General features: G+C 47.6%; 10 protein-coding genes and 1 pseudogene across 24 annotated transcripts; 6 read left to right on the top strand and 5 right to left on the bottom strand.

Moving 5' to 3' along the window:
- Nucleotides 1–10,566: 10,566 nt before the first annotated feature.
- GPKOW (G-patch domain and KOW motifs) lies at nt 10,567–29,103 on the bottom strand. 3 transcript variants are annotated; one of them, XM_077887512.1, is made up of 12 exons: nt 28,990–29,103; nt 19,211–19,660; nt 18,291–18,445; nt 18,067–18,191; nt 15,803–15,912; nt 14,435–14,648; nt 13,873–14,005; nt 13,104–13,230; nt 12,776–12,899; nt 12,615–12,684; nt 11,778–11,863; nt 10,567–11,684 (listed from the first exon to the last, which is right to left on the bottom strand). In XM_077887512.1, exons 2-12 carry the CDS (start codon nt 19,384–19,386, stop codon nt 11,550–11,552), a joined length of 1,455 nt encoding a protein of 484 aa, XP_077743638.1. In that variant the 5' UTR covers nt 19,387–19,660; nt 28,990–29,103; the 3' UTR covers nt 10,567–11,549. The 3 variants fall into 3 exon arrangements, with proteins under 3 accessions (XP_077743638.1, XP_077743640.1, XP_077743639.1); XM_077887514.1 differs by having other exon boundaries at nt 29,008–29,090; XM_077887513.1 differs by lacking the exon at nt 28,990–29,103 and adding an exon at nt 26,262–26,425.
- Nucleotides 29,104–30,321: 1,218 nt separating this feature from the next.
- Nucleotides 30,322–34,895, top strand: MAGIX (MAGI family member, X-linked). Its single transcript, XM_077889897.1, has 8 exons — nt 30,322–30,504; nt 31,285–31,453; nt 31,980–32,126; nt 32,903–32,985; nt 33,062–33,089; nt 33,192–33,298; nt 33,409–33,580; nt 34,340–34,895. Exons 1-8 carry the CDS (start codon nt 30,322–30,324, stop codon nt 34,645–34,647), a joined length of 1,197 nt encoding a protein of 398 aa, XP_077746023.1. The 3' UTR covers nt 34,648–34,895.
- A 3,694-nt stretch (nt 34,896–38,589) lies between these two features.
- PLP2 (proteolipid protein 2) lies at nt 38,590–41,731 on the top strand. The gene is made up of 5 exons (XM_077887516.1): nt 38,590–38,841; nt 40,118–40,270; nt 40,366–40,461; nt 41,001–41,091; nt 41,286–41,731. Exons 1-5 carry the CDS (start codon nt 38,746–38,748, stop codon nt 41,306–41,308), a joined length of 459 nt encoding a protein of 152 aa, XP_077743642.1. The 5' UTR covers nt 38,590–38,745; the 3' UTR covers nt 41,309–41,731.
- On the bottom strand, nt 41,704–50,943 carry PRICKLE3 (prickle planar cell polarity protein 3). 7 transcript variants are annotated; one of them, XM_077887506.1, is made up of 10 exons: nt 50,784–50,923; nt 50,401–50,559; nt 49,503–49,722; nt 48,444–48,627; nt 46,559–46,672; nt 46,075–46,212; nt 45,082–45,285; nt 44,777–44,963; nt 43,089–43,400; nt 41,704–42,538 (listed from the first exon to the last, which is right to left on the bottom strand). In XM_077887506.1, exons 4-10 carry the CDS (start codon nt 48,549–48,551, stop codon nt 41,943–41,945), a joined length of 1,659 nt encoding a protein of 552 aa, XP_077743632.1. In that variant the 5' UTR covers nt 48,552–48,627; nt 49,503–49,722; nt 50,401–50,559; nt 50,784–50,923; the 3' UTR covers nt 41,704–41,942. The 7 variants fall into 7 exon arrangements, with proteins under 7 accessions (XP_077743632.1, XP_077743633.1, XP_077743636.1 ...); XM_077887507.1 differs by having other exon boundaries at nt 49,503–49,588; XM_077887510.1 differs by lacking the exon at nt 50,401–50,559 and having other exon boundaries at nt 49,503–49,588; nt 50,784–50,943.
- Nucleotides 50,944–52,590: 1,647 nt separating this feature from the next.
- SYP (synaptophysin) lies at nt 52,591–64,648 on the bottom strand. Its single transcript, XM_077887515.1, has 7 exons — nt 64,529–64,648; nt 63,286–63,351; nt 62,075–62,199; nt 58,907–59,102; nt 57,992–58,183; nt 56,625–56,958; nt 52,591–54,176 (listed from the first exon to the last, which is right to left on the bottom strand). The coding sequence occupies exons 1-6, from the start codon at nt 64,562–64,564 to the stop codon at nt 56,629–56,631; spliced, it is 945 nt and encodes a 314-aa protein (XP_077743641.1). The 5' UTR covers nt 64,565–64,648; the 3' UTR covers nt 52,591–54,176; nt 56,625–56,628.
- A 1,650-nt stretch (nt 64,649–66,298) lies between these two features.
- On the bottom strand, nt 66,299–92,645 carry CACNA1F (calcium voltage-gated channel subunit alpha1 F). Of its 3 annotated transcripts, none has more exons than XM_077888344.1 (48): nt 92,584–92,645; nt 90,953–90,970; nt 90,464–90,569; nt 90,096–90,235; nt 89,707–89,849; nt 89,467–89,619; nt 88,837–89,033; nt 88,627–88,730; nt 87,537–87,727; nt 87,173–87,265; nt 86,966–87,059; nt 86,767–86,793; nt 86,454–86,614; nt 85,303–85,528; nt 84,046–84,253; nt 83,828–83,948; nt 83,629–83,710; nt 82,492–82,537; nt 82,252–82,303; nt 81,629–81,779; nt 81,324–81,453; nt 81,055–81,114; nt 80,798–80,904; nt 80,619–80,706; nt 80,083–80,190; nt 79,943–79,995; nt 79,060–79,206; nt 78,154–78,355; nt 77,901–78,059; nt 76,983–77,093; nt 76,637–76,720; nt 75,806–75,826; nt 75,463–75,591; nt 75,050–75,115; nt 74,699–74,790; nt 74,080–74,239; nt 73,725–73,852; nt 73,335–73,431; nt 72,990–73,092; nt 72,628–72,729; nt 72,104–72,234; nt 71,721–71,858; nt 71,273–71,442; nt 69,829–69,954; nt 69,600–69,727; nt 69,366–69,478; nt 68,769–68,966; nt 66,299–68,477 (listed from the first exon to the last, which is right to left on the bottom strand). In XM_077888344.1, the coding sequence occupies exons 1-48, from the start codon at nt 92,643–92,645 to the stop codon at nt 68,247–68,249; spliced, it is 5,757 nt and encodes a 1,918-aa protein (XP_077744470.1). In that variant the 3' UTR covers nt 66,299–68,246. The 3 variants fall into 3 exon arrangements, with proteins under 3 accessions (XP_077744470.1, XP_077744468.1, XP_077744469.1); XM_077888342.1 differs by having other exon boundaries at nt 90,953–91,205; nt 92,621–92,645; XM_077888343.1 differs by having other exon boundaries at nt 87,570–87,727; nt 90,953–91,205; nt 92,621–92,645.
- A 1,630-nt stretch (nt 92,646–94,275) lies between these two features.
- CCDC22 (CCC complex scaffolding subunit CCDC22) lies at nt 94,276–108,316 on the top strand. Its single transcript, XM_077888348.1, has 17 exons — nt 94,276–94,524; nt 95,566–95,743; nt 101,233–101,365; nt 102,205–102,311; nt 102,455–102,521; nt 102,620–102,798; nt 104,344–104,538; nt 105,058–105,120; nt 105,207–105,326; nt 105,929–106,048; nt 106,135–106,251; nt 106,357–106,458; nt 106,567–106,674; nt 106,925–107,020; nt 107,263–107,322; nt 107,403–107,477; nt 107,936–108,316. The coding sequence occupies exons 1-17, from the start codon at nt 94,475–94,477 to the stop codon at nt 108,047–108,049; spliced, it is 1,884 nt and encodes a 627-aa protein (XP_077744474.1). The 5' UTR covers nt 94,276–94,474; the 3' UTR covers nt 108,050–108,316.
- On the bottom strand, nt 96,324–127,030 carry FOXP3 (forkhead box P3). 3 transcript variants are annotated; one of them, XM_077888351.1, is made up of 14 exons: nt 126,663–127,030; nt 124,320–124,496; nt 122,437–124,015; nt 115,511–115,739; nt 114,881–114,985; nt 114,654–114,792; nt 114,157–114,244; nt 113,983–114,087; nt 112,979–113,066; nt 112,708–112,788; nt 111,616–111,766; nt 110,824–110,966; nt 109,507–109,608; nt 96,324–100,423 (listed from the first exon to the last, which is right to left on the bottom strand). In XM_077888351.1, exons 4-14 carry the CDS (start codon nt 115,715–115,717, stop codon nt 100,343–100,345), a joined length of 1,290 nt encoding a protein of 429 aa, XP_077744477.1. In that variant the 5' UTR covers nt 115,718–115,739; nt 122,437–124,015; nt 124,320–124,496; nt 126,663–127,030; the 3' UTR covers nt 96,324–100,342. The 3 variants fall into 3 exon arrangements, with proteins under 3 accessions (XP_077744477.1, XP_077744475.1, XP_077744476.1); XM_077888349.1 differs by lacking the exon at nt 96,324–100,423 and adding an exon at nt 108,238–109,309 and having other exon boundaries at nt 126,663–127,029; XM_077888350.1 differs by lacking the exon at nt 96,324–100,423 and adding an exon at nt 108,238–109,309 and having other exon boundaries at nt 110,824–110,900; nt 126,663–127,028.
- Nucleotides 127,031–127,400: 370 nt separating this feature from the next.
- On the top strand, nt 127,401–143,549 carry PPP1R3F (protein phosphatase 1 regulatory subunit 3F). Of its 2 annotated transcripts, none has more exons than XM_077888345.1 (4): nt 127,401–128,435; nt 137,892–137,947; nt 138,575–138,657; nt 141,789–143,549. In XM_077888345.1, exons 1-4 carry the CDS (start codon nt 127,429–127,431, stop codon nt 143,079–143,081), a joined length of 2,439 nt encoding a protein of 812 aa, XP_077744471.1. In that variant the 5' UTR covers nt 127,401–127,428; the 3' UTR covers nt 143,082–143,549. The 2 variants fall into 2 exon arrangements, with proteins under 2 accessions (XP_077744471.1, XP_077744472.1); XM_077888346.1 differs by lacking the exon at nt 127,401–128,435 and adding an exon at nt 135,967–137,130.
- A 25,101-nt stretch (nt 143,550–168,650) lies between these two features.
- GAGE10 (G antigen 10) lies at nt 168,651–176,983 on the top strand. Of its 2 annotated transcripts, none has more exons than XM_077888008.1 (5): nt 168,651–168,789; nt 171,143–171,234; nt 171,885–171,990; nt 175,142–175,267; nt 176,871–176,983. In XM_077888008.1, the coding sequence occupies exons 2-5, from the start codon at nt 171,151–171,153 to the stop codon at nt 176,891–176,893; spliced, it is 339 nt and encodes a 112-aa protein (XP_077744134.1). In that variant the 5' UTR covers nt 168,651–168,789; nt 171,143–171,150; the 3' UTR covers nt 176,894–176,983. The 2 variants fall into 2 exon arrangements, with proteins under 2 accessions (XP_077744134.1, XP_077744135.1); XM_077888009.1 differs by lacking the exon at nt 168,651–168,789 and adding an exon at nt 169,186–169,321.
- A 27,338-nt stretch (nt 176,984–204,321) lies between these two features.
- Nucleotides 204,322–234,170, top strand: LOC144308925 (polymerase delta-interacting protein 2 pseudogene; annotated as a pseudogene).
- The last annotated feature ends 9,623 nt before the right edge of the window (nt 234,171–243,793 follow it).

Here is a 243,793-nt window from a genome sequence, read left to right as displayed (position 1 = left end):
CTGCCTGTGTCTCTGCCTCTATGTGTCTCTCATGAATAAATGAATAAAATCTTTATTTTTAAAAAAGATTTTATTTATTTATTCATGACACACAGAGCGACAGAAACACAGGCAGAGGGAGAAGCAGGCTCCATGCAGGGAGCCCGACATGGGACTCGATCCCGAGACCCCGGGGTCACGCCCTGGGCCAAAGGCAGGGCTAAACCGCAGAGCCACCCGGGCTGCCCAAATAAAATCTTTTAAAAAAAGAAATCCATCAAAAAATAAAAAAATAAAAAAATAAAAATAAATAAAAAAAGAAATCCATAACAGGAAAATGTCCAGAAAATCACTAGATATTTGTAAATCAAATAACACACTTCAAAATAACTCATGGATCAAGGAAGAAATCAAAATTGAGGGCAGCCCCGGTGGCACAGCGGTTTAGTGCTGCCTGCAACCCAGGGCGTGATCCTGGAGACCCTGGATCGAGTCCCACGTCAGGCGCTCTGCATGGAGCCTGCTTCTCCCTCTGCCTGTGTCTCTATGAATAAATAAATAAAATAAAAAAAAAAGAAATCAAAATTGGTATCAGAAAACATTTTGAACTGGATAAACTGAAAAGTCAACATACTAGTATTTGTGGGAGACCACTAAAGCAGTACTTGTGGGTAAATTTATAGCATTAAATGCCAATATTAGAAAATAAGAGAGGACTAAGTGAGAAAGGTCTAAAGTCAACTACCTCAGCTTCCACCATAAGAAGCTAGGAAAAGAGGGACACCTGGGTGGTTCAGTGGTTGACTGCCTTCAGCTCAGGGCATGATCTCAGGGTCCTGCAGGGAGCCTGCTTCTCCCTCTGCCTGTGTCTCTGCCTCTCTCTGTGTATCTCTCATGAATAAATAAATAAATCTTTAAAAAAAAGATAATAGAAAAAAGGAAACAATGGAGAAAATTAATGAAAACAAAAGCTGGTTAATTGAGATCAATAAAATAGATAAATATGAAGGCTTATAAGGAAAAAAAGAGAAGACATACCTTACCAATATCAGGAATGAGAGGTGACATCACTACAAGTTCTACAGAAACTGAAAAGGATTAATGAATATTTTTAGGGGCGCCTGAGTGACTCAGTCAGTTAAGCATTTGACTCTTGATCTCAGCTCAGGTCTTGATCTCAGGGTTGTGAGTTCAAGCCCTGTATTGGGCTCCCTACTGAAAAAAAATAGAATATTTTTTCAAACTTATGCCAATAAATCCCACAACTTGGGCAGCGCTGGTGGCTCAGTGGTTTAGCACTGCCTTCAGCTCAGGGCATGATCCCGGAGACCCAGGATCGAGTCCCACGTCGGGCTCCCTGCATGAAGCCTGCTTATCGTTCTGCCTGTGTCTCTGCCTCTTTCTCTCTGTGTCTCTATGAATAAATAAATAAAAGATTTTAAAAATATCCCACAACTTAATCAAAATGTACAAATTCCTTGAAAGATACAAGTTACCAAAGCTCACTCAAGAAGACATAAATAGAGACGCCTGGGTGGCTCAGCAGTTGAGCATCTGCCTTCGGCTCAGGATGTGATCCTGGGTTCTGGGATTCTTGTCCACCATCAGGCTCCCAGCAGGGAGCCTGCTTCTCCCTCTGCCTGTGTCTCTGCCTCTGTCTCTGTGTCTCTCATGAACAAATAAATAAAATCTTTAAAAAACGGATAAAGATATTACAGAAAAATAAAAGACCAATATCCCTTATGAGCAGAAATGCAAAAATTGTAAACACTATTTTAACAAATTTATTCCAACAATATATTAAAAAGATAATACATCACAACCAAGTGGAGTTTATTCCAGCAATGCAGGGTTGCTTTAACATTCAAAAATTAATCAATGTAACTTCCCATACTAACACACAACAAAAGGAAAAAAAAAACATGATCATCTCAATAGATGCAGAAATAGAAATTGATAAAACATGATTTCCCAATAAAATGCTAAGGAAAGAAGGAATAGAAAATAACTTCCTGGGCACTTCGGTGGCTCAGTTGGTTAATCATTTGCCTTTGGCTCAAGTCATGATCCCAGGGTCCTTAGATCAAGCCCCACATTGGGCTCCTTGCTTGGCAGGGAGTCTGCTTCTCCCTCTCCCTCTGCCTGCAGCTCTCCCTGCTTGTGGGCTAGCTCACTCTTGCTGTTAAATCAATCAATCAATCAATCAATCAATCAATCAATCTTTTTTAAAAAAAGAAATAAAATAACTTCCTCAACCTGATGGGGAGCATCTACCCAACAGCTATATGAAAAAGCACTCATTGCCACTCATCATCAGGGAAATGCAAATCAAGACTACAATGAGATATCACCTCACACCCATCAGAATGGCTAAAATCAAAAAACACAAGAAACAAGTGTTGGTGAGGATGTTGAGAAAAAGGGGAACCTTCATGCACTGTTGGTGGTAATGCAAACTGGTGCAGCCACCTTGAAAGACAGTATGGAGGTTCCTCAAAAAATTAACAATAGAACTACTGCAGTATGTAACCACATGTATGGGCTTGAAGACATTTTGCTAAGTGAAATAAGCTGACATGGAAAGATGAATGATTCCACTTTTATGAGATATGTAAAATAGTCAAATTCCCAAAATCAAAAACTGGAATGGTGTTTACCAGAAATTGGAGGGAGGGAGAAACGGGAAGTTACTAATCAATCGACAGGTATAGAGTTTCAGTTAGGTTAAGATGAATACGTTCTAGAGATCTGCTGTACAACACTGTGTCAATAATTATTTATCAGATACTTAAAGAGGATAGATCTCACATTGTGTTCTTACCACAATAAAATTAAAAAAAATAAAATAAAATAAAAGCTCCACAGGGTGCCTGAGCGGCTCATTCAGTTAAGTATCTGTCTTAGGGTCAGGTCATGATCCCTGTGTCCTAGGATGGAGCCCTGAGTCAGGCTCCTTGCTCAGTGGGGAGCCTGCTTCTCCCTCTCCCTCTAATGCTCCCTCCGCTTGTTCTCTCTCTCTCCCAAATAAATAAAATAAAATCTTTTTAAAAGTCATTTTTAAAAATACAAAATAAAAGCTCCTGGGACGCCTGGGTGGCTCAGTGGTTGCGTGTCTGTCTTTGGCTCAGGTCATGATCCTGGGGTCCTGGGATCCAGTGCCGAATCAGGCTCCCTGCAGGGAGCCTGTTTCTACCTCTGCCTTTGTCTCTGCCGCTCCCTCTGTGTCTCTCATGAATAAATAAAATATTTAGGGCAGCCCGGGTGGCTCAGCGGTTTAGCGCCGCCTTCAGTCCAGGGCGTGATCCCGGAGACCTGGGATTGAGTCCCACATCGGGCTCCCTGCATGGAGCCTGCTTCTCCCTCTGCCTGTGTCTCTGCCTCTCTCTCTCTCTATGTGTCTCTCACGAATAAATAAAATCTTATTTTTTCGTGAGACACACACACACACACACACACACACACACACACACAGAATGGCAGAGAGAGAAGCAGGCTCCATGCAGGATGCCCGACGTGGGACTGGATCCTGGGTCTCCAGGACCGTGCCCCGGGCCGAAGGCGGTGCCAAACCACGGAGCCACCTGGGCTGCCAAATAAATAAAATCTTTGAAAAAAAAAATAAAATCTAAAAAAGAAAGAAAGAAAGAAAAATGATATGTGGATTGGCTAAAGTTTTTTTTTAAGATTTTATTTATTTTATTTGGGAGGCACAGAGGGAGGGGGAGAGAATCTCAAGCAGACTCCCTGCTGAGTGGAGAGTCCCACACAGGGCCAATCTCACGACTCCAAGATCATGACCTGAGCTGAAATCAAGAGTTGGTCACTTAACCGACCTAGCCACCCAGGCGCCCCTGGCTAAAGTATTTTTGAAGCCCTCTCTATCTTGCATTAATAGACATGAGAATCTAGTTGTGATTGTGGATGCTGTCCTTAGAGGTGTTGCCCAAGACTTGACCATGAAACAGACCTACCTCTGGCGGTTTTTTCTTTTTCTTCTTCTTCTTCTTTTTTTTTTTTTTTTTTTTGGTGCAGGGGGGGTGTGTATTTCTTAACTGGAACTCATACTATAATTCTCTGAAGGGTTCATTATAATAGAGAGCTGGTCTCTACCCCCAGAATGTCACATTCATAGCCAGGAGATTGCCTGAGAATTTGCATTTCTCCACTGTTTCAAGATGATTCTGATGCTGCTGGTCTGGGCAGCATTTTGAGAATCACTGGTTGATACTACAAAATAATAGAATTCTGTCCCTGGAGTATTGTCTTACCTGACACAAGGGAGCTCTTTGATTCAAGGGATGACCAGAGTCCCTTGAAGGACAGGAAGCTGGGACTTTGTGGAGTTTATAGTTTATGATTAAGATGTGTTGTGCCTCCTTGGTAATAAATGGTTGTTTGATAAATGACAGGTATGTTGGAAAGGGAAAAACCCCTACAGTTAACATTATACTTAATGGCAAAAGACTGAGTGCTTTTTCCCTAAAATCGAGAACAGATATCTATTCTTGCCATTGTTATTTTACATTGTACTAAAGATTCTAGTCAATGCACCAAGGCAAGGAAAAGAAAAACCAAGGTAACCAGATTGGTAAGAAAGACGTGTCTTTATTTGAAAACAATATGAGGGGATCCCCGGGTGGCTCAGCGGTTTAGCGCCACCTTCAGCCCAGGGCGTGATCCTGGAGACCCTGAATCAAGTCCCACGTCAGGCTCCCTGCATGGAGCCTGCTTCTCCCTCTGCCTGTGTCTCTGCCTCTCTCTCTCTCTCTCTCTCTCTCTCTCTGTGTGTGTGTGTGTCTCATGAATAAATAAAGAAAATCTTAAAAAAGAAGAAAACTATGATTATTTAGTAGAAAACCCAATGGGATCTATAAAAAAGCTAATAAAATTAACATTTAGCGAGGTTGTAAGATATAAGACCAATATACAAAATAGCAGTTGTGGGCAGCCCGGTTGCCTCAGTGGTTTAGCACCGCATTCAGCCCAGGGCGTGATCCTGGATCCTGGAGTCCCGGGATGGAGTCCCACATCGGGCTCCCTGCATGGATTCTGCTTCTCCCTCTGCCCGTGTCTCTGCCTGTCTCTCTCTCTGTGTCTTTCATGAATAAATAAATAAAATCTTAAAGCAATTGTATTTCTATACATTAGCAATGAACAATTGGAAATTGAAATTAAATAATAGTACAATAATATCAAGAAATATGAAATACTGGGGCATCTGGTTGGCTCAGTTAGTAGAACATATGACTCTTGATCTCAGAGTCATGAATTCAAGCCCCGTGTTGAGCACAGAGGCTACTTATTTAAAAAAAAAAGAAATATGAAATATTTAGGGATAAATCTGAAAAAGATGTGCAAGACCTATATACCAAAGACTACAAAAACTGCTGAGGGACGCCTGGGTGGCCCAGCGACTGGGCATCTGCCTTTGGCTCAGGGTGTGATCCTGGAGCCCTGGGATCGAGTCCCACATCGGGCTCCCTGCATGGAGCCTGCTTCTCCCTCTACTTGTGTCTCTGCCTCTCTCCCTCTGTGTCTCTCATGAATAATTAAATAAAATCTTAAAAAAAAACTGCTGAGAGAAATTAAGGAAGGCATTTACAAATGAATCTTGTTCATGGGTCAGAAGGTTAAATATTAACATGTTGATTCTTCCCAATTGACCTGTAGATTTGATTCAAATCCAGTAGGCTCTTTTGTTGTAGAAATTGACAAACAGTTTCTGAAATTCATATGGAGGGGCACCTGGGTGGCTCAGTGACAGAATGTTCTGCCTTTGGCTCAGGGCGTGATCCTGGGGTCCTGGGATCAAGTCTTACATCAGGCTTCCTGTGAGAGCCTGCTTCTCCCTCTGCCTATGTCTCTGCCTCTCTCTGTGTGTCTCTCAGGAATAAATGAAATAAAATAAAACAAAATAAAATTCATATGGAAATATAAAAGGCCTAGACTATCCAAAACAACTTTGCAAAAGAACAACAAAGTTGAAAGGCTAACACTACCTGATTTCAAGAATCATTATAAAGGTACAGTATTCAATACAGTATATTGACATACAGATAGACAAATATATCAATAGAATATTATAGAATCCAGAAACAAATCAATATATTATGGACAACTGATTTTTTCTTTTCATTGTGGTAGATAGCTGATTTTTGACAACAATTTAAAGCAATGCAGTGGAGGAAGGATAGTCTTTTCAACAAATGGTACTGGAACTGTTTGATATCCATATGCAAAAGAATGAGCCTAGATCTGTATCTCTCATGCACAAAAATTAATTCAAAATGAACTAAAGTAAAGAATGTATAATCTATCACCAGAAGACTTTTAGAAAACCTTTGTGACCCTGCATTAGGCAAAGATGTCTTTTTTTAAAAAGATTTTATTTATTTATTCACGAGAGACACACAGAGAGAGGCAGAGACACAGGCAGAGAGAGAAGCAGGTTCCATGCAGGGAGCCCGATGTAGGACTTGATCCCAGGTCTTCATGATCGCACCCTGGGCTGAAGGCAGGCACTAAACTACTGAACCATCCAGGGATCCCCAGGCAAAGATGTCTTTGATATGATGTCAAAAGGACAATCCAAAAAGAGCAAATTGATATGTTTGACGTCATCAAAATTTAACATTTCTGCTTTTCAAAAGACATTGTTGGAAGAATGAAAAGACAAACCACGCACTGGGAGAAAACATTTGCAAAGTATCTATCTGATAAAGTATCTCTATCCAGGGAGCTTGGGTGGCTCAGTGGGTGAAGTGGTGAAGCGGTGAAACGTCTGCCTTCCTCTCAGGTCAGGATCTCAAGGTCCTGGGATACAGCGTCAGGCTCTCTGCTCAGCAGGGAGTCGGCTTCTCCCTCTGCTCCTCCCCCCTCTCATGCTCTCTCTCTCTCAAATAAATAAAATTAAAATATTTTTTAAAAAGTATCTCTAGGGCAGCCCTGGTGGCTCAGTGGTTTAGCGCTGCCTTCAGCCCAGGGCATGATCCTGGAAACCTGGGATCAAGTCCCACGTCGAGCTCCCTGCATGGAGCCTGCTTCTCCCTCTGCCTGTGTCTGTGTCTCTCATAAATAAATAAAATATTTTTAAAAAGTATCTCTATCCAAGATATATAAAGAATTCTAAAAACTCAGTAAGAAAACAAATAGCCCATTTAAAAAATAATAGGCAAAGAATTTTACCAGACTCTTCATCAAAGAAGACACGCTGGTGGCAATTAAACACCTGAAAAGACGCTCAATATCACTGGTTATTAGAGATATGAGAATCAAAGCCACAATGAAAACCAGAAACAAATATTGGCATGGATAAAATCTGAATGACTGACAATACCAAGAACTGGCAAAGATGTCGAGGAACTGAGCTCTCGGACACTACTGATAGGAATTAAAATGGTGCAACCACTTTGGGAGATAGTTTGATAGGTTTTGTGTTTTTTTGTTTGTTATAAAGTCAGTTGTTCTTTAGACAACAATTATTCATTGAAAGCTTACTATATAAAAAAAAAAGAAAGCTTACTATATGCTTCATAGTGCACTGGACACTTGGGTTATTGACAGTTTCTTAAAACGTTAAACATATACTTACTATATGATCCAGTCATTCTGTTCCTAGAAGTCTACCCACAAGAAAAGGAAACTTATATCAATTCAAAGACATGTACACTCAGGGCACCTGGTTGTGGCTCAGAGTTTGAGCGTCTGCCTTTGGCTCAGGTCATGATCCCCGGGGTTCTGGGATCGAGTCTCGCATCAGGCTCCCCTGCTTCTCTATGTCTGCCTCTCTCTGTGTCACTCATGAATGAATGGATCAATCAATCTTTTAAATTTTTTTTTTAATTTATTTATGATAGTCACAGAGAGAGAGAGAGGCAGAGACACAGGCAGAGGGAGAAGCAGGCTCCATGCACCGGGAGCCCGATGTGGGATTCGATCCCGGGTCTCCAGGATCGCGCCCTGGGCCAAAGGCAGGCGCCAAACCGCTGCGCCACCCAGGGATCCCGGATCAATCAATCTTAAAAAAAAAAAAAGGGCAAGTGTATTTAGTGCAGCTGGTGGGGAGGGTGGAGGCAGCAGTACCAGCAGTCAGTCTCTGGCAGTGGTTATGTGTGGGCTTCTCCTGGTTCTTTCTGTCAGAACAGAGTGTGGCCCTCCAAGCACTACCGTGCTTTTCTGACCTCACCTTCTACCTCCCTCTTCCTCATTTACTACCCTGCGGCCCCGGCGGCCTCCTTGCTATTCCTCAAACATACCAGCAATGGTGCCACCCCAAGCTCCCTGCACTTGGTTTCCCCTGCCCAGACCACTCTTTCTGCAGATAGCCACATCGGTCTACCTTGCTTCCTTCTGACCTTTGCTCACACGTCACCTTTGTAGCAAACCCTTCCCTGGTCATCATAGGAAGACTGCCCACTCCGGATCCCTTTGACCCTGCTCTTCCTTTTTTCCACCCTGGCTTTTATCTTCTAGCATACTAAATAATTTGCCCCCTTCTGCTTCTTGCTTATTGTCTTCTTGGCCCCACTGGGACATCAGCTCCACAAGGGCAATGTTCTTTGTTCTGTTCTGTTTGTGGCTGTATCTCCAAGTACTCAGAATCATGTCTGGCACACAGTCGGGACTGATTGTTGAATGATTTACTCTCTGCTGTATCCCTAGCATGCAGAACAGCAAAGGCTCCATAGGAGCCCATCGGGTGGATTGGGGCAACAAAGGCACTCAGGGAGGACCCACTGCCCCTCATGCAAGTTGTCGGCTGCTTCATCGTTCTGCTTAGTGCTAAGACATCGAGGTTAAGAGGCCCCAACCATGGGGGTGGAGGGGAGAAGCCTCTGGCTGAGGCAGCGATGTCAGGAGACTCTACCTGCCTGTTATTTGCCACCAGGCTCAGCCCCAGGCAACAGTTCCAATCATCCAAATAATTCGCCCATCTCTGAGAGGCCAGGAAACTGCTTGAATCCCTTCTATAAATTCATGGCTGGGGTCAGGACAGTTTTTAACAGGGCACCCTGCTGGGGAGACTTCTGGAAACTTAGTGATACAGAGGCAGATGCTTTCTCGCCCACAGCTCGCTCACTCCTCTGTGATGTGAAGGCCATCTGAATAGTGTACAGGTCACAGTCACCAGCTCATGGGTGGCTCCAGGGAGAATTCGCAGGCCTGCAGTTGTTGCCAAAGCAACTGCGGGCCCAAGGGGTGACTTTGGCTGCCAGCAAGCACCAGGCAGCCAGCCCAGAGAAAACCGCGCAGGGTTGTCTCTCTCCGTGTGCAGTGAACAAGGGATAGATTGGGGAAACCTCCTGATACTCTCCACATTTCTCAGTCTCAGGACCCTGTCCTGGAACTGAGGGATCAGGAGGGATCCATTCAGGGGAAGCACAAAGTCATGGTCTGTTGGGGGAACAGGACCTTCTGCTGGGGCTCCGTGTTCTGGGCACAGGGTTGTGTTCAAGAACTCCCGGCCCTGTTTCTGAATACAGGCTTGAGGGGAAATGCCAACTCCAAGAAATTGAAATCTGATGAAAGATCTATTTTAAGAACTGTGGCGCCTGGAGAAGAGGAAGGGCTTGTCTGAAACTGCCAAGTTATGCCATGTTGCAGGCAGAGACAGGGGGACCGGTGCCATTCCCTGGGAGGCTTTAGGCTCTTCTGGAGGGTGCTACCAAGATGAATGTATTACGACCTGGAGAAAGGAGGCCTTCTTGACGGAGTAGCACATACAACATGAGAAACAGACTACTGGACATGCCAAATTGGGAAACTTTAGAATGCACGACCCTTTCCCACATGAAAAATATAACCCAGCTGGGAATTCTGGGGGCAGTATGTACAGTCACAACCATTACTCAGGAACTGGAGCAACTGGGGGTGGGGGTTTGTCCTCTACTGTATGCCTTAACCACCCTGCTAGGCCAATCTTGCAAACAGCTGAGTTCTGGAATTAGGGATGATAAATCAGTAAAATTGGTCTTTGCTAGTGTACTTTATACTGGGGAATGAGACTGGAAGGTTTTCTGATCCCTTACCTTACTGGCATATAACCAATGATTTGGCCAACTCACTATTTTTCTATACCTGATCAATTTTGGCTGAAACAGTGGTCTAGGGGATCCCCGGGTGGCTCAGCGGTTTAGCGCCTGCCTTCAGCCCAGGGCGTGATCCTGGAGACCTGGGATCAAGTCCCACGTCAGGCTCCCTGCATGGAGCCTGCTTCTCCCTCTGCCTGTGTCTCTGCCTCTCTCTCATGAATAAATAAATAAAATATTAAAAAAAAAAAACAGCGGTCTTCCTTTGCTTGGCAGGGACAGTGGCTTACCTTTGTCATCCTGCTCTAGAGGATGGCTGCCAAAGAGGAGGGGGATGAGAAAATAGGTGAAGGGGAATTAAGAGGTACAAACTCCCAGTTATCAAAAAAAAAAAGGGAGATGAAAGGTACACTATAGGGAACAGAGTCAATAATGTAATTAACACTGGTGAGTACACTCAGTGTAGTAAGCATGGCATGATGTATAGAATTGTTGAATCACTATATTGTATACCTGAAACTAAGATAACATTGTCAATTATACTTTGACAATTAAAACATATTTTTAAAAAAGATTTTATTAGAAAAAGAGTTGTAAGAATTTTAATATGACAATTCAGTTACTTTTAAAAAATTTGCCAGCACTGTGCCATGTTCTGACAATGTCATAAGTTTATACCAGTGGTCTAGATCTAACTCAGACACCATTTATTACATCAGCAACTTAGTGATTGGGATGATTTAGAAGCAACCATGCCTAAAGCTCTGGCTCCTCTTGCTGATTTTGTAGCTCAGCCCATGAAACAGGAAAAAGTTTAAGGACTGTCTGACAATAACCTTTTTGAGAGTACAGTTACCTGGAGCAATCAGAGAAATTCTACCTGGGATACACAAACCTTTTTTTTTTACTTTTAAGCCAGTCTGTGGGCTAAAACAGGGGTGTCCCCAAACTAACTGGTTACAAACACACCCTATTTGTGGGTAGAAGCCTCTCTTTCCTCTGGACTCTCATCACCGGCTCAAGATATTTTCTAGATATCTGGTCTAGACCAAGAGTAAAAGGGTAAAAGCATAGCTGTCACCAGATTCTTGTTCAGAAAGCTGTGCGGACATGTAGCATTATGGACTCTGTAATATCTGCTTAAGGGACAGACTGCGTAGCTTTGGTAGTCCAAGAATGAGCTTGTGAGCAGCAGATTTTTGACTTGTCTTGCCAGCCCATGCAGGGCAGTGGGGCTGAAGTCTGGAGTGGCTCCCACCTCGGCCAGCCCAGCTCCATGTCCATTCAGCTCAGTGCACATTAAGGATCTCATCATTTTACAAAGTTTGGGAAATGATTTTTATTACACACTGACTTCTGGAAAATACTAGGGTTTGTTTCGAGCCTCCCTGCTGGTCCGTCTGTCTCATGTCCTGCCCTTGCCCTGTCCTGGGGCGATAGTGCAAGTGGAAGATGGAAGGATTACTGCTCCGCCTCTGCAAAGACAGGCTTTTCACACTGTACAGAGCTGGCAGTGGCCTGGGGTGGGAGTGGGGCCACAGGTCAGTCTTCATCCGAATCACTGGGGCCCATGTACTGGCAGACAGCATCATAGTGAAGCTCCACCAGCTGATTCTCTCTCCGCAGCTGCACCAGAGCTCGGCTCCGTTCTCTGTTCCGGCCTAGTAGGCGGCCCACCTGGAGTAGTGATGGGTGAGGTCAGCAAGGCCAATCCAGACTCCAGGACAGCCCCCGCATGCCCCTCACCCCATGCCCAGGTCTAGAACTCACCCTTCCAGCCTGTGGCCCCAGCACCACCATCACCCGGTTGCCTTCGACCTTGGGGACCAGGGTCTCCAGCATGTTTTCCTTCAGGCCTGCAGATGAGGAAAGGGGAGTGAGGCCCATGGCCAGGGCCAGCCCACCCAGGTCCTGTCAGAAAGCCTTTCCTGTATGCCTCAGAGCCATCCTGCACCCTGTTGACAGGTGGGAGTCCCCCTGCCCCACTCCAGCTCACAGGTGAGGACACCTAAGGAGCAGTTCCTAGAAATAACTATAATAGGGCACCAGGTGGCTTAGTCAGTTAAGCGTCTGCCTTAGGCTCAGGTCATGATCCCAGGGTCCTGGGATCAAGTCCCACATCAGGCTCCCTGTTTGGCAGGGAGTCTGGTTCTCCCTCTCCCTGCCACTCCCCGGGCTTGTGTGTATGCTCTCTCTCTGTCAAATAAATAAATAAAATCTTGGGAAAAAAAAGAAGAAAGAACAATGAAAAAGGAGCACTTATGCACGAAAATGATGGGTGATGACAACAGATACCGTTTATTGTGTGCACGTCATATGCCCTGCCCTGCACGGGGAGTTCAGTACACCTCTGTACAAGGCCCAGTCCCCAGAGGGAGAAATAGCTCATTTCTATGCCAGTGTGCACAGGGGGAAAGAGCAGCTTAGATAATCACCATCACAGAAGTGCCTCGTATTCTGTCAAAAGATTCTGGGCTGTGCAAAATGCCTGAACTCTGCCTAACCTTCCAGCCTTTGCCTGCACCAGCCTCTTGGGTCGAAGACAGCCTTCCTATTCAGCCTCTAGGATGGATGATTAAAACCCCAGTGGCCATCCCTCAGACTCACCTTCCAGGATCCGGCCTTCATCTGTTCGACACACACAGGTATCTGGGCTGAGGACATCTTCAATGGTCATCTGGAGAAAGGGTCACGGGATGTGAGAGTGTTACAGTTATGGGGGCCTAGTTCCGGGGGGGTGGGGGAAAGCCAGGCTGCAGGGTTCCCACCTTGGTGTTGTAATACTGGCCACCTTTGTGCTGCCTGTCCACAAAGCGCACACGCAGGTCCCTGTGCAACCAGTGCTGGCTCTGGGGACCTGCCTTCTCATTCTTGGCTGCGGGCTCCCCCTGTCTGCGGAAAGGGCCAACACAGGCTTAGCTGATGAGACACGTTCTGGTCACCCCACAGTTGGCTGCTGTGAAACCCACCCCTGATGCCCTGATGTCATCCCTAGTTCCTTCTATGTGCCTGCCTTGCCCGGGAAGCCTTCTCTGACTGCTAGAATCCCTCCACAGCCTTGCCTTCTCCCCCAACCCCAGATGCCCAGGGTCCCACCGGTCGGGAAGGTGTTTCCGCTTCCTCTCTGAGTCCTCCCGCCAGCTGGGGAGGTCCTGATCCCGGAGGGCCTTCCATGATGAGGCTGTTCCATTCTGTTGCCCTGGGGAAGTTTTGTTCATCTGGCCTGTGCAACGGTGTATGGGGAGAACCAGGAAGGAGCCTCAGTGTGAGCCTCTTACCTGGCAGGCTACACCTTGGCCTCAGGCCACCTCCCACCTGCCTCAATGTCCCCTCCCACCATCACAACTTTGCCTATGCCATCAGAATGCTCTCCCCTTCCCCTCAACTGCTGGGGCTTCCTTCAGGAAGGCTTCCTCAGCCACTCCGAGGTGGGCTAGGGAATCCTGAGAGCTCCATCAGCACCAATATCTCATCTGTCAAACCGCCCCATCCTGCTGCCATGCCTAGAATGCCTTTCTCCTTGGGCATGGCCTAGTCCCGGCTGCCCTCACACCCAGAAGAAGAGAGGCTCATCACCTAGAACAGACAGAGACCTCCTGAGGATAGGAATAGGTTTCCACACCTGTTTTTTCTCTGAGAGGCTAAAGCCCCAGGGTTACTAGATCAGTTTTTCTTCAAACCGAATAAACCACTGATCTTCATTCTCACCTCCTGGATTCTGACCAGAAGTCACATCTGCCTGACAGACCACTGCCCCTCCCCTCTGCAGATCTGACACCCACCCAGCCTCACCCCCAGGTACAGGCCCCTACTGCCCCCTGGAATGTTTCTCCAACTCTCCCAGCTAGGTAAGAGGCACACTCACTGAGATCCAAGGTGTTCTTGTCAAACTCATGCTGGGAGACAGGGCGCAGGCAGTACTCACTAACAGTAACCATGCGGTTCCCCACGGCCAGGCGAACCATGGCCCGAACATTGTCAGGATCGAGGCCTTCTACCTGAAGCGTTGGGGAGGACGAAGTTAGGCAGGGTCTGAGTGGACTAAACTCACATTCCTAGGACCGAACTGTCCACTCTTACCTCCTATAAGCCTGACCCCTGTGTCTCCCCCACCAGACTGACCCAAGGCCTGGGCCTGGGCCTGGTTCATGTGTTTCCCCTACCAGACTGTGTGGCTTGGATATATTTTAAAGAACTTAAGCCTCAGGAACATTTGGCACATATGGCCATTCTCTCTTTTAGTTGTAAACTGAGACTCAGGCCCAGCAAGTGGTTCTGAGTTACCAAATGAGGTAGCAAGCCAGGCAGGCCTGAAAGACAAGGACTTCCAGCCTTTCCACCCTAAGCCCAATTCTTCCTCCCTCTGACCCTCACATCAAACTTCCCCGCTGCCTGTCTTGGGCTCTAGGCATAGCTTGGTTCCTTACCTTCCCATAGAGGCCTCGGTGAGGGCCAGAAAGAACCACCACAGCTCCTCCAGGCACCAGTCCTTGAGGCTGGTCTTCCTTAGCCTTCTCTTGCTCTTCATCTGGCTTTGGCAGGTGGTGGGGGCCAGTGGGGACTAGGGCCTGGACCTCATTCAGGTTGGCACCCAGCCCTAACCCCTTCGGCCTCAGTAAGTTGAGACGGGGCTTCACCACTCTGCAGGCAACACAGTATATGAGCTTATTGGGCTGGGGAGGGGAGGAATGCAAGTCTTCAGTGTCCCCCCACAGCCATCCAAATCCCACCCCATCAACATGCTCAAGAATATCCTTCCCGATCTCACATTAGGACTGTTTTTTTTTTTAAGATTTTATTTTATTCATGAGAGACACAGAGAGAGCAAGAGAGGCAGAGACACAGGCAGAGGGAGAAGCAGGCTCTATGCAAGGAGCCCGACGTGGGACTCGATCCTGGGTCTCCAGGATCACACCCCGGGCTGAAGGCGGCGCTAAACTACTGAGCCACCCAGGGATCCCAGGACTGTTTTTGATCTACAGAAAAGCAATTTCGTTTGGTCTAACCTAATAACACACTGGGTATACCATCTATTACATATTATTTACAGCAGGATCTGAGGCAGATCTCTGTGATTTTGATTATAATACCCTAATATTTCTACAGGGGAAATCATACAAATATTCACACCAAATAGGAGAAACAGACTATAAAATGCTCTGTGTCAATTCAGGTCATGTGTGGCTACTAAATGGTTTATGAAAAAATGTTTGAAAAAAAATATTTGGTTTTCAGAATTCTTTGGAGTTCAGAAAACTGAGAAGGGATCAAAAGTCTGTGTGATAATAGCAAATGTTTCATCTATGTTTATTTTGGGCCAGGGCCTGCTATAAGTGCTTTATGTACATAATTTCATGTAATTCTGCAACAGATATGGGAAGTCAGTATTGTCACTATCCTCATTTTTCAGATGAGGAAGCTAATGCTCAGAAAGGTAACCCCGTACAGAAGGGATCCCGTTACAGAGTTTCAAAGAGCAAACAGGAGGGATGCCTGTGTGGCTCAGCGGTTGAGCATCTGCCTTCAGCTCAGGGCGTGGTCCTGGGATCCAGGATCGAGTCCCGCATCGGGCTCCCTGCATGGAGCCTACTTCTGCTCCCTCTGCCTATGTCTCTGCTTCGTTCTCTGTGTCTCTCATGATTAAATAAATGAATCTTTAAAAACAAACAAACAAACAAAGAGCAAACAGGAGACTGAAACAGTTGCAGAAAGCTTCTGGTTCTGGATGAGCAGTAACCCACGGGGTCTTGTTCACTGCCCTCTCTGCTGCCCCTTGCCCCCACCCCAGAACTCACAGATTGAAGGTGCGGCCAATGCCCTCACCAGGCTTCCAGCCCATGCCTCGTAACATGGCCAGCCCATAGGCCTCTACGGGGACTGCCTCGTAATCAGCTTCCTCTGGCACCTACAAATTCAGGCAAAGGAAGGACAGTCAGGCTTGGCCCATGGTGGGCCCTCTGAAGCCTGCTTACCCAATGAGTGACCCTTAGTGCTTTTCCAGTAAGCTCAAGGTTAGTTTTGATTTCCTCTTGCTGTCCCTCACTTTACTCATCCATGTTGTCCTTCAACAAATAATTATAAAGCACCTATTCTGTGCCAGGTACTGACCTAGGTGACGAGGATAACCAAAACAGACAAAAATCCCTGATCCTGCCCTGTGGGGATGACGTTCTAGTTGTAGACATACAATTTAAAAAATACATATAGGGGCAGCCCCAGTGGCGCAGCGGTTTAGCGCGGCCTGCAGCCTGGGGTGTGATCCTGGAGACCCTGGATCGAGTCCCACGTCAGGCTCTCTGTATGATGCCTGCTTCTCCCTCTGCCTGTGTCTCTGCCTCTCTCTCTGTCTCTATGAATAAATAGATAAAAAATCTAAAAAAAAATAATAAAAAATACATATAAAAATACATAAAACGTGGCATGTCGGGTAGTGATAAGTTATATGAAGAAAAATGAGGCAGATTAAGGGGATGCAGAGGGATGCAGAAGAGAGTATCATGGAGTTGATATCTGAGCAGAGACCAGAAAGAAATGACAGTGGGGGCCATAACGATATGAGAAGCATGAAGGATAGGTGGGTAGTCCAAGCAGAGAGAACAGTAAGAGCAAAGGCCCTGTGGCAGAACAAGTCTGGCAAGTGGTAAGAGCATCATGAAGGTCAACCTGACTGAGAAAGAGGTGGAGGAAGAGGGGCAGTGAAAGATTAATCAGGAGATCTGGGCTGGAGCCACAGGAGGGTGGCTTCCACAAGGGGTCCCAGTGAGGAAGTTACTGCAATAATCCAGATGAGAGATGCTGGTAGCTCAGACGAGTGGTAGGAGTGGTGATGGTGAGAAGTGATCAAATTCTGGATGTATACTGCAAAGGGAGATGATAGGATTTTGCTGAAAGACTGCATATGGGGTATGAAATAAAGGGGGAAGTCAAGAGAGACTCTAAGGTTTTTAGGCCAAGTGAGAAGAAGGATGGGGTGGAGCTGTGATCAGCTGAGATGTAAAAGGCCGGAGAAGGAGAGAATATGAGAGAACTGAGGCCAAAGCAGGAACAGGATGGAAAGTGAAGTGAAGGTCTTTTTTTATGATCAAAGAAGCCAGAAGACAGGTGAAGGCCAACAAGAACAGCTCAGTCGAAAGAGAGGATGGTCTGGGGCTGTAGGAGAACTAGGCCCCAAAGAAGCATTGCTAAAACATTGTGAATAAAGAGGTGAAGAGTGGAGTCCATGGGTATAAAAGACAGACTTGGTTGCTTCTGTAGACACTCCCCTCACTTCTGTTGTCTATCACATTCCATCCTCACTCCCTCAATTCTTTTCTTTCCTCTTCTCTCAATTCCTTATACTCACTCTAGACACACGGCGGGTTGCTTCACTGATGGACCCACACCACATTGACTCCCTGCCACCATGCCACTGCTTGGGGTTGTTGCTGCCATTAGTACTCACCCTGCTCTTCCCTCACTCACTAAACCCTACCTGTCCTTCCAGACCTCACTCCTACCACTCTGGTCTGACTGGCCATCATTTCTAGCCTGCACTACTGTTCTCTTTGCTTACTATTCTGTTCTGCTCACACTAGCCAGAGATCTTGTCAAATCTTAAGTTTTTACCCCTCTCTGCTCAGAACCCTCTCATGGCTCTCATTTCATTCAGGATAAAAGCCAAAGTCCTCACCATGGTCCACAAGGCCCTGCTTAGTTTAGCCCCTGCCACTTCTGACTTCATATTCTTCTCCTCCCCTTCATCCATTCTACTCCAGCTACACTGGTCTCCTTGATGTTCCTCAAACACTCCAGGCTGAGTCTACCCTTAGGATCTTTGCATTTCCTGTTCCCTTTGCCCCTCATCTTGTTCAGATAATCCCAGAATGCAAGTGTTTTCCACACCTCAGTATCTTGATTAATTTTTTAATGCTTCCCAAAAAAGACAGAAGGAGGAAGGGATAGGCAGCAGGCCTGTAACACGCACACAGACTGTACCCCCCGCCCCACTGTATGCAAAGAGGCAAGTCTGGCAGACAGGGCAAAGGGAGGCTGGGGCAGGAGGAATTAGGGGTCAGCTCACTGTCTCAGCCCGGGGTTCGCTGTCTGCCCCTTCCGCGTTAGGAATGCATCCTTTCTGGATCATGGGGATAGCAAGCGTGGGGTCGACACCCGAATTCTCTCTCTCCTCCAGGGACTTCTTGGAGTCTAAGGAAGAATGGGAGGGAGCAATGAGGTCCCACCATATCCTTCCATTTTCCTCCCCCACTTCCTTCACAGGGGGATGGCGAAGAGGGGATCACTCACCCTCAATGAGCTCCTTCACAGCCTGGGACAGCACTCCATCCATCAAGGCCTCAGTATTTGTGGATGGCCCAGGAGCTTGGGTTGGTGGCTGCCTGCGATGGCCATTCTGGATCAAAGGGATGATGAGATCCTTGGGGTTTTCTGAGGGCTTCACACTAATGTGGACACAGAAGCATGAAGTTGGGAGAGTAGCATGTCAGTGGGTTCTGAGCCACACTACTCCCTTCAGAGAAAACACAAGAGCCAAACTCACCCCCCCCCATCTGACCACACCCTCTGTTCTCCTGTGAGTCTCTAATGGTGCTTTCTTTGGATTCTCTCCCTCACCTCCAACTCTTAAATGTCAGTGCCTTTAAGGAATCAGCCTTCAGTCTTGGACCCTCTGCTCATCCCAACACCCACTTCCATGGCCTTCACAATGACTCACAAATCACCATCCTCAGCCCAGATTCTCCCCAGTTCCAGGCTCCCCATCAACCTCCTGGATGGTTGATTCTCTTCTGGAAGTCTCACCCTCTGACTGTCTTTTCCAAATTAACCTGATGATGGCCTCCCCAAACCTGAATCTGCCAATCCACCCCGTTCCCCACACTAGAGAAGCTCCACCGCTTCTGCTGAGACCCTAGCGGTCCTGTCATTCTTCACTCTTTTCCCTCTCTCAGAACGCACACACTTCAGGGTCCCCAAATTCTAGACACACCCTCTCAGGAACACATCCTTTTTTCTCAAACGCCATGGCTTTTAGGCCCAATTTCTCCACCTCTCCAGTCACACACTCCCGCCTTCTCGCCTCCACGAATTTCCTCAGGCTGTGCTTCAGGCTTTCCAGGCCACTGCCACCTAAACAATCAACTCAGATTCCACCCTCCCATTGCACCCACCAAACCGAATTCCAAGGGATGAAAGACCCGGCGCTTCACCTTTGCAGCTCCCTCCCTTCCACGGTCTTCAAGAAATCCTTCTCCTCTGGAGCCGCACCCGCGTCGTCTACCGGGTCCGCCAGCCGTCTCCGGGCAGTTGTGCGACTGAAGCTGAATGAAATTGGGGCAGCGGAGGATCCAGCCGGCCGCAAAGGATACTCCTCGGCATCCGCCATCTTGCCCCTCTTTCCCAGGCGAGTGCGCCGCTTGCCGGGAAGTTTAGTTTAGGTTCAGTTTGAAGGCGGCCAGACGAAGAGCGCTAGAACTACCTTTCCCATAAAACACTGCGTCATCGGCAGGCGTAGGAGGAAAAAGGAGCTTTCGGAAGTAACTCTTGCTCTTTTTCCTTCATAGGAGCGCGTCACGCCAAGCATAAAGGGAAATGTAGTTCTTCGGTGAGGTAGGTGTGGCAGAGTTGAATTCATTCTTGCCTGGTGTGTTCATTCCTTCCTATAGGCGGTCGACAAGTATTTATTAGTTGCTTACTGTGTACACATTACACAGGGGGAATGGAAGTGTAGATAAAATACATGCTTAAGAAAAAAATCTGTGAGGGGATCCCTGGGTGGCGCAGTGGTTTGGCGCCTGCCTTTGGCCCAGGGTGCGATCCTGGAGACCCGGGATCGAATCCCACATCGGGCTCCCGGTGCATGGAGCCTGCTTCTCCCTCTGCCTGTGTCTCTGCCTCTCTCTCTCTCTCTCTCTCTGTGACTATCATGAATAAATAAATAAAATCTTTAAAAAAAAAAAAAAGAAAAAATCTGTGAGTGCCAGCTGTGCACAATAACAAATAGACATGTAAATGGTGCCTACCGATGTCAGATTTAACACACAACTAGATCTGGATTCAAATTTTAATAAATTTTAATAAAATTCAAATTTTAATAAAATAGACACCCTCCTTTCTAGAGGCTGGTAGTCCGGTGGGGAACAATAACACTTGAACAGATATTAAAAATATATATAGGGCAGCCCGGGTGGCTCAGCAGTTTAGCGCTGCCTTCGGCCCGGGGCGTGATCCTGGAGACCCCGGATCGAGTCCCATGTTGAGCTCCCTGCATGGAGCCTGCTTCTCCCTCTGCCTGTGTCTCTGCCTCTCTCTCTCTCTCTGTGTCTCTCATGAATAAATAAAATCTTAGAAAAAAAATATATATATATACACACACACATACACAGTTGACTCTTGAACAATGCAGGGGTTAGGAGGGCCAATACCCTGTCCCCACAGTTGAAAATTTGCTGGTAACTTTTGACTCCTCACAAACTTACTTACTAACACCCTACTGTTGACTGGAAACCTAATGATAACACAAACAGTAGATTAACACATATGTTGTTTGTTACATGTAGTATTATTTTTCTGTTGTTTTTAGGGGCTTTTTGTTTTGTTTTTTATTTTTTTTTATTATTTATTTATGCTAGGCACACAGTGAGAGAGAGAGGCAGAGACCCAGGCAGAGGGAGAAGCAGGCTCCATGCACCGGGAGCCCGACGTGGGATTCGATCCCGGGTCTCCAGGATCGCGCCCTGGGCCAAAGGCAGGCGCTAAACCGCTGCGCCACCCAGGGATCCCTGTTTTGTTTTTAAGTAGGTTCCACACCCAACGTGGAGCCTAGGGAAGACCCTGAACTCACAACCCTGAGATCAAGACCTGATCTAAGATCAAGAGTCTGCACTTAACCAACTGAGCCACCCAGGCCTTTTGTATGTTACATGTATCATACACTGTATTCTTTTGTATACAGTATTCTTAAGAATAATCTTAAGAATATGAAGATGAATAAGAAAATGAAAATGTTATTAAGAAAATCATAAGTGGGGGGATGCCTGGGTGGCTCAGTGGTTTAGCGCCTGCCTTCGGCCCGGGGCGTGATCCTGGAGACCCGGGATTGAGTCCCATGTCCGGCTCCCTCCATGGAGCCTGCTTCTCCCTCTGCCTGTGTCTCTGAATCTTTCTCTGTGTCTCTCATGAATAAATAAATAAAATCTTAAAAAAATAAAAAGAAAATCATAAGGGGGTACCTGAGTGGCTCAGTTAAGTGTCTGCCTTTGGCTTAGGTCATGATCTGAGTTTCCTTGGATGGAGCCCCGTGTTGAGCTCCCTGCTCAGTGAGGAGTCCGCTTCTCCCTCTCCCTGTTCCCCCACTCATGTTCTCTCTCTCTCATAAATAAATAAATAAATAAATAAATAAATAAATAAATAAATATTTTAAAGATTTTATTTATTTATTCATGAGAGACACACACAGAGAGAGGCAGAGACATAGGCAGAGGGAGAAGCAGGCTCCTCACAGGGTGCCCGATGTGGGACTCAATCCCCGGACCCCAAGATTACACTCTGAGTGGAAGTCAGACACTCAACCGCTGAACCACCCAGGCATCCCAATAGAATGTTTTTTAATAAAGAAAATTATAAGGAAGAGAAAATACATTTATAGTACTCTAATGTATTTACTGGAGAAAATCCTGGTATAAATGGACCCGTGCAGTTCAAAGCCATGTCGTTCAAGGGTCTACTGGAGTTCCTACTGTTACTCAAAACTATGTCCACCTCTTGGTGGATATGGAGCCAAAAGATACATCCAAGCAAAGAACAGGAAGGAAAAGGTAGGGTTTACTTGCAACAAGTGAAGAAGAACACTGAGGATATTTCCCAAAGCACTATCTCCCTCAACAACAAAAGTGGGGAAATTTTAAACTAAAGGTCCATATATATTCGTGGAAGGGCTTGCAAAATAGGGAATTCAGCATGGAATTGGGGCAAAAGTCACCCTAAGTCACTGAGTCTAGGTCTTAAGTTAATTGAAGTCATGAGAGTTGGCAAGGGTCAGCATCATCAATTCTCTGGCTCCAGTGGGTCTAGTATTTGAGTGCTCAAAGGGGCTTAAGTTCTGCAAAGATGACTCAGAATATGTGTTAGGTCAATCTTTACTTTTGAATCAGCATTGGGAGTTTTACCACCGATTTATTGTCTTTGATAGGCTTAGGCTGTCTCCTGGCCTGATAGTGCCTGTTTGTTCTCACATTCTTTTGTTTCCTTCAAATCATTATCTACTGATGTTTATTCTTATGCAATTTCAACACATCTCAGGATGTTCTGCAAGAAATGTGCTTTGGGTAAGTAGTGCTGGTCAGGCATAGATTACAAGATGATCAGGGGCCCCAAATGACTTTTCTTATATTGAGAAAGATTTGCCTCACCTTTCTTTTTCCAGGGATCCCTAACTATTTCTGCTTATACTACCAACATTAAATATGTTGAGAACTAGGTTCTAAGGTTTTGAAAGATTAATGAGACAAATTCCTCTTGTCTAGGACCACAAAGAGGGAAAATGAAAGGGCCCCATGAAGGGCTTTTTGAAGGACTGCTTTTTTGCCCCTTTTCCTGCTTCTATTCTTGCTAGGACCAGCACACCCCTTTACACATTCCTTATAGTACAAATAATGTATGTTCTCCTTGTATGGATCAAATAGCTAATAATTTCTTTGTGGTCTTCCAGCATAATACATAACTTCTAAGGAATGACTAGGTGAGGCCATCATGTGTATATTCCAGACCACTGGAGCTAGACATCTTGATGCCAAGCCCCCCTAGCTCCAAGGAATTAGTGACTTATGGAGGACATCTGGACCCTTCTTATTCTGACCAGTTCCAGGGTGCCTGAGAGGACACTTACATCACACCACAATCCTCAATAAAAGCCTCAGACCCAAGCAAAAACAAGACACTGTCCTTTCCTTTCTGAGTCTTCCAGACACTCTGTAACTACGCTCACTCTGTATCTTCAATAAACTCTGCTTTTACTTTCTCTTGGCTCACATTTGATTGCTATCCTGTGTGAAACCAAGGACCCTCTTGGCTGGTCCTGGGATCACCTCTGGATCCTCAGACCCAGCCTGCCTACATCATTAAGAGTTTGGAAAATAGAAGACTGATACTTAAATAGTCACCAGAAAGAATAATAGAAATCTGCCAAAAATTCGTCCCAAGGAAATCATTAAAGATATGCAAAAAGAGGGCAGCCCGGTGGCTCAGCAGTTTTTTTTTTTAAGATTTTATTTACTTATTCATGAGAGATACAGAGAGAGGCAGAGACACAGGCAGAGGGAGAAGCAGGCTCCACACAGGGAGCCCAACGTGGGACTCGATCATGGGGCTCCAGGATCATGCCCTGGGCTGAAGGCAGCACCAAACCGCTGGGCCACCAGGGCTGCCCAGCTCAGCAGTTTAGTGTTGCCTTGGGCCCAGGGTGTGATCCTGGAGACCCAGGATCTAGTCCCACAGGCTCCCTGCATGGAGCCTGCTTCTCCCTCTGCCTGCTCTGCCTGTGTCTCTGCCTCTCTCTCTGTCTCTCTCATGAATAAATAAATGAAATCTTAAAAAAAAGATATGCAAAAAGATTTTTTATGTTTATTTGAGAAATCTCTATAGGGGATCCCTGGGTGGCTCAGCGGTTTAGCGCTTGCCTTTGGCCCAGGGCGTGATCCTGGAGTCCCCGGATTGAGAACCACATCGGGCTCCCTGTGTGGAGCCTGCTTCTCCCTCTGCCTGTGTCTCTGCCTCTCTCTCTCTCTCTTCTCTTTGTGTCTCTAATGAATAAATAAATAAAATCTTTAGAAAAAAATAAAAAGGAAATCTCTATACCCAGGTGTGGAGACCGAGAAAAATCAAGGCCATTCCACTTCAAGTTTAACATTAGCACAAGTACAGCCATCTTAGGCCCCTGTGAATAAGAGCTGAACTTTATAAGAAAAACTGCAGAATATCCCATGTCCTCGCAGGGAATGCCATATCAGAAAGACAACAGAGCCCATGCCCGTGGTAGAAAGTCCCATATTAGAATGAGAACAGAGCTCAATGCCCTTGAAAGCCCCATATCAGAATGTAAACAGAACTTGAGAAATTCCTCCACCCCTTCTGAAAATCTCCTAGACCAGCCCTTAAAACTAAGCTGAAACCCACCTCGGGGTCCAAGTCCCTGCTCCGCTGTGTCGGGTATACTTGGACCCAAGCTCGAGGTTGCTAATAAACCCTCGTGTGTTTGCATCAGTGTCGGCTCCTTGGTGGTTTCTTGGATTCACAATCTTGGGCACAACGCAGGCACCTGGCTGGTTCAGCTGGAGGACCATGTGACTCTTGATATCAGGGTGATGAGTTCCAGGCCCATGTTGGGTGTAGAGATTACTTAAAAAAATAAAATCTTGGGACACCTGGGTAGCTTAGCGGTTGAGCATCTGCCTTCAGCTCAGGGCATGATCCTGCAGTCTGGGGATCAAGTCTCACATTGGGCTCCCTGCATGGAGCCTGCTTCTCCCTCTGCCTCTGTCTCTGCCCCTCTCTCTGTGTCTCTCATGAATAAATGAATAAAATCTTTTTAAAAAATAAAAATCTTTAGGGTCACCTGGGTGGCTCAGTCATTTGAGCACTGGCTCTTGATTGCTGCTCTGGTCATGATCTCAGGGTTGTGAGATCAAGCTCTGCATGGGCTCCACACTCAGCACAGTCTGCTTAGGTCTCTCTCCCTCTCCCTCAGCCCTTCCCCCAGCCTGTGCACTATAAATAAGTTAATCAATTAATCTTTAAAAATTAAAAAAAATCTTTAAAAAAACCAAAGTAATCTATATCCAACATGGGGCTTGAACTCACCACCCTAAGATCAAGAGTCACATGCTTCTGAATGAGCCAGCCAAGCGCCCTTGAAAATATATTTTTAAATATTTATTTATTTTAGAGAGGTGGGGGGGGAAGGGTAGAGGAAGAGAATGACAAGCAGACTCTCCACTGGTTGGGGAGCCCAACATGGGGCTCCATCCCACAACCCCCAGATCATGACCTGAGCTGAAATCAAGAGTCAGCCACTTAACTAATCCACCCCAGCACCCCAAACAGTTTTTTACGAGATTCATCATAGTATCATCTATTGTAGCCAAAGATTGAAGACTAAATGAACAACAGGAGGGGATTGGGCAAATGAATTATAGCACATTCCTTGGATGGAACACTTATACTAGAAACTTTAAATATGAAGCTGTAAATATACTTAAAGTGGAAAAAAATTTAAAAAATAAAAAATAAATAAAAAAAAGAAAGTGGGACATAATCACAATGTTCAGAAAGTAGAATAATATAATGGGTCACAGGATGGTCTTGAAAACAGGAAACAGTGTTGTGCCCAAGATTGCGAATCCGAGAAACCACCGAGGAGCCGACACCGATGCAAACACACGAGGGTTTATTTACAAGCTCGAGCTTGGGTCCAAGTATACCCGACACAGCAGAGCAGGGACTTGGACCCCGAAGTGGGTTACAGCTGGGTTTTTTATAGGCTGGTCTAGGGGATTTCCAGAAGGGATGGAAGAATTAGGCTGGTCTAGGGGATTTTCTACCATGGGCGTGGGCTCTGTTGTTTTTCTGATATGGGATTACCTGCCGAGGACATTGAGGACATTCTGTAGTTTTTCCCGTAAAGTTCAGCTCTTATTCACAGGGGCCTAAGATGGCTGTACTTGTGTTAATGCTAAACTTTAGGTGGGATGGCCTTAATTTTTCTCGGCCTCCACAACAGTAATCAATCTCATGGCCATTTTTCCAGGCTTGGAAGCCCTGGGCATCCTTAAAGACACCTAGCAGGGCAGCCCTGGTGGCGCAGCGGTTTGGCGCTGCCTGCAGCCTGGGGTGTGATCCTGGAGACCCAGGATCGAGTCCCACATCGGGCTCCCTGCATGGAGCCTGCTTCTCCCTCTGCCTGTGTCTCTGCTTCTCTCTCTGTGTGTCTATGAATAAATAAATAAAATCTTTAAAAAAATAAATAAAATAAAAAACCTTTAAAAAAAAAGACCTAGCAGATAAAGACTACAAAGCAGCATTTATAAATGTCAATCTAAATAAAGAGGCAAACTGAGGCAAGCTCAAAAAGATGAGTTTATTTGGGAGTAGCAGAGAAATTGCGATTCTGGACACCCAAACTGTAGCAAGCTACAGATGAGTCCCAAATTCCAATTCCTCTGCTATCCCAAATAAGCTCATTATCGTGAGCTTGCCCCAGTTTACCTCTCTATTTAGGCTGACATTCCTGGGAGTCAGAGGTGGGATCCAAAGGAGAGGACCTCCAAAGAATGATGATTCAGGGAATCAAGGGAGGTACCCGCATGGAGCCTCTTGCACTCATCACTTTCACAAGTCGCGGTCTATTTCCAGTTTGATGAGTCTCTTCTAGGATTCTGAACTCCTTCCCTTTGATTGAGTTTTCCAACTTTATTCAGGATCTGTATAAAGACAATCTTTTTTTGTTGAGTACTTGTTTCCCTTAGTACTAGTATGTTTGGTGAGTATTCCTTTGTTTTATTATTGGAAGCACATCAGAATTTTGGTATAATTCCTTTGGAATTATTAGGAGTGTTAAAAAGAAAGCCACAGGCTCTAGGTGGAGTCACTTGCCCTCAGGGCAATAAACCAAGAATTAATTGTAATTTCAACCTTTTCAGGAATGGAATTTTAAACCAATTAATCTGGAATTTTCTGGCCTGCACCAAAGAGGTAATCTTCACCTGGGGCCCTCTCATTCCCCAAAGGAAGATCAGGTAATCTGGATGATAAGAACTCCCTTGCCCCACCTTTCCCCATAAGCAGAAGCGACCTTGCCTGAAATAGTACTTCCTTTTCTTTTGCTAATGATTTCTTGCCCTATCTTCCTTCCTATAAAAACCTTCCACTTTAGGGTGCCCGGGTTGCTCAGTCGCTTAAGTGTTAGACTCTCAGTTTGGCTCAGGTCATGATCTCAGGGTCCTCCATGCTCAGCGAGCAGTCTGCTTCTTTCCTTTTCTGCCAACCCCTCCCTCTGTCCTGTGCACTCTCCCTAAAATGAAAAAATCTTTCAAAAAAAAGACCTTCTATTTTGTTTACCTCATCTCAGACCTCTCTACTTCTTAGATGGGATGCTCACCAGTTCATGAGTTGCTTAATAAAACCAATTAGGGACACCTGGGTGGCTCAGTGGTCAAGTGTCCGCCTTTGGCTCAGATCAGATCCTGGGGTCCTGGGATCCAGTCCCAGTTCGGGCTCCCCGCAGGGAGCCTGCTTCTCCCTCTATGTCTCTGCGTCTCTCATGAATAAATAAAACCTTTTAAAATAAACAAATAAGATAAATCTTCACATTTACTCAGTTGATTTTTCCCTCCTTAGTGGGTATTAGAATTTAAAAAAAGGTTTGGCAAGGTTACAGGATAGAAGATCGATATGCAAAAATCCATTGTGTTTCTATAGACAAAATAAAGATGAAATTAAGAAAATAATTCCATTTACAGTAGCCTCAAAATAAGATACCCAGGAATATATTTAAAAGAAGAACTGTAGAAATTGTGTTGCGAAAACTACAAAATATTGTTGAAAAAAAATTTTAAAGACCTAAGTAGGGACTCCTGGGTGGCGCAGTGTTTGAGCATCTGCCTTTGGCTTAGGTCAGGTCATGATCCCAGGGTCCTGGGACCAAGTCCCCACATTGGCTCTCCACGGGGAGCCTGCTTCTCTCTCAGCCTGTGTCTCTGCCTCTCTATGTCTTTCATGAGTGAATAAATAAAATCTTAAAAAAGACATAAGTAAATGAAGAGACATACAATATTGACTCAGGGCCAGTGTGAGATTCTCAACCTGGCCCTGTTGATTACACTCCTCCAGCTCCCATCCTCCTCTGCCACCCTTTCCCCCAATCTGTGCCCCCAAAATTCACTAAGGAAGTCTCCAGCGCCATTCAAGCTCACCAGAAGTATCCACAGGTTTTTCACATTTTTCTGTATTTGTCACACTAGGAAGTCTGTGAGAGGCAAAGAGAGACAAGAGGGTCTTGGGACAAGCGACTAAGACATAATTGTCCTTACAATTACAGCATGCTAAAGGCTAGTTAGTGTAAGGAAGAGGCTAAGAAAGCTGTCGGTGACTTACCTTTTTTTAAAAAAAATATTTTATTAATCCATTTGAGAGAGAATAAGCAGGAGGAAGAGAAGAACAGTACCTGCTGAGCATGGAGCCCTGCAGGGGAGCTGGATCCCAAGAAAGAGATAATGACCTGAGGTGAAGGCAGACGCCCAACATCTAAGTCACCCAGGCGCCTCCACTGTTTTAAAAAATTTTGAGAGATAACAGAGACCAAAAACGGGGAGAGAGGGAGAAGGCTCCCCGCAGAGCAGGGAGGCCCACGCGGGTCTTGATCTCAGGACCCTAGGATCATGCATGAGCTGAGTTAACGGACTAAGCCAGTCAGGGGCCCCTGACTTTGCTAACATTGGCACAAGCCCCTAAATTTACATTCTAGCCTCAGCTCTTCCAACTCACGTCCAGACTCGACCACAATTTCAGTACCTAGGCAGTGCGCAATTCTCCAGCTGTCACACAACTACCCAGAACCCCCCATCTTAACGAATCCTGGGCCCGGCTATTGAAGGCACCTCCAGACACTCCTATAGTCCTCTAATAACACGAAGATCCCGCTCCTCATCTTACACCCTTAGGTCGTCCCCGGACGGCGGCGCAAAGCCAGATTGGGCTCCTGAATTTCCCAGGCTCCGCCCTCTAGTTAGCCTATAAACTTCAACCCATTCCTGACGCTTCGAATCCCGCCCCCTCGCGTTTATAGACTCCACCCCCCTCTAGGGTGGACTCCTTTCCAGGCACGGCCCTCAGCCGACTGCCCGCCCCCAACACCCTGCAGGCCCCACCTCTTCAGAAATGCCATTCGAAGCCCCACTGACAGGGATAACCATCCAGCCTCGCACCCACGACTAACCATGCAACATTCGCCTACCGCAGTAACCTTCCCTGGGTCACCTCCGGGAGAAATATTCTAGGATGACGCCAAGGCTCCGCCCCCGCGAAGCTGCCTCCGAGTCCCGCCCCGCCGCCAGCCCCGCCCACTGGCGCCGCCCAGGGGAGTAACTAACCAACCCGGGCCTGCCACTTCAGGAGCTGGCTCCACTCAGACCCCGCCCCCCGGAGGCCCCGCCCCGCCCCTGACACGCACCCGCCTTCGGGCGCAGGCGCAATGTGGCACCTGTCCTGCGTACCAGCGCCGCCACGTCGGCCGCAGCCCGGGCCGCCAGGGGGCGCGCGTCCAGCCGCGCCAGGAGCTGCCGGGCTCTGGGGCCCGCGGGCAGGGGAGGGCCGTGGCCTGCGCGGGTGGAAAGAACAAGTCAGCGCCCGCCCGAGCCTCGGCGAACCCCCTACGCTCCACGACGTCCGAAGACCTAGAATGCCCCTAAGATCTTCCGAGCCCCCCGACCATTCCCTCATAGTTCCGGAGGTCGCCCGCTGCCGGTCTCGACTCCCGCGACCCCCGACCGTCATGGGAATGCCCGTAGATCCCCGCCTGCCCCCACGAAATCCCGGGACATAGCTAGCTGATCGAAATATTCCTGGACACTTCCCGACACTCTGGGACTGTCTCTGCAGGGCTCCGACCGCCCCCACATAACCCCAGATTCCAAACTCTTCCCGCACGGTAGCCAGAGGGACCCCGATTCCGCCAGATGTCCTGAAAGAAGACGGCCTGCCCCCGCTGTGGCCCCGGCACCCCCCGATTCCCCTTCCGGATATCCTAGGCGACCTTGATGGCCCACGTAGCTCCAGTTGCCCCTCCATTTATCCCCAGAGCCCCCCCCCCCGCCTGACCCCTCCCTCCGCAGTTCGCTACACACCCTGAGTGCCCCGGTGTCCCCAGCGGCCCCGGGCAGACCCCTCTGGCACATCTCCCCGGGATTCCTGAGAGCCAGCCCCCGCATCTGGGGCACAGCCCCACGGTGCGGGTGCGGGTGCAGGTCCAGGACCCGGAGCCCAACCCGGGTCACCGCTTGGGCGCCAGGGCTGCTTTGTTTATCACCTGTGCAAGGAAAAGGTGAGGAGCCGACAGGCGGGGCGAGGGGTGGCGAGGACGCGCCCAGTCCCTCCCCTCCCCACCCCACCCCACCCCACCCCACCCCCGTACCTCCTCTGCTCCCCTTAGGGTCCGTGGCGCCCCCTGCGCGAGGCTCCATGACCCGAAGTCGGCAGGGTGGACGCAAGGCCGCCGGCGACGCGTTTTGAGCGCCTGGGCGCACTCACCTGGCGGCCCGCCCAGGCCTGGATGCAGCTGGGGCCGGCCGGTCCCGTGCCCGGCGCCCCGACCCGCGCGGTGACCTACCTGGCCGCCAGCGAGGAGGCCCGGCTGTGGGAGGCAGCGCGAGCGCTTGGCCTCGCTCGGCCTCAGGCGCCGCCTCTGTTATCCCAGGAGCCTGAGCTGGGCTCCTCTTTCCACCCAGGACGTGCTGTCAGTCCACGAGCGAGAAGGGGACGTCGAGGCCCAAAGAATTCTGTTAAGGGCCCCGCCCGAGCTCTGACGACTAAACACGGGGGTGCAGAAGTGGGGCCCAGCTTACCAGGGAACTCTGCGGCCTCCAGCGGAGCTTGACTCCTAGTAGGGCACTGAGTAAACTTGCAGGGGATGTTTCCTACTTGGGAATTGGAAGAGTCTGTTGGGCTGGGCAGGGGGGAGCCCTTGGAGCCCTGGGGGCCATGGGAGGGGTTGGGGCCTTGAGCATGATAGCGTTGGGGAACTCAAAAAGCCGGGAAGGGCAGGTGCCCTGGACACTGGAGGGGCGGTAGGGGGCCGCCAAACCCGAGGAGGTTGGGAAGGGCCCCGGGGTGGGAGGGGACGCCAGCCAATGAGAGGGGAGAAATCAGATCCCGCTTAGGTATTAAAACTGGGGGTGTCCCAAAGGCAGAGGTCCCCGAGAGAGGAGCCCTTGGGCAAGTGCTCCTCACTGTAGTGGAAGGAAAAATGGGGTGCAGTGAGAGAGAGCCCCCGACCACCACTTTGTGGAGGCAGAAACTGGAGGGCCTCGGGGTTCAGATGCCTACCTGTCCAGGGCCCCACAGCCAACCCAACAGCAGCCCGGGCCTCGGGCAGCTTACCCCCAACCTTCACTGGGGCTGTGACTGTTCACTATGGGCTGTGGAACACTCTGTGTCCTGACGTCCATTCTGGGTGGCCACCCCTCGCCCCGCCTGTCGGCTCCTCACCTTTTCCTTGCACAGGTGATAAACAAAGCAGCCCTGGCGCCCAAGCGGTGACCCGGGTTGGGCTCCGGGTCCTGGACCTGCACCCGCACCCGCACCGTGGGGCTGTGCCCCAGATGCGGGGGCTGGCTCTCAGGAATCCCGGGGAGATGTGCCAGAGGGGTCTGCCCGGGGCCGCTGGGGACACCGGGGCACTCAGGGTGTGTAGCGAACTGCGGAGGGAGGGGTCAGGCGGGGGGGGGGGCTCTGGGGATAAATGGAGGGGCAACTGGAGCTACGTGGGCCATCAAGGTCGCCTAGGATATCCGGAAGGGGAATCGGGGGGTGCCGGGGCCACAGCGGGGGCAGGCCGTCTTCTTTCAGGACATCTGGCGGAATCGGGGTCCCTCTGGCTACCGTGCGGGAAGAGTTTGGAATCTGGGGTTATGTGGGGGCGGTCGGAGCCCTGCAGAGACAGTCCCAGAGTGTCGGGAAGTGTCCAGGAATATTTCGATCAGCTAGCTATGTCCCGGGATTTCGTGGGGGCAGGCGGGGATCTACGGGCATTCCCATGACGGTCGGGGGTCGCGGGAGTCGAGACCGGCAGCGGGCGACCTCCGGAACTATGAGGGAATGGTCGGGGGGCTCGGAAGATCTTAGGGGCATTCTAGGTCTTCGGACGTCGTGGAGCGTAGGGGGTTCGCCGAGGCTCGGGCGGGCGCTGACTTGTTCTTTCCACCCGCGCAGGCCACGGCCCTCCCCTGCCCGCGGGCCCCAGAGCCCGGCAGCTCCTGGCGCGGCTGGACGCGCGCCCCCTGGCGGCCCGGGCTGCGGCCGACGTGGCGGCGCTGGTACGCAGGACAGGTGCCACATTGCGCCTGCGCCCGAAGGCGGGTGCGTGTCAGGGGCGGGGCGGGGCCTCCGGGGGGCGGGGTCTGAGTGGAGCCAGCTCCTGAAGTGGCAGGCCCGGGTTGGTTAGTTACTCCCCTGGGCGGCGCCAGTGGGCGGGGCTGGCGGCGGGGCGGGACTCGGAGGCAGCTTCGCGGGGGCGGAGCCTTGGCGTCATCCTAGAATATTTCTCCCGGAGGTGACCCAGGGAAGGTTACTGCGGTAGGCGAATGTTGCATGGTTAGTCGTGGGTGCGAGGCTGGATGGTTATCCCTGTCAGTGGGGCTTCGAATGGCATTTCTGAAGAGGTGGGGCCTGCAGGGTGTTGGGGGCGGGCAGTCGGCTGAGGGCCGTGCCTGGAAAGGAGTCCACCCTAGAGGGGGGTGGAGTCTATAAACGCGAGGGGGCGGGATTCGAAGCGTCAGGAATGGGTTGAAGTTTATAGGCTAACTAGAGGGTGGAGCCTGGGAAATTCAGGAGCCCAATCTGGCTTTGCGCCGCCGTCCGGGGACGACCTAAGGGTGTAAGATGAGGAGCGGGATCTTCGTGTTATTAGAGGACTATAGGAGTGTCTGGAGGTGCCTTCAATAGCCGGGCCCAGGATTATTACTTAAAATTCGGGTGCAGGTCTGCTATTGATGTGCACTGAGCCGAATTAAATGGCCGCATGCCTGACTGCAATCTAGAGGCAAGAAATGAATTGAGGCTAGAATGTTAAATCGGGGCAAGGTCCTAGGTGGTTTCCATGGAGTACCCCTCTGACCGCCTTTTTCATCTTCCAGTCGTTAGTGTGTTGGATTCTGCGGACATAGAAGTTACAGACAATCGCCTGCCTAATCCCACGTTCGCGGAACACCGGCCCCAGGTACCACCTCGTCCTCTTATTAGATGCCACCTGCTTTGAGACTGGCAACGTATGTACACTTGTGTTTTTACTACAGCATCATCGGTCAGAGACCTTGGGTACAGGTAATGCGCCACCCCAAGTGACTCAGGGTAAGGCACGTTCTGCTTCCAAGCCGCTCCAAGCCTCTGGACAGTTCTGTGTGGAATTGGTTTGTGGTTCCACAGGCTTTGGCCTTACATTAAGTGGAGGCCGAAATTCAGCAGGAGATGCTCCGCTAGTAGTGCGCAGGCTGCTGAAAGACGGGCCAGCACAGCGCTGTGGTCGCTTGCAAGTGAGTTGTAAGATGCCCTCCATTCAATAGTGCTAGCCCAATCCTCATCCTGTGTCGGGGTGCTCTCCATCTGTTCTTTCTATAACACTTCTCACTTTGCACTCTTCCAGGCTGGGGACCTTGTGCTCCACATCAACGGACAGTCAATTCAGGGCCTCACCCATGCCCAGGTGGTGGAGCGCATTCGCACAGGAGGCCCCCGTCTCCACCTTGTACTAAGCAGGCCCCTGGAAACCCATCCTGGCAAGCCTGAAGAGGTGGGAGGGCCCCAGAAAGGAGATGGTGGGTTTCCCGATGGAGAGGCGTGACAGATCTATGAGGGGAAGAAGAGGGTTGCAGTTTGGAGAGGTTGGGTTCCAGGATGGGAAGGGTTGGTGGTCTCAGTGGGGAGGTCAGAGTTCAGTGGCTGTGAGGGGTCACGGTATTCTCAAAAGCAGGGTGGGGAAGGGCAGGGGCCCAGGATGGAATAAAAGTAGATTTAGAGGGGAGGCTTTTGAGGTCCTGGGAGAGGAGAGCTGGGAAGGGGTCTGAGGTAAAGGTGGGTGTTTAGAAGGAAGAGTTGTGGTTCTCGAATGAGAAGGAAGAGTGGGTCTCAGCAGGGAGAGGATGGGATGGGGATCCAGAGGGTAGGGAGTCTAGTTCCAAAGCTGAGGGGTCCATAGGCAAAGGGCTGGGAGTTGAGGGAGGTGGGTTAAGGAAGGGGAGAGTCTGGGGTCCTCAATGGGAGGGGTTTGGCATCTCGAGGTAAATAAAGGTCAGGGTTTGATTTTTATTTGGGGATTATGGGAAATTACTTCTGGGGGGGGCATGTTCTGGATCCAGGTGGGGAGGTGTCTCCAGAAAAGAGGTGTGTGGGGTCGTCTTGAAGGGTGGCAACGGTTCCTGACTGGTTTGTCCAGTCCTCAAAGGGAGCTTTCTCTAAAGAGTGGGGTCTCTGCCTCCTGCAGCCCCTGGAGCCTCCTGGCCACCCTCAGCCAGGGAGCTTGGCTTTCCATTCCCCACCCTATCAGCCAATCTAACCCGCAGTTCTGCCATCCCCAGATCGCAGCCCAGATCCTGGTGGACCAGAGGTGATGAGGTCTCCCAGCGTCAGTGCTTCCTGGCTTCAGCACCCTCCATCCGGTACAATGGCCCAAACCCGGGGCAGCACAGAGCCTAGCCCAGAGCAGGGTGCTGACTGCCCCGAGGTTCCCCATCCTGCGCGCCATACAGAAGACCCTGATGACCGAACCCCGGGTTCCCCTGGACCATGGCTGGTGCCGAGTGACGAACGGCTTTCACAGGCCCTAGGGATCCCAGGGGCAGCACAGCTTGCTCTCGAGATGGCAGCTGGGAGGCGGAGGCACTGAGCACGTATGGGATGGTTCGATGCTCACTTGGTACTGTCCAACCTGGATCTGGTGTGCTCAGCCAACCGCACACTAGCATCGCACACTAGCATCGCTGGGAGAGCTTACACTGGTCTTGCCCACCCCCTCCTGCTGCGCAGCGGACCTGCCGGTGCTCCCCTCTGCTCTCCTTGTGGTGTTGGTGGTACAGCCCTGGGCTTCGCTTCTGGTTTCAAGGGTGGGTGAGGTAATAAAATGGTTTGACCCAGTCTTGACTTGCCAGGTGCTCTCAGCCAGTTGGGGCTCCTGAGTTCACCCTGCAAAGGAGGGGGTGGGCAGATCTGGTTTCAAGGAGGGCCTCTTCTTGCAGCCATTGACAAACTTACTTCACACTGTTTCCTCCGTGCCTCTGGCAGGGTCTGCTTGTGCCCGAACCTCAGCCTGGCGTGCTTTTTCCCTTCTCCGCTTTTCTTCGCCAATTCCTGCATCTCTCCTCATTCATTCATTTCATTTTTTGGAGGTGTGCTAGGCCCACAGATAATCTTTGCTCATGGCATGGGGAATGCAGAGGCGGGCCGTTGTAGCAGGAGTGCACTTGAACACCCACAGCCCCAGGCAGGAATCGTCCAGACCCCCAGCTGGGGTCCAGAGACAAGGCTAGAACCAGGGTGGCTTCTTTCACCAGGAGCCTGCGGTCTCTCACTTCCAGCCAGCTTGGCCAGCTTTCGATGGTATATAGACTGCCACCCTTAAGGCATGGGCTGGGGCCCTGGAGCCCCCCTTGGGGTGGGGCCAGGAAGGTGTGAGTCAGCGGGCTGGGCTAAAAAAGGCTGTTAGAACTTTTGAGCCGCGCCCCCCTCTTCCATAGATGGTGATGAACTGCAGCCAGGCTTGTGCGCACACGCCACATGCTGGGCGTTCCTGGTCCTGGGAGAGGACAGAGTTTCCTCCATCCTGGGAGCAGAGCCCTAAAGGCAGGGCTTATATGGCCAGCAGGACTGCAACCGGGATAGCCCTGAAGCCAAGCACTGGCTGAGGCCAGAAATGTCCAGTCACCTCCGCTTGTCACCACATCCTGAACACTTGGCCCCATCCCCCCAATGAAGGAAGCTGTGGTCAGGCGGGAAAGGGCAACTCCCACCCCTATGGGGAGGGGTCAGAGAGGGGAGACAAATTAAAAAAGACTAGAGTGTGAATTTCCAGGGTGACGTGTTCAGGAGAGGGACTGCAAAGCCTGGCTGGGAGCTGGGGTATAAAAAACTGAAGAGGTGGGGATCCCTGGGTGGCTCAGCGGTTTAGCGCCTGCCTTCGGCCCAGGGCGTGAGTCCAGGGATCGAGTCCAGGGATCCAGTCCCACATCGGGCTCCCTGCATGGAGCCTGCTTCTCCCTCTGCCTGTGTCTCTCTTTCTCCGTATCTCTCGTGAATGAATAAATAAAATCTTAAAAGAAAGAAAGAACTGAAGAGGTGAACCCTTGAATGGTCAGCACTGTGGACTTCGTGGGGGAGTGTACTGGGGCTTCCAGCTACCCTTGACTCAGAGCCCGTTGGAGGTGTGGCTCTACGGAAATAAGGCACTCCAGCCCTATAAACACAGTCACACCCAGGAGACTAATAATAGTAACCCCAACCACCATTTACTTAGATTTATTCCTGCTACTGGCTTTTTTTTTTCAAAGATAGATTTATTTATTTATTTATTTATTTATTTATTTATTTATGATAGACATATAGAGAGAGAGAGAGGCAGAGACACAGGAGGAGGGAGAAGCAGGCTCTATGCCGGGAGCCTGACGCAGGACTCGATCCCGGGACTACAGGATCGTGCCTTGGGCCAAAAGCAGGCGCTAAACTGCTGAGCCACCGAGGGATCCCCCCTGCTACTGGCTTTATTGCACTATCTATTTTCATCTACTTACATATCTACTCAACAATCCTAATATCTCCATTTCACGGGGAGGAGAGTGAGGCTCAGACAGTATAAATGGCTTGGGGGGGGAGGCCGTTGAAGCAAGATTTAATCAAGGCAGGACGCTGGAGCCTATCCTTTTAATCTCCCCTGCATTTGACAACGAGTAATTGAGCCCTGATTGTTTACCTTGCACCATGATAGGTTGGGAAGATGCTGGTGAAACGAAAGATAAAGATTTCTAACCTTGTGTAGAAGTATGTTGGAAAAGAAAAGACAAAGAAAAGAAAATGAATAAATAAAAGAATTTCAGGGAGAGGTCGGAGTTACAAAGATAGCAAAAGGAGGTTATGTTGGTGGGAGCAACGATGGTGGGCTGTTGGTCTCTTTGAAGACAACATTTGAGCCGGGACCTAAATGACCAGAAGCCAGATGTATGAAGAGCTTGGGGAAGGACACTGACAGCCATGGGAATGGCAAGTGCAAAGGCTCCAAGGTAATGCAGAATTTATTTTGTTCTAAAAACTCAGACATGTCCCCACGGCGTTGGAAAGCACACTCTCAACACTGGGAAAAATGTGCTTCATCCCTTCTGCCACTCAACCACTCTCAGCAGCCTTGGATGATAGAAGGGCACCCCAGGTTGGGGGAGGGTGTGGCGTCACAGTCAGGCCCTTGGGTTTAACTGTCCTGGCTGTCCAGCCACAACTTTTCCCTCAAATGGGATGAGACTAAAATCAACGTCCAGTCTGGAGAGTGTGATCCTCAGCACATCTCCAGGGAGATCCTGATTCCTGTGACCAAGTGCATGTCTCAAATGTAGAAATCAAGGCTGAGCTGGGAGAAATTGCTCGCTTAGGATAACACACTTCAAATGTCATCAGCCTTGCACCCAGGCTGGCACCCCAGGAGCCTTCCTCTCATCTTGCCATGCTTCCAGCAAAAAAAAACCTGTGCTTCTTCCCCATTCTTCATCTAGGGGTATGCTGGTAGCTCCTCTCCTTAGAACCAGGAAACAGAGGCCCCGCACTTAAGGCCAGGGCTTCCCTAGGACTGCAGAACAGAGAATCAGACCCTGGGTGGTGACACTGTTAATAATGTCTGTCCCCATTTACTGAGCAGCTTGATGGTCACCAAGTCCTGTTCTCTCTTAGCCTGTGCGCTAATGCAGTCACATTTCCATCCCTGCTAAGAGGTTTATTCCACCCACCATGATCCTTTATCTGAAATTTTGAAGTCAGAAAAGCTCCGGAAAAAGCTTTCCCATGTGTTGGGCACCATTTGGTTACAAAACCTAACCTGAGGGGATCCCTGGGTGGCGCAGTGGTTTAGCGCCTGCCTCTCTCTCTCTCTCTCTCTCACTGTGTGCCTATCATAAATAAATAAGTAAAAAAAAACCTAACCTGAGGGAATGAGACAATTTTCGGTTCTGGCTTATAGGACTTATTGTGAATGACTTTCACCTCCTTTTTTTTTTTTCCTTTCTTGAATAAATATTAAGGTGTTGTAATTTAAAAAAAAAGATTTTATTTATTTACTTATTCATGAGAGACACAGAGAGAGAGAGAGAGAGAGGCAGAGGGAGAAGCAGGCTCCATACAGGGAGCCCGACGTGGGGATTCCAGGTCTCCAGGATCACGCCCTGGACTGAGGTGTTGTAATTTTTTTTTAAACAGGGCTGCTTCAGACCTCGCCAAGGGTGTTAAGACATACACAACTTTCTAAGATCCGAAATATTAAGAATTCTGGAAAAGTACCTGGGTTTAACCACGGCCTCGGCCACTTTTACACCTAAAGAAACTGAGTCACACTCCTCCCCAAAACCAGATACCCGCGGTTCTGAATTGAGGCAGCATCGAAAGCATTCCTATTTTGAAGGCGCAAAAAGTCTCGCCGTTACCGCGCATGGTACCCCGAACTGCTAAGCCTCAAAAGCTAGGCGCCCCCGGAGATGGGGCGCCCCGGGGGCTCCACGCCAGGCCGGGAGTATCCTTGGCGGGCGGGGCGAAGGGGCTTCCGGGGCGGCAGCCACCTGGCCCGGCCCCCTCCGGCCCCGCCCGCTTCTGCTCCGTGAGGTGATTCACTCCCTCCTTCGCCCCGGGGGCCCCCTTCCCGGCCAGACAGCGGGCAAGACGGCAGGGTGTGCAGCGTCCCCGAATCCGCGAGCAAGCGACTAGATACTCCGTGCCCCTAGGGACTCCGGCCCACCCCATGGCGGATTCCGAGCGCCTCTCGGCCCCCGGCTGCTGGGCCGCCTGCACCAACTTTTCGCGCACCCGAAAGGGAATTCTCCTGTTTGCCGAGATTGTGAGCGTCCCGGGATAGGCGGGTGGGCAAAGGTGGGGTGGAGTGGCCGGACCACGCGGAGCTGGGAGGCCCCGGGCGAGGCTGGCGCAGGCCTGGAGGCGCTCCGCAGCGGGCGCGGGTGGGTGGGGTCGTGGCGGAGGCCCGAAACCGGGGACTCACGGCTAGCCACTGGGATTTGGAGAAGGTAATCAGGAGCCGCTGGGCTATGGGGTGGCGCCAGGGGCCCATAGCGCATATGGGGAGCCCTGTGGAGGGAGACGGCGCGGACACGTGGGTGGGCTCTTGGGCGAGATCCCACGGGGCTAGGAGGTGGGGGGGCCTCCCGTGGCAGGGCGTGGCGCGGCCTGGGCACTGGCGGGCGGGTTGGCTGTGCGCCCAGGGGCGGGGCCTGTTGGGGTGGGGCCCTGAGCGCTGGTCCTGCGGGGTAGGGAGGTCCGCCCTTTACCAGTTCTTCCTCGCCCTTCTGTGGTGGGGCAGGAGGTCGTTAGCTATTTGGGCTGCTAGGGAGCCTGGGCCGCCCGCACCCCTCAAAGTGGGCGCCGCCTTTGATTCACTTGTAAAAGCGGTGCGACACCTTTAACAGAGCCTTGCCCTTCCCGGTGTCACTCTCACCGCTTCCCAAAGGGGTTGCCGAGGGAACCGCAGGTCCCGCCTCTATGAAGGCTCCAGAGCTGGCACCAGCAGTGCTCACCAAACACCTGGCGGCACCACTCCCTGCAGCCCGCCCCGTGCTGAAAGGAAAAAGGGGGGAAACGGAGGCACCCAACTCTACCCCTTACTAGCTAGGTGACTCCGGGCAAGTCACTTAAGCTCTCTGTGCCTCACTTTTCTATAAAATAAAGATACTAATAACAGCACCCAGCTCATTAGGTTGTCGTGATGATTAAATAAATTAGTACTTGTACAGCTCCTAGAACAACATTCGGGACACAGCGAGCACACGATAAATGTTTAGCTATTATTAGTTGTCATCTTTCTCGTCCTGGTAGGCATCTTTGGAGTTTGAGACCTCCAATTTATTTATCTTTTAAGATTTTATTTATTTACTCATGAGAAATGCAGAGAGAGAGAGGCAGAGACAGAGGCAGAAGGAGAAGCAGGCTCCCTGCAGGGAGCCTGATGTGGGACTCCATCCCAAGACCCTGGGATCATGACCTGAGCCAAAGACAGATGCTCAACCACTGAGTCACCCAGGTACCCCAAGACCTCCAATTTAAACCAATCCCTTCAGCCCTGGGAGCTGATCGAGGCCCCCTTTCTCCTGTCATTCTTCCAGATACTGTGCCTGGTGATTCTGATCTGCTTCAGTGCCTCCACACCAGGATACTCCTCCCTGTCAGTGGTGGAGATGATCCTTGCTGCTATCTTCTTTGTCATCTACATGTGTGACCTGCACACCAAGATACAGATCATCAACTGGCCTTGGAGTGTGAGAAAGCGGCAAGGCTAGGGAGGGGCTTGGGCAGTTGGGACGGTCCTGGTAACTTTTAATGCTGACTTCCCTCTTCTGCCCACACCTCACAGGATTTCTTCCGAACCCTCATAGCAGCCATCCTCTACCTGATCACCTCCATCGTTGTCCTTGTTGAAGGAGGAAACCACTCCAAAATCATCGCGGGGGTAAAAGCCACAGAGGCAGCTCCAAAGTGGTGGGGGTGAGGGTGGGGAATGAGAATACAGGGGTCAGTTCTGCCTCTGCTTTTGGCAGAAAGTATGTGACCCATAGCAGGCCACACTCAGAGCCTGCAGGAACGTCTGGCCCAGGCTCTGGTTCTCCTCCCAAGATCATCCTTTGCTGGAAAAGGCCATGCCTTGTCCAACACAGGAACCTTTGTGGAAAGCACAAAGAGACAGTCCCTTTGTCAACACAATAGGCTACCATCTGCTAGAACTTTGTCTCAAATGTACAGTGTGAATGGCGCCACTGACATGTGGGGCCATCATGTGGTTATCCTGTGTTGAGGGGTTCTCGGAGGGAGGGTGGGGTAGATTCCAGTCTCCTGGCCTTTCCCTGGGGCTCTGTGGCTTCCCAATCTGGGGTTTTAGTCACCATCCCTGCATGGGGGGCAGTCGTTGGAGGTGGTAGATACAAGGAAGCAAGAGGCTGAGTAGGCTGACCAACCTGATCCAACATCCCTCCCTCCCATCCCCACCCTCAGGTACTGGGCCTAATCGCTACAAGCCTCTTTGGCTATGATGCTTATATCACCTTCCCCTTGCGGCAGCAAAGACATACAGCAGCCCCTACTGGTAAGTGTGTGTGTTGGGGGGAGTGTTGCCTGGGGTGCTGAGGAGAGTAGGAAAGGAGTCTCCCAAGGCCATGAATGCCCCTTATTGGTACTGATGCCCTTAGTGCCAATAAGTACCATAAGCCTCAGTATTACTTGTCTATAAATGGGCATATGGATCCTACTCATGCTTTCCTCTCTTTTCCTCACTTGCAGATCCTGCAGATGGCCCGGTGTAGGTGAACTCCCTTCAATTCTCTCTGAAACCTGCAAATAACACTTCCCATCGAAAGGACTCCTCCCTGCCCTTATAACACTCCCAGCCAACTCCCAGCCCCTTACTGAAGTACAAGTGCCTTTATTGGGAGAATCTGTCTTCCTGTCCTGCCAGTCCTCCCTCCTGGGTGTGGCCATCTTTATGGGTGTGCCTATGTCCCCCTACCTTCTGCAGTACCCAACAGGAGACACTGTTCTGCCTGGACTATGCGCCCACTTAAGCCACAAAATAAGGGGAGGAGGGAGCCTCAGATTTCAGACTCTAGGCCCCAGGCTGTGACCTGCACCAAATAAACTCCTCAGTGTGGGGGGGATGGTTCTGTGGAGGGATAAATAAACAGATTGTTAAAACATGTGATAATGAATAAATTAATCTTTTGATCAAATGTGGATAAATCTCAAACATCAGGAGTGGGGAAGTCAGGGAGGAGGACAGCTGGAGCAAGGAGGTAAAGAAGCCAGGCCTGTTTTACAACAAATATTAAATTACTTCATTAACACAAACAGATGAAGGAGGAAGGGGATTTATGACTCAGGTTGGGAGACAGGATCATCTATGCTGACTTGACAATGGAGCCCTCCAGGACTACGCTGCCTTCAAGCCACAATGCAGTTCTTGTCTCTGGTCTGGCGAGGCATCCCTGGGCGCCAGCTCCTGGGGAGCTGTGGAGATGGGGATTTGGGGGTTCCAGTTGCATTGTCCTGAGCAGGCCTGAGCCTGCACAGATGTGGGGGCAGCGGGATGCGCTCTCCTAGGAAGAAGCCATCCTCCTCTGAGGACTCAGAACTGGGGCTAGAAGGCGAGCTGGAGCAAGATCCTGAGTCCGACCCCGATCCCAAGTCACACTGGTGGTGGCGATGTCTGCCAGAGTGGCGGCGGTGATGGTGGTGGTGGCGGCGGCGGCTGCTGCGGCGGCGATGGGTGGGGGCCCTAGGAGGGGGACTGCGTGGCCTGCGACGCTGGGCTGGGGGTGCACTCAGGGTTCGCCGCGGGCCTCCCTCGGATACCAGAGGGTCACGGAAGCTGACGCGGGGGGTGCTCTGGCGACCAAAGGCACCATCTTCCAGGGGTGGGTCAGGCTGGCTGAGGAGTCCTGGGGGTGGCTCGGGGGGGCCGCGGAGACCCAGCTCTGGCATGGAGTGGCGGTGGGGGGCTCCCCTGAGAAAGTGGGCAGGCTCCTCAGGGCCCGCAACTGAAAAGGATGGAACAATTCCCTGTTATTGCCCCTGAGGGGATGACTGTGAAGGGCCTTCTCTCCACTTGACCCCATCAGGACTGGGAAAGTGGGAGCAAGGGTCAAGGAGGGGCAGCAAGGTGGGGGTAATTTGGGAGAAAGGAGGCCTGGGGCGGGCTCTAGGTGAGGGAATGAGAGCATGGCTTCTGATGTAAGGAGGTGGTGACATCAACTAAGGCTGACCAAGTTTGCCAGAGAATGGGGGTGGGCCTGGGCGCGGAGGGTGGAAGGTCAAGGGTTTGGAGGAAAGGAGGAAGAATTTGGGCTCAAGAAGGAACGAGTTGAGGCCAGGGGACAGGCCTTCTAACAGCAGGGGGTGGAGCCAGGGCTCACGAGGGCAGGTCATGTGGCTGGAGACTTGGGGATGGAGCCAGGGCTGGGATGGGGGCGGGGCCAGGGCTGCGGGAAGGTGAAGGGTGTGGGTGAATCAAGGGGAGGGCCCGGGTTGGGGGGAGTGGGGGGACACCGAGAGGCCGAGAGGCCGCATTTGGCTTGAGGGTTAGCTCACCAGGCTCTGGCTCCGTGCTAGTTCCTTTGGTGGCGGTCTCTGCCGTCTCCTCCTCTGCAGCCGAGAAAGAGGCCGTGGAGGCTGCGAGAGGTGCAGAGACTGTGCCCGCACTCCAGCTCTGGCGGCCGGTCCCCGAAGTCCCCGAACTCGTGGGCTCGGACCCCAGGCTGCAGGCTCTGGAGCAGAAGATGAGACCGCGGCGTGGCAGGAAGGGGCGGCCCAGCAGGGCTCGTCCACAGCGACTACAGCAGAAGCAGCGGTCGGAGGCATGCCAGTGCTGGCCCTCATACGCCATCTGGCCCTGGTCCAGGCCTGTGGGGACCAAAGACAGAGGGGAAACTGAGTCAGAACCATCAGGCATATCCCCAACTGTCCTGAGTGGGGCCCCTCTTGGGAAGAGGAAGGGAATCTGAGGCAGGGTACCCCAAGATGCCCTCCCCACCCGCAACTCTCCAGAATGGGGCCCTTCTATGGAGAAAGCAGGGAAACCGAGGTTTGGGCTTCACCCTAAAGTTCCTCATCCATTCTCTCCTGGAAACTGGCTGATGTCTTCTCCTCTTTCTTTCCCAGGGTGCCCCCTCCCAGACTGGGGGTGGGCATTGGACTCTAACATGTGGGTCAGGCTTGGACATTAAGAGGTGGCTTCAGGGGGACAGAATGTAGGAAGTGAATCTGAAGAAGAGGCCTGGGTGGTGGGGGCAGGGCTTAGAAGGTATCGAAGGGCCTTGGTGGGAAAGGAGTGGGTCTTAGAGGGTGGGGTGTGGCTTAGAAGGTAGGACAGGACCTAGGCTGAGGGAGGAATCTCTAGAGAACAAGAGGAGTCTAGGGGTGTTGGGCCTTGGCTGAGGGAGTAAGAGGGTAGCCCCAGGGCCTGGGAATTAGAGGGAACTCTGGGGGGCCTGCAACATCGGACAGAACAAGGGGACACAACGGAGGCAGGCCGGAGCCGCTGCCGTTGCCATGACCCACGGTAACCAGTGCGAGCTCGCCTGCCAGAAGAATATGAAAAAGCAAAGCGACTTGGTTAAGGGAAAGCGCCGAGATGACGGGCTTTCTGCTGCCGCCCGCAAGCAGAGTGCCCCATCATCTCTACCCCCAGGGACTCGGAGATCATGCAGCAGAAGCAGAAAAAGGCAAACGAGAAGAAGGAGGAACCCAAGTTCGTTTGTGGCTTCGTGTCCAACCCTCTTGCCCTTTGCCTGTGTGCCTGGAGCCAGTCCCACCACGCTCGCGTTTTCTCCTGCAGTGCTCACAGGTTCCAGCACCGATGGCATTCCCTTTGCCCTGAGTCTGCAGCGGGTCCCTTTTGTGCTTCCTTCCCCTTAGGTAGCCTCTCTCCCCCTGGGCCACGCCTGGGGGTGAGGGGGTTACCACTTCCCAGTGTTTTTTATTCCTGTGGGGCTCACCCCAAAGTATTAAAAGTAGCTTTGTAATTTCAAAAAAAAAAAAAAAAAAGAGGGAACTCTGGAAGTGGGCCTAGATGCGCAGTGGTGCCTAGTGTCCTGCAGGTGGGGTTTAGAAAGCACAAGCACAATGGGGGACACTGGTGGGGGACTTGCAGTGAAGGGTATAGGGCCATGGTGCTGGTGCTAGATTGAAAGTATGGCATATAATAGAGGACCCTGGTGGGGTGGTGCTATGGCCCAGCTGTCTGCCTGTCCCCCCAGCCCAGTTTCACGTTTACCCACCAATGTGTTCCCCACAGCCATCACAGTACTCTGCGTGGCGGGCCTCATAGCAGGCACAGCAGTGGGGGCGGCTCTGACGCATAACGTAACGCTGGCCTCCTAGCGATGCTTCACACTCAAAGCAGCAGAAGTGGCCCATGTGCCAGTGCCGGCCCTCAGCCTCCGTGCACTCAGGGGAGAAGATGATCTGGGTGGGGGGAGGGGAAACAGTGACACACACACACAGGCCACCTTGGCCATCAGAAGGGCCTGCCCCTGGCCCTGCTCACCCTCCACTCCCATCCCCAGGGCAGAGAGGCGTGAACCTCGTCACAGGCTTGGCAGCGTGGGCGCAGGCGTTCGGCGTGGTGGCGGCCACAGTAGACTTTGCCAGCATGATAGAAGTAGATGAGGTCCACCAGCAGCTCGCGGCATGTGCAGCACACAAAGCACTGCGGGTGCCAGCAGGCACCCAGGCCCGCTCGACTGGCAAACACCGCGATGTCCCCACCTCCAATTTGTTTCCCGCACTGCCAAGTGACAGAGAGACACTGCCACCAAGATGGTCAGATGGATGGGGGTCAGCCAAGACATGTCACACTTGGGCCTTCCTCTGGCAGACCTTTGTGACTGGTTATACTCGTGGGCTTTTAGATAGGCCCCACAAACACGGGAGGGTACCCTAAGACTGACCCTACTTCTGGGGGAAACCATAGAGACAGGCCCTTCTAATTGTGGGTGGCCTTCAAGGCAAGTCTCATCCTCAGGGAGCTGGGGAAATGGAAGAGACAGGCCAGGCTCCGTGGGGGAACCTCAGTGACAAACTTCACTGAGAACCTAACAGGAGGATCTAGGGTTGGGTTCCACCTACCTGGAGGGACCATGAAGAAAATTCCACCCACCATGGGGCCCTATAGACAGGCCCTGCCCCTGTGGGTCAGCTCTTTTTTTTTTTTTTTTTTTGTGGGTCAGCTCTTAAGGACATGTCTCAACCACAAGAGGACCAGAGAGACAACCTACACCTCACATTCACTGTGTAGAGGGAATGAATAGAGAAGGTCAACTAGGGTCTGCTCAGAGACAGACTCAAAGTCAAGGGTGAGATCTAAGGAACAGGCCCTGTCCACCAGGGGGCCCTACAGGCAGATCCTGCTGGCCAGGGAGGCCCTAAGGCAAGGTCCTTGCCCAGCAGTGGGAAGTGAGGGGATGTTAGAACACTGGAGACAGACCTTGAGTGCTTAAGTGGCAGGCCGCCTCCTCCTTCCAGGGCCCGGAGCAGAGGCACTGCTCTCATTCATGGGGGGCCTTCCGTGGCTCACCTCCTCACAGATGGCTCCGGTGATGGTCACGGGGAAGATGCGCACCGTGCCACGGCCCAGATTCTCCCGCTTCCGCTGCTGGCTGAAGGATCTGAGCTCTTTCTTCTCCTCCTCTTCCAGCGCTGTGCAGTACTGTGCCTGGGGTAGGAGGGTCTTCCAGGCTCCTCCCGCCAGGCCTGCCTTCCTCCCCCCACTCCCAGAATTCATCCACACTCAAAAGGAGTTTACTTCTAGACCTTTGTTGAGGTGGTGCTTCCTGCCCAAAACTGCCACCCCTTACCTCTTCTCTCAGGGGCTCAGTCGTGGTTTTGCCCAAGAATGTCTCAATTGTCCCTGCCTATCCAGACCTTCCATGTCGGGATCAGCTTACCTTTCCTCCTCTGACTCTGTCCATTTCTTTCCAGCTGCTTAGCATCTGCCCAAGCTGTGTACCTTGGCCCCCAAACTGGACCTGGCATGCCCTTCCTGTCTCCTCTCTCCTTACCTCACTGTCATGTGGGGGCAGCTGATACAGCAGCTGCTTGATCCTGTATTTTTCCCCGGGACTGTTGACATAGGGGACCTTGTCCTCTGGGAGGCAGCTGAAAAACTGGTATACCTGGGAGGACACGGGGCGGGGGTGGGGTGGGGGTGGGCAGGAGAGAACAGTTGAGACGAGGGATGAGTTGGGAGGCAGTGGGATATAGGGGCCCTATTCCCTGAGAATATTCAAGTCATCAGAAGGGACATGTTGACTGACATTCTCCATCGCCCCTTCCTCCAGGCTGGATCCTTTCCATCACCTCCCAAATACACTGCTTTGACCCCACATTTTTCTCCAGCTGCTCTCCACTGGTCTTTTACAGCAGAGTTCCACCAAAGAGTGGTGTGCATCAGCTGCTTCCACTTCCTCTCCTCTCATTGTCTCCAGACCTGACTCCACTCGGGCTTTTCCACCCCTTCTGTCCCTGCCCCTCATCCCAAGCCTTCCCGTCCTGTCCTGTCCCAATCCGTCCCATTGACGATGTCTACACCATTAAAAATCCTTTTCCAGGTTTCAGTCCTCATTCGATAGACCCATCAATAGCACTGGACTCAGTTGATCACTCCCTCTTCCTGGAAACACTTTGTTCCCTTGGCTTTCTCAGTTTCTTCCTACATTACTAGCTGTTCCTTCTCTGTCTCCCTTTTGGTTCTTCCTCAACTAGCTGACCCCCAGATGTGGGAGGACCCTTAGGGCTCATCCCTGGTTCTCTGGATTCTCTTCATTCACTCCCTTGGGAATCACACCCAACCTCCTGCCTCACACATGCATACCCCCAGCCCCGTGACGTCTCCCTTGAGTTCCAGGCCATATGGCCACTCAGATCTCTAACAGGCATCTAAAACTCCAGATGGCCAAGACCAGACTTACACTCTTACTACTCAGTTTGCTCCTGCCTTGGCCTGAACCCTATTGGTTCATCCATCCATCCTTGAGGTTATCTCTGACTCCTCTTTCTCACACACCCACAAGCAGATCCTTTTAGCTCTGCTTTTGAAACATCCGGAATCAGACCACCACTTGCTACTTCCACCACCGGCATAGTCTTCAGCCACTGGCCCCCTGCTTCGGCCCTCGCCCCTACAGCCTATTTTCCTCCCAGCAGCTAGAGGGAGCCTGTTAAATCCTAAAACAAACCACAGCCCTTCTCTGCTCACAACATTTTTGTTGGCTCCTCCTCCATTCAGAGTAGAGGTCAAAATCCTCTCGGTGCCCACCCCACACCAGACCTCACCTCCACCCACTCTCCCAGTCACTCACTCTGCTCCAGCTGCACCGATCTCCTAAGGATTCCTCTTGCAGGCCAAGTACACTCTTGCCTCAGGACATTTGCATCAGCTACTCCTTCTGCTCGGGTAGCTCTAACCTTGGGTATCTGCATGGCATTCTTTACCTCCTTCACAAAGCCCAAACATATCTTCACAGAGGCTGACCTGGGCACCCTATTTACAATTCTAACAGTTCCCTCCCTCCACTATTTTGTTTGTGTTTTCTCCACCTGCTGTGTCCTCAGTGCCTAGAGCAGTGTCTGACATGCAGTAGGTGCTCAATAACTATTTGTTGAATGAATCAACTAATGGAGATGTGGTACACGAAGTGCTGGGATAAGACCGGAGTTAAGGCGCAGAATAGGAGCGGGGTGAACAGGGCCTGACCGACCGACTCAGGGATCATTCACTGTTCCCTGAGCATTGTGGGGGAGCTGATCACTGTGGGATTACAGAGGGGTTAGAAGGGTACATTCAGTCTAGTGTTGTCCCGGAAATAGGTTTCTGAGTGTCTTTGTGTGCCTGTGGGTGTGCGCGCATCTACTGGACAACAAGAGGGGGTGGCAGCCTCTGGTCACCTGCTCTGGCTTGAGCCCAGGAGGCACCCAGGCATACTCCTCCGAGGCACAGCCTGAGTCATCGTCAGAGATGGAGTGGCGCTGGAAGTCTGAGATTAGGCGACACATGATACGTTCCAGGTCCACAGGCACCGAATGAACAGCATGCTCTTCCCTTGGGCATTTGCAGTGCTGACAGATCTTTCTGAGGGGGCCGGGATGGGGGTCAATTATTAAGTGGTAGCTCACATGGAAGCAGCAGCCCAAGGAAGTCCAGCTAGAGGGGAGGGACACGTATAGCATCACCACCAAAAGATTCTGAGCCTGGATGAGGATCCGGCCCCGAGTGGGGGGGGCAGGGGGCCCAAGACTGCTGTGGGTGAGACAGGAGTGGAGGGCGTGGCTGTCTCCAGCTGGGGGTGGGGCCGTGGGGGTCTCAAGGCCATTCCCTGACTTTTACCTCTGGGACTCAGGTCAGACTTTCCTGGTGATGGGCCTGAATAGGGGTGGAGCTCTGAGTCTGAGATTGCAGTTATAAATTTAGGGGTTTCTCCTCAGGACTGGCTTTGGATGTTGTGGGGGGAACTTTATCCCTAGAGGTGGGCTCTAGCCTGTGCTGTGGCTCTGAACTTGTGGGCAGGTGGAGGCTCTGAGCCTCTATGTAAGGGCCTGAATGTGCCAGCTGTGGACTCTGTGGTATTTTATGAGACATTCTGGATACAGGGCTCCAGTGGGAGGATACGACATGGTCTGTGAGAGGAGTTCTGAGCCTGAGAAGTGCTGGATGTCAGTGGACAATGCTCAGGGCCTGGGACTGAGGATTGCCCTAGGGATGGGACTCGGTGGCGCCCAGAGAACATTTCTGGGGGCGGGGCTATGTAGTGGGTGGAGCTTTCCTGGGAACAGGACAATTGGGAACGAGTCAGGGGGCGGGGCCCTGAGTCTAAGCCGGAGGCTCTTGCCCCAACGGAGCTGCTCTGGTGGACAGGGCTCAAGTCTAGAGGTGTGGCCAGAGCTTCTAGGGGTTTCCCCCCAAGGGCGGGGCCCAGACAAAGGCGAGGCCCTGGGAACGTCACTTACCTCCATCCATGCAACAGGAAGCCGGGGCACTGCTCCCTGCAGGAGTTGCAGGGCTGGCCGCGATCTGGGTCCTCCAACTCTGGAGGCTGAAGTGGGTGGGGGCAGACGCGGGAACAGGCACGGCGCGGGGGCGGGGAGAGAGAAGTCAACGCCCTCCTCTCCACTCCAAGGCCCGCGACCACACGCTGGGGCCTGTCCCACCAGGGCAGCGCTGGGCAGGCTGGGACAGCACCAAAAGCGCGGAAGAAGGAGGACACAACTGAGGTAGAGGCGGGGCAGCTGAGGCCACCTCCCCATATACCCCTTTTTCAGGGAATTCCCTTCCCCTCACCCAGCCTTGGACACATCCCACCAGCCTCTAACTCCTCCAGGCCTCAAACACCTCCCCCCAGAACTCAGAGTACTCTCCCCACCAGACCACAGAGTCCCAAATCTGGGTGTCTCCTCCCAGGCCTCATCCTGGCCCCTTCTCCACCCAGGAGGCCGGAGGCACTCCAGTTCCACAGGGTAGGAGTCTGAGGCCCCATCCTTACTTGGGATCCCCAACATGAACCCTCCCCTCTTTTCTGAATCTCAACAGCCTGTCCTCAAAACCCTGGCTTCCCCTTTTCATACCTAAGGAATTGGAGACCCTCCCTCAGGATCTCAGGAGGCCCCTGATCCATTCAGTAATCCTGATCCCAAGAAGCCTTGGCCTTTACCCTTCATATCCTAGGGCTATTCACTCCTCTGGAACACCAAACCCAGACCCCACTTAAGAACCCCCTCCAAAGGAAGAGCTACCCCGCTAAGAAGTCAGAAAGCTCCTGGCTCAAGTAGAAGCCTGGAAGCCCTGGTTCCCCAAATCCCAATCCCCAGACCCTTAATATTCAGGCACCCCAGGAGTGTAGGACCTCACCCTTAAGATCACCTTCTGCCAAGGTACAGGGGAAGTCCCTTCCCTCAGAAGCACAGGAGGTCTTTACTCAATCCAGGACCCTAGGATCCAGTCTTTTGGCCCTCAGAATCCCCTCCCAGAATTCACATGAGAGGGGAGCCCATCAGGTCTCTGAGGGTGCTGATAGAAGTGTGCAGAGAGGTGATTAGGGAGCAGGTGCCACCAGATCTCTCTTTTCCTTAATCCACACGCTTCCAGCAGCCCTGACCCCTCTGTTCTAGGAATCTGTGGATGGGGATTCCCAGATCCTCGGTGGAGCACCTCCTCCCTATCCCAATCCCCTGCCCGCTCTCCTGCGCCTCAGTTTACCCCTGCCTCCCACCGCTGCCCCGAGTCTCGCTCACCGCGCGCCCAGAGCGGCGCCTCCTGGACCCACGCGCGAACATGGCGCGCCCAGGCAGGGTCAGGCCGGGCAGGGTCAGGCAGGATGGAATCCTCCCGGCGGTCAGCCCACCGCGCGTCCGGCCTAGGAGCTCTGTTCCGTAAATCTGACACCGGCGTGGGAGGAGCGCGCCCGCACGGCCCGCCCCTGGCCCTGCACTCACTCCGGGGCCGCGGCGCCCCCTGCCTAGAGGTGAGGGGCACGCAGCGCAGGAGCGCCGGACGCGAGCGCTCCCCAGCCTTCCTGCCCTGGGGCGGGAGCCAGGCCTCCGAAGGCTCGGCCCGGAGCCCCAGGGTAACACATGGCCTCTCCCGGGATATCCTAGGGCTTGAGGGCTCTGGAGTGGAGGAGGGCGGACTTGGAAGTGGTGCGCTAGGGTACTAGTATTGGCATTTCGTGTCCATTTATCTTGGCTGTTTATTTGGAGGAGGGGTTAAGGCCACCTCTTGGCCCCCTACCCACTGGGGATATTCCCAGGGCCTCTTTCCCCCGATGAATACTGCAAGAATGATCCCCAAGCCCACCGCAGTTCCAGCTGGCGCTCCCTCACCACTCATCAGAGAGGGAGCTCTTATCCACCCCCTACAGCCTCCACTCCCAAACCCTATCAGAGCCAGGACTGTTTGAGATTTATGGGGAAAAGGTTAAAGTCACTGGCCAGGTTCCGAGGCCCCACTACCCACTCCCTCTCCTTCCTAACAGGCCCAGCTGTCTTGCCCCCTAAGTCCTGAGAAATCAATTTTTTTTTAAACAGAAGTGGAGCAGGCAGAGGGACGAGAAGCTGACTCCTTGCAGAGCAGGGAGCCCGACGTGGGGCTCGATCTCAGGACCCCAAGATCACGACAGGGCCCCAACCCAGTATCACGATGGGACCTGAAGGTGGAGGCTTAAGCAACTGAGCCACCCAGCCGCCCCCTGAGAAATAGATCTTAAAGCCTTCCCTCCCTGGCTCCTATTTTTTCTCTGCAGTTAGATAGCCCTTTTGCTGAGCTCAGTCCCATAGCTGGGAGTCTCTCCTTTGCCTGTCAGGCTTCGCTGTGCCTCAGGGCTAGGAGGAGGGGGGTCCCCGGCCCACAGTCAGAACTTGGGCGCCGGGCGGGGGATTTTAATTAGGCAGGGTGATGGCAGCAGCCGGGCCTTTCAGCGTGGGCACAGGGTACCAACTCCGTACCCAGCTCCATTAGGCACATCCCAGTCACTCTCCACCCCCCACCCCTCCTCCAGGGAGGATCCAGGGAAGGGTTAAAGGGAATGAATTAATGAGCTAAGGAGTCACCCCAGTGCTCCTGCTTCCTGGCCTTGCAGCCCAGCCTGCCTCCCAGTTCCCCAGGTTGGGCGGGAAAGGAAATGGGGAGAAGCCTGTGTCTGAAGAACACGAGGCTCGTAGGTAGGGGGAAGTCTCCCTGTGAAGTTTGGGGTCCTCTTCAGACCCCATGGGGTTTGAGAACAGGGCTCCACAGGGTCTGGGAAGGGGAGTGGCTAGTGGACCAGAATTAGAACCGACCCCTACAAACACTGGACATTCGGCGGCCGGTAGTGGGGGCAGCAGGCAGGGCTACTCAGAGAGAGACTTAGAATGATCGACAGGTGAGGTGAGGCTTCACCGAGGATGCAGCTTGGCGTTACGCTGCTGGAGGGACCTGAAATGATGGGGTGACTTGAATGGCAGGTCCAGCAGGTCAGGGGCGGAGCTTCCTCTCGCCGCCTCTACCCCACCCCTCTTTCTTCCTCCCCCCTCCAAAAACAGAAAGACACACTGAGAAATCAGATCCGGGTGGACTCGGTGGTTGAGTTTATTTAGGGGAGGAGAATTAATCCTATTTGTTCTTCCTCGGGGAGGTCTTCAAACAATACCGACGGGCTAGGAAAAGGGTGGGCGTCTGGAGGAGAGGGGGAGGGACCACAGCCAGACAAAATGGCAACACACAATCACAGGCACTACCGACGTCATAGACACAGCAGAGGGTGCAGGATAGGGACTTCAGACCGGGCCTCCAACCACCCTGGGACGGTGCGGGTGTGGAGGGAGGGAGGAGGCAAGGGAAGCGGGGGAGGGGTGGGCCGGCCCCACAGACCCGTTGGCTCTGTCCTCTGACTACCGGGGTGGGCAAGGGTGTGGGGGGTGCTTCTCTCTGGATCCCACCCCTCACCCTCCAAGCCTTCAGGTCCTCCCAGGTCACCTCAGTACTCAGTTCTCGTCAGGGATATTCCCGCCACCCCCCCACCCCCTGCCCCCCGCTGCTAAGCCTGCCCACTTTAAAACATTTTTTTTCACTGCTCTATTGGGGAGGGCTGCCCCTTCTGAAGCCACCATGAACACCCACTCTAATCCCCGCCCTGTCTAGAACCCAGACCACGACCTCACCTCAAGCTTGGCCCATTCCTGAATCCCACTTCTCGCCTTGCACAAGATCTGCCCCCTGTAGAATCAAACTCCGTCTCCTGAATATTCCTAGCTACACCCCTTCCTTACCCTCTGGTCCCAATCCAAGACCTGCCCACTCTAGAACCTCTCCCACCGTCTGGTTCAGGCCCCACCCCTCTAGAACCCAGTCCCCAGGTCCCCAGTCACACCCCTCCCATAGGACCCTGTCCTGTTCCAAATCCTGCCCACTTTGGAGGCCCAACCCCTGCCTCACTCAAAGCTCCACCCATTCTAGAACCATGCCCCCAGCCTCATCCCAAGCCACACTCCAGAATGCTCTAAGGCACCCCTCTTCTTTGGACTCTAGATCCAGTGTGTCTGGCACCCAAACCCCTTGCTTACTAGTCCTCTTCACCCCAGAGCTCCTCTCCAAGTCCACCATGGGTCAAGTCCCCCAGTCTGCCTTTCTGCCCTCTCAGGGCTGAATTTCCCCTAATCATCCCCGTTTGGGCATTGCTGGAGGAATCAAGGCCAGTTGGGAGGAGGGAAGGGAGAGAGGGGAGAGAGTCTGAAGTCACCCCGACCCTCCCCACATAGCAGAGATCTGTCTTTTCCCTGTCCCCCTTTCAGAGTCCCCCAACCTCAGGGCACAGGGCCAGGGGACAGAGAGGGGCCAAGGTATGCAAGGGAAGGGGTAAGGTTAGGAGAGGGGCCCCCTCAAGGTCAGGCCCCTCATGCATGAGGAGTGTGGAGTGGGGCAGGGCTCAGACAGATAAATAGATATTTATATATTTTATATATATATATATATATATATATGTATATATATATATATATACATATATATATATATATATATATATATATATATACACATACAGCAAAGAGTCTCCTGGCTTGAGGGGCGGAGACCTGGGGTGGAGGGGTGGAAAAGGGGGCAGGGCTTCTGAGCTCTTGCCCACACATGGGGTCCTCCCGGGCTGCACTGACCTGTGGAGACAAAAGATACAGAAAGGAGAGGGAGTCCAGACATAGGTTGTGCCCTTAGGGAGGGGGCTGGGCTGCTAGGCCTCCACCTTGGCTTTACCCTCTGCCTGCCATGTCTTTTCTTCCTCCTTCACTCAATAGTCCTTGAAGTCAGCTTCATCCCAGCTGCCCCTATTGGGAATATATACCTTGCACCTGCTAGGTTAAGTACCAAAGACATTACGGTTTCCCCCTCCCCTAACCCCCAAATGTCCATTAACCTGTACTGTTCTAGCCACTGGTGATAAACTGTATTGGGTAGAACAAAGCTCCTTATCTCTGTGGTGCTTGCGTTGTGGCAGAGGAGACAGACTTCAAACAATAATAGAAACGTGTAAGTGGGTTATCTAGCATGACATAAGGTGATAATTGAAATGTAAAAACAAAAGGTAGCCCAGGGTGAGGGGGAGTAGGAGTACCAGTAGGGGAAGAAATGTTACTGTAGTAAGTAGGGTAGTTAGAGAAGACCTCAGTTAAGAAGTGATATTTGAGGGGCAGCTTGGGTGGCGCAGCGGTTTAGCGCCACCTTCAGCCCAGGGCGTGATCCTGGAGACCCGGGATCGAGTCCCACATCAGGCTCCCTGCATGGAGCCTGCTTCTCCCTCTGCCTGTGTCTGCCTCTCTCTGTGTGTCTCATGAATAAATAAAATCTTTAAAAAAGAAGTGATATTGGGATCCCTGGGTGGCGCAGCGGTTTAGCGCCTGCCTTTGGCCCAGGGCGCGATCCTGGAGACCCGGGATCGAATCCCACATCGGGCTCCTGGTGCATGGAGCCTGCTTCTCTCTCTGCCTCTCTCTCTCTCTCTGTGTGTGTGACTATCATAAAAATTAAAAAAAAAGAAATGATATTGGAATAAATAGTTAAGGAGGTGAGGGAATGAGCCATGCAGACAACAGAAGAGCATGCAGACAACAATGAAGAGCATTCCAGGCAGAGGGAACAGCTGGTGCAACAGCCCAGAGGCAGAACCACATCTAGTGTATTTGAGGAACAGCAAGAAAATCGGAGTGGAGTGAGCAAGGGACAAGTGGTAGGAGGTGATATTACAGAGGTTGGTAATGCCGTCCTATAGGGCCTAGATTGTGAGGACATCAGCTTTGACTTTGATGAGGTGTAAGTCACTGGAAGATTTTAAGCAGAGATATATAAAATGAGAGTAAAATGTCTCATATTGTTTCTATTATTTTCTCAATAAATCTTTCTTAACATTAGTAGGGCTCTAAGTGATGTATGTACAGCATGAATAGGTCATGGTCACATCCTCTAGTTTAGTGGAAGAGATAGTTAATAAACATATAAAGTAATAATTACAGACTATGGTAAGAAAAGCATAGGGTACCATAAGAGAGCTAAGAAAGGGGACTTGTAAGAAGCTGGCCAGGTAAGGTTATCAGTGTGTGTGGGCACAAAACTCCAGGAGGAAAGCAAGTACCAAGGCCCTGAATTTGGCTTGTGCCTGGAACACAGTTGGGGGTGGGGAGTGGTAGGAGGTCTGAAAAGTGACAGGTGACATTTGGTGTCGTGCCTGGTGAGGGCTTTGGCTTTAAACGTGAGTGAGATGGGAGCCTAGGTAGAGCTCTGAGCACAGGAGGGTCGTGTCCTGATTTAAGATGTAACAGGATCCCTCCCAATGCTGTGAGTCGAACAGAATGCAGATGCAGGTGGAAAGCTGTGAAGATGTCCAGAGGAGAGGACAGTGAGATGTGGAAGATTATGAATATATTTTGAAGGTAGAGTCAATAGAAGTTTTTGATGAATTAGATGTAAGATACCTAATAAACTCCTCCCTGCCCTTTCCATCCTGGCCAAGTGCCAGAAGTTATCTCCACCCACGTGTTGCCATCTCCCTGCCTCTTCCCATTTCCCTCTCTCATTTGCGAAGTTATCGCTCTTCTCTTTTCCAGGCCCAGCAAGAAGGCCTGCAAACCTTTCCATTGCCCCCACCTGCCCCCTTTTCCTTCCTGAAATTTCACACCACCTTCCTCACCACAGGATCAGTGAGCTTGTTTGGCCTTCGTGACCCCACGCCCCTTTAGCTTCACCATCTACCGGCCTTATCAGAACATATTGGCTAATCAATCACTTCTGAGGCCCACCTCCTTTTCCGTCTTATGCAAGTCCTCCTGCCATTCCCTTCTTTCATTGGTTGTTCTGTCCGCTTTTTCTCTCCCCTCCTCTCGGAGAGGCATTCGTTTCTCTCTCATTGGCTTTCCATTCTGCCAATCTTCAAGCACCGCTGTCCTGCTTTCCACTTATTGGCTAGTTTTTCGTTCTTCGCTTATAGCCCCGCCTCCCCATTGGCGCCCTCGCCCGCGCCTACGTACCATTTACTCTCGACTCTTATTGGTTCACTGACCCGCCCGTCTCATTTCCTGTACCCTCCTTGGCCGCGCCGCCCGTCCGTCACTCACCAGACTACATCTGATTGGAGAAGGAGGTGGGCGCACCCTGAGGGCCATAGCCTTGCTGCCCGTAGTCTCCCTGAGGCCCGTAGCCGCCGCCGCCGCCGCCGCCGGCTGGCTGCCCGTAGTCGGGCTGGTAGCCGCCCTGGGGCCCGTAGGAGTCCTGGGGCCCGTACCCGCCAGGGCCCTGCCCGTAGCCCGCCTCGCCATAGGCGTCCCCAGGCGCTGGTTGTTTCTCGGGAGCGCCAGGAGGTCCGCGCATGAATGGGGCAGCCCAGCCTGTCTCCTTGAACACGAACCACAGGTTGCCGACCCAGAGCACCAGGTTCAGGAAGCCGAACACCTGCGGAGAGACAAACCCTGGCTGTAGTGTGGCGCGCATTGAGTTGGCCCCGGGGAACATCGAGGCTGCGCGCGTGGAGCATAGATCCATGGCCTCCCGAAGAAAAAATGCTTTCTAGAACCCGGACCCTCTAGAGTCCTGGCACATGAACGCAAATGTGCAGAAAAGTCCCCTGGGGTGGGGGTGGGGGGCGTGTTAGAACTCAGATTTTCCGGGATGTCGTCATCTATCGCAATTACACATACACATTTATACATGTCTAAAATAGAATATAAATTTGTAATGGCATGTTAAGCACGAATTTTATTATGTAGATACACCACTAATAGATGCATATATACACATATACAAAGTATATAAAAATATACCTTTACATAAAATATATAGAACTCAGGCCCAGAGAGGCTAAGATGCTCAAAATCTCCTACCTTGTGAGTGACAGAAAAGTTGGTATCTTAGCATCTGTAACACTTGTATACAATTTACCACATGCCAGGCCCTTTTCTAAGCACTTTGTATGTTACTAGTTCACTGAATACTCAACTTTGGAGAGGACTTCTTATTAGTTTTCAATTTACATGCTCAGACTGAGGCTGAGAGGCTAGTTTGAGATCAGAGTTGTAGGTGGTAGAGCTCAGATGGTTTGACTCCGGCCAGTAGGGGGAGCCCAAGTGGGAAAAATTTCAAGTTATTCTTTCATTTGGCATACTGTATAAGGACGCTGGTCCCCAGACAGTATTGAGTTGCTAGAGGATCTACATGAATAGGCTGAGCCTGGGATCCAGATCTCCCAAACCTAATCGGACAGAAGGTCTCATATTCCCCTCCTGGGGACTATTTGTGGTATTGAAGTGGTTATAATTGCTATCTCATCCTTCAAGGCACTGTTGTTGGCATGCTTCCTCCAGGGAGCCCTTGGGGATCTCCTTTGACTTCTCCTCTCATTCTCCCCACCACTCCCATGCCAGACGGTGAGTTTCCCAGCCTCCCTTCCCAGCTGGCCCACCAGCCCAGCCACCTTCCCAGGGCTTACCACTGAAGTGTTGAGGCCAGAGGTCACAGGGTCCCTCAGCTCCTTGCATGTATTCCCTGTCTGGTGGCAGACAGACATCCCTTTGATAATGTTCTCTGGGTCAGTGGCCATCTTCACATCTGACAGCCCCTTGGCCCACGCTGATGAGCTAACCAGCCACATGAAGGCGAACACTGCTGTGGCCAGAAAGTCCTAGGACAGGCAGGAGAGAGGCAGATGGCCCTGTGAGTGGGCTGCTTCACCTCATGCCATGGGGCCTCCTCAGATCACACGCTTTCTTGGGAGTGGGAGGCCCCGCAGAAAAGCCTTGTCTCTCTCCTGACTTTTTAGCCAGCTCGGAAGCCCCCAATACTCACTCGAAGGTGAGCATTCCTAGCTTGGGCTTGTGTGTATGTGTGTGTGTGTATGCATGTGAGGATGTGGGAGTGAAATTGTGATGTGTGGGTGTGTTGTGGGAGGATTTTGTGGGATGGCTTCCGAATCTGTGGAAAGTAGTGTGTCTTTCTACTTTCATCTCAATGTGGGGATTTATGTCATTTTGTGTCTGGGATGAGGGTGTATGAGTATAGCTGTGTAGGAATCAGTGTGTCTGGGTGGCATGATGACAAGCATGACTGCCCCAGTGAACCTCTGTGCACTTTTCCTTGATCTAGACTGTGTGGTTGTGTGAGAGGTGGTAGGTTTCCAGGGCTAGGCCTGTTTGGGATTCTGTGTGGGCTCTGAGCATGTCCCTGTCATTCTATGATTTGGTTTCTTTGATGCTCACAGCAGCAGCAGCAGCAGTGACATCTGTGGCTGTTATGGTGACTGCTTGCATGTGGGACTGTCTAGGGTTTGGTGTGGCCCGTGAACATGGCTGTGTCTCTGAGGCTCCATGGTCCCTGGCCCCTGTACTTGAGTGGTTGTGGGGCTCACCATCATGGGTCCTTTGTTGTTCTCTCGGTACTTATTCTGCAGAAAGATGTAAGTGGCCAGAGCCCCCATGGAGTACAGGAAGGCAAACACAGCCACGGTGACAAAAAATTCGGCCGATGAGGAGTAGTCCCCCACCAGGAAGATTTTTTCAGTGTCCCCTCGGCAGGTGGGTGCATCAAAGTACACTTGGTGCAGCCTGTGGGGAGAGATGGCAGGTGTGGCCCAGGACCTAAGAATACCCCCCACTCCCCCTGCCCAGTCATGGATTCCCCAGATTCTGACAAAGTCCCAGGAAGGAAGAGGGGTGAACAACCATTCGCAGAGCACCTACTGTATACCAGTCACATTTTACCAATTGCGGTGAACTAGGTCTTCTTTGACCACTACTCCAACCCAGGCGCTTTGACTTTTTGGTTATTTGTAGAACATACCAGGCCCCTCCCACCCCAGGATCTTTGCACTGGAATGCCCTTCTCCTAGATATTACACCCTTCATGTCCTTCAAGTTTTGCTCAACTGTCACCTCAATGAGGCCTTCCCTGATCTCACTATTAAAATCAGATGGAACCATTCCCTCCCAGTGCTCCTTAGCCCCCCCGCCCTTCCTGGCTCTATTTTTCTCTGTAGCAGTGATACCCTACGCATCTGACATATCATGTGTTTTACTTTTTTCCTTGATTTTCCCCTTCATTGAAAGAGGGTTGGGCTTGGGCACCTAGGTGGTTCAGTCGGTTAAGCATCTGCCTTTGGCTCAGGTCCTGATCTCAGGGTCTTGGGATCGAGTTCTGCATTAGGCTCTCTGCTCTGCGAGGAGCCTGCTTCCCTCTCTCCCTCTGTCTGCCACTCCCCCTGCTTGTACTCTCTCTCACATGCGCTCTCTGGGTCAAGTAAATAAATAAAATCTTAAAAAAAAGAGCTGGTCTTTTTCCTTTGCTGCATTCACTGCTATATCCCTAGGACCTGGAACAATGCCGCCACATAGTAGGTACTCAGTAATGTTTATCACATGAAATGGATAAAGGCTGAGAAAAGTGCATTAATTTGCTTAAAGTCACACAGCTGGGGAGAGAATGGCAAGGTTGGGATCTGAACCCTGTGTTTTCTCCCTATATCATGTTGACTCTTCTCTCTACCCTACTCCAGGTCCCCAAGAGAAAAGAAACATATGCATAGCAGAGGAGAGCTCAGAGTCTATAAGAACAAGAGATAGAAAAAAAACAGGAAACAGAAAGACAGGAGGGTAGAAGGGATACTGGAACAAACAGAATGTATGTATGTGAGGTGGGAAGGGGCCAATTGGGAAGGTGTCCTGGGACTAAGGCTTTCCTGTAGTGTAATGGAAATCATAGGGAGAAAATGTGTGTGAGGAGAAGGTCTGGGGTGGGGTTCTGGGGCTCTGGCTTCAGATTGGGGGGCAGGATCCTGAGACTGAGTGAATGGTACTAGTCCCCTTATGTAGCAAAGGTCCTGAGGGAAGGGGCTTATGCTGACTGATCACCTATCAGGCACTTTAGGGAACTGCCTCATTCAGTGACCCTTCCCCTCAATCTCTAAAGGAGGCATTAATATACCCATTTTACAGATGAACAGAGGCTTAGCAAGGTTATGTTAGGTGCCCAAGGTTGTATAGCTGCTAAATGACAGCTAAGAGTTGAATCTGGGTAAGTTTCTGGGTTCCTAGTAGGTTGGGTTGGAGAAGGGGTGTCTAATGGGAATTGGGGAGCTCTGGGGGGTTATCAGGGCAGCAGGGGGAAGGCCAGGGGGGCCAGGGCAAAGACTTTTTTCGCAGGAGACTTGTAGCTAAAAGGCAGATCTTCAGGACTGCAGGTCCTATGTGTGAGAGCTATTGGGGAGTCCAGGGGTTTTTGTGGCCTTCTGGATCCCCAGAGGGCTCCCAGCAGTATCCTATGCTTCCAGCTTCTCCTCCTTCCCCAAACTCTGCTTCCTGGCTTCTGTGAACCAGGGGATCCCTGCTTCCCACTGCCCCTCGGGCCACGCCTCCCTGGTGCCTCTTTTTCTTTTAACCATTCCTCAGGACCAATGCTGGATTTTCCTCTCTCCACTCTTCCCTCTCACCCTGGGTGATCCCCTGAGTCTACATTTGTCGATAGTGCTCAAAAATGCCCAATTTCCAACTCAATCTCCGACCTCTTTCCAGAGGCCCTTAAACTTACTGATTTTCTTTATTTTAACAAGCCCTTGTGGGGAGCTTATTGTGTGCCCGGCACTGTGCTAAGCACCTAACAAGTACCAACTCACTTAATATTCATCAGAACCTTGTAAGGTAGGTATTATTATCTTCTTTTGCAGACGAGGAAACTGAGACCCCAGAGCAGTTATGTGATTTGTCCAAGTGGTGGAGGAGCCTCAGGAGCCTCGACTGAAATGGTGTCTGCGGATCTGTCTCCCCACTCCCCAGGAGGTAAGCATCATCATGAGGGCAGTGACCTTGCCTGACTGCGCTCATCCTCACGTTCCTAGCACCTGGCACACAATGTGAGTACAGTAAATATTAGAATTGCTTAACTAGGTTTAATCATTCCCTATAGCTAATCAGACCCCCTCATTATTCTCTGTGATAAAACCCTGCACGAGTATCCCCTCTTTGAATTTCTCCCAATCTGCAATCATCCTTTTTACTGATTTATTTGTTAAAATGTTGGCTCCAGGAGGGTGGGGAGGTTGGTCTGGGTTGTTTTGTTTTGTTTTGTTTTGTTTTCCCTGTTATATCCCCAGCACTTTGAGCAGAAACTGGCATACAATAGGTTCTCAAAAAAAATGTATATGGAACAAATGAATGGGAATGAAATAATATTAGCTGACGTTAACTAAGCAACTACTGCTTTAATATATAAATATATAAATATATAAATATATATATTTCTGTTTTTGAATCTTGTTTATTGCCAGTCTCCTGCCCCTCTGCATTCACTAGAACACAGCCAGAGGGCAACAGCTTATGCCTGTCCTGCTTACCACATGTCCTAAATGTCCAGAGCAGTGCCAGGCACAAAGTAGGTGCTCAGTGCATGCACAGTGACCTGAGCCAATGTGGTCTCCTGAGGTGGGGACTGAACAGGAGCCACTGGGGAGGCAGTGTTGGCCAGTCCCACCCCACTCCCACCCTCTTTCTTGGGATCCCTGGGGTGGGTTGGGGTGGGGGCGCACCTGAAGGGGTACTCGAATTCAACCTCGATGCTGAGGTCACTCTCTGACTTGTTGGCACACTCCACGCTCAGCCGGAGCTCCCCGGTGTAACTGCCGCATGTGGCAAAGGCGAAGATGGCAAAGACCTTGGGCCACAGGGGATGGGGATGGCCATGGTGAGCCCGGCACAAGCAGGGCCCCCGCACAAGCAGCAGCAGATGGACCGGTCCCCACCCCCACCCCCTAATCAGGGCTCATCGGCTCCAAGGACAAGCTGATTACAGGGGTGTGGCTGTCTCTTCCAGTCTTTCTCTCAGTGTCTCTCTCAGTCTCTACCCCTCGATGCTTTGACTGCCCCTTCCTCTCTTCTGCCTCAGCCTCTTTATTTCTCTCTGTGTACTCCTGCCTGTCTCTGTTCTCCGTGTCTCTATTTCTCTTGGTACCTGTTTCTCTTGTCTTTCTCAGATGTCTCTTCGTATCTCTGTTTTGCTCTCTGCCTCTGCCTCTCTAGTATCAATGTATGTCTCTTTCGGTCTCTTTTTTCCTCTGGCTCCATCCGTGTAAAATGTATGTCTCCCCTTGTGTGTGTTTCTGTCCTTGGTCTATTTGTCCCTATCTCCCTCCTCTCTCTCTGCCTTGGTCTCTGTCTCATGCTCTCCCTGATACATCTTGCTTTCTCTGTGTATCAGTTTCTCCTCTCCTCTCTCCACTGGGTATCTCTCTTTCTCTGTTTCTGTCTCTCCCCCATCCCATTTTTTCTGCCACTCTCTCTGTGTCCATTTCTCTTTGCATCTCTGTCTCGCTTTTTCTTGCTTGCCTCCACTCTCTCTCATCTCTGTATCTTTTCTTCTCGGTATTTCCATCTCTGTCTCCATCATTCCCTGTCTCTCATCCTCTCTGTCTCTTTCACCATCTCTGGATTTTTCTGGCTTTGCATCTTTTCTGCAGCACCAGCTTCAGGCTCCACCTTCCTTGCCCCTCTCTCACCTCAGGGGAGGAGGTAGGACGTCACATTCTTTCACCTCACAATGGGGGTATCCTTGGTCTTACATGACGTCACATCATGGCCCATCTATTTTCTGGCCCTAACCCCCTGGGACCTCACCCTGGAGCCCAATTCTTCCATCCCCTTTCTCTCCCCCCGCCCCGCCCATCCATTCCTTGCTCCCCACCCCTACTCGTCCAGACCCCACTACCTCCTTCTCTTTCCCCATGGCCCAGACCACACTCACCCATTGCAGCACCTTCACGAAGCCAAGGGGCTCCTTGACCACCCGGAACTGACCCCCGGCCACCAGCTGAGGAGAGAAAATGGTGGGGAGGGGGTGGGATTGTTGGAGATGGAGAGGGAGGTGAGGGGCAAGGCCACCAGGCGATGACCCCTGGGACTAGGGCATGTGTCCTCCGGGAGTGAGTGATGTTCAGAGGAGAGAAGGGGTGAGGAGAAAGTGACACTTCAGGGAAGGTGGGAGTACAGCGTATCGGAGAGAAGACCCTCAGGGTTCAGAAGTGGTGGGGAGGTCTGGGGAAATGGTGAGGTTGATGGCAGAGGGTCGTCGGGGTGAGGAAGATTGGGATGGAGTCAAGACTAATTAGGGAAGGGGAGAAGGTCTGAAACAGTAAAGGTAAGTCAGATGGTGAAGGGGATCAAGTGAGAAAGGAAGAGTGAGGAAGGAGTGGGGGTTCATTGAGGGGAAGGGGGTTTTGGGTGGTGAAGGTGAGTCATAACAGGGAGGGAGTCAGGTTGGCCATGGTGGGGGAGGGGTTTGCAGCGGTAAAGGTGAGTCAGATGGTGGTGGTGGTGGTCTGAAGTGATGAGGATGGGGAGGGGTTGGTACTGGTTAGAGAGAGGGTGAGGTTCTGATGTGGTGAAGAAGAGTGAGATGGCAGAGAGGGTCTGGGCTGATTAAGGTGGGGGAGGGCTGGGACATGGCTTCACCAGATATGTATTGGGGGAGGGGAGACTAGGGGTCTTGGGGAGGCAAAGTCGGATCGTCCCCCTTGGTCTGCTCTAGGGGAAGGGGTGGTCATCTACTGGGGTACTTTCTCTGGGAGGGACAGGTGCCAGCCCTTCCCCATCCCCCGCCCCCACGCCTTCTGTCATTCTATTTCCTAGCTCAACTACAAGCAACCCCCATCTTCCTTCCACTCTTCCTCTTCTCCCCCACCCCGTTGCCCCTACTGTAGCCCCAAGACCCCCCTCCTTCTCCTCATGGTGGCCAGTAAGGAACCAGGCTCCAGGAGGACCCCGCTGCGGCAGTGAGGACGGCCCTCGCTGCGGCAAAGGGCGCGCTCCTTCTTTTCTCCACCTCCCCCTTCCTCCCTCGCCTGCCGCAGACCCCAGCCCCAGTGCCAGGGACCGAGCGGCCGCTGCCAGGACCCTGGCCACCGCCTCTCAGAGTCGCCCGATCCGCGGCGATCCCGGCGGGGAGGCCGGGCAGCGGCGGGCTCTGTCCTCGGTGCTGGAACGCGTACCTGATTCACCACGTCCATGTCTGCCAGCAGCAGCATCAGCAATGCGGGGGGCGGGAGGCGCCTGCTAACAAGGGCGGGCGCGGGGCGCGGCGGGGGCGGCGCGCGATCGTCGGAACAGCCCAGGCGGCCGCGGCTCCACCCCTCGCGCCCCCGCCCCACTCGCCGAGCGCGCGCCCGCACCCAGCCGGCCGAAGCTAAATCTCGCTCGCCGCCATTCCGGCCGGAAAACCGGAGCCGCGAGAGCGCTCAGAGAGGATCGATGTCTCAGGGACCACAGCTAGAGTTCTGGGGAGAGGAGGACCATTCGGTCCTATGGCATGACGTTTTTGCCAGGGCCTTGGCGGCGTTTGTTGAATGTGTTCCTTCCAACAGCCCTATGTGGTAGGGACTATTAGCCCCGTTTTTACAGATGAGGAAAATGAGTCCCCGGAGAGGTGAACCTACTTGCACAAGGTCGCTGCGCGAGTAATTGGTAGTGCCCAAAGTCTCAGCGATTTAAACATTGTTCAAGGTCTTAAAAACCCCACCCGCCCCCTCCAACCATCTCCTCTATTTCTCTTTTTACTTTCAAATTTTTGCCTGCACCGACTCTGCCCTTTACAGACTGTTTATTTCTCAGCCCTCTTTTAATTGGACTATTCCACCTTCATGCTACTAAAACTAGGCCCACAAGGTCAATGACGATTGCCATGTTGCAAAACACAGTGGATAAACACAATTGGGGTTTAAGATGTTCAACCTCATTTATGCTAAAAGAAATGCCTATGAAAGCTACTAAGAAAGAAAAAGAAAGCTAAGATACTGCTTTTCACCTTCGAGGGTGGTGAATATAAAAAAGTTTACTTAAGCTCGGTATTGGCAGGTTGGCTAGAAACAGGCATTCCCATAAATTACCGGTGGAAGTTAAATTAGAATAACCTATGTAGAGGGCAATCTGGCAAAACCCGGCAAACTAACATATCCATATACTGTTCGGCTCAGCATTTATACTTCTAGGAATTTATCTGACAGATTCATACATGAGCTAAAAGATGTATGTATAAGATGACTCACTGCAGCACTGTTTATAATATGAAAGAGTGGACACTCCCTAAGTGCTCATTGCTAGTGGCCTGTTTAAGTAAAATCTGATATAGCCTCAAAATGGGAGTACAATGTAGCTGTCATTAATACTAATATGGAGCCTTGGAATGATTACCAAGATAGTTTTTTTTAAGATTTTATTTATTTATTCATGAGATACATACAGGCAGAGGGGAAGCAGGGAGCCTGATGCAGGACTCTGGGATCACGACCTGAGCCAAAGGCAGATGCTCAACCACTGAGCCACCCAGGCGTCTTGATCACCAAGATAGTTAAGTAAGAAATGAAAGATGCCAAACTGTGTGGGAATTGTGTGGAAAGAAAAGGGAAGAATTATATCATGATTATATAGAGAATGGCTAACATTTTAAATTGTGCCTGTTCTATGTCAAGCACTGTTGGGAGAGCTTCAGTATGTCACTCATTTAAATCCTCACAGCAGACCTATAAAGCAGGTACTACTACCATCCCTCATTTTACCCATATTTTTATAGCTGAATAAACTAAGGTGTGAGGAGATGAAAGAATTTTCCTAAGTTCACACAGCTGCTAAGTAGTAGAACCAGGTTTTGAACCAGGAAGTCTGGCCTTCAGCACCTGCTTTTCTTAACCTCTGTGCTAACTTATCAGTACAGCACTATATATATATATATGTTTAAAATGTATCTGATAACACTGGTTGCCCCTAGAAGGAAGGGAAAATTTCCACTTTATGTTCTTCTGTGCCTTTTGAATTTTTTAAAAGTATATTTATCTGTTTGTTTAATTTCTACACCACACATGGGGCTCAAACTCACAACCCCGAGATCAAGAGTTGCATGTTCTTCTGACTGAGCCAGCCAGGAGCCCTATGTACCTTTAGAATCTTGAACCATATATTTAAAAAATATACCTATTTTTTAAACATCCCCATACATACACACTCAACTTCACACAAATATGTAATGGATACTTCCCAGGTAGTGCCTTTTTGGCGAAAGAACTTGGGTTTTGGCATTCAATTGCTTGAATTTGAATCCTACCTTCAATATTTATTCCTGTATGACTTTGGACATGTAATAGAGTTTAACATGGTACCTATGGGGTTGTTGCACTGATTAAACAAGATAATCACTGTTATGCACTTCGCACAGGGCCAAATAAATGGTTCATTCTACTTCCTACACATCTCTGGAATCCACTAATTTCTCACCATCTCCATTGCCACCTCCCCTGGCTAAGGCAACCATGGTTCTTGCCAATTTTAGCATCTACAGTCTCTTCCCCCTCCCTTCTCTTTTCAGCACAGCCGTCAGAGCATCTGTTTAAAATTCAGTTAACTATGTCACTACCCTGCTCAAATCTCTCCCATGGCTCCCCACTGCTTTTAGGAGAACTCTCGGGGTTTAGAAACTGGCATTGAAGGGTCTGCATCATCTGGCCTCAGGTGGCTTCTCCCACCTCATCCCTTAGCAGTTTCCCTTCACTCTCTGTGTTCCGTCCATGACTTGCTATGCCCACAATGCACCACCCTAGCCACCAAAGGCCTTTGTTTCAAGGTCTAGTGCAATCCTATATTCTGAGTCCCAGTCTCCAATTCTGGCTTCCCTCAAATTTCAGTCCTGGCTGGATTGACACAAATTACAAAAATGAGCAATTTTTGCTCTGAAAGCTGAGGATGAAACCCTAGGTCAGAACCTCCCCAGAAGTGGCCCCCTCCAGGACCTTTCCCCGCACTACTTCCAATTCCTTTGGAGGGGAGCTGACCAGTACCTTGGACAAGTCTTGTGGCACGTTTAAGCCCGCTCAGTCTGGGGTGAGGGAAACCCAGGGCAGTGCCTGGCACAAAGTAAATGCCCAATAAACCTTTACTTAGTTAATGAGACCCCAGAGGGTGGACAATGACTACAGGCAGGGCAAGGAGCAGAAAGGGGAGCTCTGGGATCTGTGTGGGAGGATAGGGGGGTACTCTTAGGTGGTCTCAGGAAAATCAGGTGGGTCCTAAGTGGGTACCCATAGGCTGAGGGCCTCACCCTTTGCTGTCACCCATGTCTCCTGTCAGTGGACTTAGATTTTCTTTTTCTTAGGGTAATCCCAACTTAGCTTCCCAGAAATTCCTGATGATGTCAGAGAGGACCCTTCTGCCTGACATATTACATACCAGGCTAATTCCAACCTCTAGGCCTTTCTACTGGCAGTACTCTCTACTCTGAGTATTTTTATCCTTTCTATCCTGTCTGTCTGTCCTTCCTCAGTCTGAGCTGACTGACCCCTTGTGGAATCTCTGACTTTGCCTCACTCCTTATCCAAGCCCCCACACATTCTCTCTCCTCCTCCTTCCTCCATCTCTGTCCGGTCCCCTTTCCCTCCCCCACCACCTCCACTCTGTCTCCAGCTTTTTTTGGCTGCTGTCTCTTCCTCCTCCTCCTCCCTCCTTCACTGACGCTGAATAATCAGGCCTGGCTGTCCTGGTTTCTGGAAATATTCGTGTGTGGGCAGTGGCTCAGGGCTGAAGCAGGGAATGGATGGCTGGGGGCTACTGGGCAGCCCCAGGCCCCAGTGCAGACACCAAAATCCAGGACTGTGGTCCATGCCTGTCTTCCTCTGGGGAAGGGAGAGCAGGAGTTTTATTGAGCAGTGGAGGAGGGGTGGGAATTCAGAGGGCATGGACACAGGCCATTTCATCTCCCAGGTCCTCCTCATCAAAGCGAGAGAGGATAGATTCCTCATCACTATACAGTGAGCTGGTCCCCTGTGCCAACAGGTCACTGGCAGCACTGTCCATCTCGTCCAGTGTCAGGCGGCATGCATCTGCAATCTCCTGCTTGGCTAGGGCCACAAAGCGTGGGTCTCGGGCAAAGAGGCCTAAGCCCTCGGAGATGAGCACCTGGGGGCACAGATGGGATCAGAGTTGGCAGAGGGCACAGCATGGAATCAAAGCAGTGTGCACAGAGGAGTCAGTGTAGATAGATGATGCATCATCCATGAAAGTGCGCAGGGGAGTCACTGGGGACAGTGGTGCATATGTCATGCTGAGCAGAAGTTGCAGAGCAAAGGGATAGATAATTACAAGCACAACACAGAGCCAGGGGTGGGGGGGCCCTTCCCCCTCCTTCCTGAGCTCCCACTTCCTTCCCATCTCCCCCATCCCTCTTGCCCGCATCCCTTCTGGACTCACAGCCTCCACCAGACTGTCAGCACTGCCCCTCTTGCCATGGCTGGAGTCTGAGTGGGTTCCGGGCACACGCAGACAGGTGAAGGTACGCAGCGGACCGCTGGACTTGCCGAGGTATCCCTCCCCTGCTGCGCCCTCCTCCACCAATAACAGTGGGGCATACAGGAGCCGACCCCGTTGAGGAGGGGTTGCCCAAGAACCCTGGACCAGAATAAACAGGGGGATAATGACTGCTGGGTGGGGTATTAGGATCTAGGACTCACCCCTGTGCCTACCTCTTACCACTGCCCACCCCAAACACAACCGGAGTCAAACTGAACACATATAAATCAGACTTGAGTTTACTTAAGAGCATAGAAGGCCTGGGTTTAAATCTGAGCTCTGCCACTGACTGGCTGTGTGATCCTGGGTAAGCCTCTCTGGGCCTCCGCTTCCTCCTCTGTAAACTGGGACTAGCCACAGTACCTGTCTCACCAGTGCCATGAGGATTTTGTGAATTCATACATGCCTCATTCTTCAGAAGACATGTGGTGTGTTTGATAAATTCAGCCTAGGCTTACTCCATCCCTCCAGACCTCCGCACCCCATTCCCCACCTCACCTGAGCCCTGCTGGGCCCTGAGTTGCGCCCACGATGATAGGTGCCTGGGATGGGTAAATCCTCACAACTGCCCTGGCGCCGCAGACACTGTATGGTGAAAGAAGGCTTCCGCTCTGGAGGTGGGGGGAGGCATGGAGCGGGGAGGGGGGCGGCAAAGAAAAATGTCAGTGCGACCCCAGCCCTCTGCTCTGCTGGCCCCTGTGGGGGGCCCCCAGGGTCCATGCCTGCTCTCACCTGCAGGCGTGGGGGGCAGTAGACGGCGGCGTGGTGCATTGTGCCCATCAGCATATCTCTGGGGTCTGTGGGGTGGCAAAAGGATGGGGCGTGGGGGAGTCCCTGCCTGCTCATCTAGGTAGGAGAGCCTGTGCAGGAGAGAGAGCTGGGGGTGAGCTCAGGCCTGGGCATGTGCAATGGGGTCCCATTATTCCTGTCCTCCTGCACATGGCTCATGAGGTCATCCTACCTGTTGTGGCCAGAGTCTTTGGTGGGAATTTCCTCTTCCTCCTCCTGATTCTCTTGCTCTTTGGTTCCCTTGTGCTGAGAACTTCCTTCTTCGGGGATGGTGAAAATGAAACCCCCAGAGCTTCTCCTGGGGAAAGTGAAGCAAATTAGACCAGATTCCCCCCAGTATGGGGTCCTGGGGTCCTAGTTCCTTTTTGTTCCATGCCTCATCTCCTACAGAAACTCTGTAGGTTTTTTTTTTTAATTGAGAAAACTTACATAACATAAAATTAACCTGTCATCATTTTATTTTCTTTATATTTTATTATCTATCTATCTATCTATCTATCTATCTATCTATCAGAGAGACTAAGCAAGCACACAAGCCCGGGGAGGAGCAGAGGGTGAGGGAGAGAGAGAATTCCAAGCAGACTCTGCGCTCAGTGCAGAGCCTGAGTTGGGGCTGTATCTCACAACCCCAAGATCATGATTTGAACCAAAATCAAGAGTTGGATGCTTAACTGACTGAGCCACCCAGCTGCCCAACTTGTCATCATTTTATTTTATTTTATTTTTTTAATTTTTAAAAAGATTTTATTTATTCATGAGAGACACACAGAGAGAGGGGCAGAGACACAGGCAAAGGGAGAAGCAGGCTCCACGCAGGGAGCCCGATGTGGGACTCGATCCCGGGACTCCAGGATCATGCCCAGGCTGAAGGCGGCGCTAAACCGCTGAACCACCCTGGCTGCCCCCACTTGTCATCATTTTAAAACAAATAGGAGACACCTGGGTGGCTCAGCAGTTGAGCATCTGCCTTCGGCTCAGGTCATGATCCCGGGGTCCTGGGATCCAGTCCTACATCAGGCTCCCTGTAAGGAGCCTGCTTCTCCCTCTGCTTGTGTCTCTGCCTCACTCTCTGTATCTCTCATGAATAAATAAATAAAATATTTTTTAAAAGATGAATATGGGCTTTCTTTTAATAGATGTTTCTCATAATAAGGACCCAACATTTAAAAAATCAAAGTTGGCTTGTTGAAGAGACACCTTCAACACAAAACTGAGGGTGTATTAGGGGAAGTGAGGAGGAGGCCGTAAAAGCTAGGTGTGACTTCATTGCATTCTTTCATTATCCCCGTGAGGTAAGTGCTGTCATCATTCCCCTTTTATAGGTGAGAAAATTGAGGACCATGGAAACTAAGTTACTAGCCTAAGATCACTTAGCAAATGGCAAGCCGGGATTTGAACTTAAACTCATTTTGTTCCATGTTACGTGCTTTTTGTATTAAACCTTTGCATTGCTGTTCTCATGAATCCCTTATTACCCTCTGTTCCCATATGAACCCTTGAATCCCTTCCATCCTTCCCAAATTTCCATTCAAAGGCCCTCTTGCCCCTCAGTTACCCCCATGTAGTGGCTAGTCCCTGCCTTCCCTTAGAATTTCCCACCAGACCCTTGACCATACCTGTGGCCATGGGATCCAGCCTGGGGTACACTGGACTGTCTGGAATTGGAAGCCCCCCCATCATCATCACTCGGGCCAAGGGAGAGTGAATCTGGAAGTCTGTCCCCAACAGGCAGAGACACAGAAATCACGGAGCTCCGGCGAGATGGGGGCTGGGAGCCCATCTGGGCCTGTGGAAGTCACAAGACTGAATGTTACCATTCATGTTCTATCTAAGTCACTTGGTCAGTGACACAAGTCACTTAGAGTTTATTTCCAGTGACCTCCTTAGGGGCTGAATCTGGATCTCACCCTCCAACAGTGGATGGTAAGTACCAAATAAACGTTTGCCTGTTGCAGGGGAGCTTCTCTGGGAGCCTCCTCCCCAGAGGCAGTGTCAAAGTTACTTAGGAATTAAGGGTATATTTTTACAATCAAATTCTGTAGGGGAGTGAAAACTTGTCCTCACTTTGTGTGTTTCCGGGTGTTTCTCATCTTCCTCCTCCTCTCCCTCCAGCCCCTCTTCCTCCTTCTCCTCCTCATCTGTGTCACAGGTGAGGGCCTGCCTGATCTCAGGACCCAAGTCGTGTAGGCTCCTCAGACCAGCCTGTGGAGATAGAAAAATAGGAAAGCAAGGCATCTCAGTGTCTAAACTCCCCCGTTAAAGAGCCTGTTTCCCATGCAGGAGTGTGGGGTGGGGTAAGGGGTCCCTCAGCCACCCCTGACCCTCTGTGAGTCCTGGGGTCTCTGTTTCTTCATCTGTGACATGGGTTCCATGAGATCAAGAGGGCAGTCAGCCTCAGCCACAGTGCTCCCATATACCCCCACCCACGCAGGCCCCTCTCTGAAGACCTGAAGGGCAGAGGAGGTACTGGAGGGGGCCTCGCTCCCTAATAGCCCCTTTTCTTTCCTCCGCCGGAATTTGCGGAAATAGTCCTGGATCAGAAATGTGGCGTAGAATTTGCCCACGGTGACCTCTTCCTCTGGGGGCAAGAAGGAAGAGGCAAGGTCACACAGGGGTCCTCTGTCCCCCCTACCCACAGCATAGACTCCTCTTCGTCCCCTCCCCCATCCAGTGCTTTTTTTTTTTTTTTAAAGATTTATTTATTTATTTGAGAGAGAGCACATGAGATAGAGAGCACTGTGAGTACTGAGCAGCGGGGAGCAGCAGAGGGAGAGGGAGAAGCAGGCTCTCCGCTGAGCAGGGAGCCCAATGCAGGGCTTGATCCCAGGACCCTGGGATCACCACCCGAGTTGAAGGCAGGTACTTAACCCACTAAGCCACCCAGGCACCCCGTCCAGTGCTGGTTTTTGTGATGGTGAGCAATCATTTGACATTTGGGTGGGTTCAAGTAATTGGGGTGGAGCCATCTCACCGTCAGCAGGGGGGATGACCTCATCTAGTAGCTTCTGCTTCATCCGCTTCCAGATCTTTTTGATGACAATCCGCAGCTCCTGATTGGCTTGTTCCAGGTTCCCTGCATCAGGAGAGGATGTGGGGCATGAGCCAATAAGAGGAACCCTTTCCAGCTCCTTCCCTGTTGGGGAGGGGCTTCAGGAGCTTCTACTGCAGTTACACACCACCCCCATTGAACAGGTGGGAAAACAGGCCTGGAGAAGCCAGTCACTCATTTTGAGGTTCAGAGACAGGAGCTGGGCCCACACTCAATGAGACTAATCCCCAAACTCTCCTCAGGGGCCCTCCCGCTCCTGCCCCTTCCCCATCCCTCCCATGCACCTTCTGTCTTGATCTTCAAGGATGTCCGAACCAGGGCAAAGAGTGTGGCATTGAATGTCACTGTCCCATCTGAGTTGAGGGGCATGTTCATCGCCACAAGTCTCTACACACACCAGAGACATGGAGCCCCCCTTGAGCAAATGCCAGGGATGAAAGCATTGGATGCCCAGGGACAGAAACCTTTGAGGATAAAACCAAACATACCCTCCCCACCCAAGGCAGGGTCCCTGCCCACCCCTGCCATGTGGTGGTGGACAGCCCTCTCACAGGTGGGGGTGTGTGTGGTGGTGGACAGCCCTCTCACAGGTGGGGGTGTGTGTGCTTGGGGGGAGGAGGTGCACAGACCTTGCAGGCTACTCGGTGTGGGCAGAGCTTCCCAAATCCCAAGGGGGGCTGGATGCGTCTCAGCAGGGCCACTACATCCAGGTGCTTGATGCGGCCCCTGGGGCAGATGGGGGCAGGTGGGAGGCACCGCTGGATTGGAGACATCTCCTCTAGCCCTTTCTGAAGACTCTACCAGCTCAGCACTACCTCCCCCTCACCATCAATACCTCAGAGCCTGCCAGGGAAGAATCCGAGGGCAGTGGGGAAGGAAGATAGAGGACAGAGGCAGTGGGAAAACTGGGGCATCTATTGCCTAGGTAATGGAAGACACAGGTCAGAAGTTCTGGGAGCTGGGCTACTGGGTGGAGCAGTGCACTGTCCCCTGCAATCCCCTGTGGTTACAGGCCATACTTGGCTCCAGGGTCATATTCAGACCAGATCCTCTTGAATTCATCGAGGTGATGGGGGCCCAGGATGGACCAATCTCTGGTTAGATAGTCAAAGTTATCCATGATGACAGCCACAAAGAGATTTATGATCTGTGGGCCAGTGAACAGTGGGGATTAGGTAAAGGGCAGAGCTAGGTATGGGGGGGTTGGTGGGAGGCTGAGGTAAATTTATGGTTACTGGATCACGAGCCCCTGGTTGATCTCATCAGACCAGCCCTTTTACCTGATCTGAAGGTTTGGGCTCCCCACCTTGTCCCCAGACCCCTCAGGGCCAGCCCCCATGGCAGTTGTGGTGGTTGTGGAAAAACGGTCCTCACCAGGAAGGCACAGAGCATGAAGAAGCTGATAAAATAGGCGATGGCAAAATTGCTGCCACAGGTAAACTCCTCGCCAGGGCTGACGTCAGATTCAGGGTCACACCGACTCCCGGGAAGGCTGGCGAGCATTATCTCTTGCCACGCCTCACCGGTGGCACACCTAGGGGTCACATGGGGGGGGCCATCCTGGAGGGGAAGCTATGAAGTCATGGTAAGTGGCACTGTGGGGGCTGGAGGGATGAGGCGATGACCCACTTCTTGCCAGGGGTTGCATCTGGCACAGATAGATTCCATAAAGTATTTCAATATTTTTGAAGCTGGTGTGGTGATTATGATGACAGTCATGTTCATCAGGTATCCCCATTTTGGTCCCCATTTTACTGGTGGGTCACTAGGGGCTAACAAGAGGATCCATCTTACAGCTAGAAAAAGGATGGCTGAGCGTAGATTATTATACAAGACTCTTCAGATCACAGCCATAAAAGGTCTCAGGTAAAAATGGAGTCCCATGCTGTCCTGTTATTTCTACAGCTCAGGCAGTCTGGGGGCCAACAGGGTGTGTGGGCACTCAATGGCATGTTGGGGACCAAGATGGCAGTGGAAGGAGGGTAGATGTCACCTGAACAAAAGTAGCACAGCCTGTGGAAAGGTCTGGAAGTTGTTGTTTCGGTTGATCTGTGTGCCATCCTGAAGAGCCACCTTGCCAAACATCTGTGGGTACACAGGGCATGTGTCAGAGGAGTGAGCCCATGCCCCCACAGGTTGTCATTCATTTCACAACTTCTAATACTCAATAGATCCTCACAACCCTGACATGCAGGCACTGCTGATCCCATTTCACAGATGTGTGGACTGATTCAGTGTCATCCAGCTTGTCTTTCAACCCACCACCCCCACTGTAGATGAATTCCTACCCAACACCCCTCAGCAGAGGAGTGCCTGGGGGATGCTCCCTAGGGTCCCCACTTGCCTGCATTCCAATGACTGCATAAATGAAGAATATCATTGCGATGAGAAGAGCCACATAGGGCAAGGCCTATGGGGGCGGAGAGGAGGATAGATATTTAGGTCCAGGCAGAGCACTGTAAGCCCCAGAATGCACTGCTGCCTCAAGAGTGGGCCTGCAGAGAGATGTGGCCCATCCCCAAAGTGCTCACAACTACCAGTGTCTCACAAATGTGGACATGGTATTAAATACAATAGAATAAGGTCAGTAAGGCCAAGGCCTGTTGGGAATTGGGAGCCTAGAAAAACAGAGAAAACCAGAAGAGGTAAATTTCAGACGGTAATGATACACAGGGAGATGTAGTGCTGGGGGTGGTAGAAGGACAGGTTGAGAAGCGTGAGATGGGGGTGGGGGTGGTCAAAGGGATGGGGGTGTACCTGGAAGGACTTGATGAATGTCCAGAGCAATGTGCGGATTCCTTCACCTTTACTGAGAAGCTTGACTAGTCGCATGACTCGGAAGAGGCGAAAGAAAGTGATGGAAATGCGGGAACTGTCCTCAGAGCTCTGAGGTTGGGGGTGTGGTAGGTATGATCAGTCTACATTTGCCACAGCCACCTCCTTATCTCATGCTTTGGACCTCCCAGCCCCCAAATCCCTCAGAACTCAGGCCCCAGGATGGTCAGGGAACATTTCTAGGGACTCTCAGGAAGAAAGGAAGGGAGGGTGGGTATGGAAAGGAGAGAGTTCCTGTTGTAAGGTGGGGACTATTGGGGACTACCTCGCCAAGGTGGCCACCATTCTGAAGGGAGGTATGGCCAAGACAGAGGTGGCAGAGAAGATGATAAGATCACAGGCCCAAATGAACAGGAGAATTGATGTAGCGGATATAGGGAATAATGGATGGTAGAGTAATTATTCAAGGGATGATGGAGAAGGTTATGAGGCAGTGGATCAAGGTTGGCAATGAGGGTGGAAGGGAAATGAAATGGTACAGGAAATGATGGAGGAGAGCCAATGGAGCCAATGGAGGAAATGATGGAGCCAGTGGTTTCATGGAGATGATGGAGATTAGAGAACCGATGGAGGACCCAATGGAGAAGTCAGTGATGGAGATATGGAACCAGCAGCATTGTCAGTTGAGGTGACAGAGCCATGTAGTACCCAATGGAAGAGATGATGGAGCCAGTGGTACAGTCAGTGGTGATGACAGCCGTGGAAGACCCAGTGTCGGAGACAATGGAGTCGTTGGAGGAAATGGAGCCAATGAAGTAGAAGAGACGATGGAGCCAAAGTAGTTGGTGGAGATGATGGAGCCAATGAAGGGTGATGTAGAGGAAATGAAGGAGGAATGGAGGAAATAATAGAAATAACAGGAGAGTCATTTTAGGAGATGAAAGAGCCAGAGGATAGGTTACAAATGGAATAAGGGAGCTGGTGGAGGGGGACTTTGGCTAAACCTGACAGGGACTCAGGAGATACAGAGCTAGGATGAGGAGCACTGAGTCTTCAAGAATAGGGTGGAGGTAAGCGAGAGGCACCTCTTCATGTGAAAGAAAGCCCTGGGGTTGAGGTGGGGAAAGGCTGGGTTAGTGGAGAGGCCAGTCCTTACGTTGACTTCAGTGACGGCAATGTCCACTACGCTGCCCACTACAATAAGAGCATCAAACGTGTTCCAGGCATCGGTAAAGTAATGCTGTAGGCAGGAAAAAAGTAGAGCCTTGTCCTCTCAGAGCTAGCAAGCTAGTATACGAGGCCAGTAGTGGTAGGCGACATTGTGGAGGCAGGGCCTGGCTTGGACCACATGATGGGCCTGCATCTGAATCCCTGTCACTCCCTGGTCTCATGAGTCCTTGGTTGCTGCCCCTACCCGCCCCCCCCCCAACCTGGAGCTCTGCAATGAACTTCACCCCAAGGAATTCACCCACGGCAGGTTGAATCTAGGGCTAGGGAGGCACCTTGGGTTTGAAGGCGATGATTTTGAGCACCATCTCAATAGTGAAGAGGCCAGTGAAGACCATGTTGAGGATGTCCATGGCATAATTAAAGGGAGCAGTCTGTTCATAGTGCTGGGGGAGAAAGCCAGGGATGAGGACAGAGCCTGAGGCAGAGACCTTGCCACCCACAACCAAATATTTTCTGGCTTGGACAGAGGTGAGATGTGGTAGCACTATGCCTTGGCCAAACCCCTCACATTGTATCCCAATATGGATCTTGGGAAGCCCAGCTTGTGATTTCCTAGCTTTCCTTGCAGCTGCTTCTGACGAATGAGACAGAAACAGAAGTCTGCTGCTGGCTGGACAGCTTCCATGAAAACTATTTTTGCTTTCCAATAAAAGGTTCAAATGAGGAAAGCCCCCTGGTGCAACCTTCCCTCCTTTTTCCTGCCTTGGATTTGGTTTTGATGTCTGGAGCTGCGGCAGTCATCTTGTGATCACGAAGCAACCACCATAAGCATGAAAGCCAACTTGTTAAGAATGGTGGAGGAGAAAGAGCCTGGATACCTGATGAACAATGATCAAACAGCCTACCTCTAAACTTCTTGTTATGTGAGGTAGCTACCGTATTTTGTTGACTCCAATATGCACATCTTTTCACATTTACGATCACCGAAAATGGAGTGTATTTCACAATCAATGGCAACTTACAATGCCCATCAGCCATTTCCCCACATTCTTATATCTCTTAAGTCAGGATACAACTTCCAATTATTGGCCTTAGGTTTGAAGAAATGTGGCAAATATTTTTATAGCTTAAGTCTCTGTCAGTTGGGGGTTTTGTTACTTGCAGCTGAAAGCATTCCTAATGGTTCCAAGGTATTGTGTGGACAAAATAGGATCAGGTGACTGGCAGGGGTCAGGAAGGGGAGCTCAGACCTGCATTGCTAGAGCAACGGTGTTGAGCAGGATGAGCAGGAACATGAGGTACTCGAAGGCAGCAGAGTTCACAGTGGCCCACACACGATATTGATGTGGGTTCTTGGGGATGTAGCGGCGGAGTGGCTGGGCCTTGAGGGCATATTCCACACACTGGCGCTGCATATGGGTGCAGGGCATGAGTGAGCCATGGGATCTCAAGGCAAGGAGGTGGGGAGGGGTTGGAGGCCATGGGTGAGGGGTCAGAGGTCACCTGGTTCTTGTCCAGCTCACAGTTTTGGTATTCCTGCTCGCCCTGGGCACGGAAGGTGATGATGACAAAGCCCACAAAGATATTCATCATGAAGAATGCAATGATGATGATGTAGACAATGAAGAACACTGAGATCTCCACATGGTAATTATAGATAGGGCCCTTGTCCTCTGCATTTGCATCGATGGCCTTGTACAGTAGACTGGGGAACCAGTGGGGGTAGGTGAGGAGATATCCCAGTCTCCTGAGACCTGACCCCAGAAACCTTATAACAGACACTCCAGAATCCCCTACTTGGCACCCCAAAGGCCCTAAATCCCCTGACCTAAACACCTGGAACCTCCATGCATACTCCAAGTGACCCCCACCTGTCCTCCAAGATCCCCAAATCCCCTTCTTCAGCCACCTAGAGATCCCCATGTAGCTCCCCAGAACTCCCCCACAAGCCAAGCCCCCAAATATTTCTAAATCCTGTCCCATCAATTTGAATTCCTTGCTCCTCTTCCCCAAAGATCTTCAGTTAGTACCCCAAAGACTTGTACAGCTCCTAAGAACTGAATCTCCAGCTCCAGCTCCTCTGAGACCTCCTCCAGTGCCCCTCCACCAGACCTCTACCTGGTCCCCCCTAAATTCTACCCATTCCTCTCTAGACTTCCACCTAGATCCTCAGAGGCCTCTAGCCAATTCCTGGAGATATCCCCTACCCAGTCCCCAAAGCGCCCCCAGCCAACTTCTGGAGGACCCCCACCCACTCCTCTGATATGCCTACCAGTCCCCAAAAAACCTTATCCAGTCTCATGAGACCTTTATCACATTCCAAGATACCTTCCCACCCGTCCCCAAGGAGATCCCAGTCTAGAGACTCCTGCCCTATCCCCTGTCCATCCCCGGGGCCCTGCTCCTCACGCAGGCCAGCCTTCGAAGGTAGAGACAGTGAACAAGGCCATCATGGCTGAGAGGACATTGTCAAAGTTGAAATCGCTGTTGACCCAGAGCCGCTCCCGGACCAGGGGTCGTGATACATCTCCATCAGGGTAGACCAGGAAGGAGCCCCTGTGGATGTTGCAGACAGGCTGGATGGGTGAGGAGGGATGAGGAGCTGGGGAGCTGGGGAAATGGGACTGGGGTCTCTAGCATGGATGCAGCAGGGCATAGTGGTGAGGATGGATAGCCTGGGTTCAAACCCTGGCCCCCTGCCCTATTTACTGGCTGGGTGACCTTGGGCATTTAACCTCTCTGTGCTTTAGTTTTCCTCATCTATGAAATAAAGATATTAACAGAACATATTTCCCGGGGTACCGGGATCGAGTCCTACATCAGGCTTCTTGCAGGGAGCCTGCTTCTCCCTCTGTCTATGTTTCTGTCTCTCTCTCTCTGTGTGTATCTCATGAATAAATACACAAAATCTTAAAAAAAAAGATGGAAGCCTGGGACTAGGTGGCAGTGGCTGTGGGTGGGTGGGGGGTGTTTAGGGATTTCCGAAGGGTTTGAAGTAGAATGTGGGTAACTCTGGAGAATGTGGAGAGGGGTTTTGGGGAGGTATTGGGGGATCTCTTAGGGCTTAGTGAGATCTGAGGACTCTGTAGCTCTTGGGAAAGTTCTGGGGGTTTATCATGGGGCCTTGGGGGAATTCATGGGGTTTTGGGGTCCTCAATAAAAACTGAAGGAGTCTCTGTAGTTTTTAGGAGGAATGTCTAAGGGTTCTAGGGGCCTTAGTGAAATCTAGGGGCCCCTTTGGCCTTTGGGAGGGGTCCCAAGATCCAAGAAGGGCAGGGTTTTAGGCACTCACTTGCATTCTTGTGGGGTGTGTTTGGCTTCATCAGTGCAACTGTAGAATTTCCCCTGTAGGGAGGATATTTGTCAGGCAGATCTCCCCCTTACTCTCCACCTTGACCCATACCCGGACATCCCTCCAGTGTTTCCTCTCACCTTGAAGAGCTGCACGCCAATGCAGGCAAACATGAATTGCAGGAGTGTGGTCACAATCATGATATTCCCAATGGTCCGGATAGCCACAAACACACATTGCACAACATGCTGCAAGCACCCACAAATATGGCTAAAGAAACTGCATGCCACAGCAGCCATGGGGTAGGGGTTCTGGGTGTAGATGGGGCTCAGGGACTTGGGCTGGGGACATCTGGTTATGGATCAGGGATGGGTGGTCAAAGATACAGGCCCAGGGCCATGTGGGCACCAACCAGGAATAAGTGTTTACCAAGAAGGGATATGTGGTCATATTTCAGGAACTTGAATCAGAGAAATGTGGCCTTTGATAAGGAATTTATAGTCACTTGGATGGAACATAGGTCAGGCCATACAATCGGTGGTCAGGGATGTGTGGTTACATGTTGGGTCCAGGCTCTGTGGTCATGCATCCACGCAAATCCAGTCTTATTGGAGGTCCTGGCCCTAGGAGTGGGGCAGGGGCATGGGTCCTGTGGGTTTGGGTGGGGTTGGGTTACCTTGAGTCCCTTGGCTCTGTTGATGGCTCGGAGAGGCCTCAGGACTCGGAGTACCCTCAGAATTTTCACCACTGAGATGGCGCTGGAGCTGGGGAAGGGTCAGTACTCAGGTTCTGGCCCAGGCTTGGCCTCTGTCCTGGGAGGAATAGAGTGAGGAGGAGGTGGGGAGAGTCACTCACTGGATGCCAAAGGAGATGAGGGATACGCTGACCACCAGCAGATCCAATAGATTGAACCAGCTACGGCAGAAGGATCCTCGATGCAGGAAGGCCCCAAATACTGTCATCTGGGGGAGGGGTAGAAGGACATCAGGCTAGACTCCAGGTGTGCGCATAGAGAGGGGAGGAGGGTATGGAAACAGGAAAGGTGGGCTGTGGGGATGGGGGCAGAGTGGGTTGGGGCAACTGGGGGTATGGCTGGGAGGCCTATTTGTTACCTTTAGTAGAATCTCCACAGTGAAAATAGAGGTGAAAGCATAATCAAAATACCCCAGAATCTGGGGGGGGGTGAGAAATAGGGGAAGCCATTGAGTCATAGCTGAGGGGACACCTTGGGGGTGTGTGTGTATATGTGTGTGTGTATGTGTGTGTGTGCTCACACCTCTCTGTAAGTTTTGCTGTCCCCCTCTCCTTCCCTCCCTCTCTTTCCTCCTCCCTCTCCTCCTGCCCCTGGGAGTGTCCCCCTAGTCCCCTGCCAAAGGCTCACATGGTTGCGGAAGGAGTGGGCTCGGATGGGGTCCTCAGCGGCCAAGGACACACTGCTGAGGATGATGAATACCAGAATAAGATTGGTGAAGATATGATGGTGGATGAGGGTGTGGCAGGCCTTCCTCAGCCTGGGGAGTGGGGAGTGGGCTGCGGTCAGAACCCAGGACCAGGGAGTTGAGTGGGAGAGCCCAAGGGATACAGCTCAGCCTCTGTTGCATCAGGCCATGCCCGCTGCCAGAGCTTTGGCTGCTCCCTGGCCCTCCACCTGCCCCAGCCCATCCTGCACCCACTCCCAGCACTCACGGGTTGGTTTGGCTGAGACAGAAGAAGGCGCTGCCCTCAGGGATGGGTACCACCTTCTCCTTGGGTACAACTTCCTGCAGGAGTTCCACATGCCCTGCACCCCCTTCCTCCTCTTCCTCCCCCTCCTCCTCTTCCTCTTCTTCCTCCATGCCTGGCATCAGAAGAAGATCAAAAGACAGACAATTCATTGGAAAACGTATGTACAGCACCTAGAACAGTGCTTGTCACATGGAAAATTCTTCCCATCTCCCTGCTAGAATGTCAGCTCCTCGGAGAAGGGATTTTAGTCTGTTTGGTTCACTGTTGTGTCTCTGGCACTTAGAACAGTGCCTGGGACACCGCAGAAGCTCAGGAAATGTCTGCCGAGTGAACACCACCATCCTCGCAGTCCACTATACATTATTTTACAATAAAGGCTCTGAGAAGTTCTGCAGTAAAACAAAAGTCACTTCTTTTCTTTAAATCTCAACATCCCAAATGTTGCTGGCCACACACCAAGCCCCTTACTTTCAAGATGATTTCAGAAAAGGCTTCTCAAGAGAGGAGGATTTCAGGGGTCAAGAGCTCTGCCTGGGTGCCATCTCTAAGGTCCAACACCTTCTCCACCCGGCCCTGCCACTTGCCTGCTCCTTCATTCTTTCTGCCCTCCTCTTCCTCATTCTCCCCACCAGCCACCTGGGGACAAAAATATGGGGGTCACCGATGGTAGGGGAGACACTATAGGATGGACCCAGGGGAGGCAAGGAAGGAGCGCAGTAATGGAGGAATGCACAGGCAGAGTATGGGGGTTAAACACACACACACATACAGACAGGTATGGGTGGTAACGCGAGGTGTAGACAGTGATCAGGCTTCTAACTCACCAACACTCCATTTTCTTGTGGGAGAGCCCCCTCGGTGCTCTTCTCCCTGTTCGAGGAAAGGGGAGTGATTGCTAAGGATCATAGCAGATAGGCGAGGCTGAGGGGGGTCAATGCAGTCAGAACAGACCTTTCTGAGGTCCCATGGAAACTCCCTGCTTCTGCCCTCATCCTCACAATCTGTTCTTTTCACAGCAGCCAAAAGGATCCTGTTAAATCTTAAGTCTGGCACATTCTTCGTCTGCTCACACCTCTCCCATGACTCCTACTCACTCAGAGCAAAAACCAAAGTCCTCACCATAGCCCAGAACGCCCCCAATATGGCCTCACTGTTCCCCCATTTGAGCTCACCTCCTACCACTCTCTTCCTTGCTTACCCCACTCCAGACTCACTGGTTTCCTTGGTATTTTTTTGGATGCACTGAATGTGCACCTCAGGACCTTTGCACTTGCTCTCCCCTTGTCTTGAGCACTCTTCTTCCAGATATTTTCTTTTTTTTTTTTAAAAAAGAGATTTTATTTATTTATTCATGAGAGACATACACAGAGAGAGAGGCAGAGGGAGAAGCAGGCTCCATGCAGGAAGCCTGACATGGGACTGGATCCGGGTCTCCAGGATCACGCCCTGGACTGAAGGCGGCACTAAACTGCTGAGCCACCCAGGCTGCCTCCTCCAGATATTTTCATGGCTCACTCTCTCACTTCATTTGGGTGTCTGCTCAACTGTCACCTCTGAATAATGGCCTTCCTTGACTGCCCTAACCAAAGTAGCAACTCTCATTTCTCTCTATTCTTTTATTCCATTTTCTATTATCAATTATTAACGTATATTTAAATTAAATTATGTTATACATTCATTTGTTTATATTTTGCTTGCCTCCCTCAACTAGAATGCTATCTTCATGAGGGCAAGGGCTCTGTTTACCTTGACCATTGTTGTCTCCTCTGTGTCTAGAACATGGCCTGGCACAAAATAGGTGATCAAGGAATGCACATTGAATGAATGAGGACCGACAGAATGGATCTAGGGATATGGGTTGCCAGGGTGACCAAGGCATCTCTGGTGGGGTGGGGTGTATGTGTGGGCACCAAGTCAGGGATCCCAGAGAGAGACTGTCTTGGGGGCAGGGCCAGACGTACTTGCCCTTGTCCTTGGGAGTGCCTGTATCTCCACTGGCCAGGTTATCCACAGCTATGGCGAGAAACACGTTCAAAAGGATGTCTGGAGCTGAGCTCAGGGTGCAAAGAATGGAGAAGCAGCCTGCCTGTGGACTGCCCACATCCCCTTATCCACCCCTCCATTCTACCACCACCCAGCCCCCCAAAGCTCCAAGGATACAGTTGCCACAGATGAAGAGGATGATAAAATAGACACACACCAGCATTCCTGGGAAGAAGGGGCCACCATAGGCCATGATGCCATCATACATGACCACGTTCCAATCCTCACCTGTCAGGATCTGGGGTGGGAGTTCACCGTGAAGCTCTTTGGACCCTCCCACCCTACGGTTCCTCCTCCCTGCCTGGCCCACCTATCCCATGGCCTCCAGACTCCACCTGAAAGACAGTGAGGAGGGCCTGAGGGAAGGTATCAAAGGTGCTCCGCTTGGTGTGGGTCTGGTCAAAGTTGAACTTGCCCCCAAACAGCTGCATGCCAAGCAGGGAGAAGATGATGATGAAGAGGAAGAGGAGAAGCAGCAACGATGCGATGGATTTCATTGAATTGAGCAGGGATGCCACTAAATTGCTCAGAGATGCCCAGTGCCTGCAGCAGAGATGGAGGAGGCAGGGTTGACATGTCCAGTGGTGGGTGAGGCAGGAGCCAGGGCAGGACTCCAGCTTGCAATGCACTGGGCGTGGGCTGGGTTAAAATGAACTTTGGAGTTGGGTTGAGGCAAAAATGCGATGTGAGGGGAAGGTTGAGTTTGGAGTTAGGATTGGAATTAAAGGTGTAATGAGAGATGAAGTCAGGATAGAGGGTATATGGAAGTTATGAAGCTATAATTGGGTTTCAGGTTGGGAGTATTTGGAGTTAGATACCTGAGTTGGGGACAAGGTTGAGGTTGAGAGTTGGGATAGAAGAGGGGGTAGGGATGAGATTGGGTCTGAGTCTGGGGTTGCAGCTGGAGATAGGCTGCTGGTTAGGAGTTAGGGACATGGGATTGTGGTTAGTGATGGAGATGGACTGCAAGTTAGGGATGAGATTGGAGATGGGGTTGACTTTGGGATTTGGTGTTGGGGCTGTAGATGAACTTGCATATGATGAGTGGCTAGGGGTTTGGGGTTAGAGACGGTGTAGTGTTTGGGGATGAGTATGGAGGTGAATTCAGAGATGGGGCTGGGAATACTGTTTGAGCTGGAGTTGAGTTTGAGGAAGGGGATGGAAATAGAGTAGACACCCTCCACAATGGCTTTTAATCACTAGGCAGGGGGCGCCTGGGTGGCTCAGAGTTTGGCTCAGGTTGTGATTTCAGGGTCAGAAGATCGAGCCCCAAGTCAGATTCTGGGCTGGGCATGGAGCCTGCTTAAGATTTTCTCTCTTTCCCTCTCCCTCTGCCCCCCTTACCCCCACTCGTACTCTCTCTCTCTTTCTCCCTCTAAGAACATAATCTCCATGAGGTGGGAATTTGTGTCTGTTTGATTCCTGCTGTTTCTCCAGGCCCTGGAGAAACAGCAGGAATCAAAGGGTGCCTGGCACACAGTAGGCACTCAGTGGATATTTGCCAAATGAATAGTGATACAGATAGTCACTGGAGCTGGGGAGAGGGATGCTAGTGCTGTGCTTGGGGCCCAATCCTCCCTCACCCCACGCACCTAGTGACCTTAAAGATCCTGAGGAGGCGCACACATCGGAGCACTGAGATGCCCAGGGGCTGCATGGCGCCCACCTCCACCAGGGTGGTCTCCAGGATGCCCCCACAGACCACGAAGCAGTCAAAGCGGTTGAAGAAGGAAGAAACATAGACAGAAGGACCCAGACCATACAACTTGAGGAGCATCTCCACCGTGAACAGACAGAGCAACACCTTGTTGGCATACTCTGTGAGAAGAGGGGCAGAGGTGACTGAACTGGCCAATTTCCTTGGTGAGGTGTAAGGAGGTAGGGGCCATGGGGCAATCTGGGGTAGCTGGCATTGGGCCAGACGCAGCTGGTGGTAAGGCTACGGTTAGGGGTTGGGGTGAGTTTGTAGGTCAGAGTGGGTGAGGTTTTGAGGGGCTTGGAACCAGGGTGAGGGGCAGAATCAGGGTGGGGGCCTCAGTCAGTCTCTATGAGTCCAGGAAAACACCCCTTCACAGGTAGTGTTAGAATTTGGGGTTTAGTTGGGACTGAGGCTGGTTTGAGGCTTGGGGTCAGAAGTGTGTTCTGTATTCAGGTTGGGGTTGAGATTAAAACGAATAATAGTAAGAGCTAACACTTATAAAAGGTTAGCTTTATGTGGACCAAGCCATGTCTGAAGCACTTTTCACCTGAACTAATTCAATCCTTCCAAATACCCCCAAGAAGTGGGTATGATTACTAGCCCCATTTTGGAGACAGGAAACTGAGACATGGAAGGGTTTAACCTGTCCAGACAGCGTGGAGTTAAGATTCCTGACTCTGGGGCCACCTGCCTGGGTTTGCCACTTGCTAGCCGAGTCTTGGGATTAATCATTTAATTCTTCAGTTCCTTGGTGCTCAGTACTCTGTGCCTTAGTACTTGATTCACATAAGATTTTTGGTCAAGAGTAACTGAGTTAGTACATGTAAAGTGCTGACAACAGAGCTTGATGCACAGAGCAAATGCTACATCATTGGAAGCCACAGGGTGGGATGGGACAGGCTAAGGTTTCTGCATTTGTTAGGGCAGGAAAGCAATGTCCAGGGGGTCTGAGGAACTTTAGAGATCCTGGATTTGGGCTTCTGGGGTGGAGGGAATTGGGGGCTGGGGAAGAGGCCTGGCAGTCGGGGCGGGGGGACAGCGCACCCTGGATCTGGGTAAGCCACATGGGTTGGCCATGGTGCTCTGAGGCTATGGTCAGTGTGTTGAGGAAGACGAGCAGCAGCACGGCCCAGTAGCAAGCGGTGGACTTCACAGCCCGCCGGCAGCGTGCCCGGAGTCCTCGGTTGACTCGGCGGAGGCGGCGGCTGGGGGGGGGAAAGGGGAGTTCACTGGCTGAAATCACCCACCTAAGCCATGGTGGGGGGCTCAGGTAGGGTAGCCCAGGGGTCATGGGGGCCTTGGAGGTGGGGCTCACAAAGTCATGGGGTCCCGGAGTCCCATAACTTTCTCAACTCACCAGACCCTGGTTTTCATGATTTTGTTTCTGGAAAAGAGGAGGATGAAAGGTAGGGGTCATAAGGGACGAAAGGGCACAATCAGTGGCTGGGGTTGGCGGTCAAGGGCTGGGGTGAAGGTTAGAAAGTAAAATAAGGAGTCGGGTCAGGGTCTGGACTGGGTTCTGGGCTGGTTAGGGGCCAAGGGCTGGCGTTGCTCACAGGCAGCGTGTACAACTGGCCAGAGCCCCCTCCTCCTCTTCCTCATCGCCTGGCATCTCTGCCATCGAACCGGTGTCACTGGCTGGGAGGCTGGCTGTGGGCAGGATGCGAAAAGAGGTCAGTATGTGAAGACCCCAGAGTTCTAGCCTTGGCTTTCTCCTCTGTCTACCCATCCTACCCCCCTCCTCAACCTGGATGGGCCCCCACCATGGCTGCTGGTGGAGTGTGTGGAGCGGGTGGAGTGACTGAACCAGCGCAGATGTCCACGTCTCCTGGTGGTCAGATCTGCCAGCTGTGGCCCTGGGGACAGGGAGGACATCTGAGGAGCATGGCCTGAGGCTGGGTTAGGGCCACGTGGGGGGAATGTGGTGGGGGCGGGGGCTGCTATTTGGAGTCCTTGTTTTGGGTACACTCTGGGAAGGGTACTTGAGTCTGGGTCTGGTCCTGTGTCCTAGGCTGGAACTGGGGGGACTGGGCGTCCAGGCATTGCCGGTGGGGGTGGGGTCTCAGGAGGGTAGCCCACATCTGAGGCAGCAGGGAGCAGGGAATGGGCCAGACTGGGGTTGCCTACGGTGGCCGGCCCGGCCCTCTTCAGCCATAGAACCAAAGTTGCCATCGGTTGAGGGGTCTTCGAGGTCCAGCTCCTCTGCCTGCGTGATCCAGTCCAGGTAGCCCCGTAGGTCCTCCTCCAACTGCTGCTTCTCCCGCAGCTTCTGGAAATCCCCTCGTGCTTTGGCCTTCTCCCTCTCCTTGGAGAACTCCCTGGAGGAGGAAGATGGAGAACCACCCTGGCTCCCTTGCCTTTACCATTCCAGCCCCACTGGGCTCCTTGCCGTTCTCTGAATATGTCCAGCACATGCTAGCTTTGCACAGCTGGTTCCCCTTGCTTGGAACACTCCACACAGCCCGTGCTCTCATCTCTTTCACATTTCTACTCAGATAACACCTTCTCGAGTAGGGCTGTCCTGATTGTCCCTATTTATAATTGCAAGAGTTGCCCATTTCTATCTTTAGCCTTGCTTTTTTTCCCCCACAGCACGTATTCCACATAAAATACCACATATGTGGGGCGCCTGGGTGGCTCAGCGGTTGAGCATCTGCCTTTGGCTCAGGGCATGATCCCGGGGTCCTGGGATCAAGTTCCAGTTCGAGCTCCCTGCAGGGAGCCTGCTTCTCCCTCTGCCTAGGTCTCTGCCTCTCTCTCTGCGTCTCTCATGAATAAATGTTAAAAATCTTTAAAAATCTATACACACTACATATGTGAAACGCCCAGCTGGCTCAGTCAGTAGAGCATGTAACTCTTAATCTCAGGGCTGTGAGTTCAAGTCCCACATTCGGCATGGAGCCCACTTAAAATAAGGAAAAATTAAAAAACCCACTACATACGTGTGTGTGGGTGCATGTATCCACAACCTGTTGTGTATATTGCTATTATCTGTCTCTCCCCATCAGAACATAATATCCAAGAAGACAGAGATTTTTGTCTTTTATTTCATTCCTAGAATGGTGCCTTGCACACAGTAGATGCTCAATGTCGACTGACCAAATGAAGGGGCACTTCAGATGGGTGCTGAAAGATGCCTAGGGGTTTGCTAGGAACAACAAAAAAAATGAGACAGGGGCTGAAGGGCGGTATGGGGGGAGGTGTCTAGGCTCCTCACCCACTCAGGACACCAAGCACAAGGTTGAGGACGAAGAAGGACCCGAAGATGACGAGACTCACGAAATATACCCAGGGCAGCTCGTACCCCATGGCGTCCTGCATCTAGGGAGAGAGGGAACATGCGTTTCTCAGGATATGCAGACACTCGCCTGAGCTTAGGAGGCAAGGCAGGGGCAGTCTCGCACCATGTGCCGGTCGTCCACCTCACCCAGTAGAGCACGTCGGTCCAGCCTTCCATGGTGACGCACTGGAAGACCGTGAGCATGGCGAAGAAGAAGTTGTCGAAGTTGGTGATGCCTCCGTTGGGCCCTGCCCAGCGCCCCCGGCACTCGGTCTGGTTCAGCGTGCACGCTCGCCCTGAGCCCGAAGACGCACAGGGCGACGGGTCCTCCTCGGCTTCCACGTCTGCGGGAAGCCTGGAGCTCCGGTTCCGGTTCCGAAGCTCGCCCACCCACAGCCACCGCTACACTGGGGCCCCGCCCATCTGGTAAGTTCAACTCAGGGTTGAGATTTTTCTTTTTTTTTTTTTTTTTTTTTTTTTTTTTTTTTATTATGGGTTGAGATTTTTCTAAATCAAGGGCGGGGTAGGGCCTTGGCCTGTCCGGGGAGTCTTGCGATGGGGCGGAGCTATTGGCAAAGGGGCGGCCGTAGTTCGGGATTGAGGGCAGAATCTTGAATAAAGGGGTAGCGCTCGTTATTCTGGGGGTGGGGCCTGAGCCTGGGGGTGGAGTCTTGTGGATTTGAGTGGGTTTTTATGAGAACAAGGTGGGGGCCTAGGAACCGGTGGAGGTGGTGGGGGTCGGGGGCGTCCTGGCTCTGGAGGGGTGGGATGGCTGACCAGATCCCAGGAAGTAACATGTCTTGTGCATGCGTCCAAGGAACAGCTCGAGTCCGATGATGGCATAGATGATGATGACGAAGAGCACGAGCAGTGCAATGTGCAGTAGCGGCACCAGCGCCTTCATGATGGAATTGAGCACTATGTGCAGGCCTGTAGGGACAGAGAGGGAGGTGGGCCTATCCCACCCCTCTCCTGTGCCCTTCCCCCACCTCCAACCTCCCAGGGCGTGCCACTCACTTGGCACCCCAGATACCAGCCTCAGTGGCCGCAGCACCCGAAACGCCCTCAACGCCTTCACATCGAAGCCCCCCGGCTTCCCCCCGGTATGCGGGGTGTCCCCCGGCCGACCAGGGCCCTGCTCAAGTAGCACGCTGAACAGCCTGATGGGGTAGCACGGGATGAGAAGGCCGAGGTCAACTCTTGCGACCTCCCTCCACCCCTCCCTTCTCAGAAAAGCACAAGTCCCTGTAACTGGAAATGCGAATATATTTAAAACATGTTAACAATCCTGATTCTGGCTGCCAAATGGGACCCGGAGGAAGTGGACATTTCCCCCGCACCCCGAACTCAGCGGGCCTGGGGTAGGAAGTTGCACCAAGGTGGGGCTGTCCCCTGTAGACGCGCACCCGACCACAACGATGATGAAGTCAAGTAGGTTCCAGCCGTTGCGGATGTAGGCGCTGGGATGGAGCACCAGCCCATAGGCCACGATCTTGAGCACGGTTTCCACAGTGAAAATCACCAGGAATACATACTCCACTTGCTCCTGAGGGCGGAGCCAGGGGTGGGGCGGAAGAGTAGGGGGTTAATTGGGGGTGGGGCTTGAGGGGAGCTGGGGAAGGGAAGCATAGTCGGGGATCTAGGGCGAGGCTCCATGGGAGAGGGTCTTGTGGGTCAGCGAGGAGCGGGGATGGGGGGAGCTTAAAGGGTTGTGGTGTGGTTCTATTGGGGCTGTATCTGGCTGGGGGCAGCAGGGGTGGAGGGCGAGCCTCACCAGGTTGTGGTTAGCAGTGTTGGAGTCATCCTCTGGGAAGGGGATGTAGACCCCCAGGGCTACACAGTTGGCAAAGATGGTCAGCAGGATGAGGATGTCAAAGGGCCTCAAGTGGACAGTCAAGGACCCAGGCAGATAGGCATCAGGATCTCCGCATTCCCTTGGTGCTCTCCCCACCCAGTGCTGATGGTTGACCCAAGGCAACCAGCCTCGGCATTCCCAACCCCTGCCCCGACCAAGGCTTTGACTTTGAACCCCTTAGAAACCTTAGCTATCCCCAACTCTAGCCTTGATTTCTTCCTTAACTCCTGACACTCCTCCTTTCCCCAGTGACCTTCACCTTTCTCAACTCACCCTCTAATCCAGTTCTTGACTCTTGGTCCCTAGTGACCTCAGCCTTCCTCCATTCCAGCCCTGACCCAATCCTTGACTCTTGGTGCCCTGGTGACCCTCACCCCTGAGCCCTGCCCCCCTGGCCTTCCAGGATGCTTCCACTCCACAATGCTGATGCAGGACCGCCGCAGCGGGTTGGCCAGAGTGAGGCAGAAGAGCGCCCGGGGTGACCGTTGGGCACTGGCCACTGACACCGTCTTGTGCTTATTGTGCTGAGTTCTTCGCTTAGGGGTCTCTGGGCCCACGGCCCCGCTGATTTCTTCACCCCCTGATGCTGGAGGCCCAGGGCACAGCCCCCATTCAGGCCCAGGGCCTGTCCCATTGACTGGGCTGGGCTCTGGGGTGGTGTCTGTGTGGAGAAACCAAGTCAGGGAGGGATGGGGTATTGGGGCAATCATGATTGCCTCCTTCCTGATCCCATTCCTGTGTCTGGGGGAAGGAGAGAAGAGTATGTAAAATTAGGGAGAGTCGGGGGTGCCCGAGTTAAGAATTGAGGGTAAGACTTGGTGTTGTAATTGATTGGGGGGGTAGAGTTTTTGGAGAAGGGAGGGTGAGATTACATGTCCAAGTAAAAGAGGCTTTGCTGTTAGACTTGGTAAGGAGTTTAAATTGGCACTGAGTGGGATGAAGTTTATAGCTGGAGGCAAATTTAGGGTTAAATTAGAGTGGTGGACTTCTGGATTGGATTTCAATACAGGTAGGAGTGGAGTGTGTGAGTTGGGATTAGAATTAGGATCAAGGTTAGGGTTAAAGTTAAGTTTCGATGGGCCCTGAATTTGGCCCTGGGGTTTTCAGCTAAGGCCATTCCTAATTCCTGTGGCTTTGTTCCAGCCTCTGAGGGGCAGTAGGTCGGCTTGCTTAAGATCCCCAGGGTTAGAGGAAACAAGCTGTCTGAATTTTTATTTCTGTCTGAATTTAAATCCTGACTCAACCACTTGGTAGCTGTGTATAGCCTTGGGAAAATTATGTAACCTCTCTGAGTCTCAATTTCTTTATCTGTGAAATGGAATCATAAGAGTACCTATGTTTAGAGTTGTGAGGATTGTGAGTTCAGCATTCAGAATAATGTCTGGCACAGAGTATTATTCCCATTTTTCAGGTGAGGAAATTGATGCCAAAAGGGAGGTTAAGTGATTTGATGAAGTAGCTGAATTGGGATTCAAACCTATGTAGTCTCTGACTCCAAGCCTTCATGACTTACTACCACCATCAAATGTGTTCATTCTCTCTCTCTCTCTCTCTCTCTCTCCCTTAAAAATTTATCTGTGCTCTTTCTGGGAAGTCAGAGACCTACTTATAACAGTATTGATATCTAGATGTTGGGATTGAGGTTAGGTGAATTTAGAGCTCATAGTAAGAGCTGTATCTACATTGGGCTTTAGACTCTAACGGGGGTTTGCCTTCTGGTTGGTAAGGTTTGTGTTAGGATTAAGCTTGGGGCTGACTTTGGAATTGGGCTTGGGGTGGGCACTAGGATGGAGGTTGGGGCCAGGATTAGGGTTGAGATTCAGTTGGGAACTAAAGCTGTGGATGGGGCTGGGAGGCCATAGGGGCAGGGTCTGGGTAGGCTGAGCATCAGGGTTCAGGTGGCAGTAAGGCTATATTTGGTGCTGGCTGGGATGGAAACAAGGCGATATGGTTCTGGTCCCCGGTGACTCTCCAGGGGTGGGGTCCCGTTGGGCAGTAGATGGGTCAGAGGGACAGAGGGTAGAGCAGAGCCTAGGCTTGCTCCAAGGGTCTGCAAGGGTGGAAAGCTACTCTCACCTTTCCCGCCATCAGATGCCGACATCCTCCTTTCGAGGTTGAAGAGCCATCTGCACATAGCCCCCCTCTCTTCCCCCAGCTTTAGAGAGATTAAGGTCACAGGGAGGGGCCATAGCAGGGTTGGATGGGACAGTGAGTAGGGGCAAAGATGGGACATTTATGGGCTAGATCCTGGCAACAGAAAAGGCACTGATTTTTTAAAAATATTTTTATAAAATATATACCAGTACCAGTCAGTCAGAAATTAAAATAAGGTGATCCCTGGGTGGCTCAATGGTTTAGCACCTGCCTTCAGCCCAGGGTGTGATCCTGGGGTCCTGGGATTGAGTCCCACGTCGAGCTCCCTGCATGGAGCGTGCTTCTCCTTCTGCCTGTGTCTCTGCCTCTCTCTCTGTCTCTCATGAAAAATAAATAAAAATCTTTTTATTTTTTAAAAATATTTTATTTATTCATAAGAGACACACAGAGAGAAGCAGGCTCCCAGGATCAGGACCTGAGCCAAAGGCAGACGCTCAACCGCTGAGCCACCCAGGGATCCCAATAAAATCTTTAAAAAAATAAATAAAATCTTAAAAAAAGAAATTAAAATAAGAAAAATGATATCATTTCCCAATAGTATCTGAACTTTGAAGTACATAAAAATAGACCTAACATACGTATGTGCAAGATCTCCATGGAAAAAAATGATCAAATATTATCAAGTGATTTAAAGGGAACCTAACTAAATGGAAAGATAAGTTTACTAATAGAAATGGTCAATGTTGTGAAAATGCCAATTCTTCCCAAAGTGATTTAGAGATTCAATGCAGTCCCAAACGAAATCCTGAAAGATTTTTCCATGGAATTTGACAAATTGATTCTAAAATGTATATTGATATACAAAGGACCTAGAAAAGCCAAAATCCTTAAAAAAACAAGATGGGAAGGTATTCCAGATCAGATATCAAGGCGCGTTGTAAAGCTACAGTAATTAAGAACAGAAAAGAGTTCAGAAAATGAGCCCCACATATATGTACACATGATTTATTTATGATAAACATGGCACTACTAAGCAGTGGAGACAGGGTAGTCTTTTTAATGAGATGGTGGTCAATTGAATGCCCTGTGTAATTATTCTTTGGAGTGTACACAGATGTGTAACATTAAAAGAAAACATTTATGGAATGCATGAATACTAGTGACTACAATTTACATAGTGCTTTCCTACTGTACTATGTGTCCGGTATATGGTAACAAGGTTTTACACAAATTGTTTTAATCCTCGCAGCAGGTATATTCATAGTTCCATTTTACAGATGAGGAAACTAAGACGCAGGGAAGTTATGTAACCTGCCCACGGTTGCACCTTTAACTAGTTGAGCTAAAGACTTTAGCTAAAAGGCTGAGACGCAACCGAAGCCGCTTTATGCTAAAGCCCTTGCCCTTATATTACGGAAGATGAATGCAAAATGAATGCCGCCTTAAATGAACGAGTCAGGAAGCCGCTCTCTGGCCGGTCCCTTTTCTACCAATGCGCGCGCACGCACACACACACACACACACACACACACACACGCTCGCGTGCACGCTCAAAATATATTTCTATGCCCCCTCGGAAGAACCCACTGGACTGCAAGCGGAAGAACTACAACTCCCAACAGCCACTGCACGCTTAAGCCTGTACACGCACCTTCGCACCAGGACGCCAGGCATCCGGCTCGCGCCACACTCGCTCACCGAACTACACTTCCCGGCTTTCCTTGCGCAGCCGTGACACTCTTTGGACCGCGAGTGCGGATCGGGGTTTCAACAGCTGCTTCTCTCTTCCTCGGACCCGGCCCTGGACCTGTCTCCAGACTCGAACACGGCTCCACCATGGAGGAGGCGGACCGAATTCTCATCCATTCCCTGCGCCAGGCCGGCACGTAAGGACACAGCCCCCGCCCACCCCGGAATGCCCACATCCGGGACTCCAAAACTCTGGACCCAGTCACCCGGGAACCTTAAAACCCCAGACCTTGACATCTAGGGCTCCAACTTCCAGAACCCTAAGACACCCCCCACCCACCCACCCACACAAATGCTCTCTGACATCAAGGACCTCCCAAACCCTTTGACCTCAACACTTGGTAAATCCCAGATTCCAAGACCCAGACATCTCCAAGGTTTAAAACCTTGGATCCTCAGCACCCAGGATCCTGAAATATGTGGTTCTTGACATCAATCCCCTGGGCCCCTGGTATTTAGAAAATCTAAGCCACCTGTATTTCGAGAACCAAGGAATTTAAACACCCAGGACCCTGGCACTCAAAACCCTGGGACTGGATACTTGGGAACCTTCAAATCCTGTTTTCCAACACCTGGGCTTTTAAAATTCCTGGACCCTAAAATCTGGCGACCTCAACACTTAGTGACCGTGACACACAGGACTTCTGCATTCAAGGGCTCTAAAAACCCAGGATGTCAACATCTAGGGAGCCTGATTTCTGGATTGCTTGAAACTAGAAGGTCTTGAAATCTGAAGATCTTGACATCTAGGGACCCTGACATTCAGAACTCCTGAAAACCCGAGCCTCGCAATATCTAGTCTCAAAACCCTAGCAGCTCAATACCTAGGGGCCCCTGACATGTGAGGAACATGATACCTGGGGATCCAGAAACACAGAGAGCATGCCATCTGGGTCCCTTGCCCTTCCTAGACCCTAGAAATGAGAGACTTTTAAGCATATGGCAATTTGAGATGATTTTTGAATTCAGATCCCTTCTATCCACCATTAGGACCCAAGGACTTCTCTGGTTCTTAGTTTTCCAAATGGAAGTCCCAGTCACCAACACCCAGGACCTGTCTGAACTGTGGCCATCCCCTCCGTTCACTCCCACCCCGATACTAAGGTGTCCAGAAGGCAGCATGGTCCAGCCTGATCCCAGTTTCCTGGCTGCTTCGGACCTGCCCTTTTATTTTTCAGGGCAGTTCCTCCAGATGTGCAGTCCCTGCGAGCCTTCACCACTGAGTTGGTCGTAGAAGCTGTGGTCCGCTGCCTGCGTGTGATCAACCCTGCCGTGGGCTCTGGCCTCAGCCCCCTGCTGCCTCTGGCCATGTCTGCCCGGTTCCGCCTGGCCATGAGCCTGGCTCAGGCTTGCATGGTGAGTGCCCTCCTCCCAATATGTACAGCCTCTTCCTTCCTCCTTCACAAAGTCACCAAGCTCCTTCGAAACCCTTGCCTGTCCTCTCTGCCACCTCCTCTTGTGGCTTAGCATTTATTAGTGGTTAAGGATGCTAACTCTATGCCTGAGTAGCTCAGACCCTCACTACACCACTTGCTAACAATGTGACCCTAACCCTTCTGGGCCTCAGTTTCCTTATTTGTGAAACCGAGATGATAAAAATAGAGTTGAGGGATCCCTGGGTGGCGCAGCGGTTTGGCGCCTGCCTTTGGCCCAGGGCGCGATCCTGGAGACCCGGGATCGAATCCCACATCGGGCTCCCGGTGCATGGAGCCTGCTTCTCCCTCTGCCTGTCTCTGCGCCTCTCTCTCTCTCTCTGTGACTATCATAAATAAATAAAATTTAAAAAAAAAATAGAGTTGATAGGAGCATTATATGAGTTGATCCAGTTTGCCCTTGGCTCCCACATTTTACGCTTAGCACCAAGAATCCCCCCCCACTTCCATGGTATCCATTTATTTTTTTTAAAGATTTTATTTATTTATTCATGAGAGACACAGAGAGAGAGAGAGGCAGAGACACAGGCAGAGGGAGAAGCAGGCTCCATGCACCGGGAGCCCGACGTGGGATTTGATCCCGGGTCTCCAGGATCACGCCCCGGGCCAAAGGCAGGCGCTAAATCGCTGCGCCACCCAGGGATCCCATATCCATTTATTAGTTCCAGAAAAAGGCTTGGCTTGGGTCGCATGTTCACTCCTAAATTAATCACTGTGTACTCTGACTGGCTCAGCCTGGATCACATAATCATCCCTATAGGACTCTGTGATTGACTCCTCCTTCAGGATAGTTTGGGAGTTGGGGGCCAGAGGGTTACTCAAAGGAAGAGAAGCTGGTTATATAAAACTGTATCTCTGCTGGGTTCCCCCTGTGGCAGCCACACACATCTTGCCTCTGCTGAGTATAATTCCCAAACTGTCTCTCTCATGGGTAAAGTGCCTTGTGATGAAGCACTCATGCCTCCCTCAGTACAGAGCAGTATTCCAGTTACTATGTCCAGGGGCTCTGAGTAATGTCATTTCTCTTGGCTTGCTAGCTCTGTCACATTGGGTCAGTCTCTTAACCTCTTTGAGCCTGTTTTGTCATGTGTAAAATGGGTATAAGAGTTGTACCTACCACATAGGTTTGCTATGAGGAGTAAGAATTAGTTAATATAGAAAACAGCTGGCTATAATATGCTTTGCAAAAGTGGTATCACTATTAGGGAGGCCCAATCTGGCTGCTTGCCTTCCAGCAACCTCTGGCTACATATTGAGTGTGTGAACCTGGCCAGTGGACCTAGGACATGACGGTAGAAGGACAGTAGAGTCACTGCAGTGAATGTTTCCATTTAGCCCCTGGGGACAGGGCGGTCAGGTTTCTTGAATTCGAATCTTGCTTGTGCAGTTTCTGTCTCTTAACAGCAGGCTGCGGAGCTCTGCCCATCCTTTAGCTCTCAGGTTTGGCTGAATCTCAGGGGTTCTTAGATTCTTCTCTCCGGGGCTCTCTTGGGGTGGCCTCGGGAGCCAGGCCTGTCCCCTGGCCTGGAGCTGTTTTCTTGAGGATGGCACTTCCTGAGCAAGAGGTTCTGTCCCCTTTGACAAGGAGAGTGCACACAGTGAGAGATGTTGAGAAGGGGCTGGGGGTCTGGTGTCCCCCAGCTCCCTGTTTCTCTCTTCTCTCAGAGCTGCCTCCCAGTGGCTTTGGTGTTGACTCACTGGTTCTCTTTAATGTGGGGCAAAGAGCATGGCCAAAGCGTGCCTGCGATTGGCCCCAGAACCCTCATGTACACATCAGCAGGCAGAAAGGGTCTCTCATAATCCAACCAGGTGCTGCCCCTGTAGCCCACTCAGGCTTGGCACCACTGCCTTCTGTTGGCCGCCTGCCTGCCACCACTTTCTGCCACTCAGCCACCTCCATATTTTGGTGTCTGTCACTTCACACACCTGACTTCTGGATTGAGTTTCTGTATCAGTCACAGTTCTTTGATTGCAGGTGTCAGAAAAAACCCAAAGTAAAGTAGCTCGAAAGCCAGTGGTTTTCACACTCTTTTGACGGTGACCGTCTGAAATAAATACCTCTTATGTTGTGACCTAATAGACGCGTGGGCACACACACACATACACACACAGATAATAATGAGTTTTGCTGAGTGGATTCCCCCCACCCTGTGCTGGGTATGGTGGTATAAACTTGCTTCATTCTCGTGGCCACTTTCTGAAGTAGGTACCATGGGTATCCCTTTACTTCAGATGAGGAAAAGTAAAGCACAGAGAAGTTTAGTGATTTGCCTGAGGTCACACAGCTGGTAAGAGGCAGAGCTTGGATTTGAATCCAGAAAATCTGCTCTCAGTGTCCATGCAGCCCCAGAGCGACAGCAACTCTGAATAGAAGAAAAAGGCTTTCTTTCTGGACCTGCTTCTTAGTCCCCACGCAGAACGCTGATGGGGCCTTTGAGCTCTGAAAACAGGCACATAGAAAAAGTCCTATCAGCCCCATTTTATAGCTAGGAAGCTGAGCTTCGGGTGGTGAAATAACCAGTTCAAGGCCTTAGCCAGTAAGTTAGTACAGGCTGGATTTCAATCCTGATCTTTTTACACCAAAGCCCATAAGTCTCTTCTTAAAAAAATTGTTTTGAGGAGGTCATTTTATTAGTCTGGGTCCAGTCTGGAGCCTGAAACTCCAGCAATAGTTGGAACGGGGACATCTAAATATAAAAAATTGTTAATTTGGTAAAAGGTGGCTAACTACTGAAAGGGTAAGAGAGAGCTCCCAGGTGTGATGGAAGGAGCATGATACTGGCAGAGTCTCACGCACCAAACCGTTCACCTGTTACCCTGCCTGTCTGCTGAAGGGGATGACTTTCATTGGTTTCCTGTGTTTCTTTCCAGGTTTTTTTTTCTTTTAATGCAGATATAAGCAAATCTGAATATACTTATTTCCTCCTTTCTTTTTTCTTTTTTCCTTTTTTTCTTTCTATTAGATTTTGCCCAGTTTCTGGCCATAACCAACGGTTCATGACATATACTAAAGGTCCCCTCCACCTAACCTAATATCTGTATAGGATACATATAAACCATGAAGCAAGTCAAGAACATATTTCTTTGAAATAGTCTAAAACCCTTATATCAAAAATAGATCCACTTAGAGCATTGTATGTCATATGATTGGACATTGTATCCTTCCTCTTCATGGCATTTCGTACTCTGCTGTTTCCTGGTTGTTCTGCTCCAGAGAGCACGTCTGCATACTCTGCAGAGCCTGGAAAGGGAAGAGCAAAACCAAAAATCTGCTTCCTGGTTTGGAGCTGGGGAGAAAGGCCCTCTTCCGACTCTCAGAAGGGTCGACTTGAGGTCATCTGTGAACCGCATGAAGTTTGTTTTCAGAGCCTTTCCTTTCCCAGGTCTCTGCCCCTTTATATTTATTCTTTAGCAACTTTTTCATTACTTTGGCTGTTCTGTTGAGAAAAGGCTCTATAAGGAACCCATGCTCTGTTGTAAATTAGTAAAGCATGTCACGCGGAGGAAGAGGAAGAGAGGGCAATGAACCTGTAGCCTTTTGAGGATAATTCGGACATTGTAGCACTTTGGTAGTTGGTAATTTTGCTTTATGGGAAGTCTACAAAATGCGGAAAATAGAGACTTGCTACCCATTCCTGTGTTTGTTTTATTTCTCTCTTTCTTACCTTTTTTAATCCCTCGTAACAGCTGCATTAAATGTATTAAATGTCCATTGTACATATGTACTGCAGTACGTGCATATGATATCCTGTGCTTGGACACTTAGGATTTTGCAAATAATGCTGTAATGAATAATCTTGTGTGTGTCTGTCCTCTTGAATTGTTAGAGGGATGGTTTGACAGCTCCTCAAGGTAGAATTGCTAGGTGGAAGGGTAAAAGCATATATTGTTTTGTCGGACTTTGCCCAATTGCCCTCACTGGGCTTTGTTTCATTTCTGCCTTCCCAACGGCAGTGTGGGAGAGAGCACCTGTTTCCCCACAGCCTGGCCCACTGATCTGTGCCCCCTGCAGTAGGTGAGGAATGATAGCTCAGTATAGTTTTTCTCCCCAGCTTTCTGTTAAGATTTTGCTCCATTCTTTTCTCTGTATATAAATGCATGCACACACACTTTTTTGCCAAACCATTTGAAAGTGGCAGACAGCATGATACTTCATACATATAATTTTCAGCATGCCTGTCCTAAGTAGCAGGACTTTTGCCAGCATAAGCACGATATCGTGATCACACCCATGAAATTTAATATGTATGTTAACAATCGATACTATATATTAGAATAATAGTGTCTAATATCTAGTGCATGGTGGAATTTCCCCGGTTTTTCAAAAAATATCCTCTATTGCTTTTTTTTTGAACTGTAGCATCTAATCAAGGATCACACATTTGATTTCACTGTTACCTCTTTAATCTTTTGTATCCAACAGTCCTCCTTCGTTTTTGTTTCTTTGTTTCCTTTGTGATGACAAATGTTTTCTAAGAGTCTTGGCTGGTTGTCGCCTGGCACAGCCTATGCTTTGAGTTGGTCACAGTGTTTTCTGATGATCAGATTCAGGTTTGGGGCAGCGGCACTGCCCAAGCGATGGTATCTCCCTCCCAGCATGCACCTGAATGGGACAGACGTCAGGTTGTCCTGGGTCAGTGACGTTTGTGTGAGATCTCTTGGTGTGCTTTCAATTTGTGTCTGTCTCATAAGCCAGGTTGGACATATTTGCCTAGGTTTAAGGGCCATTTTCATTTCTTTTTCTGTGAACTGCCTGCTCCTATCTTTTGCCTACTTTTTTCTTGCATTGCTGGTCTCTTTTGCTTGTTTGATTTTTATTTTAATTTTATTTATTGTTATTTTAAAGATTTTATTTACTCATTCATGAGAGACACAGAGAGGCAGAGACATAGACAGAGGGAGAAGCAGACTCCCCGCGGGGAGCTCAATGCAGGACTCAATCCTGGGATCATGACCTGAGCCAAAGGCAGATGCTCAACCACTGAGCCACCCAGGCGCCCCACTTGTTTGATTTTTAGATGCTCTTCAAATATGAAGTAGATTTACTCTCTGCCTGTGATGGGAACTCCAAATATTTTTTTTCTAGCTTGTCATCACTCTTATGGTTTTGGTAATTGTATTCTTGAACATTTCTGTTTCTTTCCATGGGTTCAGAAATACTCCTCCTTTATGGCCTCTGGATTTAGGGTCATAGTTAGAAAGGCTGGAGCCTTAGTCTTATTTCTTGCTCTCTGTAGCATTGACTATAATCACTCTGTGGCTCCCCTCAGAGGCCTGGAGTCCTTGCGGAGCCAAGGTGGAGTTGAGAGGGTGGTGGTTGGCAAGAGAGTGGGAGCATTTGTGGTCTAGGCCCAGAGCTCCCAGGACAGGAGGGTTCTGCCTGCCTGATAGAGGCTACCCCCCAACCCCCAGGACCTGGGCTATCCCCTGGAGCTTGGCTATCAGAACTTCCTCTACCCCAGTGAGCCTGATCTCCGGGACCTGCTTCTCTTCTTGGCTGAGCGTCTGCCCTCTGATGCCTCTGAGGATGCAGATCAGCCTGCAGGTATGGTCTGCCCAGGGTACGGTGGGTGTGGGGTGAAGGAGAGCACGGCATTCCTGGGTGTTATAGGGGCTGGGGGAGGTGGAGGTGGTAAAAACGTTGACCAGGGCTGGGGTCAGGGATGTATCTTTGGGAGACCTGGGTGGGAGGGGAGGATTGGATCTAGGGGAGGGGGGCAGGGCAGGGCAGGCGGAAGGGGGCCTGGGCTTGGGCTGCCTCAGGTGGTGGGGGGAGTTGGTGTTGGGTGCTGGGTGCTGGGAGGGGCTTCTCTGCCTTACTTCCTCCTCGCTCCCCCTCCCCCTCCCCACTCCAACCACACTAGCCTTCTTGGTGCTTCTCAGACATTCCAGGTTTGCTCCAGCCTCAGGGCCTTTGTATTTGCCAGATTATTCTTCCCCTAGATATGTTCTTGGTCCACCTTCTTACTTTTTACAGATTCTATTCACATGTCACCTCTGGGAGGCCTTACTGAGACCGCCTTGTTTAAAATTACATGCTCCTCTCAATAGTCTTTACCCTCCTCTTGGATCATCACCTGACAGTTTTTCTGTATTGTACTTTTGACTTTAATCATGTTCTCCTTTACCAGCATGCTGGCAACGTGGGGGCAGGGCAAGTTATCAGTCTGCTCACCAAAGTATTCTGAGAGTCTAGAACAGTGACTGGCACATAGTAGGTGCTCAGCAAGTGTTTGTTGACTGGCCGGGTGTGAGAAGGATAGCTAGATAGAGATGCATCTCTGGGGGGTAGGGGTCAGGGAGCCATGGCTGCTTTCCCAGGGTATGCATTTTGGGAATTGTGGCACTGTCACCTGGTTGACACTCCTTCCCCATCCCCTATAGGTGACTCAGCTATCCTTCTCCGGGCCATTGGCAGCCAGATCCGGGACCAGATGGCCCTGCCCTGGGTCCCACCCCTCCTTCGCACTCCCAAGCTGCAGCACCTCCAGGTGGGACCCCCTAGCTCACATCGATGTTGCTTGGCCCCACCTTGGCCCCATGCTCGGGTTTTTAGCCTCCCTCCCACCTCCAGTGCCCTCCCCTCCCCCTGCCACAGTTCATCAGGGAGGCTCTGATTCTGCTCTCCCACCAGGGCTCAGCCTCCCAGAAGCCTTTCCACACCACCAGGCTGGTCATGCCTGAGTTGAGTTCCAGAGGAGGTACGGGTGAGGCTGTGCGGGAAGGCCGGGAGCAGGGGGAGAAGTAGGCCCGAACCACCGCCCCCTCCCCAGCCAGCTGACTCTGTTCCTGCCTCTAGAGCCCCGGGAGTTCCAGGCAAGTCCTCTGCTGCTTCCAGCCCCCACCCAGGTGCCCCAGCCTGCTGGGAGGGTGGCCTCACTCCTCGAATGTCATGCCATCCAGCTCTGCCAACACAGGGGCCGGGACCGCCCCGGGGATGAGGACTGGGTCCAACGGGCACCCCGCCATCCCACCCAGGTACCGCCCAATGCTTGGCTCTCTGCTGCCAAGGCCCTTGCTTACAGAAATGCCCCTGTTTCAGCTTCCCTTGGTTCTCTGTTCCCCCTGCCCTCACTTTCTCCCTCATCGTCTCCTCTCTGCCTCCTTCACCTGGCTCTTCCCTGAGAGAACCCTGGAGTTAGAAAGACTGTGGACTTCCGACAAGTCACTATCCCGCACTCCCTCCAGAGCCTCAGTTTCCCTGCCTGAGACTTGGGAGGTGATAGTACCCTCCCCTCAGGCTAGCACTGAACCAAAGGCAGGTTCTTAGCAACCAGCGTGCTCAGGATTTGCATACTTCTTCCCTGTTTCTGTTGCCTTCTTCCCACCCCAGAGCCTCTCATTCTTTCTCTGTCTCTGCCACTGTCACCGATGCTTATTTTTTCTGTCCCCGGGTCCCTGCACTGTCTCTTCTGGTCATTATCTTTCTTGTCCTTTGGCTGTGCTGCCCCTCCTTCCTGCCCCTCTGTCTCCTCATTCCTCTGCTGGGTGTTTCCCTGTCCTATTTGTTCACCTCTGTCACTGTCTCTTCTTTCTTTCTTTCTTTCTTTTTTTTTTTTTGAAAGATTTTATTTATTTATTCATGAGACACACAGAGAGAAAGAGAGGCAGAGACACAGGCAGAGGGAGAAGCAGGCTCCATGCAGGGAGCCCAACGTGGGACTCGATCCCGGGTCTCCAGGATCACACCCTGGGGTGAAGGCGGTGCTAAACTGCTGAGCCACCTGGGCTGCCCCCTGTCTCTTCTTTCTGCCCCAGCTTCCCCCACTGCCATTTGTTCCATCTTTACTCCGCCTGTCTTTTTTTAAGCTTGTAGAAATTTTCAAACACAGAAATAGAATGTTCCAGTGAATCCTGTGTGTCCATTATCCACCTTCAACTATGAGCAGGTCACCAGTCTTTCTTCATCTGTTCTCCCCTAAGTGTTTCTCAGTATTATTTTGAAGCAGGTCCCAATATGCATGACACTTCAGCTCTAAATACTGAGACAGACATCTCTTAACTCAGAAGGGTATTGACTTTTTAAGGTAACCCGTGGGTCATTTTCATACCTAGTACCATTAGCAGTGATCTCTTAATACTGTCACTGAGTTCATAGTCATATTTCCCTAGTTGTCTCGAAACTCCGTTTCCCATCCCCCATCTTGATTTAACTCTGCTTCCATTACTCCTTTGCCCAGCACCTCTGACTCTCCATTTCTGTTCCATCCCCATGTAGCCTTTCAGTGTGGCCCTCTGATTTGGGGGGTTGCTGATTGCTGCTTCTCTCCCTTGCCTCAGCCACCTCCAGTGTGGGGAGCGAGTGGGTGGAGAGAAGCATGGCTGTGAGGAGGGGACCCTGTCCTTGGGGAGCTCCCAGACCGGTGGGTCAGGAGAGGGGGACTGGGCCCCTTGGTGGGAGGGGTTGAAGGGTGGGTGTGACCATGTGGTGGCACTTTGTCAGGCAGCTCCCTGGAGGAGGCAGGGCCTCAGGTGCCTAGCAGGCCTCTACACCTTCCCGTTTGCCCTGCCTTCTGTTTCCAGGAAGATACACGGGCTCAGCGGCAGCGGCTGCAGAAGCACTTGGCCGAGCATCTCCACCAGGCCTGGGGCCGACTGGGGGCTCCGCCACAGGCCCGAGACCTGGGAGAGCTGCTGCAGGCCTGGGGTGCTGCAGCCAGGATGGGTGCCTCCAAGGGCTCCCGCTTCACACACTCAGAGAAGTTCACCTTCCATCCAGTGAGTGGGTCTGAATGGACCTGGGTGTGCTGACAGGGCCAAGGCAGGCTTGCAGGGTTGCTTTCTGTATAGACAACACACTTGATCCACACAGGTTCCTGTGTTCCCACTGGGCATGCCCTTTGTGAGCTGGTGGGTGGGGGGTGTCCCTGGCTTCTCAGGGGCTTCGGTGGAGCAAGGGTGGAGGGGTGGGAGCCACATAAGGGTGTGCGAACCCTAGCTTCCCTTAGACAGTTTCCTCTGGACTTAGCTTCTCTCCTTGATCTAGAGGGGCCCTCATCCTCCCCGTGGGCAGGAGCTGTGCCAGGATCAGGGAGGTTTCTTTATGAGCAAATATGTCTAGCCTGAGGTTTCAGAGAGTGCCCGGGTCCTCATAAACCCAGTCTGACAGCTGTCAGCGGTTGAGTGGATGTGAGGACGGTGCTGGAAGGGCACTTGGGTGCTGAGGCTGGGTGGGGTGGGGCAGGGCAGGGCAGGGCCTTCTCCGACAGCCAGGATACTCCCTTCTCATTCCCGCAGGAGCCCGAGGTCCAGGCAGCTCAGGTGTCTGATATGCCAGTCACCTCCCAGCAGCCTGAACAAGTAAGTGGAGCAGTGGGGGGAGGCTCTGGGCCTTCACCTGTCTCATGGGCCTGACACCCCGACCCCAACTGGCCTGTGCCTCTCAGGACACAAGGGCAGCTCAGGAGCAGGAGCTGGAGTCTCTTCGGGAACAGCTGGAGGGAGTGAACCGCAACATTGAAGAGGTTGAAGCCAACATGAAGACCCTGGGAATCAGCCTCATGCAGGTGGGAGGTGGGGAGGAGAGGGGCTGCCCACCTGGGGTTGGGTCACAGTGGGGCCTAGAGGGCCTTGCAGAGCCTGAGAAGACCTTGTAGAGGTCTGCCGATGTCAGGAGGGTTCAGAGGCAACCCTGGGGACCCGTGGGCTCTCATGGGTTTAGGAGAATAAGTGGAAGTGAGAGGGGGATGTAGAGTGAGTGGGTTCAGACCTGTGGGGGTCAGGGGCACCCGTGGGCATCGGTCAGGCTATGTGGGTGTCTATGAGAATCAGGAGGGGTGTGAGCATCTGTGTCAGTATGATGTATCTGTATGGGCAGGGGCTTGAGGGCCGGGTCAGGGCTTCTGGGGTGGGGGGTGTCATTTTGTGGAGGTAGAGGGATCAGAGGGATCAGAGGGGCCTGTGGATGTCTGTCACTGCTTACAGGTTTCCGTCACTATCAGGAGGGGTCAAGGGGCCGACAGAGGGTAGAGGGGTATGTTGTCATCTGTGGGGGCTCAGGCTAGGCTAGGGCTTTCCAGGCTCAGTGGGGGCTAGAGGGCTTTAGAGGGCTTTGGTTGTGTGGCTGAGCTCCTCCGCTGACGGGAGTGGGGGGCTCATGGGGTGCCAGGTGGAGACGGAGTGTCGGCAGAGTGAGCTCAGCACAGCAGAGCGTGAGCAGGCCCTGCGCTTGAAGAGCCGGGCAGTGGAGCTGCTTCCCGACGGGACTGCCAACCTCGCCAAGCTGCAGGTGGGGTTGGCACCGTGGTTAGGTGGGAGGGCTGGAGTTGGAAGAGTCCATCCGGTGTGACACACATCCCCTACTGCCATCCCCAGCTTGTGGTAGAGAGTAGTGCCCAGCGGGTCATCCACTTGGCGGGTCAGTGGGAAAAGCACCGGGTCCCTCTTCTGGCTGAGTACCGCCACCTCCGAAAGCTCCAGGATTGCAGAGAGGTAGGTTGTGAGGTCCTGGGCTGTGGGTGGGGCAGGTTCAGTCCCTCCCTAGGGGCTCATCCTTGTGCTCTGCTCACTATCCCTCTACCCATGGGGTCCTGGTAGCTGGAATCTTCTCGACGGCTGGCAGAGATCCAGGAGCTGCACCAGAGTGTTCGAGCAGCTGCCGAAGAGGCCCGTAGGAAGGAAGAGGTCTATAAGCAGCTGGTAAGGCTGGTGCGGGGGCCCTGGGTAGCCTGGAGTGGGTGAGGAGTGGGTCTCAGTGGAGTGGGTGGGGTGTAGGTCCCAGGGGAGTGTCTGCTATGTTCCGTCTAGGTGTCAGAGCTGGAGACCCTGCCAAGAGATGTGTCCCGGCTGGCCTATACCCAGCGCATCCTGGAGATTGTGGGCAACATCCGGAAGCAGAAGGAAGAGATCACTAAGGTACATCATTGCAGCTGTGGAAGGTTGGGGCAGATGCATGTAGCATGGCCACACGGGGACTTCACATTCTCTGAAAGGCAGAGCTATCTAGCCACACCCCAACATAGAACACTCCTATCCCGTCTGCTCCAGCCACACCTGATGCAGTGGCGCAGTGACATCTGGGTGTGAGCACATGCACACAAATGCCTGCAGCCGGCTGGCCAGCCTGTGCCAAACATGGGCTCATGGCCACCCTGTACTCTGCCAGATTTTATCAGATACAAAAGAGCTTCAGAAGGAAATCAACTCCCTGTCTGGGAAGCTGGATCGGACATTTGCTGTAACTGATGAGCTCGTGTTCAAGGTATGGGTCAGGCTGGGCTGGGTGGAGGGGTGGGGTGGGGCTGGGCTGCTGCCTGTCTGTCTGCTTACAGGTTGGCTTGGGCCCAAGCCCTGTGTGAGCCCTGTAGGTATGCTGCTGCTCCAGCCTGGCTGTGTGCCACAGAGGATGATTAGGGGAGTGGGAGAGGGTGGCCTTGTGGGGTCCTGGAGGTGGTATGTGTTGGAAACGTGGGGGAAGCCCACTGATCCCTTCTGTCTGATCAGGATGCCAAGAAGGATGATGCCGTTCGGAAGGCATACAAGTATCTAGCTGCCTTGCATGAGGTGAGTGGAGTAGTGTCCAGGGGGGCTGGCCGGGGTGGGGCATGGTGGGGGTGCAAGCCTTCTGCTCCTGCCATCCATAGAACTGCAGCCAGCTCATCCAGACCATCGAGGATACAGGCACAATCATGCGGGAAGTTCGAGATCTTGAGGAACAGGTGAGGCCCGTGGGTAGGAGATAAAACCAAGGCAGGCCAGTGGACAGCACCCCTGGTTCACACCAAGAGAGGCTGTGGGAGCAGACACAGCCCACGGCTGGACTCTTGGCCTTACCCCTTAGTAGCTGTGTGTGTGTGTGTAAACTGTCACTGGCTAGCAGCCTGCTCTGAGCCCTGGCTCCCATCCCAAAGGCTCTCTTGCCTGCCTCCTGGGGCCATCGGCAGAGGCCTCAGCTTGAGTATGTGTCGGCTCATCCTGCCATGTAGCAAATGATGCTTTAGGCAAATAGATGACACACGCAAAGGCCCAATGGTGGTGGGACACAGCAGGCTGTTGCGGGAGGAGGTGGGGGAGGGGCACGGGAGGGCCTTCAGCAGCCTTAATGGAGAGGGGAGGTGGGAGCAGGGTAAGGCCCCCCTCACCTCACACTAAAGACATGTGATTCACGTTGCCTTAGATTGAGATGGAGATGGGGAAGAAGACGCTCAGCAATCTGGAGAAGATCCGCGAGGACTACCGAGCCCTCCGCCAGGAGAATGCTGGCCTCCTCGGGCGGGTCCGGGATGCCTGAGGAGCCCCCAGCACCTGTCTGCTCCCAGCCTGGCCTCCAGCGGGGAGTTGAGATGTTGGGGGCGATAGCCAAGGGCTTGCCCTAGCCATTCCCTCTGGTGGCTGCGCAGCTCCTCCTGCTACGGCCTTGGCCCCAGACCCCTGCCCACCTGACCCCCACCCTTATCTAGGGTGATCATCTAGAGCATGGAAACTCAGCTGCAGTTTATTGGAGAGGGTACCGGGGTTAAGACCTTGGATCCCAAATAAATGAAGGGCTCTGTCTGCAGTCTAAGCAGAGGCATGGATGGGGACACAGGGTTCAGGACAAGGGAGGTAGGGTGGGTGGCAGGTGAGACATGGGGTATGTTTGGTGATTCAGTGTGTATGGCTGTGAAAGCCCATGTGGGACGCAGGAGACCCACTGGGGTGCCAAGTGCATGTGCATGCCCATGAGATGCACAGGTATATTCTGGTGGGCCATGTGACCAAGCTGATGTTTTGGGAGCTGTGTGAGAATGTGCACAGCTGGGATGTGTTTGTTTGTGTGGCTCTTTGGGACCTGAGATCCTGAAGGTACCAAGGCTGCTTCAGTGCAGGTCCCTGGGCACATCTCCTGTGACACTGCACCTGTGGGCCTGGGGATGGCTGTGGGTGGGTGCTTTGGGGTACGGGGGCTGACAAGGCTGTGCTAGGGTGCGATCGTCTGCGTGATTGCAGGTCTGAGGTTGTCTGAGTGTACGGAGGCAGGCTCTTTGTGTTCTGGTGTTTGTACTGCATCTAAGGGACTGGATTGTGACCGTGCATGTGTCTTTTCCAGCCCCGGGGTCATCTGTGAGAATGACTGAGGCAGGCTGGATGTGTGGTTGTTTGTGAAGGCTCAGTTTGGCTAAGGAGTGTGTTGCAGGAAGCTGGGATGGGAGCTGGGGCCGGGGCCCCTCTGAGCAGCCTGGGTGCAGAGCATTTGACCTAAAGAGGGTGGTCAGCTGAGGATCAGGGTCCCTGTACACCTCACTTTGTGGTCCCTGTAGGCATATCCAGGGCCCGTAGTCCCTGCCCCTGGCCACTTCCATCCCACCACCACCCCCCGTTCGGCCCCTGTCCTTCCTTCCTCCTTTCCTTTGCTTTGAGTTTAGGGGCCAGGTGTGGGGTTGGAACTCCTGCTAGGCCTTTGGCTTCTCTTCTTGCGGAACTCGAATTCGTCCACGGTCCACACGGCCCCCTTCTCACTCTCCACCCGCACGAAGCACTTGTGCAGGCTCAGATTGTGGCGGATGGCATTCTGTGGAAGGCAGGCCAGCCAGGCCGGGGGCAGGGGAAGCAGGCAGGCAGTCATCCTCTGAGGTCAGCAGTACCCACCAAAAGCTGGCCCCCTGCCCCTTCCCTACATGCCTAAATGCCCTCCCACTCCTGAGCTTGGCCAGTACTATGGTAGCATTTGAGGCCCTCCCAGCCACTGCTACCTCCAGAGGAACTCACCTTCCAGGTGGCAGGGTGGTTCCTGAAGAAGGCAAACATGCGTGTGAACCAGTGGTAGATCTCATTGAGTGTCCGCTGCTTCTCAGGAGCCTCCAGGATGGCCTGGAGGTTGGGGGGCAAGGGGGTCACTTCTCCAAAACTGAGCTGAGAGTGGTAGTGGCCCGCCCTGGGTATCTGACATGGGTGGAACTGTGGGGGTGGGGGGAGGGGAGGGAGGGAGATGGTATGGGGTGATAGGTCAGAGACAGGGTCAGAAGTGGGCTGAGGGGTCAGGCCAGGATGGGGTGAGGTAGAGGGGAATGGCTGACATTGTGGTAAGGTCTGGCTCAGGGTAAGGCCGGGATCAGGTTAAAGGTCTAGGACGGAGCTGGAGCTGGCTGTCTCCACAGGGGCGAGGTTGCAGGGTTTGGGGAGGTTGAAGGCCAGGAGCAGGGTCAAGTTAAGGATTTGGGCAGGGTAAAAGGTCATCAGGGAGGGGATTCATTGAGGGTCTGGCTGGGGATGGACGGGTGAATTGAGGGCTCAGGGATGGGATAGCATTAGGTTAGGAGTCGGAGGTGGACCTAGTGATACAGCAATCTTATGTGTCAGGCATGTATTTGGGTTCAGGGTCAAGAAGGAGGTTGGTTGTGTGTGGTCCTTAAGGGTCAGGGCTTGTGTTAGGTGTGGAGTGAGGCTAAAGGTCAGGGAATTTGATCTGTTTGGATTTAGGAATGGGGTTAAGTAAAGGGTCAGAGGTTATGGCTGCAGTGAGGTTCTGGGTCAGGATGGGGCTAGGCAGGGGAATGTAGGGGCTAGGTGTGGGCCTACCCAGGATAAAGGTCTGGGCAGGCTCTGATGGAAGTGCTGGAAAGGCATCAGGGAGATTCACATGAAGCGTTTGGGATGGGGTGAGGCCAAGGGTCAAAGAGACGTCACAGAAAGGGGTTAGAGGCAGGGTCTGGCCGAGGGATGTGCTGACATATTGGGGCATGTACGGGGCTGGGAAAGGAGTTAGGATAGTATCTGTGGTGGGTTTAGGGCACGGGGCAAAGATCAGGTTCATAGTGGGGCTATTCTACAGGTCTGGGTGGGGGTACATATGGGTGGGTAGCAGGGAAGGGGTGGGTCGAAGGCCCGAATTTGGCTTGCACTGGCCTGGATAGTGGTTTGGGTTTGGGTTTGGGTTTGGGTTTGGGGGCAGGTCTGGGGTGAAGCTGACATGGGGAATCATATCTGAGACCTGTCCTGGGTGCGCTCAGAAGGAGGCTGGGAATGTGGGAGGCCGGTCCCCACCCTGTTTCTTTTCCTTCTCCTTGACCCCCACTGCCTGCTTACCCAGCGGATGAGGGTGGCGTAGGTGAAGGGGGGGCGCATGTTGTGGAATTTGAAGTAGTCCATGTTGTGGAAGAACTCTGTAGGGGGTTGGGGAGAATCAGGTCCCATCCTGGAGTGCCTCACTCCCTCTCCCATCCTCCATGCTACAAACAGAATCAAGTAGAATCTACCCTGGCTGAAATCCCTTGCTAACAGCACCGCTTTTCACCATTGGAGTTACTGTGCCAAGCCCCGGGCGTCAAGTATATGGCTCACCATTAGCACCATTCTCACCAAAATGGGCCTTGCTGTCCCCAAAGTTTAGAAGAAGTGAAGTAGCTGGCACACCAAAGGGATGTCACTGGCCAAGTGGCAGAGCCAGGCTGACACTCAAGGGCCTGGATCCCTCTTAAGCCCACAGCCCAGGCCTTGTGGGCAGTAAGGGGGTCCGTGAGCTTGGGAGAGTCATGCCGCTTTTTCTTGAAGGGGGAAGGGACAGTCCCTTGGAATCACTTGGCTAGTTCTCTCCCTTCTGATGACCAAATGGAGTAGCTGAAGCCCAGAATGAGTGAGCCCTGAGCCCCAGGGGAGATGGGGCTAGACACAAGAAACCATGATGGGGAGCTTGCAGGCTTTGGAAACACTGAGAGGCAGCTTTTGCAAGCAGTCGAGTTTTCCCAAAGGCAGGGTAGCAGTGCTGGGGAGGGGCAGGACTGGCTGTCTCCCCCCACCTCTGTGCCAGTCAGGGGGATTAGGGGCTCAGGATGAGGGTGGTGGGGGGCGGGCACCATGTAGGGCATAGACCATCCTTACCTGGGAATGTGCTGTTTCCATGGCTGCCCCAGAGGTGCCTCCTCACAGCAAACAGGCCATCAGGGGCCTCCTGGGGGCTGGACCAGGCCGGGCCCGTGGTGGCAGGAGTGCCAGCAGCTACGATGCAGCAGGAGCCTTTGTCAGATGATGCCTGCAGGAGGAGGGAGAGGCTACTGACTCAGAGGCTTAAACTTTCCACTTCAGTTTTAAATAAGTAAGTGTTTTTAAAAACAAGGGAGCTCTCTTCTCCTTTCCAGTCTGATGTGGAATCTCACGAAGCAGCATGAGTTGTATTTATGAGAGTGTGAGTGTGGAGAGTGTGGACGTGTGCGTGTGTGTGTGTGTTTAAGATTTTATTTTATTTATTCATAGAGACAGAGAGAGAAAGAGAGAGGCAGAGATACAGGCAGAGGGAGAAGCAGGCACCACACAGAGAGCCTGACGTGGGACTCCATCCCAGGTCCCCAGGATCATGCCCTGGGCTGCAGGCGGCGCTAAACCGCTGCGCCACCCCGTGTGTGTGTGTGTGTGTGTGTGTGTGTGTGTGTGTGTGTGTGTTTAGAGCACTAATGCTGGTGCCTCAAGCTGGGGCTGAATGGGGTTCCTCTCCTACCCAACTGTGACCTTAGGGATGATAGGAATACCTATCTCACAGCAGCATCAGGAGGATGAGATAAATTAACCCCAGCAAAGTGCTCAGGAACAGTGCCTTGCACTTGGGGCCGGCTTCATGGGTGTGTGGCTTGTTTAATCACACAGGTCTCTGTACTGTGTCTACTGCTCTGCGGTGGTCATCTTGAAACTCGAGCTCCCTGTTTCTATTTTGCACTGGTCCTTGTGTGTTATATAGCCAGCCCTGCCAGTGGCACAGGGTCTGCCTCCAGTAAGTGGTGATTTGCTGCTGCTTTGAAAAATCAAGATCACGATGTTTTGGGAATCTAAGGGTCAGAGGGTTTGTAACTGAAGAGGACAGATTTCCAGGTCTGGGCATGTTTGGAGCTGGCCCCAGTCCTAGGGCCTGGGTTCGAGGTTAAGTCCCCTCCCCCAACCCCTCCAGTTGTCTCTTACACCTGTGGGCCTGGGGTGGCTCACCGTGGATGGAGCTTTGGTCAGGGTCATCTTCCCAGCCAAGTGTGCCTGCATAGCACCCAGCTTCTCCTTCTCCAGCACCAGCTGTGAGGATAGGCACAAAGTGAGGCCTCACCTTGGCCTTTTTCTGTCACATCTTTGCTCAGGCCATGGTCCTTCCTGGGAGTGCCCTACCTCCTCCCTTCCTTTATGCCAGCCCCCATTCTGGGTGAGCTAAGCACAGGGTAGACATAAGGCTCGCCCGTCATCCCCCCCCCACTCTCTCCTATGTCACCTGCTGTTCCAGAGACTGCACCACCTCCCTCTGGAGGAGACACTGTGCTCTGCCCTTCTCATCTAGGAGATGGTCCGCCTGGCAGTGCCTGGATAGGGGGAAGATTCCATGTGGGTGACCATGGTGGGCCTGCCTCCTGACTCAACACTCCGAGTGAGGAAAGCCAGACCATCTTGGAGACGTCTCTGCAGAGCCTCAGCCTCTCTCCCCTCTCTACCTCAGTCTCCCTCTTAAACCTGCTCTTGCTTCAATACACGCTACTTGGCATCTCCTGATGCCAGGCCTGAGCTCACCGCTTGAGCCCGGCCAGGAGGCTGGGGATGATGTTGGGAGGCTGGTGAGTTAAGAGCAGACTAGGTAGATGAGGGCAGGAGAGGCACTCCAGGTGGAGGGGACAGCTTGTGTAAAGTCATGGTCATGAAGAGGACAGGGTACAGAGTTGCCACTGGTAGTTGGGTATGGTTGGAAAAGGTTGTGTGTGTGTGTGTGTGTGTGTGTGTGTGTGTGTGTGTGTGGCTGAGGGGAGGGAGCAAGAGCCACTGTGAGAATCTGGGACTTTGGTGCTCAATAAAATCAGGCTGCTGTGTTGGCATGAGGGGTAGGACAACAGGGCAAAGTGGTCAGGAGTGTGGATTCTGGAGCTTGGCTGCCTGGATTCAAATCCCAGCCCTGTCACTTAGGAACTGGGTGATTTTGATCAAGACACTTAATGTTTTATGGCCTCAGTTTCTGTATCTGTAAAATGGAAGTAAATAATAGTATATACCTCTATTATGATGCCCCATTATAAAGATGGGGAAACCAAGGCCCAGAGAAGCTAAATAGCTTGCCCAAGGTTAGACAGCCAGGGAGTGATGGAGCTGCAATTTGAATCTACAGTCTTAGCCTTTGCCTTTCGTCTTGTCACTACCTACTGAGATGAGGCCCGAGCTAAGACCTGTACCACATGCCACCTCCCACAGACTGGGGACCCTTCTGGACTGGAAAAGGCCTGGGTCACTCACTTGAGGAAATCCTCTGGCTCCTCGAAGACCTTCTCACATCCAGGCCACTTGCAGACACCATTTGCCAGCAGCGAGTAGGAGCCCTGGGGCACGGTCGGAAGGGTGCTGGGGGGACACAGGGTGTCAAGGGAGAGAGTGGCAGGGCAAGGGCCCTTCCCAGCCTGGTCCACTCACCTGTCTTTCCTGGGTGTGCTGGGGCTTGGGAAGGTGCAGAGCAGTGCTGGCTCCCTGGACACCCACTCCAGGCTGGCTACGTTGATCTCTGCGGGTGGGGACAGGGTACCTTGGGGGACTGTGGGCTGGGCCCTCCAGCTTAGCCCACAAAGACTCTCATTTTGAACTTTCCACCCTCCTGAGCCTTGCAGGCCCTGACTCCCGGGAGGGTTGGGGGGGTGCTCTGTTGTCCCTAATGTCCAAGGCTTCTGGTGGAGCAGCTCAAAGACTGCCATTTGCAAATGCTGACATTTTGACTGCAAAGACCTGTGGTTCTGTGATTTTTGCTATCCTGCATCTTTAGGTTCTGAGCCTGACATTTTCAGGAGGTTGGAGTTTCCTAGATGAGAAGACCTGATGCCTCCGACCTCCTGAAGGCTGCCATTCGGCAGCCTACGCTGCTCACATTCAAGCACCCAGGGGCTCGGTTTCTGTAGAGCTGTGGGGTGGGGTGTTACCAGGTGGCAGGCCTGGCCGGGCCTTGAGGGAGAAGACGCTGGTGGCAGCAGTGGGTGGTGGCAGGCTGATCATAGCTGGGCTGTCCAGTGGGCGCACCTGCAGCACCGGGGTCCGGGTGTGGGTACCCACCGTGGAGAGCTGGGGGAACACGGGGGCTGTGGTTCAGCCTACCCCTGCCCAGTTCTCCCACCTGCTCCCCTCTGCCCTGCCCATTGCGGGTTAGTACCTGGTGCATGAAGTGTGGCCTGTCCTGGAGGAGCGCCTGCAAGTGGGGCGAGGGGCCCAGCCGTGCCCCAGAAGGTGCCACCATGACCAGAGGCACTGTGGGCAGCTGGGGGGAGAAGGCATACAGGTGAGGTGCCGTCCTTTTCTTCACTGCTCTACACATCTCACTCATATACTCCTTACCACAGCCCCACGCGGTGTGCACTGACCATCCCCATTTCACCTATGTAGAAACTGAAGCTCAAGGAATGACTTCTTCCAGATCAAATGGCTAATAAGTGGCAGAACTGGCCTCAACTCTGTCACCTCACCGCCTCGGGCTCCAGCCCTCTCCCCTATCACATGGGGATGGGGACACATGGCCATGCCTGTGGGACCATGATAGGATCTCCTCTCCTGAGACAGGGATTGGGAGGTCGGGGAGAGCCTCGGATCTCTGAGACCTGCTAACCAGGGACTTTCTTGGCTCTGCGACATCTGCATAAGTCACAGACTTGCCTGGGACCCAGAAAACCACTTCCTGTGCCCCAGCTGGGCCCCCCGCCCAGTGCCACAGTAAAGGTTGGCACCTGTAGGCCCAGGTACCCACCCCCTGCCTGCCCCATCCTGGGCCCTGGGCCCGGGGCCTCACCTGCAGCTGCGATGGTGGCATGGGGTTCAAAGAGGAGGAGGCATGGGTCCCGCCTCGGAGGTCCCGGCCCTGGAAGGTCACCCCCGGGCCCTTGGCCCCAAGCAGGTCTGAAGCCTTGGGTGCAGCCCTCCAGCTGGGCAAGGCTCCTGGGGATGGGCCAGGTGCCAAGGAAGGGGCTGAGGGCTTGGCTGGCCTGGGGTTGGGCATCGGGTCCTTGTCCGAGGGCAGGCTGTGGGGACATAGGAGGAAGGAGTTACACATGTCCCCAGCAGGTGCATGAACTACTCAACCACCTAAACCATGTGGACCCCCAACTCTGGTCAGAGCAGGCAGCGGTTGGGGCCTGTTCCCAAGGGCTCCACAGCTGGATCCCAGCTCTGATCATGTGTCCATGTGGCACACAGCCATGAATACAGCGGTGTCAGGAACACAGGTATGCATGTGTCTCCACACATGTCCCATGTGCAGATGTGCCCGGGGTCAGCACTCAGCCTGCCTGTGCATGTGGGCAGAGCCCTGCTGGTGATGTGTCCTCCTCCACAGGGGAGGTAGGGGATTGGAGTAGTTTGTGGGGCCTCAGACAGAGCAGGGGCAGGTCTTGGCTTTTCTCCCCCAATTGCTTGAAGGTTGTCTTCAAACCACAGCTCCCTGGTCCTCCCTGCACTTTGCACAGGCCACACAATATTTGCTGATCCTGCTGGGACTGGTCTCTGACTTTCCTGGTGGCACAGTTTTATCCCAGTGACCTGGCATATACAAGAGCAGAGGGGGGCCATGGACTCAAGATCCCTCTGGATGCTGTGAGAGGGACAGGCTTTAGGAAGGTAAGAGCAGGGATACTGGCGAGGAGGCTCCTGTGACAGTCCAGTCACCAAGTGACAATGGTGGCACAGACAGGATGGTGGCAGTGGAGATAGTGAGAAGTCGATGGATTCTGAGTGTGTTTCGGAGGTGGAGTCAGAAGACTTTGCTGGCACCTTGGATGTGGTGGGGGGTGGTGAGAGGGGGAGGGTCAAGGTGACCTCCAGCCAGGTATTTGCCTGAGCAGCTAGATGGACAGAGTGGATGCCACCTGAGATGGGGGGAACAAGGTTGGGGGTGACGATCCAGGTGTGGATGGACACGAAGAGTCTGGCATTAGACATGAAAGTGGAAATACTGAGTGGGCAGGAGTCTGAGTACAGGAGTCTGGAGCTCAGGCAGGGATAGGGTCTGATCATCTCTGGGCTCCTGCCTTGCATGAAGCTGAAGTGGCAGGTGGCCACAGGGGAGAGAGATAGGCTCTCTTGAGCCAGGGCTTGTGGGAGCATCTTGACTCAGCCCCCACCAGAGTTTACCCCAAGTCTGCTTTCCAAGCCAGCACTCATATTCTATGCCTTGCCTGGAATGTCTGCTCTTCCTCCGTATCCCCTATCTGAGCCCTATCCAGAAAGTCCTCTGTAATGGCTCCAGGCTCCTTTGCTGAGCCCTAGAACCTTCCACTCCATGACAGGCAGGGCTTCAGTTTCTCAGAATCCCAGTCTAAGAGGAAGCCAGAGCTGGAAGAGGCTGCCTTGTCCAATTGCCATTTTACTGAAGGGAATACCCAGGTGCAGTGTTCCACAATCCTATGGGCAACTTGAGAGCTCCGTATCTTACTCTAGAAAGTGTGTGTGTGTGTGTGTGTGTGTGTGTGTGTGTGTGTCTGTGTGTGTTAGAGAGAGAGAGAGAGAGAGAGAAAGAGAGAGACTCCCCACCCCACTTCACCCCGCAGCACTGGGTTGGGCACGTAGCTGCTGATAGCAGCCCAGGCTGGCAACAAGCAGGGTTTAGGGGAGCAGCTGCTCCTTCCTTTCTTTGCTGTCAGCTCACAGGGATTGTCAGAGCTCTGGTGCAGAGGGAGGTGCAGGTGAGAATCCAGGTATTAAACTTTTGGTCTCTCAGGGGGGTTAGAACATTACTACATGAGAATCAAGAGCCTGGATCTATGGAGGCTCATAACTCAGCGACCGTGAGGAGGTGAGCAAATTAATGAAGGCAGAGATCAGGGTGATGCTTCTAGAAAGCCAAGGCATGCCAAAGACTGCCAGCAATTCACCAGTAGCTAGGAGAGAGGCACAGACAGATTCTCCCTCACAGCCTTAGGAGGAACCAACCTTGCCGACACCTTGATCTTGGACTTCTGGCCTCCAGAACTGTAAGACAATAAATTTCTACTATTTAAGCCCCTCTCAGTTTGTGGTACTTTGTTACAGAAGCCAGAGTAAACTAATACTAATTTTGGTCAGTGAGTGGATGGTTTCCACCACTCTGGCCTGGCTCATATGGCTGGCCTGTGGTCACTTCTGAAGCTGCCTGGACACTTGTCTGTGGCTCATAAGAAATCTCTTTCTCAGACACGTCTAAGATGTCCAGACTCAGAGAAGCACAGATACATTCTCAGAAAGGGGACACAGATATGGTCTGTCTGATGGTAGGGAACCTGGAGGGCCGGGCTGGGCAGCCAGCTTCCTGCACTGTCTGTTGGGGCGTCCCTTTCTGACAATTTCTCAGAAGCTGCATGGAGGATGTTTCTGGGACGCAGAGCATGTTTTCATATCGGGGTCTGCATCTGGGCCCTGTTGTCACGTCTCCAGATTTTCCGCCATTGACGTCATGGCGGCCGGATGCGCTGGGCTTCATTGGCCCCAAGGAGGAAGAGAAGGAGGCAGATACCCCACCCCACGGGTTTCGTTCCGAGAACTGGCTGGCCCATCCTGCAGCCGTCTTGGCCCAGGTGGGGGTGATGTGGGTGCCTGCGGATGTGGTGAGTGACGTCCATCTGGCCACCATGACATGCCCTGGGCCCTGTAGACTTGGGCCATGGAGAGGCCTAAGGTTTGATGCCTGGGGAGTACCATGCAGATCCGACAGATACTGGGACCCTGGGGGAGGGGTTTTCAAGAGGGGGGCTTCTTAGGTTCAAAGGATCCCAGAATCTCAAACCCACTCTGTGGGGTCCATGGGTCCAACTGCAAAGTATGTGAAAGCTAATGTCAATGGTGTCCAAACTCACTGGAACTCCCTGAAGGACAGGAAGCTTCCTACCTCATAGGGCCTTTGAGGCTTAGAATTGTAGCAATCCTCCTCTTAGCCTCCCTACTAAGTTCTGTGATGGCAAGAGGGGTGAGAATCATCTCCTCTACTCCCCCTAGCCTGGGGTTGGGCTCTGCCACTAACTAGCTATAACTCTCCTCAGGCTCATATGTAAAGTGGGACAATAATAGTACCCCTCTTCCAAAGTTAATGCACATGAAACGTTAACAAAATGTCAGTGATGGTCAGTGAACACTTACAGGGCCTCAGTCTCCCTGCCCATTCTAGGACAATGTTCCCATACTCACAGCCATGCCACAAAATATGGGCAGGGAAGGAGAGGGAGGTAGAGACCAGCACGCCTTTGGCTAGAGCCTCAATGCAGGGAGCAGGAAAAGCCTCAGTCAGTAGAGAGCCCACTGCCAGGCTCTCTGGAAGGGCCCCAGGATGGGAGATCCTAGGAACCAGTGCCAACGCTGGGGACATGGTTGAGCTCTATCCACAGCCAGACCCAGAGCCAGACTGACTGACTTATATCCTTCCAGTATCACTACCCTCTGGCCACAAGGCCTCCTGACCCAGGGGACCCTGGGACCCCACCCTGACTAGTTCTTGTGAGGATGGGCCTCCCATGTGGCCATGGAGCCTCCTGCCTGTTTAAGCATCCAAGTTGTGAGGGCAGAAGGGGGAATGCAGCAGCTGGAGGGCAGCTCAGGTATGCCCCTCCTCTCATGGGTGCTGAGAAGTAACTTGAGGCCCACAGTGGGGGAGAGAGACAAAACCAGGGTCCTGCCAAGAGCCCCATGGTCTGAGCTTGGGGCTTAACTCTGCTACTCCATCTCTGGGAGGCCTTGAGAGAGCCCCCCCCCGCCCATTTCCAGGCCTCAGTTTGCTCCTCTATACACTGGGTAGAGAGAGGCGTGGAGTAGGTAAGGGCCAGGGCCCTTCCACTTCGTGTCTGGATGACTTGTTACATGTCTACAGGGTGTCAAGTCGACAATTTCCCCTCCATCCAGGGGACTGGCTGAAAGACAGGGATACATGGAGACAAAGAAACAGGAATAGGGAGAGACAGACAGATAGGCATAGGGGAACACAAAGACCCAGAGACCAAGAGATACAGAGAGATGGGAGAAACATGAGGTGGGACAGAGATACACAGAGAGTGAGAGATGCTGGAAGAGAGGGAAGGAGAGAGAGAGAGAGAGAGAGAGAGAGAGAGAGAGAGAGAGAGAAGAGGAACTCCCAGGAGCAGAAAGTCCTAGAAGTACACACAAGGAGGGAAACAGAAAATGAGAGAAACCAAAAGAATAAGATAGAGGGAGAAGGAGAGAGAGAGTGAGGGAGGGAAGGAGAGAAAGGGAGAGAGGGGGTAGGAATAGATAGACATGGATGTCCCAAATAGGAACAGTTGTTAATCTCTGTCTGGAGGAACTGAGGCTGCAACAGATAACAACAACAACAACAACAAAAACTGAAGGGCAAGATGCTGGGGGGCCTATGGTCAGCGAATCTACTGTATGGCAAAGCAACAATCAGCAAAGTGGTATGGCTCAGACACTGAGGGACAGAACAAAACAGAAAACTTGATCACAGACCAATGTCTAGAGGGAATCAAGTTTGTGATGAGTGTGGCATTTCAAACTGGGAGATGGTGGAGGATATACTGTTTGACAAATGCTTCTGGAAACGTTAAGGGAAAAAGACAAAGTTATTGAATGAATAATCAGTCCATTTTTCCCACCAATTCCTCTCTGCCCAGTTTGAAAAGTCATCATCATCATGTACCCCAAAATACATTCCAAATCTATGAAAGAGATAAATAAGAATATCTAATGTTGCTCTTGGGTTTCTTATGTGCCAGGCCCTATGCTAAACACTTAACATGGGTAATACATTTAATCCTCACAACAACTCTTTGAGGCAGGTGCTGCTATAATCATCATGGTATCTATAAGGAAATGAAGGTACAGACAAGTTAAATGCCTGCCTAAAAATCACACAGATGGCTTGAGGTGAGGCTGGGTTTGTCCCAGACAGTCTGGCTCCAGTACCCACACTCTTAACCTCCACAGCAAATGGAAAAAATGAAGCCATAAAAGAGACTAGAAGCCAACACAGGTGAACATTTATCTCATTTTCAAGTGGGAAAGGACTTTCTAAGCATAAAACCAGAGATAGTAACCACAGAAGAAAAGAGTAACCCATTTGACTATATAAAAACATCATAGCATCACAAAACTCCATAAACAAATAGAAAAAGTGAGTGATGAATTGGGGAAAAATATTTGCTATACATGTATGGCCATTGGAAGGTTAATATCCTTTCTAAATAAAAAGCTATGACAAATCAATAAGAAAAAAATGATGAACACCCTATTAGGACTAAGGATATGACCAGACAATTAAGAAAAAGTACAGATGATTAATAGATAGTATAGGTAATCAAAGAATGCAAATGTCAACAATGTGGTAATATTTTTTCTTACCTGTTATGCTGAGAAAGGATTTAAAAATGAAAATACCCACCGAGGGTTAGCTTGAGTACAAGAAGCACAAAACAGGACAACCTTTTGAAAGAACAGTTTGCAGAGAGGGTCAGAAACCTTAAAAATGCACATCCCCCTTGTCCCAGCAACTCCATTTTCAGGAATCCAAGGAACTATCAAGAATGATTATGGGGAAAACCTAGAAATAACCCAAATGTCTGGGAATTGGCACTGGGTCAAACCAATTATGGTTCATACCAATGTGAGGACAGTCTTGACAGCCACAAAAGATCATATGTTGAAACAATTTTTAGTGACCTACAAAAACACTCCTGCTAATTAAATAAAACAGGAATAAAACCAATAGAGAGAGTGGTTCTAATTTGGTTAAAAAAATACTAACAGCTAACAGTGAGCACTTGCTAAGACTACAGAGATGAACTGGCTCCAGCCCTAAACAGCCTGCTTGGTTCTTGAACACGGACTCTGGACACACACATACACACATACACACAGGCACACACGCATGCATGCACACACACACAGTCCTGGGGTAGGACCACTTAGCTAAACCACGATTCACAATGGCATGAAGTGCCCCCCAGGAGGTTCTCTCATGCCATGCAAGCCCAGGTTCATTTAAGCGCTCAGCCTGACCCAACAGCTCACAATCCTCCTTCGATAGGGGCAAAGAGAAGTGATGCTCACTCTTGTAAAAATGGAAATGTCCTCATCGAATTACTCAGTACACTATCATTAGGCACCAACTGTACAAAGCTCTGTGCTGGATGTTGGGCAGGAAGGCGGGTGGAAGGCTAGACAAGAGAGCAGGAGAAATGGTGGGAGTGAAACGGAGGAAAGAAGATGGGGTGTGGTGAAGATGGAGGAGACAGAGACAGGAAAGCTGGGCAGACCCTGAGAAAGAGCGGTGGAGAGTCTGAGTGTCAGGGAAACAGACAAGGGCGGGCAGAGCAACATGGAAAGAGGGAGATGGGGCGAGCTATGAAAAGACAAGAGGTGAAGAGAAGGGGGGGGTGTAGTTGAAATTTCCAGTTACACCTGGATAGTGTTCAAGTCATTCAAAGCTCTGAAATTCATAAAGACTGGCAGTTGGCCTATTAAAATAAAATCCTGCCCATCTCCACATCGATCAATTTCTTTATCTTTGCCTCTGCCCATGCATTGATTAAGCGCTTTACCTATCAGTCTGCTGGGATTTATTATTACTCTTGTTATTGTAAAAAATATCTTACCTGACCGGAGCCACAGTTGCTGTGCATGTCTTGATGATACCAGAGGGCTCCTGACCACCCCCCAGTGCCTGCCTCACTGCCATCTCTTCCACTGGACCCACATTTGATGGGGAAGAGCAAGGGCACTCACCTTGGTGAAGTGGACTGGCAGAGAAGGATCAGCCCGGCTTGTGGGAAACTGTCACATATCAAAAACAACTTTGCTTTTATACCGAGAAGAAAAACCACGGTGTGGAAGCCACAGACCTCTCTCTTCTAATAATCCAATTTTTTTTTCGATGAGTGTGTGTGCTGATAATCACGGGGTGGGGGGGGTTCTCATAGTTTTTTCTCTCTCTTGCTCTCTCTCTCTCTCTCTCACTTGCTCGCTCTGTTTCTCCTCTTCTTGATTATGAGACTTAAACGGAAATTTTGAAATTTTGGGTTTTTTCTTTGCCCTTTACGAGTCATCTGAAAATATGATTTCTTCCCCTTGCCACAGAGGTGAGAGGTATCAATGAGATAACAGGGCTCATGAGAAACCACAGTTTTTTACACAAAAGTGTGTAGAGTTAGAAAAAAAAAAACAAGGGAAAAAAAACCTCAAATAAATCACGGAGGCGTCCCAAACAGGCAGAGATACCACTGTGAGTGTGATGGGTCAGGAGACACCAGGGAAAGAAACTGAATAGGGCTGAGTTTCCAGAGGCCTGCTCCATACCTCAGTTCTCCCTTAGGGAGAATTGATATGGTCGTCACTGCTTTTACTGCCCAAGGAGCTCTGCAACCCATCTCCCCACAGAGGGGGCATGGAAGTCATTTCATGGAGAAAAATGCAGGGAGTCCCTTTCTATCTGCCGCAACTCACAGAATCGAACAGTCAGAGAATCACTGGCTCCCAGAATCCACTTAGCATCACTGAGTGAGGAAAGGGAGCAAAGTCTCATCACGTAGTAGGGCTTGAGAGCTCTAACCTGGAGGGTACCCTACAGGGAAGGACCTGAGGAGGCCCCCAGTGTAATGCATCTGTCCTCATGAATCCCAGAAGCCCCTTGGGACACTGGCCCTCTCTTTGTCAAGGACACCATGACCCGATGCTTCTAGGCCCCCAGCCTTTGCGATTTTCTACTTTGAAAAAATCCCAGTTTCCCAGGTTTCAGGATTCCAAATATCAGCCACCATCCCCATAGCTGACATTTATCTCCAATTTTCCATATGCCAGACACAGTGCTGAATGATTCTCCCCAATGATCACATTCAGTCCTCACCACGGCTTTCTGCAGTCCATCTTGTCATTGTGGCCATTACACATATAGGGAAAACAGAAGTGTGAAGTAGTCGAGCAATGTGTCCACGGTGACAGAGCTGGCAAGTGGGGGCTCTGCCTTCTTTGGTGCCAGCCTTAAAAACCCCCAGTGTCCTTGGGCCTAACAGTCTTGGATCTTAAAATTCTGGGATGCCATGACAGGGAAGTTCTGAGATTTGGAGATTCCTCTGGGGGCTTGAAGCTTGTGAGGTTTTACGGTTGTCCAAGAAGTGGCGGCTGCATTTCCTTACTTCACCAGGAACCCTCCTTTAACCAGTGGTCAACAGGGGAAACCAGACTCCAGGGGCTTCTCCTGATCGGTCATAGCTGTGACTCCCAGACCCTGGCTCCTCAGTGCCCTGCATGGACCAGGGTTCTGTTATCCAATATTTACTCCAAGCCCTCTGCAAGATTGGCTTCAGGCCTAGGGAAGAGAGATTGGAAACCACTTTTTATTCACATGGTACAAATCTAGTGGCCAAGACCCACCCCTTAACCCCTTCACCTTCCCCCACCCACCTCCGAAACCCTGAAAGAAAGGAGAGCCTTCTTTCCTTAACTCAAACTCACCTTTCTGGAAAAGCCCAGAGGGGGCCTGATACCTTGGCCTGTGAAGATAAGAAAAAAAAAGTGAGCAGAAAAAAAAGACCTAAAAAAAAAAATCAGCCAACAACAATTAAAAAAAAAAAAAAAAAAAAAAAAAAAAAACCAAACCCAACCCTCCTTACCATTAGTTCAAAACCAAACTTTCACTGGTTGAGGTTTCTGAGTTGGTGGGACACGTCTGAGACCCAAAGATGGCCTGTGTACGCTGGGCAGCCAGGGGAGGCACCAAAGTGGGATGAGGTCCTCAGGTTGGAGGCTTGCAGGTATCTTGTGTACAGCAGGGGCTTAACAGGTGTGGCCTGTGGTTGGGAGCAAGATGGTGTGAGGAGCTTGTTCGTTAAGGAGTCTTGGGGAACTGCCTTTAGGGATAGGCTAATGACCCCTTGTTCCTCATGGACTTGGGTCTGAACATTCCTTATACTTCCTGTATAACCATAAACTAGGCTAGTTCCGGAGGCTGAGGCCTCATTCCTTGCCTCAGGATCTGTCTCCTCTTAAGACAGGGGACTGGTTTTCTTTTATAGGGTCAGAGGTGTGGGCTTCATCCTCCTCATACCCTCCCTATAGACCATCCCTCCCTTACTGTCATTTACTCCATGAGAGGAGTGGCCAGAGAAGTAGGGGGATAACTGAGTGAGGGTGGTGGCCCAGGATCCCAGGAGGCCACCTGAGTGGGGCTTGAGGTAAGGGAGGGGTGATGCTGCTGCTGCTGAGACCCTTTACAGAGTGAGGGCTGGCGGGTCAGGTGGGCAGAGAGGGCCAGAGGTCACCACCTCCTTTCTGTATGGGACTATATCCTCTTGTGTGGAAGGTTTCTGGGGGAGAGTACACAGGATTACACGGACAGGTTTGTGAAAGTCCCCAGAGCAGGGGCAGGGGGTGGGAAGGGTTTGACAGACTCGAAGGAGGTGAGGGATGGATCCATGGGATCATGGATCACCCAAGTGATTCCAGAGGGAACAGCCAGCTTAAAGGCCTTGAGCGGGAGTGTGATTTGCTCCAGGTAGTCAGTGTGGTTAGAAGGGTGGGAGCGAGAGGAAGAGGGGTAGGAGGTGAGATCAGAGAAGAGACTTGGGGGTTAGACCCTGCAGGACCTTGTAGTCCATGTAGGACTTTGGCTTTTACTCTGAGTGAGGAGGAGGCCACAGGAGGGTTGTGCATAGGGGAGAGACATAAACTGCCTTAGGATTCAACAGGCTCCCTCTGACTGCTGAGTATAGAACAGGTTGTTGGAGTGAAGGTGGAAGCAGGGGAACCTGAGACAAATAGGCTACTGCAGTGGTCCAGTGACTGATGATGTGCTGGCAGTGGAGGGGGTCAGGAGAGGCTGGATTCACGAAATATTTTGAATGGGGAGCTGACAATTTGCTCAAGGATGAGAGTCTTGGGGCCAGACCAGGACACAGATAATGCCCTAACTACAAGTAAGATCCCCCCCCCCTGCAAATTCTATCTTGTTTAATCCTCTTTTCTTCTGTGATTTTCCCTCTGTTGCTTGCAACTGAAAATAATCCTTCCTGACCCATGACCACCTCCCCCTGGACACAGACCTGAGGAGGGGTAGGCTACTGGGGGGACCTACCCTCTCCTTGGGATGTTGTGCTTCAGAACCTTGCATACAGTAGGTGAGCAGAAAACACTCCCAGGATGGAGGGGGAACGTATGAATGGCCATGCTCAGTGGACAAAAGCTACGTATCAGTTCCCACCCAGTTCCCACCCGAGGGAGGACCTCAAAGGAAAGTGAAAGGATGAAGAAGCAGGAGCAGTTCTCCTGGCAGAGGGAACATCAGGAGCAGAGATGGGGGACAGAAAGAGGGAAGTGCGGCCACTTTGGGTGTGGAGTGCCAGTGGGGCAAAAAAGACAGGACTTTAGTTCATGGTTGGTAATGCCAACATGTCCAACCAACTCCTGGCTCATACAGTCAGGCTCAGTGTTTCGCTGAGCTGAAGTTAGAAAAAGCTAATTTTCCAAAAAAGGTTGATTTCTCATTGGGCCATTCATTCAACAATGGTGCCACGTCCTGGAGAATGCTGAGGGTGATCATCAAGGGCATTATTGGCTAGTGGCATTGCTCAAGGAAAGGTTCTGAGGTGGGCAGGGAAGACCCAGTAATTGCGACGGGAGAATCCCTTTTGCTTTCTTAGATCTCACACTAAGGGTGCAGTCTAAGTCTTCAGGGACTCTGGGCATTCACAGCACTGGGGCAATGAGAAGTCGCGGAAGGCTAAGGAGATGGTAAATCCATTCTCTTCCCAACGGCCGTGCGCATTCAATGGCTCTGCGGCCCAACCCCCCTACAGCCCAGACTGCCTCCTCTGGCCTCCTTATTGGCTGTTCATCCCCCTCCTTCACACAACCTCCAACACCCCGGTTGGTTCTGTTCTTTTCCGTTCCGCCTCCGTGTCCTTCCGTCCCACTAGACTTTCTAGCCTTGGCATTGGTTCATTTCGTTTTAGCACTGCCCTTTGAGGTCTCAACTGCTTCATTCTGGCTCCTTCATTGGCCATCCGTCATCGTTCTTCCCGGCTCCTGCCTTCACCATCCACTCCCATTGGCCCTGTCCCTCCAGTCCCGCCTCCGAGGCCGCTCTTACGTCACCTCTTTCTAGCCTTCGTATTAGCTAGTTTAGCCCTAGCACCGCCTCTTGAAGGCACAATGCAAGATCACAAGACTCCCCACTGGCTCACTGTGGCCATTATCTTATCGTCATCTCCTCTACGCCACCGGCGCTTGGCTCCCCATTGGCCATTCACGGTCTCTATCATCGCGTCCCAGCGCCTACGCAACCAAGGGATCTCCTGCTTTTTGGGCCTCTCCGCTCCCTGCTGCTCCCATCACCTGTAGACATTCCATTTTCGCCGCCACACACATGCCGCTCCCGCTCACACTCCCCCACCGGCTGCCCCACCTTTGCTCTTTTCAACCCGGACCCCGCACCACCCCCATTTAGGCCTCCCTATTGATTCCCCCATCATCCCGCCTCCTGCTCCGCCCACTCTCGGGCATCCCCATTGGCTGCGTGCTGCTCCTGCACTCGCTTCGCCGCTACGTCATCCGTGCACAGCTCCCCATTGGCTTTCTGCTCTACCTGTCTTAGTCTCACCGCCTACATCCCCCTTGAGCTGTCCCCCCCCGCACTGGCCTTCCCATTGGCTGCCCGCCCCTTCAGGCCCTGCCCCCGCCGGTCCCGCCACCGGTGCCGTCGGTGCCGCCGCCGCCGCCGCCGATATGGCGCGCCCGGCCCCTGTGGAGCCCCCGCTGCGGCATCCCGCGCCCCCCTCGCCGGCTGCGGGCGAGCCCCGCACCTCTGTTGAGGCGGCGGTGGCGCCGCGGAGAGTGCTGTTCGCCGACGAGGCCCTGGGGCTGCCGCTGGCGCAGCTGCGCCGCTACCGGCCGTGGGGCGGGCCCGGGGCGGGCAAGATGGCGGCGGCGGCCGGGCAAGATGGCGACGGCGGCGGGGCTGACGAGGACGACGATGGCGAGGATGGGGATGAAGGGGAGGAGGAAGAGGAGGCTTGCCCTGCGCCCTCGCCGCTGTGCCCCGTCCCCGCTGGCGGGGGGTTTTACCTGGTGCCCACATTTTCGCTGCCGTCCGCGCCGGGCCGTCTGGAGCGCTTGGGGCGCGTCATGGTGGAGCTGGAGGCGCTGCTGCCGCCTCCCGGAGCGGTCCCCGGGGGTGCCGGGGTGTGGGTGCCTGGGGGGCGCCCGCCGGTACTGCGCGGGTTGGTACGCGTGCTGAACCGCTCCTTCGAGAAGGCGGTGCACGTGCGGGCCTCACACGACGGCTGGGCTTCCTTCTGCGACCACCCAGCGCGCTACGTCCCGCGCAGCCCGCCGGGGGCAGGAGCGGGAGGACCAGGAGCAGGAGATCCCATCCTGGATCCCGGCCTGGGCCTGGGCTTGGGCCCTGGCCAGGCGTCCGCCTCCTCGCCCGACGACGGCGGCCGCACCGACCGCTTTGCCTTCCAGCTGCCCTTTGCTGAGGGCGCGGGCGATGGGGCGCGCCTGGACTTCGTGGTGCGCTATGAGACCCCCGAGGGCACTTTCTGGGCCAACAATCAAGGGCGCAACTACACAGTCCTGCTCCGGATCGCACCCGCTCCCACACCCACTGATGCTGAAGGGCTGCCCCAGCAGCAGCAGCTGCAGCAGCTGGAGCCACAGCCCGAGTGCCAGGGTCCCGTGGAGGCTGAGGCCAGGCAGCTGAAGAGCTGCATGAAGCCGGTGAGGCGCAGGTAATGTCTGCCAGCGCCACCTCCGCCAACGCAGGGCTGTGTCTAGGATGGAGGACAAGCATCCCAACCTAGGAACCCCTCAGGCCTGCTCTCCAGGACAGGGAGGAGGACTCATTCAATCAGTTAGTCAAAGAGTAAGGCAAACATGTGCTAGGCTCTGTTTTAATTACTGGGGTTTCATTCATTCATTAATTGAATTCCACTGTAAAACTGAACAAGACAGACATCTTCCCTGCCCTCAAGGATACGTATAGGCTCCTATGGGAGACAGTTTGAAAAAAATAAGCAGATAAGATACGTAGGGATAAGATTAGTTGCTGGGAGGAAAGTGAAATAGGCTAAGGGGATAGTTTGGAGGGAATAGCTAGCTGCTTTAGAGTGTTGAGGAAAGGCCTTTAAGGAGGTGAGTCCTGGAAGATTGCAAGTGGAGTCATGCAGATGGGGGAGGAGTTTGTAGAAAAGGGAACAGGAAGGACTTTTCTGATGAGGTGCCATTTAAACTGAGTCCTGAATGATAAAGGAGGAATGGTTACGTACAGAAATGGGATCAAAGGTGTTCTAGGCAGAGGGAACTGAGTACAAAGGTCCTGAAGTGAGAATGAGGTTGGTGTGAATGATGAGCAGTGTGCAGGAGTGGACAGCACTTCAGTGACCTAGTAGGGTGGACCAAGGGCCTTGCCAGTGGGGAAGAGGAAATCTGATTCCCATTTGACAGTAGTAAACCAGAGTTCAAGAGGGAGAAACTGGTTGAGGAAGTGATGGCGCCTGGCTTTTCCAATTCCACCATGGCTGACCTTGAAGCCTGTGCATCTCTTTACTGTTAATGCTCTAATCTAGCGCGAGGCCTCCTGCAGAACTGAGGGGCTGAGTCTATGCTCTCACTGGGAAGCAGTTGCTGTGGCAGAGGCAGAACCAGATGATCCTGGACTGGAAGTTCTTGTCCTTTGTTTTTGCCTGTGATCATTCAGAGCCTGGGGGAAGGGACCAGTTAACCCCAGGAAGCCTGATAGGAGACTAGGTTTTCTCAGTCAAGCTAGGAGTTCTTTTAAGGTAGCAGCTTCAAAGGCCTGATTCTTTTGGAGTGTCAGAGTCTAACCTGGGATAAGTAGAGTCTCTGTGCACGTGTGAGAAATGTACACATTTCCCTGCTTCCAGGGGGATTGGAAATGGGAATGGGAAAATGTGTTCTAGACCTTGTATGTGCTTGATTAGAAGCCTTTGGGTGCAGCAAGATGTTTGTGGACCTGGCAAGGCCATGGGCTGTGAGTGAGTGGTTCAGAAAGTTCTAGCTTGGGGCTGGTGGGCAGGTGTGCCTGGGTATGTGAGCAAGCAGGCAAGTACCGACTCACCGACCTGTGAACCCCACAGTAACCTGAGAGTCTAAAGGGGGCAGGCAGCATGCCTTTCCTTACAGTGTTAAGAGAGTGGGTTCTGACATCAGAGTGCCTCGGTTCAAATTGCAGCCCTGCTGTCTACTGGCTTTGTGACCTTGGCTAACTTATTTGACCACACTGTTCCTCAATACCCTTATCTGTAAAATGGCTAATTAACGCCACCTACTTCAGAGGAGACGAGTAAAAGCACTCAGAACCAAATCTGGCTCATAGCAGTGCCAGAAAATATTAACTTGTGTTTATGTTTATATTTATATTTAGGGAATCACACATATAGTTCCTTGAATAGTCCTGAACTCTGCTCTGCCCATCACCTGCTGTGTGGCCTTGCCTCAGTTTCTTTACCTATAAGCCTCAGTCTTCTCATCGGACAGTTGCTTTGGTTGGGTTGAATGCAGCAAACATGGGCAAGGCACTTAAGGATGGTGGTCGGCTCTGAGAAATAGTGGCCAGCATTTACTGAGCTCTGCTGAGTGCTTCAAGTCTGTTCTCTCCTGAGTCCTGCTGTGCATGCTCTGTGGTATAAGTGCTCTGGTTATCCACATTTAATAAAGGGGCAGACAGGTAGCTCAGGGAGGTGAGCCAGCTTACTCAAGACCCCTCAGCTAGTGAGTGACAGGACCAGGGAGAAAGTGCTAGGGACTTTTTTTTTTTCTTTTTTTTTTACTTCTGGAAGGTCTGTCAGGTAATTCTGCATTTCATTCTTGGTGTTCCCAGCAGGTCATGCTTTCCTTTTAACTTCTTTCTCTCTCTCTTTCTCTCTTCAGTCTCTCCCTTCTTCACGTTTTTTGAGGTATACCTATACAAAGTGTACTGATCTTAAGCTCAGTGGATTTTTACCTATGCATGCTCTTGTGTAGCCATCACCCAGATCAAGGTTTCAAGTGCCCAGAATCCCCTTCATTTCTGTCACTTTTCCCAAGTTGTCTTCCCAGGTGGCTGTCATGGGAGCCCTGTCTGGAAGATGCGACAGTTTGGGTAACAGTTTGGTCATTTTGGAGTGTAAAAGGAAGAGAACAGAGTAATCAAAAGCTCGCAGGGCCAAGGTGGGTGGAGAGGGTGTTTTTCTTTTAAAATACATGAGTGGTTTTAAGGAGAAATTGAAGCAGCCCGTTCAGACAATTGTTTTGGTATCTGGCCCCAGGTCTGTGGTTCCTAACATGACTTGTGATATTATTTTAAGTGGGCAGATGGCTTTTTGATAGCTTCTTTATCTTTTGATCTCAGCTCTTGCAAAGGGGAGGTTGGTGCTCATTGCAAGATCAGCGGTAAGATTTTCTTTGTAGGTCGGTGGCTTTCTTAGCGAGTACATTTCAACTTATTATTGTTGTAAAAGCTGTGTGCTGCTGGTGACTTGGAGTGCTGTTGAAGAACAGCTGCCCCCTGCAACCCAGCCCTCTTGGGAAATGGTAGCTGATCTCAGGGGATAGGCTTAACCCGTGGGAACCCCATGGTAGAGGGTTTCTTGTTCAGAAGTACTGGCTGCAGGCCCACCGTGAACTGGGCATGGCCGTGTCAGGTGGGGGCACAGGGGAGGTCTGTGGTAGCCATTGGGCTACAGCTCAGAAACCGAAATGGCTGCATTCCTGGGATCGCTGGACCAGGCTTTGGATAACCCTTAGGCTTAGAGATGTTCCATCAACAAGCGTTTGTTGAGGGCCTACTATGTGCTGGGCACAGTGCTAGGTTCAAACAGGGAAAAAGATGGAGGCTGGCACTCAGCTATCAAAGGTTTTGTAGCGGTACTGGGTGGGGAAAAGCAGGGACGGAGGGCTTGGTACATGAGGCCTGGCAGAGACCCTACTCTGTGCTTGGTATTTTGCTGAGGGTTTGGGTGCAAAGGCCTCATACAATCCTTTCAACATTCCCTGTGAGAGAGACTGTTTTTATCCCTTTCCTGGATGAGCAAACAGAGGCTCCCAGAGTCCAGAGTCCTAGGACTGGTGTCAGGAGGAGCCCTCCTGGTCTGCCTTGGCTTAACACCCTTAGAAGGTGTCCCATTCCTCTTAAAAATAAAGACCAAGAAAGCCTCAGCATGGCCTTCAAGCATCCCCCTGCCCTGTCCTCCAGTCTGGCATCTGCAGCTGCCAGTCTCATTTCACACCATCCTCTGCCTTCTGAGCTCCTGTCACCACGGTCTCATTGAGGTGCCTTGCCCCTTACTGTCTCAGGGCCTTCCACCCATGCTGTTTTCCTTCACCAGGAATGTTGGTCCTGTGCTCCTCTCTGTCTCCTCAGTTTGGTCCTTCAGTCCTAAGAGGGCTTCCTCTGGGAAGCCTGTCCATCCCAACATCCTCAGGCCTCAGTGTGTTCATAACATGGAGCAGGTGAGCCCTGCTGAAGAACATCACATAGCAGAACAGATGTGTGTTGCCACAAATTTAAGCTCATTTTCCAGCTTGCCTGGCAGTCCTGTTCTATTTTTCTGATCCACTCTTATCTCCACTTTGATGTGACTCTTTTCACATGTTCTTTACCTTCAGACTTCCTGCTTCAAAAAACAAAATGAAGCCATAAGAAGGGAACTCCCCACAACTTGCAGCCCCTAAGCCTGCAAACTAAGTTCCCTCCCTTGTGTTGCAGGGGAGAAGAGGGTCCTTTTACTCAGGCCATTCCCCCCTCCCCGGACTTATGCCCTGGGTCCTATTTTCTGCCACTTGCTCCAGAACTTGACCTTTCTCTCCTGGCTGTTTTTCAACCACCCTCCTTGCTGATCCTCTCAGCCTTTATGTGTGCTAGTGTCTCTGCTTTCTTAAAAACCTGTTCTTTGACCTCACCTCTGTCCCTGCTGCTCTTGGCCAGCACCTAATCACCCCCGTTCATTACGGACTCCCCCTTCTAAAGAATTCCCCACACTCCTCCGTTTGCTTCAGCTGCCCCCCCCAACATCTGCCAGATTCCATAGGTGGTTTTGGTTTTCTTCTTGAAGCGGTTGATCCCTCCTTCTTAAAAAAACAGTCTTCTCTTGCCTTGGGACCACGCTCTGCTGCTTTCCTCTTAACACTCTGGCCCTTCTCCTTGCTATTTCCTTCCACCTCACATAGCCAAGCTCGGTGTCTCCACTTGGCTGATGTCCCAAAGATGCATCCCGTGTTCAAGATCACATCCATCACCTCCCTGAAAGTGTTCCTGAGCGGCCTCTTCCCTACCCCTCCCTTGCTTATATCTTCCTTCTAAGCATCCTAAGCCCATCCTGACCCTGGAGTCTGGGCCAAGGCCCTTTTTGTTCTAGGGCATTCATCCTTTCCTGAAGGCACCGACCTCAGTTTGCAGTTAGACCTTCATTAGGGGATTATTGGATGACCCTCCCTGCCCTCTTAGACTGTAAGCTCCGTGAGGGGTAGGGACACGGTCTGCTTTGGTTCACCACTGTATTCCTGCAGGGCCTGCCATGGTGCCTGGCACTTAACAGGTGCTCAATAAATGTTTGTTGAAAGAATGAGTGTGAGTTATTTTTTTAAATGTCTTCCTCCACACGAAATTGTAAGCTTCCTAGTTGAGGTACTCACCATTGCGTCTCCAGGGTCTGTCACTGGGCTGATGCACAGTAAGGCCTCTGATTTTTAGGTCACCTGTTGCTGAATGGATGGGGACCCAATTTGCTATCTTGAGTTGGCAGCCTCAGGGGAAACCAGAACAATCAAAGTTGAAACAGGACAGGCCAAGGGCCATCTTAGTTGTCTGGAAAGTGAGGATTTTGTGAGAAAGTGGTCCTCTTTTACTCCACAGTCAGTAGGGCATCATGGTTAAGGGTGTGGACAGACGCCACCCGCTATAGAAGTGGCAGAGCTTAGATCTGAGCCAGGGCGGTCCTGCTCTAGTTCCCCAGTTCTCAACTGCTGTACCAGGCTGGGTGGTACGTCTTAACCAGTGGGACATCGGTGGGCAAGTTGCTTTCCTTTTCAAAGCCTCAGTTTTCCCTCAGTGGGAGATTGGAGGGGGATTGGTGTTCGTTAGCACTTCATAGGCGACGTTCCACTCTTTCCTGAATTCATGGCCCTCTGAGATAGCTGTTACCATTATACCTTCTTTACGAAGGTTCAGTGACTTGCTCCAGGTCACACAGCTGGTAGGTGGCAGAGCTGAGGTTATTCAAAAGTACACATCCTGACCCTTCATTGAGCTGTGGAATCATCAATTTCCTGGATCACAACGAATATTAGAGAAAAAAACTAGCATAGGAAATTATCAGCGTGCATCCTAACACATAGTAAAGGTAAGTGTTGTTTCATTCAAAGAACAACTTTTTCAGTTCTATATATGTATATTTCCACATGCATGGGTGTGCTGACTTATGATGTAAAATGTATTTCTTACTGTGGGTTACCGCCAAACAAATGAAGTCACTGCTGTAAAAGAAGCTCATGGCAGTGATAAACTGCTCTCCTTCCTCCACCTCGCTGGATGGGCTGTAAGTCTCAGAGTTGCTACTGACACAGACTGTAGTTGGGGAAGGCAGAACAATGCCCCCGCAGAATGTGGTGGCTTTTACAGCCACTTCAAACCCTGTTCTTTTCAGAAAGCAGATGGCTTGGGGTAACCAGAATTCCAAGTATCGAGGGGCAGGTTTCTGAAGCCATCTGACCCCCTGGAGAGTCAGCATTATCTTTGAGTTGACTACATGGGAGCTGGGGTCTGTTGAGTTTCCCTTTGGGTTTCAGCATGTGACCCACTTTGGGCTGGCTGGGTTCTTTGAAAACAATGTTGGGGGTGCTCCCAGAGGACTCGGGGTGGTGGGGGCAGTGATGTGACTGCTCTGAAAGTCTGCTTTGCTCTTCCCCATTGGGGATTGTCAGCCCCCCCTTGCCCTCACTCTGACGATTCACTTTTTTGTTCTGTCTCCGGCTGGCCCAGGTTGGGGCCAATGGCACCTCTTTCTGAAATCTCACCTCCTGCCCCACCCCCCCGGGTGTCGTCTGAGGTCAGCGGTCATTGAGTTTCCTGATGGCAGGAGGAATTTCACACCCAGGATATTGGTGTGGCCCCTTCTAGGCTGCGCGTCTTGACTAGTTCTAGAGAACACCCCAAGGATGCATCCTGGATGCAGGCCCACTACTGCCTACTGCCCTTGAGGAGATAGCATGTGGCATTTGTGGGGCCAGTGCCAAAAGAGCAGGTTTCCTTCTCGAAAATTAGCAAGCACCCTGGAGGTACAGTTTTGTTCTTAATCTCCTCCCTCCCCATTTTTCTAAGAACCCCTCTTCTCTGTTACTGATCAGTGAGTCAGTATACACTTGTACCCCATTTCTCTTACTATCCTCCTTTTGATTAAAGTCATAGCTGCCCCTGACTGTTTACTGTGAAAGACAGTTCAAGGATATTTAGTTTTTTTTTTTTCTTCAGCCCACAGTTTCAAACACTGTCTTCAAAATGGAGCCCACTTTGGATTGTTATCAGTGTGGTGTGTAGTTAGTGGGTGTAGAGACATGGTTCCTTGAGCCTCAGTTTCCGCATTTGTAAAAAGGGAAGAATGTCTCTTTGAAGGATGGATGTGAAGGTTTTCAAATGACTTGGTGTATCAATGAAAAGGGCCCACGTTGGAGGAGATGAACAATAAATGCTTGTGCCTTCTGCTTTCATCTCTCTGACTTCAGAGGTATGGAGAGTGCCCTGTGTACTTCTGCTGACTTTGTGGATCTTGGGATCAGCTGAATTGCTTGACCTGATTTTTGGAAGTTCCTCTTCTCACGCTCCTTGGCTGCAGAAGAGATGCTTTGGGGGCTGAACAATTTGTTTTGTGTTTGTTTTTCTTCTCTCTCTTCTTTCTTCAACTGAACTGTGGAATTCTTTTCTTTCTGGTTGGCTGCATCCTGTGTCCCGTCACCCCCCACCCCCACACTCTTTACTCTCTCGTGTACATTCAGGACTCTGGAGTGGTATTTAGAAGCTTGGTTGTGCGTGTCAGCACTGAACCAGATGGTAGGGGATGGCTTGCCTCGTCCTGCCCCTGGGAGAAAGGGCTGCCCTTCTGTTTGTGGGTCTTCTTTAAGAAGCTTGCTTTAGAAGATCCTAGGAAGGTGACATTTTTCTAATGAAGGTTTACACCAGCAAAAGAAGTCAGTAGAAATTGTTTTGGGCCACAAGTCCAAAGCCCTTGACTTTAAACTTACTGGGGGGAGGAGGGTGGGACCTGGTGCACGATCAAGCTGGTTTGTTCCAAATACCCCTTTCTTATCCATGATGCTCAGGAGTTGGTGGCTAGGCTTCCAGAGTTACTCACTCCAGGGCCTTGTAATATTCAGATTCAAATACCTTTGGTGAGGTGCACGAGCCCTAGTCATTGGAGAAAGATAGATGGTCCCTTCTGGGGCTTCTAGACTCTAGATCTATGCACCTGGTTCACATTTCTTCCCTGAGGGACCTTGCAGCCACTGCTGTGTCTGTTGATCTAGGCACATGTCCCATGAAGGCAGGGAAACTGAGAATGAATATATGGGCAAAAGGCAGGTCCAAAGAAAAGCCCAAATGAAAGAAGAAGGAGAGATGTTGTCTTATTACTGCTGCCCGCCTCTATCTACTTCCAGAAAGGGTCGGAGATAGGGTTGAGGTAAGACCTCAGTTTCCCTCGTCCAGGAAGTAGCAGTGTGTTGATTGAAAGCTCAAATTTAGACATGGGAGCTGAAAGGCTTAGGTTTGGATCCTTGCTGTGTGACCTTGAGCTGTTTCCTCGGCTCCCTCATCATCATTTGTGAGATGCAGATAATAATACTGCCTACTTCACAGGATTAAAAGTACCTACCTCACAGAATTGTTGTGAGGATTACATTAATATAGGTGAAGTGCATAGAACAGTGCCCAGCATCATAGTGGGTATTCAGGTCATCTAGTGATCCTCGGTTTCTGTGAGGTAATTGATTATGTGTTTTCAAAAAGTTGCAACCATCTGCAGAAATGTCAACATAATCATATTACCTTTTGGGAAGAAAAAGGTCTGAGCAATTGCCTCAGCTCCTCTCTGTCCCCGCTCATGTTTTTGTTAACACTTCCCTCTCATTTGTCTTCATCTGTCAACATTTGGCACTCATTTCTGAGAATGAGAACAGCGATTTCTCCATGATCCCTGTGACCCCACCCCTGGCAGAGACTGGCTGAAATACACTTGCCTTGTGCCACTTAGACCTTGCTCGGGGCCTGACTTGCCTGGTGGAGGAAGACCAATCCTCATGAATATCTACAGTAGATTCAGCTCCCCCACCTCCCCGCTCAGTGCCAGGCCCCGGTGTCTGGCTTGATGTCCTCATTTCCCCTGACTGCCCTGTGCTTGGTGTGCACATCCTGGCTGTCCTGTGCTCTGTTTTAAGGTGAGGAGGGTGAGGCTCAGAAAGGTTAGGTGGTTGGCCAGGCTGGTAGGGTGACGGGTGGAGGGTTGGTGGAGGGACCCAGGTTTTTGTGACCTCAGTTTACTTCCTTTTTCCACTGGTCTCCTTTTGGTTATCCAGTTGCTTCCTTTCTTCCCTTTGCTGCTTTCTGAGTCCCAAAGTCCTTGCCTGCCCTTTCTTGGAAAAAGCATGCTCCTCTACAGCTAGGAATGTACCCCCAAAGAAATGATCCAGAATGCTTGTAAAGCCATGCCCAACCACATCTGCCAGAGTCTGCTTCGTGAGAGCAAAACCAAGGCAACAAACTAGCTGCTCAGTAGGTTGGGAATGGGTACATACGTTACAGTGAGCTGCCATGAGAGTAGGCAGCCATATCACACGTTGACAAAAGTATATAGTCATGCTTCTTACTGTTACAGGGACAAAGCCAGTGGTGAAATGTCATCTGCAGAATCTAAGTGATTTTTGTAGAATATCTGGAATTAAATTTTCCAAAATGGTGCTAGTGGTTGCCTCGGGCTGATACGTGGCTTTTCCCCTTTTTTGTGCTTTCCTGTGTATCATAACATTTCTAAAATGAGAGCGTAGGACTTTTCTAATTAGGGGATAGAAAGGGGTGACAGAGGGAAGATAGCCACAGTCCCTTGAGAGTGGGCCACCCCAGAGGCTCAAAAGGTACTGGTGGGTGGCAGAACTGGCCTCTCAGGACATCAGATCCATGCATTCTCCCTTTTGCCCTGCAGGCCTCCTGAGGAAGAACTGAGGATGAACAACCTGGATGATAACACCCCTGCTATGGGTAAGCAATTGGCCGGCTTTGGGGGTTTTAGCTTCTATTTACCATTTCTTTCTTCTCCCTGTTTTCTTTTTTAAGAAAGATTTTACTTATTTATGAGAGAGAGAGAGAGAGAGAGAGAGAGCGCGCACAATCAGGGGGGAGTGGCATGGAGAGGGAGAAGCAGACTCCCCATTGAGCAGGGAGCCTGACATCGATCCCAGGACTCTGGGATCATGACCTGAACCGAAGGCAGATGCTTAACCAACTGAGCCCCTCAGGCACCCTCTCCCTCTTTTCTTTTTTTTAAGATTTTATTTATTCATTCATGAGAGATACAGAGAAAGGCAGAGACATAGGCAGGGGGAGAAGCAGGCTCCCCTGCAGGGAGCCGGATGTCGGACTCAATCTCAGGACCCTGGGATCATGCCCTGAGCTGAAGGCAGACACTCAACCACTGAACCACCCAGGTGTCCCTCCCTGTTTCCTTCATACAAATTAGGAGGTGCCCTCTGCCTTAGAGTGTCACAGAAAGCTGCAGAAGCAAAACTGCCAAGTAGCCAGAAGAGCAGATTTAAAAAAAAAAAAAAACTAAACCAGGCCTGCTTGTACACCTTCCTCACCCCAACACTACCCTTCTCTTCTCTCCAGCGGAACGCCCTAAAGTCCAGGAGTCAGTGGGTCCCCTGGTGGCCCCCACCCCTCTCCGTCCATGGCCTCAGATGACACTTCAGGTAAGCAGGCCCTGGCAGCCTCTGGATGGACAGCCCAGTGGGAGACTGAGTGGTGGGGGCCGACTTGCTCCAGGTCTGCCCTGGGTCGGAGGGAGGCCTCCCAAATCAGAACCTGATGGCAGAGGGGTAGAAATGCAGTTATTTACCTGAGCTTTGTTAAGTTAGCAAATATTTATTGAGTGCTTGCTCCATGCTAAGCAGTTTAAGGCATTGGGAAGATGGTTGTGACCACTCTGTCTTCATGGGGCTTATTTACATTTTAATGGAGTGAGACATGACAAAACAAATAATAGTCAAAATATATGATATTTTAGATGATGGTGAGGTCTAAGGAAAAAAATAAAGGGATGGGGAGTGTGTGTGTGCACATGCACACATGTGAGACACATACACATATACATGGGGGTGGGGGGGATGTTTTGTGAGTTTAGATCGGGTGGCCAGGGGAGGCCGTTATGGTAGGTGAGATTTGAGCAAAAATCTGGAGAACGTGGGAGAGAGACATGTGAACAACTAGGGGAAGAACATCCCAGGCAGGTGCAAAGTCCCTCAGGCCCAGGCATGGCAAAGGTATGTGAGGAACAGTGAGGAGCAGTGAGTGGGGGAGGGGAGGAGCAGCAGGAGGTAAGGTCAGACAGGTTGGGGACAGATCGCCTAGGGTCTCATGGGCCTGGGAGAGAACTCTGGCTTTTCCTCTGAGTGACAGGGGAGCCATGGAAGGGTCAGAAGGCTTGAGAGCAGAGAAGGGCCATGATCTGATTTAGGATTTAATGGGCTCCCTCTGGCTGTTGTGAGGAAAACAGGCTATAAGGGCAAGGGTGGGAGCAGGCCCCCCACGCCCACCAGGGGGAGGCTGCTGCCGTGTTCCAGGCCAGTGATGCCCTTGCTGGCAGGGAGGCAGAGATTCTGGAGATGTCATGTGTATGTGTGTGTGTGTGTGTGTGTGTGTTAGTACAAAGATTTTTTTTTAAGATTTTATTTATTTATTCATGAGAGACAGAGAGAGAGAGAGAGAGAGAGAGAGAGAGAGAGGCAGAGACAGGCAGCAGGAGAAGCAGGCTCCATGCAGGAAGCCTGATGCAGGGGATCCCTGGGTGGCGCAGCGGTTTGGAGCCTGCCTTTGGCCCAGGGCGCGATCCTGGAGTCCCGGGATCGAGTACCACATTGGGCTCCCGGTGCTTGGAGCCTGCTTCTCCCTCTGCCTGTGTCTCTGCCTCTCTCTCTCTCTCCATGTGACTATCATGAATAAATAAATTAAAAAAAAAAAAAGGAAGCCTGATGCAGGACTCTATCCTGGGACCCCGGGATCACGCCCTGAGCCGAAGGGAGGCGCTCAACCACTGAGCCACCCAGGAATCCCAAGTACAAAGATTTGCAAACATATCAGAAGAGATTAGTATAATGAACTCACATATGCCTATCACCCAAGCTTCAACAGATTTTAATCCCTGTATGTGCTTACTTATTTCCATACCCCCTCTGCCCCCCCCACTGCCTATGGAATTATTTGGGAAAAATCCAGACATTATCTCATCCATAAATATTTCAGTTTGTATCTCAGAAAATTAAGCACTCTTACACACACACACACACACACACACACACTCACTCACATACACACATACCACAATGTAGCATCACACCTCAGGAAATTAGCAGTCAGTCCGTAATATCATCAAATAGTTGATAAGTGTTCAAATTTCCTTATCTCAGTGGTGTTGTAGGATCCAAACCAGGTCAACACATTGCATTTGGTGGATGGGGCTTTTTTAGATTTTTCTTTTTTAAAAAAAGTATTTATTTATTTATTTGTAAGAGGCACAGAGAGAGAGAGGCAGAGACATAGGCAGAGGGAGAAGCAGGCTCCTCGCAGGGAGCCCGATGTGGGACTCGATTCCGGACCCTGGGATCACACCCTGAGCTGATGCTCACCAACTGAGCCGCCAAGGTGTCCCTTTTTTAGATTTTTCAATCTCCCTCACTTTTCTGGCAATTTGTTTGTTGAAGAGCCCTTGTTTGTCCTGTAGAGTTTCCCACAGTCTGGTTTCGGCTGATTGCATCCACGTGGAAACACATTTCTTACTCTATTTTTATTAATATATTAATTCCATTTGATTAATGTGATCTATTAAATTAACTAATGTACTTTATTAAACTATCAATTTTATTAAATTGATTAATTAAATACAATCTATTATTATTAAATGAATTTAACTTGAATTGATTCTGTTTAATTCTCTTGTTCCCATTTCATTTATTAATTGGAATTCTTCTCTAAAGAGAAACTTTCTCATATCAACTGTTTGGCTGCCTTGAGGATATATAATTTGTATTGAAAAAGCTGTATAAATTTTTTCCTTTTTATTTACTAGTTTTCAGAAAAAATGAACTTCTCTGAAGTTGACCAGTTAAAGGATTTTTGGTTTGGGTATATTATTACTAACTCACGAATTTGAAACATATTTGATAAGTTTCAATCCATTCCATTTATTTATTTATTTTGATGTTTAAATTGAACTATCTCTAGCCAGTGGAAACTTATTTACATTGGTTCCAAAGTCCTTTTGAATATATCCCCATCATTCTTTGAACACTAACTCGCATTCTAGAATGACAGCATATCTTAGACTCATCTTGTACTTTCCCTGCCCCAAACCTGGAAGCAGTCATTTATTTAGAAAACTCTGGTTCCTTTTAGTGGAGAACGGTGTTTAGAAACCAGGATATGGGTTCTCGGTGTGGTTGTTGTCGTTCCTAGGCCTTGTTAAAATAAATTGTTTTAAAAGAGAAAATACGTGAGGATATTCTGGGTATGTTTTGAAGGTCAACTGACAGTATTTACTGATAGCCTTTCACCAAATATTGTTGCTAACTGCATTCCTTAGCTTTATGATCTGCAGAAGTCCCATTTTACTCCATCTGATTTTGTTATTTTAATATAGATGACATAGGTTCTGGGGTTTGGAGAACTAGAGAGGGCCCTTTAGGGAGGGTTTATCTGGAAACACCTGTGGGGCTGGGTGTGGGCTGTCGTTAGCTCTCACTTTCTCTGCTTGTCCCATCCCCTCCTCTACTTCATTCCTTTCCCTTTCTCTCCCCTCCTGCCCTGCCCTCCCACCCCATGGCTCTAGGTTTCTGAAGTTACAGTGACTGGCAAACCCCCAGAAGAAGGTGACGTCCCCAGAAGCAATCCACCTGTGGCTTTCACAGAGGTCCCCCAGGCACCAGCCATCAGGATTCTCCCCTCTTCCTCTCTCTGTGGCCTGGGGGGCTCCCCCAGGGACCAGGCCTCAGGGCCCGATGCAAGTGAGGGGGCACCCGGGCCTCTCCTGGAACCCAACCAGCAACAGGTGGAGGCCACGTGGGAAGTATCGAGAGAGCATGGAGGGGGCCGAAAGGACTCCATGGTGGGGGCTATTATTGATGAACCCCCTGGGGGTCTGGAGGTTGTGAGTGGGTTGGAGGAGCTGCTTGGCGAGGACACCATTGACCAGGAGCTGGAGCAGCTCTACCTATCCCACCTGAGCCGCCTGCGGGCTGCTGTGGCTGCAGGTGGGGCAGGAGGTGGTGGGGAGGGCCCCACAGATGGGGGGGTGTCCCCCAGCCATCCCCTGGGCATACTCACGGACCGAGACCTGATCTTGAAGTGGCCTGGCCCTGAGCGGGCCCTGAACAGTGCCCTGGCTGAGGAGATCACACTGCATTATGCCCGGCTGGGGCGTGGTGTGGAGCTTATCAAGGACACTGAAGACCCTGATGAGGAGGGGGAGGGCGAAGAGGGACTCTCCGTCATACCCTCCAGCCCAGAAGGGGACACCCCCAAGGAATCACCTCCGGAAATCCTCTCTGGGGCCCATTCTGTGGTAGCCACTATGGGAGATGTGTGGCTTCCATGGGCAGAGGGCTCGGGATGTGACAGCCCTGTGGTTCTGGGTGCAGAGGGTCAGTTCACCAGGGCTCCAGAAAAAGGGATGGGCAAGGACACTGATTCTTTGCATATGAGTAGGGTGACATCTGGGGTGACCGGGTCCCCAGAGGGGAAGGAAGGCCGGATGGAGTTTACCACTGAGTGGGCAGACAGCTTGGTTCCCATATCTGGTAAGGAGCCAGCCGCTCCAGTCCTACGGGGGCAAAGTCTTACCCTTCTTGGTCCCTCGGGGGCTGCAGTCTGTCCTAGCCTGGCCAGGCCCCACATGAGCTCCCAGGATGAGGAGGGTCCAGGCCCAAGCCTTGATCCTCCAAAGAAGTCTCCCACCTTAGCAGCCCCTGCAGAATGTTTGTGTATATTACCTCCCCAGCTCTGGGGGCCCTTGACCCAGACTCTGGGGGTCCTGGCTGGGTTGGTGGTGGTCCCTGTGGCTCTGAACAGTGGTATGTCCCTCCTGGTGCTTGCACTGTGCCTCTCTCTGGCCTGGTTCTCGTAGAGGCTGCTTATGGGGCGCAGCAATGATAGGCTTCCCCCTCTTTGGAGTCTGGGGGAGGCAGTCCCTATACCCCCCCAGGGGCTTCTGATGGGCTATGTGGCTTGTATAGTGAGGGGTCTTTTGCTTCTAAGAATGCCTGACTGGAAAGAGACCTTCCCATCCCTGAGGACTTGTGGGCACAGGGCTTCTTGCGGTGATACCAGTGGAGGGGAACAGGGCTCGGTGGATGGTGTGAGATATCTTTTCAGAAGGGAACTGGGCATGTCCTCCCTACCCCCCAAGCCTGTATTTATTTTTGTATAATTCTCTGGACGAGGGAGAGTGGTCGTGAGCTGGTCTTGGGGCACAATTACCCAGAGATATATTTATTAACAGCCAACCTGTGCAACCTGCTGGAGCTTTATTTTTAATTTAATTTATATAGAGTACCTATTATTATATGCCACAATAGAGCTCTATGAAAAATGATGTGTCTTACTGTACAGTGTTCTCTTGTTTGGGCCTGCATGTGTGGGGTGGTCATGTTCTGTGGGAGGCTCAAGGTGGGGAGTTGGGCGTGGGACATGGCCATGCCTGCTGCTACAGCTTCAATATGCCCTTGAGGATCTGTGTCACCTCACCTTATGGTCCTACTCCGTGTGGTCTGGTGGTCTTTGGAGGGACAGGTCCTTTGGTCTTTTCTGTATTCTGCCAGGGAGGGAGGAAGAATGATTGCCATATGAGGGTTTGCTGTCGAACACGTGGCTGTAATGATGGATGTGATCAGCTGTAGATGTGGGAATACCAGTTATGAATCAGCCACAAGGTTTTGAAGTTACTGAAAAAAAAAAGGCCTCTGATACCAGGAGGAGACCCCTCTGTCCCCAAGATCGGGAAGGTCTCAGAAGGGACAGAGGAGTTAATGTGCTGTGAAGAATTCATACCAGAGTTGCTGTCCACAGGCATTGCATTTCTAACTCAAAGCAGGTTACCCAGACACTTTGAAAGAAAGGATAGATATATTTACTGCATGCAAATAAAAAATCTCTGCACAGCAAAATAAAACACCATATATTTACTTCCTTTCACAGAAAAAGTTTACACCAACTTTCTTCCATTCTCCTCCAGGGCTCCAGTACTTTTCTGTAACAGTCCCAATCAGATTGTTTGCTCAACCACTTCCAAAAGTGCTGAAGTCACTGATGATATATGATTGGTGTATCAATGGCCACCTCCCAGACTTCATCTTACTTGACCTATGGGCAGCATTTAACACAGTGGGTCATCCTATCAACTTTGAAATCTTTCTTTACTTGGCTTGCAGGACACCACACTTGACTAGTTTTCCTCTTTCCTCATTGGCCATTCTTCTAGGACAGTGCTGGGCACATAGTAAGTCCTCAATAAATGCCTACTGAATGAAAAAAATGAAGGAACAAATAAGCAATGTGGGAAAATACAGAGACATGGTTAGAGAACTTAGTTGGTCATTCAGTGGTTACAAGCTCAGCTTAGTTCCCCAAATGTTGACTGACCACCTCTTCTCTGCTCTGAGGACACAGAGGAAGGATCTCACAGTCTAGTGGGAGGACAGATACAGAGAAAGGATTTTAGTGGAGTGTGGTTAGTTGCATTAGCAGTGGTGGGGGCCTCAGAACAGACGCTCAGCCCAGTGTGGGGAGTCTGGAAACCTTTTTGGAGGATATGGTGCATGAACTGAATTAAGAAATAAGAAGGAATCCACCAGGTGCTGAAGGGGAAGAGAGGACAATCCAGTCAGAAGGAAGAGAATTGCAGAGTTCTGAAAGTGGAAAACAAGTTTTTTTTTTTTAAAGGTTTTATTGGGGATCCCTGGGTGGCGCAGTGGTTTGGCGCCTGCCTTTGGCCCGGGGCACGATCCTGGAGACCCGGGATCGAATCCCACGTCGGGCTCCCGGTGCATGGAGCCTGCTTCTCCCTCTGCCTGTGTCTCTGCCTCTCTCTCTCTCTGTGTGACTATCATAAATAAATAAAGAAAAAAATATTTTAAAAAAAGGTTTTATTAATTTATTTGAGAGAGAGTGAGAGCATGAGCCAGGGGAGAGGCAGATGGAGAGGGAGAGGCAGACTCCCACTGAGCAGGGAGGCCAATACAGGACTCAATCCCAGGACCCTAGGATCATGACCCGAACTGAAGGCAGATGCTTAACCAGCTGAGCCACCAGGCGCCTTGGAAAACAGTATTGAAAACAAATTTAACACCTGCTCATTTCATCTTTCAGTGAGGATATTCTCACTTGGCCAAATACCAAAGTCCAAACATGTGCCTGTGGTCTTCCATTGATGTGATAATTTGCTCAATATCCAAAAAGGCAACTTTCCAACAACTGGATTGAAAAGTTAGATAAAATGGACAAATTACTACAGACATGTAACTTGACAAAACTGTCTCAAAAAATAAAAAAGGAAAAGTTGAGTAGTCCTATGACCATTAAAGTAACAGAACCTGGGGATCCCTGGGTGGCTCAGCAGTTTGGCGCCTGCCTTCAGCCCAGGGTGTGATCCTGGAGTCCCAGGATCAAGTCCCGCATCGGGCTCCCTGTGTGGAGCCTGCTTCTCCCTTTGCCTGTGTCTCTGCCTCTCTCTCTCTCTCTCTTTATCTCTCACTGTCTCTCGCATGAATAAATAAATAAAATCTTTTTTTAAAAAAAGTAACAGAAGTCTTCCCAACAGAAACTCTGGGCCCAGATGGCTTCAGTGGTGATACACTCAAGGAACAAACAATTCTGATTCTACAAAAGGGATTCCAAAGTGTAGAAAAAGGGAGTGTTTCTTTTTTTTTTTTTAAGATTTTATCTATTTATTCATGAGAGAGAGAGAGAGAGGGAGAGAGAGATAGAGAGAGAGAGGCAGAGACACAGGCAGAGGGAGAAGCAGGCTCATGCAGGGAGCCCAACTCAGGACTCAGTTCTGGGACTCCCAGGTTATGTCCCCAGCCGAAGGCAGGTGCCAAACCGCTGAGCCACCCAGGGATCCCCCAAAGGGAGCGTTTCTTTCTTTTTTTAAAAAAATATTTTATTTATTCATGAAAGACAAACACACACACAGAGAGAGAGAGAGAGAGAGAGAGAGAGAGAGGTAGAGACACAGGCAGAGGGAGAAGCAGGCTCCATGCAGGGAGCCCGACGTGGGACTCGATCCCCGGTCTCCAGGATCACACCCAGACTGAAGGCGGCACCAAACCCCTGAGCCACCCAGGCTGCCCAAAGGGAGCGTTTCTAACTCGTTTTCTGGGGCTAATAGAAACTTGATACTAAACCTTGATGAGTGAAAAACGAATATTACAGATCTCAAGAAAACATAAAAATACCTTAAACTAAATAACTGCCTGTCTTGGCCTGTTTAGGCAGCTGTACCAAAATAGTGTAGACTAGGTTTCTAGAAAACAACAAACACTTATTTCTCATAGTGCTGGAAGCTGGGAAGTCGAAGATCAAAGCACTTGCAGATTTGGTGTCTGGTGGGAACCAACTTCCTGGTTCATAGATGGCTGTCTTCTTGTGGTGTCCTCACATAGTGAAGGGACAAGGTTACTCTTTGGGGTCTCTTTTATAAGGGTACTCATCCCATTCACAAGGGCTTCACCCTCATGATCTAATCACCCCAAAGGTCCCACCTCCTAATACCATCACATGGTGGGAATTATGTTTCAACATACAACTTGTGAGGGAGGGAACACAACTATTCAATCTCTAGCACTGCCTACATCCAATATATTTAAAAAGTGTGATATGACCAAGGTGTATTTATTCTAAAACTGTAATGTGGTTTAACGTTTGAACTTAGCACATGTTGCTTTATTAGCATACTAAAAGAGAAAAACCATAATAATCTCAATAGGTGTTAGAGAAAGGGTTAGATAAAATTTGACATCTATTCATGATTTTACTTTTTTTAATAAAAATTTTATTTATTTATTCATGAGAGACACAGAGAGAGGCAGAGACATAGGCAGAGGGAGAGGCAGGCTCCATGCAGGGAGCCCCGATGTGGGACTCAATCCTGGGACTCCAAGATCACGCCCTGAGCCAAAGGCAGATGCTCAACTGCTGAACCACCCAGGCATCCCTGATTTTACTTTTTTGAAAGATTTTATTTATTTATTTGAGAGAGAGAGAGAGAGGTAGTGGGAGGAGCAGAAGGAGAAGGACAAGCAGACTCCATGCTGAATGCAGAGCCTGTCATGGGGCCCAGTCCCACAATACTGAGATCATGACCTGAGCCAAAATCAAGAGTTGAATGCTTAGAGTTGGAGCTACCCAGGCATCCCTCTATTCATGATTTTTAAAACCTTAGCAAGGGGTTCCTGGGTGGCTGAGTCAGTTGAGCATCTGACTCTTGATCTTGGCTCAGGTCTTAATCTCAAGGTTGTGAATTCAAGCCCTGTGTTGGACTCCACACTTGGCGTGGAGCTTACTTAAAACAAAAAGGAAAACCTTAGTAAATTAGTTGAATAAATTTTCTTAACATAAAATGTATTTATCTACAAGAATTTACAGTAAACTACATACTTCAAATGAGATTTGAAGAGCTCTGACATTTGGAGCATGGCAAGAATGCTTGCTATTGCATTTCTACTCAGCATTGTACTGGAGGTCTTAGCAAGCACAATAAGGCAAGGAAAAGAAATTAAAAATATTTAAAGATTGGAAACGAAGAACTGAATTGTCATTATTTGTAGATGATACCATTGCATATATAGAAAATCCAAAATAATCCATGGACAAATTATTAGAATTATTAAGAATTTAAAAAGATTTCTGATACCAAAAATCCATATTCAAATATAAATTGTTTTTATATACTAACAACAGACAGAAAACTTTAATAAAGATACCCCTTATGAACTACTTAGAAATTTAAAAAAGATCTTACCCTTTTTTGTTAAAGATCTTATCTTTAATTAATTTCCACATCAATGTGGGGTTTGAACTCACAACCCCAAGATCAAGAGTCACATGCTCTACTGACTGAGCCAGCCAGGCACTCCAAGAGAGCAAGATCTTTTTGTAAAAAAATGTAAAAACCTTATTGAAAGACATTCTAAAAGATTAAATAATAGATATACATGTTTTTGAATGAGTCAATGTCATAAACCTATCAGTTCCCTCTGAACTATTCTGTAGATTCACTGTAAATCCTGTCACAATTTCGATAGATTTGTGTCTGCATATCTTGGCAAGTTAATGCTTACATCTATGTGGAAGTGCCAACTAGCCAGAGCACCCATACTTAATTTAAGGTATAGCAATTAAGATGGTATGATATTGCTGCAAAGGTAGGCAAATAGACCAATGAAAGACCAGTGGTTTCAGAAACAGACCCACTTTATATGTAGACTCAGAATAGGTAGCCAATGAGATATTGTGAGACCAGTAGGAAATGGTTGGACTTTCAATAGATGGAAAAATCTGTTATCCATATTAAAAAAAATGAAAGTGGATCCTCACAACACAAAAATAACTCTAGGCAGACTCAAAACCTAAATGTGAAAAGCAAAACCAAAGAGCTCTAAGAATTTAATACAGAAAAATACCTTCATATACTCATGGTAGGAAAGTTTTTCTTAAGACACAAAACACTAACCATAGATGACAATTATAAAACATTCAATTACATTAAAATTAAGAATGTCTATTGATCAAAAAATACCATAAAGAATGAAAACCACAAATTGGGTTGTAAATTGAGAGAAAATCATTCAAACACACATAACTGGTGAAAAGTTCAAACCTAGAATATATTTAAAACTACCAATAGAAAAACCAGATACACCAATAAGTGTATAAATAAGTTATATATTCACAGAATGGAATATTGTATAATGAGAATGAAAGATCTACAACTATGTGGAATAGCCTGGATGAATCCCACAGACGTGATGTTGAGCAAAAGAAGCCAAACAGAAAAACAGGCAGAATGAATCCATTACCAGTGGTAAAATTATAAAGGAGAGTGAGAGAATGATTATCACCAAGTCCATGATAATGGTTACTTCTGGGGGAGGGAGGGAGAGATGTAATTGGGAAGGGACCCAGAAGACTTCTGGTCTACAACTTGACCTAGGTGGTTGTTGATGGGTGTGCAATTCGTTAATGTTCATTGAAGTGTACATTTCTCAGGCAAAAAAGAGATCACAACTAAGGCAAAAAGCAGTGAGTCATGGGAGTGATGTGACTCTTTGGGACTCCACACAGGCTCTGAGTGACCCCAGTTTCCTTGTCTAGACCACGAAGTGTAGGTGGACTGCTTCTTTCAGAACCTCTCCTGGGGTCAAGGTCTTGCAGTCCTGGAGGTTACCAAGGCTCCCTCAGCCCTATCTGTGGAAGTCATGTTTGGGAACTTGCTTATTCTGTGTCTCTTGACACCAGCTATGGAGTGGGGATACTCACCTCTTGGAGGATGGAGAGAATCTGTCCATTTTGTCCTCAGATATCTGAGTTCATCTCCCCTTGGACCTCATTCATACATTGTTTTGTTTTGTTGTGTTTTATGTATGTATGTATGTATGCTATGTATGTACGTATTTAGGGGGGGGAAGGGCAGAGGGAGAGAGAGAATCCCAAGCAGGCTCCATGCCTAGCATAGAGCCAGATGTAGGGCTTGATCTAACAACCCTGAGATCGTGACCTCGTGACCTGGGCTGAAATCAAGTGTTAGATACATAAATGACTGACCCACCTGGGTGCCCCCATATGTGGTTTTAGAGCTTAGAAGAGTTCGTTTAAAAGCCAGGACCAAAAAAAAAAAACAAACAAACAAAAAAAGAAGCCAGGACCTTGGGCAGCCCGGGTGGCTCAGTGGTTTAGCGCTGCCTTTGGCCCAGGGCCTGATCCTGGAGACCCACGTCAGGCTCCCTGCATGGAGCCTGCTTCTCCCTCTGCCTATGTCTCTGCCTCTGTGTGTGCGTGCATGTGTGTGTGTGATGAATAAATAAATAAAATCTTAAAAAAAAAAGCCGGGACCCCAAGCCCTTGTGTGTCTTTGGGCAAGTTATTTGTCCCCTTCCAGCCTTAAAAGGGAGCTAATGCCCACTGAGTTTTGGAGAAAATGTGTAATGGCCTCATTCAGTAATATATTTGATTAATCTAGCAATTCAGGCAGTGTAGCAAGGCAGGCAAGAGGAAGGGCTCCGGAATGGTACAGTCCAGGACTAAATTACCACTATGTCACACTATAGGCAAGTTATTCAAGCTCTCTGTGCTTCCTTTTTGCTTGTGTGTCATCAGGGATAATAACTTTCCCTCCTCACAGGGTTATGGTGAAGGTTAAATGAGATAACACATGGGTTACCTAGGGCAGTGCCTGGCACATAACAAGTACACATCAGCTGTTACCAGACCCCCCCCACCCCCGAACTCTTAAAATCACTGTCACTCACAACACCTCATTCCCACCCTTAAGTATGTGTATTGTTGTAGTGGTAGATAATGTGAAGGGTGGAGGCCTCTATCTACCCCAGGCCCTTTCCCTGCCTGCCTTCTTGAGATGTACTGGATCTCCACACACCCTCCCCAGGGGACCCACACCCTCCTCAGTCTCCCCCTGTCTTTGAGGTTAACCAAGGCCACAGGGCCGCACCTCATCCCAGGGCACCATCTTGTAGGGGCACAGGGCTGGGCATTTCTGGCAGAAATGCAGACCTGAGAGGGAGGAAGGAAGGGAGTGGGGAACACTTGTGTTTCCCTACCTAGTAGTTTCTTATTAATCATGTAACAAATTTGCAACAAACAGTGTCCAAACAACACAAATATACCGTCTTACAGTTCTGGAGGTCAGGAGTCTCACAGGGTGTCTGTGAGGTCGTGTTCCTTCTGTAGGCTCTAGAGAAGAATCCACTCTTTTGCCTTTTCCAGCTTCTGGAGGCTGCCTGCAGTCTTTGGCTCATGGCCCCTTCCTCCATTTTCAAAGCCAGCAATGGCCAGTTGAGTCTTTCTCATATCAAATCACTCTGACTCTCTCTCCTGCCTCCTTCTTTCTTTCACTTATAAGAACCCTTGTGATTACATTGCACCCAGTCAGATAATCCAGGATAATCTCATCTCAAAATGCTTAGTTTAATCACATCTGCAGAGTCCCTTTTGGCATGTAAGGTGACATATTCCAGATCCTACAGTTTAGGATGTGGCTATCTTTTGTGGGCTGTATTCTGCACCGCCCCCCTCACCAGGCCTCTGTGGTTACTGACAGTGTCCCCACCCTGAGGCCACGGAGGTGGACAGATGGGCTTGCCCTTGAAGGGAGCAAGATGCCCATCCTGTAGCGAGAATAGCATGTCACCAAATAATTAAAATTGAGTGATTCTTGTAATAATAACACTATCAGCATTTACCTCCCAGTTACTCTATGCCAGACACTGGGCGAATTACTTTACATGAGTCATGATTTTCTCACACCAAGACCACGATGTAAATTCTACTTTTATCATGAGTGTACAGGTAAGGAAACTGAGGCCCTGAGTTCTGTGTTTTCATCAGTCCTGAGCACATTCCTTCACTGGGGCTTCCCTGATCTTCCTCTGTATCTTCCTCCTTGTTCCTAGGCCCAGTATCTTGATCTCACAGGGGCTCCTGCTCTCTGTCCTCGGGTCTCAGCCCTCTGCCCAGATGTCACTGGACCACAGAGTACAGCCCTCCACTTCCCCTTCTGGATGTCTGTGGTCCAGGGGAGTCCAAAATTAAACCTGAGCTTCCTGCTAAATCAAAGTGGCCTTTCCCTTTCGTTCAGGGAAGCATGACTGAAGCAATGGTCTCATGGTGAGGTGTTACTGTCACCAGACACAGTTCAGTCGTGGACTGTCCACATTCTAACCTTTACCAGCAGGAGGCGACTCATCTCCAAGACCAGGGAGGCCTCATGGAAGAAGATGGAGGAGGGACAGAGGCTGAAACATTCACACCTGAGAGGGTCACAGGTCTCTGGGTGCCTGAGTTCCAGACCTGAGTGTCCCTCAGAGCCTCCCTCTCTGTGTGTGGACAGCTGGGGGCAGCCTCGGGTTAGCTCTGTCTCCTTTTCCTGGAGAACCCTGGTCCTAGTCACTGCAGATGGCCTTTCTCTTCCTCCTGCTCTTCTTCCTCCTACCAGAATCCCATTTCTGTGGTCTAAGGGAAGTTCTCACATTTGTAATGTTTTTCTCATTTATAAAGATTTCGTTTTTGTTTTTCCCCCCATAAGATGGGCCTCAACCACAGGGCAGGTTGGGCTACCACTTAGCCTGTCCTGATGGCACAGTCCTGGATGTTGAAGACACTGGGGCATCCCCTACAGAGCCTGTGTTTAGGAAAAGGCCTCTAGGTCTCCTTTCAGATCCTGACCCGCTGCTAGCTCCACCTCCACCCAGTCCCCTCTCAGAACCTGAATGCTGGGATGACATATAACTCCTAGCTGGGGCAAGTAGATGTACCGGGGCTGCTGGTCTCGAGGAGACACTGGCCTGAGGAAGAGGCAGCAGAAAAGCTCTATATGGCCTGAGGGAATGTACAGCTGTGGGGTAAGGAATGGCTCACCTACAACCTGCCCTCTGACCTGCTGCAGGGCCACAGACCCAGCTCCTGCCCTCCATGTGTCTCAGTCTCCTCACCTGCACAGTGGGCATGATTATACTCCCCCCACACAGGGGATGCTCATAAATTGGGGAGGGGGGGGTCTCTGAAGTGATGAGAAAGCAAATTTGGCCCAAGAGGAGGAGCAGGTCAGAGTTTCTGGGGATGACTTGACTCGAGTCTTCTCAGGCACAGCCAGGGGCTACCTCCCTTGAATTGCTCAGGGCAGTCAGGCAGGTGGGAAGCTCTGAAGTCAGAACCATGGGCCAATGTCCTCTCTGGCCATTTATGTTCTTCCTGTTTGTCCTCACCTCTGTCCACGGGGACACCAAGATGAGTTCAGGGAACTCATTGCCTCATTGGTTACTGCGACCCATTTGCAGTCATTAGATTCGTGTGTCATCTTTACAACAGATCCTCATTAACACTAGTGTAACTTGTCCAAACAGTGGCTCACATGTTCTGAAATAGTTTTGATGATGTGTCATTATTTATTAAAGCCAGAGTTTATTCAGGCACTTTTCTACCAAATGGATAGGTAGCATACGATTTAGGTTCTTGCCATCTCATACTAGCTATCATGAGCATTCCAGGACATACAATAATGGTCATATAGTAATTCTATTTGTAGTAGCTAAACACTGGAAACAACCCAATTATACACTAGTAGGAAAACATATAAATAAATTGTGGCAGTTTCATAGCACAGAATATGGCACAGCTATGGGAATGAATGAATTTAACCCACAAAGAAATAATGTTAGGTGAAAGAAATCAGATACAAACCAGGACACGCTATAGGATAATTTTAAAAAATACATACCAGAATATCAAAAATGTAAAAATTGACTGTGGTGGTTCTGAGTTTTAACACATGAATAGATTCATGTACCCACTGCCACGTTCCGGATACATGACTGTTCCATCACCTTACAGAGCTCCCTAGTGCTGCCCCTTCATAGTTAAACACCTTCACATGAAAATATGGTCAATTGATAGTTCATGAAGGTGTGTCTACCTCTGTGCCAGGACCACAGTCTTGATTATTATAGCTTTGTAGTAAGTAAAAATCCATGTTAGCCCTCCAATTTTGTTCTTCCTTTTCAAAATGACCTTGACAATTCTAGTTCCTTTGTTTTTCCACATACATTTTAGAATTAAGTTGTCTGTATCCACAAAAAAATGCTGCTGGGATTTTGAATGGAATTGCATTAAATGTATAGATCAATTTGGGGACAATTAACATCTTTTTTTAAATTTATTTTTTATTTATTTTTAAAATTTTATTTATTTACTCATGAGAGACACACACACACACACACACACACACACAGAGGCACAGACACAGGCAGAGGAAGAAGCAGGCTCCATGCAGGGAGCCCGAAGTGTGGGACTCGATCCCGGGTCTCCAGGATCAGGCCCTGGGTTGAAGGCGGTGCTAAACTGCTGAGCCACCCAGGCTGCCCCAATTAACATCTTTACTGAATCTGTCAACCCACATACACAGTATGTCTCTATATAATTTAGGTCTTTTATTTCTTTCGTCAGCTTCTTGTAGTTTACAACATCCACAGATCCTGTACATGTTTTTGTTAGATTTTTTTGAGAAGCTATTGTAAAATAGTATTGCATGTGTGTGTGTTTAAAACTTCCAGTTTCTGGAGCGCCTCAGTGGCTCAGTTGGTTGAATGTCTGCCTTGGGCTCAGGTCATGATCCCAGGGTCCTGGGATCAAGTCTCTAGTCGGCCTCCCTTCTCAGTGGGGAGTCCATTTCTTCTTCCCCTGCTGGTATGCTGGCTCTCTCTCTCCCTCTCAAAAAAAAAAGTAAAATATTATTTTAATTGCAGTTTTCATTGTTCATTGCTAATATACAGAAATATGCTTGAAATTTGTGGATAAATTTGTATTCTGGAATGTCGCTAAACTCACATATTAGCTCTAGTATTTTTTAAATTTATTTTAAATATTTCATTTATTTGAGAGAGTGAGTGAGTGTAAGCAGGGGTAGGAGCAAAGGGAGAGAGAGAGAGAGAGAGAGAGAGAGAATCTCAAGCAGATACCATGCTGAGTGCAGAGGCTCATGTGGGACTCAATTTCACAAACCTGAGATCATGACCTGAGCCAAAATCAAGAGTCAGAGGCCCAACTGACTGAAACACCCAGGGAGAATTAGAGTAGTTTTATTTCTTCTTCCCAAACTGTAAGCCATTTATGACTTTTTCTTGCCTTTCCAAACTGGCCAGGATTTCTAATACAATGTTAAATAACCAGGGTGAAAGTGAACATTCTTCCTCATTTATTTTTTATTTTTTTTAAGATTTTATTTTGTTTTAATTCATGAGAGACACACACACACACAGGGACAAAGACATAGGCAGAGGGAGAAGCAGGCTCCTCGCAGGGAGCCTGGTGTGGGACTCGATCCCAGGACCCCAGGATCATGCCCAGAGCCAAAGGCAGATGCTCAACCACTGAGGTGAGCCACTGAGGCATCCCTCTCCCTCATTTCTTTTTTTAAATTTTTATTTATTTTTATTTTTTTTCCTCATTTCTGATCTTAGGGGAAAAGCACTGAGTATCATGAGCTGCTCTGGTAGACAACACTTAATATGTGTTATCACAATTCGTTGCTGGGGGGATGAATTGCATGACTCCACTGGGAAAGCACTCTTAGAAGCTTGTGAGGCTTTCCTCTGGACTTTTATCTCATGCACTTTTTCCCTTTGCTGATTTTGCCTAGTATCCTTAAGTCATAATAAATAATTAGCCTTGGGTACAGCTATATGCTGAGCTCTGTGAATCCCATTTGCAAATAATTGAACCTAGGATGGTCTTGGGGACCCCAAGTGTATACACATTATAGATTATTATGTATTCTTGGTGAGTTTTTATCAGTTTGTAATATCTCTCTTTACCTCTGGTAATGTTCTTGGTTCTGTAGTTTATTTTGTCAGCTATTAATAGTCACTCAAGCTTTTATTTTTAAATTAGTGTTTATCTGGTGTATCTTTTTTCATCCTTTACCTTAACTTAGCTACATCATTATATTTGAAGTAAGTTTATTGTACATAGCATAGTTGGCTCATGTTGCCTTTTTTAAAGAAAAAATCCATCAAAATCTTTGTGATCATTTACATTTATTTTTTAAAATTTATTTATTTTATATAATAAATGAGAGAGAGAGTGTGTGTGTGAGTGTGAGTGAGGAGAGGGGCTAAGAGAGAGGGGGAGAGAGTCCTAAGCAGACTCTGTGCTGAGTGTAGAACCTGACTTGAGGCTAGATCTCACCACCCTGAGATTGCAACTTGAACTGAAACCAAGAATCAGATGCCCAATCGACTGCACCACCCAGGAACCCTGATCATTTACATTTAATGTAATTATTAGTATGTTTGGATTTACATCATTGTATACCATTTGAATTTATACCACTGTGTACAGAATGTACCGTTTTAAGATTTGTTGTATGTTTCTTCCCTGTTTTTTGTCTCTCTGCTTTTTGCTTTCCTTTGGGTTATTTGAATATTGTTTAGCATTCCTCTTAAATGTATCTATTGTGTTTTTTTACTCTATCTCTGTATATCTGTATCTATTTTTAAAAGTGATTTGTCTGGGAATTAAAATATACATAGTTAACTCTTCCTAGACTACTAAAAATCAATTTTTTTTTACCATTGCACATAGAATGTGGAAATCCTACCACCATACAGTTCCTGTTAGTCTCCCCCTCTTTATGTTCTCATTACCTTAAATATTATTACTTCCACATATATTGAAACTACATCAGATGATGTCTTAATTTTTCATTTTTGCTTTTCATCCTCAAATATAGTTTAGTTAACCAAAAGGAGAATAGTCTATTATATCTAGCCATATATTTACCCATTTCTTCTGTTCTTCCTTCATTCCTACTACTTCACATGACCTCCTGATATCATTTTTCTTCTGTCTGAATTTTGACTGGAATTCTTTTAGGTCTGCTCCTAACACATTCTCTTTGTTATCCTTCATCGTAAATGTCTTTTTTGTACATTCATTCCTGAAGAACATTTGGCTGGATGTCAAATTCTGGGTTGACAGTTCTTTTCTTTCAGTACTTAAAAAATATTGGGAAAAAAATGTTGGGACACTTTCTACTGGTCTCCAGGATTTCTATTTCTTTAAGTTTGTTTGTTTGTTTGTTTATGTCATCTCTACACCCAACATGGGGCTCAAAGTCATGACCCTGAAATGAAGAGTCACATGCTCTACTGACTGAGCCAGCCAGGCAGTCCCGGCCTCCATGATTTCTAAAGAGAATTCTGCAGTCATTTGGATCATTGTTCCCTTATAAGTAATGCATTATTTACCTCTTAGTGCTTTCAAGATTTTTTTTTTCTTTGTGGATTTCAGAGTTTGATTCTGATGTGTCTGGGCATGGGTTGTTTAGGTCTGTCCTGTTCGGTATTTGCCAAACTTCTTGGATTGTAGGTTATGGCTTTTGCCAAATTTGTAAAGTCTCCAGCAATAATTACTGTAAAAACACTTTAAATCACCATACTATGTCACCTTTTGTAATACTATGTTTCCTTTCCTTTCCTTTTTGGGTTTCTTTTTTTAAAAATATTTTATTTATTTATTTATTTGAGAGAGAGAGAGAGAGAGAGAGAGAGAGAGAGAGACATAGAGAATAAGCATGAGTGGGGAGGAGGGGCAAAGAAAGGAGAAGCCGACTCCCCACTGAGCAGGCAGCCCAACTCAAGGCTTGATCCCAGGACCCAGGGATCATGACCTGAGTGGAAGGCAAATGCTTAACTGACCAAGCCACCGAGGTGCCCATTCTTTTGGGTTTCTGATGATAGAAACTATAGATGTCATAGTATTTTGCCATAGGTTCTTGAGATTCTGTTCATTTTTCTTTCAATATCTTTGTCTCTGAGTTGTTTTGATTGAATAATTTCTACTGATCTATCGTCAAGTTCAATAACTAATTTTGTCATCTCCATTCTTGCTTCTGAACCCATCCAGGGAAATTTTTATTTGGTTATCTTATTTTTCACTTATAAAATTTCCATTTGTTTATTTAAATATTCTATCTTTTTCTGGTGCCAAGACTTTTTATTTTTATATTTGTTTCAGAAGTGTTCATGATTGTTTGTTGATGCTTTTTTTTTTTTTACCACAGCTGTTTTAAAGACTTTGTCAGACAATCCCAACATTTTAGTTGTTAGCCTTAAAAACATAGCTGTCAGTTATTTTACCAGCAAATTGGGTTTATTCCAGAATAGCAGAGAATTGCAAATTTGGGACATTCAAGCTTTGGGCAAAACCAGAGGCAAGTCAGGTGAACAAGAGAAAGAAATGCTCTTTTACAGAGGAAAGTGGGAAGTTGGGAAGGGCTGTTATAAACAAAAAGTCCATTGGAATAAAGTGGAAGTTCAAAATGTAGTGGTTTTGGGACGCCTGGGTGGCTCAGCGGTTAAACATCTGCCTTTGGCTCAGATCATGATCCTGGGGTCCTGAGATTGAGTCCCGTATTGGGCTCCCTGCAAGGATCCTGTTTCTCCCTCTGTCTATGTCTCTGCCCCTCTCTCTGTGCCTCTCATGAATAAATAAATAAAATCTTTTTAAAAATGCAGTGATTTTTAATTGGCTGAGTTGTGACAGTCTCTCATTGGCTGGGCTGTTGCCAGAAGAGAAAGAAAGCCTTTCTTCCTCCTGCTGGGATAGTAAAGTAGTATCGACTTGCAAAGTACCTCCTTTTCCTGTAGGGATCTGCAATTGACAATAAGTGATAGTGCATAAGACCTCTCCCTTCTGGCATCCCAACTCTATTCTAGTGAGGTTTCCTTTTATTAATTTTCAAAATTCCTTTTTTTAAAAAAAATTCCTTTTTTTGATCAAGGCCTTTACTCAGAAGCATTGCTGATCAAGAATTAGGTTTCCCTTGGGATGCCTGGGTGGCTCAGCGGTTGGGTGTCTGCCTTTGGCTCAGACCATGATCCCGGAGTCCCGGGATTGAGTCCCACATCGGGCTTCCTTGTGTGGAATCTGCTTATGTCTCTGCCTCTCACTTTCTGTGTCTCTCATGAATAAACAAATAAAATCTTAAAAAAAAAGAATTATGTTTCCCATATGTAGTGGTTTTGTCTTTCACTGCCAAGAAGGATCTTTCCTTCTTTAGGGGAAAATTGCATAGCAGCTTGAAACCACTTAAGGTTAAGCCACATTTGAGTAACAAGAAAGGCTAAGAGGAAGAACTCTCAGACACTTCTATAATCCATATTTATCACCATTGTAAGCATTGGAAATCATTTCAAAGTGTTGAGCCAGCATCACCTTATTTGGTACATGATTTTTACAAAAGTCTGATGGGCAAGAAGTGCAGAATTAAAGGTAACATGACAGGATGTCTGGGTGGCTCAGTCAGTTAAGTGTTTGACTCTTGATTTAGGCTCGGGTCATGATCTGGGGGTCATAAGATTGAGCCCCATCTTGGGCTCCTTGCTCATTGAGGAGTCTGCTTGAGATTCTCTCCCTCTTTCTCTCTGCCCCTCCCCCTGCTCTCTTTCTCTCTCTAAAATAAAAAAGAAATCTTTAAAAAAAAGTAACATGATGATTCCAAATTGCATAATGGTTCACACCTAGAACCCTAGGTGTGAAAGTAGCCAATGGAAATATTTATTGGCACTTATTCTGACTTGCAGAGAAAAGTTCCCCATATGGGGGCAAACCCAGAATCTTGTATGCCTCCTGGAGGCCCCTGCTTAAAGAGGTCATGAAAGCAAAATAGTAAATACTCTAAGAGCCCACTGAATTAGCTGAGGGCATTTGGGAAGATATGGTGCAGGTATAAACATGAAGCAATAGCTGAGCTTTTTGCAGAACAGCAAAACTTCAAAGGCATTTTAAACCAGTATTATTATCTCAAAAGAACTGTTTGAAACCAGATGTGTTATCAGTAATATGGCCTGTAAAGTTGTAAACTCAGAAATCATGAATTTGGATAGGGAATCCAAAGTCAGTTAATAGTTCAGATGAAAGAAAAGACTTTTACAAATAATGAACCTTCTAACCCTTCAGAAAAAGTGAGTAAAAACTTAATTTATCACAGGATCATGATGAAGCTATTTCCAAAAGACCGTAATCAGAAGAAGTGGTTTCCCTCTCTTGGAAAGTTTTCGGAAATGCAGAGAAGGGCATTTTCTTTCCATGAAAGAGATGGAAGAAGCAAACAGTGAGAAAAAGGTATACAGGCCTTGTCCCAACATCTTGGGAAAGGGTCTCGTCAGATGTTGTCTGCTTTAATTCTGGGAAATCTTTACTTTTAGGTCACCATATGGTGTGAGTATCCAATCAGACTTTGGTACTTTCTTTAGATGTGTCCTATGAACCCAAGAGTCTACTCTAGAGTTTGGCAGCACAAGGGTTGGTGAGCAGTACCTGATAGGGGCCTTTCCAGTGAGATCGAAGACAGTCTTTCTTGGAGGTGTCTTTTCCAATGGATAAAATCTCCAGCTTGCAAGATGTAATGCTTAAGGTCTTGTCTCCCAAGAAGGCACTATAAAAAGATTGCTCTACCAAATCATGGTTCTTTAATTTTATGTATGTATGTATGTGTGTATATATGTATGCATGTATATATGTATGTATTTCAAAGCATGGTTATTTTAAATAGAAACAATTAGGCCTTTACAATATTGAAGTGTATCTCCTTTTAACAACTGTGGGTTAAAGGAGGCAGGGGCCAAGTGCATTGGACATCCTGTGACTATCTCATAGGGTGAAAGTCTATGAGTTCTAAGGGAGTGGTTCTGAGATTTACAAGGACCAATGGCAATGCTTTCAGTCAAGATATTTGGAGGGTTTCTACAAATTTTTCCAATTGAGTCTTAGTAGTGCCTTTAGTGCATTCAACTAACCCTGAGGATTTAGGTTGATGTATGCCATGAAAGTGTTGTAAAACCAGCCAAACAGTACAGACTCATTGAAACACCTGACTAGTAAAATGGGTTCTACAATCACTATGAAATTCAAGAGGAGTTCCCCATGTTGGAATAATCTTTTCTAATAGACTTTTAGCCACAGAGGCACCAGTGGCCTTTCTACAAGGGAAAGTTTGGCCCAGTGAGAAAACTACAAACCATGACTAAAACATATTTATATCCACAAGGCAGGAGAAACTCTATGAAATCCATTTCTGTGAATAGGTTTCCCTATATTATACTTTGGACAGGTGGGACAAATGAGGTAGGCACTTTTAAAAACTTTTTATCTTTTTATTTTACTTACTTATTTTTTTATAGAGAGGATGGGGAGGGGCAGAGGGAGAGGAGAGAGAGAATCTTAAGCAGGCTCCATGCCCAACACAGAGCCTGATGCAAGGCTTGATCGCAGGACCCCAAGATCATGACCTGAGCCAAAGTCAAGAGTCAGACGCTTAACCAACTGAGACGCCCAGCTGCCACATTTTTTAAAAAAAGATTTTATCTATCTATCTATCTATCTATCTATCTATCTATCTATTTATTTATTTTTTTAATTTATTTTTTATTTATTATTATTTTTTTATTTATTTATTTTTAAATTTTATTTATTTATTCATGAGGGACACAGAAGAAGCAGAGACACAGGCAGAGGGAGAAGCAGGCTCCTCATGAGGAGCCCGATGCAGGACTCCATCCTAGGATCCTAGGATCACGACCTGGGCCAAAGACAGACGCCCAACCACTTAGCCACCCAGGCACCCTGCCTCACTTTTTAAAAACTTTAAAATTCCACTATAGTTAACATACAGTGTTATATTAGTTTAAGGTGTACACTATAGTGGTCCATCAATTCCATACGTCACATAACACTCATCACAAGTGTCCCCCTTAATACCCATTACCTATTTCACCCATCCCCATACCCACCTCCCTGCCACCTCGGGCAGAGGTAGGCAATTTTGTGGCCTCATTAATATTCCCCACCAATATTGGTTCATGAGCACTATCATTTTGTCAGTAGACTGATGGTTTAATGCATCTAGAGTGGTAAAGCAGAGGCAATTTTAGAATTTCTGGTAGGGCCAGATTGTTATTTGGTCCAAACCAGAGTTCTCTTTTTATATTGAATCAACCATTATTGGATTTCCAGTATTGTTTTTCCCTCTCTGGGGCCAATTGTTGGCTATTTCTTGTCAATTTTTCCAAATTATCATTTGGGAGAACATTTCTTTGAACTATGACAGAGGTTAGGCTATTGGTTTCCTTGAGAGCAGCATTTTTGGTGGAAATATCAGCAAAGTAGTTTCCTTTGGTCTCTAAGGAGTTGAGTCTGGAATGCCCAGTAACATTAATAGTAGCCAGAGCAGCTTGTAAAAATATGGTATCTAATGCATTTTGGACATAAGAGCCATTTAAAATTGTATCCCCAAGGATCCCTGGGTGGCTCAGTGGTTTAGCACCTGCCTTTGGCCCAGGGCATGCTCCTGGAATCCTGGGATCTAGTCCCACATCAGGATCCCTGCATGGAGCCTGCTTCTCCCTCTGCCTGTGTCTCTGCCTCTCTCTCTCTCTGTGTCTCTCATGAATAAATAAAATCTTTTAAAATAAATTAAATTAAATTGTATTTTATGTATTTATTAAACCTCATTTCCATAGAATTCCACAGTCATGAGCTACCCCAAAGGCATATTAACTATTGGTATAAATGTTCGTGGTTTTATACTTGGCTAAGGTACAAACTTGAGGAAGGGCATCTAACTCAGCCTGCTGGGCAGAAGTAAGCAAAGGTAAAGTTGTTGTCTCGGTGACTTCAAAAGGAGTTGCAATAGCATACCCAGAACAATATCTACCATTTTCATCTTTTAAGTAAGAACCATCAGGAAGCCATGAAAAAATCTGCATTGGTTATTGGAGTTTCCTATAAATTATCACAGGGAGTCAAAAGGTAATCTGTCAGTGTTAAGCAGTTGTGAAGGGTTTCTTCTGGATCTAAACAAGATCAGATGCCCTAACTATAGAACTATAGAACTATAGAGTTTGAGCAAGCTGCATTTTTTCTTTGGGGACTTTATGACCCTTTAAGGCCAAAAGTTTTTAGCGGGAAGATGTTATCCTCCTGTGAAGAGGTTTGAGATGGGGAGCAGAGAAGCAAATAATCTATGTATTGTAACAAAGTAGAGCTTGCAGAAAGCTTTATGTCATCCAAATCAGCTTTTAAGTTTTGTGAAAAATAAGAACTTTCTGTGAAATCCTGGGACATTACTGTCCAGGTGTATTGCCTTTTTTTCCCAAGTGAAAGCAAAAAGATTTTGGCTATCCTTATCATCTGGAGTACTAAAAGTGTACTGCATAGATCAATTACTGTGAAAAATTTGCTTTCAGTGGGCATGAATGTCAGCAGCACATGGGGGTTCAGAACAACAGGATGTCAGTGGATAACAATGTTATTTATTGCTTCAAGGCCATTAGCTTTTCTCACAGGTAAAATAGGGGTATTAGAGGAACTAGAGGCAGGGATAGTGAGGCTCTGAGCCTTGTAATCTAGTATGGGGTCCATGCCTTGAATGATTTCTTTATAGGGCATTGATTAATTCTAAGGAGAGATTTTGAGGGATCTATTTGAATCTTGATGGGTGGCACACTGTGGATTCTGCCAATATCAGTTGAAGATTTTGCCCATGAAGAGGACAGCAGCTGATCTAATAGCAACAGGTGAGCAGTGTCCCTGGACTCAGCTACAGAGCAAACAAAATATATCAAAGGGTCATTTAATCCCCCTGGTTGGCTATTTTAATTACCACTGTCAAATTCTGGCATTATTTCCCCCTTTTGGGAGAAAGAAATTTTGGCATGATATGTTTCTATGAAATCTCAGCCTGATAAATGAATAGGGATGGAGGAACTAAGGAGGAAAGGGTGTGCATCTCTCAAAGGGAACACGTTCAGAGATGGGAACCTGTTGAGGTTTAGTAGAGACCCCCACTATTTGAACTTTTAGGACTCCAAGGCAGGGGCCACTTTATAACAGTGGGATTGAGCACCAAGAGTGTACCTCTGGTGTCTATAAGAACAGAGATTCATTCTCAGTCTAGAGAGTGGTTTCTCTGAGCTGGTTAAGAGAGAAGAGCCCAGTCACTAGAAATTAGGAGGATATTGGAAAGGCTGGCTAGAGGGATGAATGTGCTTGGAATGCTTACGTTTATAAGTCTTTTGTCCAATGCTCTGGCTCTGCAATACTAGCAGAAACTAAAAGGGGTTTGGTATTGTTTAGGGGCCTTTATTTGTTGGAGTTGAAAGTTGAGAATTTTAGTGGTTTTTCTTTTGGGTGACTCATTTAGGGTGTGAGCAAACTGGTTTGGCAAATTAACTAAACCTGGAATGGACATCATTTCCCATTCCATCCTGGTCCTTTTAACTAAAAGAGCAAGATCCTGGTTCAGCCCATTAATAAACATAGAGTTAAATGCTACCCAGGTGGATTCAGTATCTAACAACAAAAAAAACAGTGTTCATTGAAAACAATCTGAAGTTGACTGTTAATAGTCTTGAACAGGTTCATTGGGCTTTTGTGTATAAACTTGAATTTTATTCCAATCAACAGTCTTAGGAGCTACTGTAATTGCTTGGTGGAGATTTTTGGTGAGCGTTCTAGCATCTTGCCAAAAGTTGGGGGGTTATCTCTCTAAAAACCTTTCCAGATGTTCCCATCAGGCTAGTTTCATCCAATGTTTGGCCTCGTCTTCACCAACAAGCATGTGGACTAATTGATACAAATCTGAGAAACCAGGTTTGTAAAAGTTTGAGTGACTGTGTTACATTCTGCAGCAAACTTAAGGAGATCCTCAGTCATTGTAGGAAACTCTTTAACTATAGCCCCCAATTTGGACTTAGTCCATGGAACATAAGAAATCTGGGGCTTATTTGGATCCCCAGAATGTTTAACTTTAAAGGAAGCAGGTTTTAATAGATTTAGGAGGGGAGGAAGTGGGAAGAGTTTTGGAGGAAGAGGGAAGTTTGGAGAAAGGATTAGAATGAGGATTGAGGTATAGAGGAGACAGAGTCAGTGTGGAGAGAATAGAGGCAAATGACACTGGAGATGGGGCCTGAGCACAAGGTGTCAAATGTCAAGAGACAAAGAAAACAGTGGAGGGGGAAATGAGGCCTCAGAAGCCCTTTTTACTTCTTTCAATTGTTTATTTGCTTCAGTTAATTTAGAGATGGTATTTTGTGGGGCATGTTGGTGGCTCAGTTGGTTGAGCATTGGTTTTGGCTCAGGTCATGAACTCAGGGTTGTGAGATAGAGCCCTGCGTTAGGCCCCAGGTTTGGTGCAGAGCCTGCTTGAGATTCTCTGTCTCACCCTCTCCCCCTGCACATGCTCTCTTTCTCAAATAAATTAAATTAAATTTATTTTTAAAAAGAAATAGTATTTTGCAATGAGGCAAACTTAGATTTCATGGAAATGTTTGGAAGCCTCAAGTTACCAATTAAAACATACATTTTATTAAGTTTTTGTTTGTTTCATTATTTTGAAATGTGGCTTTCTTTCTTTCTTTCTTTCTTTCTTTCTTTCTTTCTTTCTTTCTTTAAAGATTTTATTTATTTATTTGATGGAGAGAGAGAGGACAAGCAGGGGGAATGGCAGGAAGAGGGAGAGGGAGAATCAGGCTCCCCGCTGAGCAAGGAGCCTGATGCGGGGCTCAATCCCAGGACCCTGGGATCATGACGTGAGCAGAAGGCAGATGCTCAACCAACTGAGCCACCCAGGTGCTCCCTGAACTGTGGTTTTCTAATTTAATTTTGATAAAAAGAAGTTTTGGGAGATCAGAAGTCCTCCATAATGGCCACTTGTGTACTTTTGGCTAAGTTGTTCCATGTAGTTAGAAATGCACATGAGGGGGATCCCTGGGTGGCTCAGTGGTTTAGTGCCTGCCTTCGGCACAGGGCATGATCCTGGAGTCCCAGGATCGAGTCCCACATTGGACTCCCTGCATGGAGCCTGCTTCTCCCTCTGCCTGTGTCTCTGCCTGTCTCTCTGTCTCTCGTGAATAAATAAATAAAATCTTTTAAAAAAAGAAATGCACATGAGGAGGGAACTGCAGTTTTAAAACATTAAACCAGCCAGGGTCTCAGAAGGGGGGGAGGTGCTCTTATAGTATTTTGATGACTGGGGTCCCATTTCTTGGAGGTTTTTCAGGAACAGCCTGGTTCCAGAAGGAATCAGACCAAAGGCCAGCAGAATTCATACAGGAACAATCCAAGGGCTAACATAGTTCCAGTAGGCACAATTCCTACAGGAAAAGTCTAGTTCCAAATGGAACCCAATAAAAAACCAAACAATACTCTCAGAAAGGACAAAGCTTTAAAAACAGATCCCAAATAATGCCTGGAGAACTCAAAACACCAAGTGAGTAGAACTTGAATCCAGGAGAAAACTTACCCTTAAACTCTAGGGTTGGCAGGGCACCTGGGTGGTTCACTTGTTGAGCATCTGCCTTCAGCTCAGGTCATGATCCTGGGGTCCCAGGATTGAGTCCCACATGGGGCTCCCTGCAGGGAGCCTGCTTCTCCCTCTGCCTGTATCCCTCTGCCTCTCTCTCTGTGTCTCTCATGAATAAATGGATAAAATCTAAAAAACAAAAAACAAAAAAACAAAAAAGCAAAAAACAAACTCTAGGGTTAGCAAGAAAGCAGTGAGCTCAACTGCTCTGTGGATACCAGCACAGGTTTTGCTCACTAGTCTTGGGGTTGTTGGGGGTCTTCTCTGGATCCCACTTCTGGTCACCAAATAATGTTAACCTTAAAAATAAAACTGTTCATTATTTTATCAGCAAAAATGAGTTTATTTAGGAATAAGAGAGAAGTGCAACTGGGGACATGCGAACTATGGCAAAACCATAGGCAAGTTGGGAGAACAAGGGGGAGCTGAGAGACACAAAGTCCATTGAAATAAACTAGGATTTCCAGATGTAGTGGTTTTTCATTGGCTGAGCTGTGCTGAGAGAGGAGAAAACCTCTCTCCCTCCTGCTGGGATAGTAAAGTAGTATGGACTTAAAGGTATCTTCCTGTTTGGGTCTGCAAATGAGAAATGAGAGGGTGAGAGTTCCCTCTCTGACCTCCTGTTTCCATCTTAGTGAGGTTTCCCTTTTTTATTTATTTTTTTTTGAGGTTTCCCTTTTTTTAAATGTGCACACAGCCTTTTCTGCATTGGTGTCCATTGATCATCTTCTCATGTGAGTTGAGAATTTTTCTTGGTTCTTCATATTCTGAGTAATTTGAACTATGTTCTGGACATTTTGAATATTATATTATGAGACTCTTGGTCTTATGTAAATCCTATGGAATACATTTTGATTTCTGTTTCATCAGGCATTCTCTCTACACAGGCAGGCACAATAGCCCTTGTCCTTGTGGCTGGGCCAGGACAAAGGAAGAAGTTGGGCCTCAGAGGGGAGGGGATCAGATGAAGATGGGGCAAGTCTCAGGAGCATGATTTGAGGTATCTGGGTCCTGGAGGCACCAGAAAATGCCAGCAAAAGGCAGATTTGGGAATCCTAATTAGGTTTCAGATAAAAGGGTGGGAAGCCCGTTCCCTCACAAGTGGACACATGCTCAGTGATGCAAGTCCTCCCATTGGTCATTGGTATGGGGCATGGGCATTGCAAATCTCATGGTGAGTTATGCTGATTCCACCTTACCCTGTGGATTCTTTCTTTCTGCCTGAAACTCAATCTGTATGTCCCCTGATAATCCTCCCAGCAGTTTAAGTGTGAGTGGGAGTGAGGAGGGAGCCAGTGAGTTTCAGACAGGTAGGTCTGTGTGTTTCCTGGACTTTGAGAAGAAATTTCCTCAAGGTTGTCATACTTCTCTTCACAGGTGCAGCAGCCACCGTGGCCTTTGATATAATTGCAGGCTGGGACAAAGGAGGATCATGGACTTCAAGGGGGTGGATACACAAAGATGGCACAAATATAGGGGCATTATTTGAGGTATCTCGGTCCTAGAGGGCAGAGGAACTGCTGACAGAGGGTAGATTCAAGAATCCTCAATGGGGCTTGGATGAAGGAGTGGGGAAGCCCCCATACACCTGACACACAGGATGCACTGCACCTGCCCAGTGCCACAATCACTTTCCCATTGGCCATTGGTGTGGGATATGTGGACGTATTCTGGTGCAGAGCTGTGCAGCTTAGGTCTCACAAACTGGATTTTTTCCCTGGTGTCTGAGACTCAACTGGTAGGTCCCCAGATGAGTCCCCCTGGGAATTTAAATGTGAAGAAAAGGCCAACAGGCTTTGGGTGGGTAGGGGTGATGTGGTTTCTGGCCTCCAAGGAGGAAGGTCCTCAAGGTTGTCGTCCTTTTGTCTGGGTGTGTCACCAAAATGGCGGTTGTCTGTCCTGGTGGGTTAGGGACAAGGGAGTATGGTGGGGTTGTGGGGGTAGGGGGTGAGATACAGATGGGGCATCTTGCGGGGGTGATTTGAGGTATCTGGGTCCTGGAGGCCCCAGGAACTGCCGACCGAGGGCCGATTTAGAATGCCTGTGGGGCCCCGGATGAAGGGGGGGGGGAAGCCCGCACCAGGCACACGTGGGGCGCAGTGCGCCTGCGCAGTAGCAGGGGCTTTGTAATCTGCCATTTGCGTGGGGTGTGGAGCTGTGCGGGTTACGTCTTTCCGTCTCGATTCTCCCTTGGAGTCTGAAAGTCAACTGGTAGGTCCCCAGATGAGTCCTCCCGGGAATTTAAATGTGAAGAAAAGGCCAACAGGCTTTGGGTGGGTAGGGGTGGTGTGGTTTCTGGCCTCCAAGGAGGAAGGTCTTCAAGGTTGTTGTCCTTTTGTCTGGGTGTGTCACCAAAATGGCGGTTGTCTGGCCTGGTGGGTTTGGGACAAGGGAGGATGGTGGGTTGTGGGGGTAGGGGGTGAGATACAGATGGGGCATCTTGCGGGGGTGATTTGAGGTATCTGGGTCCTGGAGGCCCCAGGAACTGCCGACCGAGGGCCGATTTAGAATGCCTGTGGGGCCCCGGATGAAGGGGGGGGGGAAGCCCGCACCAGGCACACGTGGGGCGCAGTGCGCCTGCGCAGTAGCAGGGGCTTTGTAATCTGCCATTTGCGTGGGGTGTGGAGCTGTGCGGGTTACGTCTTTCCGTCTCGATTCTCCCTTGGAGTCTGAAAGTCAACTGGTAGGTCCCCAGATGAGTCCTCCCGGGAATTTAAATGTGAAGAAAAGGCCAACAGGCTTTGGGTGGGTAGGGGTGGTGTGGTTTCTGGCCTCCAAGGAGGAAGGTCTTCAAGGTTGTTGTCCTTTTGTCTGGGTGTGTCACCAAAATGGCGGTTGTCTGGCCTGGTGGGTTTGGGACAAGGGAGGATGGTGGGTTGTGGGGGTAGGGGGTGAGATACAGATGGGGCATCTTGCGGGGGTGATTTGAGGTATCTGGGTCCTGGAGGCCCCAGGAACTGCCGACCGAGGGCCGATTTAGAATGCCTGTGGGGCCCCGGATGAAGGAGGGGGGGAAGCCCGCACCAGGCACACGCGGGGCACAGTGCGCCTGCACCGTAGCAGGGGCTTTGTAATCTGCCATTTGTGTGGGGTGCGGAGGTGTGCGGGTTGCTCTTTCCGTCTCGATTCTCCCTTGGTGTCTCAAAGTCAACTGGAAGCCCCCAGATGAGTCCTCCCGGGAATTTAAATGTGAAGAAAAGGCCAACAGGCTTTGGGTGGGTAGGGGTGGTGTGGTTTCTGGCCTCCAAGGAGGAAGGTCCTCAAGGTTGTCGTCCTTCTGTCTGGGTGTGTCACCAAAATAGCGGTTGTCTGTCCTGGTGGGTTAGGGACAAGGGAGGATGGTGGGTTGTGGGGGTAGGAGGTGAGATACAGATGGGGCATCTTGCGGGGGTGATTTAAGATATCTGGGTCCTGGAGGCCCCAGGAACTGCCGACCGAGGGCCGATTTAGATTGCCTGGTTGGGCCCAGCTGGAGGAGGGGGGAAGCTCCACCCTCGTGGCACTGTGAGACTCAGTGGGCATGCCCACTGCTGAGCTCTTTACCACAGGCTACTTGCATGGGGTTGTGCAATGCGTTCTGGGTGTGAAGCTTTGTGGGTTGCATCCTGCTATTTTTATTCTTTCTCCCTGTTTGAGACTCAATTGATAGGTCCTCAGAATAGTCTTTCCAGGAATTTAAGCGTGAATGAATAATATGAGGGGGCAGCCAGCGGGCAAGTAGGGATGTTGTGCTCTTCTGGCCCCTGAAGAAGAAGGTCCCCACTATCATCTTTTTTACAATGGTGTTGGGGTTTTCATGGCCTTTGATGTCATGGCGGGGTGGGACAGGAGATGATGGTAAGCTTCAGAATGGAGGGGTTTAGATGAAGATAGGGCTAGTCCTGGGGCCATTATTTGAGGCATTCAGGTCCTGGAGGCATCAGGAACTGCTGACAGAAGGAAAATTTAGGAAACTTAAGTGAGGCCTGGGCAAAGGGGTGGGGGAAGCAGTGTGCATGCCCAGTGCTGCTGCATCTTCCCCCATAGGTATGGGGTATGTGCCACGAATTCTGGGTACTGAGCCTGCGTGTGGGTCTTGCCTTACTCTCTGGATTCTTTCTCACTGAGACTCAATTGGTAGGTCTACAGATCAGTTTTTCTAGCAGTGTAAGTGTGAGGAGGGAACCAGTAGATTTTTTTTTTGTTGGGGAGGGGAGTCAGGGCAGTGTGGATCCTGGCCCCTGAGGAGGAAAGTCCTTGAGGTTGTCTTCTCACAGGCGTCACAGCTACCATGGCCCTTGATGTAGTGGCAGGGCAGGACAAGGGAGGAGGGTAAGCTGGGGACAGATAGGGATAGGGTGAAGATGAGGCTAGTCTTGGGGGCATTATTGGAGGTATTGGAGTCCTGGAGGCAGAAGAAACTGCCAACAGGGCACAGATTCCAGAGTCCTGCGAGTCTGAGGGGCACTGGGCAAGTTCAGTAGTGGTAAAGAAAAGCCCTAGAAATGGGGAATGTTGTGGGGTTGTAACTGCATCCCTGAAACTTGTAGTGAATCCAACAGAGGACCAAGAGAGAGCATGCCACATGGAGTCTTTATTGCAGGCACCAGACTCTGCAGTTCTAGTGGAAAAATAACTATAGACAACATGTAAATAATGAATGTGGTTAAGTATTCCAATAAAAGTTTATTGGAGGTATGGAAAGATAAGGCTTAGTAAATTAGAGTGTACCAGCAGTAGTAGTTACTCAAGTCTTAATTCTCTTGTGGTATTTTCTTAACTGGTTCCAAGATGGTGAGTCAAGTTGTGAAACCGTATTCCTTTAGAAATGTGTTCTTGTCTTTTCATGTGCCTTATTTAATTTTTCTGTCAGTTTGGCCATGACATAAATAGCTGCCTTTGCAAGCAGCCAGATTCGGTGTGATTGGAGAGCATGTACAATAAAATTACCTTTAGACTTACTTTAAAAATATTGAAAAAAAAAAACACGTCACCATTTGGTCAAATATAACTATACTCTCAACTGCATTTTCTAGATCTCAGTATTCTGTTTTCAGCTTGAAATATGAATTGGCAAGTAAGGTCAACATTCAGGCCTAGAGCAAGACGAGATGATGAAAAATATTTGAAGCCGTTTGGGCCTGTGGTTGTAAGTACTTGAACATTTGATGTTATTAGTACAGATTTATTTTTGTGAAAATGTTAAACTAGTATGGATACACTAATAAGGATTTTTCATGCTGATATGGAGCAATTATCCAGGAGCATTACATTCTGATGCTTTCTGGGTGGATGCTGTTATGTTCCTGGGAAATATATCCAATGACTTTCTATTCATGCTTATTAACAACAGATTGCACGCATCCATCCCAACATAGATTAAAATAATTTCTAAAGCTTTTGCAGGTAACTCTTTTCTTAGTAGCCTGTGGGAAGAGTAATTTTATTAAGAATAAGTATATTGAGTAGTATTGGGAAATGTCTTTAGATTGTTGTTATTGTCATTGAATCATTTTATGAATTCCTTTTTTAATGTGGCCTTTTCTCTACATTTAGATGTGGAGAGTCTGTCCTGCTAGCCCTTGGGTCTTTTTCCTGGGTTATTTATGCTTACATGGGTATTATCTAGGTATATATGGGAGATGAAATGCATGCAGAATCCTCCTCCTCTGCTATCTTCCCCAGAAGCGAAATGTCTTTAGATTTGTGATCAAATATATCTTAAGTGTTCTATATGTTTGTGTTATTGATGTGTGTTAACACAGCTTTTTATTTGCGTACACACACGCATACCCCTAGGCCCAACAGCCCAGTGCTGAGCAACAAGGAGAGGAGCCACCAACTGAGCGTCAAGATGTTATACCTGATCAAGAGAAAAGAGATGAAGGAGCACCTGTAGCTCAAGGTGAAGGAAAAGGGAAGAAGAATTACCCTCTTGGGAGTGTGCGTGTGTTCGTGTGTGTGCATCTGTGTACTTCATGTATCATGATAGCAGAAGGGAAGAAGACAGCAATAGAAAGGAATCTCAAACATTGCCTGGAAATTGGCTGGAAAAGTGAAGATAATAGAATGTGCAAACTAGGGCAGTTCCTCACTATAGTAAGTTTCCCCTATTTTACAAATAAAATTGAGGCTCAAGAATTGTGTTTATCAAAGAACATTTGTTTTTTTTTAATTTTTTAAAAATTTATTTATGATAGTCACACAGAGAGAGAGAAAGAGGCAGAGACACAGGCAGAGGGAGAAGCAGGCTCCATGCACCGGGGGCCCAATGCAGGACTCGATCCCGGGTCTCCAGGATCGTGCCCTGGGCCAAAGGCAGGCGCCAAACCACTGCGCCACCCAGGGATCCCTATCAAAGAACATTTGGCTATTGAAAACAAAATTTGTGTTTTTTTTTAAATAGCAGTTTTTAAAAGATTTTATTCATTTATTCATGAGAGACACAGAGAGAGAGAGAGGCAGAGACACAGGCAGAGGGAGAAGCAGGCTCCATGCAGGGAGCCCAACCTGGGACTCGATCTGGGGACTCCAGGATCAGCCTAGGGTGAAGGCGGCGCCAAACCGCTGAGCCACTTGGGCCGCCCTTTGTGTTTGTTTTTAAAGTGGCTCTTAAAAGGGGGTTGCATTCTTTATGGTTAGAAAAACCAAAAGATTAATTATCCTGAGATTAGTATGAGACAAATTACTTTTCCCAAATATATTCTGTTCCCAGTACAGAATATTTTGAAGCAAGATATTTACATAGTCCACTGTTAAAGGTTTCTAGAAAATGACTGAGTCATGTCCATTCATTTCTTTCCACCCTACTGTCTTTATAATCACGGTAAGTTAGTATACATACTGTATTTCACAAATAATTTTGTTCTTTTGGTTCTTTTTTGTGTATAGGATTCACCTATGGAACATTACACATAGGACCTATGGGCTTAAATATAACTTTATTTTAACAAAATAAGTTTTTGGTTGCCCCAATAGGGGATGGGTGTCCCTTCTATAAGATTTGTCAGAAGTCTGCAAATGAACTCAGCTAATTCTTCAGAAAATTACATTTTAATTGTAATTTAAATCCTATCTGTGGTGTAGACCTCAGACTTCTTTTTTTTAAAAAAGATTTTATTTATTTATTCATGAGAGAGAGAGAGAGAAGCAGAGACACAGGCAGGGGGAGAAGCAGGCCCCATGCAGGGAACCCAATGTGGGACTCGATCCCAGGTCTCCAGAATCACGCCCACTGCTGAAGGTGGCACTAAACCACTGAGCCACCTGGGCTGCCTGGACCTCAGACTTCTTAAGAGTGTTTGCTCACTGCTCTTAGGACACTATGGCAAAATACAGGAATTCTATGTGTATTTTGATTTCTCCTTAGATTGTCATTTAAAATAAAAGTTTCATAATACAGGAAAACAAGTACAGAAAGTCCAATCCTAGTTGCTACTAACATTGCACAAAAGCCCTTCCTTACTGAACTGTATGCTTAAAAATGGCTAAGGTCGTGTATTTTATGCATTTTAAACCACAATTGAAAGTGAAGTAAAATGAAGTAACTACTGTCTTCTGAAATAGGAGGTCCTATATTCTTTGAATATCCAAACCACTACATTTACAGAAAAGTTGTAAGAGTAGTACAATTATATGTACAAATATACATTTATATTCATATAAAATTTTCACTTGGATTCACTGATTGTTAATAGTTTTTACCACTTTGGTTTCATATCCTCTTCCTTTTTTTAAATATACACACACTTATTGATATGTTTATTAGTACTAATGTTCAGTCCTTTACATCAAGTTCAACTATTATGACCCTTTACTCTGAATACTTTAGTGTGAATATATTCTGAGAACAAAGAAAAAGTTATTCTCTGGGCTAACTGCTGTACAGAAATTTGACAGTGGGAAAATGCAATCATTTAATATACAGTGTATATTCAAATTTTCTCAGTTGTCCTGGTAATTTCCTTTATGTAATTTTCTTTGATCTAGAGTCTGATCCAGGGTCATGCATTTGCATTTAGTTGCTTTTAAAGATTTATTTAGGGCAGTCTGGGTGGCTCAGTGGTTTAGCGCCGCCTTCGGCCCAGGGTGTGATCCTGGAGACCTGGGATCGAGTCCCGAGTCAGGCTTCCTGCATGGAGCCTGCTTCTCCCTCTGCCTGTGTCTCTGCCTCTCTCTCTTTCTCTGTATGTCTCTCATGAATAAATAGAATCTTTTTTTAAAAAAAATAAAAGATTTATTTATTTGGGGGGGGAAGAAGGAGGGGCTGAAGGAAAGGATGTCAGGCAGACTCCCCACTGAGCCTGATGCCCGTGTACACATGGGGCTGATCTGCCCTCAGATCATGACCTGAGCTGAAATAAGAGTTGAATGTTTAACTGAGCCACTCGGTCACCCCACATTTAGTTTCTTTTAAATACAGAATGGTTCTGTACTTTTAAAAAGATTTTATTTATTCATTAGAAAAAGAGAGAGCATAAGCAGGAGGAGGAGCAGACTCCCCACTGAGCAGGGAGCCCTTTGTGGTCTCAATCTCAGGACCCTGGGATCATGACCTGAGCCGAAGACAGATGCTTAACTGACTGAGCCACCCAGGCACCCCAGTTCTGCACAGTTTTGATGAAGACAGTAGTTGGTTTGCAGAATGTTTATCAGTTTTGAGCCTTAAGACTTTTTTTCCCCTTCAATATTTATTGGTGTCTACTCATGCCAGGTAACATGCTGAGTATTGAGAGACATAATTTCGGTCTTAAACTCAAAATTTAGTCAGAGAAATTCAAGTCACTGGCAAGTATAATTACAAGTACGGTATAGATAAGTACAAAGGGGACACCTGAATTGTCTGAGGGCCATCTTGAAAAAGGAAGAGGGTAATAAACCCCTGTTTTACTAGTTTCTTAAAACAGACACCAGAAATAATGCTCTTGTGATTCTTACCCCTTTTATTAGCACACTAGCCTAAGGCTTTTATTTTCTAACACTGAGGGAATGAATATTATTTCCTTACTCCTATCTCATGTTTTACTTCTTAAATTGATTCCTTTTTTATTTTCAAGGGCCTGCCCTGGAACCAAATCAGGAGGAACTGACTCTTCCCAAGACTGAGCGTGAGCATGGAGATGGTCCTGATGTCAAAGGGAAGAGACTCGCAGACCTAGAGCCCCTTAAGATGCTGGAAGCAGGTATTTGATCCATTCAGCATGCAAATTGTAGGGTGTCTGTTTTCCACAATGTTGTATTTTTAATAATATAGAGGTAATAATATTGCCACTTCAGTAGCCGAGTTCACATATAAAAAATTATTTGAAATGTAGTTCAGACCCCAAATGGCTGATTTATAGACTAAATTACAAAATAGGAGAACATTTTACTTTTTTAAAGATTTTGTCAGCACAAGCAGGGGAGGGGTAGAGAGAGGGAGAAGCAGACTCCCTGTTGAGCAAGGAGCTGGCCGAGGGGCTTGATCCCAGGCCCCTGAGATCATAACCTGAGCTGAAGGCAGATGCTTTTAACCAACTGAGCCACCCAGGTGCCCCCCACCACCAAGGAGAGATTCTTTTTTTTTTTTTAAGATTTTATTTAATCATGAGAGACAAGAGGGAGGCAGAGACACAGGCAGAGGGAGAAGCCAGCTCCACACAGGGAGCCCGATGTGGGACTCCATCCGAGGTCTCCAGGATCACGCCCGGTCAAAGGCGGCACCAAACCGCTAAGCCACTGGGGCTGCCCCCAAGGAGAGATTCTTAATAAAAGACTGGTATGAATCGTTAGGAAAAAGAAAAATAATCCAACTAACACATAAACAAAAGAGATTGCTCTTTTAGAAAATATTTATGGAGCATCCACTAGTTTACGTAATTTTGAAGAAAATAGACAAAAGCCAAGTATACACAATAAAGAATATGAACAAGACAATAACAGATATTGCATATATATTTGGCTTTCCAATTTCTTTTTTTTCTCCATCCTTTCGTCGTCCTACCTCCCCTTTTTTTTTTGCCAAACTGAGAAATCGTACTGTATATTCCTCACAATTTGATATCTTGATGGTAATGACTTAAAACTGGTGTGATCCTAGATTGTGTGCAAACTGGCACACTTTTTAAGCATATAAAGAGGCACTACTCATAATTTTAGCAGGCGTTATGTATGGGTGAAAACAGGGACAGATGGTCACCCTATTTTTAAAACAACCACATAAGGGATAAGCTAGCTTAAAGCACAGTTTTGCATTTTCCACAATACAGTCAAAACAAATGTGATAGAAGGCATTTTATTTATTTCACTTAAGCAATTCCAAGCATGGCATTGCCATTTCAGATATCCTATATTCTGAATGTTTTCTTAAGTCAAACATTTAATTGATAACTTTTAAAAAGTATTCTATAAGTTTCTTTTGTTTCTTAGGTTTCTTGTTGGATTCTTAACTGCATAAGAAACTTTTGCTTTCTATTCAAAACTACCTGAGTTAATGCATCAGGTTTAATCTCTTCTGAAGCTGAACTGTCCCTTTTAAAAAAAAAATTATTTTTTCATGAGAGACAGAGAGGCAGAGACACACGCAGAGGGAGAAGCAGGCTCCACGCAGGGAGCCTGATGTGGGACTCGATCCCAGGTCTCCAGGATCATGCCCTAGGCTGAAGGCGGCACTAAAGCACTGAGCCACCCAGGCTGCCCATGAACTGTCCCTTTCTTTGTGCCATTAGAAAATGTCACTTGTGTGCCTTTAGTGTTGTCTGAATAAAGTTCTAAGTGATGTTCCTAACTATTCTGTGTCTCTCATAGGCGAAGGGAAACCCCAGAATTGAACGAAGACAAGCTGAAACCATGTAGACTGTTCTTGTGTTCAAAATTTGTTAAAATTATCTCAATAAAGTTTTGCAGTTTTGTTCAAAGAAGTCTTGCACATCTTTTGTTAAAGTTATTCCTAGGAATTTGATGTTACTGAAAATTGTACTTTTTTGAAATTTTGTTTTTCTAAGTTTATTTTTAAAATTCCAGTATAGCTAACATATACAGTGTTCTATTAATTTCAGGTATATGATTTAGTGGTTCAACACTGTGGAACATAGTACGGAGGTTCCTAAAAAAATTAAAATTAGGATTACCTTATGATCCAGTAATTCTACTACTGGGTATTTGCCCAAAGAAAATGAGACAGATATTTTGTATATTGCTCTTTCTGTCCAGCACCTTTGCTAAATATGCTTATTAATGCCATAAGTTTATCTTTCAATCCTTTTGTTTTCAAAATACATAATCATAATCATCTTTGAATAATAAGTTTTGTTCTTGCCATTTTATTTTATTTTTTCTTCTGCTATTTTAAACATTACATCTTTTATTTCCTTCTCTAATTTTATGGCACTGGGCAGACCTCACCCAGTACAATGTTGAATAGAACTAGTGACCAGGGACATCCTTGTGTTCTCCATGATTTGAAATGGAAAATTAACATTTTACCACTGTACATTTTTTTGTGAATACCCTTTATCAGAGTAAAGCCCCTTCTATTCCTAATTTGCTGGTAGTGTTCATCTTGAATATATGTTGAATGACAGCAAACACATAGGGCTTTTATTGAGAAGATCATAAGATTTTTTTCCTGTTAATGTGGTGGACTACATTGGCAAGTTTCTGTGTTTAAGCCAACTTTGCATTCCTAGGGTAAGCAACTTGATCATGAGTGATCTATGTTCTAATGATTTGTTCAGGATTTTTATGTATATCTTCATGAGTGATACTAGACTATTTTGAAATTTTTATGTACTTTTTGTTGGACTTTGGTATCAAGGCTATGCTAGCTTCATGAAATTCATGAGGATGTAAAGTGTATTTTTCGATTTTCTGCAACTCCAATGCTGTGTCATTTAGGGCTTGTCTTCTTATGTTCAGCTGTTTCTGGATTGCTCTTCAATTTTTAAAAAAATTTTATTTATTAGGGAGAGGGAGTGAGCACAAGTAGGGTGATGGGCAGAGGAAGAAGCAGACTTCTTTCTGAGCAGGGAACCCGATGTGAGGCTTGATCCCAGGACCCTGAGATCATGACCTGAACTGAAGTCAGATGCTTAGCGGGCTGAGTCACCCAGGTGCTCTTGCTCCTCTATTTTAAGGTCAGACCCTACATAAAGGACAGTGACTGAAGGGGCTGCTCCAGGTTCCTATATCTTCAAACTTTGTAACATGCCCAGATTCCTTGCAGGAAAACCTGTAATGATGGCTCTCACTCTGAAAGCTACCTGCTTACGTTTTTATGCTGATCTTAATTTATATACAAAAAGTTAAAATTCTTGGCTTTTTAAAAAAGAGTTTATTTATTCATGACAGGCAGTGACATAAGTAGAGGGAGAAGCAGGCTCCCCGCAGGGAGCCTGATACAGAACTCAATCCCCGACTGGGATCACGCCCTGAGCCGAAAGCAGATGCTCAACCACTGAGCCACCTAGGCGTCCCAAAATTCGTGGCTTTTAACTTGCCTGCATAATTTTGGTCTGTGTGTAAATGGCTGACCAACGCAGGGTCATTATTGGAGGGGGCATTATTGGAGCTGGTACAGTTAGAACAACAGCTCCATTTACTGAGTTCTTTAGTAACAAGAATAACTCACATTTATAGGGTGTGTATTATCGGTTTGTCACTTCTCTGTACTAGATTCTGTACATTTATGATGTCATAAAATCCTTACAAGGAAGGTAAGCCATAGTTATCACAAAATTGACCATCTCTGACTTTTGTAAGAAGCAGATTTGGGGATTCTAAATTCAAAGCCCTTGATCTTTCCTCAGAGTAAAAGCTTCTGAAAGTGATTTGGAAGAACTGATGGAGTATATGGATAACTGTAGTTACAATCTTCTATTTATGTAAATATTTTATACATGCACACATAATTTGACTTAAAAGGCTTTGTTCTTTTCTTGAAGAGTTTCCTAATGTGTGCCAAACAGACCTCATGGGGTGTCCTGGATGAAATCATGAGTAAGAAGCATTTAAAATAACATAATTATCTTGTGCTACAGAAAAATGTAACGAGCACTAAAGCCATTTGGGATAGTTGTTTATGGGGAGACAGAGAAAAGAACTTAACGCCACAGCCTCATGGTAAATTATTACATATCCTGCAAACATATCTGTTCTTTAAAACTGTTCATGGATTGGAGAGAGCAGGCACAAATCTCTTTCCAACAAAATCTCCCATTTGCCTAATCGATCTCACTCAGAATCCTCCTTCACTGCCTGATTTCAACCTTACACCCCTACAAATGATAGCAAGTTACATCTCTGAGGCCCCATTTGTATTGTCACACCTCGTAACACAGTTCTGAAAAGAAACCTAAAACAGTTCTGAAAACAATACCCTACCTTAGAATCTATACTGTTTAGGGAATGGCAAGGTAATACAGAAAACAATTAAGTCTCCCTCTTAAAGAAGTTTAAAAATGCTTCCTGATCCTAAAGGACTGAAAATCCAAGATTCAAATACAAAGAGACTAAATGTAGGGGATCCAAATTGGCTATAAAATATGTGATGGGGTCACCCAGTTGTAAAGTTGGCTGAAAAACCTAGGGCCTCAGTAGAAGAAAAGGAACCAGGGGAGCTGGCTGAGGCAAGATAACTTGGATCCTACCTATTCTGTCTCCTTATGGGCTATGCCATGAAATAGGCATGGGTTTCGGACCTGGCTCTGGTGCACACTGATGGTGCCAAAGGCATTTCTATCCTTTGAACATCCTTTAGGTCTGTTTTCTCATTTCTAAAATATGAATTGCAATGATTGCTGTGATGAATAAGAGAACATATAGATACATATGGTGCTTGCTCTGGGGGGCATCACACTGGTCGGCCAGACAAAAACAAAAGCAGTTGAAGTGCAAAGGGGAAACAGGGAAGGGGGACCCAGGAAACAATAGCATGGGACGGCCAGGAAGCAGGAGGAAAACCAGTAGCAGAGACTCACTGTTGCAGTGAAAGTGGCCAACAGGATTCCCATGTCTGCTGGTCACTGGATTTGCATATGTGATCCTGATGATAGGCTGGGTGACATCTCACTTCAACACTGAACCCTCAAATAAGCAGATGGGTCTGGGTCTCACACTTAAAAAGATAATCAAGGATGCCTGGGTGGCTCAGTGGTTAAACGTCTGCCTTCGGCTCAGGGTGTGATCCTGGAGTCCTGGGATCAAGTCCCACATCAGGACCCTTGCATGGAGCCAGCTTCTCCCTCTGCCTGTGTCTCTCATGAATAAATAAAGTCTTTAAAAAAAAAACAAAGATAATCAGACCACTGTTTTGTTTATCCAAAAGATATTTATGGAGAGCCTGGTCTGGTCATTTACCCTTTTGTGTATGGGAAGACTTTAGTGAATTCGCCAATGCAGCCACTGGATGAGGGTTGATCTGATAAAGTAGCAGTGACAAAAGACAGACTGTTGGGAGAAAAACATACAAATTTATTTAGTAAGTTTTACATGACCCGAGGAGGTAATTAAACCTGAGCATTTTTATACTAGGTTTGATGAAGAGTGGAAAGTCATGGGAAAATGTGATCGGACAAGAATAGGTATGAACCGAGTGTAGTGAGCCAGGAGAAACAGCAGGGCCTGTTCATTCAGATTCCTCCTAGTAGTTAGTGTTTTTGTGTCTTTGGAGAGAAGGATTCCCTTTTTCTCTGGGTGTAGAGAGGGCATCTTCTACATGAGGGTCTTATGACCTGTTTCAGGGAAAGGTCAAGAAAATCCTGCCTGCAGTTTCTCAAATTCCTACAGCTAAAATATTCAATAGGCCAAGGTGCCATATTTTGGGGTAGTGTGTTCTGAACCACATCATTGGCTATACTTAATTAGGTGAGAAGCATGTGTCATCATCATGACTCAAACCAAAACCCAAAAAAACTTTTGAGCACTTGGCTGGGAATCAGGCTCCTCACTCAGGGATAGGCAGGCTCTGAGGCATAGGAATGATTCATACGGGATAAGTTCGACCAACCATCCACAAGATAATGACAGAACAAATTTGATGACAGCCATGCAGGGGAAAGCCAGAAGGTGCTCAGAACACAGAGGAGAAAGAGTCCTGTAACCCAAGTGGTCAGGAATGGCTTCTTCCAGGGGATCATGTGTATGCCCTAGGTGCTGCTTTACTATAAACACATTTCAATCTTTTATTATCCCTCTTTCGTTTTAATTTTATTTTTTCCTCTTTCATTTTTAAAAAAGATTTTATTTATTTTAGAGAAAGAGTGAGCAAGCAAGCAGGGGGAAGAGCAGAGGGAAGGGAGAGGGAGATAATGTCCAGCAGATTCCACGCTGAGCACAGAGCCTGATGTGGGGCTCAATCCCACAACCCTGAGATCATGACCTGAGCTGAAACCAAGAGTCAGATACTTAACCGACTGAACCACCCAGGCGCTCCTTAGCCCTCTTTCATTTATAAAAATTTTACTGCTCAATTATCCTCATTCTATAGATGAAGTGATTAAAGATAAGTGTCTTATTCAAGGTACAGTCAGTTTTCAACCCCAGTCTCTTTGAACCCCTGTGTACTTCTCATCTCTTTGCTTTTAGTATTGTCTTCTGTCTTAACTCACTCACCACCAATACTTTTCCTGGCTCTTCTTGTCCTATAAGTTTTTTTTCTTTAATTCATCTGGAGTTTATTTCATTTTATTTTACAGCATTAGTGCCAAACTGCCCAAATAGTTTTCAAAGTGACTGGGCAATTTTGCATTCCCACTGGCAGTGCTTGAGGGTTCTACTTGTTCCACATCCTTATGAACACTTGGGGTGGTCAATCTTTGTAATTTTAGCCATTCTAAAAGGTGTGTAGTGGGATCTTTTTGGAATTTTGATTTGCTCAACATGTTGAGTATATTTTCATGTGTTAATTTGCATCCATGCATATTCTTGACTGTTCAAATTTTCTGTACATGTTTTATTGGGTTGTTTGTGATCTTTTTTGATGTAGGAAAAGACAGGATTGAAGCCAATGGCCAAGAAAGAATTCTTGAGACATCTTTGGTGCAAAAAGGTGATTTTATTAAAGCACGGGGACAGGACTCGTGGGCAGAGAGAGCTGTGCTGGGGTCATGAGGAGTGGCTCATTATAAACTTTCAAGTTGGAAGGGGGTTAGGGATAGTGTAAATCTCTAAGGAATTTCAGAAGCAAGGTTTCCAGGATGTTGAGGGGGCTAGCTATTGTTGGGAAAAGGTCATTTATTACCCTCTAATAAAACCTGAGTCATGAGACCCTTCAGATGTATATGGGTGGACCATATGCTTGGGATGATTGCCAACATGTATCTTGGGGTGTTTAAAGATAAAGGAAATTTCTAAAGGAATTTTTATATGTTTAAGTAGACTTATAGCATCCTGGAGGGTCTGGCTAAGATTGCCTTTTGCTCCTAGCAAAGAATTAACATTGAGGCAGTTGAATCCCTAGAGGAATGTCACTGTTTTAAGAACTTGTCAAAGGGCTGTAGGTAGTAAGGAAGTTTAATATTTTTTCTTCTGCCTTTGTTTCCTACATCATTTTTGTTTAGGGTTTCTTTCTTTTCTGAAGTTTTACAGTAATATGCTTTTGTCTATGTTTTTATTCATTTGTGTTGGATACCCATGCCCTTCATTTTTAAAGGATCATTGTTGCATTATTTTTTTAAATAATTTTCTCTGCTTTTTACTCTGTTCTCAGTATCTGGAAATTTTCTTAATCTTTTAAAAAAATTTTTAAAGATTTTATTTATTTATTCATGAGAGACACACACACACACAGAGGCAGAGATACAGGCAGAGAGAGAAGCAGGCTCCATGTAGGGAGCCCGATGTGGGACTTGATCCTGGGACCCCAGGATCATGCCCTGAGCCGAAGGCAGGTGCTCAACCACTGAGCCACCCAGGTGTCCCCTGGAAATTTTCTTAAGCTAATCCTAAATTATCTTTACTAAGACTTTATTTTTTAATTTTTTGTAAAGATTTTATTTTTTAGGAGATCTCTCTACCCAACACAGGCCTTGGACTTACAACCTCAAGATCAAGAGCCACATGCTCTACTGACTGAGCCAGCCAGGTGCCCCTAAGACTTTACTTTTTATTGTTTCAGATCTTTTATCTGTGCAAACTTTATGGAAGATTTGCTCAACTCTTTTTTTTTTTGTCTTCCATATTGAATGCTCTTAATTAGCTACTGGATTTCCAAGAGATACTTAAAAATCTACTTTTCTTCACTTCAATAACGATGTTTAGAAGGTAAAAAAGCAAAAAGAATCTACTTTTCTACTTTTTTAAAATTAGTGAATGTTTAAAATATAAACATAAGTTTATCTGATTCAGTTCCTCTTGTTGAGTTCTGATACCAATATTATAGGAACTTCCTACAAAATACTGGAAACTCACCTTTCCTTTCCCAGTGGAAGGGTTTGCAGAACACTGGCATTGTATGTTGCCCATAGCCTTACAAGCCCTGGCATTCCCAAGCCTTGACAATAACCTAAATGTTTTTGAAAAGGAAAAAAGATGGCTCATGGGGATCAGGAATTCTTAGGTGGTAGTACAGGAGCATTTTCTTCGAGGTGAGCTAAGCTAAACATGGGGCAAGCTGAAAGACAGGAAAAACTGGATGATATCTAATCTGTTTCCCCGAGTCTCCTGATGACTGTTTTGATTCAGAAATTTGGGGGAAGGAGGCACTCAAAGGGAAAACGGAAAGTGTGGGCAAGGAGACAGGTGGGGAGATTTTTTTCTTAGAGTAAGATTAATCCCTGATATCTGGTCTGTTTAGACAGCAGTCTATCCATTAAAGGTGGGAAATCTTTTTTTTTAATTGCTCAGGTTTTGGATCACAGCCTTTTACCAGGAGCTGTGTGCCTGGGTCAGAAGTTATAATGAAGATTGGTCAACTCCCTCCACCTGGGCACCTTGTAGAAGAGATATTTACCTAGGCTGCTGGGATCATAGTCTCAGGCAAGATAAGTAATTGCACAAATTGCTCTGTGTCACAGGGACAAAGACCTCAGGAGGACCAGAGACTACTAGATGTGTCTGCTGAGCATCAAGAGACTGAGAAGCCTGTGATGAATTCCAAAAAGAGGTATCTTCCCCTCCAGGTTGCTTGGCTCAGGCCTGTTAGGGTCATGGGCACCTGCAATTCCAGGACAGGCAGGATGAATATTTGCAGCAGTTGTGTGTAAAGGGCCCCCTCTTTCACTGAAACAGGCCACCAGTTAGTTTTAATTTTTTTAATTTTTCAGATATTATTTATTTATTTGAGTGTGAGTGAGAGAGAGAGCAGGAGCAGGGGGAGGGGGAGGGACAGAGGCAGAGAGAGAAGCAGACTCCCCTCTGAGCAGGGAGCCTGATGTGGGGCTCAATGTGGGGCTCAATCCCAGGACTCTGGGATCATGAGCTGAAGGCAGATGCCTAACCCATTGAGCCATCCAGGTGCCCCACTGCTTAGTTTCTTAAATTAGCTTATTTATTTTAAAATTGTGGCATAATATATATATAGCATAAATTTTACCACTTTAGTGATTTTTAGGCATACAGTTCTGGGGCATTGAGTACATTTATATTGTACAGTACAGTACATTTACACTGTCCATTTCCAGAACTCTCTTTAGTTTGTAAAACCAAAACCCTATACCCATCAAACACTAACTCCCCTATTTCCCCCTCTATGTCTCTTTCATTTGTGATATTGGCAATTTGTCTTCTCTTTGTGTTTTGCTTGTTTGTATCTTTGGTCAGTCTGGCTAGAGTTTTGTCAACTTTATTGATCTTTCCAAGGAACTAGCTTTTGGTTTCACTGATTTTTTTCTATTGTTATTCTGTTTTTTCTTTTTCTTAAGATTTTATTTATTTATTAGAGAGAGAGAGAGAGAGACAGAGAAGAAGCAGGCTCCATGCAGGGAGCCTGATGTGGGACTTGATCCCAGGACTCCAGGATCACGCCCTGGGCCAAAGGCAGGCGCCAAACCGCTGAGCCACCCAGGGATGCCCTGTTTTTTTATTTTTCTTGATTTAATTTCTTGTTTTTACTATTTCCTTCCCTCAGCTTGCTTTAGGTTAGTCTGCCTTTCTCTGATTTCATAACATAGAAGCTTAGATCATTAATAGGAGGCCTTGATGGGGCTCAGGACATGCTACTCCAAAATATGGCACCTTGGCACGCTGAATATTTTAAGGTGAAGGTGTTTGAGAAAACAGCAGAAGCAGGAAGGTCACTCTGACCTTTCCCCCCTTGAAACAGGTCATAAGACTCTCATGTGAGAGGTGCCCTCCCTATACCTAGAGGAAAGGAGAATCCTTATCCTTTTTTTTAAGATTTTATTTATTTATTCAGAGAGATACATAGAGAGAGAGGCAGAGACACAGGCAGAGGGAGAAGCAGGCTCCATGCAGGAGCCTGACGTGGGACTCAATCCAGGGTCTCCAGGATCATGCCCTGGGCTGCAGGCAGCGCTAAACCACTGCGCCACCGGGGTTGCCCAGAATCCTTATCTTTGAAGACAAAGGGATCCTGAGAAGAATCTGAAAGAACAGGCCTTGTTAAATTTCCCCCAGTTTCCTACACTTACCCATATTCCTTGACCTACCATATTCCTCCACGGCTGTCTACTCTTCAAACCTAGCACAAAAAACTCAGGTCTGTTTCTTGGGTCTTCATTTCCTTATGAAGTCTTCCATGTCATGTAAAACCTATATTAAATAAATTTGTATGCTTTTGTCCTATTAATCTTTGTCCGATTAATTTCCAGATCCATCTAAGGTCCCTAAGAGGGTCAAAGAAAACTTTTTCCTCTACTACAACTTTCCTTTTTGAATGTAAGTATTCAATGCCCCAAGTTTTCCTCTAAGCACTGCTTTAACCGCATAGCACAAATTCTGTTATGTTATCAGTTTCATTTAATTAAAAATATTTTATTTTGGGAGGGGTGCCTGGGTGGCTCAGTTGGCTAAGTGGCTGCCTTCAGCTCAGGTCATGATCTTGGGGTCCTAAGATCGAGCCCCTCATGGAGCTTCCTGCTAAGCAAGGAGTCTGCTCCCCTTTCCCTTTGCCCTTCCCTACCCCTCCCTGCTTGTGGTCTCTGCTTTCTGTCTCAAAGATAGATACATAGATAGATAGATAGATAGATAGATAGATAGATAGATAGATAAAATCTTACCGTTTAAAAAAAGATGTTATTTATTTATTTGAGAGATAGAGAGAGAGAGAGAGCGAGCATGGGGCAAGGGGCAGAGGGAGAGGGACCCTGGGATCATGACTTAAACCGAAGGCAGACACTTAACTGACTGAGCCACCCAGGCACCCCAAAAATATTTTCTAATTTGCTTGGTGACTTACTCTTTGATGCACCCATAGGTTATATATATGCGTGTTTACTTTTCAAACATTTGGGGAATATGCTATGTATTTTTCTGTCACTGATTTCTAGTTTAGCTCCATTATGGCCAGAGAACATACAGTGCATTATTTGTTCTTTTAAATTTGTTAAAATTTTGTTGTGACCCAGATTATGGTCATATGGAGACAGAATCTCTTGCTTCCTCCTTTCACTTATCAAGGTTCTTGGGATTGCACTGGGGACACCCAAATAATTTCTCCATTTGGCTGCTTAATTTAATCACACCTGCAAGTGCCTTTGGCCATGGAAGGTGACATATTCACAGGTTCTGGGGATTAGGATGTGAGCATCTCTGGCGCGGTGGGGGAGGGGTGGTGGTGTCATTATTCTGTGTACCATACCTCCTTTCCCTCCTCTAAACCCTTGTGATGACTGCTATTGTCCCCACATTGGTCCACAGAGGTGAACATATTTGGTCTATCTCAGAGCAGCAAGGTCCATCTCACAAAGGAGGAAAGTACAACAGTCAATGACCACTGGGAATAATAATAACAATACTGACAGTGTTGATGATAATAGTTACCATTTACCCTAGGCTTGCCATGCACCACTCTGCGTGGATTATAGGTGCCACCACCCTCATCTTACAAGTGAAACTCTGAGGCCTACATAGGTTATATGATTTGCCCAATGTCATGCAGATGGGAAGTAGTGGAAGAGTCAGGGTTATAAACCAGGATTTCTCCATTATTCATGTGTTTAAATCACTGTATCAAGTTACGACCATGACTCCTGGAGAGTCAGGGGAAGCTTCCTTAAAGTGGATTCTTTATGAATCTAGAACTGTTAGGATGGGTTTTAGGCTCTGTTAGTGGCCAAACCACTATGATGACTGAACCAACAGAGAAGCGATTTGACTCCACTTCTCTTTTTGTGTCTCTGACTCTCTCTCTCTTTCTTTCCCTTCCTTCTCTCCCTCCTTTTTCATCCCTTTCCCATTCATGTGGGTGTTGCTTATACACACACACACACACACACACACACACACACAGATACCCACAGACACACACACAGAATGTGTGATGTCTTATATTCGTGGTTTAATCTATATAACTCAGGGCTTATGTATCCACATTATTTAGGAGATTATGACCCTTCAACACACATGGGAGATGCCTCACACAAAGCTCCACAGCTAGTGTAGAAATGTCCACAGCCTTGTCCATCCCACCCCCATTAAAGTGGCCTCAGTTGTTGAGGGTAAGTAGGAGACAGCCAGGGAGTGTGATGGTTTCCTGTGGACATCTGGGGTGGGGCATGAGCAGTACAGTGTGCATAGTGGAGATTCTGGACCAGGACTTCTGGACCCCTTAACATATCTGTTCCCAGATCACCACATGTCAGCCACCAGGTGTCCCCTTCTCCCCTATGAGTCTCTTTAGCCCACTCCCCCAGCCGTAGTCACAGGGCCTTGGTTGGGTACACTACGTCTCTCCCATTTTCACTCTGTCAACCAGCACCCCAACCCTGCCTCAGAGCAGGCTTTTCCTGCTTCCTGCAAGTGCACCAGGTCTGGTGTATAAATTAAAGCTTTTTCCTGCCACCACACAGGGGTCTGTCATAATGTCCCTGTTAGGGAGGAACTGAATATTCTCCAGGATACAGGTGAAACTCCAGCCCCAGACTGGGAGTCCAGAGCAATTCCCCAGGACTGAGGTAAACTGAAGGTTTTCTGAGAGAAGGAGCTGTGGTGAGTGTCCCATCAGAATGTGGGATGACACTGTGCAGGGCTGGGTCTGTGAGCACGGAGAAGGGACCCTGGGAGGCCCTGGGGCAGCATGACCAGAGGAGTGCCCCAGTGGCTGTTCTTATGTTAGCCTCTGGCCAGCTGTGCCCCAAGGTAGCTGGACACCCCAAGTCTACTACCTGCTTTGTTTGGGATTGAGTGTCCTCACTGGTAACAGGGGTGACAGAGTTTTTTTTTCAAGGGGCCTAGTGAAGATTGAGTGAGATGGCACCTAAGAAGTACTTGGGATCAGCCATAAAAAGAGGGAAACCCTGCCAATTGCAACAACGTGGGTGGCCCCTGAGGACTTTATGGTAAGTGAAATAAGTCTGAAAGAGAAAGACCAATACTATATGATCTCACTTATATGTGGATTCTTGTTTTTTTTAAGATTTTATTTATTTATTCATGAGAGACACAGAGAGAGGCAGAGACATAGGCAGAGGGAGAAGCAGGCTCCACATGGGGAGCCTAATGCAGGACTTGATCCCAGGACCCCAGGATCATGACCTGAGCTGAAGGCAGATGCTCAACCAGAGGCACCCAGGTGCCCATTTATATGTGGATTCTTAAAAAAAAAAAAAGAGCAAATTCATAGAAACAGAGAACAAACTGGTGGTTGCCAGAGGTGAGGGGCTGGGGAATGGGTGAAGGGGTCAAAAGTACAGATTTCCAGTTATAGGATAAATATGTTCTGGGGGGATCTAATGTACAGCATAATGTACATACTAGTTAACACTACTGTACTGTGTATTTGAAAGTTGTTAAGAGATGAGATCTTAAAAGTTCTCATCTCATCACAAGAAAAAAAATTGTTACTACGTGATGTTAACAAAATGTATTATGGTGATCATTTAGCAATATATACATATATCAAATTGTTATGTTGGAGACACCTTAAACTTCTATGATATTATATGCCAAATATATCTCAGTAAAGCTGGGGAAAAAAGAAGTGCTTAGGATACTGCCAATCAAATAGGTCTAGGATTACCTAAAACAAAGTTATTTTTTAAAGTATACATTTAAAGTTTTCATAATTTTAAAAAAGATTTTACTTATTTATCTGAGAGTGAAAGAGAACAGGGTGGTGGGGGGGGGTGGTAGGGGCAGAGGGAAAGGGAGAAGCAGATTCCCCACTGAGCAGGAAGCTGGACATGGGGTTTGACCCATCCCAGGACCCTGGGATCATGACCTGAGCTGAAGGCAGATGCTTAACCGAATGAGCCACCCAGGAGCCCCATATTTTTTTTTAAGTAGGCTCCATGCCTAACATGGGGCTTGAACTCACAACCCTGAGATTGAGAGTCACATGCTGTACCAACTGAGCCAGCCAAGTGCCCCTTCAAGGTGTGTGTGTGTGTGTTTGTTTATCATATCTCATCGAATCTCAGATGCTATAGATTGTTTGTCACACTATTATTTCAGGTAACACTTAAGAAAGAAAAGGTGCTGCTCATTAAACTATGACCCAATGCCTTCTCATCTCAGTTACTGTAAGATGCAGCCCTGATTTTTGGTACCCTGAAATGTGAAAAAGGGCATTTTAGACTTGATAAAATATAGTATTTTCCATATTCAAAAAAGAACAAAAGTGATTTGAAACTTATAGAAAATTTGAGAGGACTGTATTAGTCTGAATGGGGTCCTGGCCCTTCAGCCTCTCCCAGCTGCCAAGAAGGATCTTCCTGGGGTCAGGTACACAGAGGCTCTCTCCCCATGGTGCCCACACTGAGGGCACTCTGGATGCCTGCTTCAAGATGGAAGCAGGAAGGGGTTAGCCACCAATTGAGAATCTGCTCAGGGATACCCACACAATATCAGGTGCATCCTGACTGCTGGAAATCTGGCAGTCCCAAAGGCATCATGCAAACCCTCAGATGTCACACAGTCTAATGCAGGAGGCTGACACATCTGTACAAGCACAACAAAAAGAACTGGAAAGGCACCACAATATGTGGTTATGAGAATGGAACTCTGGATCCAGATGGCTGTAGATTGAATCCTGGGCTCCATGATTTCCCAGCTGTGTGACCTCTGGCAGGTTGCTAAACCTCTCTGTTTCTCAGGGACCTCATTTGTAAAACAGAGAAAACACTATCTATCTCATTAGGTTGTTGTAAGGAGTATCACATGAGTTAATATTTATAAAGAATTTAGAACAAGTCCTGACATATAATAAATGCTCAATAAATGCTTGCTAGGGGCAGCCCGGGTGGCCCAGCGGTTTAGCGCCACCTTCAGCCCAGCGCTTGATCCTGGAGACCTGGGATAGAGTCCCACGTCAGGCTCCCTGCATGGAGCCTGCTTCGCCCTCTGCCTGTGTCTCTGCCTCTCTCTCTCTCTCTCTCATGAATAAATAAATAAATAAAATATTAAAAAAATAAAAATAAATGCTTGCTAGTGAAAAAACCCCAAAGCATTGGATTACAAATACAGCCCATGGAAATTCAAGAAGCGAAATGGGAAGAAGACATAATGGCCTCCTCACATGTAAAGCGAAGCTGATAATAGCACTACCCTCCAAAATTATTGTACTTATTTCTTTACATCTTTCTTAAAGTGTGGTCCTATGGCTAGGTCCTCATCCTTTAGGAGGAAACCTGTCCCCTCCTCCATTCTGGATGGAACTCCTGTTAATGTGGTCCCCAGCTTCAAGATTTCCCTGTGGCTTCCAAGGGTCCCTTCTCAAACTGGCATGGAACCCAGTTCCGTGCCATGCAAAGGCCAGCTGAATATCAGAAATGCACCCAGGGTCCTGTGAAGGTGGCCCCAAGGAGGCTTGACTACGGGTCGTATGCATACTAAATCATGTCCAGGTCTGGTGTAACATGAACCCCAGTCATTAATTTTATTTACTCCACAAATAATTTGCTATAAATGGCCATTTAGAGTTTTTTTTCCTCCCAGTAGTTTGTTCATACCAACCTTGTGCATTTGCGTGTTTCTTTAGCACACGATCTTACAAGTAGAATTGCTGAGTCAAAGGAGTTACTCATTCAACAAACACCTAAAGAGTGCCTAGTAAGTGATGGACACTGCTCTAGGTGCTGGGAGCCATCAAAGACCTAAAAAAATAACACGTTCCTGCTTTGGTGGAGCTGACATTCCAGTGGAGAGTTTTCAGTTTTCATCTCGACAGGTGTTGCCACAATGCAGTCCAATTACCAACATCCTCAGCCCACTTCTGGAGTGGGAGCTTTGAGGCAGGTGTATGGATTCCTTGGCCTTTGCTTTCCGCAAGACCTTCAAGGCCTGGGACGGTCCATTTGGGGACGTCCGAGTGCAGTGTGCGTGTGTGTAGGGAGACGGGGATGGAAGGGTCCATTTGGGACTGGGGGGAGGAGGAGGAAGAGAAATGGTTCACAGGGTATTTGCATAGAAGCTTCCTTGATCAGACCACTAGGGGGACTACAAGAGGTAGGGATGAATAGTCCAAGCTAGAACCGTTCTCCCAGGCTATAGCTTTTTTTTTTTTTTTTCAGATGAATAGTTTATTTATTTAAAAAAATTTTTTTATTGGAGTTCAATTTGCCAAAATATAGCATAACACCCAGTGCTCATCTCATTAAGTGTCCCCCTCAGTGCCCGTCACCCAGTCATATACCCTTTCAGGAGGTAGAGATGAACAGTCAGCTCTGGGAGGTACCACTGAGGTAGGGAGCGTCTATTCTGGAACAAACCACTGTGTGGGCTGGGAAGGCTCTAAGGGCTGCTACCACTCCCGTGCAAGAGGATTGCGCACAAACTCCCGATGGAGGCAGGAGTGGCACCACCGTGACCATCCGCAGCCCCCACTCATTCTCCCGGTTCCCGTCAGAGTCCCAGGTAAGCGCACCCATTACAGGACTGAGAACTCGGCTTTTCCCAGGTTTCCGTCGCAGCTTGTGGGGCTCTGCCCTTCTTGGTTCTTTGTCTTGCGCATGCGGGGCCAAGCAATTGGATCCAAGGACAAGGGGGCGGGCCCCCAGGCTAATCTTGGGATCTGATTGGTCAATGCGAGCGCTCACCAATCCCGAGTTTAGCTTGAGACCAGAAGGAGCCCCGCCCCGGTCGCGCACCGAGCTCCGATTGGCCACTGGCTGGGCAGGCGCGGTGGTTGCTTGGCTAGAGGGGCTGTGGCGCGGTGGAGGCGGGCGTGGGGGGGGCGTGGCTTTCGTGATGGCGGGCAAGTTTGAATCCTGTCTCCGTACATCCTTATGTTAACTTGTCAAAAGGGCTGAAGATGGTACTCCTGTAGCGAAATTCAGAAATCACTGGCTCGTAGCCATGCTCTGCCTCTTAGTGCATCGGTGTTGGGGGCTGACCTCGTGAGTTCCCCATTCATCCTAAACTCCGTCACAAGCCCAGCAGGTGCCCGTCTCCTCGCAGTCATTCTTGCAGCGCATCCATTCATTCATTCTTTCCACCGCTAAAATCGCATCATCGGATTTGGGATTTAGGGAAATTTCATAGAAGTCACTTTATGAAGTAGAAATCCTGCCTGGTGGACTTCCCCTGACCCAGGATCACAGAGCAGGGCTCCTCAGATGAGCCCAGTCTCCCTGCAGTTGGTGCTTTTGCGATTAGATATTTTCCCATGTGGGTTTTCTTTTTGCTGTTAATTCCAGAAATGCGTTAAGGACCTGGAACCAGATTTATCTTGAAACCATACTGCAAACTAGTTTTAAAACGCAACATTGATCTTTATCTAAAGGCGACAACAAACACATGTGTTCACAACATTACATTTCCAACATTTCCTCTTGTGATGCATAATAAAGTGGGGGAAGCTACATAGTCAAAAAGTAAAAGTAAACGTGAAAGTATGGGAAAAAAGCAAAACTCTAAAAGTGAACGCAACCATACACAAATGAACCACTCCTGATTAGATTGGTATCTCACGCAGAGTATTTTTCCTGATAACTTTCCCTGGCTGTGTGTGTGTTAAAAGATTTTATTTATTTGTTCGTGAGAGACACAGAGAGAGAGGTAGAAATATAAGCAGAGGGAGAAGCAGGCTCCCTGCGGGTAGCCTGATGCAGGACTCGATCCCAGGACCCCGGGATCATGCCCTGAGCCACAGGCAGTAGCTCAACCACTGAGTCACCCAGGTGTCCCCCTGGCTGTGTTAATATGGGTCATCTCACAGAGGAAGGGCTCCATCTGCCCAGCCTTTGGTATTTAATTTTGTTTTCTTTCTGTCAAGATTTCTGAATGCTTCTTGTTTGTTTTGATCAGGATGCTGTCGTTTTGCTTGAAGCCAATTTCTCTAGGACAAGGACAGACTGAAAAAATAGTCTGTTGACATTAGTAACTTGTCTGAAATTGCCTTGGAGTACAAGAGTCATAACTCGAAGAACTTGGTAAGAAGGTAGCTGGAGCAGACTCACTCTCCTCTGAGGTCCCCTCACCATTCCAGCTCCTAGAGTAGCTCAGGTCACTGCAGCTGCTGAGGGCCATAACCCTCGTGTGGTGCTTGTTAGTAGCTCTTTCTTGGAATTCCACCCTTAGAATTTCTATATCAGAATGACTGCTGAAAAGCCATTATTTGTGTAACTGCCTCTATTTATGACTGTTGGCCCTATTGGCTCTAACATTATACTCCTCTTCTGGAGAATGCATAGGAGCGGGACTGTTTACATTGCTATTAGCAGCTGTTAATAGCTGCTTAGACAAACCCAGAAGCCAAAAACCAACATATCCTGCTGGGATTTTGACTGGATTGTGGTGAATTTATAGACCAGTCTGAGTAGAATTGATATCTTATCTTCTGATCTATAAACAAGGTATACCTGGCCATTTTATGCCTTTAATTTTTCTCAGCAATGTTTTGTAGTTGTCTATGTATAGGTCTTACACATCTTTTGTCAGTTATTCCTAAGTGTTTCATATTTTTTATGCTACTCTGTGTGGAATTGTTTTCTTTTTCTTTTTTTTAAATTTTTATTTATTTATGATAGTCACACACAGAGAGAGAGAGGCAGAGACACAGGCAGAGGGAGAAGCAGGCTCCATGCACCGGGAGCCCGACGTGGGATTCGATCCCGGGTCTCCAGGATCGTGCCCCGGGCCAAAGGCAGGCGCTAAACCGCTGCACCACCCAGGGATCCCTTCTTTTTCTTTTTTTTCAATGATTTTATTTATTTATCCATGAGAGACACACACAGAGAGAGAGAGGTAGAGACACAGGCAAAGGGAGAAGCAGGCTCCAATGCAGGGAGCCCAAAGTCAGACTCGATCCTGGTCTCCAGGATCACGCCCTGGGCCGAAGGCAGCGCTAAACCACTGAGCCACCCGGGCTGCCCTGGAATTGTTTTCTTAATTTCATTTTCAGATTTGCTAAAATTTTGTTTAGAATTTTTCTTTTCATTAGCTTTTTAAATAGCTTCCATTGTATTTTCTACATGGATGATCATATAGGTGATAGTAATAACTTTTTACATGTTATTTTACAATGTGAGTGCCTTTTCTTTCTTTTTCTTACCTGACTTCAGTGGCTATGACTTCCAGTACAGTATTAAGTGGCGAAAGTGGAAATCTCTGTCTTGTTTCTGATGTCAGGGAGAAAGCATTCAGTCTTTCACCAGTATGATGGTAGCTGTGATTTTCCATAGATGCCTATTATCAGGTTGAGGAATTTTTGTTCTATACTTTGTTTGCTGAGAGTTTTTATCATGAATCAGTGTTGAAGTTTTTAAAATGCTTTTTTCTACCTCTGCTGAAATTATCATTTTTTAAATTTGTTAACATGGTGAAATAACATTGGTTTTCAAATGTTAAACCAGTCCTGTATCCCTGAAATAAACCTTAGCTTTTATGATGTAGTATCTTTGTAATATATAGTTGTATTTGATGTGATAACATTTCATTTAAAATTTTGTGTCTGTTGGGGATCCCTGGGTGGCTCAGCGGTTTAGCGCCACCTTCGGCCCAGGGCGTGATCCTGGAGACCCGGGAGAGAGTCCCATGTCGGGCTCCCTGCATGGAGCCTGCTTCGCCCTCTGCCTGTGTCTCTGCCTCTCTCTCTCTCTCTCTCTCTCTTTCTCTCTCTCTCTCTCGCTCTCACTCTCTCTCTGTGTCTCTCATGAATAAATAAATACATCTTAAAAAAGATAGAACATTAGGTGTCCTTAAAAAATTTGTGTCTATGATCACAAAAACATTGATCTGTAGTTTTCAAATGTCTTTGACTTTTGTATCAGGGTATAATGCCATACTCATAGGATGAGTTGGGAACTATTTTCTCCTCTTCAGTTTTATATGGAAGAATTTGTGTACAATTGGTATTTTCCCCCTTAAGCATTTGGTAGAATTTGCCAGTGAAGCCATCCAGTTATCTGTTCTTTTTTAAAAGATTGTATTATTTTTAATTCATCCCTACATCCAGCGTGTGGCTTGAACTCATGACCCAGGGATCAAGAGTCATACACTCTTCTGACTGAGCCAGCCAGGCACCCCTCCCCTTAAGCGCTTGGTGGAATTCACCAGTGAAGCTATTTAGTTATCTATTTCTTTTTGAGTGAGCTTGGGTGATTTTTCTTTCCATGAAGTTCTCCATTTCATCTAAAGTGTCAGATTTACTGGTGTAAAGTTGTTAATGTTTCCTTAATTATCCTTCCAGTATCTGTAGAACCAGTAGTGATATGACCTCTCTCACTTCTGATACCGGTCATTTGTGCTGCTCTATCTGGTAATTCATTGTTGACTCTTGCCTCATGCCTGACTTGCCCCAAAGAAGGGGGTCCATGGCCAGTCCTGTAAACGTGCCTGTGGATTAGCTCTAGAGTCACCCTGATCATCTGTTTCTCCCTGATCGTCTTGGCACTTGGGAATATGAATGTAACAACCTACTCTTCTTATGCTTCCTAAAACTCTTTTTTTTTTTTTTTTTTTTTTTGCTTCCTAAAACTCTAAACTCCATCTTTTCATCCCAGCTAGAGTATGGGCTTTCTTAGAGCAGGAAAAAGGATTGACATCTCCTCTTTTTTTTTCCACCCCTCTTGGTACAGTGTGATCCAGACCTGGGTACACAGTAAGTACACGATGCATAAGTGAGGATTGATCGTTCCCTCCTATAATAAACATTTGTTTTTTAAAAAAATATATTTTATTTATTTATTTGCCAGAGAAAGAGCACAAACAAGCAGGAGAGGGAGAAGCAGACTCCCCGCTGGGCAGGGAGCTGATGTGGGCCCAATCCCAGGACTCTGGGATCATGACCGGAGCCGAAGGCAGATTCTTAGCCAGCTGAGCCACCGAGGCGCCCCAAACATTTGTTTGTTTGTTTTTTGACATGACTCTATTAATGTCCAAGTTGCAGCTTTTCCCCTCAGTAAAAAGCCCCCTGTTTCAGAGCAGTTGCAATTATTCATGAACACTATTATGAAGTGTGACTTGATTTAACTGAAGTCATCCTGGTTGCTGAGTGAGAATCACAGAGTTAAAGAGAATTTCAGAGATGACAATATTTCCCCTGAGGTGGGTTGGATACATGGTACAGGGCACAGAACCAGACTTTACAAGCTTTATGTAAGTCCAGGTTGAGGAACTTAAAAATTCAGCTTCCTTCCTGAATATTTGAACTGGGCATTAGATTTTGTTCTAGCCTTCACAGATAGTCTCTGAGAAAATGAGTTTTTCTGAGGAAATGAGAAGAGACCTATGTGAAATCTGCTCTTGGCTGTTAGGGACCCTCTGATGAATCCTCAGGCTGGGGGCTGGGCTGCTATCATGGAACCTACAGTAAAGCAAGAACTACTGGTTCCAATGGCTTCTTACCAAAGCCTGCCTTAAGACATTTGAAGGAGGTGGGGTGCTGGCACGTGAAAGAAAAAAGCTTTTGTGCAGGTTAGAGCAAATCTTGTCTATCTGTGTCCTGAAGCCACAGTCCCTCATTAATAATAGTAAGAACTAGCTCTTAATGAGCACCTGGGCTCCGTTACATTAGCTAATTCATTTCATCATCACAGCAACATTTTTAGGCATGTACCATTATTTTCCCATTTTACAGAAAGAAAAACTGAGGCAAGAAAGGCTAGGTTACTGGCCCCCAAAGTTACACAGCTCATAAATGGCTTGGAACCCAAGTTCCTAAGCCCCACCCTGTGATACCTCTCAAGGGTCACATTACATGAAATATTTGCCTGGTATCACCTGCCCACTCTGTAGCATAGCCTGAGTGTTAAAACCTTAACAGAAGGTTAAGGTCTAAAACCTTAGCAGAAGTGACCATGGGATTCCAACTCTGATGTGTTCTGCTGCAAATCACATTACTGGTTCATTTGCAGAGTCAGGACTATAACGCCGCCTTTCTGACTGGGGGTGGGGTGGGGATAGCATGTAGAGAATAACACAAAGGCCCTATAAAAGGCCCCAGCTGTTCAAAAACCTCTCTTTTCTATCTCCAATGAATTACTCTTTGTATGAAAACCTTTCTCCCTAAAGATCATAATTGAAGAAGAAATGTGGTGCCAGATTGATTCCCCAGCTGTCTGTGGTCAGCTTGTTGAACAGTGTGGGACACAGAACAGGGCAGGTTGGATAGGGTAAGGGTAATGGGGAGGTTTTGGAAGGAAAGACAGGAGGCAGTGAGCAGGGCACTGGTATGGAGCAGGACTAGTGAAGAGGGAGAGGAAATCTGATAAAAGAGGAGAGTCCCCAAAGGAGGACAGATAAGAGGCCCCCAATACTTGTTTCCTCCATCATCTGAGCCTGATCTTAGGAAGCCCAGGAGTGCCCAGGACTCCAGTAAACAGCTGGGGAGTAGTGCCATATGGCATCAAACCCAGCTGTGGAATGAAACAACAAAACCATCCTGTTCCTTTGTGAAGGAATTTCAGGCATCATCAGCTGGTGGCTTGGGGTTTTGGCAAAGGGCATGACAAGTTGGAGCTGGTTTCTGGAGTTTCCTTGGGATCTCACAAACTCCATAGTCAGAAAAGCTCATTCTGCTGGATGCCCGAAAGTCTCACTATTCTCAACACCAGAAGTAGCAACAACATGGACTGTATTCTGATTTTATTTGCTGCTGTTTGCAGCTGCAGCTGCATTTCATACTGTTGTGAGTATGAACTGGGTAATGTGCATTTCAGTGACATTTGTTAGCAACAGCAACATTAGGACATCAGCTCTGGCAATGTTGTAGGTCCTCTTCCACTTCATGAGTTGCTTGGGGAGGAGGGTTTTTGTCCTCAGACTGAGGGATCACAGACCAACATGCCATTTACAGGCATTCATGTCCAGATGCAGAGGGAAAGGCACCATCCTACCTGACCTCATCTGTATGGGGCTGCCCTTGAGACCCTGTGCCTGGGCCCCACCCTGAGTTCTGGCTGAACCCCACACAAATATAGAGACCACAGCTGGGAGTAGGGCCCCTCAAACTCTCCATCTTCACATGGAACCCTCTGTAGCAGAGTTGAGAACTATATATTTGCCAGAACTTCAGTGGCTTTGGTACTGTCATCATCTGAGACCACTTGTTCCCGCTGTTTCTCAACCTCCTGAATGAAATCTGTGGAATAATTTTTTTGGGAACCCTGGGTGGCGCAGCGGTTTAGCGCCTGCCTTTGGCCCAGGGCACGATCCTGGAGACCCGGGATCAAATCCCACGTCGGGCTCCCGGTGCATGGAGCCTGCTTCTCCCTCTGCCTGTGTCTCTGCCTCTCTCTCTCTCTCTGTGTGACTGTCATAAATAAATAAAAATTAAAAAAATAAAGATAAAAAAAAAAAAAAGAAATCTGTGGAATATCTGTGGAAGTTCAATTTTAAGACACCTGGTCTGTTATCTAGGTGATGTAAGTGAGAGATGACCTTGCAGGTGTGCCTTGGATACTGTGGTTTCAGTGATAACCTTTGTTCTGTTCAGTTACCCATTGCATCCGGTTCTTCACAACCCTCTTGTAGTGCCTTGATTACTGGGGATCTGAGGGCAGGGTACAAAGTAGACTGGAGGGGAAGGAGCTTGGAAACAGATTTGGGCTTCAGACGAGAACAATGTGAACCTATTGAACCAGCAGAAAGGGAAGTTATCCCAAGCCTCAACACAAGGTTTTCTTCAGTTTTATTAATTTCTTCAGTTTTATTAATGTCTACTAGATTTCACTCTTGCCATGTAAATACAGATTAGATGTTTTTTTCAGTTATGATAAAGTTTAGAACAATGTATTTTTAGGACATTATCTTGCTTTACCATTCCTATAACTTGCAAGTTTAACTTCCATTTGGAAACTGTATAATGCTCTTTGAAAATATATATTGTGAGCTTAAATTTTCTTCTACCACTTGACATTCCATAAATGGCATATATTTAAAGTATAGGTGATTTGATGAGTTTTGGCATATGTGAACACGTGAAACCATCTCCACGATCAAGATAGTGAGCATATGCATCACCCCCAACAGTTTACTCATGTTCCTTTGGAATTCCTCCCTCCCATCCTTTCCTCTTACCATCCCTTCCCCATGCAACCCCTGTCTGCTTTCTGTTTGTATTTCCTAGAATTTTATATAAATGGAATCATATGGTATATATTCTTTCTCATCTGGCTTCATTCACTCAGTATAATTATTTTTAGATTTATCCATGCTGTTGCTGTGATGTGCTAATTCCATAGCTCTACTGGCAAGTCTCAAGTTTCCAATTTTACACTCTCGTTCCTTTGGCTAAGGACTCTGATAACATTTATAATACACACATCCTCGGAAAAGGTAAAATTTAGACATTATCAACCATCCAGGTGAAGATCTTGTCAGAAGTGTTTTTTGGAGAATTGGTTTTGTTAGAAGTGTGATGGGGTAAAGTGAAAAGAGTAAGACTTCTAGGCATATGAGAAGTGTTCCTGAGAGAAACCAATAAAGCAGGGAAAGGAGGCTCTGACTCTTGAAAAGAAATGTTTCCACCCTCTCAACATTGTATGTATCTGTGAAGCACAATAGAGTGAAGTGCAATAAATAAAACAAGGTGTGCCCTGGGGCACCTGGGTGACTCAGTCAGTTAGGCATCTGCCTTCAGCTCTGGTCATGATATCAGGGTCCTGGAATTGAGCCCCACATCAGGCTCCCTGCTTAGCGGGGAGTCTGCTTCTACCTCTGCCCCTCCCCCTGCTCATGCTCTCTCTCTTTCTCTCAAATAAATAAAATCTTTAAAAAGCCAACAAACATGGGATCCCTGGGTGGCTCAGCGGTTTGGCGCCTGCCTTTGGCCCAGGGCGTGATCCTGGAGTCCTGGGATCAAGTCCCACGTCGGGCTCCTGGCATGGAGTCTGCTTCTCCCTCCTCCTATGTCTCTGCCTCTTTCTCTCTCTCTCTCTCTGTGTCTATCATAAAAATAAATAAATAAATAAATCTTTAAAAAAAAAGCCGACAAACAAAGGAAAAAGCAAGGTGTACCTGTAGAGGGCTGGCTCTGTTTTTCATGAAAACTTGGTGCAAATTCAGATCTCTTCTTTAAATTTTAAATAAGGTCTAATTTTCAAAATGCAGTAGTTTCAAAATGTGATCTAAGGTAATGGAATCAAATGTGATCTAGTGTAATGAAAGATCTTTGAGAACCTGGGTGTATTAGCTTTCTGTGTATAGTGTAAATACCCCCACTCTGCTGTTGGAGGCCAACAGTTCCACTAGGACTTGTTGGCAAAGAGTGCTACACCGTTTCAATGAAACAATGTATGTTTGTTTTAACTGAACTAAAATAAATCACAAGATCCCCTAGGTTTATAATGCATCTTTTGTATAAATATATATTTTCTAGACTATAAAATAGGGATGTTTCTTTACATTCTAAATTAGGTACTTTAGTTAGAATGTTAAGATATTAAGATTTTGTATAACCATCACTATCTTGAAAAACTGTTGCATAGCTATTTTCAGGAGCTCTGACTGTAATCCTGAAGTGGTTTCTAACCATTAGGAGAGGGAGGAGCTGATCACTGCTATAAACATGAATTAATGCATCCTAGTGGCCACTTTACCTCTGAGAGGCCAGTTACAAAAGGTGTGAACCAACTCCTGAGTTGTATGGAGGTGAAGGTGGGTAACAAATGCCACAAAAGAGCAACAACAACAAAGCTCAATGCGAGTATTGGAAACAATAATTTTTATTTTATTTTGTTTTAAATATCTTATTTATTCATTAGAGACACACAGAGAAAGGCAGTGACATAGGCAGAAGGCGAAGCAGGCTCCTTGTGGGGAGCCTGATGCAGGACTTGATCCCAGGACCCCAGGATCACGACCCGAGCCAAAGGCAGACGCTCAACCACTGAGCCACCCAGGTATTACAGTCATTTTTTGTTTTAAAGCACTTATACCCTTGATCAGTGTGTCTCAGCCAAGGCTCTATTGACATTTTGGGCATAATTTTTCTTTGATCTGGAGCTTGTCCTGTGCCTTGTAGGATGTTCAGTAGCATCCTTGATCTCTATCCACTAGATGCCAGTAGCACCTCCCTTGGTTGTGACAACCAAAAATGTTGCTGAATATCGCCTGGGGGACTAAATCATCCATTTGCTCTCCACTGAGAACCACTGCCCTAGAGTAAAAGGTTCTAAAATTTTAAATTTGAAAATAAAAAAGCTTTATTGAGATGTAATTCACATACCACACAATTCACCTTTTGAGAAGTGGTTTTTAAGTGTATTTACAAGGTCATGCAACCATTACCGCAATCTAATTTTAGACCAATTTTGTACTCCCTAAAAGAAACCTTATGCCCATTCGAAGTCAGCCCTTATTCCCCACCACCCTAAGCAACCACTAATCTACTTTCTGTCTCTCTGGATTTGCTGGTTCTGGAGATTTCATAGAAATGGAATCATACAATTTGTGATTTTTGTGACTGGTTTCTCTCATGTAGCATAATGCTTTCAAAGTTCACCCACTTTTTAGCATGTATTAGTACTTCATTCCTTTTTCAGGCTGAATAATTCTCCATTGCATGGATAAACCACATTTTGTTTATCCATTCATCAGTTGCTGGACATTTGATGTGCATTTACTTTTTGGCTATTGTTATTTTTTTACTATATTTTATTTATATTCAAGTTAGTTAACATATAGTGTATTATTAGTTTCAGGAGTAGAATTTAGTGATTCATCAGTTATATATAGCACCCAGTGCTTATTACATCAAATGCCCTCCTTAATGCTCATCACCTAGTTATCCCATCCCCCCACCCACCTCCCCTCCAGCAACCCTCAGTTTGTCTCCTATAGTTAAGAGTCTCTTATGGTTTGCCTCCCCCTGTTTTTTTTTAAGATTTTATTTATTTGTTCATGAGAGACACACAGAGAGAGGCAGAGACATAGGCAGAGGGAGAAGCAGGCTTCCTGTGGGGAGCCTGATGCAGGACTCAATCCCAGGACCCCAGGATCATGACCTGAGGCAAAGGCAGATAGATGCTCAACCACTGAGCCACCTAAGTGCACCCTCTTTTTTTTTAAGATTTTATTTATTTATTCATGAGAGACACACAGAGAGAGGCAGAGACACAAGCAGAGGGAGAAGCAGGCTCCCTGCAGGGAGACTGATGCAGGACTCAATCCCAGGACCCTGGGATTATGACCTGAGCCAAAGGCAGACACTCAAACCCTGAGCCACCCAGGCGCCCCTGCCTCTCTGTTTTTATTTTATTTTTTCCTTCCCTTCCCCTATGATCATCATGTTTGCTTCTTAAATTACACATATGAATGAAATCATATGGTATTTATCTTCCTCTAACTTAACTTCCCTTAGCATAATACATTCTAGTTCTATCCACATCATTGCAAATGGTAAGATTTCATTCTTTTTGATGAGTAATATTCCAGTGTGTGTGTGTGTGTGTGTGTATTCCATTATATATAGATATATAATGGTAGTATATGTAATGATATATATATTATATATATATTATATGTATATATTATATGTAATGACATATAATGGATCTTCTTTATCCATTCATCAGTCAGTGGACATCTGGGCTCCTTCCATATTTTAGCTATTGTGGACATTGCTGCTATAAATATTGGGGTGCATGTGCCCCTTTAAATCACTATTTTTGTATCCTTAGGATAAATACCTAGTAGTGTAATTGCTGGGTCATAGGGTAGTTCTATTTTTCACTTTTTGAGGAAACTCCATATTGTTTTGCAGAGTGGCTGCATCAGTTTGCATTCCCATCAACAGTGTAAGAGGGTTCCCCTTTCTCTGCATCCTTGCCAACATCTGTTGTTTCTTGACTTGTTAATTTTAGCCATTCTGACTGGTGTGAGGTGGTATGTCATTGTGGTTTTGATTTGTATTTCCTTGATGATGAGTGATGTTGAGCAGTTTTTCTTTTTTTTAATTAATTAATTTATTTATTTATGATAGTCACACACAGAGAGGGAGAGAGAGGCAGAGACACAGGCAGAGGGAGAAGCAGGCTCTATGCACCGGGAGCCCGACATGGGATTCCATCCCGGGTCTCCAGGATCGCGCCCTGGGCCCAAGGCAGGTGCTAAACCGCTGCGCCACCCAGGGATCCCTTGAGCAGTTTTTCATGTGTGTTAGCCATCTGGATGTCTTCTTTGGAAAAGTGTCAATTCATGTCTTCTGCCCATTTCTTGACTAGATTTTTTGTTTTTTGGGGTGAGTTTGTCAAATTATTTATAGATTTTGGATACTAGCCCTTTAGCTGATATGTCATTTACAAGTATCTTATCCCATTCTGTAAATTGCCTTCAGTTTTATTGTTTCCTTTGCTGTGCAGAAGAGTTTTGTATTGATGAAGCCTCAATAGTTCATTTTTGCTTTTGTTTCCCTTGCCTCTAGATCTCTGTTTAGTAAGAAGCTTCTGTGGCCAATGTCAAAGAGGTGGCTGCCTGTGTTCTCCTCTGGGATTTTGATGGTTTCCTATCTTATATTTAGGTCTTTCATCCATTTAGAATTTATTTTTGTGTATGGTGTAAGAAAGTGGTCCAGTTTCATTCTTCTGGATGTTGCTGTCCAGTTTTCCCAACACCATTTGCTGAAAAGACTGTCCTTTTTCCATTGGATAGTCTTTCCTATTTTGTTGAAGATTAGTTGACCAAGGAGTTCATTCGGCACCAATTAGACCAATATGTCATAATTAAGTGCAACTGATGGAAACCCAGAGGCATTGACAATAGGATGTGCAGAAGAATCAAGGGCCAGATCTTGATGCTCAACATCAGTTATGGAAGCAACAAGAAAACAGAGCACATGCTTCCCGGTGGCTTCTGGAAGTTCCTAGTCCACAATGTGGAGATTGAAGTGCTGCTGATGTGCAACAAATCTTACTGTGCTGAGATTGCTCACAATGTCTCCTCCAAGAACTGCCAAGCCACTGTAGAAAGACCAGCCTAGTTGGCCATCAGCATCACCAATCCCAATGCCAGGCTGCACAGTGAAGAAAATGAATAGATAAACAGCTTATGTGCATGACATATTTGTGTTAATAAAACAATAAAATTACCACAAAAGAAAAGGAAGAGAAAAGCACAAAGCAGTTTGGTAATTTCTGTCTGCTTATTTGTGTCTAGGGCACCTTCATGTTTAGTCTCCCAAATTAAAACCTTATTCTTTATCTCTTACAGGCCCCATGTCTTGGCTTGCAGTGTGTTTCCAGTTTGTTCTTTCTCTCCAGGTCCGGCTCTACCATATGGATCTCTACTTTTATCTCCTCACTCCGTGATAATCACAGGTCCCTTAATTGGTTCCTCTGCAGCTTCCTTTTAGTTTCTCCTTCTCTTGCCTATCTAGTCTTTCTCAGCCAGGCTAAGCTTTAGAACAGCATTGCTGTGATTTGGTCTCCACCTTTTGGTCAATGACAGGAATTCAAGTTGATTCAATTCAATTAAATTCAAATCATTCATTCATCAGCTATTTATGATGCCCAGAATTTACTGTGCTGGGAATGCTGGAGAAGTTCCAGATATGTGTTAGAGTCCCTGTCTTTCATTAGGACAGATAAGACAGTTACAAAGTACCCATCTGAGGTCATATGTGGTAAGAGCCACTGGAATGGTACAAGCACAAAAATAGTTTGAGATCTTTTCTGGCCAGTAAGATTGTGGATGCCTTTGTGAATGGGATGGCACTGGTAAAAATTCTTTATATGGAGATGGTGGTGGTAGGGCATCTGGTGGCGAGGATGGCATGAGCAAGGGAATGGAAATAGGGAAGCACAGATGATATAAGAGTCAAATAATTGGAAGTAGATGAGTAATGAAAGATCAAGTAGTGCAGTTATATAGACCAAATAGAATGGAAGGTTTTGAAAGCTGGGGCAAGGGGTTTGAAGTTTATGTAGTGGACATTGGAAAACAAGTGATCTGGGGTTTCTCTGTTATTATAGCTTTTCTGGCCTATTGTTACGAGATGTTATGATGCATTTGAGAAGGTTCTGATGAGAGGGTTTGGGGAGTACATAAATTTCTATCATGAACTTCCTTCATGATTTCTTCCAGTTACTTTATCTCTTTGGACTGGGTTTTCCTTGTCAATAAATCAAAGGATATGGAACAAAATGATCTTCCCAGTATCTCTACTCTTGACTGTAAGCATGGACCAAGAAGCCCTGATGCTATTTGAAGAATTAGGAATGTTGGGGTGAGGGCTGTGGAAAAATGGCAAGGATCATATGTGGGATTTCCATGGAGAAATGAGTCATATTTGGAAACACTGGAAAATAAGAAAATGTTTGTTTATAATGAACCCAACTTTCCTCCAGCACATATTTTTTCCCTTTAGTAGCTTCCTTCCCACCTTTAACATAGAATGTTGTAAAATTCTCCAGAAATAAAGTGCATGTGCTTTGTCTCATCTTTGTATCCCCAATGTGTAGCAGAGTGCCTGGCTCATAGCCTTTCAGTAAGACTCTGCTATATGAATAATTTCTTCTAATTTCCATCAAAACCTGCTCTCAGGTAGGAAAAATGTCAGCAAATGATACTAAGGTATAAATGACTGATAACCATTTAAATAATGACACATATACTAATAGAAAGTTTTCTTATAAGGAATGGAATAGCCCTTTGCTAAAAACGAAATCCAGCTCTAATAGTGGCAAACATAGAACTGAAAGAGGTTTCAGGATGGTAGCAGGACATTTCTAGCTGGGTTCCCAGATACTATTATCCTTTTTCCTAAAGGGGCTAGGTGGTTTCCACCTAGAGGCTAAATCTTGCCTCATTCTCTACAAATGCTATCTCTTCTAAGTGGAACTTTTGAGAGCTCAGTTTTAATATTCTAGGGCTCAGTGTTGGGCTCTGCTTGCTTCTAAATTGATCTCTGGGTCTTTATAGTCCATTTAACAAAACTGGGCTTCTTCTTGTTTCTTTAACCTGGATATCTGTCACGATGATGTGTCCCCTCCCTCAGATGATCTCAGATTAGAGCTCTGCACTTATCTTTTCCAGTATGTCCTAATACCTCAACTGACTACCCATGGAATCAAGTTTTGGCTTCCATAGCCCATCCAGTACCCACAGTCTTGCCCCCTGTTGTAAGATGCCCCCAAGGCTGACAGACAACTTGCTTAGACTTCCAAGAATCATATCCATATATAGCCTGCTCCTTGATTACTCTGCTGCTATACTCTGAGAGCTAGCTAAAATTCTGCGCACTTCAAATTGGAGCTTCCTCTGCCACCTCACCCATCTCACCTAACTACTGACCTGGACTATCCTCTGCCATTTACTCCCATAGCTCCTGGGCATTATATTTGTCCTGCCTCAAATGAAGGTGAGCCAGCTCCCTCGTGAGAAGGGTTTAGTGAGTCTACTTCTAGGCTCTGGCTTTCTTAATTGAACTTATGTTGCCATGCCCTCGAAAATGGCAAACAAGGGCCCATTTATCTGAAGCTTCTGATGTCAGACCCTGGAGATAATAGACTATCCTGCCAGGTTATAAAGAAAGCCACATGGCTAACATCTTCCTGTGGGAGTCACCTAGGCAACAGAGGCTGCCTTGTTGTCACAAGATAAGAATCTTCCATATGGATATTTTTCTCTAGTTAGACACCTTTTACTTGATTCAGATCTGGTTTATATTTCTCTAAAATTTTCTTCCTTGACACATAAGAAAGTTGACTTAACTTCTGACTGATCTTCCATCTGCTCCCTTGTGTTATGTGCTTATTGCATTCAACTTAGGCAGAAATGAATTTCATTGTCAGAGGGACCATTATCTGCACAGGGTAGGGAGATTTCTTTATGACATAATTTCAGGCATTCACAGAAATTTCTACACTCAGACATTACATTGATGTTAACAGCACCATCCTTATTTCCATCTAAGCTCTTCAATGGATGTGGCTCAATTTCTACCCTATGTTTTCAAAGACTCAAGTGACTTGGATAGAGGAAACAGAAACAAAGCAAAAATTGTAGTTAGTGATTATTATGACTGCTGGCCTTATGGATTCTCCCTATTATACACTGATGTTTTTAGAGGAATTTATTGGCCTGCACAATTGGGAAATGCTGTGTTCTATGCTTTGAGGTACAGCTGATAAATTACATTATCAGGGCTCTCACATGTTATCTTCCTTGGTAGGCAAGAAGGGTCCCAAGGAGGACTGTATTTGGCTAATTTGTGTAATGTTACCTCCCTTTATCCAAATACTGTACATAAGAGGGAGGGAGGGAGGTTGATGCTAACTGGCCAGCTTAGGTCACAGGATGTCAGCCGAATGGTCAGAAGGGGCAGACTCTTTTTGGGAGGATAGATTTCTTATTTTTTTTAAAATTTTTAAATAAGTATAAACTTGCAGGAAATTACAAAAATAGGACAACTTCATCCTCACCCATCTTCCCCAATGGTGACATCTTACATAGTTGTAGTATAATACCAGAACTAGGAAACTGACATTGGTACATTACAGTTAATTAGAATATAAACTTCATTCAGTTTTTACCATTAAAAAAACTGTATTTATGTGTGTATGTGTGTGTGTGTGTGCGCACACACACACACGTAGTTTTATGCAACTACCACAATGAAGATCCAGAACTGGTCCATCACCACAAAAGAACCCCCTCATGTTACCTCTTTGTATTCACTCTACCATCAACTTTTCTTCAGATTGGCTACACCATCCTACATTCCCATCAGCAATGCATGGAGATCCAGTTTCTTTGTGTCCTCACCAGGATTTGGTATTTGTCACTCTTTTTTATTTCAACTGTTCTAATGGATGCCTAGTGATATTATCACATTGTGGTCTTAATTGACATTTTTCTAGTGGCTGGTGATGTTGAACATCTTTTCAGATACTTACTTGGCATCTATATCTCCTTTTTGGTGAAATATATGTTCATGTCCTTTGCAATTTCTAGTTGGGTTGTTTGCTTTTTTGTTGTTGTGCTCTGAGAGTTTTTTTTATATATATACTACATATCAGGCCTTTGTCGGATATGGGGCTGGCAAATATTTTCTCCCAGTCTGTAACTTGTCTTTTCATCTTTTTAACAGAATCTTTAAATGGAACAAATGTGTTTAATTTTGATAAAGTCCAATTCATCAATTTTTCCTTTTAAGGACCAGATACTATTATCCTTCAAGTCTAAGAATTCTTTATTGAGTCCTAGGTTCCAAAGAATTTTTTCCTATGTTTTGATTCTAAAACAGTTTTACATTTTACATTAACTCCATGATCCATTTTCAGCTAATTGTACAAGGTTTGCAGTTTAGGTTAAGATTCCTTTTTTTTCCTTTTTTTTTTTTGGCTTATGAATATCCAGTTGCTTCAGCACCATTTTTTTCAAAAGGGTATCATTCCTCTATTGGATTTTTTTGCTTCTATGTAAAAAACCAGTTGGATATTATTTATCTGGGTCTATTTCTGAGTTTTTTATTCTGTTCCATTGATGATATCTGTATATCTGTTATTTTTTGTATCTCTGTTAATACAATAATTACCTTGATTATAGCTATAGCTATGTAGCAAGCCATCACATAGAGTGATCCCTCCCAATTTATTCTTTTAAAAAATTGATTTATTTTTTTAAAAAATTATTTTATTTTATTAAAAAAATTTTTTATTGGAGTTCAATTTGCCAATATATAGCATAACACCCGGTGCTCATTCCGTCAAGTGCCCCCCTCAGTGCCTATCACCCAGTCACCCCAACCCCCTGCCAACCTCCCCTTCCATCACCCCTAGTTCGTTTCCCAGAGTTAGGACTCTCTCATGTTCTGTCTCCCTTTCTGATATTTCCCAATTATTTTTTCTCCTTTCCCCTTTATTCCCTTTCACTATTTTTTATATTCCCCAAATGAATGAGACCATATAATGTTTGTCCTTCTCTGATTGACTTATTTCACTCAGCATAATACCCTCCAGTTCCATCCACGTCAAAGCAAATAGTGGGTTTTTGTCGCTTCTAATGGCTGAGTTCCATTGTATACATAAACCACATCTTCTTTATCCACTCATCTTTTGATGGACACCGAGGCTCCTTCCACAGTTTGGCTATTGTGGACATTGCTGCTAGAAACATCGGGGAGTAGGTGTCCCGGCGTTTCATTGCATCTGTATCTTTGGGGTAAATCCCCAGCAGTGCAATTGCTGGGTCATAGGGCAGATCTATTTTTAACTCTTTGAGGAACCTCCACACAGTTTTCCTGAGTGGCTGCACCAGTTCACACTCCCACCAACAGTGCAGGAGGGTTCCCTTTCTCCGCATCCTCTCCAACATTTGTGGTTTCCTGCCTTGTTAATTTTCCCCATTCTCACTGGTGTGAGGTGGTATCTCATTGCGGTTTTGATTTGTATTTCCCCGATGGCAAGGGATGCGGAGCATTTTCTCATGTGCTTGTTGGCCATGTCTATGTCTTCCTCTGTGAGATTTCTGTTCATGTCTTTTGCCCATTTCATGATTGGATTGTTTGTTTCTTTGCTGTTGAGTTGAATACGTTCTGTATAGATCTTGGAAACTAGCCCTTTATCTGATGGGTCATTTGCAAATATCTTCTCCCATTCTGTAGGTTGTCTTTTAGTTTTGTTGACTGTATCCTTTGCTGTGCAAAACTTCTTATCTTGATGAAGTCCCAATAGTTCATTTTTGCTTTTGTTTCCTTTGCCTTCTTGGATGTATCTTGCAAGAAGTTACTGTGGCCAAGTTCAAAAAGGGTGTTGCCTGTGTTCTCCTCTAGGATTTTGATGGACTCTTGTCTCACATTTAGATCTTTCATCCATTTTGAGTTTATCTTTGTGTATGGTGTAAGAGAATGGTCTAGTTTTATTCATCTGCTGTCCAATTGTCCCAGCACCATTTATTGAAGAGACTGTCCTTTTTCCATTGGATAGTCTTTCCTGCTTTGTTGAATATTAGTCGACCATAGAGTTGAGGGCCCACTTCTCAGTTCTCTATTCTGTTCCATTGATCTATGTGTCTGTTTTTGTGCCAGTACCACACTGTCTTGATGACCACAGCTTTGTAGTACAACCTGAAATCCGGCATTATGATGCCCTTGGCTCTGGTTTTCATTTTCAATATTCCCCTGGCTGTTCTGGGTATTTTCTGATTCCACACAAATCTTTTTTTTTTTTTAATTTTTATTTATTTATGATAGCCACACAGAGAGAGAGAGAGGCAGAGACACAGGCAGAGGGAGAAGCAGGCTCCATGCACCGGGAGCCCGAAGCGGGACCCGATCCCAGGTCTCCAGGATCGCGCCCTGGGCCAAAGGCAGGCGCCAAACCGCTGCGCCACCCAGGGATCCCCCAATATTGATTCCACACAAATCTTAAAGATGATTTGTTCCAACTCTCTGAAGAAAGTCCATGGTATTTTGATAGGGATTGCATTGAATGTGTAAATTGCCCTGGGTAGCATAGACATTTTCACAATATTAATTCTTCCAATCTATGGGCATGGAATATTTTTCCATCTCTGTGTCTTTCTCAATTTCTTTCAGAAGTATTCTGTAGTTTTTAGGGTATAGATCCTGTATCTCTTTGGTTAGGTTTATTCCTAGGTATCTTATGCTTTTGGGTACAATTGTCAATGGGATTGACTCCTTAAAATTAAATTTAAATTAAAAAATCAAGTATGTTTTATTTACAATTTCATTTTATTTTATTTTTTTAAAGATTTTATTTATTTATTCATGAGAGACACAGAGAGAAAGAGAGGCAGAGACACAGGCAGAGGGAGAAGGAGGCTCCATACAGGGAGCCTGATGTTCGACTCTATCCCAGGTATCCAGGATCATGCCCTGGGCTGAAGGCAGCGCTAAACCGCTGAGTCACCCAGGCTGACCTACAATTTCATTTTAATACTACTATTTAGGGTTTGTGCCTTTCTATATATATTTTATTTTATTGTTTTCTTTTTTAAAAAAGATTATATTTATTTATTTGAGAGTGTGGCCGGAGATGTGGGGCAAGATGGTGTAGGAGTAGGATCCTCAACTCACCTGGCCCCACCAACTTACCTCGATAACTTTCAAACCATCCTGAAAACCTTATGAATTCGACATGAGATTTAAAGAGAGAACAGTCGGAATGTTACAGAGAGAAAGCTTTTCGCTTCTAACAATATAAGAAGGTGGAAAAAAATAAAATAATAAAGAATCAAGTACCCCCCCCCCGCGCAAGGAGCCGGGCTAAGGCGAGCAGCGAGAGCCTCCAGGACAGGAAAGCCCAGCCTCGGAGAAGCAGCAACTTTAAAATCCGCACTGGATTCTTCCCGGATGGAAAGGCGCCTAGCTGGGAACTCGGACAGGATCCCAGGAGGGGCAGTGCAACCTCCAGTTTCCCAGAGTCACTAATAGAGGAGGTGCGCCCCGGGAGAGAGCGCGCCACAGACTGTGGGCCTATCTGGGTAAAAGGCTGGAGCACACACCCGGCGGGGCCTCGGGGAGAAGCCAGTCCATTGGGTGTGGGCTCTGGACAGAGGGGTCTGTGCCTCCTTCCCTGCGGGAGCCGCGGCCCCAGAAGTGCGATTCCAGCAGCACAGGCCCCAGATCCCAGGGCTCTGAACAGACACAGCCAGTGATGCTGCGCTCCCCTGGGGACAGGCGGAGGTGGGGAGGGCCCAGGACAGCAAGGACTCTCCTGCTGATGGGCGCCCCCAAGCTGTGCAGAGATCAGTGCACCTGTGCCAGCCCGGGAGCATCTAGGCCACTGCGGACTGGGAGACTGTGGTGGTTTCTGCAGGAGCTGACTCCAGAGCTGAAGAGCTGGCCACCGCCAGTGTTGTTCCTCCTGGTGTCACTCTGTGCCTGGGACAGAGCGGCCGCCAGGGAACATGGGTCTCACGGGGTAAACAGCTCCCATTGAGCCTGGCTCCCGGCAGGGGGGAGGGGCAGCTCCCCCAGGTGCACACACCTGAGAATTAGCAGAGCAAGGCCCTCCCTCAGGAGACCAGCTGGAAGGACAGGGGAAGAGCAAGTTCTTGACCCAGCAGTGCTGGAAAGCTCCAGGGAAAGTCAGAGGGATTTATAGTATATAGAACTAGAGGGTATCCCTCCTATTTTTTTCTTCCTTTTTCCAGTACAACTCGTTTTTACATCAAACTAAAAATTGCAAGTTTTTTCTCTTTTCCTACCTTAACTACAATATTTTACCACTTCTTCATTTTTAAGTTTCTTCCTTTTTGACTTTCATATTTCTACAATTATAGGTTTTAGATATATTTTCCATTTCTAGATTTCCTTCAAAATACTCAATTTGATTTTGGGAGATATACAAGATATGTGTTTTTTCGTTTTGTTTTGTGTTTTTTGTTTTCTCTGCCTCATTAGGTTCTACAATGGCAGAAGTTAATACCTTCTAAAACATGACCAGCATGCACTGAGAACCAAGTGGTATACCGTGCTGGTTCATTCTGTGAGATTCCTCATTCCCATTCTGCCCCTCTCTTTTATCTCATTTATGTTTTGGTGGTCAATGTTGGGCATTTCTACAAGTATTACTGGTTTATATAAATTTGGGACTGAGAATCTTCTAATATACAGAACTTAATATACTCAGAACCATGAGGATCACCCTCTATGAGCCCTCAGGTGGACTATATCTCCCTCCACTACAACTACATCACCACCACCATCTCCCAGTCCCCCCCTTTCTTCTTCTCTTTATTTTTTTTCCTCTTTAATTTGCTTTTTCTCTTCTTTTTTTCTCCCGTCTTTTTTTTCTTCTACTTTGGGATTCTTGGCCTTTTATTTTTTACTACTTTGTTTTAAAATTTGTTTTTCACTTTAGGGATCTTTTTGTTTTATTTTGTTCTGATCTTTGTTTTCAGTTTCTGATCTCTTACCTGTTCAGAATCATCTAGGGTGAAATTGACTTTAGTCGTGGTTGATATTCTTTTTTTTTTTTTAAAGATTTTTATTTATTTATTCACAAGAGACACACAGAGAGAAGCAAAGACATAGGCAGAGGGAGGAGAAGCAGGCTCCATGCAGGGAGCCCGATGTGGGACTCGATCCTGGGACCAAGGGACCACACCCTGAGCCAAAGGCAGACACTCAACCACTGAGCCACCCAGGCGTCCCCGTGGTTGATATTCTTGACTCAGCCCACTCATACAGCCACGTTTCCCTGAGCAAAATGGCTAGAAGGAAGAATTCACCACAAAAGAAAGAATCAGAAACAGTACTCTCTGCCACAGAGTTTCCAAATTGGATTACAATTCGATGTCAGAAAGCCAATTCAGAAGCCTAATTTTAAAGCTACTGATGGCTCTGGAAAACAGCATAAAGGAATCAAGAGACTTCATGACTGCAGAATTTAGATCTAATCAGGCTGAAAATAAAAATCAATTAAATGAGATGCAATCCAAACTGGAGGTCCTAACGACGAGGGTTAATGAGATAGAAGAAAGAGTGAGCAACACAGAAGACAAGTTGATGGCAAGGAAGGAAGCTGAGGAAAAAAGAGAAAAACAATTAAAGGACCATGAGGAAAGGTTAAGGGAAATAAATGCCAGCCTCAGAAGGAAAAATCTACATTTAATTGGGGTTCCAGAGAGCGCCAAGAAGGATAGAGGGCCAGAAAGCAGATTTGAACAAATCATAGCTGAGAACTTCCATAATTTGGGGAGGGAAACAGGCATTCAGATCCAGGAGATAGAGAGGCTCCCCCCCAAAATCAATAAAAACCGTTCAACACCTCAACATTTAATAGTGAAACTTGCAAATTCCAAAGATAAAGAGAAAATCCTTAAAGCAGCAAGAGACAAGAGATCCCTAACTCGTATGGGGAGAAATATTAGATTAACAGGAGACCTCTCCACAGAGACCTGGCAGGCCAGAAAGGGCTGGCAGGATATATTCAGGATCCTAAATGAGAAGAACATGCAGCCCAGGATACTTTATCCAGCAAGGCTCTCATTCACAATAGAAGGAGAAATAAAGAGCTTCCAAGATAGTCAGAAACTGAAAGAATATGTGACCACCAAACAAGCTCTGCAAGACATATTAAGGGGGACACCTGTAAAAGAAAGAGGACGCCCAAAGAAATAATCCACAAAAACAGGGAGTGACTAGGGATTATGATGACACTAACTTCATATCTTTCAATAGTAACTCTGGATGTGAATGGGCTTAATGACCCCATCAAAAGGTGCAGGGTTTCAGATTGGATAAAAAAGCGAGATCCATCTATTTGCTGTCTACAAGAGACTCCTTTTAGACGTAAGGACACCTCCAGCCTGAAAATGAAAGGTTGGAGAACCATTTACGATTCAAAGGGTCCTCAAAAGAAAGCAGGGGTAGCAATCCTCATATCAGATAAATTAAAATTTATCCCAAAGACTGTAGTAAGAGATGAAGAGGGACACTATAGCATACTTAAAGGATCTATTTAACAAGAGGACCTAACAATCATGAATATTTATGCCCTAATGTGGGAGCTGTCAGCAAAACAATCAATTAATAACCAAAGTTAAGACATACTTAGATAATAACACACTAATACTGGGAGGCTTCAACATGGCACTTTCTGCAAATGACAGATATTATAAGCACAACATCTCCAAAGAGACGAGCTTTAAATGATACACTGGACCAGATGGATTTCACAGATATATACAGAAGTTTGCATTTGAATGCAACTGAAGATACATTTTTCTCAAGTGCACATGGAACTTTCTCCAGAACACCACATACTGGGTCTCAAATCAGGTCTCAACCTATACCAAAAGATTGGGATTGTCCTCTGAATATTTTCAGACCACAAGCTTTGAAACTAGAACTCAATCACAAGAAGAAATTTGGAAGAAATTCAAACACTTGGAGGTTAAAGAGCATCACAATGCCGGATTTCAAGTTGTACTACAAAGCTGTGAAAATCCAGACAATGTGGTACTAGGACAAAAACAGACACATAGATCAATGGAACAGAATAGAGATGAATGGGTCAACCAGGAAATTAGAGAAGAATTAAAAAGATTCATGGAAACTAATGAGAATGAAGATGCAACTGTTTAAAATCTTTGGGATACAGGAAAAGCAGTCCTGAGAGGGAAATACATCGCAATACATGCATCCCTCAAAAAATTGGAAAAAACTCCAATACACAAGCTAACCTCTCACCTAAGGGAACTGTAGAAAGAATAGCATATAAAACCAAAACCAAGCAGAAGAAGAGAGGTAATAAAGATTCGAGGAGAACTCAATGAAATACAGACCAGAAGAACTGTAGAACAGATCAACAAACCAGGAGTTGGTTCTTTGAAAGAATTAATAAGGTAGATAAACCATTAGCCAGCATTATTAAACAGAAAAGAGAAAAGACTCAAATTAATAAAATCACGAATGAAAAAGGAGAGATCACAACCATTACCAAAGAAATACAAACGATTTTAAAAACATATTATGAGCAGCTATATGCCAATAAATTAGACAATCTAGAAGAAATGGATGCTTTTCTGGAAAACCACAAATTACCAAAACTGGAACAGGAAGAAATAGAAAACCTGAACAGGCCAATAAACAGGGAGGAAGTTGAAGCAGTCATCAAAAACCTCCCAAGACACAAAAGTCCAGGGCCAGATGGCTTCCAAGTGGAATTCTATCAAACGTTTAAAGAAGAAACAATACCTATTCTACTAAAGCTGTTCCGAAAGATAGAAAGAGATGGAATACTTCCAAACTCGTTTTATGAGGCCAGCATCACCTTAATTCCAAAACCAGACAAAGACCCCATCAAAAAGGAGAATTATAAACCAATATCCCTGATGAACACAGCTGCAAAAGTTCTCAAGATACTAGCCAATAGGATCCAACAATACATTAAGAAGATTATTCACCATGACCAAGTGGGATTTATCCCCGGGATGCAAGGTTGGTTCAACACTCATTAAACAATCAACATGGTAGATCATATCAACAAGAGAAAAAACAAGAACCATTTGATCCTCTCAATAGATGCAGAGAAAGCATTTGACAAAAGACAGCATCCATTCCTGATTCAGAGTGTAGGTATAGAGGGAACATTCCTCAGCATCTTAGAAGTCATCTATAAAAAAGTCCACAGCAAATATCATTCTCAAAGGGGAAACACTGAGTGCCATTCCCCTAAGATCAAGAACACTACAGAGATGTAGACTCTTACCACGGCTATTCAGCATAGTACTAGAAGTCCTAGCCTCAGCAATCATACACCAAAAAGAAATAAAAGGCATTCAAATTGGCAAAGAAGAAGTCAAACTCTCCCTCTTTGCAGATTACATGATACTGTACATAGAAAACCCAAGAGACTCCACCCCAAGGTTGCTAGAACTCATACAGCAATTCAGCAGTATGGCAAGATACAAAATCAATGCCGAGAAATCAGTGGCAGTTCTATACACTAACAATGAGACTAAGGAAAGAGAAATTAAGGAGTCAATCCCATTTACAACTGCACCCAAAAGCATAAGATACCTAGGACTAAACCTAACCAAAGAGATACAGGATCTATACCCTAAAAACTACAGAACACTTCTGAAAGAAATTGAGGAAGACACAGAGATGGAAAAATATTCCATGCCCATAGATTAGAAGAATTAATATTGTGAAAATGTCTATGCTACCCAGGGCAATTTACACATTCAGTGCAATCCCTATCAAAATACCATGGACTTTTTCAGAGAGTTGGAACAAATCATCTTAAGATTTGTGTGGAATTAGAAAAGACCCTGAATAGTCAGGGGAATATTGAAAATGAAAACCAGAGCTGGGGGCATCACAATGCCAGATTTCAAGTTGTACTACAAAGCTGTGAAAATCCAGACAGTGTGGTACTGGGACAAGAACAGAGACATAAATAAATGGAAAAGAATAGAGAACCGAGAAATGGGCCCTCAACTCTATGGTCAACTAATATTCGACAAAGCAGGAAAGACTATCCACTGGAAAAAGGACAGTCTCTTCAATAAATGGTGCTGGGACAATTGGACAGCCACGTGCAGAAGAATGAAACAGACCATTCTCTTATACCATACACAAAGATAAACTCAAAATGGATGAAAGATCTAAATGTGAGACAAGAGTCCATCAAAATCCTAGAGGAGAACACAGGCAACACCTTTTTTGAACTTGGCCACAGCAACTTCTTGCAAGATAATCCATGAAGGCAAGAGAAACAAAAGCAAAAATGAACTATTGGGACTTCATTAAGATAAAAAGCTTCTGCACAGCCAAGGAAACAGTCAACAAAACTAAAAGACAACCTACAAATGGGAGAAGATATTTGCAAATGACCTATCAGATAAAGGGCTGATATCCAAGATCTATAAAGAACGTATCCAAGATCTATAAAGAGCGTATTCAACTCAACAGCAAAGAAACAAACAATCCAATCATGAAATGGGCAAAAAACATGAACAGAAATTTCACCAAAGAAGACATCGACATGGCCAACAAGCACATGAGAAAATGCTCCGCATCCCTTGTCATCAGGGAAATACAAATCAAAACCGCAACGAGATACCACCTCACACCAGTGAGATTGGTGAAAATTAACAAGACAGGAAACAACAAATGTTGGAGAGGATGTGGAGAAAGGGGAACCCTCTTGCACTGTTGGTAGGAATGTGAACTGGTGCAGCCACTCTGGAAAACTTTGTTCCTCAAAGACTTAAAAATAGAAAAAAAAATAGAGCTATCCTATGACCCAGCAATTGCACTACTGGGTATTTACCCCAAAGATACAGATGCAGTGAAACACCGGGACACCTACATCCCAATGTTTCTAGCAGCAATGTCCACAATAGCCAAACTGCGGAAGGAGCCTCGGTGTCCATCGAAAGTTGAGTGGGTAAAGAAGATGTGGTTTATGTATACAATGGAATATTAGCCATTAGAAATGACAAATACCCACCATTTGCTTCAACGTGGATGGAACTGGAGGGTATTATGCTGAGTGAAGCAAGTCAATCAGAGAAGGACAAACATTATATGGTCTCATTCATAGGAGGAATATAAAAAACAGTTAAAGGGATTAAAGGGGAAAGGAGAGAAAATGAGTGGGAAATATCAGAGAGGGTGAAAGAACATGAGAGACTCCTAACTCTGCGAAATGAACAAGGTGTAGTAGAAGGGGAGGTGGGCCGGGGGATGGGGTGGCAGTGACAGGCACTAAGGGGAGCACTTGATGGGATTAGCACTGGGTGTTATACTATATGTTCCGGAATCGAAATCCAATAAAATATTCAATAAACAAATAAATAATTACTTAAAAAGAGAGAGCATGTGCACAAACTCGAGAGAGGGGCAGAGGGAGAGGGAGAAACAGGTTCCTTGGAGGGTTTGATACCAGAACCCTGAGATCATGACCTGAAGTGAAGGTACCCACTTAATGGACTGAACCACCCGGGTGCCCCTATTTTATTTTATTTTTAAGGTTTTATTTATTTATTTGAGGAAGAGGGAGAGAAGGAGAGGGAGCGAGAGAGAGAGCTAGATTAGGGGCTGAAGGAGAGGGAGAGGGACATCTGTGTGTCTTAGCAGTTGAGCTTCTGCCTTTGGCTCAGGTTGTGATCCCTGGTCATGGGATCCAGTCCCCCATCGGGCTCCCCACGGGGAGCCTGCTTCTCCCTCTGCCTATGTCTCTGCCTCTCTGTGTGTGTCTCTCATGAATAAATAAATAAAATCTTCAAAAAAAACTTTGATAGAAAATGCATTAAACCTATAGATCTATTTGGAGAGAACTGAGATCTCCATTATTTTGAGTCTTTCAATCTGTAAACATGGTATATTTCTCCATTTATTTAGGTCTTTGATTTCTTTCATTAGCATTTTGTAATTTTCAGCATAGAGATCCTGTATATGCTTTTATTTTTTATTTTTTTAAAGATTATATTATTTACTGTGGAGACACAGAGAGGCAGAGACATAAGCAGAGGGAGAAACGGGCTCCCCATGGGGAGCTTGATATGGGACTTGATCCCGGGACCCAGGATTACTACCTGAGCCAAAGGCAGATGCTAAACCACTGAGGCACCCAGGTGCCCCCTGTACATGCTTTTAGATTTTATAATTGTCTCTTAAACAACATGGGTTTGAACTGCACAGGTCTACCTATATCTGGATTTTTTACAGTGCGGTATTAAAATGTATTTTCTCTTCCTTATGATTTGCCTAATAACATTTCCTTTTCTCTAGCTTACTTTGTTGTAACAATACAGAATACGATACACATAACATACAAAGTACGTGTTAATGGATTGTTTATGTTATCATAAGGCCTCTGGTTAACAGAAGGCTATTAGTAGTTACATTTTTGAGGAGTCAAAATTATACACAGATTTTCGACTGCACAGGGTCAGCACCCAAACCCCTGCATTGTTCAAGGGTCAACTGTCTTTCATTTTCTTTAGCACAATCCTAAGGGGTACTGTGCTTTAAACTTTGATTTCCCTGAGGGGTACTGTGCTTTAAACTTTTTTAATCCAAACTTTGATTACCCTAAGGGATACTGTGCTTTAAACTTTGATTTCTTTAAACTTTTGATATAAAATTTGTTTATATATATATACAATTGGTTTTTGAGTGTTGATTTTGTATTCTGAAACCTTGCCAAACTCACTTATTAGTTCTAGGAGGAGTTTTAGGAGGGTGGCTTTTTTTTTTTTTTAGTAGATGCCTTGAGATTTTTTATATAAACAGCTATAAATAGGAATGGTTTTCTTTCTTCTTTTAAAAAAATCTGTATTTTTAAATTTATTCTATTTTTTTCCTTTGCCTTTTTGTCTTGTTCCACTGGTAGAACTTTCAGTAGAATATTGAACAATGGTGATAGGATATGTACATCCTTGCTTTGTTCCTCATCTTAGGGGAGAAGCATTCAGTCTTTCCCCATTAAATACAATATTAAATGAAAGTTTTTTGTAAATACTCTTTATCAAGTCAAGGAAATTTCTCTCTATTCTTAGTTTGCTGAGTTTTTTTCTTTTAAATCATGAATGGGCACTGGATTTTGCAGATGCTTTTTCTGCCTTAATATCTCTTCTTGATGAACTGGTCCTTTTATCATTATGTAATACTTTTTGTTTCTAGTAATTTTTTTTTGCTTTGAAGTCTACTTTAATATTATACAGTCACTCCTGCTTTTTTAAAGTTAATGTTTACATTATATTAATTTTTACATTTCTTTTACTTTTCACCTACCTATGTGGTTGTATTTGAAGTGGGTTTCTTATAGACAATATATATTTTTTTCTTTCATGGTGCTTCATTTTATTTACTATAGAGCTTTTAGCGATATTGCCTGGAATGACTTGCTCTTTTGTTGAGTTTATGGTTGATTTTTATCTCAACAGACTGTAAGTTCCATGAAAGCAGAGCCATTTTCTGTCATATGTTCTTCTAGAGCCTGAGCCCCAAAGAGGTGTGCTTGGCACATAGTTTTGTTTTGTTTTTTGTTTTTTGTTTTTAATAAATTTATTTTTTATTGGTGTTCAATTTACCAACATACAGAATAACACCCAGTGCTCATCCCGTCAAGTGCCCCCCTCAGTGCCCATCACTCATTCACCCCCACCCCCCACCTCCCCTTCCACCACCCCTAGTTCGTTTCCCAGAGTTAGGAGTCTTTATGTTCTGTCTCCCTTTCTGATATTTCCCACACATTTCTTCTCCCTTCCCTTATATTCCCTTTCACTATTATTTATACAGTATATGATTTGATTAATTTTTAATCTATTCTGCTAATACCTCTTTTAATTGCAATATTTAAACTATACTTAAGGTAATTGTTGATATGTTAGGGTTTACGTCTGCCATTTTATTATATTTACATGGTCATAAATATGTTAACACTGAATATTGCTTTAACCCAAACCATGATATAAATCTGCTGGGAAGATGGGAGGAAGGGGAACCATGTGTGCAAAATGCTGGAAGAAGAGAGATAGATATTTATCTTCTGTAGCAGGAAGTCAACTTACAACAAATAAAATTGAAAATAGATAATAAATATCAGTATAATAATATCAATGATAAATAGAGGTTAATAATTTAGGGAATAATTAAAAGCATTGAATGTGGTTGCCTCTAGGGAATGAGAATCATGGATGGGTAAGGGTGGAGGAAAACATTGCATTTTTAAAAGCCTTAGAACGTATCACTAGACTTTTAGAACTTTAAATTGCTTGATAAAAATATAATTAGTAAATCTAAATTTTAAAAATAATCAATTATTTTTTAGTGCAGTTTTCATCAACCTTGTCTGCCCTTTAGAATTGTCTAGGTGAACTTTTTAAAATACCATTTTTCAGGCCCATCTTATACCAATCAAGCTGGGTCTGGGGTTCAGGTATCAATATTCAAAACTCATTTCCCAGAAATGGACCCTCAACTCTATGGCAACTAATCTTTGACAAAGCAGAAAAGAATATCCGATGGAAAAAGAATAGTCTCTTTACTCAATGGTGTTGGGAAAATTGGACAGCCACATGTAGAAAAACGAAACTGGACCATTTTCTTACACCATACACAAACATAAACTCAAAATGGATGAAAGACCTAAATGTGAGCTAGGAATCCACCAAAATCCTAGAGGAGAACACAGGCAGCCACCTCTGTGACCTTGGCCACAGCAGCTTCTTGGTAGACGCGTTTCCAAAGGCAAGGGAAACAAAAGCAAAAATGAACCATTGGGACCTCGCCAAGATAAAAAGCTTCTGCACAGCAAAGAATCAACAAAACTAAGAGGCAACCTATGGAATGGGAGAAGATATTTGCAAATGATATATCAGATAAAGGGCAAGTTTGTAAGATTTATAAAGAACTTATCAATCTAAACACCCAAAACACAAATAATCCAGTTAAGAAATGGGCAGAAGATGTGAACAGACAGTTCTCTAAAAAAGACATTCAAAGAGCAAACAGACACATGAAAAAATGCTCCACGTCACTTGGCATCAGGAAAATACAAATCAATGCCACAATGAGATAACACCTCACACCAGTCCCAATGGCTAAAATTAACAAGTCAGGAAATGTTGATGGGAATGCAAGCTAGTAAAGCCACTCTGGAAAATAGTATGGAGGTTCCTCAAGAAGTTAAAAATAGAACTACCCTTTGACCTAGTAATTGCACTACTGGGTATTTACCCCAAAGATACAAATGTATTGATCCAAAAGGGCATCTGCACCCCAATGTTTATAGCAGCAATGTCCACAATAGCCAAATTGTGGAAGGAGCCACGATGCCCTTCGACAGATGAATGGATAAAGAAGATGTGGTCTATGTACACAATGGAATATTACTCAGCCATCAGAAAGGATGAATACTTACCATTTACATCAATGTTGATGGAACTGGAGGGTATTATGCTGAGTGAAATAAGTCAATCAGATAAAGACACTTATCATATGGTTTCACTCATATGTGGAATATAAGAAACAGTGCAGAGGATCATAAGGGAAGGGAGGGAAAATTGAATAGGAAGTCATCAGAGAGGGAGAAAAACTATGAGAGACACTTAACTATAGGAAATAAACAGGGGATCCCTGGGTGGCGCAGCGGTTTGGCGCCTGCCTTTGGCCCAGGGCGCGATCCTGGAGACCCGGGATCGAATCCCACATCAGGCTCCCGGTGCATGGAGCCTGCTTCTCCCTCTGCCTGTTGTGTCTCTGCCTCTCTCTCTCTCTCTCTCTGTATGACTATCAAAAAAAAAAAAAAAAGAAAAAAAAAAAAGGAAATAAACAGGGTTATTGGAGGGGAGGTGGGTGAGGGTATGTGGTAATTGGGTGATGGGTATTAAGGAGGGCATGTGATGTGAATAGCACTGGGTGTTATACACCACTGATGAATTACTGAACTCCACATCTGAAACTAATGATGTACTATCAATGTATATAATGTTGGCTAATTGAATTTAGATTTAAAAAATGAAAAAAACCCCAACCCCCCAAAACCATAACTTTTTCCCAGATTATTTGGATGTGTATTGGGTTGAGATGGCTGGTTTAGAACATATACTATCAGTAGACCTTGGGTAAAATGTTAGTGGCAGTGATAAAGGTAAAACATGAAGCTCTTACTATCTTAAAGTCAACCAACTTATTGGAGACTTGTGGGTCAGACACTTTTGGAAGGCCCTGCTTGAGAGAAATCAAACATGGGCTAAATATTTGTAGATGGTGAAGCAGAACAAAAGAGCACTACAGCCACAATTTAGGGCCTTCCAGGTCTATCTCATGTGATTAAAACTACCAAGAGGCTCTGACAATTTATATTTTCTCAGCTCATAGAGAGAATAAAAGCAGAAGGGAAAGAAAGAAGAAAACATAAACTCCTAAATTTAGTGTGTTCTGTAGTTCTTATGGTATCACTTGAAATAGTTTACTATATAAAGTGGCCTGTGGTGCCTTCTCAAGTACTCTCTTTGGGCCTTTATCAGCATTTGGCAGTCATAACCAGTTGACTCATATACCAAGATAGAGGGCATTGAAGTTTTGCCTGAAGAAGAACATGGGGGCAATGACAAGAGACCAAAAGTGGGTTTGTTCTGTACAGGTGTCCCAAAGGATGTACATTCAGGAAAGCTACAAAAGTGAGATGGGCCTCTCTCATCACAAGAGGTAACTACAAAATGTGCCTCTAGAGAGAGTCCTAGCATTTTAAAAAATATACAACGTGGCATTTTTTAGTATATTCACAAACTTGTGCAACCATCAGTACTAACTAATTCTAGAACATTTTTATCGTCTCCCAAAGAAACCCTATACCCATTAGCAGTCATTTCCCATTCTCTCCTTCTCCCAGACCCTGGCAACCACCAACATATTTTCTGTCTCTATGGGTTTGCTTATGTTGACCATTTCATTTAAATGGGATTGTACAATATGTAGCCTTCTATGTCTGGCTTCCTTCACTTTGCATAATGCTTTCAAGGTTCAACCATGTTGTACCATGTATTAGTACTTTATAATGGCTGAATAATATTCCATTGTATTGATATGCTACATTTTGTTTCTCCATTCATCATCTGATGGATATTTAGGTTATTTCCATGTTTGGTGGCTGAATAATTATGCTGTGAACATTCCTGTACAAATCTTTTGTGTGGACATATGTTTTCATATCTCTTGGGTGTATACCAAAGAGCTGGATGCTGGGTCATATGGCAGTTCTGTGTTTAACTTTTTCAGCAACTGCTAAGTTGTTTTCTACTTCACCTGCACCATTTTACAGTCCCACCATCAATTTATGAGGGTTCCCATTTCCCATTTTTCTACATCTTTGTCTACTGCTTGTTATTATCTGTCTTTTAAATTATTGCCATCCTAGTGGGTGTGAAGTGGTAGCTCATTGTGGTTTTGGTATGCATTTTCCCTGATTACTAAGGATGTTGGGCATCTCTTCCTGTGCTTGTTGGTCATTTGTATATCTTCTTTAGAGAAATGTCTATTCAGGCCCTTTGCCAAATTACCCATCCATCTCTGTTGCAACCTGCTGGGCAGGTCAAATCACAACCTCTGCTGCAGCTGGCCTTAAACCATCAGGAATTCATCAACAACTGCCACCTCCCCTATTTTTGGCTCTCCACCTCCCCTATTTTTGGCTCTAGCTTTCTTTTTTTAAAAAAAGATTTTATTTATTTATTCATGAGAGAGACAGAGAGAGGGAGAGAGGGGGGGAGGCAGAGATACAGGCAGAAGGATAAGCAGGCTCCATGCAGGGAGCCCGATGTGGGACTCAATCCCAGGACTTCAGGATCATGCCCTGGGCCAAAGGCAGTTGCTAAACCGCTGAGCCACCCAGGGATCCCCTGGCTCCAGCTTTCTTTTTTTTTAATTTTTATTTATTTATGATAGTCACACAGAGAGAGAGAGAGGCAGAGACACAGGCAGAGGGAGAAGCAGGTTCCATGCACCAGGAGCCTGACGTGGGATTCGATCCCGGGTCTCCAGGATCGCGCCCTGGGCCAAAGACAGGCGCTAAACCGCTGCGCCACCCAGGGATCCCTCCAGCTTTCAACTCACTACTCACCAGAGAAAGCCTAATCTGCTTCCCAAACCAATCACATAAAATGCCCTGCTTTTTATTAGCCCACCTCCAGCTTTTTAAAAAATTTATTTGAGAGAAAGCGTATGGAGGAGGGGCAGAGAGAAAGAGTCCTAAGCAGACTCTGCACTGAGCATGGAGCCTGATGTAGGACTCAATCCTAGGACCATGAGATCACGACCTGAGCTGAAACCAAGAGTCAGACGCTTAACCTACTGTGCCACCCAGGTGCCCCACAGCCTCCTTCCAGCTTTTACTGCCCACAGCCTCCAATCAGACCCAAAAGACTGCATATGCAAATAGACAATGACCAGACCATGTATAAAAACAGAACTTTGCCCTACAACCTGCAGCACCCTGCCCAGGAAATCAAACCCTTACCAACAATAAACAAGCCAGGAAGCCAGCCTGCTATAAATCATACTTTCAGGAAGTCAGATTTCTATCTCTAGTGATAATCCAGGAAATGAAGCAGTAACTTCTGTAACAACCACCCCCAAATGTCCAGGACTTGATTAATAACTGACAAGTTTAGGGGCACCTGGGGGGCTCAGTGGTTGAGCATCTGCCTTTGGTTCAGGTCATAATCCTGGGGTCCTGGGATTGAGTCCTGCATCAGGCTCCCTGCAAGGAGCCTGCTTCTCCTCTGCCCATGTCTCTGCCTCTCTCTGTGTGTTTCTCATGAATAAATAAATAAAAGCTTTTTTTTAAGAGAGAGACAGAGACAGAGACATAGGCAGAGAGAGAAGCAGGCTCCTTGCTGGGAGCCTGATATAGGACTTGATCCCTGGACCCAGGATCACGCCCTGAGCCAAAGGCAGACGCTCAACCGCTGAGCCACCCAGGTGTCCTTAAATAAATAAAATCTTAAAAAAAAAAACTGACAAGCTTCCTTCATTTTTGTCCCTGCTTCCAAATTAGGACCAACAGAAGAAAACTAAATATGCACCCCTAACTAATCACCCAGCATGCCCTGCTTCTAGGTAGCCTGCCTACAGCTACCCCATGCCAGTGGCCTCCAGTCAGGGCACACCTGAAGCCTTCCCTCCTTTTTTTTTTTTTTTTTTTCCTATAAAGCTTTATCCTCTCTGTCTGCCTTTGAGTCTATGCCAAAAGGCAAGTGACAGTATCTGACACCCTTGCTATCAGAAGCTCAGAATCAATGGCCTTTGCTTTTCTCATTTGGTTTGCCTTCACTTATTTCCACAGGGCCTACCTGAAGTCTTTCCTTTTTTCACTAGAAAACTTTCCCACTCCTCTGCCTGTCTTTGAATGTCTGCCAAACATAACCCATGATGGCAGACTCTCCTTGCTACAGCGGGCTCTGAATAAATCGCCTTGTTTTGTTCTCATTTGGGTGGTTTTCGTTTATTTTCACAGTAGGATTGCCAGATAAAATATAGGATGCTCTGTGAAATTTAAATTTCAGATAAACAACAAACAATTTTTAGTATAACCATGTCCCAAATATTGCATAATTGTGATTTGCTAAATCTAGAACCCTAAGCATATGTAAAAATGTGACTCCACACAGAATTCTGAGAGAGGAGCATCTTAACACAAGGCAGCTGAATAATTCTGCTTGGCTGAGCCCTCTGGTTTGCTAAATACCAATTAAATGACATTTCTATTTTCTGTTTTGTTTTGTTGTGTTGTGTTATTGTACCAGAAAAGTGCTTATGCTCCAATCAGTACCATGCTTTGATTTGCCTTTATCAAGCTGGGAGGCTTTCAAGTTACTGTCTGGGCTTTAGCCCCAGACAATACAAGGCATTTTATTCTAAAAGTCCTTTGCTCCATGTGTGTTAATTAGAGTCATTTCTTGCCAGTCTCCCGTGTTCTTCAATTCCAGTAATGTCAGTTTGGTTGCCCAAGTCCCTGGAGGTTCATGCAGCCTTCATCGGTGATTTATTTTTGTCCTAACCAGATGGCTCCAGGTTCCTGTGACTGCACAGGAGTCTTTTGGATTATCCTGTTTATCTTTTCCAGTGCTCAAGGTAAGGGTTGATCTTCATGAAGCACATTTGTCAGCAAGATAAGCCATTCACCACCACTGCTGCCTGGACACCATAACCAAAGTTACTAGATTTAATATACATTTTCATAAACTCCACCACAAAAGCTGGAAGGGGATTATTGGCTTGTTTTTTGATACAGCCAGTGGAAGGGCAGCACCTGATCAGGCTCAGCAGAGGAAAGGGACTCTACAGGGGCACCAGAGGCCCCAACTGAGCACTTCTTCACCTTTAAGGAGGCGGGCATGAAGCAAATAAGCAGAATATCTTTAATGAAACTAATAAACATGCGAAGGTAGGTGCGATGTTTAAAGAAACAATAAATCAAAACTGATACATGCAATATTTCACTGCTAGATTAAGGAATTCATCCAAAGGGAACACTTGGCTTTTATTTAAAAAATGATCTCCAGGGGCACCTGGGTGCCTTGGTCAGAAAAGCATCTGCCTTCAGCTCAGGTCAGGATCCCGGGGTCCTGGGATCGAGTCCCATGTTGGGCTCCCTGCTCAGCGGGGAGTCTGCTTCTCCCTCTCCCTCTGCTGTTCCCCCTGCTTGTGCGCTCACACACACTCTCTCTCTTTCTCTTGTGCACGCGCGCGTGCGCGCGCACAGGCGCGCACATAAAAAAAATCTTTAAAAAAAAATCTCCATACATTCCCACACAATGAAAGCTCTTTTTTTTTTTTTAAATTTTTATTTATTTATGATAGTCACAGAGAGAGAGAGAGAGGCAGAGACACAGGCAGAGGGAGAAGCAGGCTCCATGCACCGGGAGCCCGATGTGGGATTTGATCCCGGGTCTCCAGGATCGCGCCCTGGGCCAAAGGCAGGCGCCAAACCGCTGCGCCACCCAGGGATCCCTGAAAGCTCTCTCACATCAGCCTAAAGTAAAGCTGAGTATGCTCTGGTTAGTGCTGGTTTTGAAAACTTGAAAAACGGGCAGAAAGCCACCCAATGTAAGATTCGTGGCATTTAAAGTTACACACATGGACATGTGTGGACATGCACATCAGAACACATATAATCCAGGAATTATGACTTACTATTGTTAGGGGTTTCAGTCACCAAAAATGTTTATTGTTCAAAATGTGAAGGACTCATAATGAACACAGATTGTCAGATGACTGGTTCTCATTCCTCCATCAATTTCTATTGTGGCCTATCCATGCAAGACAGAAGTCAAGTGGGCTCTGTAACAGCAGGGAGAGCTACTTGGCCTTTATCCTAGAGAAACCAAATCAAGAATTTCTGACTTTGGGGATCTATTTAGACTAGTCTGTGCCTTTTGGTTGGCCTAGGGAACTCAAAAGCTAATAAAGTAGTATGCTTGCCCCATAAGCCAATTAGAGGCTTTTCCCTACAAAAGCCATTATGACACAGTGCTGTCCACTGAGAGTGCTATAATAAAGGCAAAAACATGCATTGAATGAATCTGGAAATACTTTCCTGATTTAATCTAGACCTTGAAAGCTAAGAAAGACAATGACAGATGAATTCTGTGTGTGTTTGGGGGTGGAAATAGGGTGGGGAGGGAGTCAGGGTACATTCAGAGTTAACAAAAGTAGAAGCCAAGAAGAGCAAGGAATGTTTATGAAAGGGGGAGCAAAGTGGGTGTTTTGCAACATGGTTGCAAGAGGGGATGTGAGAGAATGAAGAACAGAAAGGCAATGTTAGGGGTGTGTAGGTGGCTCAGTCAGTTAAGTGTCTGACTCCTGGTTTTGGCTCAGGTGATGATCTCAGGGTCGTGGGATTGAGCCCCACATTGGGCTCTGCACTCAGTGGGCTCTGCTTGAGATTCTCTCTGGCGCGCTCTCTCCCTCTGCTTGTCACCCACCCCCCCAAGTAAAAAAAAATCTTAAAAAAGGCAATGTCAGAAAACAAAAAGGCAATGTCAATGATAGAGACCTGAAATCCGAACGATAGTGGCTACTACAAATTTCCTGCTTTATTTTTGCTAAGTGCTTTTCACCAAATATCACAATTAAAGCACACAACTCTCTGAAGTAGATATTGTAATTCTTATTTTACAGGTGAGAAAACTGAGGCCCGAAGAGTTTATATCACTCAAAGTTTCAATCTGGGGTATTGACCTGTAACACATCATGTTGAGGAACTCTGTTGGGCACCAGAGGAGCTAAGATGTAGGGTTCTGATGACCAGCTCAGTCTGACTCTGTTGCTGCACACCTTCATGCCTTCTTGCATTAAGTACCCTCATCCTCCTTTGCCTTCCCACAGTTTATTCATATTAAGTTCTACCATGGCCATATTTTTTTTAAAAAAGATTTTATTTATTTATTCATGAGAGACACACAGATATATAGAGAGAGGCAGAGACACAGGCAGAGGGAGAAGCAGGCTCCATGCAGGGAGCCCAACATGGGACTCGATCCCAGGTCTCCAGGATCATGCCATGGGCTGAAGGCAGCACTAAACTGCTGAGCCACCCGGGGATCCCCATGGCCCTATTTTTTAAAGCATTGTATTAATTTATTTATTTGAGAGAGAGAGAGCAGAGCAAAAGAAAGCAGGGGGGACGGAGGGGGGTGAGGAAGAAGCAGGATCCCTTTGATCAGGGAGCCCAATGCAGGACTCCCTCCCAGGACCCCCGGGATCATGACCCAAGCCAACTGTAGATGCTTAACCCACTGAGCCATCCAGGCATCCCTACCTGTAACATTTCTTGAGTGCCTGGTTAGAACACCTTCATCATCAGCTTCACCTGGGAAGGCAGCTTTTCTGCATATGTACAGGATGCACTCTTGGGCACTGGCACTTTTGTGACCTCACTTAATTTTCTCTAGGTGTGTATTGTACATTCCCATTTTTTTAATAAGGAAACTGGGGCCCATAGAAGTTAGGTTAACATGTGTCAAAGTGTTAGAGTAAACAGGTACTTAGATTTTTAAAAAATAGTTTATTTATTTATTTATTTATTTATTTATTTATTTATTGACTGACACTGAAAAAAAATTTCCAAGGTATATTGTTAAGTGACATAAGCAAGTTTCAAAGTATTATGCAAACTTTATGTAAAGGTGTGTTTATATTTGTACACATCTAGAATACCTCAAAAAGGAAATACAAGATACTAGTAACATTGGTTGCCTCTATGAAGGGAAGGGAAACAGGTGGCCAGGGCATGGTGTGGGAGGGGTATGATTTGGATAGGGAAAGACAGTGGTGTTTTGTTTTAAAAGCCTCTGATGGGGGGGATCCCTGGGTGGCTCAGCGGTTTGGTGCCTGCCTTTGGCCCAGGGTGCGATCCTGGAGTCCTCGGATCGAGTCCCGTGTTGGGCTCCTGGCATGGAGCCTGTTTTTCCCCTCTGCCTGTGTCTCTGCCCCTCTCTGTCTCTCTGTCTCTGTCTCTCTCTCTCTCTCTCTGTGTCTATCATGAATAAATAAATAAATCTTTTTAAAAAAAGAATGAAAAGCCTCTGGTGGGGGGCAGCAGCCCGGGTGGCTCAGCGGTTTAGCACTGCCTTTAGCACAGGGTGTGATCCTAGAGACCCGGAATCGAGTCCCACGTCGGGCTCCCTGCATGGAGCCTGCTTCTCCCTCTGCCTGTGTCTCTGCCTCTCTCTCTCTCTCTCTGTGTCTCTCAGTCTCTCATGAATAAATAAATAAATAAAATCTTTAAAAAAAAAAAGCCTCTGGTGGGGCACCTGGGTGTCAGTCTGTTAAGCATCTGACTTCGGATCAGGTCATGATCTCAAGATCCTGGGATTCAGCCCCATGTCAGGCTCCCTGTTGAGTGGAGAGTCTGCTTGTCCCTCCCCTCTGCCCTTTTCCCCACTTGTTCTTTCTCTCTCTCAAATAAATACATAAAATCTTAAAAAAAAAAAAAGATTTTATTGGGATGCCTGGGTGGCTTAGCAGTTCAGCATCTACCTTCAGCTCAGGGCATGATCCCCATGTCCAGGGATCAGGTCCGGGGATTGAGTCCTACACTGGGTTCCCTGCGGGGAGCTTGCCTCTCCCTCTGCTTGTGTCTCTGCCTCTCTCTGTGTGTCTCTTATGAATAATTAAATAAAAAAATAATTAAATAAAAAAGATTTTATGTATTAGAGAGGGAGTAAGCATGAGCAGGGGAGGGTGGGGGAAGGGAGAGGGAGATGGAGAGAATCTCAAGTAGACAACACATTGAGCACAGAGCCTAATGCTCTGATCTTATGACCTTGAGATCATGACCTAAGCTGAAACCAAGAGTTGGACACTCAAATGACTGAACCACCCAGGTGCCCCAGTTAGTTAGGTTTTAACAGGATGCCTGGAGGCCAGCAAACAGAAAGTCATGGCTTGCTATGGGAAAATTGTGGAGGCCGAGAAAATTAAGGCCATTCCACTTTGAGTTCAGCGTTATCACAAGTACAGCCATCCCAGGCCCCTGTGAATAAGAGCTGAACTTTACCTTACTTCAGTTACAGGAAGAAAACAGCTTACAGCTTAACGTCCTAGAAAGCACCATCTTAGAATAAAAACAGAGCCCAAGCCAAGGGCAGGAAGCCCCTATTAGAATGAGAACAGAGCTCAATGCCCTTGAAGGCCCCATATCAGAATGTAAACAGAACTTGAGGAATTGCTCCACCCCTTCGGGAGGTCCCCTAGACCAGTCCTTAAAACTAAGCTGAAACGCACCTCGGGGTCCAGGTCCCTGCTCTGCTGTGTCGGGTATACTTGGACCCAAGCTCAATCTTGTAAATAAACCCTCGTGTGTTTGCATCGGTGTCGGCTCCTTGGTGGTTTCTCGGATTCGCAATCTTGGGCACAACAAAATTAGAGACGTGTCCTGGCAGCACTCCAAAAACAAAGCAACAGGAAGTTGGATCGAACCAGACAGGCGCATGACAAAGGAAGCCAGACACCCTGACCACGTAAGGGAGAAAAGGCATGAAACCTGCTCCCAAGAAATCCCATTCTCAAGTAATAAATATTCTACCTCTAGTTAACAACTGTAGATAAAAGATAAAGACTCAAAACCCCAGGGAGCCCAGCTTCTCCCTGGAGCTCACCTGCTCTCACATCATGAGAGTATATTCTCTCTTTAATAAGCTTGCACGGCCGCGGCTTGGGCCGTGTCGGCCGCCGAGCGGGCGCTCCCCGGGACGTGGCGGGCTGCGTGGCCCGGCGGGCCCTGGCCGTGGGCAGCCGCTGGTGGGCCGAGGCCACTCTGTGTGGCAGGTGGAGCTGGGGCCTTCCTGCCAGCGGCGACAGCGACGACGCGGAGGCACCTCTCGTCCCGAAACCGACCAGAGGGCAAAGTTTTGGAGACGGTTGGTGTATTTGAGGTGCCAAAACAGAATGGAAAATATGAGACCGGGCAGCTCTTTCTTCATAGTGTTTTTGGCTACCGAGGTGTCATCCTGTTTCCCTGGCAGGCCAGACTATATGACCGGGATGTGGCTTCTGCAGCTCCAGAGAAAGCAGAGAATCCTGCTGGCCATGGCTCTAAGGAGGTGAAAGGCAAAACTCACACTTACTATCAGGTGCTGATTGATGCCCAAGACTGTCCACATATATCTCAGAGATCTCAGACAGAAGCTGTGACTTTCTTGGCTAACCATGATGACAGCCGGGCCCTTTACGCCATCCCAGGCCTGGACTATGTCAGCCGCGAAGACATCCTCCCCTATACCTCTACCGATCAGGTTCCCATCCAGCATGAGCTGTTTGAAAGATTTCTTCTGTATAACCAGACAAAAGCACCCCCTTTTGTGGCCCAGGAGACGCTACGGGCCTGGCAAGAGAAGAACCACCCCTGGCTGGAGCTCTCTGATGTTCACCGGGAGACAACAGAGAACATTCGTGTCACTGTCATCCCCTTCTACATGGGCATGAGGGAAGCCCAGAATTCCCATGTCTACTGGTGGCACTACTGTATCCGCTTAGAGAACCTCGATAGTGATGTGGTGCAGCTCCGGGAGCGACACTGGAGGATATTCAGTTTATCTGGCACCTTGGAGACAATGAGAGGCCGAGGGGTGGTGGGCAGGGAACCAGTGTTATCCAAGGAGCAGCCCGCATTCCAGTTCAGCAGCCACGTCTCCCTGCAAGCTTCCAGCGGGTACATGTGGGGCACATTCCGCTTTGAGAGGCCTGATGGCTCCCACTTTGATGTTCGGATCCCTCCCTTCTCCCTGGAAAGCAATAAAGATGAGAAAACACCACCTTCAGGCCTTCACTGGTAGGCTAGCTGAGGCCTGAGTGCCTAGGCTCAGCCCCTGAAGAACAGCTCTCATCCCACAATTGCTGCAGAACTCTCTCTCCACCATGGGCCACAGTGGGTCTTTTTATCATTTGCGCCATTTGATTGTGGGGTTCTTTTTCAGTGCGTGGGTGTAATCTTTTTCTCCAGAAGACCTGTGTAGGACTCCTCCAAGGCTGGCCTCCCCTGTAAGCCCTGGCTACACTGTGTTCCAGTAAAGCTTTCCACCAGGAATTCTATGTTCAGCTGCCACAGGCCTGGGGTATCCTGGCTTGTCACACAAGTTGTTTGGAATATGAGGTTTGGTCAATAAACCAGTGCACACTTGGCCACCCTTGCCATTTCTGCCCCCCGGGGTCTCAGGCTCCCTTTTTGGTGTAGTTGGGGCCCTTGGTTGCTTTCCTTTGCTGCCTTTCCAAGGAAACTGCCCCATCTACTAGAGTATGTATCTGTTTCTTTCTCTACTGAGGCTGGGGCTTGGCTGGATGTCTCCTGGGGTCATCATGCCTCTCAGCCAGTGGGTTGGAGGCTAGACTGGACTCGTTCTTTATCCTCTGCTAAGTGCAGAGCAGGAGGCCAGCAGCAGGCTCAGGCTGTCAGCACTGGCTAACCATTGACATCGTTGGCCTCACTGGGCCTGGGAAGGAGTGAGGCAAGCCCTTCAAGTTCCCTGGAATAGCTTGCCAACCCTGAGCCTGTCAGGCCTCCACACCGCAAATGCAGAAACTCAGCCAAGGAGCTTTAGTTATGTATGGACGGTGACTGAGCCAAGCTACTTTCTGAGCTGCTCACAGATCTCCAAGAGCCAGAGATGAAATGTGCTGCATTTTCCCGAGTCTTAGGATTCCTGCTTCCCTACCACCATAGTGATTGTTAAAGAGGTCATTTTATTCTCAGTTCCAGCTCTCAAAAAAAAAAAAAAAAAAAGCTTGCCCATTTGTACTACACAGCCACTATGTCTGATCTTTCCTGAATTCTTTCTTGCAACAAGACCAAGAGCGTTTGGTACCATCTCAGGGATGGCCTGGGTGGAGGCCACAGGGCCTGGAGATCTCCCCAGTCCACCTGGCAACAAAAGAATAACCCAAAGGCATATTGTTAATTATTATTACACTAATTTGCTTGAAACAAAACACTAATAATAGGTTGATTTTACCTTACTATGGATTTATCTACTAGAAAGATGAGAGGAAAGAAGGGAAACCAAAGCCGTATTTGGAAATGGTGAACGTTGTTTTCCTCTTGTTGGGTAAGCTGGCCACCAGCAAAAGTTGGGTGTTCTGCTCTTGGGCAGCCAGACTGGGTCCTCAGGGAAAATCAGTGTAGATGTTTATGGATTACCAGAGGATCCTGGGAATTTAACTCCAAGCAATGTGTGACAGGCTATGTCTGTGCTACATTTGTCAGTGTCTTCTCCATCTCAGCTCTGCTAGCCCTATACCATCAACTTTCCCAGAATTTTTCAACTACCCTAATCAGTCACTTAGCACTCAGCCAGGTTGACCATGAGGGCTGCAGGTTCCTTCTGATGCCGATCATGAATTAACTGTTGCTTTGGGATCATGGCTATGCAGCATCATTTAAGAACCTGGATGTTAGATGGTGAAGGAGAGCAAAAAGCCTAAGAACAATCATAATAATAAGAAATGTTGGAATCCACTGTATGTCCAATTTCTTAGTTTGCCTAAGTCCAACCTGGAGAGCAATTCACAAGAATTAGTTTGGTCAATATTAGTTAAGCAAATGGCTTTTTAGTTAACTGATTGCTCTTCTTCTCCTAAGGTATTTATTGGGTACAATAAGATGTGTTATCCATTGCCCAGATTCCACTTTGGCTGGTGAGCAAATAAAACTTCTATCTGATAAATTTATGCTCATCTATTATATTTCTAATGCTTGAGCTGTTTCTTTCGCTGTTTGAGCCAGAGTCTGAGATAAATTATGGATAAAATGATCTAGTTCAGGAACTCCTAGCCAGAGCATAAATCCTTGCACTAATCAGTGAAATAATGTCTTCGGTATCTCCTGGTAAGGGAATTTGTCAAAATATTAATAAAATGAGAGCACAAGGAAGTTCAGTTTTGAATGCTTGGGAAAGCTGAATGAGTATACTCAATGTGTAGGCATATTTTAATATGGCAAGCACAGGAAATCCATCTGATTATACCCAAAGAACATCCCAAGGGATTTATGGTAGGTCTACTCTTGGTCTCTCTCCTGGGAGTAAACCTGAAGAGGGAATTTATGGAAGCCTTATTTACCAGAAGTTGTTGCTTTGAGTCAGATGATGGAAGCTCTGAGGGAATTTCTTTCTACATCTCTTGATTCTTAGTTGTCTTCAGCTCAAAATAATTTTTATGCCAGAGCGGCAGATTTTGGGGTAGCATATTAATCTCCTTTAGTGTTGTTTGAAATTTTGTGATTTGGGCTGAAGGGTAGCAGAACATGGCACCCTAAAATATACCTTTTTGGCATGCAGATTATTTTGAGCTGTGTTTTTTTTTTTTTTTTTTTTTTTTTTTTTTTTTTTTTTTTTAGGAAAAGAAGACACAGGAGAATTTCTGAAAACAGAGTCAGAGTAACTTTCTTTATAAGGGTAATTTACATTTGTAAGGGAAATCTCCATTTGTTAGGGTGTCTCCCTCTTTGTACCAGGAAGGGCAGGATGCTTTATTTTCAAGAAACTCTCATCAATAGAGAATATACCTGACTTACAACTGTATAACAACCTTACTAGTAACTTTCCATAACTGCTCCTCGCCAACATTTCTTTTGTCATTAGCTGAAGATGGGATTTAAGCTGGTGGCTTGGACCATTCTGGGGAGTTTTACTATTTTTCTGGGTATCTCCCATGTATACGTGAGGTATACATATTATTAAACTTCTGTTTGTTTTTCTTTTGTTTGTCTTTTATTACAGGGAAGTCTCAGCCAAGAATCTAGAATGGTAGAGGGAAAATTATTTTTCCTCCCCTACAGAGCTATTGAATAAAACTCACTTGAAATTGTGGAATTTTTTTTTTTTTTTAAAGTAGGCTCCATGCCCAGCATGGAGCCCAATGCGGAGCTTTAACTCACAACCCTGAGATCAAGCTGGGAATTGAGACCAAGTCAGCCACTTAACATACTGAGCCACCCAGGAGCCCCATTCAAATGGTTTTTGAGCTAGGGGTTCTGAGCTCTGCCTTTCTTTACAGCTTTTCCTGGGATATAATGACAAGGCAAGATTTGGCCATATTTCTGGGGTGAAATTTCCTCATCAATATTTTTGTAAAGTTTGAACCACTTTATCTTTACCATTGTGAATAATTTCACAGAGAAAACATTAAACATCTGGAGATGGTCTCTGGGGACATGAAGCAGCCATCTTGGCAACACAAATGCCCATCATTGTGATGAGGGATAGAAGCAGAAAAATGTTCACTTTTAGTCCAGAAGGTTGACCTATAGTCTGCATAGTTTCGATAAGGATCAAATACGTGCTGGCCCCCACATTCTTAAAGGATCTCATGACTGCCTATAAATGTCACTGATATAAAAAAATAAATAAATAAATGTCACTGATCGTTAATATCGAACTGAATGATCAGCAGCAGAGAAATCTTGCGAAAGTAGTTTTACCAGTAGAAATATGAAGAAAACATTTATGATCTAATACTCCCTGCACGTCACCTCCCCCTTGAACATAAAGTGTATAACCACCAGCTTCATACAGCAAAAATGCAGCTCTTTATGTGCATGGGTCCTGGCCCTGTGCCACTTAAATACACTTTCTAAGTTGCACCATGAAACATCTCAAGAATTCTTTCTTGACCATCGCGCTCTGTGGAGGCCGAGAAAAATTAAGACCATTGCCTTTGTCAACAGGGGCCCAGGACCCATGATTGGGTCCTGCAAAGGATCCTTTGAAAAAGGGGGGAATGTGGGACCCAGGAAATCTAACAAAAATCCCCTACCCCTGGACAAGCAGAGCAGGACTAACTCCATTTTGTGCTACACCCGCCATCTCATGTAAAACCTCCCACAAGACTTGCCTGTTGTTTAAGGCACTCCCTCACCCTAGTTTAGCTATTAAGCACACCCTTATCAGAAACCAGCACACTTAGGAATGCGGGACCTCTGACCTTTAACCAGCCAAGGAATGAATACCCCTCTTTTGCCCGCCAAACCTGCGCGCCAATTCTAACCAGAATAATAGGCTAGTTCAAATGGTCACTATAGAGTGAATCGTGATTCAATTGGCCACCTGCGTGTGGACCAACATGACTGTGCAACTTTCTGCGTATGTTACAATCTCATTGGCCACTGATCCCTGTAATACTGCTGTGCTTCTTAGTCTCGGGGTCCAAGCCCCTGCTCTGCTGTATGGAGTATACTTGGACCCAAGCTCGAGCTTGTAAGTAAACCCTCATGTGTTTGCATTGGTGTCTGCTCCTTGGTGATTTCTCGGATTCACAATCTTGGGCACAACAGCTCAATGATCCCACAACAATTGTACGTGTGACAGTCTTGAGATGGCTGCTATTTCATTTCTTCCGAGGTGGAAGATGATCATATTTGAATGAGCTTTTCAGGATTCATGAAGTATCATTGAGCAAGGCCCTTCCCCTTGTCTGACAGTTATCCCTGCTTCAAAGTCTCAGCCCTAGGGGTAGCATAAGCTCCATTAACATGGGACACAGGTGTAGGCATGTTTTCTAAATATGCCCGCACAATCTTATGCCCTCATTAGTTGCTCCGAGAGCCAGTATAAACTGGATAGTGTCTTGGGCTCCTTCTCTCAGGTTAGGAATACAGGGTCTTGCTTACTTTTGAAACAGCACTGGGAGTTTTTACCATTGATTTATGGTCTCTGATATAGTTAGGCTATAGGCTTGTAAGTTTTGCATTCTCTTTATTCCTTTAAAATCCTTAACTACTGCGATTTTGCATTTCTTTGTAATTCTGACACCTCCTAGGGAGTTCTGCAAGAAGTGTGCTTGGACAGATAGGGCATAGATCTAGGAAAAGAGCTGGGGTCCCCAAATGACTTTTTTTTGTGTCACAAAAGCCCTCATCTTTCTTCTCCTGGAGACCCCTAACTCTTTCTGTTTTCAACAGCCTTATGCTAAGCCCCTGATTTTTGAGCAAGTTTGCTTTCATGGGAGGAGCTCAGCCCAGTTAGAAATGCCTGAAGTTGAGCTTGCTATTAGGCCTGCTCAGAGGAAGAAAAGGGCTACTATCATGAAGCCCAAAGCGGGGTGGGGGTGGGGTGGGGGGGTGGGGGGGGCTCTAGACATTGGCCTTAGACAATTCATCAGTGGCTGAGGTCTAGCAATAGTACCTGGCTGCAAGATAGGTCTTCAGCAGTTGTTTTTTTCCTGAAGACCAGTGTTCCTTCCAATGTTCTAATCATTAGAATGGAATGCGAGTAAATTGGCAGGCGTTGATATAATGATAATTTTAACCAAACAATAATTTGGTTGTATTCTTTGTTTTTCAGTAATACCAAATCTATCTAGCATTCTTATAAATGGAGGATATGCCATATATACAAATACTTCACATATATGAACTACATATACCAACAATATATTATACCTTGTCCTACATTTAGCAGAGCATGGTTTCTTTAAAGATTTTTAAAATTTATTCATTCGAAAGAGAGAGACAGAGCACAAGCAGAGGGAGAAGCAGAGGCAGACTCCCCACTGAGTGTGGGGCTTGATCCCAGTGATGTGGGAAACGAAGGCAGAAGAAAAATTATTAAATTGCCTTAATATTCACAGCCCACTGTCAAGTTCTTGAAACAGGCAGTGACATTCCTCTAAGGATTCAACTGCCTCAGTGTTAATACTTTGCTAAGGGTAAAAGGCAATCTTAGCCCAATTCCCAGGATCCTGTAAATTTTTTAACATATAAAAACTCCTTGAGAAATTTTCTTTATCTCTAACCCCTTCAAGATATGTGTTGGCAATCATTTCCCAAGCATAAGACCCACCAATATACATCTGAGAGGGTGTCATTACTCCGGTTTTATTAGATGTAATGAAAGACCTTTTCCCAACATCAGCTAGCCCCTCAAGGTCCTGGGAACCTTGCTTCCAAATTCCTTAGAGACTTACGCTCTCTCTAACCTCCATCCAATTTTAAAGTATATAATAGGTCACTCCTCATGACCCCAGAGCAGCTCTTTGTGCCCATGGATCCAGTCCCCGTGCTTTAATAAAATCACCTTTTTGCACCAAAGACGTCTCAAGAATTTTTTCTTGGCCATTGGCTTTGAATCCTAATGTCTTTTCCTACATCACCAGGACACTGAGATCATGACCTGAGCTGAAGGCAGACACTTAACCATCTGAGCCACCCAGGCACCCCTAGCAGAGAATGTTATATACATAGGTCGAAACTCTTTTCTATAGATACCTATTTTTCAAAATTGAACTGCGGTTCAGTTTATTTGATTTACTCCTTTTCAAAATCTCTTCCCTCTGTTACTCTGCAGCTATTCCTTACCCTTCTGTCATCATGCCTGTTTCTAAGAACACTTTTAGGTCATTGCTCCTAATGTGCTGTAGGAAGGAACTAGACAAACAAGCTTGCTAGTAAGTGGTGTGTATGGGGAGGAATTCCAAATCTGAATGAGGGCCCATGGCAATGAAACAGTTCAGCTTTAGAGCATGGGCTGTGTTAATGGATATTTTTGAGATCCATTGCTTTACTTGGAGGTTTCCTGCCTTCCACTTTTGTGGAAGTGGCTGTCAGATTGACACCTCAGGACATCACCACAAACATTATTTCCACCAGTCTTGTGCTAGCTACTTGTCTGGGAATATCAAAGAAACACACGACTCTCTGGATTCTTGGGAGCTCAATCTAACTTGGGATAGTAAATCCTCCTAAGAACAAAGCAACACATCATACCTTCATCACATATGAAGTGGTTCAACACTGAAGGAACACATCATAAAGATTTCCTGGAAAAGATTTGTGTGGAATCCATTTTCTGGTGCAAAAGTGACAGGTATGTGTAGAGGAGGAAACATTTCTCCTTATTCCTTTCTAGGTTCTTTGCCTGAACTAATAATTAAATTGATGTAAGACAGATAAACAGGAAAAAACCCCCAACTTTCATAAGGATAGGAACCCTATAAAAATATGAGACCCAAAGGGCAGCCAGGTAATTGAGGCTTATATAACATTTTGAGCTAAGGAAAAGGGTAGGGATCTGGGGATACAAAGGAGAAAAAAAAAAGGCCATTCAGAGAAAGGTGAAAGAAGGTGGCTAGAGAACAAAGGTTGCCTTGTCATATAGACAAATTTCTCTAGTAAAAGGTATCTCTGGTAATAGCTCTCTTCCTGGTACAGGCCCGCTATCCAATGTAAATTTAGGTGGTTGAGGAGGAGGTAAAGAGCTTTTCCTGAATCTGCTGGGTTTTGATTGCCTTCAACTTAAAATAATCCTTATGCCAAAAAGACATTTTGGGCTGGCAAAATATCTCCTTCATATGCTGTGGTGAGAGCAAGAGAAGTCTCTTAAAATACAATTTTTAGAGAAAGGTAAAATCATGACTCTCATACAGATATAAAAAATTAACACATGTTAAGGAATTAACTTTAGTCCGATTAAAGAGGACCAGAGCCTTCCAGTAGTTAAAGCAGTAAAACAGACTTTATACAGGAACTATTGCGTTAGGGAAAAGAGCTCAGTATAGAACTGAGCTCAGTTCCAAATGCAAAAAAAGGCAGCTGGGGACTTATAGCCTAGGAGCAGAATAAGGGGATCAGTGGATGGAAAATTACGGAGAGGAGACATGAAGGGTAGGGAGATTCTTGCTAAATTGAATTAATAGGATTCTTGCTGAAAGCAGAACAGGAGGTTGAGATATCAAGGGTGGGGAGATTCTTGCTACAACTGGGCTATGCAGGCCCCCCTAAGAAGAAGGCTCAGGGAAGCTTGACCAAAGTTTGGTTAAGGAGATGTTTGTCACTTCTATGATATGGGAGAACCAGGCGGATGTTATAAATGGTTCAAAGGAAAAGTCAAAACTGTACGGATTTATATGAAATAAAGGAATGTTGAGACAAATTGCAAAGGTCCACAAAAATGATTTTGCCTCAGAGGAAAGGAAGTTAATTAGAATTACTACCAAACAGGACATAATTTACATATCTATCAGTTACCTACAGCTTACAAAGAATTACAAAGTAGCTCAAAGACAATGAATAGTACTAGAATCTGATAACCCAGAATGGTATGCTACAGGTGATGCAGAGTTTTCCATTGAAATGCAAAGATTTCTCCTTAAGGACCTTCTGGTAAGGTGAATGGAGGGTTAAGAGCAGGGAAGTTAAAAGAGGAAGAATTTAGGAAGAGTAACTCACAAAAGGTAACCCTGTTTGGTTGGACTTGAAATATGATCAGTAGGAGATGCAGTGGTTTTTTCGGGGTGAAAGAGAAGATTTAATTTCAGATTCTCTAAATCTTTAATGCATGAAGATCCTGTGTCTGCATATTCGATCCTAATGGCTTTAGGATTCCTATCAGCTGATTCTAGTTGTTTCTAGTTCCTGTGGCTACAGACCTTTTCACTGAGCCAGGTATTCTCTCAAGTTGTTCTTTATGAGGTTTTTGAAAACCTTTGGACAGCTTTGAGCTATATGGGAAGAGAAAGACGATGAGAAATTTGATTTATTTCTGTGTTGGCTTTTATTTTTAAAATAAGTCTGTACTCCTTGTAAGTTTTCCCCTCACAACGGTTTTCCTCTGCACACTCTCTTTTTCTTCATTATGTTAATGGCTGCAGGTTTGCTCTGGTGAGTCAAAAGGAAGGACCAGATCTTCATGAACCACGTGCTGGAATAGAGGGACCAAATTCTGTAGGAGGGGCCCCTACCGGGATAGTAAGATGAGAGGAGGAACGGGGGTACAGGTAAGTATGGTAAGGGACAGGGAGTATGGGAGAGACCTAAAAGATAAGAGAGCTAGGAGGGGCTTATCACAACAAATGGTTTAGTCAGGAAATGAGAGCCAAAATTCCATTTCTGCTATAACATGCCCACATTGATTTTGCTCAAAAGTTTTTTGAGTGCAGCTATAAGGGAGGAAAAAGGTTTCCTTGACCCTCTTAGTGTCCCTGGGTAGGTCTGAGAATTAAACTGACAAAGACAGATTAACAGGAGGAAAGCATACAAATCTGTTTAATATATGTTTTATGTGATGTGCGAGCCTTTATAAGGCCTGACCTAACAGACTCGAGTATTTTTATGCTAGGTTTGATAAGGAGTAGACAGTTGCAGAGGAATATGACAGACAAGGAATATAAAGTTTAGTAAACTGAGGGAAACTTAGCAAGGCCTGTTCATTTTTTTTCCTTAACGATCTCACCTATTCATTAAGGAGAGAGGCAGAGACCTAGGCAGTGGGAAAAGTAGGTTCCCCATAGGGAGCCTGATGCGGGACTTGATCCCAAGACCCCAGGATCATGACCTGAGCTAAAGGCAGATGCTCAACCACTGAGCCACCTAGGTGCCCCAAGACCTATTCTTTCAGATTCTTCTCAGCATCCTTGTTGTCTTCAGACTTAATAAGGATGCCCCTTTCCTCTGGGTATGGGCAGGGCATCTCTCACATGAGGGACTTATGACCTGCTTCAGGAGGGAAGGATGAGGGAAGGTGCTTCTGCTATTTTTTCCTACTCCTTCAGCTTAAAATATTCAATATGCCAAGGTATCCTATTTTGGGGTAGTGTGTCCTGATCTCCATCACAGCCAAGAATCTTTATTCCCTTTTTTATTAAAAAACATTTTTATTATAAAATGGTCTTTATTTTCTTCTATAATAGAATTCCCACAGAAAGGTTAGGTTTTATGGGATTTGAAGGAATATTTAAGAATACTCACTGGGGGGCAGCCCGGGGGCTAGGCAGGCGGGGGGTGCTCAGCAGTTTAGGGCCGCCTTCAGCCCAGGGC

This window comes from Canis aureus, chromosome X (assembly GCF_053574225.1).
Source record: "Canis aureus isolate CA01 chromosome X, VMU_Caureus_v.1.0, whole genome shotgun sequence".
Taxonomy (NCBI): domain Eukaryota; kingdom Metazoa; phylum Chordata; class Mammalia; order Carnivora; family Canidae; genus Canis; species Canis aureus.
Note: the sequence above shows the minus strand (reverse complement) of the source record. Positions and strands in the feature narration are given on the sequence as shown.

What these genes read in the sequence shown, in the direction of transcription:
- GPKOW (XM_077887512.1), bottom strand. Translation starts at nt 19,386, where the DNA reads ATGGCGGATGCCGAGGAGTATCCTTTGCGGCCGGCTGGATCCTCCGCT. An exon ending in GCGAACCCCGGGCTGAGACA is followed by an intron (nt 15,913 to 18,066) that starts GTGAGCTGACCC and finishes CTGAATTTGTAG; the next exon opens with GTGCCAGAGGAAGCTGATTA. An exon ending in ATTGGCCGCACCTTCAATCT is followed by an intron (nt 14,649 to 15,802) that starts GTGAGTTCTGGG and finishes TGTTGCCTGCAG; the next exon opens with AGTGGTGAAGCCCCGTCTCA.
- MAGIX (XM_077889897.1), top strand. Translation starts at nt 30,322, where the DNA reads ATGCAGCTGGGGCCGGCCGGTCCCGTGCCCGGCGCCCCGACCCGCGCG. An exon ending in CTTTCCACCCAGGACGTGCT is followed by an intron (nt 30,505 to 31,284) that starts GTCAGTCCACGA and finishes TGATAAACAAAG; the next exon opens with CAGCCCTGGCGCCCAAGCGG. An exon ending in GCGCCTGCGCCCGAAGGCGG is followed by an intron (nt 32,127 to 32,902) that starts GTGCGTGTCAGG and finishes TTCATCTTCCAG; the next exon opens with TCGTTAGTGTGTTGGATTCT.
- PLP2 (XM_077887516.1), top strand. Translation starts at nt 38,746, where the DNA reads ATGGCGGATTCCGAGCGCCTCTCGGCCCCCGGCTGCTGGGCCGCCTGC. An exon ending in TTCTCCTGTTTGCCGAGATT is followed by an intron (nt 38,842 to 40,117) that starts GTGAGCGTCCCG and finishes TCATTCTTCCAG; the next exon opens with ATACTGTGCCTGGTGATTCT. An exon ending in ACTCCAAAATCATCGCGGGG is followed by an intron (nt 40,462 to 41,000) that starts GTAAAAGCCACA and finishes CCCCACCCTCAG; the next exon opens with GTACTGGGCCTAATCGCTAC.
- PRICKLE3 (XM_077887510.1), bottom strand. Translation starts at nt 50,825, where the DNA reads ATGTTCGCGCGTGGGTCCAGGAGGCGCCGCTCTGGGCGCGCG. An exon ending in TGCCCCCACATGACAGTGAG is followed by an intron (nt 46,213 to 46,558) that starts GTAAGGAGAGAG and finishes CTCCTACCCCAG; the next exon opens with GCACAGTACTGCACAGCGCT. An exon ending in GCTGCCAAGCCTGTGACGAG is followed by an intron (nt 44,964 to 45,081) that starts GTTCACGCCTCT and finishes CCCCCCACCCAG; the next exon opens with ATCATCTTCTCCCCTGAGTG.
- SYP (XM_077887515.1), bottom strand. Translation starts at nt 64,564, where the DNA reads ATGCTGCTGCTGGCAGACATGGACGTGGTGAATCAG. An exon ending in ACATGGACGTGGTGAATCAG is followed by an intron (nt 63,352 to 64,528) that starts GTACGCGTTCCA and finishes TTCTCTCCTCAG; the next exon opens with CTGGTGGCCGGGGGTCAGTT. An exon ending in CTGGCCTCAACACTTCAGTG is followed by an intron (nt 56,959 to 57,991) that starts GTAAGCCCTGGG and finishes GTCTCTCCGCAG; the next exon opens with GTGTTCGGCTTCCTGAACCT.
- CACNA1F (XM_077888342.1), bottom strand. Translation starts at nt 92,645, where the DNA reads ATGTCGGCATCTGATGGCGGGAAAG. An exon ending in ACACTCCACCAGCAGCCATG is followed by an intron (nt 87,060 to 87,172) that starts GTGGGGGCCCAT and finishes TCCTGCCCACAG; the next exon opens with CCAGCCTCCCAGCCAGTGAC. An exon ending in CACAAGAAAATGGAGTGTTG is followed by an intron (nt 82,304 to 82,491) that starts GTGAGTTAGAAG and finishes TTTTGTCCCCAG; the next exon opens with GTGGCTGGTGGGGAGAATGA.
- CCDC22 (XM_077888348.1), top strand. Translation starts at nt 94,475, where the DNA reads ATGGAGGAGGCGGACCGAATTCTCATCCATTCCCTGCGCCAGGCCGGC. An exon ending in CACCCCGCCATCCCACCCAG is followed by an intron (nt 102,799 to 104,343) that starts GTACCGCCCAAT and finishes TTCTGTTTCCAG; the next exon opens with GAAGATACACGGGCTCAGCG. An exon ending in CCTCCCAGCAGCCTGAACAA is followed by an intron (nt 105,121 to 105,206) that starts GTAAGTGGAGCA and finishes TGTGCCTCTCAG; the next exon opens with GACACAAGGGCAGCTCAGGA.
- FOXP3 (XM_077888349.1), bottom strand. Translation starts at nt 115,717, where the DNA reads ATGCCCAACCCCAGGCCAGCCAAGCCCTCAGCCCCTTCCTTGGCACCT. An exon ending in TGGAAACAGCACATTCCCAG is followed by an intron (nt 110,967 to 111,615) that starts GTAAGGATGGTC and finishes TTCTGTTTGTAG; the next exon opens with CATGGAGGATGGGAGAGGGA. An exon ending in ACGCCACCCTCATCCGCTGG is followed by an intron (nt 109,609 to 110,823) that starts GTAAGCAGGCAG and finishes CCCAACCTCCAG; the next exon opens with GCCATCCTGGAGGCTCCTGA.
- PPP1R3F (XM_077888345.1), top strand. Translation starts at nt 127,429, where the DNA reads ATGGCGCGCCCGGCCCCTGTGGAGCCCCCGCTGCGGCATCCCGCGCCC. An exon ending in ATGAAGCCGGTGAGGCGCAG is followed by an intron (nt 128,436 to 137,891) that starts GTAATGTCTGCC and finishes TTTGCCCTGCAG; the next exon opens with GCCTCCTGAGGAAGAACTGA. An exon ending in GGCCTCAGATGACACTTCAG is followed by an intron (nt 138,658 to 141,788) that starts GTAAGCAGGCCC and finishes CCATGGCTCTAG; the next exon opens with GTTTCTGAAGTTACAGTGAC.
- GAGE10 (XM_077888008.1), top strand. Translation starts at nt 171,151, where the DNA reads ATGAATTGGCAAGTAAGGTCAACATTCAGGCCTAGAGCAAGACGAGAT. An exon ending in AGCCGTTTGGGCCTGTGGTT is followed by an intron (nt 171,235 to 171,884) that starts GTAAGTACTTGA and finishes GCATACCCCTAG; the next exon opens with GCCCAACAGCCCAGTGCTGA. An exon ending in CCTTAAGATGCTGGAAGCAG is followed by an intron (nt 175,268 to 176,870) that starts GTATTTGATCCA and finishes TGTCTCTCATAG; the next exon opens with GCGAAGGGAAACCCCAGAAT.